General features: G+C 39.8%; 1 protein-coding gene and 1 long non-coding RNA gene across 3 annotated transcripts; both read right to left on the reverse strand.

Annotated features, from left to right (window-relative positions):
• Positions 1–45,582: 45,582 nt before the first annotated feature.
• On the reverse strand, positions 45,583–219,691 carry SHISA9 (shisa family member 9). Of its 2 annotated transcripts, XM_032703446.1 has the most exons (5): positions 219,594–219,691; positions 218,023–218,628; positions 210,484–210,611; positions 67,324–67,479; positions 45,583–48,267 (listed from the first exon to the last, which is right to left on the reverse strand). In XM_032703446.1, the coding sequence occupies exons 2-5, from the start codon at positions 218,544–218,546 to the stop codon at positions 47,897–47,899; spliced, it is 1,179 nt and encodes a 392-aa protein (XP_032559337.1). In that variant the 5' UTR covers positions 218,547–218,628; positions 219,594–219,691; the 3' UTR covers positions 45,583–47,896. The 2 variants fall into 2 exon arrangements, with proteins under 2 accessions (XP_032559337.1, XP_032559336.1); XM_032703445.1 differs by lacking the exon at positions 219,594–219,691 and having other exon boundaries at positions 218,023–218,799.
• On the reverse strand, positions 197,575–198,139 carry LOC116794647. Its single transcript, XR_004359837.1, has 3 exons — positions 198,071–198,139; positions 197,914–197,979; positions 197,575–197,712 (listed from the first exon to the last, which is right to left on the reverse strand). It is a non-coding gene; the product is annotated as an uncharacterized LOC116794647 (long non-coding RNA).
• Positions 219,692–235,860: the final 16,169 nt, after the last annotated feature.

Below are 235,860 nucleotides of genomic sequence, written 5' to 3' on the forward strand. Positions count from 1 at the left end.
GGTTGGGGTTTTTCCCTCAGTTTCAATAAGTACAGTCAAGAATCAAAATTCATATGAAATAAAAGGTTCATGAGTCCCCAGAATTTATGTAGTATCACCTAACTGTGTTTTGCTTAGCTTCTTTTATAATTAATTACAGCTAGGAGAGCAAAAGGCTGAATTCATAAGGGTGAGAATGGTTGTCAATTTATAAAGAGTTTTGGGGTGACCAGAATATCACCGAGCTTTAGCAGCTGCTTCATCTTGTGCCATCTTTAATGTTTGATGCACTTTTGTTAGAAACAGAACAAAATACATTACTGTCATATATACCTTCAAAAAACCCAAAAAAACCTCCCAATCAGTCAGGTCAGTGGAAACAGAAAGTTTGTGCATAAAGAACTTGAAGGCACTCGGTGGGTGAAACTCTATTGAGGTACATTTTTTACTCTCTAGGACAGAGTTACAAACAGTATAATCCCCAAAGTAAAGGGAACAGTCCTATCAACATGTGTGCAGATATGGCACCCTCCAGAGAGGTTTAGAAATCTGATTCTTCCTGTTCTGTTCTCGTTCTATCTTAAATTACATGCTGTTTGTCAGAATCTGGGACAAACTTAGAGCTGAAGGCTCAAGAGGAAACTTGTATTTTTTGTTATTGTTAATGGGATATGCAGAGATATTTTTATGTATAGCAAAGTCTGGAATGCCTTCTCAAAGCTTTGAATTCTGATTCTTTCCTGATGCGAACTTTGATCTGCTGTTTACAGGATGCAGATTTCCAAAGCCTTTAGCAAGTGTAAAGGTTCTGCTCCTAATACAGATGTACAGAAAACAGGGATGAGTCTGTGCAAAGAGAAATCATTTAGAATGTAACAGCAGGGAGCCTTGGGAAGTATTGCCCTGTGTTATTGCACATGCTGCTTCCTCACAAGGCTGCAGGCAAATTAGAAACCGTGTGATCAAGAATAGCTTCACAGAAACCCAAAAGGAAAGGTGCAATCAGTGTCAGTTAGTAACAAATTAATTATACAAAGACTAATGTTCAATTATTTTATTGTGTCTAATTTGTTTCACACACATTTGTCATCCATCTGCATTCTGAGCCTTCACTGCTGTTGGATTTATTACTGGCCCAAGGTCCAATCACGTATTTCTCTGTACTTCAGGATCACTTACACACAAGGAAGGCAAATGCTCAGAGACAGTTTTTAATAGTATTGGAGTGACATTTCCCTCTGTGCTTTGGCCATGCTCTTATTAGCCAGGTCTATGTGCCCTTTGGGTGGGTTCTGAGGGGCTTATTTGGCAAAGTATGTGGGTAGGAGCTTGGTTATGTGTAAAACCTGTTTGAGACTTGCCTGGTATTTAGGGAGGAAGCAAGTTAAGATATATCATCTTATGTTAGATATATTCTCCTATTTAATACCAGAAGGTGTATAAAATACCTTATGACAGTCCTCTAACAAAGCTTCTGTGCATCTGTAAATGGCAGTGAGAGATTTCTATAAAGTCTGTACCTCCTTTCCTACAGCCTGTACCTGATTGCTCTTTGGTTATGTTACATCCCCCCTTGCTGTGCAGATGAGGTGGGGTGATGAGAAATGACCAGGCAGAGTCAAATGGTAGAAGTGATGCTGCCTCTGGGTACCAAGAGGACTCGTAACAAGGACGTCCTGCTCTGCAGGAATCTCTCCATATGGGAACTGTGCTATCCAAACTGCACTGTAATTCCATTTCCAATGTCCATTTCTCAATTACTTGGAAGCTATCTGCTTTCCTAAGGGATGCATCTTATTTCAGCACTTCAAAACTATGCATGAAATTTACTGCTCTATCAAAACAATGAGTTATTTGCTCCTCACAGAAGCAGGAGTCCTGGGACTGGAGGTGATTAGTGTTGCAAGGCTGCTCTATCAGCCATGTTATGGCCTGAGTTACTGCCTTCAGCTGCTCTTTATCTGGTGTTTACAAATACTTGTTTGCATCAGTGTTTTCTGCTACCTTTTTATCTCCTTTTTATCACTGTGTCACTAAAAGCCAGTTCTGTCACTCTCCTCTAGATACCCATTTTCTGCCTCTGTTGACTGGGTAGTTGTTATACTATTATTTCTGTGCTATTGGAAAGCAGCTTTCTTTTTATTCTTTTTCCATTCTCTGCCTCCAAAAAGCAATTCTGCTGGGTTTTTATTTATCTCTCTCTGCTACTATTTGCATTTTAAGGGAAGTAATTTCTCATTTTTTTTTTATTTTATCTTTTTTAGTCAGTGTAATCAGCTCCTGTGAATAGGAAACACTTTTTCTTTTTTTATTGAAGTACATTTTTGGTTTGCTTTGGAAGGTATTCTCCCTTGCCTTTGGATTTAGAAACAAAGAAGACTAACATCTGTTATCAAATAATGCTTGATTGAAGATTTTAAATGGTTGTTAAACTGTTAGAAAGCCTTTGAAATCTGTAAATCTCTACTTAATCTACACTAATCAAAAGTCTTACCTAACTATTTTTCAAAACCATTAGGAGCCATATTGCCAGATTTAATCATTGAGTTAGACTGACAGAAGTTTCTGAATGTCTTTCTGCGCAGTTAATTAGTCCAATCCCTAACAGGAATTATTTGGAAGGTGCCTCCCTCTTGGGCCCAGTGTGATGGAACAGTATTGAAAGGTGCAGGAATATTCAGTGATCCGATCACATGTAGATGTTAATCTGACACTGGTTGTCCATATGTTCCTTATGTTCCTTTTCATGAGAAGCCCAAAGATACTCCATCATCCAAATTACATTTCCCAATCTTGATTAATCTGTAAGTCTTTAATTGGCTGTTCCTTCTATCTGTTGGTGACTTAGGTCTCTTGTGTCAGCTTTTTTCCTTTCAGCATGGAATCATTCTGCATTTAGAAGGCAGAAGGATAGTTTTTGCATTTCAGTTTAATTGATATGACATTTTGGGTACCCTGCAGGATACTTTTCTCGTGGTTTCTTTAAACACGTTATCAGAATACAAAATTAATTCATTACCTTAAATAATAAAGTGTTCAGGTTATTTACTTCTTTATCACTAGGACTTTGTTACTTCCTTGGACTGGAAGTTTCTTGCAAAAACAAGCCCGTAAGAGGCAGTGACATTGGGAGTAAGGCAGAACAATGCAAAATGAATTCTCAGGTAATAATAATAAAAAAAAGTCTTGAACTAAGATGAGATCCAGAGGATGAATTATTAAGTATGTAAGTAGAAGAATCTGCTTGTTTAAAACTTATTTTGAAGAACTTTAATTGCTACTTAAACGGCTTGTGAATTTTTATGCAGTCTGTCTTTATAAACCAATCCAAAGATACCTTGAGATGATCCAATTGTTGCTAATATCTGTAAGTTGCAGAGAGCATGGTTGGGTGCACTGAATATCTCACTGCAGAAAAAAGCCAGTGCTCATATTAAAAGATTAATTGTGTCAGCTGGTTAATATTCTTACTTGGAGTTGGTGTCCGCTGAAAGCTAGAGGAAAGTCTGTCTCACATGAGGAGACTGGGTGCATAAAATATTTCTTAAGAGTGTGTCATTATATTCAAATCTGGCAAATCTCTTCTCACATTAACTAAATTTCTTACTCTTCTTAAATGATTCTTTGCTTGTGAGCCTGACATGGTTATATGGCAAAGGTGTGAGAATGTCAGGGATCCCTAGCTGAGTTCAGGTAAGACGTGGTGTTGGAGATGTTTAACGTGTTAGACTCACACTGTGAAACTGCAGTGTGGTCACAAAATGTCTGACAAGAGCTGCCATGCAAGAAGTATGACACTATAAAATCCACAACTCGTATTCTGGTACTATTGAATCATACTTTAATGAAGTCATAAGTATTGGAGTCCTCTTTCTGGTGGGTTCTGGTCCCAGATTACCTTCAGCCATAGCTGTAGCCTCCTGCTGATAAGTGTTTGCCTGCCCCTTACTCCAGAAGTTAACAATCTGTTGCAGTGCAGCCCTTCGTATAGTTTTCAAAATGCTTGAGCTCCTTTGGGAATTGAATTTGCAATAAAAATGTAAAATATGTCTAGGAGTTACATTGAAAAACATATTGGAAAGAACTCATCTATAGCTACAGCTTGGCACTGTTGTAGCCTGGCTTAAGCTCTGCAGCAGGAATAGCTGATACTGATGGGAGGGAGGGGAAAATCAGCCTCTCACATATGTTTTGCCTGTCCTGTTTCTTCTCTAATGCATGCCAATGTTTTATTGTCACAGATGCCATCAGAAAGGCTTTTCCACCTTCAACAAATACATTTTGGGGCAAAGCAGATGAAATCACCGGTGACTGAGAAATTTTAGCCCAAAGTAAAACAAAGCTGAGGCCACAAGTTGTTTTCCTTTCTTGACAGTGCTACATCAGAAATATGGTAACATTCTCACTTTGATTAAATAATAGAGAGAAAGAAGGTGGGGATAGGAAGCAATTTGAAATAGGGTAGTTCCTATTTTAATCTGAGATTGCCCAGAGGCGAAATTGTTTTAAGTGTTAATTTGAAAATACAGGCTGACAAAGTGTTCTAGGGGAACCTTTGCAAACAGACACATTTCTAACACATTTTTAGTGAGAATTTGATACTTTGCTTTTCCATCATATCTTTGGATGCTTTCTGGTTTAATTCTGTATTGTGTCACTCCTTAGATGTGTTACAGAAGGTGGTATTTTCAGATTTCCTTCATAGCTCTTGATGTCCAACACTGGTGGTCAAACTCAGAGCTGGTGCTCTGCTGTTACCCTTAGTAACTCTATTTTCTCAGTTGTCTCCTGGTCTTTGAATAAACTACAGCCCCCCAGATCTTACTGAGCTCTTCTTCTTCTTCTAAGGGCTCTTTCTCTGTCTACCCTTACACATTGGTCTGACACTTCCCTCCCTGAAAATGAGGGAACTTGCAGAGGGGTAACATTTTTCCTCTTCTCACCAGAAGGTTCCACCTGATCCAGTCACGGCATTCAGATGTGTCTGTAGTACACAGACTTGGGGTGTGTGCCAAGACTTCCCACATTTTTGTTTGTGCATTTGATATGTCTACTTTCAAACTCATGGGTTTGAATCTCGGTTTTCCTGGTTTTTTGCTGTCAACTCGGGTGATGTCGTGGTGTTTTCTTTGGTTTGTAACAGGAACCCTCTGTGAGGTACCACCTTGCATGTGCCCTCCAGGCAGATGTAAATCCCAAGCATTACAGAGCACCCTGTGAAAAAAATGTAGCTTTTTAGAAATGTTACCTGATTTGGCACAGGAAAAGATAAAATCTAGTCAAATAAAAAGGAAATCAAGTTTTATTCAATCAACACACTCCAAAGCTTTTAAATAAATTAGCTCTGATAATTTGGTGTGTTTACTTTACACAATTCCAGAAACTTTGTCTTCTGTTTCTTAAACAAAAATCACTTAGGAGAATAACTGTGTTAGGCTAAAAGGGTGTTTTTATCACCTTCAAGCCCTGTTTTCAAGGAGAAACATTTAGCTTTTTTTTTTCCTGAGCAAAGCATTCAAGTTCCATTATTTGGTATCTTAAATGAATTACAAATATTTCAGCCACTATCTTTTAAGATAGTCTAAGCAACTGTAATTACTTTCTAGGTTTTAGCATATGTTAGAGGCTGATGCACTTAAAATGAGGTGGGTTTTTTTTAAATTTCATTTTCTTTTCCTTATAGGAATTAGTGGAGCTGAATTATTCTGAATATGTTTATCTCCCTTAATGATAGTGACTAGTTACAGCTGCAATGTTAAGTAAGTGGTTAAGAATATTTAAAAAGACTCTTTCGGGAAATATATGAGAAGCAAGAAATTATATTTGGATTCCATGTGAGTTCTTTAAAGCTTCACTTAAATTCTTCTCCTTACCATTTCAAGTCTGAACAGTGGAATTAACAGTGTAAGTCTTGACTGTAAATGTAATTTGTATATGTAGGATTTTCCTTTATCACGTTAGCATAAGTATTTGTTCTGAAATTATTTGAAGTGGCTTAGAAACCATGACCTAATATATGTGTAAAAGTGTCCCTACTGTGCTGTGACTGCATGGAACCACGAATATTGCAGTATTCAGCTCTCCTTGTTTTTCACAGGCACTGATGCTTCATTGCTGTGCTTCCTAACAAGCTTAATGTTTGTCACTATAAAAATTTTCATCAACTGTAAAAGAAATTAATTAGTTAATTACCTTGTATTTACTAACCTCGGATATCCTGAGATACAGTTCAATGCTGCCTAGAACACATCACTGACTGTTTTATCTTCTGCTACTGGGCAAAACAAACACCTGCAGAGGTGGGCTTAATTTAGCAGATACTAAGGCATCAATATTTTTATAGTAAAGCAAGAGGTTTTCCAGTCTGTCAGTCTTGATTGTTTTTGTCACAGAGCACATGGAAAGGATGCAGTTATCCAGTGAACAGCTTTCAAAACAATTTTTATTCTGTCCCGTCAGAGTGTCTGCAAACTCTTTTAGAATGGTGACATCAACAGCTTTATAAACACATCATGGCTTGAAATGTCCACACTGTTAAGATTAGATTCAGTGTCTGTTAAGGACAGGCTTGTGCAAAAGTTTCTTTGATACGACCTCGTAGCCTGACAGCAAACTATTATTGGTGGTTCTGAATGTTTCCTGCTTCCTACCTTTGGCACCTTAGCTGAGGTGTGGGGGCTCTGCAGGTCTCTGAGCCCTGGTAGGTACACTGGAAGGCCAGTGTGTGATAGATGGTGTGATGATTCTGTGGCACTGCTGTTCGTGTCTTGCTCCTGTACAAATCCACCTGAAGAGCTGCTCCTCAGATGCCTTTGACAGTCCCGTTGGTGCCCTGTGCAGCACTGGAGCAGGGAGCACACGTGCAGTCTGGCTGACACTTCATCTCCTGAGCATGATTGTCAGGCAGTGCATGATGACTGCCAAACCAGCTAAAGGTAATATCTGTGAGTCAGTGAGCCTAAACAATTACACCCAACCTCCAGCACGTGTCTGTGCTTCGAGAGAAATCCTTTTGAAAGGGCATCTCAGAACATCAGCGCGAAAAAGAGACAGGGTCTGTCTTTTGTTCTTTCTGTTGCCTTCACCTTCCACTTACCTTCAGTAGTTTTTCATATTTACTAGTGGGGTTCAGAAAAAGCAAGGCTTTATTTTTGTAACATTTTCCTGCACCTTTTCCAAAATGAACTGTTGGGAAATAGCCACGGAGATGCAGCTAAAGGTAAATCTGCTGCACAGGCCATACAGTCAGCATGGAGTCTGGACACATTCCCTCTTGCTGCCGTGCTGTCAGCTGGTCTATTCTCACCTGTGTCTCTGCAGATAAATTGCAATATTCCCTGTGCCAAATGTCCAAGGATCATTTCTCCCCCTCAGGAAACTGTGGGAGAATGTTCCTTCTGAATACAGAAGGACATTTAATAACTCCTGCACTCCAATGACAACAAGCCCTAGAAGAATAAATTCATGGATTGTATATAATCTGGATCAAAATACTTGCAGGGACACAGGTGAAACCTACAGTATAGACATAGCCATAGTACAGCAGTTCTTTATAGAATAGTCTGCAGTGATTTGGATTTAAAGATGTTGACTATTTTTTTGTTTCTAATTCTGGAAGGTTCTTCAAGCTTGATTTCTTTATTAGGTTTTTTCATTTAATTTTTTTGCTGAGTTTCTTTTTTGCTATGCCTTTCTTGCTGCATCTTTCCTTTGAACCTCCTCTTCTTTGTGTTGTATTCAAGCTGAGAGATGTTCCAGATGCTTCAAATAGCCTCTCCATGACTCTCTTTGCACCCCAGCAGACTTGCCTGTACGTCCCACACAGGGGGAATTTGACACACTGATGCCTCGTGAAGGCAGTGTCAATATGTCCAAAGTACCCCCTGAGCCAGAACTATTTGTGTTGCTTTCTTCACTTGGGGCAGCATTACTTCTGACAATGAGTAAATCTGGAATCTAATTATCCTGTTCTATTCAACCAGCTGCTACAAAGAGCTGAAAAGGAGAATTCCCCTCAGTGCCCAGGTTGTGCTGTGTTTGTTTTGCAGAATCGTTCATGTTTTGCATAAATAACAAAGCAGCTCAAACACACAAACTTGCTGTAACACATATAAAATTAGCACGAAGTTTTGGATAAGCTATGACTCAGTGGTATGGATGAGCCAGCTCTTGTTCTGCTCAGACTGAAAGGTTTACTGCTGCTGGGCCTTGGCCTGAAAAGCCAAGAAGTTCCCCTCTTGGTCCTGGTGCACATTCCTGGGTCAGTGGCATGTTATGTGTATCTTGTTCTCTCCTCCTTGTTTTAACTCCATGTTGATGTGGGTGTCACTATTATCTTTATTGCTGTGCTCTGTGAATTTATCAACCACTATAATTAATTTACAGGGAGGCTGTAAGGTGGTCCTATCTAACACTGTTTGTTATATGTTTGGGTTAGGGAAGAAAATAAATTCCAGTTCTGTGCAGTGATGCTTAAAGCTGTTTTCTCCAATGCTTTAAGTATCCCAGTGTAGGGAAATACTGTTTTCTGTAAAAAAACCTCCTAAGACCAAAGGAGGTTTGGGAGGGTGCTACACAGCTGTAGAAGGAAATCTCTTCGCTGTGTATGAACAGCCCTCATTAGGTAGAACTGCCAGGTATAAAAATAATTTTGAGAATCAGGAATGTGTCTATTCTGTTTGCATTCATATATCATCTCTTTTTATTTTCATAAAAAGAAACCAAGGGAAAAGGCCATGGTTGGTCACTGGTGCATCTCTGTCTCCTGAGTGGTGAAATCATTCATTTTCTCCTAGCTGCTAGAAGGACTGCTTGAAAAGTGCTTTGCATGGTCCCAGGTGGGAAATGAGGAATCAGAAAGTGGATGGAAATCAGTTCTTTGACACAGCTGTGCTTACCCAGAGTTTTAGATGTAGAGGGCTCTGTGCATTTCATTTCTATCTATTTGTGCTACATGAGGTGATCTGAAACCATCCTGCACTGTGGTTGGAAAGCTACTGTGAATCAGAATTCCCAGCATCAGCTTTTTCCCAAAAATTAAATGAATCTATAATAAATCAATTCTCTTGGGAACAAAAATGTCAAATGTTGGCATTTCTAATTAACAAGGCGTGTCAGTGTCTTAAAATTTAATGTGTCCCATGTCTTTATGGAATAGTCTCTTACAGCTGTAATACTGTTCATTTGACACCTCATAAATAATAATTTTCACATGAAGACTTCTGTATGGAAGACATTTTAGATTATTTGAATGAATTAATACATAAGAATTTGATACACTGCAGAGAAACGGGCAAAATTAATACCGAGTACTAAAAGTCATCAACCAGAACTATGTAATTTTGGTTGTAACTCAGTGTTGATGTTATGCAATAACCTTCCTTCTGATAATGTTTTATGTAACTGGGTCAGCAAACAAAGACTGTTCTGCTTCATAGAAACTCCCTTTATGAAAGCAATTTACTGATTCCTTTTAGGATAGAGAGAAGAAAGTAATCCTCAGTAGCAATAGAGTAACTTTCTGGGAGTTTGTATGTGCAAGCAAACAAAAGCAAAAAACAAACAAAAGCAACCCCCCAAAATTCCCTCAGGTGAATTGAAAGCTCCTGTTTCCAAGAGGAGATAAGTTATTTTTGGTAGAAGTTGTATGCTCTGAAGTTTCAGTGGATTTCTGAAGTTGAGAAGTTCATGTAGAGCCAGAGGAAGCTGGAGCATTTAGTAGAGAACAAAACCAGAAAACAAACCACTAAAATCCAAACCGACTTGTCTTTTGCTTTAGAAATGTTTTCTCTAAGTTCTATAAATAGGGCTCTGCTATAAGGAGGGCTTCTGACTAATCACTGTTGTTACAGACCCTTGAGGAGAACAACAGTTTTGGAGTCTGGATGAAAATCAGCCCTGTTCAGGTGATCTGAGTTTCCCCACTGGTCAGAAGTGAGAGAAAAAAATTCCTCTTCTTGGGGAAGGGGTGTGCTGGGGAAGAGTGTGCTCTGACAGACCAAAACCTCTGTCAGTTTAGTAAGGGGCACGTTCTCTTGAGGGCTGAAAGGATGTGAGCTGGGATTGTCCATCTATTATTAAGGTGTGCTGCATTCCCCAAGCAGTGATCCAGCTGCATTTCTTGTAGATTTTGACTTCATTCTTAGGGGTCTGACCTCATACATAACATGTTTGATGTGGACTGGGGGAGTGGGGGAAGGCAGGGCAGTGGTGCTTGATGTAGTTGTGTGTTGGTTGGTTTTTACACCCTTATGTCTTACTGTTGTATTTTCTCCCTTTTGAGGTGATTGAGCTTAACCAAACTCAAAGTCCCAAGACAGGGATGTTCTGAGTTTCCTTAGGGGTGTTTCACTTGCTCAGGCTCCACCCTGTGACCAGGGGACTGATCTGAACTATCAAGTATATTGCACTTTTTCTTCTGTAACTACCTCCCTCATGCACATGCTTATCTAGTTGTGTTCCAGGTAGGTTTTGGCTTGGTTTAAATTAGGTTTAGTAGCCAGTAACCTTTGTTTGTCCTAGGAAATTGGCTGTTAGCTTAAGGCTGTATATTGCAGTGCACACACCAGCAGATTTATCTTATTCTCAGGCCCAAAGCTTGAGATACCAGGCCTTTTTCTGTTTTCTTGGCATATGTGATGTGGGTACATTTTTATTGCCCACATTCCACCTCTTCATTAGTCTCATTCTCTGTTTTCATCTCATTTAAAATGTCAGGATCTGCCACTTCTCTGCCAATTGCATGATGGTCCTACACTGGCAAATCCCCTGAACTGTGCTGCAGTCATTGCTGCAGGTGGACAGGGCAGTGTCTCTTGAGGTTTCTTTTAGATGGTGTCAGTGTTGGTGTTTGGGTGCTGTGTATTGAAACTGCATTTTCTAGCTGTTGTAATCTCTGTATCTGATTATTTGGGATGGAACCATAAACCTGTGACTTATTTTTATAACCAAGTTTACTGGTAGTATGCTGGTTTTTTAGTTTATTTGTTATGTAATACACAACTGCTTTGTCTGTTCCTGTTTCCTGGTTAGGTACAAAGTAAGGAGGCTTAGTTTGAGGGGTAGCCTTGAGTGACAAAACAAACTGATCTATCAACTTCTCCAAAACTTCTTGTGACTTGGCATGCTCAGGAAGGAGAAGTCAGCACATCTGAATTAGAAATTTTCTCAACTTGGTATGTGATATTTGGCATTTCTGCTTTCCAACAAGTAACCTTTTCTTTTTTTTCTAATGTATCATGACTGGAAATTATTTTTGTTAAATTTACTGTAAATACTTTAACCTTAACTATCAGACCTGTCTTTTCACTACCTCTTACCGAGCCATACACAACAGTACAAGGGATTGTACCTTCCTAGTGTTTGGAACCCCCTTTATTCTGCAGTGAAATTATTCTAGATGTGCAGTAGTGGTAATTGGAGCATTTTGCAACCACACAGGAATTCTCACACTTGTGGAATGCAGAATTTCTCCTGATGAAAACCCATTGCCCTTGAGGGGTTACAATACAAGGAAGGCAGCAAAATCTCTCGTTATGTTCTGAATCTTGATGTTAATTAACTATATGCTCTTGTTTTATAACCCCAAGATGATGTTCAGGTTTGCAGTTAGCCTGCTCTCAGCCAAAATAAAATTTTCTCCCAGTCTCCTGTGGTAGGCTTTGCAGCAGAGATCAGCTGTGGAACCTTGCTATCAACACTGCAAGCTGAGATCCTTCTTTCATGCAAATTATGACTTCTTCTGTGAGCAAGTGATAAGCTTTTTAAAACAGCTGGTAACCTAGCAAATAAAAAGCCTCCTTATTTGCTTGAAGGAGTGGCTTCTTTTGTATGCCTCTTAGTGACTTTAATTTCCATGTGATTAAATGTTGATCTGTTAATGATTTCACTCTGATGGGTGACAGAGAAATGAGGGACAAGCAGGAGAAACTGGCACGTCATTGCTTGCAAATGAGCTCGTTTGAAAAATGTATAAAATAAATTTCAAAATTCAACTGAATTGATTTTCGCTTCAAATTAAATTATGTCATATTCTCCTTGTTATTATTTTGTCATAAGGATGTCTAGAATTCTGATCAGGAAACAGGTCATCAAGCACAACTTGACTGAATTATATAACAAAAATAACTAAAGAAACCCCAGAAGACTTGAGCCACCTAATGTTTCCCATGATGATGTTTCCTCTGATGCTTATTGCACATTAAGTATTTAGAGAGCACTATTAGTGAGTTTAGTTGGATAACAAGTGTTCAATTAGCAAGGTAATGTTTAGAGTAAAATATTTTTGATGCTTCCACTGTTGGAATGCAGAAATCTCTCAGATAATCTCAGGAGGAGCAATAGGCGTAGCAAACCACTAATTCAGCCTAGAGGTCCAGACTCTGAATGCCCTTGCTAAAGCAGAATCGTGGAATCACTTAAATAGCTTCGAGTAGTAGTCGTTTTAATTAAGTTATTTCTCTGTAAATTACATTGGGATCCATTTATGACAAAAAGGTGTCTGGGGGGACTTGTTGTAGAAGGACTGGTAATAATACAAGGACAGCATTAACCAGGATATTGATTCTTGTAAAAATGCCACAATGATAATCTATTAAATGCATAAAATTTTGATTATTATACCCATCTTGAGCAATGCAAGCTGTTTGAATCTGTGCTTATTTATTTACAATGGTATTAAAGTCATTGACTCATTTTGCTGTAAAACAAATGAGAATTAAAATTAGGCTCAAGTTTTCCAACCAAGGATGACATCACTAATGTCAGGTGAGATTAGAGTTCCCCACTGGCTTAAGATGTGATATCACCAAGAGATTCTTTTGAGAAAAAACCACTGTAAACCTTACAGCTGCTTTCACAAGAAAGGGCAAGTGCCACACAGCAGGTTTCAAATCCTGACTTTAGGTTCTCCATCAGCAAGGGAATCCTCCACCTGAAATTGCTTTCTATAAGAGAATAAATCAGACTTCTACCAAAAAGCTCTGCTGGCATAAGATGGTGGTTTTCTTCCATGAGATGTTACTGGTTTATAGCCCATCTGTTTAGTGCAGTTTTAATATTAACCAGGAGAAAGGTAGGAATGAAAGGTTGTAAAAAGGGCTCTGGAAAACCTTGCCCAGTTAAAATCACTGGCAGGCAGATTCCTTCCCTGAGTACTGCTGAGCACAGTACTTCATAAAGAACCAGTATTGGCAGAGATGGCAAAACCTGAAACTTTCTATTGTCTATCTGTCCTCAGGTGTATTTCCCATAAAATAAAAGTTTTAATGAAAAGGGAAACACATTATTTGAAAGGTATGAGCTCTAGACATCTATGTGACAATGCCTGCAAAAACAAAAAAGAAAACACCCACCCCTCCAAAAAAATGCCCAAATAAACAACAACAAAAAAACCCAAAAGTCCACCACCGAACAAATTGAGACACCCCTGAAGATGTAATGAGCTTTCTTCATGTGTGTATATCTAAACTCAGCTTAGAGAAGGTTATTGCTTTTTTGCATTACAGTCTTGCATTGCAGTGCAGCTCTTGTGTGTACATGTTCACATGTTTGCTGAGGAGTAAATCCCCACAATTAAAATTGCCTTTCCATGAGCAGCAAGTAGGGTGGCAAATTTAATAACTACTTTGTAAAAGCTGCAAGTCAAGGAATGTAGATGCAACATCATGGTGACTTTGATACAGAAAACACTAAGGATTTTTTTATTGTGATGCTGTGCTTTACATAGTGTTTGACCCTTTGATGTTAAGCATGCACAAGGCAAAACCTAACACATTAACATTGGATGTTTTCCCTTTGCATTTGTAAATATTTGTGGGTTTGCATTCTCTGTCTGACCCTGTGAACTGTGACAGGTCACAAGGCTTCCTTTGCATGGTCAGACAAACAGACCTCCTGGAGCACTGGACCATCCCCAGTGTCACAGTGCAACGTGGCTGAATCCAAAGGGGGAAAGGACACGTACAGCTGCAGGTAGAAACTCAGTGGTGGTGTTTTACCTGAAATTTTGAACTGGCATTAACAGAATGATCATGAACTCGCAGCAGTTGCTCTTTGAGAGGTGTCTTTTCTGATTTATAATTACATAGTGCCCCCAGTTATGGCTATTTCTAGAATTGCAGAGTAGTAAAGGTTGCAAAGGGCCTTTGGAGGTCATTCCAACTCCCTGTTTCAAGTAGGACCACTGAGATTCAGCCTATAAACAACTTCTGTGCCTCTGCATAGCATGGGCAGAGTTTGGTACTATAATATAGATCTAAAGAAGATCTAAAGGTAATTTAGATCTAAAGAAAACACTTAGTCCTGATGCAAATTTGTACTTTTGGGTCTGGTTGTCTAAAAACGTGAGGGATAAATGTTCAGGCATTCATGTGTTCTCTGCATTGCTGGACTTACTTTTGCTCCAAACTTGTATGAAAAACATCTCTTCAACTTGGATGTGAAGGCAACTTTAGCTATACATAAATAACGCCTGAAGTTTATCCCACATAGACCAGAAGTATCAGTGTAATCCCACTGCTCTGAATCAGATTTTAAATATGAAAACACAGTGAGGCAAACCAGAGAATCCTCCTGCCTAGTGGAATATATTGTGAGATGGAACTGAAGAGGTTACTATGAATGTAGATCAGTTCCTGTACCTATTCCAGCAGAAATCAAAGCTTAGCATTTGTATTTCCCATCTGCATTTGAGCCAACTCTTTTAGCTCTAGTCAGGAGCCCTTAATCTGGCAAGCATGATGTGTTTTATATATTGTGTCCTCCACAAGAAGCTGTGACCTAAAATCAGATACAGCTTCAGTGAAATTTGCACATGCTTTAGCAGGCACTGTAGTTCAAACTAAAATGGCTTTGAACAGACCTTTGAAGCAGCTTTGGCAGTTACATGTTACAATGTGGGCACTGCTTTATGTGTAAAATGGTTCTCCACTGTGTGCATTTGAAAGCACCAAAGAATTGCAGTGCTAACAGGGACCACAGGTGATTTTGTTTAGACACTTCAGTATGTTTCAAGAACATCATAATCTGGATGCTTTTTCCAGTGCTCACGGGCACTAAAATGGCTTAAATGATTAGCACAGCAGCTTGTGGTGCAGTTGTGGTGAAACACAGGTGAGCCCAATGGGACAGCATTTTCTCTGTTCCCAAACAGGTCACAGAGGTGTTCTGAGTGAAATGGGAAAGCTGCCATCAGAGGGAAGGGAGAACATCCAACCCAGTCTGTCAGTCAGTGTGGAGCAGGACATGCAGAGCATGGGCAGCCTGGCTGGACTGTGACTGCCAAATCTAAGGGGGTGGCAGAAATTGCTCCCAGCAGCAGCTTTGCTCCAAAAAGTTATTTTCAGTTTGACTCATTTCAAAGCTCTGTCTGTGACAAACTGCAGTGTGGGGGACAAGGACAGCTGGCTTGGGCAAACAATGTCAGAGGGATGTGCCTGTTTCTTAGGGTGGTTTTGCCACTGAGGAGTATCAAGTATGGAAGCACATCCTGCAGGAATGTCTGTGCAAGGACTGAGTTCTTTGTAGCAGCTTAGACAATGCTGAGTCTCTGTATAGGCAACCTTGCTCATAATTGAGTTGGTCTCAATTTGGTTTGATCTAAATTACAGTCAAGGTGAATTAAGACACGTGAAATAAGCTATTTACATTCTGAATTAAAGCAACTACATAATTTTATGTGATGTAATCAATGTCCTTCAAATTTGAGACTTGAGGTAATTGGCTCTTCTAAGATCACCAAGTGTTGTGAGTCTGAGAACTCTTGTGGGGTGCCATGTTTGGGTAGTACAAATGCAATATCTCTCTAAAATCACATCAGCTAAATTTAAATAGTTCGTATGTTATCTATACAGACAAAGGTCATATTGAACAAGGCATGAATAAATGTGCTGTGAGCTGACAGAAAGCATTTTTATGCACCATGGAAAATGACCGGTAGAAGGTTTTGTGTTTGTGCCAAGTGCAAAGCTTGCTAATGAATTTTATCATAGTCTAGAGGGTGAATAGAATTCTGTTACCAAGGCTGAATATTTTTTGGCAATGCTTCAGGGCAAGGCTAAGAGATCAAGATAATGAAGTATAAAAATTAAAAATGTTTTGATTCCTTCATAGGAACTGAACCGAATTTACACTTCAGTTTTAGATTTAAAAGAAAGATCTGTGGTTTAATTATATCCTCCAGAAATGCAGAGAACTCTCTGTTTTTAGAGGTATGAGGATTACTAATACAAAAGAATATTTTTAATGTATACTCTAATATAGGTTTCTCTTTGATATAGGGCTTTGATTTAATCAGATAGGTCTTCTGATTTTTTTTATAATGTAGCAAATTTTAAATTACTTCCAGTAGTAGCTTCCTGACCCTTGCCTCCTTCCCTTACCCATTATATGTGCTAATCAGAGACTAATTGCCTCTGCATTGTCATCATTTCTTCGTTCTTTCCCCTTTCTCCTCCTGAATGTATTCCAGCATTTGTAGGGCATGTACTTAACAAGTTGAAGGGAAAAGAATGGGATTAAGTCTCTGATGCAAGGTTCCACAGGGACTCCTCAGGAATTTGCCCATGCACTAAACTGATTTCTCTGCTCATGTTTCTCTTCCTTGAGGGAACCTTGCTAAGGTCTCAACAATGTCACTACAATGTCTGTCTTTATTAGAAAACACCAAGGGAAGATGATTTCAGGGAGAAACAAGGTAAATTATTGTACAAACAGCTTGCATGCTTTGACAAGTGCTATTTTAAGGGACTCAAACCCGAGTTTTTACTTAATTCTTCAACTATGGCATCTTGTTCCATGCAGGGGCATTGGAGCCAGGGAACCTGTGGGTAGTAAGTTACTACTGAGATCCTTTACAGTCCTCACAATATTCCTGTGAGTAATGGAACGTGTGGGGACATTGTTTTCTTTAAGCAAGTCTTTTCTCAAACTGGTGGTTAATAACTGAATCTTTGTAGACTCGCTATTATCTCATAATGATCCTGTTTACTTTTATTTTGCGACATTTTTTGTACTTTTCCCAAGTGAGAAATTCCTTTTGAGAAATTATTTTCCAAAGCCCTATGTTTTCTAAGGTTATCTGAACCGTAAGCATCACATGGAAACCTGTTATAGGCTTTTACACCTGCAGAAAGTTTACCTTGCTATTTTGCAGACTAGAGTTCATAGTAGCTTTTCCTGTTCGGTGGATGGAGTCATTATAAGACTAAGAACAGAACACAGAACTGTGTTCTGGTTACATGTTTTTTTTCTTAGAGGGAATTACTTCATGAATTAAACAGCAAACCCACTGTATTCTGTGCAATCTCTTCCTCTTCTTGACTTGTTTCGTCCTTCTCATGTTGGAAATCCACTGAAAACTGTCTTGAGCTCTCCATGTTGTAGCTCATCTAATTATCATTGCACACTCTCACTGGGGCCCACACTGTGCAGCTCTATGTCTGTTTGTAACAGCCACTACATCTCTGGTAAGGACATCTCCTCTCAAAAGGCACTACTTGCTAACTGCTCAGATAGATTTTTGTTTCTGGTTTCCTGACATTAGAAAACTCTTTATAGTGAAGGTGTTAAGCCACTGGTTTGTGTAGCTTTTTTTCAGCTGCATCAGTAAGTGGAAGTAAACAAAAGAGAAGTTAAACTAGAAAGAAGAGAGATATGAGGGGTTTTTTTCCTAGACAGTAGAAAGTATGGCAAAGAGTGATTCATTCTGCAGTTTTTTACACAGTTCTGATTTCCCCTAGTTCAATTAAGATTTCCCACTGTGTGTGTTACCTCAAAGCAATGACGTTGGTGTGCTGGCTATGAGATTGCTATCAGGGATATTTGCTTTTCATGTCTGCAGTGTCCCCAAGCACCCAGTGACTAAGATATCCCAGGCACGTGACAGTTGTGTTTCAGGGACATAAACATCAAATTCAAAGGAAAACATTGCAGTTATGTTTCTTATACACCAGATAAATCCCCCTCCCTCTAATCTGGCAGTGGTCAATTTACAGGTAGGAGTTAAATTTCAGTCCCTTCATTTACACTTCCAGTAAATATTCTCTGTCCCTAATGCTGAGTTGTTTTTGTCTATGTCAGCAAGTTTGGGTTTTAATGCATCAAATATTAACATAGTAGACTTGAACAATCTGAAAACACTGTGAAACCTTTCTGACTTTTTGATCATCATATCAAAATACTTGAAGTTCATTTTTTTTCTTGAGAACCATTTCCTTCCTGCAGTAATGAAGCCCAGGACTTGTCTCACTCATTTCTCTTTATATCACCCTAACAGCTGAGAGAAAAAGAAGCTGTCACTAGGTGATAGACTTCTGCCAGGCTTGGCTGCCAGTTCAGTCTGTGATGTGCTTCTGTGCTGCTTTTCCCTGTGTTTTTACCTAACATTTCACAAGTGTGGTGTTGAAGGAGTAAACTTGAGTGTCTGTGCTGAATCTGTGCTTACAAAGCCAGCTGACATCTGTGATCTTTGAGGCAGCACCTCTTAAACAAATGCATTCCTCCCCACAGTCCAATGTGTGATGATTTGCAAGTGTCCTTGGAGCTGTTCGAGGATCATTCATTCCAGTGTCAACCCGACTGACTTCCACCCCTTTGTCCCCTCCAGATTTTATGAAATAACTCACTAGAGAGGAACTTGGGCACTCAGGACAGAGATTTATTGTTTTTCATCCTTTCAAATGATTGGTGAAGGGACTCCAAAAATTGTTTTAACACAGCAGCCCTGGCATAAACCAGAAAATTTCTGTTTCTGCCAGATAGCAGTGAAAACTTATGTTTGGCAAACCAGCTGCAGATCACCCAAGTCACTGGATATTGATGAAGGCAGAAAATATGGGTTAGTGTTGTTACCCTGAGATTTTTAAGAGAAGATGCAGCACAGCATTGAAAAGGCATCTCCATTAAATATTCAGTACCTATGAAATGATATGCTGAATATCAGAGAATTTTCCTGAATCAGAGCTTAAAATGCCTTTTTGAATGGTTTTATAACAATCATGAGAGTCTCTGCTGACATCTATAGTTAGATAATTGTTTTGAAGCCATAGTGTGTCACTCCTACAATTTTCTCATTGATATCTTCTGCTTTTCAAATTAGGGAGGAGAATTAGTGGATGATTTCTAAAAATACAACATATAACTATAAAAATACTATTTCTTGTCTCGTTTTTATTACACAGAATTATCTTTCAATTCATTCTGATCTAGTATTTTCAAAATACAGTTTATAGTTGATCCACAGCTGCCCAATTTCATTTTAATGTTTAAATACCTTATTTTAAACAATTTCTTTGAAGGTTTAAGTAACTTTCTGGTAGTTTCCTTGAGTGTTAGTGCAGTGTTTGCATCTAGGATGCCTGAGACTCTGATATTTGGAAAGTTTAGCCTTGTCCCTTTAAATCCTGTACACTGATCCTGGGAGGTAACAATCATAGTGCCAAGATGTTCTGATTTACTTCAGCAACAAAGACAGGAGCATTTTGGAGTCTCTTTGCCTTTGACAGCACAGGAAGGAAAGGGTGACCATACTTGTAGTGATCTTGCCTTTTTCTTCCCCTTAAACTGAATTATTTTAATCTGAAAACCACAAATCCAATGCTATTTGTTGTCAAAATTGTTTTAATGCAAGGGCAGTACTACCTGCAAGTGCTTATGTTGTAACAAATTTTCTGGACTAGTTTATTTGGGTACAACTTGATGTTAAATTCTTATGGACAGCAGAATAAAAGATTTAATAGGATTCCTGGAGAGAAGTGATAAATTACTTTTATCACAGCTTTTCTCTTATAGTCACCATACTACCTGGGTGTTTTTAATTCATGTTTGCATTTTCATTAGATGTTTGAGATTAGCAGAATAGTGGTATTTGCAGAACTGTTTGAAGTGTTAAAGAGATTTCAGTATTAATAACTAAGACTAGGTGAATTATGTATAGATTGTAGAAGCCTACACAAAATATATCAGTGGGAGTTATGAGGCCAGGGCTTCATATGTGACAGATAAGAGATAAACATTTTAACTAGAAAAATGTGTTCTTACCAGTAAATTAAATTCTAATGGGGGCGACAGGGGCAATTGCTACACTTGAAGCACAGGTGAAAGCATTCAGAAATCGTACTCTGCCTAAGATATGTATTTAAACTCAACCAGTTTAAAGGCAGTGATCATTCCTGACAATTCTATGGGAAGTTTCAGTGAGCACAAACAAAAACCAGCAGAAATGAGCAGAGCCACCAAGCCGAGATATTTAAAACGAAAGACTTATTCATACCTGAAAATAGTGAGAAAAAGCAAATGAAGAAAAACTCTTACAATAGGAATGTACTGGTACATAAGGGTATAAACAACTCCATGGGTACTCTCTGTCAAATTAGTGGGGTGGGTGGGAGGAACATGGTGTTCTGTTCCATACTTTTGGACTGTCAGACAGCTTGAAGTCAAAAGGAAGAAAAGTTGGTTTTAATTACTAAAAGCACAATGCAGGGGGAAGTATGAGGGAAAAAAAGTCTAATGCAATTTTAACCACTTTAGTAGCAATCAAGAACATAAAGTAATGTACACACTAGATAAAATGGAAATAATTTTTTTTATCTGAATATTGTTATCACCCTCTGGTGTTAAAACTGAGCTTGAAAAATGTCAAATACTTAGTCAAGCCTGAATCAAGAAAGCATATTTTCATTTTGAATTAGTTCCCATATCTGAAGACATGTGCAGGTCATATGTAAAGGAAAGTATGTATTTTAATACTCTCAGCATATTTGAAATAATTTGGGTAATCTTAGGTATAGTTTGTCAAAAAAATTTCTATTCTGTGTTCTGAAAACACCACTGATCACAAAATTCCCTGAAGAAACCGAGCTGAAGTTCAGCATAATATCAGTGACTGGAGCTCGGAGGCATTTTTAACATTAATTTGAAAAGGCTGTCAGTGAAGCAGTGGAGGGTCAAGTTCTCAAGAGTGAGAATGTGGTCGATGAGTGAAAATCACCTATTGCAGGTAATATTCAGAGCTGGTATAAGAAACTTCCTAAATAGCAGCTTTTAGTGCCTGTGACCTCCTCGTCCTCCTGCCACCAAGGAGCTGTTCCTCACTCAGAGTGATCCTGACAGTCCTCTGCTGCCTTCTCCCAAACAGTGCAAACAAAAACTGCTTTATGTGAATGCTGAGACATCTCCACGTGAAAGTGAAATTCTGCCCATGGGCTCTTTGGTGCAGAGTGGAGAGTTCACGTCTATCCAAAGCGAGACGATAAATTGGAATAAAAACAGACAAACAGAAACTTTAGAAACTTTTAACAGGGTAAAACAGCTGAAATATTTCGTATGGAAACAGCTTAAACATTACTCCACATTAGCAATCTTGAAACATGATTTATCTTAAAAGATATTAAATATATACTTATATATTTATCTTAAAAGTAGGATGACATCCTGGGGGGTTTATTGGCTCCTAGAGTTTTGGGTTTCTGTTATTGAGCAACTTTCTCTTTTGTGGACTGTAGGCAAATTAAAAATACATTTTAGTTAACATGAACTGTTGAACTTTACAAACAAAATGGAGGAATTAGTCTGGTTTCTTGTTAAATCTTTAATCTGGGTCTAATAAGCTCTCAGGACTTGCTATCCATTACAGCAAATAAATGTCTGTGAACAGTTTGCATAGTTACAAAACAAAACTGGGCATTAGATCAATTTGTGACTCCTTTCAGGGGCACCTCTCAGGTTTTAGGCTTTACATTCTCACTTCCCACTGTAAGAAAACAGGCTTTGGCACGGAATCTTCTTGCTCACTGTCTAAGGTGGGCACCAGCAAACCATGGCTGCCAAGGCTTTCTGCAAAGGAATGGCTGATGCTTGGGAAGCAGTGGGGAATATTCCCCCATGTTCTCTGTGTGAGCAACACTGACTGCCTGGGGAAAAGCTGGGATTTCCCTGTTAGCTGGTAAAGGAGGAGAAACACAAAGGAAGCAGCACAGTCACATAACCTCCCAGGATTATCCTGACCTAGTGCTGTTTACTGATCACTCCTCACTTAGAATTTTGTTAATAGCCAGAAAAAAGGTGAGAACTCCTTAAAAAGTATGTTCTTTGCTTGTTCCCAAATCCCTTCATTTAAGGCTCCCTTTCTATAGTGACCAGGTAACAGCAATTATCAGACAGGCTGTCTCTTTGGTTGTGAAGAAAATTCTAACTTTCTCTCTTGGCACTCTCAGCTCTGACATTAGTTTGCCATGACATAAAATCTTCCATTTTCTGCCGGGCAAATAAAGCAAATTCTCCAACTTCCATCAGAACATGTGCATGAATGCTGGCATATCTAATGTTTGACACATTTGTTATAAACAAAGTAACAGATGTTACCTTACCCACGTATATTAGTTCATTTGAGAGCATATTTATTTCGTTTTAATTTTTAATGTTAACTCTTATGTGCACTTTTGTTGCTTGCAGAAAAGCCAACATGGCTTTAGACCTAATTCTTTATGCTCTGTATTATTTTGCCTTAGATGTTGAGAAGTTGTTTTGTTGTGGTTTTTTTTCTTAAGGCAGCGAGGCTGCTTTTTCCTTAATGCAGAGCAAAATAGTGTCCTTAGGTTCAGAAAAAGGAGCAGAAGGAATTCTGGAACAGGAAGCTGGGCTAGATAACCTCTTGGGGTCCCAACCTGAATTATCCTATGGTCTATCTGAGGTGGCTTACAAATACTAGTGCCACAGGGAGACTGAGTTAATGATTCATTTCTGCATCAAAGTTTGATTCAAGTCATCCATGAAATGCGTGCATGGGGCTTGGCCTGAAGGCACAGCTTTGATCCTGCAAGCTTCTGTGCTGAGGTCGGCAGCCACAGAGCTCCACCAAAGGCAACTGGTTCCCCTCTGCACCTCCGGCAATCCCCACATCAAACCGGGGCAGCTGCTGCTCTCACCTCACTCAGAGCTCCTCTCTGACCTTCAGCTGGTTCTGGAGGAATTAACTGGTAGTGTGTTCTTAGGACACCTCACCCAGAACTGTCTTCTGCCTAAGAACAATACATGGCCTTTGGGCTTGGGAATCTGATGATTTCCACAGTCTGTTGGAAGAAGTTGTACCTGGGAGATGTCTTTGGAGAGCAGTGCACATGCAATAACAGAACCTCTGACTCCAGTTGATCAGACCTAATTATGGCATCTAAATTATGAGGTCTAACTGTATTTTATCTTTGAAATATCTTTGTGAGTCATCCATGTACACTGGTATTGCTAGAAAAAAAACTGTTAGGAACAAATTAGTAAAGAGTAAAAGATCTACGAGAAGTTAATCCTTCAGTTGGTTAAAAAGAAACCAAACACAGTAAAACTGTAATTTTTATAACATAAATGGGTTTTATAACATAAAATGGATTCTGCTTTCTGAGCAAGGCAAGTGAATAATGGTTTGGCTGCAGTGGTTGAAATCATAGCTGGATTCTCACCCCCCTGCTGTCTGTTGGTGGATTGGGTGTGCATGTACACACTCGTTTTTTGATGCTTTTATACTTTCTAATGATTCTTCAAAGAGATTCTGAAGCTGAGATTGTAGACAGTGAATATATCCTTCTATATGAGCAGGATGCTCTTTTAGCTGGAGTTAAATGGAGGTAACTATATAACGATCAGAATCTGTTTTCTTTGCTCGGCAGCAAGAAAACTGAGCTGACACACAGAAGGAACTTTGTTGAACTGCAGAGAGTTCAATTACTGTGGGAATCACTTGGCTACATGTCTGTTTAGTTAAAAATGAAATCTTGGTGAAAAGTAATCAGCAGAGAAACAAAACTGAAGTGAGCAGAGGATGGCAAAGCAAGAAAACCATAAAAATCTTCTGGTGTCTCTTGCACCTGTAAATACACAAAATCCAACTGCTCCTCTTGCAGCTCATTGTGTAGACAGTGACTTCAGAGGCAAGCTACCATCATGGATTGGGCACAACAGAGAAATTCCAGAGTTAGAGCTTTGTGAAATGCCAAACAAAGTTACCATGGAAATGGGTTTATACATGACTTCTCAAAATAAAAAGATTTAATTATTTCAGGACTGTAGCTGATGATTCTGCTCCAGGAGGTGCACTTCTACATCAGCATCAGGGACAGAAAAAGCCCTCATCACTGGCATTTTTTAATTCACCTTTGATTGATTAAACAGCTCTTAACTAAACTATTCTATAACGTGACAATATTCTATCATTCTCTAAACTGAAACTGAAATCAAAAAAAAAAAATACTGTATGAAGAAACAGGAGAACGCCTGTACTTCTAACTTGAAATGGGAAACTGTTTTCTTTAATGGTTAGAACTGGAAATTCTCTGAAGTGCTCTGACTAAAATGGGAAATATGGGTAGTATAAATCTGCAGTTTTAATCTGTAGGCAGAGAACCAGGAAAACCATAATTGCCAATCTATTCAGTAGTATTTGTAAAAAAAAAAAAATCTACTCCCTTTCATTCTTCTTGTAAAACACAGAATGAAAAACCTTCTTCTACATACCTGTGAATAATAAAAGATATCTAACAGGTTTTAGAAACTATCAACTGTTTTTGTATGATGTCTCTAACTACTTATTACCAATCTTTTCCCAGGAACACACTATATTTTTTTTCCTCATTTCTTAATTTTGAAAACAGGCCTACAATTTTATGTACCATTTTGCATTAGAGTGTATAATTCATCCTATTAATGCTCTCTCTTCATTCTTTTAATTGCAGTTTTAAATTTTTATCTATATTCTAATTTCCATGGAATTAGACATGCTAATCCATCCTTTAATAATATGTTTACATTTTGCCTCTTTCAGGATGGGAGTATATTTAGGTGCATTTTAATTTATCTTTCAGTTCTGCATTTGCTGCCATTTGCATTGCAGATTGATATCTGTTTGAATATATGCATAGATATGTACCTATATAGATATGTATCATAATATGTGTAGCGAGGATCAATGAAACCTCAGGGTAGTTTTGCAGATCCCCAGGCATTATTTCATTCAGAATTAATTACTGCTGCTGCCACTGCAAGGTAATAAAAAGTACTAAATGGATGTCTTAGGAGCTATTGGTATTGTAGTCACTCCTGGAACTCCTGAAATGCATTCTCTTGCAGAAGGGAATGGAGTATGGGATAGGCTCCTGTGTCAGTGCCACGGTCACCTGCTCATTTTTTGCCAATATTGCAGGAATTTCTTTAGCCAGCTCCTTAGCCCTGTTTTTGTCTACATTTCTGTTTGGGGAGTGCTGAACCAAGCCAACAAAGGGTGATTATTAGTAGCTGCATGTAGACAAACCTTCTGTCCTCCAGCCAGCTGAACCCTCCCCAGCATTAATCATTTTAATAGGAATTATGGAGCCAAAAGGGAAGACGTATATCAAACACATCCTTTAAAGAACCAGGAGCTTCCTCAGTAGGTCAGACTTGGTGTGTGTGTGTGTGTCCTCTGTGGCCATACTGTCATCAAGCACCAGAAACCATTGGGCTCTCAGGATAATACTACTTTCTATCCTGAGACTGATTATTTCATATCTGGAAGTATCAGGGCTTGTATCCCTTTATTTTCTGTTTAGTTGGCATGCCTTGTTGGAAACCATGTGTCAGCTACATGATTGTTTCAGTCTCCCAGGGGAGTTGTGCTGGTATGTTCTAGCTCTTTTTTTTTTTTTTTCATTAATTGCTGTATAAATACCAATATGTAAGGTGTTAAAACCCAATTCAGCAAAACATTTAAGCAAGTGCCTTCTTACATATACATATATATAAATATATATATATATATATGTATAGTCACACTCCTTTCAGCCAGATTGCTCATAGGTATAATAATTGCTGTACCAAAGTTAAAATGCTTTAAACCCCTTTTGTGATAAGGCTCCTGTTTAGGATGCAGCCATGTTCTGATGGACGTTGCTGCAGCAGTTTCTGGCATTGTATCCCCATCCTTGGTGCCACAGGTCGATGTGCCCGTGCCAGAGCTGACAGAGCGGGACGTGTGTGCTCCGCTCGCCTCTCTCTGCTGATGGGTTGGCATCTCCTGTTAAGCTGCTGTTGTGAGTGACTTCTGTGAAAAGGTCGAGGTTGACAGCTTGGGGCAGTCATGTCTTCAAGCTGCAAAATTCCTCCAAGGATATGTCAGTACTTAGAGAACTACTAGGGAAAAATATGAGTGATGAAAGAGCTGCAGATGGAGGGCTGTTGTGCAGGGAATGACTTGTCGTGGTTTTCGGACCCTCCTTTTCGACACCCAGCACAGCAACAGACATTTGCAATTAAGAACGTGCCTTGTACCCTTTGCTTAGGCTTGAAGAAGTGTGTTGTGCTAAATCTGGGCTCCAGGATCTAGCCCAAGGAAGTGTGCCAGGACATTAGGTTGCTAGTTAATATGACTAAAGTGTGGGATTCAATTACTCCCAAAGAACTGGATGTTGTATTTTTCTTTTTAATTTGCTCTGGTAATCTGCAGTCCCACTTTTAATTCAAAGCTCTGCTTTCTTATGTTAATTTTCTGAATTTTGCATGCCTGTGCAGTGAGGGGCTTTTGCATGTTTTTCTTTATTTTGTTTTTAAAGATCAAATGTGATAAGAATGGATGGAGGTCATTGTTCTTTTCCAAAAAGGAGTAAGCAGCAAGATAACTCTCAGCATTAAAACTTAAGATGTAGTACTGCAGGCTATTAAAGACCCATTATAAAATGCTTCAGAAGCCAAAGACTCCACCTTTTCCTTAAGCCTCACTGGTTTTACTGGATCAGGCTCAGGAGACTGAAGCAGGCTCATCATCTTCATGATGGACAGACTCCCCATTGCACACTGACACAAAGATCTGCTGAGCCATTGGTCTGGAAAAGTTCATTAGCAGTGAGGTGAAATCTGAAGTACCTTTGAGAAGAATGAGCAAATCACAGAGAAGTGATGTAATCATAGAATCACAGAATGGTTTGGGTTGGAAGGAACCTTAAAGAAGGAACCTTGTCTCCTTCCAAGCCCCTGCCATGAGCAGGGACACCTTCCACTGAGGGTGCCCTCAGTCCCACTGTCCATGTCACCAACAAAGATGTTAAACAGCACCAGTCCCAGGAGTGACCCCCGGGAACCTTACTTGTCACTGCTCTGCACTTGGACATTGTTGTCTGCAACTCTCTGAGTGAGACCATCCTGCCAATGCCTTATCCATCCATCAAATCCCCATCTCCCCCCTCAGAGACAAGGCTGTCCACCAGCGCTGCAGCCACATTGTAGAAAATATAAACGTATTGTCCATAAACTATTCCCATTTTTATGTGTGCTCTGCACTTTTCTGGCAAGTTTAGGAGCTGTGAAAGGCTCAAAGGTTTGATTACAACATTATGGTCGTACACACATCACCTCACACACTGTTGCACCTGTCTTCCTGTCAGAAGCATGCTTTGTTTTCCAAGGGGAAATGCATTAATATCTCACGCTACCTCCTTTGCTTCTAAAATTACTACCTAAATCTAGTTTCCTGTTCCTTCTTTATATTGTTCTATCTTTGATCGCATCTATATCTGGGGAAAAAATGGAATGGGAAAGATAGCGATTTAATTAGTGGTGATGGCCAGGGGGTATAACTGTCATCCCCACAACAAATGGCTGCTTTGCACTGGTAGCAGCAGAACTGGCAAAATTGTATCACACAATTTATCTACCTGTTATTACACTGCCAGAATTCCCATGTGTGTTGATCACCTACTTACCGGCTGATTGATTAGTCTGCTGCAGAAGTGCTGAGCCTTTTCACAAATGTTTGCAGTTTTTTCATTTGCAGCTCTTCCATTTTGTCACATCTTGTTTCCTCTGACTTGGGCTCTGGAGGAATCCGTACAACGTGCCTATGCAGATTAGTTTTGCTGCTAATGCACAAGTCTCTTGTAACTCATCTCTCCTTCCATTCTGACTTCGCTGCTGAATTGTTTTCAGGGAATTAAAAAGGAGCTCTGCTGTTATTTTCTCTTCAATAGGGATGTACATTTCTAATTTCCTGTTAGAGGAGTTGTTTATTGAAAAATCTGTCCGTTCATTATTTGTGCTTATGAAGGTGGAGCAACTTCATATGCAGAACATAATTAGCACTTGGAATTGTTTTGATCTAGTTTTCTCCAGGTAAACTCTTCACTAATAGAAGGTTTCTGCTGGTGAGAAAACTCTTTTAGGCTCTCGGCATCAAAGCCTAACTAAGTGAATTTCATTATTCAGCTAGGTTTTCAGTGCAGTGCAAATAATTTGAAATACCTTTCCCAAACACCACTTTTTATGCTAATTTTGCTTGGGGTTATTTGTGGGGGGGGGGGAGGGAGAAGTTATGAAATGCAAAATATTTCATGAATAAATTAAATAACTGAAGCATAGAACTTCTCCCTCGGTTTGAGGGCTTTGTAGAAAAGTAACATACTGAAAAAAATCCTCTTTTGGCTGCACATTAAGATACGGAGAAGCAAATGCAAAATATCTGTCGTTTGAACGGCTGCAAACGTCTGAGAAAAGGTTTCTTGTGGAAATCTGTCGTCTGTTTCTGGTATTTTGAGGTGGCTGCATTAGTCACTCTGAGCAGCTCTTTCCATTGCTGATCTCCCCATTATGCCCCATTCCACCTCTTCCAAAATCCAGGGAACAGGAGCCCTTTCTGGATTAGGGTTCTAGACTGACTTCAATGTCACTAAGAATGCAGATTAGGGCACAGTCTGCACACTAATAATGTTCATTATTTTGAAAACTGGTTACATGTTTTATCCATTACTGGTAATTAAACCAATCTGATGTAGTAATGCTCTGAAAACCCAATTGCATTTTCAGCTGCTGTGTTATGATGCTCTATTTACTTTCTCTCTAATGTTACATTTCTCTGACTACTAGAGCACTGCATTCCATATTCTCTTTGTTCCACCTCATTTTTAAATAGTGAAATAATCTTCTTTGTGTTACTCTTGCTTTGCTGAAAGTTGATCTGAAGCCAGGTCCTTTCAAATTGTTACGTTCATATAATAAAAACAAGTAGAGATAGAAACACAAACTCCTGCTCTAAGCTAGTATTTTTGGATCTGTAGAATGTATTTGAACATCACCCATGTATCTTCTGTTTAACCATCATCTTAATTTAATTTTGCTTGACCTAAGGAGGTGAGAGCATTAATCTTCCATATTGATTATCTTGATGGACAACACTTATTCTCTGGATATAAATCTCACCTCACTATCATGTGAAGAAGTACTGATGTGTTTAATATGCTTCCAGATTGAACTGATAAGGTACAGATTATATAGACCAAAGTTGGAAGCTAATTCTCATTTATTAGTCATTCTTGCTCAGACCAATAACAAAGACTTCAGGCAACTGATAATTTGGTGGATTTTAACTTTCATTTCCACAGGTGAAACAGTTTCCACACACAAAGTGGACACGTTATATATATATAAAAATATATACCCACACTTTATGTACTCTTAAGACTTCAGATTAATTTTACAGATAATTTCATAAAAGATACAACTATTAGATTTCTTCTGAGTTTAGATTATTATTCTCTCATTCTGTATCATATCTTCTTCAAAGAGGAACAGGCATCTCCAGGGATAAATATGTATCTCTGCCTATTTAACTTTCAAACTCATCAATATGAAATTAAAAAGAGCACCCCCTGATATAGCGTCAAAAAACAATTTGCAGAATGGCCTCCCTTCTCCTCATAATACAGAAAGTCTCCCATAACCTGCAAATTAGCAAATGCAATTGAAACAAAAAAAAGGTCTTTGAAATGAAAAGAGTAAGAATTATAATCCTTAACTTATCCATTATCACTCTCCCCCTTCTGTTTAAGCCTCTTTGCTGCAATAATCAAAACTGCAGTTGCTTAGTCACTGATAAACATGCATCATATATTCATTTCTTTATTTTCCTGCGGGCCCTAGAAGTACCTTTTGACCATGATACAGTTTGTCCAGTGATTGACAAGTGTTCTGATAGCTCGTTTCACAGCTTTTTTGCATCTCAGGGGCTGAATTGCTGGAGGCACAAGCTGTGCAGGGAGAAAATCAAGCCTTATCTGTCCTTCCCAAATTCTTGTTTAGGTTTTTCCTCTTGAGCTTTTTCCTGCCTTTACTGATTTAATTAATGCCTCCATGTCCCTAGGTTACATACCTGCTGACTCTAAATCTGTTGCCATTTATCCTTCATTACAGTAACATTCTACGCCTGACGCCTTGGCTGACATCTCTGGAACTACTGCCAAACTCCCATTCCCACCAGAGATCCCGGCAAACCAGGGCATTAAAGATTTCATTTGAGTTTATTTTTAATGAAAAGGGATAAAATTTATCTTAAAGGCTGACATCCTGAAGCTCTTTAGAAGCTAATTAACTTACATTTCATTGACTCAAACATTGTTATTTCTCCTTTCATTCGTGTCAGTGTTGCTTTGGAAAAGAAACTCTTCAGAGAGCCGCTTGACTCTGCTTGTAATGGTGCAGTTAAGGAAGATATCCAATGGCAATACCTGTAGCCTTACACTTGTTTCTCTTGCTCTGCCCACCTTGCTTTGAAGTTTAAACACACATCTGTTCTCGAATAGCTTCCTGCCAGGGCACGGCCACCTGGAAGAGTAAAAGGGGACTTGCAGCAAAATCAAAGGGAAAGCTTTGCTGCCTCTATGAGCTTCCTGGCACTGGGGAGGATCCACTGTACAGCCTCCTTTGTGAAAGGGAAGGATCGTGTCTCCTCTTGAATTAAAAAATCTCTTAGCTATTATTTATCATTTTAAAACAATGATGTACAATATTTCTTATTAGCCTCCCTGTAACTCAACAAGCTTTATGTCTAATTCCTCCACACAGCAGTCTGCTCTGATCTGACTGGAATGGGGTTTTGGGCTTTTTAAATCACAGGTCAGATTTTCTAAGAGAAGTAGGCCTCTGCATAATAGGTTGAAAGCTACTGATGAGACATTTGCTTCTCTTAATTACCTCTTCCTAAGGTGGTAAAAGCAGCCCACAGACCCCTAGATGAGAGGAAAAGTTCTCTACCAGGGTCCTAGGGGACTAGCAGGAGCGGTTTAGGAGACAGGACGTCCCTCTCTGTCTCCAGATCTGTATGGCTTTCTTCAGTATTTCTGTATTAGTGTTTCTGTACCCCTCCTTTTCTGTCTTTTTCATAACCTTAAGCTTTAATTTAATTACCCATTAAAATACACATATTTTCACTTACAGAGCATCAGATATAACATGTGAATAAATGGATATAAGAATTTCATAAAGAACAGTTAATCTTATGTTCACAACTTCATCTCAGCCTAAATCCAACTGATCTTACAAATTACTCCGAGGGCATCCAGTGAAATTAGCAGGAGGTAGAAGCAAAGGGGTTTATTCTTCATAAAATACAAAGTGTTACAGAATATCTTTCTGCAGATGTTGAGGGTCCTAAAAATTTACATTTGTAAAGAGTGACCGAGAAAAATAGTGAAAGAAAAAGAATCAGATGAGAATTATTAAAAAGAAAGATGTCATACTTGGCTCAGAAGATCCTGAACTACAAACTGCTGGAGGCCAGGAGAGCAGAAGTTAAGTTTGTGTCACCTGTTCTTATGCTGGTCTCAGACCTGCTCCTACTTTGGAGCTTTTCTACTCATTGCCAGAGAGAAGGGTCAGGGTGATCCTGTATTATTCTTATTTTCCTGTTTAAGTGATCTTCCCCTTGACCCTGTCTTTCTGTTGGACAGCTTCAGGATTATCTCCTTGGTTAAACATTTGCCATCTCTAACGCTTTAATAATAGATATTATTCTAGATGTATTCATTCAAATGTTGCTACTCTAGATGGCACAGGTGTTTCTGTTGAAATTTCTATGCCTGATTTGATTTAAACTCTTTAACGATGTTTGTCCAAGATTTAACATTTGAGTGAATAAAATTAAAATGAACCTCAGCATTTGAAAGCTAAGTTTTGGGATCCCATCTGCCAGGAAATTTGTTTTAAACACAGCAAGTTTTGAAAGCATTGAAATGCCAAAATTATGACTTTTTCTCAGTAAGATTGGCATCAATTCCTTTCTTTCTTTTTACTGATCTTAGACGTTTTTAAGCTCCAATTGTAGTTGTATTTATAAGTAGCTCTTATATTTTTGGAAGATGACACTATGCAAATAATCTGCTGTGATCAAAATTGCAACATGTAGAGTCTGAAATACACTGAATAATTCCTGCAAGTATTGATATAGAAAGTGTTTGGCTTCTTTTTTCCTCACTATATTTGAACACGTTGTGAAACAGGATCTCGGAAACTTCTAAATAAATATTTTTGTTATTACAGAAGGAGGCCAAGTCTAGGTTTGAACAATCCAAAATATACTTTCAGTTGACATCTAACAGTGTGAATGACTCCACAGTTTTCCATACAAATAAACAAGGAGGAAAGTACAACTGGATTTTAAAAAGTAGAAATATAAAATTTTAGGTTGAGCCCAGTATATATTTTGCTGTAAATGAAAGCTTTTAGAATCCTTTGATTTTTTTTCAAAAGTTTGCTTGTATTTCAAAAGGGTTGGAGGAAGGATATGAGCTGCTTTTCTCTTTCTGAAATGAGTACCCTGCATAGGTATGAAGCATCCACTTGGAGACAGTTTCAGATATTAATATTGTTATGTCAGGAGCTCGAGTTGATTGTACATTTATCAAGAAAACAGCTATAGTGAAATGTTGCCAAGATGTCAAACCACAATATTCGTGGGGAAATGCCATTTAAGAATAATTTTTCAGCTTGGGTTTTTTAAATTTTTTTTCAGATTCATCAGTCTCAATTAAACAGAGAAATGAACATCCAGTTTTTCCAAATGATAACTTTTCATTTTTAGATTTAGAAAATTAAAATACTTTAGAAAGTTTAAATGCCCAGAGAAGAAATATTTCAAAATTATTAAATAAGTTTTCTGACATATTGAATCAAAAGTAACTATGTGTCATAAAGCAAATGTCAGAGTCTGCCTTTCTCTTAAATCTGAATTCAGTTCCTTCTCTGGTGGAGGAGGTGGGAGAGTAAAGGGAAAACTGTGTCCAGCTCAGTCAGTCTCTGTAGAAATTCAGCTGTGCTGTGGACTGAGAAGGAAGCTCATACATCCACTGTCCTGTGTCTGCTGCTGCAAACTCCAGTGGGGTTTTCTTGGCATGAAGTCAAATATTCCTTGCTCCTTCCCCTTAGTCTTTGCTGCTGTATTTTGTTATTAGCATTGTCCTAATGGCCATACTGGGGGAAACAGCCTGGATCAGCCCAGAGGAATCCAAACTCCGTCTGCTCCATACAGAGATGCCTGTTTGGAAGAAGACAAACTGTCTTCTTCTTGGGTTTTTTTTCCATTGATAGGAGTTTGCCACATCTCTTCTGGGCTGCCAGGCCAGTCCTGCCACCCTCCCTGTCCTGGCTGCCAGAGCAGAGGTTGCCTTCTCATCTCAAGCTGTTTCAGGAGGAGTTTTCTGTTGTCAGGGTTTCCTGACAGTTTCTGTGCTGGTCTCTGCCTGCCTTGGGAGCGCAGTGGATCGTGTTCCAGTACGATGTGGGAATGCAGTTCAGGGGGATCACTTCACAGATTGGGCTTTTTGCATTTTCAGCAGCTGATTTTTGGAAGGGTTTAGGCATAATCCTCTTGCTCCAGCTTCCCCCCAGGGAATTACACACTGAACATTGCTACTCACTTGGGTTTGCTCCAAATCACAGCAACACACTGACAACGGCAGATTAAATTCCCTTCTGTTCCTCGTTACAGTTTTCAGTTAATAATCACCATGCTGGAGATGTGGCAGGACTGGTTGGTGCCTCTTAGCACCACTGACCTGGGGATTAGATTTCCCTCAGCTCAAAGGGATATGGATTTGGGAGGGTTCTGCAATCATTTATCTTCCTAAAAATCACCAGTTTTTCTGATACAGTTTGAAGCAATTTCAAGACTCTGTTTAAAAGAGGCTTAGGGTTCCACTGGCAATAATGCTGAGTGTCAAGGCTGAGGCACATTGGCAGAATGGAATTTGAAAACACTTTTCTTTCTGCATTGTACTTCACTCTGGCTACTGTTATAGATCTATTGCTTTAATAATCACTCGTATTCACACACACAATAGAAGGAAATGTATCTGACTTGATCATTTTCATTTTAGGGGTTTGGTTTCTAGCTTCAGATGCTTCTTTTATCTTCTCTTTGTCTCTTCATTTATATTCAGGGAAACCTCATTCAAATCCAGCAAGCAATTACACTGTGGTTTAACCATGAATAATATTGCTGTTTACATACATTTAAGATAGGCCATTTCTTGACAGGGAATGATATTATGTAGATTGATACTGTCTATTTTTTAATGCTGTCTGACTTGCTATCCATTTTTCTAGACGTTTATGAAATATGTCTTCATTGCAACCTTCCATTAAAGCTGGAGATCATGTTTTATCCAGTCGTGTGTATTCTGCTACTATTTACAAAGTTGGAGATTGCTTGTGAGGTGCAGAAAGTCACTTATGGAAAACTAAAGTATGGTGAGAGAAAATCCTCACCAGGACAAGTGAGAATAAAAGTCCTATTTTAATGTTCCTCTTTCAACACACCTCCCAACGCTCTGCTAATAAAGACCATGATGTAGGTTTACGAAACTGAAGACAATTATTTTCATACAAACAGCAAAAGCAAGACAAAACAATATTGAAAAAGCATTGACAGCAGATAGAAAATTAGTGGCCAAAACTTATATGAAGTTCTAAACTAGGTATGATTCCTTTTTTTTCAGATGCATGTTTGCAGTCACATTTGTAGTTTATGTTATTTAAGCCAAAGTATTTCGCATTTTAAAATAAAATACCTGGGAGAAACCAGTTCATCCTAGGAAACAGGATGCTTTTGTTTTAATTTTTTTAGAAAAGGCTTTAAGGTATAGAATTAAAATAATCAGAGCTACTTCTAATTTGAGTTGCCTAATGTGGGCCTCATTTGCTACTGGTGAACTCATGGAGAAAAGAATTGCTATGCTGCTTTTTTTTTTTCTGTAAGGTACTTGCAATTAGACTTTTAAACAGCTTTTCTACTTCAGCAATAAAAATGTATACAGGCATGCTTTGCAAGTATGACTTTGGGCTATTCTTTTTACATGCACATCTGTGCTGTTGATGCAAATTCAACTTGCATTTACTTCACAGTGCTTTTGCTCTGGAGTGGGTTCATACCAATAGCTTGGATCACTGGAGTTTCCTGGAAGTGGGAAGAAGTCTCTTTGGTCAGTCTCACCAGCTGTCTAAATGCCTCTGCTGCAGGAAGAGGTCTGATGTGGGCAGCAGCCCACAACTCCAAACCAGGTCAAAAAAGTCAATCCTTGCAGAAGGATCCTGAGAGCACACATGGAGAGGCACCAAAGCCCAGCCCAGCAGTTCCAGCTGTCCCTGACATGCACTGTTTAACAGTGCTTACAGGGGGCATTTTTAACAACTTACTCATATGCTTTATGACCTTGTCTTAGGAAAATAAGAAGACAAAGACTGTAGGTCACCTTTTTTCATCCTGTCCTTTGTAGGATGATGGCAACATTTCCTCAACTGTAATTTAGAGCTGTGTTTAAATTACAGACAGAGCACTGCGTAGCGTTTCCTTACTTTGCATCCCTGTAATCTTTCTCAGAGGAGTCTTTGCTTGAGTAGCTGAGTCCATCCTCTATGCTGTCAAAAGAATGGCTGGTTGCACTCTAAGATATTTATTTATGCTTGGAATATATCTTTTGTTTGTGGCATTTGTTTTTGTGTAATTTCTGCGTGATAGAGCTGTAGATTTTCACGGTTTTGACATTGTTGCTTTCTGACTAATTTATTCTCAAATCCTCCTCTTTCCATAATTTTCTTTTTTTTCTGGGAAAGCCCACTGATTTAACTAATGAATCTAGTACTGATTTCTGAACAACTGCTAATAATAAGAAAATTGTCTTGATGGTTATTCTCGAGTCTGGAGAATGAGCATGCAAGCAAGTTGTTAGTTTTTTGGGTGTTTTTTTTCACTTCCCAGGATGTTTGGCTCATTTGGAGAGCTCTCATGTCAAATCCCTTTTATCTGTAATTACAAAGCATTATGATTTCATCTTGGTGCCAAGGGACAGCAAATGTGCCTGCAGGGAATAGTGAAAGCCCATTTATTTATCTTAAGGCCAACTTTTGGTCAAAGTGACATCATTGTCGAAATTCTCAGTGAATTTATCTGTTTGGAGCTTTAACCCTGTGCATGCTTCCCAGGACTGCATAGAGTGTGTCTATGAACACTACTGGGAGCAGCTGAGAACATATTCCTTTCCTTACCTTTCTCTCCTTAGTAGTGTGGACTAGATTATTTCTCCCAGGGAATCGAGTGAAATTAAACACAGGTTATTTATATCCCCACACTTTGACTGAACTAATGCCACAGAAAATGAGCTGATTCATCCTAAGTGATGCAGGGGAGTCCATTTCAGACCAGGAAATGAAACCTGTGTGTTTTGGAAGCTCAGTCTTACTTCTTGGTTCAAAGCCTTTCCTACCTCCCCTCTGTACTCTCCTGCCCTTTCCAGCGCTTTCATGGAATTCAGAGTCATGATTTACTCAGACTGGAGCTCTAAGCTGACTTGTAGAGGCAGATTCTCTTCTTACCTCTGAGATCACGTCATCTGTGTGGGATGTTATAGTGGAGATCAGGGGTTTGACCTTTCAAAGACTGTGGCTGGCTGCCAGGTAAGGACACGGAATGAGAGAGCTACTGTGAAATGTATGAATGAAGTTGATACTGGTAATGTATAATAAGATGGTTAAAATAGTTTGTGCCTCAGGATTCTTTGTTCCCAGACAGTCTGTGGTGTGTGTGAATATATGTGCTTTTAGCTGCTGTGTAAATCTGTCTAGGCAACATTATGCACTGACTTGCAATTGCAGTGTAACAACGCTGAATTTTGGGGAAACATCAGATACCTTTATTCTACTAATTGCAGCTTTCCTCTGCTGCTAACTGTTAAAAGAAACGTGGGAAAAACCTCATTCCTAGGGGACTAGGCTTTCTGCCCCATCTTTGCTTTAGGCCTGGAAGAGAAAACAGTAGAAGAGCTCTAATGGCCTTTGAATGGCCCATCTTTGTTCCAGAAGGGTTCAAGAGTATCTAATCATTCTTGACAGAATCAGTTCAATGTTTCTTTAAAATCATTTAGCAATGGAAACTCCACAGCCTCTGTATATAATGGATTTCATTGCTTGTCATTCCACACCACTCAAAAGGGTTTTCTTCTAATACTTGACTAAACTGCACTTACACCAACAAGAGTTTTTCTTGTCTCTGGTGGTGTATATTATTTTCCTCTTTTCAGCAACTCTTTATATAAATATAATAATGTAATCTGAAACATGAATTATTGTCAGTTGCTGAATATATTGTGTCTTCTTAAAAAAAAAAACAAACGACCAAACCTCTGTGTTTTTTAAATATCAAGGGACCAGTGTCAGCCCCAATGTCTGTATGTGTCACTCCTTACCTGCACTGCCGCTGGTATAAGCAGGGAGGCTGAAGACTCTCAGAATAACCCAGGCTGGAAGGGACCTTGAAAGGCCATCTGATCCAACCCTACGTGGTGAAGGGAGCATTGATGACATGATCTAGCACCCTGTTCACTCAGGTCTTGAAAATCCAGGGATGGGGACTGCCACATCCCTGGCACGTTTGTCACAGTGATTGATTTTTCTCACTGTAAGCAAATTGTTTCTTTTATTGAGATGAAACCTCTCCCAGTGCAACTTGCATCCTGCTGTACCTCATCTTATCCATATGGCTCCTTGTGAAAACAGAGCATCCATCCCCTCTTAACCACCTTTGAAAGTACTGGAATAATACAGAGAGGTTTCCTATGAGCCTTCCCTTCTCCAGAAGAAGATATTGAACTCTTTGAGTATTCTAGTCGTGAGCAGCTTTATGCTCTTTTTACAGAGTCTGTTACAAACTGTGTAATCTGTACATAGTATCTCTCTTCCATTATCTGTTCTGTAGCATAAACAACTGTAGTTTTTTCATTGTTTTCCTCACAGGGTTTTTTTCCTACACCTTTTCTCATTCATACTGATTGGTTAAGTACACCTTTTCTCATTCATACTGATTGGTTAAGTAATAACCGATTACAATAACCTTACTGATATTTTTCTTTGCTGGTACTCTCCAGCTGACCCTTGTATCCCTGGAAGCACGATGCCCAAGGCTTGGCACAGTATTCCAGGTGAGGCTTTATTACATCTGAGCAGAGTGGGAAGATTAATTCATGTGATTTTAGTATTTGACTCCCCCCTGTCTGATTTTCTGGACTTACAGTCAGTTTGTATAGTGTTATAATTCCAAGCCCTGTGTTTTGTAGTTCTGCTGCCTGAGCTGCTATTCTGAAACTTGTATGTCTCTGCTCTTATTCCTGTGTTTAATAACTATGTGTATGTGATACTGTGCAATAGTCCTCAGCACACCATCCTGATTAGTTCACACCATCATGCCAGGGGGCAAACACTTTTTAATTCTTATATTGCTTTCCTTTTTTTAAGCTGACAGGAGTTACCTGTAAATTTAATACTTTTCCTTACTGACATAGACAATGAAATACAAACATATTTGGATAGTTTAAAGTGAACTTCTGAAGAATGTTGCTTGATTCCTCTTTGTGGTTTATTAGAGGCTTACTGATAACTATGTTGTTCCATTATGGTCATACTTTACAGTAGGCTAATTTAACCCACATCTCCCTAATTCATTATGAAAACGGCACAACAGAATAAGAAATCTTGATAAAGTAAATGATGCCTACTGCTACTTGACATCTTTTGGTTTGGGGACCTTACCCTTAGAAATGAGAAGCTGACTTTTAAGATGTCACAGGGTGAATTCAGGACAGAAATCTGCCCCTCTATCAGGATGCCCAGGAGAAATTCTCTCTGCTTCCCAACAAAGCCCCAGAAGTACCTTCCCTGCCAACACTCCAGTCAGGCTGAAGTTTTGGATGAGGACCTACGAAACAGCTTTCTGGCAATTCTTCCTCCTGTTGCTGAAAGAATGAGGTGAAAACAGATGAGAGCAGAGGGCTCCTTTCTCTATCACAGCTTCAAGCCTTACATGCAGGAATATACACAGAGGAATTAGGATTCTGTGTGTATGTGAAATAGTCTCCCAAGGGAAACAGGCACGTCATGCAGCTTGAGAGATTGTACAGCTTGAAAATAGTAGAAAACATGATATGGAATCGTATGCTGGGAGATAAGATGCTTTTTATTCCCATCTGCGCTTCAGGGGTTGAATTGGCAGCAAATTCAAAAACCTTTACTAGGCAACAGAAAAGATCAAGAAATATAGTATATGCATAGCAGGGCTTTGGCAGGAGGAAGTGTATGTCCCAACTGGATAACAGAGCAGGTCTAGGACTTAATGCACTTTCCAAATGCTTTGTGTTGGTGGCTTTTTTTTTTAAGATCTTGTGCTACATCAGTTTTTGCAGAGTCTTTATGGACAATAGCTTTTTGACCTCTAGTTGAAATGCCTTTGAATAGAGTTCTCCAAGAAAAGCCCCACCACTATTATTTTTCTGGCATTCATTATTGTGTAACATATGGATATGTCCCCCTGCGGAGGTTGTGTTGTCTGTCTCAGCTGCTATTCCACATTGATAAAAATACTGGTTCTCTTCTCACTTGTATATATTAACAGCTTGGGTGTAAGTGAACATATATGCCACAGGTTCTGGAGACTTATGATCTCCAAGAGAGGAAAAAATACCTCTGTTTATTATGGTGTCTCTCATGTGGTTCCCTTGTGCAGCTGACAAAGGGGAAATTAGCAGATGGTGTAAAACTTCTCTAGTTATTAGCAGGCAACACTATCAAGTCTCTGTTTTTTTCTTACTGAGGCTTAGTCACTTTGGAAGTTTTGTAACCTTCCTCTTGATCCAGTGGATGTTTTTGACAATCTGGTTTTTCCTCTGCTTTCTCTTGTTGACAGGAATAGGGCCATTCTGATGCTGGCAAACCCAAAGTCCACCAGCCAAAGAGAAACACCCAACCAAACTCCAAAGGCAGGGCAGAGGAGAAAGGGAAAAACATTATATCTTTATGAAGTAACATCCTCTGTCTGCTGAAACACATTAATGCAATTTGCCTCTGTTGGTAATCTGCTCTTTGGCGAGTGTTCTGTGCTGCTGACAGCGTTCACAGCAGGTGTTGCACACCAGGCTGCCTTGCCTGTGTTTCTCTCTTTTTTTGTTTCTTTTTTTCTCATATATATATATATTTATATATGTATGCGAGGTGCAATACATATTCCTCTCATTTTCAGATAAGACAACAGAAAAGAGTTTTTGAGGCTGTTGATGACTGTAATATTTCACACAGAATAGCCATGCAGTTTTGTAGCTCACCTTTTTCTGAAACTGTGACCCACCCTCAAAGGTCACTGTGGAAGAGTGAACAAATGCAGTAGAACATACTGGAAGTCATTATTTGAAAGTCAACTTCATCTTTCCCTGAGTTAATTAAATGCATTGGCTACATTTCAACCTCTGTAGTATTCCTGTATGAGAAAGTATTATTATACAGTGGCTGTGGCTGTAATAATATAGATATGAGGAATGGTATTTGAGCTGGAAAAGCACTTGATATTATCACTTTACTGAAGTGTAGCACCCCCTCTCTTCTACCTGTTCACTCACAGACACTTATCTGTCCCATACAGACACAACATTTTTGCAAATATACATGTATTGTCTGCCTATTATGAAAAGAAATGTGGGCAGAATAGCTTTTATAGGGTACATAGAACCTTTTCAAAAAGTAAATGTTTATATTACTAACCTATCAATGAATTGCAACCCTGAAGGTAACTGAACTGTGATTATCAGTAAATTTGGTGGTGATAAAGCAGAATTTTCTGCTAATACTCCTTCAATACAGCTGTCTTCCAAGAATATCTCATCTAATAAAATTATCAGTTAATAATAAAATACATTGTACACAGTGAAGTAACAGGCAGAGAAATACCAGTATTTAGTATGACACTGACTTTGTGTAGAAACATGAAAAACATCTTAATAGGTAAGCAGCTAAATATTAACTGAGAGTCAAAGCTAAAGAGTGTCTCAGACAGGAGTTTTGAAGCAGCTAGGCAGCAAATGACAAGGGAGTTGGAACTGGGCCTTGAAATTCAATATGTTTGGTTGCTGCTTGTAGAAAGCAGTAAGATTTATACCTGCACTTGGACTTCGTGCAGACTTGAGTATCCTGATGGCTGGAGTAGCTGTCTGTCACAAGGGCTTTGAACTTGCACACTGAAGCCAAGCAACAGCCTGAGAGTGGAGTCTTCCCTACTCATTAAGAGCTGTGTCAAAATTATGAGACAACCAGGTAGATGAGTTGCTGGCAGGATAATTGTGTTCTGCTACAAGGCAATGTTGCAGCCATTATTTTGCTGAGCTGCAGCCTCAGCCATGACTGAGTCTGGAAGATCTGTGCAGTCCTGTGGTGTATCTGCTGCCTTCCCGTTTCTATACCGTTTAGTTGGTGTCAGACTGAGAAAAATCACTTGTAGTGGAACCTGAAAGTTCTGCATATCAAAGAGTGAATGTGTGTTGTCTGTGGGTTTTGGTCTTCCCCACACTGACAAGTCTCCCACTAACTCAGCAGTGCAGGATCAGGGCCTTTGCTGTTAGAGTCATGCTGGACAATGTTGTGCCACTTGCTGTGTTCAACAGGGCACTTTTGTTATAAGCACACTTAGCTTTGTGCTTTTTAGATTCATCTCTTAGAAAAGTTAAAAAACCCCAACAACCACAAACTCATAAATCACTGTTACTAAAAACCAGAACAGTTTTCTCTGCACAGGCAGACTTGTGCAGAGACTTGTGCATAATAGCGCATACATGCTGTCTCTGCCTTAATGAATCCTGTCAAGTTACTCTCTATCATCCTCAGTATTATCATTCCCCAAGCAGTAATGGTAAAATACATTACAGCCTTAAAGGACAATTTTCATCCCTGAAGCTTAGACTCTCTCTTCTACAGAATGTCATGCTCTTTAGTATTTCATTTTCGAAAGAAGTAAAGTAAATTGGGGATATGGATTCTGTCTTCAAAACTGATGTAAGGCCCCTAAAAAGCAGCAAGGCAGTTGGTGGATTTTCCAAATCAGTCTTACCCTTTGATGGTGTTGCAAACACACATGTTTTAGAGAGTCAGGCTACAAAGCTCAGGTGACTGCTGTAAAATGTGTCTGTGCATACACGTGTACACAGAGAGACGGGGTTTCCCCAAGACTAATACACTGGTTTGGCAGGTGAGAGCCCAGGTGAGGTGCTGGGTGTGAGGGGGTGCTCCAGAAGAATGAAGGAGTTGACTGGAGAACATCAGTTTTGAAAATGCCACGCGGTTCTGACCCCTGCAAATGGGTGGTGGGAAGCAGCCACTGAACTGTGATGCACAGCAAAGCCAGTGCTAATGCTACAGAAGTCCAATCTACCTTTGTCTTTCAGTTGCATGATTTTTTCATTCCTAGTATATGAGGGAGTCAAGAAGCTCTCCCTGTGCTCAGTAGTCAGAGCAGTCTCCTGCAGAGTGTGTATGAAAAATCCTGGCTGAATTATAACACTGTCTTGAAAAGAGACAGGAAAGCAGCCATCCTTGAGCTCCATCCTTACCCCTGGAAGGACAAAGTAAAGCCTGGTTTCTTTTCACCTATGGCAGAGGAAAAAAAACACAATTAATCATAGAATGGTTTGGGTTGGAAGAGACCTTAAAGATTACATAGTTCCAACTCCCCTGCCAAGTTTTTGCAATGTTTCTTTTGCTTGAAGAAATAAAGTAGCAGGTAATGTGCTCTTTCCCCTGGAGACCAATTACTTCAGGGAATATATTCACTAAAACTGGCCAAAGTCTCTCAAATAATAACTACTGTGATCAAAATGTTAGTGTAAGCCCAAATACCAGAGAGTGAAAATGAGGCCAACAGCTACATACAGGAAGAAGAAGAATGTGCTTCTGCCCAGGGAGTGTTAGTGGCTCCACTGACACACCTGCTGCTTGGGAGGGCTTGTTTCCTTGATAAAATAGTGCTGCCAATGACCACCAAAAGGCTTGTGATTGTTACCCTCTTTCAGTTCTAGTTTGTACCTGAACCTCAGATTAAACAGCAGCAGCACTGCCTGATATTCTCCCTTGATTGGAAATCATCACTTTTAATAACCTGTTGTTCTCCCAACCTTTTTTATTGTGAGGGAGGCACACAAGGCTTGGTGTGCAGCTTCAGAAGCTGAACTCTGCCAGCACAACATCAACCCCTACTAACGAGCAGCAGTGCCTCACAATTAAATGCAGGCGAAGTTGCTGAGTGAAGGCAGCAAGTGTTGGCTTAAACAGACAAGGTGCAACTGTGTGTGTAACAGTGTATTGTTAAAGCCCTGCAGAGACAAAAATTGAATTCTAGCTTTACTTAAAAAAAACAACAACAAAAAACCCTACCAAACAAACAAACAAAACCCAAAAAGTCAAATCAAAAATTCCAAACAAACACCAAGAAACCAAAGCCTGTTGCAAAACAATTCTGTTTTGGGATGCAAAATTGGCCTCAAGTTACCTGCACAGAAAGAGAGGTACAGAGCTTCTTCATGCATCCATGAGGGATCAGACTTAGTACAGCTGCTTCATGCACTTGGGTACAAGTAGTATCTTTTCTGTTATGTAAAACAAGAGTAGCAGTAATAGATTTGAGTTTTAAATCTCTCTCAGACTCAAGTAAGTCTGAATCTACAGTTTCTCTTCCTAGAAAGGGTCCCTAAGCTCTGAAGGTGAAAAATGAAAAGAAATCAATAGAGAACACCTTGCTCCTGAAGCAACATCATTCTTTTGTTGGAAGAGCAGGGGTGGGATGAGAAGGGCCTGTCCAGGGAGCCCTGGCCTGTTCAGGCATTGTTTATTTGGCAGATTCTGACATAGGAAGAATCCCCAGAACTAGGATCAGGATTTATTGTCTTCCAGTGTCAAAATGTGTTGTTGTTGGTGACAAATACATCTGTCTTCTGCTTTAAGCATGAGAACAGACATTCCAGGGTAAAGGACTCTAAACTGGACAGCCTTTGGACTTTTAGACTCCCTAGCTCTGTATGTGGAACATCAGCATTTCCTGGCAGTGCACTTTTCTCTTTGTAGTGTGGTGTATCTGGGTTGATATCAAAGAGCCTTATGAAAGAAATGCTTATGGGGAGCCCAGTGCAGTTCTTGCTCGTGCTGACAGAAGGGTCAGGCAAACAGAAGAGAAAAAGCCATGCAGAAACACAAAATCAGCTTCAAGAGGGGTTTTTTGGAGGCTTTTTTTTTTTTCCCATGTATCTGGAAGAACGAAAGCCTATGCAGAGACACTTCTACTAGTGAAGCAGTTGATCTTTTTGCCATTTGTGATTCCAGTCAGGAATTTGCTGATAGAAACAACATGTGCATTAGATGGGTTGGTGTTGGAGCTGTAACAGTGAGCTGTGTCTACTGCAGATTAGGCTTGTATTCCACAGGTTTCCCTGTGGGTTGCAGGGCTGCCCAGAACTTTCCTGGCACTGTGACCACACTCTGTATGTCTCTCCTGAGCCCTCTGGCAGATTAGGGTTGTTTCTGTAGTTGTACCTGAGGCAGGAAAATGCTTCTGTAACCAGAAATGGGGCCTTTATGAGCTGTTTCCTGGCACCCATAAAGGTATATATTGAAAAATGAGATTTTTCTACTGTTTAAAATGGCTAACTGAACAGTTTTGAATTGATGTTTTCCCTCTGATAATGTATCGTGGCATCCTAGGAATCATAAACTGCCTAAAGAATTTGCACCAGGACATGTGCTAAGGGGATTCTGAAGCAGGATATCCTGATTCTCTGTTTCTTCTGAAATTTATTCTCAGTATCATTTTAGCAAAGCAAAGAGAAGAAGCTTCCCTAACCCTCCACCGAGGTTGTGTTCACTGTCAGGTTTCTGAGCCATTAGCAGCACTGAAAACCTGTAAAGGACTTTTTGTTCCAGCAAAGGACTTTTTGTTCTTGGTGCACAGATGTTGCGTCCAGGTTCTTCTGTAATGAACATACAACCATTTTGAAGCAGTATACACCAGGGTTCCATTTGCTCTATCGGGGCAGTTGCAATCCTTAGACTTATTGCAAAACTCCCCTGTATTCCTGAGGATCTGGATCTGGCCCTGTGCATGCTTATCTTTTTATTTTTGTTCCTCAGAACCATAATTAACTGACCAAGTGACAAAGATGTGTGTGGTGCTTGGAGGCTTGCAGGGCTCAGGAGGCTTTGCAAGGCTTGTGTGCCTTGGCTATATAATGTTACTTTGCATTTGACAGGCACTCACAGCATCATGCAATGGTTAAGGCTGGAAGGGATCTTAAACATCATGCAGCTCCTATATAATACATAGAACATGCAGCTGCTTTCCAAAGAACTTCTTGTTCATGATGGCAAACCTTCATTTGTGCTGAGGTGAACCCCACTGGCTGCAGGGAGAAGCTCCAGTTAATACTCAAAATTTGGCCCAATGATACTTGTTTAGGAATGAACCAGCAAGTTGGATTCACTTAGAATCAGTTTTATTGCCAGGTAAGAAATTCATATTAATATAGTGAATACATATGTTTACAAATAAACATTCTTAAAAAACAAACAAACATTTTATTGTAGGAAGTATTATTGGTATCATAAACTCTGTAGTTAACAAGTATTAACACGGGTTTACTTACAGAACATACAGTTACTAAAATATTTCCACATAAAATATGCTCAAGTTACACGAAACCTGTGTGAATTAGAGTGCAGCTGTAATGTGTATCTAAAGCATATGGATTAACAGCAACATTCCATAAAGGGTCAAATTAAGTCAGCCAGTTGTGAAGGCAATAAAGATTAAAGGAATGAAAGTAAGATAGTGGAGAATCTGGGTTGTGTGCAAAGTATTTGTCTTGTGGGCTTTGTCCACTTCTGATAGTCTTAAAACATAGGATCATAAAATTTAGCAGCACTCTTGTGGAGAGATACCGGTGCTCTCAGGATGCAAATCAATCTCAGTATAGCTAAAAAAAAGGTATCTCCATTTAACCAGATTTCAAATTCTTAGCCCTTGCATCCTTGACTAAGAAGAAGCACTGACAGTCAGTTGAATACAGTAAGAAACGCCGCTTCCAATTCTTCTTACAGCATGACAGTTCTTACTCCTCCCTGCATGCTCTTCCAAAACGAATCTCCTGAAGAACTGACAGCTGGTGAGAAAGCAACTGTAGTAAGACAGCTAGTTAGGATTTAGCCAAATGACTCGTTTTGGAGGAAGGGCAGGAATTTAAGTGAAAGACTGAATGTGTTGCCTGCCATCCCATCCCAGCTCTTTGTGGATGTGCCAAAGCTTTTACAGGCCCAGGACTGTGAGTTCACTACCAGTGCCCAATTCAGGAGTGGTTTTACTCATATGAACAAGGCATCCTGCTCATCAGAGCCACAGTCAAGACCGTGAGTCCAATTGTTTGTTTAGTTTAAACCCAGATCTCTTTGACGTTTGAGGCAAGACCATCAGACTCTTCCACCAAATAGTCCACCAAGAGGGAACGCCACTATAGAAAGCCAAACGATAGAGACAATATACCATAGAACATTTAGTTGAACTACAAAGAACTACCATGGCTAAAAGCAAATACAAAATGAGAGACTAGAGGGAAAAAGTTTAAATTGGGAAAATGAAGGGGCCAACTAAATAGTCTTGACTGTGCAACCACTGCATGGAGATGTAGTCCAGTTTCCCTCCGGGACAAACAGGGGAGGCTGAGCAGGGCAGAACCCTTGTCATCCTCAGCCAAACATGAGGAAATAGCTTAAAGGAACAGAGGGGTCACTTTGAAGAACAAGACTGTCATTGAACAATAGTAATACAGTAAAGGCACCACCCACGCTTAGTTTCAGTCTGAAGCAGTTGAAGATAGGCAAAACATTTAGGTGAAGAAAAAATCCTGACAGTCTGCAAAGTGAGACTTGTTACCATCTGCCCGAAAACAGGAGGACTGAGAGGGAATATTCTGATGCCCTTATTCCCCCAGCAGCTTTCTGTGTCATATGATATGTCTCTTCTTATTTTGGAGGTTCCCAAAAATTTCAAATCAAACGAAGTAAACTGAAATGAAATCTTCTACTGTTTGTTATCATCCTGCAGAATTCTGTACCAGCCACAAAGGTCCCATATGCTCTTAATCATAACAGTCTTCATAAATTCCTTGTGAAAGTGTCTTTGTCCCTTATTGTATATATATTTTTTTGCGTTCTCTATAGGATGGTGTGAAAGTACAATAATAGATGTTAGGGATTGTACCAAGATGTTTGCTCTTGGTTTTTCACAGGTCTAGGGATTATTAATAGGTTTTGTACAAAATTCCTCTCTGAAATGATATAATACAGTATATTGTTCTCTCTCTCTCTTCCTCTGTCTCAAGGCAGGAACATAGTGTAAATGTTTAAGCAGACATAAAGTTTCTCTAGATTGTGCTACTTCTCATCATGGATTTTAGTTTCAAGTAAAAAAATTTAGTCACAAGGGTTTGTGTTCCATTGTGAAATACAAATGGAGTTTATAATTCAACCTTCAGTGTGTATTGCTGAATGGTATTAACCCACTCTTCGGCCTACCGTTGGCTGGGTACCAAGAGTGTCCAGGTGGAAGTTCCTTCCTTCTGTTTTCTTTTTTTTTTTCTTTCTAATTTTTTTTTTTTTAATTTTATATTTTTAAATTTCTTTTTTTTTGCCTTCCGGTTGAGTGTTTGTGTCGTGTGTGTATTTTGCGTGTGGTTTTTAAAGGATTTCATTAAAAAAAAAAAAAAAAGAAAAAAGAAAAGAAAGCAAGAAAACAAACTCAAACAGTTACTTCTGTCTTGCTGTTGGTTATGAAGTATGGCTGTGGGCCCAAGTAGTGCTGGCTCCGGGTTGTCAGCGGGTCACTTAACGTCGGGTCTCCCATGCCGTGCTTGCCCTTGTTTGCGTACGCTTGCCGCCTCAGGGAGTGGTCGGTGGGATCCCAGGTCTTGTAGTGGGAATTGTAGCCCAGCGGGTGCGTGTGTATCTTGCCCATCCTGGATTTCTGCCCGTTCTGCCTGGTGAGCCCGCTGTCGATGGTGTAGGCCCGCTCGTCGTCCAGGCGCACGGGGTGCAGGGGCAGGCTCCCCTTGGCTGCCAGCTCGGCCAGGTGGCGGCGCTTGGTGTAGAAGTCATCGTTGACTTTGTCGGCTGTTTGGGTTGAGAAAGGGGAGAGACAAAAAAGCCCAAAGATCAGTTGGACACAATAAAAATGTTGAACAGTTTACAGTAGGTCATGCACAGTCCTATCTACTGGATCAGAACAGTTCCAGGTACATCAGGAGGAGAAATTCGTGCTGCCTCCCAGCCCTCCATTATTAATGCTTTTCATATATGCAGACAAAACCCTGTTGCCCTGTAACAAAAGACTGTCTCTGCCCCAAAAACACACAGGCTGTGCTGATGTTCACATTATGGGAAGAGCTCCTATGGCATAGGGAATTGGGGAAGTGTACAGGAGTACACAGGCTTTCTTGGAAGCCTTGCAGCATCTTGAGTTGCATTGTTGTATGAGAGCACATCCCTTTAAATGCAAAGGGTCATGTGGGTGTTTAACCAAACCAGGTTTCAGGTCTGGTACTGTGTGATGAGGGGGACCCATTTTTGTTGAATAATGCCTTAGGGCAAAATTAAGAATGGGACCTGTTCTTATAAATGGTTGGAAGGTCACTAATGCTTTATGGGGCTGAAAATACTTTGGGTTGTTGAAGGTTGGGTATTTACCCTGGAATTTTACAGACCATGAAAATCCTAAATTCCAGGTTCTGGCATCATTTTCTGGGTTCAGTGCCACTAAGAAATACAGCGACAGCACTCCAACAAATACTGCATTGCAGTTCTCAAATCAGGATTTTGCCCTCTGCAGTTTCCTAGACAAGTGTCTTCCAGTGCACTCGTTTGCTCAAGTTTGATTGTTGTTATTGCTGGCATTTGTTTGGCCTTGCTTGAAAGTATGAACCCTGCTCAGGAAGCTTAAGGCATTCTGCAGCAGTCCAGCAACTCATTTCAATTTTGGGACTGAGTTTTAGGGGTTTAAAGGGAGATTAACCGAATTTCATTTTTTAAGATCTTGCCTTTTATGTAAAGAGGGTTTATTTTCGCCCTTGAAAAATTTAGATGTTTATTTAAGATAGTGCCAAATGCGTAGATCGTCTCGCACGGTGCTGAGTTAATCAGCAGTGGTGTGCTTTGTGCTTTGAATATCTGATTGTGTCAGCCTGGATTTGACTTCTGCTGGGCCCTGGTAGATCCATCGTTTTCCTTGAAGCTATGCCATGTAAGGCTTCTCTGCAGAAGTCTTGTGCATGTAGCTGTCTGTACAACTCAGCTCCTATTGCCTTCATGAGGAGGTTTTAAATTCCCTGCACTATTTTTTGTTTAGCTTCCCTCTTTTTTTCTCTCCCCAGTATTCCTAGGAGGCTCTTGTTGCACTTTGAATTTTCTCCTTCTCTCTAGTTCTGAACTAGATCTTTATGCAAGGAGGGGAAATTCCCATGAGCACCAGATTGATCTTCAAGATCAGGTTTCAGTTCTGCCTCCTCCTTGTCCTGGCCCCTCGACAGGGAGGAGTATTACCAAAAGCAGGTGCTATTTATCATCTCTTGGCAATTTTTATATAATGACTGTGCAACTGGACTTTGCTCTTAAATCCTTAATTTCATCATTAAAGAGGTGTTTCTTCTTCAGTGAACTGAAATTGCTCTTGGCTGTGCTGTAAAGGTGGGCTTTGTGTGTTTTGCCCTCTTCCATCTGTTTCCTTTTTTAATAGTAGAGTGAATGTTTTTCTATGGCATACAGGTGGGTTCTGCTTTAAAGACTTTGGTAATATTCACTGAATGCTGCAGAACCACAGGTTGAATAAGAATGGGAGGGAAATAGGTTTGCATTGCTAATTTCTCATTAATCTGTTATCGATAATTGAGAAAAATGGGTGCAGGAAAGCCATTGTGAATATTCACAAGTATTTATTTTTGTATATTTTTACATCAAAGGCACTGCCAGTAAGCTGGTTAGGGGAGCAAATTTTTCTGTCATATGACTTAGACTTTGTCTATGTATGAAAAGTCACACTAGTTTATGTAATTTAAATTCTGCACAATTAATTATGTCCAGCTTTTAATATAGATACATTTGTATGCCTGTTTCTCATTTAGATAGCTTAATTTGCATACAAAAATTAAAAACCAAGCTAATCTCACATAAGATTAAATTTGTGAATTTGTACTTTTAATTTGTAATTTTATCTTAGTTATGCTGCAGCAGTTTGTCTTACACAGCCGAGATCTTTAATCACTTACAAGGTAAATAATGTCTTCTGTTTAGAGAATAGCAGTAGTGATTAAGTTATGTAAATAATGACCAAAAATTGCAGATATTTGCATTGCCTGATTTTTTTGTGCTGTTCTTCTCATTTGCATGGCTAAATGAAAAAGGCCAAAACAAGCTCAAGCCATTTCCTCAGTTTCTTTTAATTTTTCTTCCCCTGGACCTTCTCTCATTGCCAGCAATGGTCCTGGGTCTCTGAATTTTGGTCCTTGCATTAGACGTGGTACTCAGATCCCCAGTCACATCAAGGCTGATGTCCTGCAGAAGAGACAATTGTATTACTGCTGCATATAAAGAACACCCCCCCTGGTAAAACCAAGGGAGGGAAAAAATCAGCCTCACAAGGACTGTGCCTGTGACACATCTAAATTAATTTTGCTCTCGTGTATATTGCCATGTTATTATGTCAAATTTTCAACTCTTTGTTTCTTATGGAAGATCATAAAGAAAGTTAAATGATTAATTCTGTAAATGTGGGTACATTAAAGTTATTTTAACTGATATAGTCCCTAGTGCCTTTCTAGGGACTTCCCAACTGTTGTCTGGAAACCAGGCTTGAAAAGAACACACCAGGATTGGATCTGGAAATCCTCATCAGCAAAGTCAAGCAGAAATGTGGCAAACAGATGACCAAGGGCTGATTGCATGGGTTTGGTGTGGCACTGCCAGTGTGGGAGAGCTGCTCTTTGTGCTTGTCCTCATCAAATAATGGTTGGCAGGGTTTTGCCTGAGAATTTTACATTTGCCCAGGCAATGCTAGCAGTGGAAACCAACCTCTGTCTAAAGTTTTAGCCTCCCCAAAACTGTTTTCTTTCAGCTTGCACATAGATGGGGGACAATACCACTGTAGCAAAACCAGCATTGATCAAACCAAATTGTTCAGTTGTTCCAAAGGGCTTTTGACAAGTCTTAAAGCAGTCCTCATTCTTCCCAGTGACTACATTACAGGTTTTATAATAGCAGTGTGCTGTGCCTCAGTGTGAGGGACCTGATGCTACTAGTGCAGAAACAGGTTTTTTATTTCTCATTTTCAGAGCACAAAATATTCAGAAGAGTAATATCGAGCATGGTGTTGTAACAAATGTTTTACCAAGAAAAGTATAATAATAGTATCCTGATACCAACTACTTTAAAAATCAACTGTGAATCTGAAGGAGTTTGTTTTTCTTCTTAAGCAGACCCTATAAATATTTCATGGACTTTAAACATCCAAAGAGCTGTTTTGGAGTTAGAGGGTGGGTTTATTACGTGACCTTAGGTACATGACTCAACTTCCCTCTCCCTTGGTTTCACCTGCTGTAAAAGGAACTGTTAGCACATTGGAGGAGGTTGTTGTGTTATGAGGTCAAATTGCTATTTGTAGAGTACAGTGAGATTTTGTTTGAAAGGTGCTATAGAAGTGCCTTTTGCATTGGCTTCTGTTTGTTGATCAGTAAAAAGTATTTATAGATATCACTTGTGTTTGCAAAAGGAGTGAAGAACTAGAATTGCAACATTTGCCAAATAAACAATAGTAGAAGAAAGGCCTTAATTCAGAGCATTATTATTTGTGTCCCTTCCTCCTGGTAGCTAATGATAAAAATGTTCTCACTTTCAATGTTTCTTTGAGGTTTTCACTTTAAGATAATGCACCCACAATTTTTGTTACTTTTGTAGCTGTTCATCTGAAAAAAATGTTGAAATATGATTTTTTTCCAACCTAAAGCGTGTGCCTGGGAGGGGGGAGAACTTGGGCATTTGTTCCTGCTGTTCATGAAACGAGTGAGAAAATACAGACATAGTGTCAGGATCAAAAGCAGGACTTCACCTTCCCCATTGAATACTTCAACTATTAAGCTGAAGAGATGCTTTCTGTTCCTTTGTCTTTCTAGACTAGTGAATCTTTCTTCTGCTTCACAGTGCGAGTTCATCAGGATGTGAATCTGAGTGGGGACCATCTCAGCAGAAGCTGGGATGCCTCTTACTGGGGAGGGAATTCAGCTTTGGATCCCCCTCAGAGCAGTTGTACAACCGTGAGCTCACCATCCCAAAGGCAGGTCACTCCACTCCTCACTCTTAGGAATCAGCAATGCCTTAGAGAGAGTGACCAGGACTTATTTTGACCTTGACTTTGCTGGTACTGGTGTCAAATGTCTCAGACTGGCACCCTTGCCTTTTTCCTTAATTTTGATTTTGAAAGGAGATGGCTATCAAGCTGCTTGGGATAGCAAGATCATGGAAATTCCCAGGAAAACCACACTGACTTTAGGCTCATCTAGATGAAGTGACTAGAAAGAAATAGGCTTTTGTGACTGTAATGTGTGTTTTTCTTGAAGTTTCACCTTCCTGCCTAAATCTGTCACTAACAGAGACAAGCTTTTTTTTCTTCCATGACCGAACTGGAAAGTTTCACATATTTCTTCATAATCCACAGTTCTCTAATGAAAGCATGTAAACCAGTGAGACTCTTAAGGAGTAGATACCAGAGATGAAAATATGTTTTCTTGAATACCGGTGGCAAAACCTCTTGTAGCTGCCACAGGGCCAGAATTTCTCAGTGTGCTTATCTGAGTTATCTGTACTGTGAGGAGATCCTAAAGCTGTGTAATGTTCTGTTCCCCAGCTTAAGTAATCTTCAGGGTCACTGTGTAACCACTTGTGGCACAGAGTCAGGTAGACATGCATTAACATTGTGCAATGCTTTCTTTTTCTTGTAAAATATTGCAGGGTTTTTAGCTCTCTTCCTCATTGACAATGCTCTTATCTTTGTGGGTCCATAAAATGGCTCTGAATACTTGCACCACGTCTCACAACTATTGGAGAAATATAGTCTCCTCAAAGACAATTCTGTCCTACAACTTTTGTGAAAGTAGGCACCTGGGAGTGGGAAGAAGTCTCTGAAGTGAGAGAAGAGAATCCACAAAGGAGTGAGCTCCTTATAAAAGCTCTAAAGACATTAAAAAACCAAAACTAAAACAAAACCCCAAACACAAACTTCAGTGAGAGCTTAGAGTCACAGTCAGAAGATACAAAAATACATAGGGAACACTATCTCTCAACAGATGTTTCAAGAATTGTTTTTTATCTGAACGGATTTTGAGAAGTACTTTGTGAAATGCAGAGCTTTATTCCAACCAGAAAAAGACAGTATTTCAAATTAAGGGCTAGAGATGCAGAAAGCAAGCCAATGGAAAGTGCTGGGGGACAGGATAGCAATGAAAGTGGTACCATGACACCCCAGATAACAGCTAAAACCCACTAACTGCCGGTGTGGGGATGTTTTCTGTGTAACACTGAGGCTGTCCCCATGTAATATTTAACAGTTTATAACAAGGCTTTACTTCTACAGCTCTGAGTTTGCTGAGACGTGGGTGTAGTTACCTGAAGCTATGGGAACCTTACATTTCTCTAAGTAATGAAAGTGAAAACTCAAGGAAAGACAAAAGGGTAATGAATCCTGACTCAGAGATGACACGAGAAGTTTGCCCTGGGAAATATTAGGATGCTGCCTTTGGTGGTGCTGTTTATCCTGTCTGAATGTGTGATTGCTTATTCATTTGCCTTTCCAAGCTGGCATCTAAGACAATATGTTCAAAGGCTTCCAAGGTATAAACCAACTCTATGTGAGAGTTCTTGCAGGGTTTTATCTGAAAATCAAAGAAGTATCATTTGTACACTAGCACAACTTTATTCTTGGCTGAGGGGAAAAAATAACAAGGACAGAGTTCATATTAACTGTGCCCAGGTACGAATTGAATCCAATGAATTAATGGGAAAATGTGTTCCATACAGTAAAACAAAGAACTAATGACCTGTTATTTGAATTAGGGGGTTCACCAACCACCGTGGACCATAGAAGAATTTGCTTTGCATAACATGAAGTCTGTTGGCAAACAGAACACATCTGGATGATTCAGGCACATGTGATTGTGGTTTTGGAATGCCAGCAGTGGGCAGGGTGATGTGACAGATCTGTCTGTGGCCAAGGGGAAGGAGTGGAGCCACTTCATGGTTGGTCACTAGTTGTTCTTATCTCACAGGCACTGGGTTAGTAACTGTGTGTGTACAGGGTGGGGCAATTTTAAACCATACTAAATTCTAAGAAAGGGCAAAGGACCTCTAAAATCATTTTTGCAGCCCTCCTTCTCCATTCTTGTATTGATTTCTGAAAATTCAGAATTCAGGCTGTGGCTGCAATGCATTGATTTCTATCCTAAATATTTGTCTTTCTTCTCCCAGAAGTTCTGATACCATTTTGCCTTTATTTAAGACATTCTGAAAAGGAAGACAATATTTTATGTCTTTGGATTTTTTTTCTATGGTTTTTGTTCCCTGTTACTGACAGAGGTAAAGAAAAATACATAATGCATAGAACCTCCCATAAATTACTTTCATAAATTTTGTAGAACCTACTTTTTGTGGCTCTGTGTTATTCCTCTCCTGGCCCCCTTTAGCACTTCATTTATTTACTCATTTCTTACAGTGATCTGGAGAGAGACCAAGCATGAAAAGACATTCCATATCAACCTTTTCTTCTGCAGGCATTGTTTGAAAAGAGCTTGTCCACCTCCAGACACAAGACTACATTTATTTTCCCAGTGAAATAAAATTCTTTCACGATATGAGACACGAAGAAAGATAAATATGTAGGCCCAAACATCTCTTTTCTTCTAACCATTATTTTCATGACTGTTTCTGAAAGGCTGAAGAGGCCAGAATATTTCTGAGTTCTGAGATGCATTAGGAATGGTTTAGAATTGGAATGTAATTAGACTTGGTAAGTAAAGCCTCCAGTCTCAGCAATGTTCTCTTTAACCACTACAGTGAAATCTGCTGCTTGGCTGGGAACACTGAGACAGATTTTGATTAACTCCTCAGGCATCAGACATCCTGTGTGGCTCCTCATATGCAGGGTTATCATTCCCTGGAATGCCAGAGTAGCCACATGTCTGTGAGCAGAACCCTCGTCTGACAGCGTGCCAAAAAGCACAGCACTGCAAAGTCTAGGGTTTTTTTCTTTTTTCTTTTTCCAAGTGTTTATTTACTGTGTAAGTTTAGTTAGGTTTCTCCTTGGACGTGTAAAACAGATTTTTCCAGTTGGGCTTTGTATATTGACTGCATTGATTTACATAGTATTAAGTTGCAATATTTATGATTCAGTTTTGCAAAGTGCTGCAGTGATGTTGTGATTTGGTTTTGATCAAAATACTCCAGGCACACACACATTCTACCTAATACAGAGATCAGTGGCGTGCAGAATACTGGAGTCTAACCAGTTTAACAAAAACAAAGTTTTTCTGACCAACCAAAATCAATAGGTCCTGTCACCTGGAAGCAAATGGTGGCTACATCATGTTTAATTAACATTAGAATTGTAAATACTTTCAGGAAACCTGAAATCTGTTGCTTGTGGATAGACAAAGATCACACTACTTTGTTGTATTCTGGAGTGATTTAACGTTTTAAATTTAAGCATCAGTGTGGCAAACTGCTGGTTCAGTATTGTGCAATGAGTGATAAACTCGAGAAGGAAATAAGACTGCCAGTTCTATTCTTGATCCAAGGAATGAAATTGTAAAACAAGTCTAAGAGAATTATGTATTTAAATCTCTGATTTTCTTTGCAAATGCACTCAGTGGCTGTCCTGTAACTGTAAATCTTTTTTTTTTCATTATTTTTTTTCCTAAAGGCCTCTAAGCTCATGGCTTTCATGGCATCCACGATGGCAAATAAGTATAAAAATTTCTACTGTGGAATATTTATTTCGTTTTATCTCATTTAAGCACATTTATCAGTTTGAGTTTTACTGGAAACCTTATATATGGTAAGAAAACTTGCCTTTTGAAACAGGAACTATCCAAGGAGCTATGCTGTCATGCTTAACTCGTGAATAAAGCATGACTGCAGCATAAACTGATTATAGGAAAGGAGGGTTTGGTTTGCTTTCTACCAGTGCTGTCCGAAGCCAAAGAGTTTAACACTTAGGAGATTTGCTTAAAAGGCTTCTTCCACTTCTTCCTGGGGTGGTCTTGCTTGCTTTTTCACTGCCTGGTTTTTAATGCTTCTCAAGCACATCAGTTGGGATAAATCTGGTTGTGTGCAGAGGTTGCAGCAGCGCTCTCACACCTCAGCAAGACCGTGAAACTGTTTGTAACCTGTTTGACCGGGGAGCACCCTCAGAGTGTTTGAGGGCAGAGCTCCCTGAACACTCCAGGGGCACGACTTCCTTCTGCCTTTGGGGCACCCTCGGAGTGTTTGAGGGCAGAACTCCCTGAGCACTCCAGGGACACGACTTCCTTCTGCCTTTGGGGCAGAGTGTGCAGCCATGTGCAGTGAGAGGCCCTGCCCGTGCGGGCAGAGCCATTCCGGCCGCGTGCCCAGCCTGGCTCCTGGGACGGAGCGGAGCAGGTGGAGTGGCCTGGCAGGCTGCACACGGGCTGCTATGTGGGTCACCTCACACAAACACTCCACAGTGCTCTGCAGTGGGATTTAGCATCTAGAAATGCGGGTTTGTTTCTCCTTGAGGTGCCAATCCATCTTACTTAACGCTGACTGAGAAAGCTGTTATATTCCTGACCACGTTTATTTGTAATAACTGTTCTTAGCATGGACCTAATTTCATTTTTTTTCACACATTGCTGTTGGCATTCTTCTGTGTGCTGAATTTCATTTTCAGTCTCAATACTTTTTATTAGATGGTTTTGTTTCTTTTAGTATACTGTTGGTTATAGCTCTTAAATGTGTCTGAATCAGCTATAAATCACCTACAAATACTAGTTGTGATGCCATAGGAAGCTCTTTGAGGACTCAGAAGACCCAATTCAGGTCTCTGAATGTGTAATTAGGATGTGCTTTTAGTGCTGAAATAATCCTGCATTTTTCTGTCTTTCAACTGGCATCATACTAGATTTACACTATTATTTCTGAGTATGAAGAGAGGCCTAAAGGATTTTTGAACTGTACTGGTTGAATTAAAAAAAAAATCCCAGTGATATAATAGCTATTTTTTTGCATAATTTATTTTTATTTGATCTATTTCTTAACTGCTGTAATTTAAAAAAATTTTTAGCAATTGTTCTGGATTGATTTTTTTTTTTCCAAAATAGTCGTGGCGTAAGTTGTTTCTATTACTAAGTTATCATTGTCTAGTCTTTTCACCAGGAGAAAAAAAAAGTTTGTAATTCCATAGCTGTACTTGCACATATTCAGTGCTGTATTCCATAGCTGTACTTGCACACATTCAGTGCTGTTTTTTTCTTCTTTCTCCTCTTCCCGTCTCCCTCCTTTTAGACTCCATGACATTTATATTATTAAAGTCTTGTGAACAGTTGCCAGAGGTTCCCAAACTAGACATGTCAAACTGAAAAGAACTGGTGTTCCCTGGCAATTCCCAGCCCTGCAGTGTCAGAAGGAAATGAGTTTCCTGTGGTTTTCATGCATGTTGGGCAAACTCACAGCAAAGCAGCAGCACCGCCTGCTCTGAACAGAACCCTCTGAGTAGCCTCTGCTGAAAGCCAGAGCCCCTGTGAGTGACAGCCAGCCCAGGCAGAACTGAAGCTCATTTCAATGAATATTTAATAGTGCACACACACAGGACTTTGCCATATCAGAGTGTACAGCTCCTACCTCTGCCCTTTTTCCAAGGAATCGCAATCACAACCATGGCTTGTGGAAATGAGAGCCAGCAGTGCTGAGCTGCAGCTCTGCCTCCCCCACTGGGACAGGGCCCTTGCTGATTTTCACAGGAGCACCTTCCATAGCCTGGGAAGGTTTACAGACTTTCCCACTACCAAAATTGCCTGTTGTACTTCATATTGTCTTTAGAATGAGACCAACTGATATTTTTCTGAATATCTTTGATGCTGCAGTATTATGGCTACTTCATATCAGATGTACTTTTTTCAGCTTCTCTTTTCCCCCTATCCTTCGTCAAATAAGCTGTTAGAGAAGGACTCTGGCAGCAATGAACTGTGTGCATTACAAATCATGTTATTGCTCTTCTTTCCTCCATGCCTCGAGCCCTTTGTTATTACAGTGTAAGTGTGGAGGAGTAAAGCAATGGTCTCTGGGACTTTTGTCTGTGTGCTTTCTTTCAAACACATTTACTGTCTTTAGAACCCCCTTTGCAGAACCAGTGTAGAAGACAGATAACTGCTGCTATTTATATTATATTCTTAATGAGGGATTCATTCCTATCAGTTGTCTTACTAGTTCTTGTGAGTAATCCTGGAGAACATCCCACTCTGCTGTTGACATATATCCATGTGCAGAGCTGAAAAGTTTTGAGTTTTGAAATTTGGTGACAATCCAAACCAGACATATTAATTGTTTACTTAAGCAAAATTGACTTGCAACAAAGTGATCTTCATACCTGCTGAAAATCACCCAGGCAAACCCAAATGTTCCTGTCCCAGACACTGTCAATGCAACAGATCTGACTGAAATAGTTTAAAGCTCTGTTGTCCTCATGGAGACAGATTCTGACATACTGGAACAAATAATATTTTCATACAAAAATAAGCCAAATATGAAGCAGTAGAACTGTAGGAAAAGTGTAAGAATTTAAGCCTGTTTCTCACTGAGTTTGCTTTTCAACCCCAAAATTCCTGAATTAAACATATTGGCAGTAGTGGGATTTCAGAATTGTACTTTCTGTTATTCTTTGATCAATCAAAGCACCCCCTTAAAAAGCTGCTTTTCCTTTCTACCTTTTGATTTTCAAAAGAAGAAACCCTGAATCAATCACTGTAACCTGCTTTTACATTAGAATAGTTTCTTCTTAAAAGACTACTTAATAAATAAAAGCTTTTTCTTTACAGCAACTTGTGATTTACTTACAAGACTTATTTTTCCACAGAAATCATTCAAAGTGGACACTTTTAAGTCATTTAGAACTTTACTTCTATGTGCTGAGTTTGGAACACAGCAGAAATTTAAAAATAATGAGGAACTCTAGACAGATTCTCAAAACTCCTGTTAATTTTTTGAAAAACATCTATGAAGGGGGGTTCTGTCACCAGTAAAGTTGCAAGGTTTGATTGTTTGACACCTCTGAGAACCTCTTGCAGAATATCACATGTTGAGCACATGTATGAAACTCTTACTGCAAAAATATTGCCATAAATCACCTACAAAGCTAATAGTGTGGAAGGAAAAACGAGTGGAGGATGTTCAGAACAGCCAGTGCAATGTGGAGGCTCCGTGGTGGGAACTGTAAAAGCCACAGTTGAGAGTAAATCCAGACTTTGGTTGGGATCTCGTGGTGTTGCTGTTTTTCTGCAAGTGTTCACCATTGTTTTCGTATCTTTATGATCAACCTCTACACTTAAATAATTGATATAAAACTTGCATTGCAGAGTGAGAAGTAGGTTTCTATAGAGAGGCATGTTTATATTGCAAACTCAAGCAGTTGCAGAGAAGGATGTTTAAGAAGGGATGCAAATGAAAATGCTTAACATTGTTAGACTTGGTCTTCCTGCCAGCTGAGCCTTGTTTTCCAGTGGTTCACTTTTATTGCCTAAGCACAAAGTTTCGCTCACTCCTGTCTTTACATCTCTTAATGTGTAAAAAACCCCTCATGCATAATTCATCACCATTTCATAGAAATAGGCTGGGATAATCTGTGCTTGATTTGGATTTAGCTGTTTTCTTCCCGTGCCGTCGCTGAGCCCAACAGATGGAAACAAGCCTGGTTACTGTGAGCTGGTGACCTCTGAAGGCTCCAGTCTCCAAAGGCAAGGGACAAGCAAAAGAAAGTAAAAACCCTGCAAGTCTTCATTCCCTAGTGATCAGCTGGGCTCGTGGTACTGTATTTTAGATCCATCCATTGTGTCATTTAGAAAGGAGAAAATAACTTTTTGTTTCATTTTGGTTCACGATCACATAATAAGGATTTTTAAAAATCAACTGGCTTCCAGAGAACCAGCTTAATTTTTAGTGGGAGGGTGTGAGTTCTCTCACTGGTGGATTGTGGAGTAGTGTTTATAAGCTGAGCTTTTATGAATAAGTGGTTATGAATTTTGGTTATGGTTTAATTTTCTCTATTTTAAAATACATGCTGATAACAAGAAAAAATGGCTGTTTCTCTGTTGCAGGGAAACCACTGTAGGGAGTGTGGGTGGAAAGAATATTAATTTCAAGAACAAGAATTAGAATGCACAGATTTAAATTTGCAATTTTGGCATGAAAACTAGGTTAAAGAATTTAATACATTGTTATGAATATTCTTCGACCACCATATAACCAGGTAGTAGACCAAATTCAGACAAAACCAAATTCACTAGATGTCAGTCCAACAAAAATAAAAATTCTGAGATAAACATAAACTAAATGGATCTAAAGATCAGATTTCTTTTTTTTACAAGTTCATTGTGTTGTTCAAGTCTAAGAAATGAGACAATATGGATGGCAATGTTCAAGGGCATCTTATTTTGGTGTTAAAACTGCTTTTTGTAAAAGAAGGGCTATTTGCAGTTTTCTTCCAGCAGCTTAGATGTAGCTTCTGCCAAGAGCAACATATCCCTAAAGTTCCCTTTTCACAGGTCCATCTGTTTGCTAGAGGATGGCCTGGGCAATGGCTGCTGGGATGTCTGACTCCTTACAGCACAATTCCCCAGCCTTGGAAAGAATATCTCCCTGTTTTTACAGTAAAATGTTGGTTTTTAAAAGGCTGAAAAAGATTGTCAGCAAAGCAGATGATTTTGCTCAAGATGCTGAGGCTTTGCACAAACAACATATTTATAATTAAAATATGGGCACCTCACTGGAAGAAGAAATGAGTGTGCTGGATGATAAAATAGGAAAATATTTTGATCAGGACTCCCCAAGCATTTTTTATTTGCCTCTGACAAAGTGCCTGTGGGTATTAAAGCCAATTGGGCAAATGACAGAGGTAACAGTTAAATTATTTAGTGGAAGCAAGAAAAGGTCTTGAAATTCCATCTGAATGCTCTGGGCAGGATTTGAAGTTTGGTGGTCTCAGCAGAAGGCATGGATGAAATAAGTGATGCTGCACTTCATCTAGCAGGGGGATTGGTGCAGTGAGTGCTGCTTGGCTTTGCTCCTGTGCCTGAAGGAGAAGCAAGGATTAAAATATGAAAGATTCCCTTAACAAATGAACACTCAAAAGCTTCAAATTCTCCAGCCACGCTGGGCTAAGTAAATAATAATAATAAAAAGACACCAAGCTTTTATATCGTACTTCCTTGAGACAGATCCGGAGTTCCAGTGTGGAACTGGGCAGATCGCCTAGTCTGGCATTATTCATGACACTGAACATACCTCCAGATGTATGAAATCATTAACTGAATCACCCTCTGGATATTACAAATGATGCATGAAGCTGTACTTCCCTGGCAGTTTTTTGTGGTGTTGAATCCAGGGAGCTACTCCCATGTCCCAAATTTCTTTTGATCTGTCTTTGTTGTAACTGCTCATGGAAGTAGTAACGGAAAATTTCTTTACTCTTTGAAATGAAAGCACAGTTCCTTTCTAAGCCTTCCAAAGAAAGATGATTATTTACCTATCAATGTAACAGTGTGGTTGGTATAGGAAAGTAAAATAATACAAACATATTGCATCCAATAATTCTGTGGTTCTGCTTTTTCTAAAAGTGGACTGTATCAACCCCCATGAATGGGGGGCAGGTGTGTTGTGTCTTTCCATTTTTCCAAATACAGTATTTCTTTCCAGCCCAGAGCTCAGTGAAGTACAGGGAATGGTACAGAATCTCATCTTGTGATGAGATAGATATTGTTGTGCAGTCACTTCTATTCTCAAAAGGTAGAACTTGTATCAGCATAGACTTCCTGTCATTTCCATGGAAAGAGAAGGTCTGAATCTTAAGAAAAGGCAGAAACAAATTTCCCATCAGACAGGAGGATGCTTCAAAGATAACAGCCCAGAGCTAACTTCATGGTGAGGATCCTTCTGTGTGTGTATAGGACACACAACCAGGGCAGTTTTCTCCCGTGCTCCCCCTTTTTGAGGAAGAAGCTGCCTCGTGCACTGGCACACTTGTGGCCACATGATTTTCTGCAGGGACCTAACCAGGAGATATTTATTCTTTGAGTGTCATATTTGCAGAATCTCACTTTACAGTTTTGCAACTGCAAGCAGAGCTGGAGCACTGTCTAATGTTTCCTTTGGGATCAAAGAACTGTGCAGCTCCAAGAAATGCTGGGAGCTGTAGACTCAGAGATGTGACGGTAGGTCTGCTGCCAATTATATTCTCCTTCTAGCCTCACTGTATCCAATCAATTAGATCTGATTTAATCCCACAGGAGACTAACAAATCCCAGCATCAGAGAAGGCTTTCTAGGTCTGTGTTTCAGGGAGGAATTCTATCTATTGTATTTTTATTTTTTTTTTGGCATAGTCATGTCCAGTCAATTCCTCAAAGGTTTGTGTGTGCGCGTGAGAAGGGAAGAAGAAAGTTTATGAAAGAAATATAAAATCACGCCAAACTGTATAAATACTTGTATTCACAGCTTTTACTTGCATGTCTGTGCACCTCTCCAGTAGCTGAGTGACCATTTTCCCAGGGATTTAGAAGTTTGGTTTGGGATATTCTTTAATTTCTGCAAGAAATTCTAAAGAAAGTTTGTACCTTTGCACTCCCTGGAAGTGAAAATTAAGGAAAGAAAATTAACTGTTACTGAGCCAGGCTCGCAGAATGGTGAGACTGAATAAATAGAACTAATACCTCAGGATAATGAGGCCAGTTTGAACTTGAGGAAACTCTTATTAAGCAACAGGATGGGCTAAAACTCTTACAGTTTAGCAGAGTGGAATTTGGAGTTGGATTGCTCATGCTTTCCAAATGAATGTCCAAATGATGTGCATAAAAATTTGTGATGAGCTACCTTTGTATGTCCTGGGACTTGAATTTCATGAAGGTGTTCAGCTACAAGATCTCCATCCACTTGTAGCTTTAGGCATGTCAGTGTTGCTTAAATGAGCAATAACCATCTAAGCATGGAGTAAAAACATGGTTGATGAACTGGAAGCAAGAATAATTTATGCAGAAAAACCTCTTTCTGCACTTTTCACATAAATAATCAAAAAATGCAAAAGCACTGGAGGAAATGAGGATCACGTTGTCTCAGGTGACCAAAAAATCAAAATATCTGAATGTTGGGTGTTTATGGCCACACAGCATTCAGTGACCATTTTTCTGGGACTGCTCTGGGAGCTTGTTAACCCTTTTCACTCAGATAGTCTCTCAGATTCTTTGGTAGGAAAAATTTGGCACTGTTGACAAGAGATTCAGTGGCTCGAAAATGGAAAAATAATGGATGAAGAGACTACACCTACCAATAAGTCAGGTCAGTCAGTTAGATAGCCAGAGATGCTGAGAGAGAGACTTCTTATCTATTCATTCAGGAAATGTGTGTTGCTCTCCTCATTTCCAAGTGATCCTCTGCCTTCTGCTCATTACTGCTCCGTGGTTTATGTGCCAAGGCAGAAGGAGAGCAAAATTCTAGTGCAGTGAGGAAACCAGAAAGCAGATCTCTGGTCATTGTTACCTTGTTGTGCTCCAAGAACTCATCTGAGAATATAAAATAGGCACAGGATGTCCTCACATCATTTGGAGATGTAAATGCCAGCAGACAGCGAGGGGAAAAGGTGAATTTGGTTCAGCAGCCATGGCCAGTCCTTAAGGAGTTCTGGATGCTACAACAAATAAAGAAACTCCTAACAAGAAATGAGGAAAACTTCCTCTTCCATTGAGTGTATAAGGGTTTGGCTGTGCAGTTTGAACTCATTCACAGAAAAATATTTGTATTTTTAAATAAAATACATCCACATTGGCCTTTTCTACTCTTTTCTCCCCTGTTGTGCTGAATCAGACACTCTGCACTGCACATGTTGCACTGCAGACATGCATGAACAGTCCAAATTTCATCTGCACTCTGCTAAGTTGTATCCTTTGGAGGCCAGGGTGTAGCTTTAAAACAGGGATCAGCTTGGCCTCACCACCAAAGTATGGGTCATTCTTATTCAGTAACACAGTGCAAATTAAGAGCAAGGGCACTGTTGTCTCTTGTTTCCACAAGCACTTGAATCCTCACTGAATTTGATGGAGGTCCTGAACGTGATCAAAACAGAGATTACTGTGACTCGCTACTTCTCCGTGAAGTGAATTTTCACAGCAGTCAGTCACTGAGGAATGAGTAGCTCACTTCTAAAATTAGCCAAATTTTTAGGACATCTGTAGTTCAGAGGAAAGCAGCTGTGTAGAAATTAATTTAAAACTGCCTCTGGTAAAGCTTCACTTTTTCAGTTATCTAAACTTCTTACCACTTATGGCCACATTCTGATGAGTGATGTTAATGTACCACAGCTACAGTTGCTACAAAGCAGCAGCAATGCTTCTTCCTCCACCCCCAGCCCCCCATTAAAGAAAAGGGTTAAGCACAGTGGACTACACCCAAACAATGGGCTCGTGCAGAGTAAGGGGCACTTAAATGAACATGGTTTGCCTCAAACGGATGGGGAAATATAGAACAAATCCCTTATAAATTTCTGTTGTGGCAAACGAATACACCCTCAAGCCACTGTCAATGAATGCAAAGGGAACAGGACTATACACACTCACTGAGCTGCTCTGGGGATCCATGAATATGACTCTGAATGTGAGCAGGCAAAAAGTGCCTTCACCCTGTGACACGAATACCCGGCCAGGGCGAACTCAGTCGGTGTCTGTTTGTTCAAAAGATGTTGTCAGGTTCAATTTGTGTTGGTGGGCTTGATGTAGGCCAGGTCCTATTTCCTCTCAGAGCTCTCATAAAGCCAGTCTGAACTCTGCCATGTACAGTCTGCATTGCTTGATGTCAGTGGGGTCACAGACCCAGGCTTGGCTGGCATCGTGGAAAAACCCCTTTGTGATCTTGGGATGTACTCAAGAGCTGCTCTTTGGGAGGAACTGTGGACTTGAGAGCCTGAAAATGGTTGAAAACTGTGTTTAATTCTCGTTCCATGTGTCCAGACAGAAGGTGCAAATGTATAACAGTTTAAAAATCTCTATTGTTTTCTGCTGAAAAGTTTGGATGCAGTGCTTTTGTACTTGTGAGAACTCACCTGCATCTAAAACTTGGCTAATGGGGTCTGAGACTGGCAGATTTATGAGGGAAAAAAGAGAGAGGGGATAGGAAGGGTAGGGGGAAAGCACAGGAAGATGGTATAATCCTCTTGGAAGAAAATGTCTCTGAAAGTAATGTTTAATTCAGTCTAAGATTCTGAGAGGCATTATACAACTTCTGAAGCTGAAGTGCACAATCTTTCAGGGTTCATTTAACTGTATGGTTATAATCGAGCTGTTTTAAAAACCTGTACTCAGACACAAGCAATATCTAGGTTCTAATTTAGTAATTTTTTTTTAAAAGGTACATTCAGTGGCTCTTGGGCAGATGAGAGAAGTTTCTTACAGTGTTTCATCTCTCATTTTATTATGCTTAAGTACCTTTTAGCTTTGATGATTGGCTTGACCTAAATTGACATCTGAAAAAGGAGCCTGATATCGGCGCATAAATCTGTGATAATCACCACATCATTACACAGAACCACCTTTTGAAGAGGGAATTGTAAAATTACTCAGTATTCAAAATTCAGCAGAAAGCTATTAACCCTTGTTTTTATAAATAGATTTTAAAATGCCACTTGTAAGGAACACAACTGCCAAACTCTAAAGCAAAATTTAAACTATTTGAGATGGGACTTTGATGTACATTTCATTGGAGTTCTGCTACCCTGAAATGCAGATAACACAAAGTCAGTTTGTGCTGAAGTTTTTCTGGTGTGATGAATACTAGATTCTTAAATCAGAATGTTCTCAGCTGTTCTGCTGTTTTTCTGAGATAAATATCTCTGTCTGAAAATAGGCAGTGTGACATTGCTCTAAATGTATGGGAAAATGATGTTAACATCCATATGTGTGAGCTAAGCAAGGGTTAGTGTGAAGCTATGAATAGATCCCCCCAGTTTTTAATGTATAGACAGTATTATTGTCTGGAAAGGGCCTGAAATATAAGGTGATAAAGGCTTTCTGCCTTCACAGGGTATGCAAAAGGTATTTACAGCCCCTGAAAACTAATATCAATTTACACATCCAATAAGGGAATTATTTTGACTTTTTAACCCACTGTTGTCTTTTCCCTCCCCACAACTGTTTCTTCGAGGGTGTTCTCCCATTAGCTTAAAATAATATTAACCAGTCACAGAAAATAGGCACCACTGGGATCTTTAGTAGGAGCTTTATCATGCACTAATTGTTTGAAATCATAAGATCTCAGAATATTCCTCCAGGGACCTGCTAATGCACATCCTACAGGAAATGTGAAAACTCTTAATTTGGAAGTGTACAAGTGCCTTCTCTCTTTGGAAGTTTTTAGTAGGTATCTAAATTATATGCTAAAAATTGAAGCATATCTGCTGGTTTTCTCTCTCATTAGTGCAGATAGCTACAGAAAATACACACCACAATGCATACACAGGCATATTAGAGAATATCTCAGTTTGGAAGGGACCCACGAAGATCATCAAGCCCAATTCCCTATCCTTGCAGATCCAGGGCATAAAGAACTGATGCTGAACACTGTGCATGCAACATAGATGAAACTTGCTGAGAACTGGTTTGCAGTGGGAGTGCTGTGGTTTTGTGTGCATATATAAACACCCCTGCACGGGGTCACCATTCTGGTGCCCCTGTTAATCTTCATTACAGTCCCAACTAACATGATAGTCTGTATTAAACTCTACTATGGGGTATTCTATATGAAACTGTCTCATGAAGCAGTCCAGATGAGCAAGACTTTGTTTTTAGCTTTGAAGCAGCATGTCAGCTGCCAGCAGCAAATGCAGCACGGTGATCTAAGGAAGTCATGCATCGCGTCGCTCACTTACCCACTGCCTTTAGAGAGGCGTACTTGTTAAGCTCTTTGCCTGGGGGCTGTTGCTCATACGGGTTTGTGATCTGTCCCAGGCTGGGATATGAATGTTGATGTGCCATCTGAGGAAGGAGGGGAGATGTTGGCATGACATTATTCATCTGTGGTGGATCTGCATTAAAGAAAATCGACAAGTGTTAAGAAAAAAGTAAATTAGTCCTAAGGTTTTGACATCGTTCTCGGGTACAGATTAGACAGGGTGTGCCGTGGGATTCCATGCAACAGAACAGCATTTGCTACAAAGTGGGAGTTTGAGTCCAGCAAACCTGTACTTCAAACGGTTAATGGCATGATTAAAGGCTGACAAGTGATGGCAGCAACACATGGTAACTTTTGTATAAAAAGATCCTTGAACTAGAAAATAGGTTTTCAAAACGACTGAACACCAACACAGACACTGAGTTTGCTGCAGCATTAGGATACAACCCAAAACACGGATTTTGTTCCAAGTTCTCTTGAATGCAGGGCAGTTGTGTGGCTGTGTGCAGTTAAACAGCCAGGCTCGTTTCCCTTGGCTCAGGCAGTGGGCTCTCCCACTGCTCCCAGCACCAGCCTGCTTCTCTGCACAGCACTGGGCTGTGTTCTGGACACATGCCCCCAGTGCAGAATGGGCTTTTCTGCTTCGTGATTATCATTAGGTGATTTCATCAAAGCAAACACTTTGTCCTTATGTTTTCTCCTTTTCCCTGCCAGTGGGTATCACAATATCATACTAAAGCAATGTTTTTTGTAGCAGACGTACGGAAAAGCTAATTACTGCTAATTACAGCTTTATAGCAGCACTCGCCCCATATCCACTCTGAAGTGGATTTGTTCCTTTTATAGTAGAGAATACAACCTGTATACTTTTTTTTCTAAGATATAACATAATTTATTTGTTGTTTTTAATGTTCAACTCCAGCCTCTGAAACACTTGTTCAGAATTGTGTGCTGCACTCCTCTTGCCAACCTAAATTTCAACAGATTTCAACATGGCCAGCATATCTGTTTTGCTGAGTCTTCCTCCAGGCGGTGGATTTTGAGATATTTGGAGCTGAATGGCAATCCTAGGACCTTGTCACGGCTTCTGCAATCACAGACAAACATATTTTTCTCCTGCAATGAAGCCATGGTGCTGGATTGGTGACAGTAACTCCCTCAGCACCAAGCACTGGGTAGAGATCATGTAGAGAGAAAGCTGGTCTCTTACAGGAAAGGTACTTTATTGTGATGGATGGACTGGACCATCCTCCAAGTGCCCACAAGGATCTGGCAGGAGCCAAATATCCCTGCAGTTTGCCAGGACTTTAAGGGAATTGAGCCACTTATCTTTGCCCAGCTCACTGACAAGCAGGGGCTCTGAAGTCAGTTAACAGATTTGCTGCTGGGAGAGAAAAGAAAGCAAAGGTGTTTTTTAAGTTCCTTCCCCATCACTGCTGCCTGGTGCAGCCTCTGCTGTTCACCCCGGGCCTGCCCTGCCTCTGCACAGCTCTGTAACCACAGACATGTGCACCCAGGTTGTGAAGGCACTCTGAGGTAGCTGGAGAAAAGTGTTACAAGTGCCATCACCTGCTAAAAGGATGATTCTTCTTGCTGGTACTGGTTGCTAATAGGGAACAAATGGGTTGTGGATAATAGAGCTGAATGAGGAATTATTTTCCCATACAAAAAGAGTTTTACAGTGAGTGGGTATTTTTTTTCTTTACCAAAGAAATGAAATCTGAAGTGGGACTCTTTTTCTTACAAATATTGTGTCAGATCAGGAGAAATGTTTTGTCATGATTTCAAAATTTTATATATATAAAAGATAAGTTGAGACACATTTTAAAAGAAAAATATTATTTTGGATTGAAAACAAGAAACTTTTCTGTTCAGAATTCCCCCCAAAGTATTGGAACACTATTTGAATCTTTTTTGATAGTTTTACCTTTAAAGGTAAAAGCTCTAATATTGGCATGTCTGATGCAACTAAGTGGGGTTACTCTTCTCTTAGAGCAGGAATTCATGGAATCCTGTACCATTCCCATTCCCTCTCCAGAGCACAGCTGAGGAAAGTCTCTTACTCTAACGGTTTGAACCAATAAATAGCTGGCTATTCTCTCCAAACCATCCATATCTTCCAAATATCTCTGCTTTCTGATTGCATCTGTGAGTACACTTTTGAGCCTGCCAGCACAACTGTACACTTTGACTGCCAGCACAACTGTACCAGCACGAGCGGGACCTTTACCTGTAAGGAAAGTGTCAAACTTTTACCACTACATTCACTACTTTTTTTCTGAGTAGAGCTAAATCATAGTTCTTCATAGGAGCACTTCATAGATGTTACTATTGTGAAATTTCCTTGTGGCAATTCTTATTACTGAATCTGTCAAAGCATCATGATTTCACTGTGGTGAAAGTATTGTGGGCACCAGTATTTCTGCACTTACTGCTGAAGTGACTTCGGCTGTAGAGACTTGTAAAAACAATGTAAATAAGGTGTAGTTAACCAGGACTGCTTATTTGTTTCTGTCTTAGACCTCTCAGTTTTACTCAGTCAGCACTGTAAACTTAGTGTAGAAAGTTCCCCCAGAAATGTCCTGGGGAAGATGATTTGGGAGAACCTGGGCTTCATCCAGTGTTCAGTGGCAGAAGGTTGTTACTGAGTTCCAGGGTTCCTAATGATGCCGGGCTTTGCTTCTTGGAGTGTTTATAAAGAAATTCAATTTCTAGATCATCTTTGACTTCTCTTTTGCCTTGTTAAAATCCCAGAAATCTTCTGAATCGTGAATTTCAAGTGAATTAAAGACAGTCATTCTGTCGCTGCCACCCAGACTGTGCAGTGCCCCTCGCTCGCACCCCGATGCTTCCACAAGGATCAGTCATCACATGGAAGACACACTTCAAATTACTCATTCAATTGGCCATTTGCACAAAGTAAATTAAGCAAACGGCCAAACTCTGACAAAGTGCATTTAAGCATATTGAAGATTGATTCCTATTTATAAAAAGGCTCCCATTGGAATGGACTCCTAGGGCCTGCAAGAAAAATCTCAGCTTGATATATACATCTGTCTAAATCTGAACCAAGCTAAATTTTAGTCTAACTGAAGATGTTAATGTGAAATTTGAAATCCTTTTTTCCTGCAAGTGTTACATATGGGGGAACAAATAATAATCAATTCAATTCTTCAAAGTATTTTGTGATACAAGGGATTGGTTTCAATTGGAAGAAAGTTTAACCAGAAAAATCTCTACCAGCTTTATCAATGACCTCTAGTGCCAGGTTAAATCCCTTATACTTACAAACCAGATATTCTGTGATTGGTATTTGCAAATATCTGACTTCAGAGAATGGGGACAACTTTAACCCAAAAGCCGTGGCCATGCTCAAATGTTATTTTTGGCAACATGACACTGGTATTGTCCATCACAGGATTCCACAGAACCAGCTGCACTCTGCCACTGCCAATTTGTGTATTTATTTTTAAAAGACAGAGAATATGAACATCACAGAGTCAAAAAACTGTTTGTGCCACAGCTTCTAGCATGAATAATCAGACCTGATTAGCAATGGTGATATTGTAAAAAACCTGCAGTATTCCCAACCTTTCTTATTTTCTGCTGAAGCGAGGGAATACAGTGCCAGCCTGCTTCCTAACCTTCCAAGACTTTGAGGAGTCGTTGTGGACAATGTGTTAGTGGTTTTCTCTCTGTCCTCCTACTACCAGCCCTAAAGACAGAGTTTGAAAAAGCGTGCTGGAGCTCAGCACACACAGGCTAGAGGTCTGCTGGGCAGAAAATGAGACACATGGGGAAAAAAGGAAAATAAACAAGTTCTTCATATGCTTCTTCGTAAGAGTGCTTTTGACTGTAATTCCCTTAAGATGTGTAGGTATAGGAAAGCTGGTAGGAGACACATGGAAAAGAAAATAAGAACTGGAAGGAAACTGCACCAAAACCAGTTTATAGCTAGAGAAAGTGGGGTTTGCATCCTGGCCACCAACAGTGAGCCTGGAAATGGCTCAGATATTGGCTGCTGGTCACAGCCCAGTCGTTGATGAAGACTGATCATTATGTTATCAGTTTATTACCTTGGCCTATATCTCAGCCTGTGCAATTTAAACTTGTATCCAGATATTATAGCTAATTGCTTATTGCATTTTCCAAGTGAAAATATATTTTTCAGAGTGTTTCCATCCCCCCCAGTTGTGAATTCCAGGGTTGCTTTAGTGTGCATCACAGTGACAATGGTGTCATTGGCTGTTAATTATTCTGTACTCCATTCAATTAAGATGGGGTTATATCTGATTTATGCACTTCATTCAGTAACCAAGGAGTGGACATGTAAGCAATTATTGAATACAAATAAGAACCCAGTGTGAAACACCTGACAACAACCATAGTCACACGTATGACAGTGGTAAGACAAGGCAAAGGTCTCAAAACTGACTTTGGATTTCTGCACTGTCTGTAGAATATGTTATGTGTTCACCTAGTTTAATCAGCCTTGTCAAGAAGCTGCCAGGACTATGGGAGAGACTGGGGATTAGAGGAAGGGATGTGAGAGGGCTGCTGGCAATAATAAACTTGTTCACTGCTTGAGAGCCAAGAGCCTGCTGTGGGCATCCCTTAAGCTCAGCCACCATCCTCCTCCTCTGCAGCCATGGGAGGGCAAAACCTGTTCTTAGGTTGGCCTGGGGATTCATTCCTTTCTGTACAATGAAGTCAGTGATTCAGTGCCTGAAGACAGGGAAAATGAACAAACTCCACAGGCACAGAATGGAATGTATTAGTAAACGAGCGGTTCCAGGCATGAGGAAAAGAGCAAACAGACAGGCAATGCAGTAACAAAACAGGAGAGGATGAGGGAAGGGCAGGAAAGCAGAGTGAGATTTTGCTATAAAAGCTACCTGCAGACACATGTACAAAAGAAAAGAGAACAAGACAGACAAAAGAAGTCTGAGAAGTCAAGGGGGGGGGAGAAATTCAGAGCAAAATATAATAATAGCTGAGCATTTTCAGATACTCAAGAGAAAAAATATGCCCTGAACTAGCTAAAGTTGAAAATACCAGCTATGAAAACAGGACAGATCTGAGTGATTAGGGAATATCAGTATAAAATTGCTCCCCTCCCACCCATAGCTGCACTGCCACCAACAATCATATTTGCCTCTTTGTTCTTGAGAGTATTACACTTAATTATAAGACCAGCTCATCCAGCATTGCAAATCCATACTCCTGTTCCTGCAAACCTCACCAACAGAAACTGCTGGTGCTAGTTCTGAAAAACCCCAGATATGATGAAGCCTGTGGGATTTTAGCAACTCAGCCATGCCTGTAAACTAATTCCTTTCATAGAACTGTTTTCCATTCATGGGACTGAACCTCCTGTGGGGCTGAAACTCAAATCCTTGGCCTGTATACTTGCTCTTGCCTCTCTGTAGGTTGTCCCAAAGCAACTGAGGTTTTGTGTTTGTGCATTTTTTTACACAAATATAACTTGAGCGTTCTGTGTGATTGTAGGTGTTGTAATGCCATTGTCATTGTCTGTATTTATATTCTTTACCCTTTCCTTCAGGAAATTGCATTAAATGTTGTGTTTTTAAAGGATGTCCTTATTCACACCCGTACATGCAAGTGTATGTTCTGCAAAAGATGGTACATCAAAATCAGGCTGCCCACCTGTTAGATAATGCAAAATAGTCTCTGAAACTTCTGTGCTTATGCCTTACTCTAGGGATTATGCCCAGAAAGAGCAAAGCAAACTATAACTTATAAACTTGAACCCTTCTGTTTGTGTTTGCTGTTAAAAATATTCATGGCCTTGTTCTCCACATTGTCAAAAAATGGTATTTCAACTCTGGTTAAATGAATGGCATTCTGCAGCAACATTTTCCAGTGTAGTACAAGTCCTAAACAGTAAAGTATTCCTCTAGTCTTAATTTCTCCACCCTGCAATTTAACTGATTTTGTATTTTTGCAAGAACAGATGCTCTCAATCCAACTTCTGTACCATTCATTATTTTATATGATTTTTTTTTACCACTTTTCAAATATTTGTCTCTATTCTGAAGTAATAATTTCACTCCTTTCAGTCTGTCTTCATCCGATAGTCTTACTAAACTTTGATCCGTTACTGCTGCCATTTCTCAACACTTGTAACCTTGCAATGCAGCTTCTGGGTTCTACCCTCAGCAACACATGGAGCTGTGTTATTCTGGATATAATGCTCTTGTAAGTCATCCCTATAAGTCTTTGTCCCTTGTGATCTGCAGACTTTTTTGTTTTCTCCTCGGTGATGCACAAGTGAGTAGTTGTATTGCCCCTTAATGTGATAGCTCTGAGACAATACATATTTTTCATGGCAATTTATGCTAGTCAGTGATCTGTTCTGTCTCTGCACCATATCACAAAAACATTCTTGTAACACAGACAACCTACCCATCTAATCGCAATCACAAAAAAGATCTGAGATGAGTGGGATGGCATTTCATCCAGCAAAAGAAAATGTTTCTGTTTAATGGAAGTGACAGTCTACAGTGTAAATGCTTGTCATCAAACATACTGTCTTATGCCTTCCCCTGTCCTATCAAGCAATTGTAGGAGTTAGTCCCATGCTTCGTGCCGGGATTCTCCGTGGTGCCACTGCACTGATGTCTAAGGCTGCATGTTTTCACTTCACTTCCCACACAATTAACCTCTTGCTCTCTTGCTGTCTCCCACGGTAAAGGTTGTGTGGTCTTTCTCATATAGATAACCTCGCTGGATTTCTGAGGACAAGCTTTCCTCCAGTATAGAGAAATGCTGGATGCAGGAACACCTTCAGTCCCGCTGTGAGACTCCAGAGGTACTAAACTCCAATGGCACACTGATGTTGGGGGCTGTGCTGACACCAGGGAGCACAGGAGAGGGAACATGTCCCCTGCTGGGAGTGGTTGTGGATCAGCAGGTTCATAGTGCTGAATGGCACCACAATTCCTGTTGCTTCAAGTTGAGGATTGGCAGGAGATAGGACAGCATAGTAACTCTAACCACCTTGCTGATCTAATTTGAGACACCAGTGAACAAGGTTGGTGTGGATGCAGTCTTCATAAGAAAGCATTATGGGAGGGAGATTCATGAGCTGATGTGCAGATACAATGTTGTTCATCAACACTGGATGTGGGACAGAAGACCAAGGAGCCAGGTAACAAAATGCACAGTCCCTGCCCTCAGTGCATGTCTTAGGAGGAACTACTTTTCCTCTGGTAGGAGAGGTTAAGCTGCAGGGACATGTCAGTGAGCTGTGTAGTCACAGTGCTGCTGTTGCTCGAGCAATGCCCCATGCCTGATTTTAAATGGCAAAACTCCCAAGTCTCCTTCCAGTGCAGTGGAATTCTGTGCTGCTGTTGGATGAAGGCAATGCTATCTACACACTCTCTAAACCATATGGTCTCTTCATTTGGAACACTTTTATCTGTGAAGTGAAGATGAGGACAGCACTAATTTTACAATACAAATCCTCCCCCTTCCACCCCTTTAATTTTCCATCCACATTCTTCAGGCACTTACCTATGTGAAAGTCAGAGATTGTATTTCTTTGAATAATGATTGAAATGAAACATAAAAGAAGGAAAATTAGTAGTAAAGTGGCCAAAGAGATGTGAGCTCCACTGCCATCTGAGTCGAGCCAGGGAAGAACACACAGTGTTCCTGTATATGTGCCTTTTTCTTACTGAATGTGCTGCTACCACTTTATGTTTAAATCTATGGGAATTTTATATATATATATATACATATAAGAATCTTATGGCTGTGAGCTCTTCTGAACTCTGTGTGACAAGTTACAAATGGGGAAAGAGGCAATTTTTTTGTATCAGTTAAATTCAAGACTGAAGCTTCCCACTGTCTTCTAGATGAAATCTCTGATGCTGAGGTGCTGAATTCTCTGTGGTCACAGTGATTTGGGAGATGGGGCCTTCATCATGTTTCGGGTTTGGGCTCCTTGTTTCTGGTTAGACTCCAAGTGTGTAGGAGCAGAGTTCTGTGAAATCACTTGGCTGTTTTACTGCCATCCGAGGAGGGTGGGAGTGGAATATCACTGGCCTTGTGACTAAACTGGCTGGAAGCCTCTCCTGCTTTTCATTTCCTTTGGGCTCCATGCTGTGCCATCACACTCACATTCTTGTAATATTTTCTGGGCTCTTGCTTTGCAAAAGAGCTCCAATTTGAGGTTGGTTTTCCATGTAGACTTTTATTACATGACACCAGATCTCCTTCTATGAAGGTTATTTTTGTGTCCTCTGGAGGTTTGCTTTTCCGTCATAATTACTCACAACCTGACAGACTTATAATCCTCTGATAGGATTTGTGACATTGTAATCTTCTCCACAGCAACCCATTGTGGCTTCACAACCAGAGGATTATAACCTCTAAGAAGGCAATAAGCAGATGAACCCTTGAGATACCAAGACCCTGCTTTCATATCCACTTCCAGGGCCTGAGCTGTGGGAGGGCAGGGAGCGGTGCTGTGTTCTCACTCCTGCCCACATTTCTGGGTTTCTTCATCTTCTTTTGCCTCAAGTAACAGAGTTGAGAAATTAATTAAACCTACCAGTTATACACACTTTGAGCACTGCAAATTTCCTTAGCCATGCAAATTAGGAAAAGATAAATTAAGCGAATTTGACTTACACAACAGATTTTTTTTCTCCCAGAAGAATGTTCTTTACACTTTCCCATAAGGTATCAGTTGTTTTACAAATCAAACACTTCTGTACCTTTCCACAGAAATAAAAAGAATCTGCTAAGATTTACCAGCCAGCTTAGATCCATTGTTTTGACTGCTTTGTCTTTCAATGAAATTACTTTCTTTCCAACAATTAATATACTTTTACATAATGGGAATGTGCCTGCCATTATAATATTTACTCTAAATATTTGTATGCCTTGTTTATTGTTTTCTCTTACCGTAATTGTTTGAATACATTAAAAATTCCCTTGCTTCAGGCATTCCATTAGTTTGTCTATTAGCTATCCCTATACTCTATTCTAACAGTCTAGAAGGAACAGACTAGACAGTATAAAATTATAGAAGCAAACGTTACCAACTTCATGCCTTTGTTATTTATTGTTATGTCTAAGCAGTAAGTTGGCAGTCCCTTGCCTGTAACTTGTGGGTAACAAACGGCCTGCAGGATGCTCACTCTGTTCAAAGGCAAAGGCAATTACAAGGAAGATTTAAAGTTGAGAGAGAGTTAAAATTGGAAGGAAGTTGCTCAGCATTGTTTCCCTTCAGCCAACAAAGGCTGAGGACAATTTCACTAGTGAATCATCCAGTTAATGTGGGGTTTGAGAAATATTTTATCTAAATATATGCCTCACCTGAAGCATATCCCAGTGGCATATTCTGTCCTGCTGTACCTGACCCAGCAATGGAGATGAGTGTGCTTCTTACCTTCTAGCATAATCCAGTTTATTCTTTTAGAGTCTCTCTAGAGATGAAAATACATCAGTGTGCCACAGTGAAGCTGTAATAGCCAGTTATGGATCTCCTATTTCCCAATCCACATGTGCAAGTCTTGTTAATGTCAGTTTGTTAGTTTGTCTTAAGCAATCAAAAGCTCAGGGAAAGAATGCAGAAGGTCAATGGAGAATTAGAGTTCTGTTCTCTGTTGTGTTTTAGAACAGCAGAGATCAAAATGCATTGATTAGGAAGCAGGATGCACGTTATCTTGTAGCATAGACTCACAGAAAATACAAAAGATGAGCCCACTTATGCCATCCTCTTCTCAGGAGGGGTTACCTATGCTCTTGAGAAATGTTAGTTGTGTTTCTAAAAAACCTTCAGTGAGGGGCCTCACAGCCTGCCTGCACAGCCTGCTCCAGTTCCAGTGCTATTCCAGTGGTATCCTCACTGTTACAGAACTTGTCCTGTTGTTACATTTTCTTTAGGGCTGCAGATGAAGGCCATTATTTCTCTTATCCTCCGTGGAGATGGAGAGAGGAGGATGACTATTCCTTATGCTGCAGCATTTTCTGTGTTTTGAAGTCTCTGCACTACAAAACGAGGGTTTTAATTCTTCCCATGCAGAATGATCAGAGGTTTCAGAAATCCAGCCTTTCTGAAAACGTCTTTCTTGAGGTTTGGCATCTCATCACTTCTCATATGTCTCATTTCTTGCAGGATCTCCACTTAATTATGCAACCCTAGCACACCACTTCTTCTCTGATATCAGCACAGTTGGTCCATTGTTGATCCATTTCTGCCTTCGATCTCCTAAAGCCCAGAAATCCTTTTATGTCAGACTGCTCTTTACAATGATTGTTCTTATACATAGAACCTTGTGTCCCATTTAAGAGGGATGCACCTTGTTTTTTCACACCATGTTTCCAGCTTTTTAGGATCTTTTGAATTCTAATTCTGTCCTTCAAAATCTTTGAAGAGTCGTGCAGCCTGGTGTTGTTTCCAAATTTAATATGTACAGTGTCCCATTGTCCTCCTCATTTATGAAAATGTTGCTCAGTGGTGGTGACAGAATAAATCACTGCAGAAATCTTTTCACTATATCCTTCCATTTAAAAAAAATAGGAATTATTTGGGGTTATTCTCTGAATGAGGTTTTCTGACCATTTTGCATCAACCTTTTAGAAACAGCTTCTGAAATCCTATTAAAAATGAAGATTTTTTTGTATCTACAGCATTCCCCAATACAAAGGGTGTGTTACATTGACATAAAAGGGAATTGCTCAGGCTTAGCTCCATTTGTGCCTGACAAATCTACATGAGTGGTTGTTCATGACCATGTTGATTTCTATTCCTTTCCTCTTCCTTTTCCCTGCCCCTTAATTAATGAATTAAATTAATACTAAATGATTTTGTTCTCTCTTAAGGCTTGACAGCACACCTTTGAGAGTTTTACAGAATTTCATCCATTGGGTGAGTTCTCAAAGCTAATGGCACTTAGAGGATTTGAGTCCTTTCCCCAAGTGCACAGGATGAATCCTTCTGGGCCATCAGATAGAAACATGTTATAATTTTTCCAAGTGCTCTTCAAACCTGCCCTTCGTGTCCTCAGGTGTGACCCCTCCTCCCTGTTCTCATGGTGGTTTTCATTAGTTTCTTGGAACTGTTGCCTTCTTTTTTAAGTGAATACTGAAGTCCTGCCTTCCAAAAAGGAAAAGTTGATTCTTTGAATCTTGAGATTCCAATAACTTCTAATAACTATAAATAAATAAAAAGTAGTATTTTGGAGTCCTACGTATGGTTCTCTTTTAACCTTATCTAAACCTTATCTAAGTGGGCATTTATATGAACCACAGTAATTTGGATTGGCCCTTTATGTAAAATAATAGCTTAACACTTAGCTGCTTAGTTGTGATGTGTTCCACATTGTTATTTCAATAATTTCCAGATTCAAATTATTTCCTATTTACATAATTTTGTTTTATTCAAATATATGCACAAGAGTTTCAGGGGAAAATAATTAGGCGAGACAGCATCAGGCAAATAGCTCCTTTTGAGAGAGAAAATGCCATCTTGGGGGGGGGATGGTATACTCTTAACTTCTCCCTTATATTTAGCCCATCTCATTTGCTCTAGGCCACTGAAGTGAATCTTCAGATATAATAATGCAAGCAAAGCAGAGCGAGTATGTCCCAGAAGAGTAAATATATAAAGCTGAGGAGCATCCCACTGGTTTTCTCCAAGGTGGATCCCTGGGAACCCTCCGAGGTGACTCCCTGGGAACCCTCTGAGGTGACTCCCTGGGAACCCTCTGAGGTGACTCCCTGGGAACCCTCCCAGGTGGATCCCTGGGAACCCTCTGAGGTGGATCCCTGGGAACCCTCTGAGGTGAATCCCTGGGAACCCTCTGAGGTGAACCCTTGGGAACCCTCCGAGGTGGATTCCTGGGAACCCTCTGAGGTGAATCCCTGGGAACCCTCTGAGGTGAATCCCTAGGAACCCTCTGAGGTGAACCCTTGGGAACCCTCCGAGGTGGATTCCTGGGAACCCTCTGAGGTGGATCCCTGGGAAACCTCCGAGGTGACTCCCTGTGAAGCCGCGGCCTCGGCGCGTGGGTATCGGGGCACCCTGTGGGTGATGGGCTGACCAGAAGTTCTGTGTCCTGTTTACAGAGCTTGGCATTCTCACCGGGAAGAAAACACCCTTAACCCCCTGGGACTGAGCAGGGGCAGCACTGCAGGGTACAAAGCTCTCTGCTCTCCCCTCTCCCAGCACTGTCACCCCTGCAGGGCAGGGGTTTGGGTTTGAGCTCTTGCTCTGAGCTCCACACCGGCCACAAACCAGTCCCTTGGTTGTGACTCTCTCATGGCTCACAAATGTTTCCTACTGTAGCCATTGACAGCGTTTCAGCAAGAGTTGAAATAGCTGTTTCGTGCTTAGGCACTAGAGACAAAAAGAAATAGAAAATGAGGAAAATATATTTTAAAATATACTTTCCTTGAACTTAAAAATGTGAATTTCAGAACCTGGGAAGAATTTGTGTCCATTTTCCCCCCTGGATTATCACCCAGGTATTTACGAGGGGAAAGGTCTAATTTTATTTTTTTTTATTTTACTTCAAATTGAATTTTGTAAAGGAAATTAATATCATATTACCAGATACCATTTAATTCTAATATTCTAAGTAATCTTAGAGAGCATTCAAAAGTATAATAAGTGACTTTAGGCTTTCATTATTTGATCTTCTCTACTGATGATGTACATACCAACCTACTGAGGGAAGTGCCAAATAGATGAGAGTGGAGGAAAGGGAGGACAGAAGAAAAATCTTTCCATAATTAGGACACAGGCAATCTTGTATCAACAGGAACTTTATTTTTCTTTTTAACATTTCAGTAATGTCCTCATTTTATTTTGAACCTTTGGACTTAAAAGACAACTGTGATAGCTGTTATTTTAGGAACCTCTTCTGTGTAATTTCTGTGATCAATAAGGTCCCTGCACATACACTGACGTGCCACAGAAAGATGACCCAGTTCTATTTTTGCATTTTAACGGCCTTTTGTAGAGTGGCACCTCTACTGTTACAGAAAAATGATGAACATACGTTTCAATAAATGAGAAAATCTTATTGCTTTGAAGAAGAAAATTTCAATGGCTTTTAAAAGGCTTCAGCCACCTGAACAGGAGGTTGAAACTATCCATCCAATTACAATCTTTTGACCAAAATGCAATTTTCTTCTAAATACTGGAAGCAGTTATCAAAATAACTGCAGTAGGCTTGGCACAGGTCATGTTCCTCTGAGAATAAGGCTTAATGGGCTACATTATCATAGGCAAGTTGCTTAGTCAAGAATAGTCTTCAAATATGCAGCTGGAAAAGCTTTCCCTGCTGGGTGGTGGCAATCAGCAGGGATGAGTCCTGGAAGGCTGAGCTGGTGTGATCTGCTGTGCTCTGAGCTGGGCAGGTACTGCCCTGCTCCTTTTGTTGGGTCTGTACCTCAGCACTGTTGTTGTCAGTGCTGCAAGTATTGCAGCTGGGACTGCTTTGTCTGACCAGTGTCCCGGGGGGGTGTGTTCCTCCTCCTGCCATGCCACAGATAAACCTGAGACCTGCAGTTCTTGCTGCCACAGAACTGGACTGTTGGCTGGTTTCTCTCACAGTCTTTTTTTACTGTTTATTTCTGTTCTACATTATCCTCAGTTAGGCCTTCTTCTGTGTCTTCCTGCTCCCTCTAACCTGTGCAGGGAATGGCTGCTTGGCTGCCTGGTGTCTTCAGCCATGTCTTCTCTGAAGTTTACAGCTGTCCATGCTACATTTCCCTGAAAAACATCTGCACTACAGGTGTCTGTACTATCTCAGAGAGGCTGGAAAAGGATATGGATCCATGAAAGTATCTCCAACCTAACATTTTGCCCTCCACTTGAGTGTCAATCTGCAGCAAAGAAAGTGACCTCCATAAACTACTTGTTGTAAATAACATTCTTTCGTAAAGTCTCACAGGTAGAATGTTATTCCTTTTATGGCCTCTGTTTGCTTACTGTTCTACTCATTCTTCTTTCTTACTCATTGCAAACTGGTGTCTTGTATATTTATAAACTGAAGCAAAAGTATAAAAACATAGATCTGATATTTTGAAAACTCTCTTGTTTACTGTGATGTTTTGATCAGTGCTCAGGCTCAACCTTTACTTTGCTCTTGGTGAAACTGAGACTTTCCAAGAGTGACAGAGTCAGAGAAATTTAGAACATCTCCAAAGCTCTGTCTGGGCGTATTTTATGAACACCTACTTTAATGGAATTAGGCCAATATTTAGAAACTGAACTTCAGTGGTTCAGCATGTCTTCTGTAGTGATACCTCAGCACTGTTTAATTTACAAACGCCCTGCTGATGAATGAGATTCACAGCACCTTTTACACCCTCAACAGAGGGCAGGTGTCAGTGTTTATTTGTGTTCCTCGTGGCCAGTGTGCCCTAAACTCACGCAGGAGCCCTGGACTTCCCTGAGCACATCTCACCCCAGTCACCTCTTTTGCCCCTCCTGATGAGACCAACTTGGTTTTGCTTTCAGAGCTGTGTTTTATAATGCCACCAGGAAGTGACAGATCAGCAACCCTTTTCACAAAAGCCACTGAATAAAAATGAGTTGTTAAATTAACTGTCAGTCCCTTGCAAATGAACATGAGTTGCTTTTGCACCGAAGCCTTGGAGGTGGGGTGGTTATTATTCCACAACAGTTCCCTGAGCTCTGTTTCTGTCTTTCATTAAACCATAGGAACTTTGTTTTGAGTCTGGGATATAACCACTCTCATGGGTCTCTCTGTTCCTGCAGTATTATCTTTCCTAAATGAGGCGATGTACTAATGACTGACAGCTCTGTCTTGGGGATTTTTTTCTTCATTTATTTAGTTACAATCCAAACAAAAAGCTGTTGTCTACAGTCCTTTACCTCTCTGTGGGGTAAGTTGGGTGGGTTTACAGAATGTGAGAAAACTTTCAAAGCTGGACCTTTTCCCTCTTGATAAATTGGTACTCAAATAGAAACACAGGATGTTGGGTTTCAATAATTTGTTGCAGTGCCACTACATCAAATTTAAGTTCCTTTAAGAACCATGATTAGCTGATACAAAATGGGGAACTGGGACAGATTATTTAGCAGTGATGCTAATTAACAGTGCTGTTGAACCCAAGTGCATCTTGGCATGAGAACAAGACCCAGGACAGATTTTGAATGTCTGCCCAATGCTACCTACCTACAGTAAAATGTGTCAGAAGGCAAGCTGAACAGGGGACACAATTTATATCCCTTTATAACACAACCTTTTTTGTTGTGTCTGTCTCCTAATTAGCCAAACTGTTGTCACCTACTGGTCTTTCATAGTGCAGTTCTTCATCTCAAAACCAAAGTAGGGGCCCAAAAGGAAAAGTAAATTTGATGCTGCTATTCTCAGACATTTCTACTTATAACCCATTACTCTGCATACATTATTTTTAATGAATTGCAGAATGCCTCTTTAGCTTTCTCAGAATGTCTTCCAAGAACAAGGCTTTGTGGACTCCTGCCAGGCACACACACGTATGATTTGTTTGCTGTCCTTTTCTTTCATTGTTGGTAGCAAAACTGTTTTGGCAGCAGCCTTCCTACACCTCCTTCAATGGTGTCTTGCTCTAAAACTCACAGAAGTCAAGGTCTCAACCTCTCCTCCCTTACTGTCAAATACAAGCAGTGCTCAGGGCCCCTGTTTTCTGTGAACTCTCTTTTATGACAGCTTAAATTAGCAGCCCATGAAAACTGAAATTCTGGGCACAACATTATCAACAGGAGCTGGGTGTGGGGTCAGATTTTCATCCTTAGGACTGTTGCATGCCTGAAAGGCTTTTGGTTTTGTTCTGAGCAGCTCAGCTGACTGAAGGAATGAACTCTTTCAATGTTACACAGATTATTTTGAAAACTTCCCCGTGCAGTTTTATTTTTATTTATTTATTCCTGATGTGTTAAGAATTTGCCAGGCAGAAAAAGGCACAGTCCCTGCCCCGAGGGGAGCCTGCTGGAAGCTCTCATATTTGCATGCCTGTGAACTTCCTCTGTGACCAAAGGCTGTGTCCTTACATTAATTCTGTCAGAACTATTGCTTCTCACAGCGTGTTACTGTAAATAATCTCTGTTTACAATAATGGATCATTACTCAAACGTCCCACAGAAACTCAATATGCTGTAACTGTTTTCCCTTTGTCTTTATCGTAATTTACCTCCAACGTTAATCAATGCTACCTCAGGAAAATTCCCTCTGTATTATATATTTACAGCCAGAAATACTGGGGTTGATGGTTCCTTTTCAGTGGAACTAAAGATAAATCATATAGCAATCATTTAGTCTTCTATATTTAATTATGGATTTTTAGACCATGTTATAATCTTCCATGTAGCATTTCCATGACCTGTTAAATAACTGTGATGATTCACCCAAGGGTGATCCTTGCTGATGTGATCCCTTTGCTTGATTGGTAGAGGAACCTGCCTCGCTTTCTCTCTCTTTCCAAGGAGAAAACAAGTAGATATTCAGTTAAACAGCAGTGGTGGACTCAGGGTCCAGTACCTCAGTTCCTGTTGACACCTCAATGACCTTGTGTGCTCATGATGAAGTCACCTAAAGACTTGCAATGTCAGCAGTACATCTAGTATATGTTGTGGAAACCCTTCATATACTTCTGCCAGCGGTTTTTTGCATTTTAAGTTGCAGAATTGTTAGAATACAACAATGTTTTTTTATTTTAGATGGTCTATACAGACTTTATGGCAGCTAGAGTTTGCTCATTGCACTGCCTGGCAGAATGGATTCGTGTATAGCTGCAAAACTAAGTATTATTATGAGGCAGTTTATCAGGAACATTTTATTTTGCAATGGGAATAAATGGTTGAAATGTATGGGATGATATCCTACAGCCTTGTTCTATCAAATAGTTGCAATCAAAAATCAAGTTAGACAGAACTTTATAAGCAAGGAAATAGCAATAATGTCTGCAAGAGAGAGGGTCTGCCAGCCTAACACAGCTCATCCAGTACAGAGCCTTTTCACATCCAGTACAACACACACAGTGTAATTTTGTACCCAGACACTCAGATGTCTATATTGGAATCTGTGATCTTAATGCACAGAAAGCATAGGGACTAGTAACTCCCTGTTGGATTTCAGCAGCAAGATCTTCTTGATTAAGTTCTATATCTGGCAGAATCACTTATATCCACAGAGAACCACAAATGTTTTGTTATATCCTCTAGTGCTTAGGGGAATTCACATCAAAAAGCCCCCAGATAAATGAAAAAAACTTTGAAATAGGGTTTGCCTTTCATTAAATACCCATTGTCCTTGCAATTTAGAGTGAGCAACTGAGTAGAGAGCATTATATACACAGAAACTGGATATGGCATCAAAACAGCTTTTCTTCTGAATATTCCATCTGATTTATATTGGGGTTAACAAATGCTTATTAATCTGAATTTATTTAAGACAAGCGTAGGAGAAAAGAGATTATTTACTTATCCACTGTACATATTTCATTGCATGTTATGGATATTAATGGTGCAATAGCCACACAGAACATGGAAACAAAAATTGTGTCTACCTTCTCTCCATATTTTTGTTAGATTTTACTTAAATGATTGCAACTCAGGTGTGTTTCCAAGCTGTAGCAAAATTCTGTGGGTTACCTGCCATCAGCATAAGATGGAGAAAGCTGTACAACTCTGAGACTATTGTCCCACAGATAAATACCATAAGATGCCTCCTTGTGTGTCAGCAGTTATTGCCTTTATAGAGATAGATTGCAAGATCTTTCACTCTTCAGATTGGAGACAGACCCAGAAGGCAGATAAATATGTGCTTAACTGCCAATTATGAATCTGTTTGGCCTTGGCAGGACTAAAAAATATAATAGGACTTTTCTGTCTCTTCTCCTTGAAATTCAATAAGAGAAGAAGAAAGATTTTTCTATTATGTTTGATTTTATTTTTTTTTTCTCATGGGTGGATGAGCACCCTTTGCCTGGCTATTTCTCTTCACAAAGTGGTAGAGGCTCAAAGGGCATTTCTGTAATTTATTATACATGCATCAGTCCACTTCACTAGAGATTGGTGAAAGAAGCTGACCTTTATTACAATAAAGGGAATATAAGTGAGGAACAATTTTGATGTTGTAGGCCCTGTGTCTTGTGGATGTACGTGAGTATGTATTTGTTTTAGAATTATAACTTTTGTCACTTCCTGGTAAGGTTTCCTTAGAGAGTAATCCTTGTTCATACTGATACTTGGAGTTCCTACTGTGCATTTAAAACAAAGGCTTGAGAGATTTTGTTTATCTAAAGACAGGAACACTTCAGTGTGCCCAGAGGGGGGCAACAAGGCTGGCAAAAGGGCTGGGAGGCATGTCCTGGGAGAAAAGGATAAGGACTTTGGGCTTGTTCAGTTTGGAGGAGAGAAGGCTGAGGAGTGCCCTCATTGCTCTCCACTTCTTCCTGAGGAGAGGACATGGAGAGGGAGGTGCTGATCCCTTCTCCCTGGTATCCAGGGACAGGATGTGTGGGAACGGTTCAAAGCTGCACCAGGGAAGGTTCAGACAGGACATGAGGAAGTGTTTCTTTACCAAGAGGGTGTTCAAACACGAGAACAAGCTTCCTAGAGGGGTGGGCAATGCCCCAAGCCTGTCAGTGTTTAAGAGGCAGGTGGACAATGCCTTTAACAGGCTTTGATTTGGCCAGCCCTGAACTGCTCAGGCAGCTGGACTGGGTGATCACTGCACTCCAACTGGAACAGCCTATTCTTTAAAAGCCAGAAGTTAAGATAGAGACAATGAATTAAACAACTGTTTTTCAGAAGTATATTTTTGTAAGTAGACTACACATTCTATGCTTCAGGATATTAAAACATGAGGCTTTTCTGGGGAGCAGAGGTGAAAACAGGTGCTGTGGTTTGTAATCAGTGAGCCACTCTGCCAGCAGCAAGGTTGCTGGCTTTTTGTTCATTTTATACCAGTTTGCTCGGGGAGCCACATTGCTCAGCCTCTGATGTCATTTTGTGTACGACACTGTAACACAAACAGTAGAAAAAGAGGGGGGGGGAAGCACTACTTTGCATTTTAAATCTGAACCTGTAAAATCTCAGCTCTGTACATGTGAGTCAGAAGGGCTTCTGCACACGGATATCTCAGCAGGACAGCTGGGTGTGCAAGGGCCCAGCACTGGAGTTCCTGCAGCCAAAGCAGCCTGTTCCCAGCTAGATCAGGGACTGCCCACAATCATCTCGTGCCTGCAGACACATCACTCCCGTGAAGTCCTAGACCAGCTGAGGGCAAGAGGGGTCAAGAGCAGGCTTTCACCTGCAGTATTTTATTTTCCATATGGGACCTATTTGATAAAAGCACTTGAGCACAATGTATTAAACATCTAAAGCCTTCCCACACAATGGCACTCTGCAGGCAAGGGAGTTCTTTCCTGGCTGAAGACCACATATCGTCAGTCTAAGCCCTGAGGGTGGATCATTCTCATTGTGTGCAGTGGGGTTTGGAGAGAACCCCAGGTTTCAGCAGTATGGGTTACAGGAACTGCTGCCTTCAGGATTCGGCCCTTTGTAGTTCAACCTTCAACCACGCAAACTCCTTGTGCAGGGAAATAGCCAAAAATTGCATGAGGCACTGGAAAACATGTTATAAAACTTTAATATATCCTCCTCCAAATAGCTGTAGTTCATACCTATTTTTAGGTAGAATTCAATTAAGCAATATCAGAGCCAATATCAACAACAGAAAATGATATGATTGTACAAAGCCATAAGAAACAGAACCTCTTAATAATCTAAATCATTAGATCACTTTTGTATGGTTTTGGTGTGATTGTTTCCAAAAACAGAATGGAGAGAGATGTACTAAACCTCTAAAGTTTGGGCAATTACTGTGGGTTAGCAGCAGATACATGTGAACCAGCACAACCACCCACTCCCACATTTGTAGCTGTGCAATAGTAAATGGGCATAAATGTGTTGATATATTGCAGCCAGTGACTGTATATGTGTCTGCTTCACAGAAAATCTCTATTTTTACGGTGTAATGTTATAATCACAGCAAGAACTAAAAAAAAAAAAAATATATATATAAAGAATTAAAAATACATAACCTGGAAAGATTAAGGTAAAACAAGTGGTTGTTTGGGAAGCTCAGCCATCCTCTCAAAAACAAGCCAGTTGAATCATTGATTTGGGGTGTGATTTTTTTTTTTTTTAAATCACCAAATCTAGAAGTGTTAATAAAATGTAACAATTCTGAGCAAATAAAAAGAATCATAATTTATGATTTGTTAAATTATGAATTCACTTTTATTCCCTAAACCACTTGAAGCTAAAGGAGTCTGTGGAAAGACCTGAAGCCCTGCAGTAAAACTTAAGGCCCATGGCTCAACTCTAATGAGTCTCGAATGAATAGTTCTGATTTCAAAACAAAGTAGAACTAGAAAAGCCTCTTGAATGTCAACTAAATACAAGAACCATAATCCTCATGTAAGGAAAGTATTGAGTCTTAATTCTAGCTATGTAAAATTATCAAATTCAGTTGTGAGTTCATGTTTTCCTGTAGAAGTATCAGTGAGAGGAAAAATAAGCAGAAATAAATGTCTGTGGGCAATTCAGTTATAGTTGCTGCTGGCATTAATGACATTTATTATTCATGTGTTTTTTTCCCACTCCTAAATAGCATAGAACATTAGTATTTTTTTTTGTTCTTCAAGAAGTATAAAATGAGGACTAAAAATTTACATATCGTAAATGCATGTAAATATGTTTTTCGCTTGTCCCAAGTCTTCAGAAACAGATTATTTCACAAGAGTCTCAAAGAATGCTGTTGTTTATCTCTTGGTTGTTCTTAGTGTGAAATCCATTGGGTGCTAATCCTGAACACATTAAAGCCCGTGGCATCAGGCCTGTGCCCAACAATGGGATGCTCTCAGAAGAGTGGATTTGCAGAGGAATCTGGTGGAGACAGGCATCCAGCTTTCGTGGAATCTGTGCTGTGGAGCCTCAGCTAAAGCTGGTGGGAAATGCTTTGACTGGAGAGCGCTGATTTGTGCAGATCAAAGCATTACCCAGGGGCACTTTGGTTTTAACCAAAGGCCAATGAAAAAAGCACATTTGGAAAGTTTGATCAGGCTCTGCCAGTTTATCTGCCAGGCCCCTCTGTTCCTGCCCAGTGAGCTGGTGGGGAAATGAGAGCTCAGAGCTCTCCCCAGCTCCCTCATCTTCTGCCACACTTCTGAGGAGCTGCTGGGGACGTGGCTCCAGCCCTTGGCCGTTGTGCAGCTTTCCCGGTGTGCCAAGGTGGCCCTGGGATTTTGGCTTTCCAGTCTGCAGCTCCTCAGCCACTGGCTGCCCAGCTCCACAGCTGTGTCCTGTCCACGAGGTGCAGGACAGTCAGAGCCTCACTGCTGGACTGGCCCTTTGCAGAGAGTGCCAAAATCCTTAGTTTTCATCCAAACCAGAAGGAAACCAAATTCTGAAATTTCAAAACCCTTCCAAGCACAAAGCATAATCTGCTCTCATTACTTTGTTACTGTTAGTTGTAGCTGCAGTAGTGGTTTTTTTCTGGTGGTAACAACAACAAAGGGATGCATGTTCATTTGTTACTGAGCAATAATATATATTCAGAATTTCTCTGTCTTACAACTACTATCTCCAAAACAAACCCAAAGTATAGAACATGTTCCCCTGGAAAATGCATAAGCAGAAAAAAAAGAAAATTCATATAAAAGAAGTAGCAAAATCTCTTGAAAATCTAGTTCCAGTGGAAAAGCATCCTTCAGCAACCGACATTTTAATAGGAAATAACTCAGCATTCTGCTGACCTTTACAAGTTTAGCCTTTATATGGGAATGAACTGTTTGAAAAATGTCTCTAATTCAGTTGTCACAAAGAGACACCAGACTTGTGGTTGATCTGTTTCATGAGCAGAGGCTTCATTTTGATTTTTTACAAGCACCAATCTTGGTCTCATACTGTCCCCCATAGTTCTCAGCTGCCTGGTCACATCTATTTCCTCCCAAACAAAAGGCTGCTTGAAAAAAATCCTATGGACATGACTAAGATAATGAGGATGCTAATGACAAAGTAATCTTGGCAATTACTGTTGCTTTCATGAACAAAACCAGACCCTGTTCATTTCCAGACATCCCACTGTGCCAAGCTGGTCCATGAAGGAGGAACAGATGCACTGCTCATGTGCACACACCCAAACATGTAACCAGGAGTGAGAAGAACACCTTTGATCTATATGCTTATAAGCAACACCAGTGTCGACTGCTGCTCGCTGCAGTCAAGGGTATGAGATGTAATAAGAAAACATTTATTACCTATGGAGCTCAATAACAGGAGCAATCCAGACTCCAGCTGTAGCTGGTCATTATGTAATGCCACTTGCTCACCAATTTGGACTCCTTTCCAATCAAATTGAGCTCCTAATTCATGGCAGCTAGCAGGACAAAATATATTAAATTGTGACAAAGGAAGGAAACATGAGGAGTGACAGACTGTCTGATACTGTAAGCCCTCAGACCAGCCAGGCCTCTTCCAAGCAGAGAATGACAAAGATAAATATGAAAGAAACTAAATATTTCAAATCAAGTTTTACTGCTTGAAAATGTGTGAAAGGGCATGTCAGGACCCTGTTGTTATTAGAAACAAATAATGACAATAATCATCAAGAAAAAATGTCATGAGGAATAGTCTAAACTAGAAAGTGATTTTCTGAATCTAGTTTTCTAATTCTGCTTATTGTCAGTTCTTTTCCAAAGAATGCTTATGTAGGTGAGAAAGTACTTTGTCTTTATAAAAACCTGTTTCTCTATTTCATAAAAGAGAAAGGCATAACTGGATCATTAAACTTTATTACTTTTCTGGAGCTAATGTAGCGCTGCTTCTGTGGTGGCCACACTGCAGGGACAGCAGAGGTTGTTTACAGCTGGACTTACATGTCCTGCAGGGAGTTGCTCTGAAACAATGTGCTGTTCTGAAACACAGTGTTACACTGGAGATGGGCTCGGTGAGAGAGGGAGGAGTGGCACTGAATCCCCAAGTGCTGCACTTTGTCGGTAGCTCAGTCAAAGTTCCTCCCTGTTCTCCTGTTCCTTAGTGTGAAAATGCACCAACTGTGCCCCAGGGGTGAGGTTCTCTCCTGTGGATGGAGTGAACACAGAGCCCCCATGGCGAGTGGGTTTTAGCTGCATGTTGTATAAATGTTCTCAGTATATTTTGACTGGCATCCCCTGGACCAGAGCAGCTTTTCTGCCCCAGGCCCACAGGAGTCCTTTGCAGACACAGGGAGCAGTGTGACTGTGCTTAGATGGATGGTTGGATGTGAACTCCGTCCTTGTGCCACAGAGCAGCCCATGGGAAAGCTGGGAGGGCTGGGATGAACCAGCAGATGGATGTGCTGTATTTTGGCAGAACTCTGCTCCCCAGAGGCAGAGTTCTGGGGGATTACCAGGTTCCTCCTAGCCCTGGACTACGTGGCTCCAGAGCCACTTGGATCCTCACATCCCACCACAAGCACAGCAGTGGCAGAGGGGCCTGTTCAAGGCTGGGAATCGCTCGTGGCTCGCCCAGGGCATTGGGAGGGTGATTCAGTCTGCTGGAGCAAGTTGGTTCAGTGATATCAGCACAGACTGGGTGGCTGAGTGGGAAGGGAGCCAGCTGGGCTTTTTCTTCAGCTGGCGTTCACAAGAAAACGAGTGTCAGAGTTATTTTGGTGGGGTCAGAGGCACAGTAACAAGTATTGTGCCTGTTGCAGTGATGTGGAACTACGTTTTGCTCAATTCCCTTCCTCCACTTCTCTTCAAAAGGAGCAAGGGAAGGCTGGCAGAGCAGGGAGCCGTGCAGCACCACTGCAGGCAGCGCAGGGCCGGGGCAAGGGAGCACAGGAGGGCTTTTGGGAAGCCCCAGAGGAGGCGCTGCCCGGCCCGAGTCGGGTTCACTGCTCGTACACCAAGTGCTCTGTCCCTGCCTGGCTGCCCAGCTCCAGTGGCTGCCCTGGGGAAGGAAGGAAAGGCAGCCTCTCCGTGGCTGCTGGGGCATTGGGAATGCCTGGAAAGAGCAGAAGGCTCCTATGTCTCTCAGAGATCATGCTTTTGTCCTTACAAATAGCTGATAGGAGGCAGGGAAGAATTGCATTTATTTCTTCCTCATGCTGTATATTTGAAGAAACATTGTATAAGGGCTGATGAAAAGTACCTTTTTTTTCTTTTTTTTTCTCCATTTAGCTTCTTTCCCCCTTAGTGGCAGGTTTTTACACCCAGAATTGCAAACATTCAGCTCTTCATGAAATGACCTTTCTGAAAAAGGTATAAAAATGTTCCTGAGCATAAACCAAAGCCTCTCTAATTAATACCTCAGAGAAATATTTTTATTTAATGGTTTCTTAATGCTAGTGTACTAATATTACAGTGAAATATGTTGAATTCCCTGCTACTTTGACTTGACTGATGACAAGAAAGGAAACATATTGTCACCTATCATAATCATCCCACCTAAAATGTAATTCTTTTTCCATATTTACATAATGTGCTGGTAGTCAGCAAACTCCCTAATTGTGCTGATGTTTATAACCAGTTTTTTAACAAGCTTATGCTAATCATGCTTTCATCCCAGGGCTTCATCTTCATACCCAGACCCTTCAAAAATTTAGTGGTAAATTTAGGTATTACTACAGCAAAGAAACTGTGGTATTTCTATTAAGTGCAAGTCTGATTGACAGGCAATTTTAGACTTAAATAAATAGGTTTTTCTGTTTAAGCAAAGTGAGATAACAGCTCTGTCTCTGTTTTTGCGTGTCCCTTCTTGATACAATTTGAAATAGTGTAGCTTGCAGTCCGAGGCCTCTGCTAAATTCAGCTGTAGGAGTTTGATTGATTTGTTAGTAACTGTGCATGGAAAGCAAGGAGATGAATTACCGTAGGAAGAACAACTCGAGCTGCCAGCCCCAAGCTGGAGAGGAGTCACCAGGGCAGCAGAGAATAGGCTTCCAAATGTTTCAGTAAAGGGAGCAGGAGAAAAAGATCAGTAGCTGATTAATCATGTTGCTAGTGTGTTCAGGGACATGGGCTAATAGAGAACCAAATGTTAGGAAAATATGTTTCGAGGGAAGGCCAACAGAGAAATCAGAGGAATGCACCCACTGACAATGCTGAGCAGAGTTAGAAGGAAATAGGAAGGAAAGAGAAGCAGATGAGAAGGCAACTCATGAAGGATCCAATGAAAACCACACAAATAATACTTTTCAAAGGTCATAGCAATAAAGGAAGAATAAAATGAGCAAGAAGATGAAAAAATAGCTCCCTGACATTGTGTTTTCTTGTGAATAGCTATCGTAGGTGTTGGGGGGTTGCTTGTAAATGACAAAAAGGCAGAGTCATCCGTGTCCTCAAATCATCATGTGTAAATTGAATAAACACTGAAAATCTGCTCTGCCAATGGAGTTTCTACCTTTAGCATTGGAATTTCCTAAGCCATTACTTGTCAGCTAACTTCTGGAGGCCTTTCCTTAAGGCTGGTTTCCCCTGTTCCATAAATATGAACTGGGAATGTGGAAGGCAGTAAATACCACCAAATGCAGGCAGAAATGGCAGCCAGACATAGGAAAGAGACCCTTTAGCACAGTATATATAGGAAAATTGTTGTCAGGATGATTTATTAGTAATTGTAGCTATTAACATTTTTTAAATGTTCAGTAATTCCTTCAATACATCTTGTAAATTAACCTTAATAAATATATGGTAGGAAGCAGCTTATCCTGGTAATGGATATTTAATAGCATACAATAGCTGTAATTTACCAACATAACTTCTCAGCATAGTTTAACTCCTAATCAGCCCTAGGGACAGAGCTAACCCTACAGATAGTTATTTGTTTTCAAAAAGGGTACTGTGAGAACACAGGCATGAATTTGGTTTTGCAGATTTCTCTCAGGACAAGTCACATGTGTGAGAACAACTAGCAAATGGCAAACAGAAGAGGATAAATATATTTTCATTTTAATCTACTGCATTTATCATCTCCAAATTCACAAGTACAACTTTGAATTTTTTTTTCCCTTTCATGCAATTTAAAAACATATCATTACTTAATTTTACTGTGTGGGCAGATTTGGACTAATGTGAATTAGAGGAGACAAGTTTCCCAGCAATTCTGTTTCTCTAACAGTTACAGTGCTCTAGACCAACTCTGAGTGGGGAACTGGCATGAGGCTGACATTTGATGAGGTACCAGAGTCTGAAAGGAAGCTGTAATTTCAGAGAGAGAGATTCCTTCGGGTATCTTGCCCAAATATCTTCAAATCTGATGAAGCTTGAGCTTCACTTCTCAAAATCTCTCTTGATGATTCTGGAAAACTTATGCAGGGTAACCTCCAAAGCCAACTGGAGGTCTCCAGGAGAAGAGGGTATGTTCAGAAGTAGGAAGTGCTTGGGGTAGTGCAGGTACTGAAGAAATTGTTCTAACCATCTACAGTTACCCATGAAGCTTATATTCAGAAGTTTCTTTCTAAGCACACTTTTTTCAACTTATTTCAACAGTCTATTGCAAAGCCTTTGTTCCTGGTGACATTTTAGTTCTTACTAAAGAAACAGACATCATGTAATTACATCACTGCTATTAATTATTAGACCTCTCACTTTTCCTGTGATTGCTACCATTTTTGGGCATGCTGTTTTAGCAACAGTGACACATCAGAAGAGAAGATGCTTTGAATGAAGTGGATAGCAGCCAAATTGAGCTTCCAGGTGTTACTGGCTTTTTCTAGTATTGCAAGGCTAAAATATTTCAAATATATTTACTATGCAAACCCACTTAACCAATAAGCAAAGTAATAATTTTTGTCAGATTGCTTAGTAATATTACTTTATTTTTGTTTGATTCTATTTCTAGCTCCTTTAGTTATCTTTTTTGTGATTGTGTGTCTTCCACCTTAGTACTCCTACATTTCAAAGCTGAATTTCCACTGTAGTGATTTTACTTGTAATCTTCCTCTCTTTCTCTGTCCCTCACTCTCCCCTCCCCTTCCCTTTTTTCTGTGATTATTTTTCTGGCCATGCTTTGCCAGCTGTGCACAACCATTCCATTTCTGAACTGTCCATTCCATTTAAAAACACATCAGTGGCAGCACATTCACTTTTGCCTTTTCTCTGCTTCATGTCAGCGAGATTCTCTTTTTGTTGCAATTACTGAGGAGTCTAAAATAAAGTTTTCAGCCTTACACCATTATAATCATTCCCTGCCTACACTGCTTGTTACTTTGGTGTAGCTCTCTGTGATTCAGGTTTTTCCCAGAAAGCATGAAGGAAAACATTCCTTCTGCCAGCTCATTTCAAGGTTCAGGGGAACTGCCTCACCCTTAGAGAACACAGGGGTACATTCAAACAGTGTGAGGTACATTTTCAAAATGGTACTTAGGAATTACACATCTCATTAGCAAATAATTGAGATTCATTGGCACAACTCATTCGCTCCTTGAAAATGTCCCCTTGTAACACCTATATTTTGCTGAAGTTAAAAGAGGACAAACAGTGTTAGAGAGCATCTTACTTTTCAGTGAAAGCATATGTATGTGCCTGAAGTGTTACCCAGCTTTAATCCTTGGGTAAATGCTCTGCCTGCCCCATTTCTGCCACCATTGGGCATGGAGTTGGTGTGGATTCCTTCTCTTAGGTCAGGAAGGCATGTTGGGGAAAAGTGTAGCTCTTCTGCCCTATACTCAGCTGTACACAAAAGGGTTTGTCCATTTTTATTACACTGCCTGGCCCACAGCAGAAAATTAGGAAAAGTTTGAGGCCTGGAGAAGATAGGGAGCTTTCTATTGCAAAACCTGAAAATCAAATAGAAGTCCTGAGAAATTATTCCAGGAAAGAAATGTCCTTAAATATTAAAAAGGCTCACTGAATAGTGCTCTCTCATGAAGCTCTTTTTCTGTGTCTGAGCTCCTTCTGTTACTGAGGTTCTTCTAAAGCAATCGGAGTCAAATGCTCCCACCTCTAGTATCAGGTACAGTTCTGTTGACATCCACAGTTATTTCATACTGACCAGGATGCTGTAGTGCAAGATTTGGTTTGCTGCATATGTAACTAGTTCAGTGGTGGGAAATGTCCATTTTCTACCTGAGACTGCAATGGAAGCACGGACTCTCCCAGCACAACCTGCTTGGTGCTCACACAGAGTGGGCTCAACTCACGGGCAGCAGCCCAAGGAATCTCAGATTCTGTTCTCACATTCATTCTGGACCATGTTTCTCTCCTTTTGGCACATCTAGGTATCAATTCCCAAGTACAGTTTGAGCAGGTTCTTTGTCAATTCTGGTGTCTGTTGTATCACCCCAGAGAAATCACTTATGCGTGTTGCTGGAGAGTCTTGGCTCGAACAGAGATGAGTTTCTAAGCTGGTGTCATCGTAAAGGAAAAAATAGCAGCCTTGATTCTTGATACTATGTACAGAAATATTGCAGAATGACGACAAAGATGTGCTAAACAAGAGTTTTTGCTTTTCCTTGGTAGGATGAGTGACTGTATGGGGGAGGTGTTCTATGAGTTTTTCCATTGGGAAAGGCTCTTAGGCTCATATCATTATACTTTTATACATCACTTGGTCTTAGCCAAACTGAAAAGATACATTCTTTGGAATTCCATGGGTGTGTTCTAGCACACATGGGTGTGTTCCTTTATCTAAGATCAGGTTATCTTGGTTATGAAGCTGAGTATGTCAATGTGTGACCAACCTTTCTCCTCCCCATTAATACATGTTGTGTAAAACCTGCATTTTTTCTAAAATTTAACTTTCATCTTTTCAGCTTCAAACTCAGTTCAGTTTTTTTCATACAAATTGTTTAATAAGATTCAGCATTAAACAATATGCTACCTTTTCTTAAATAAAAAACAAACCCTTCTGGCTGTCAGGAAAGGGGAGAGTGAGAAGCATAGTTTTTTATGTGTGTGCTTATTCACAGACCAAGACTGCAGAGGGGCAGGATGATGGCAATGTGCTTCAACCAAACCAGATTTTAAGAGAGCACAACTGTTGGATTTACTTTGGAACAGGCAGTTTATACACTTACCAGAGTCTCTCTCCTCTTTATTCTTCTACTCTTTTCTCTTAAATTTGTTTTCTTTGTAAACTGTTTACCTAATTTCTCTTTACTATATGTCAAAAGGAAAGTTCTGACAAAAATCCACGTATTTTAATAGTTCTCTGTTGTATGATAGTCTGTGGGCATGTTTCTAGGGCAGGTCCACAGGCACTCTTTCAGGTAACCTCTTTCTTTCTGAACCACCTAACTACTTCTGAAATGAAGCTTAATTGCTCAAGTCTGGCTGCTGCTTTATGTACTTGGATGGAAGGATGTGAAAATACTTGCTGCTTAAAAGCAAGAAGTACCCCAGCTGACTGACCTTTGCTCCTGGTGAATCTTTTCTCTTCCTACCAAAAGAGGAGAAAAGCAAACCTAGCAGCCTTCCCAGCCATTATTAATGACTTCTACAGAGGGGTAGGGGAAGCTGTGAAGATGAAAACACATGGGACACAAAGTGCTGCAAGCACAGGTGGGTTATGGCCCCAGTCCTCCCAGCAGGGACTGACCCACTGATGCCATTCACCCTCCTGGCAGCCTCTGCACTGCACATGGTGATCTCCACAAGGGCAGCTACTTCAGCTCTGCTTCAGCTCCTGCTTGTCAGTGGCACGCTACAGTCAGGTATCTGCTAGTCTAGAAAAGCAAAGATGCTTTAATTTTTAAACCCCTGCTAAATAATTCATAAGAGCTTAAGAAGTACTTGACCAGATCAGGAAATGGTGAGCCATCCCCACCTATTCTAGACTAGAAATTATTCACAGTAGTACAGGTTGAAAGGAGAGGAAAGCCCTGCTGCTCTTTTGGAATCTGTTATCGGGAAACATATATTTTGTGTTGGAGAGATGTGTGTCAGTGTCAAAGTACCTACAGTTGTATGCTGAGTGTTGGTTCCTGAGTTAGGAAAAGTGTTTTGTGGATTTTGCATTATTTTTAGAAAAATTACCTTGTTTCACAGGTAGACAGATAGGTCATCAGTTCCCCTAAGCTGAATACAAACAGACTAGGAACACAAAAAACAGGCCCTTCTGCTGTGTCAGTGGTTAGAGGTTGATTCACAGTTTTGATCAGGCAGTGATTGTGTGGGAGAGGGATTTGTCTGCCATGTGTTTGCACTGCTGATCTTCAGCTTCAGTGTGGCTCTGTCACCACTCCCTCCAAGTGCCCTGGAAGCCTTCAAGCTCTGTGCTCCCATGAGCAAATATCCCACCCTGAATCACAGAGCAGTGCTGTTTATCTAAGTGAATATTGGCTTTTACAATTCCTAGCAGAACTTATTTCCTGAGTTATGGTTACATTGCCTTTTGGTACATAGCTTTACAAATGCTTTCAAGTAGCTGGACTTTAACAAAGAAATAACAATTAATATAACAGCCTACAATATGACTGGTTTTGAAGTTATAAAGAGTTTTCCTTCTTTACTGGAGAAATGGATGGACAGGAGGAACAGTATTGTTGGAGCTAAAGCTTTTTTTTGCAGAATGTTCTATGCTTATGTGCTTGAATTAATGGCTACATTTTTTTATGATCACCTTTCTTTTTATCAGTTGAATTAGGAAAAGCACAAAAATATCACAGATGTTATTTTATGGGCATCTCTTGTATTTTGTTGTACTTTTGCCATATATATATATATATATATATTTATGTAGTGTTTTTCCAGCTAACACAGCATCAACACTTCTGCTCCAACAGAGCCCAAATCTGAAAAATCTTGTTGTCACCTTGTTAACCACCTGCACTCCCTACAGGTGCATTAACAAAGGAGTCCTTTGGAATTGTGGTTTTGTTAATGCATAGTAACTGCTTCAAGCAAGACATTAATATTTTCTTTTTCATGTCGTTTTTAAAGAAAAGTACAGAACAGCAAGGTGCTACAACTTGTTAAAGATACACCAGTGGTTTAGTGTGTTTTGATATCACCACAGCTGAAAAGCAAAAGAAGCTCAGATATAATGCTTGTTTCATTGAAACTTCCTCAGAAAAAAAGAAAGAAAACATTAATTTATAATTAAGAGAAGGCTGTGACAAGTTTTAAGTGCTTTTAAGAATTATTTTTTCTTTTTTGAATGAAAGAATTTATGTCAGTAAAGAATCATATCTCATGCTCACAGCTATGGAGGGGTTTTACTGGCTGCATAGGTCCAGAGGTGTGAAACAGGCCAGAGTTCATGGGCCTGATGCCAAAAGCAAACATGTAATCCTGCAAATTCTTGTGATTAGAGCACTTCCCATACATATCCCTCTACCACAATAAGGGTTTCTTCTTGGAAATATGTATCAAAGAGTGTCATTGCAGTGCTACTCCTTTCTGTGCTGCTCCAACCAAAGCAAGGTAGAACAAACTATTCTCAAGATTCCCAAAGAGCAGAAATTACCTCCCTGGCCAGTCCATATTGTTACATCCCAAAGGGAATGTGTGAAGTAGAGCAACTGGCCTGGTGTTCCCCCCGAGAAAGGACAAACATGAAACACCTACTGGGGATCTCTAGGAGGTGGAGTTAGGGAGGCAGAACACTCAGCTCTCCAAGGAAGGAAAAGCCAACTGCTGCAGTAAACCTATATTTACTATAGTGAGAAATATTAATCAGAATTAAATAAATCCTCCAAAAGTTACCATCCAATTAAAAACAACCCTCCCCTGTCACTAGTCTAGTGGATAATTATACAATTGGAAATGTTGGAAATGTCATTACTAGAATTAGATTAGGGAAATTTCACTTAATAGAATAAGAGTGTCCCTGAGGACAGTGGCTGGGGGTATCTGGGTGGGGACCCTGTCCCTGCTCCATGTCCCTCCAAACACTGCTGGGCACCAGGGGAGAGCCCCGTGGGCAGGGCTGGGGTTCCACCCCCACACGCATTGCATGGCTTTACTCCAGGGCATGAATTGGATTTGCTGGCATGGGTGTCTTGTGAGAAACAGTGCACTGCCACTCTACAAATCTGAGTCAAGTATTCTCTATATTTAGTAGGTTAAGTATAGCAGTAAAGTCAACTGGGAAATCTTAAGCTCTGCTGTGGAGAGCAGAGCCATCAGGAAGCAACAGAGCTGTGCACATAAAATGGCAATATACTCTCCTATTGGACCTTCATCTCATTTGCTCAGCTACCCAAATTTACACTAAAACCCCAATGTTTCCTCTCTTTGTTCATATGATCTTGTTGTTGAAAATGTTCCTTGACAAATGTTCTATTGAGCAAATCTGTTCATCCATAGGATGCTGGAGCACCTGCCAGTGACCCTGTGAGCAGCCTCTGTTCATGTGCCTCTGTCACAGAAATAAGATTGAGAAGGGCTCTGGCTGAGAACTCAGGATATTATTGATTTCCTTGATGTCAGAGGCAATCAAGATGTTTGTGCAGTGTGTGTATTTGACAAATGAGGGACACAGGGGTATTTAAGTTGCAGCAGCAGAGAGACTCCATCTGCTTTACAAATTTCATAACATTGATACAGAAGGTGCACAAACTGCTCCCCAAATGCTATTAGCTGCCAAGCATAGCTATCTTAAGTGGTGGTAGAAGACTTACAATCCACATAAATTACCAAGGTCATATATTTTATAGGTGACAGAAATAAATGGCAAATTTCCTCAGATTTGGTTTTGATGCCCGTTTGAGGATGATATTTATCTAGTGGGCTATAGCTACTTCAATCTGAGACTTCTTCACAGAAGGGACTGTATATTAATTTCCAAATAGCTGTTTTGCATTCTTGCTTTTCTGAAAGATACATCAGATAATCAGTGTGCTCCCCGAGAGAGGTCAGTGCATCTTAGCAACCAGAAACTTCAGCACTCGTAACAGTTCTAATACTGCTCCTCAGTAGCACTCAGAAAAGTTTGTTCAGGCTTCACAGAACTTCTGAAACAAAACGTCCAGACTGATATCAATTTCTGAGAAAGCAAGTTCTCTCCTACATCTGTTCTGAGAACCAAACTGGGCTTTTGGAGGGCTTGGTGGGAAATACATCTGTTCTGAGCAAATAGTTGACTGATGCATGTGACAGTTTCTGAAGCATTTCTTTCTCTAGCAATATTCACACCTGGGTTCTTTGCCCTTGTTTCTGCACCCTGAGCTGTGTGTTACCATTAACGTGCTGTCACAGCTAATGCACAAGGACTGTAATTACCTGGTTCCCCTCGTTCAATTTTCAAATACTTGCATTCTGCCACAATTGAAGTTCTCACCTGTTCATCTTTCTCTTCTATTGTACTTCATCTCAGCAGAGAGAAAAAAAGATAAAGTAAAATTCTGTTCACATCCTTGTATGTTTTCTTGCAACTCTTATTGCAACCAAAGCCTTTTTCAGGTGCTCCCACTCTTTACCAGTCTCTTATTTGTCCTGCTATGATGCAGCTTCCCAGCAGCTCAGATGCAACTGTGTGGGAGTCCATAGAGTAAAATGGTCCATGAAATTCTCAGGTTTTCAGAGGGGTTTTTTTGTTTGTGTGTTTAGTTTTGTTTTGTTTTATAAGAGCAACACTGGGGAGAGGAGAAAGTGATGAGGATGAGGGCAGGTCACCTGTGCTTCAAAGGGCAAAATTATTTACGAAGTTCAATCCTTAGCAGTTATAACTCACCTACTGTGCTCCCCAGTCCAGACAATGCCCTCAAGGCTAATATAGGGTTGTACAGGGATGGCAGGACAAAACCTTGTATATTGATGGCAGAGTCACCCTTTTCCTGATGGGTCCAACCCAGCACTCCCCATTTGGTGCATGTTTCCATCCCAAGTCCCAAGCACCCGTGGGTTAGGGCAGCACCCTCTGTTGGACTTCATCTCTGTGCCAAGGAGTTAACTTTTAGTGGCAGAAACTAAACCTCCACTTTATCAGTGGGAACCCCTGCAGTGTAAAGCACAGAAAAAAATGAGACTGTAGATGAAACACTAACTTTGGACCTGCTTTTGACGTCAGGACATCAATCACAAGGTGTCCACAAGAATTGCACCTTCCAGCACTGCTTCCTGTCTTTCACTTATATTATTTTGCCCTTTTCTTTATCACTTTCCAGTACATGCAAATCCTGTGTGTGTTCCCACAGGTGCTTTATGTGCTGCATACTGTCACAAGTTCGTGTAGAAAATACCTTCAGGACTGAGCCTATCACACTATCATTGATTTATTCTGCTTTGTTGAGTCATTTCCCTTTTTAAAAATAGAATATTGCTTTATTCTTTTTTCTTTTTCCGAGCTCTACCTAATGAGGTTATTTTTTGTGATGAGAATCCTGCTATGATAAGGAAGACAGCAGCAAATCAGCTTAACCCTAGTGAGCTGTGTTCATCCTTGCCTAACTGTGAACTTCTGATCTTATTTAGCTTCTCTACTTTGCAGACTCTCTCTGGCAATCCCATCAAGCTTTGATTCAACAGCAAATGATTTTTTATTTGTTTCTTGGAAGAGTTTTGGGAGCTCTGGGTTCAGGTTGTTGAGAGGGCTGAGTTTTATGGCTCAGAAAGCACTGACATTGTCCTTTGACAAGTTTCTTTTGTCTCCTGTCTAGTGAATCATATGACACAGGCACTCTTGGCAGACAAAATGCTGTCAAAGGTGGACTTGCACTTAAATGCTGATAAAATGTCTGGGCAAGCAACTAGATTGTGTTTTGAGCTATTTCACTCAAAAAAGAGAGGTTCTAAAAGATTTCTAAACCCAGAGGGACTCATCAATAACCCTATTGCATCATGCTTTCTAACCAGGAGTGTCAAATTTACTGCTGCTCAGCAATGTGCATTTACTGTTCCTTCTCTCCATCAGCAAGAATGGAGAATCAGTCCCTCCTGTTAGGCAGACAAATAAAAAGGCTGTTGAACTGCATAAAAGTGATATTTACATTTCCTTGTGTTTTGTGCTTCTAGAGTGCATTGCATCAAAGTAAGGAGTGTGAGGAGAATGGTGTTGGGACGATAATGAAGAGGGTCTTTAAGTGGGATGGTCAGTAAATGTGTTGGATTCATGATACCAACAAAGAGAAATGTTTCTATCTACACCTACTGCTTTATCTTTCTCTTTAGATCAATAAACTCACTCTAGTTGCTTTATTCTGCTTTGGACTGTACAATTGAATTATGTCCTGTGCTTCCCTCTGTCTCCCAATGCATAATGCAGAGGATTCTCCATGTTGTTAAAGGAAATTCAGCCTCATTGAATTTTCAGATGATTTGCATTGCCAGCACCCAGTCTTGGTGCCTTGCATCTCCATTCTTTTCATTTCTCACTCTTTTTCCACCTGAGTTTTGTACAGTGACCTACATCTTCCCTTACACAGACAAAAAGAGATGGAGGCTTTCTACAATTTTGTCTTCATCCTGCTTTGATTTTTTACTTTCTCTTGATCCTTTTTCAGGCCCTATAAGCACTCTTTTGTAACACAGACAGTTATTCTCTCTGCTGAAGGCAGCTGTCCGTCTTCTGCATATTGACCAAATAGCATCTGCTGCCTGTTTCATGCTGATTAATGTCTGCACAAGAGATGTTGCATCTTTAAAGCTGCTGGTTACCTGTAATGATATTGTCAATGCAGTTAACTTCAAAGTGCAAATAAAGGAAAAAAAGAGGGTCAAGAAATCATTGCTAGGCACTCAGTAGGATGAAACAAGTAGGTTTAGGAAAGTATTTTTAAGGTTGCAATATCAGTAGCACTCATACAGATCTGTTGTAAAAGTCCATGTCTATGGTTCTGAATTTTTTCCTGAATTGCTAAAAGTACCTCATAGTTGGTTGTATTTGAAAAGGTGATTCTAAAACATTCAATGTTTTTGCCTCAGTATTTATATCAAATATATGATATCCAACTTGCAGTATAAATCAAAAGTTGTTGGGGTTGTTTTATGCACTAGACCTCCACGAGCTGTAAACAAGCTGGTTTTATCTGCCTCAGTGCTTGCAGTAGTTTGTTGTGGCAGACTGGAGTCCACGTCACTGTAACTTGTGCAGTGCTAACTCCTGCAGGCAGGTTTGGGGGCTCCTTGCACTCAAACAGGCATCTGAAGCCTACTTATTCTGTTAGAAGGAATTTATTTCTGTGTTCGCTGACAATTGCATTGGGATTCAGTGTAAGGTCCAATTTAAGTTGAAACTGTCTCACCCCATCTCACACACTGGAGAATGAGGGATACAAGGAAAGCAGAAAAGGAGAGGCTTCCTTCTGCTTCCTCCATCTCTAGAGAAAACAGTGGGCAGTTCCCCAGCTATTGCTTCACCTCCCATTTGGAAAAGCACCCAGAAGGATCAGCTCACACAGCTGTAACTATTGATATCACCCCTTTTCCCGGCACGGGGGGAACAGCTGGGACTGTGCACCGGGTCTTTCACCCAAAATATAAGTGGGAGAGCCACAGCTGCAGTGAGGTGTCCTGGCTTCTGTCAGGGTGGCCTGTTGTTCTGGGGGCTGATGGTGCTGGTCCTCCCCCACTGCCCTTCCCTTGCCCTTCCCAGAGCCCCCTCCCTCCTGGGAACCACTGAGCAAAGGCTGCTGTGCCTTTGGGAGCTGTGGCAAGGCTGTCACTGTCCCACAGATGTCTGTGGGAGCTCTTCAGCCCTTTTTTCTGCTGCCACCAGAAGAGTCATCCTCAGTGTTTGCCATTGCAGTGCTGTGTTTGCTGTGGTAAATGCTGGGGGCTGTGCTGGTGAGCACAGTGTGCTAAGGGCACATGCTGGCCATCATTTTCCATTGCCCTAGATCTTGTGAAGTTGGTGTGCCCATGCAAAATGGATGTCAGATACTGATGTAGCAGCGTTTTGCACCCAGGCCTTGTTGTTTTGCTGCGTGGTGGGATAATTTATCAACCTATATCTGAAGTACCTTCTTCCCTGGAGGCACATATTTGAATTCAGCTGCTTAGAACGTTAAATGCTTTCACTAATAGGAGTGATCAAAATGTGTAACTCCCCAAGATATTTTATTTTGTAAAATGGTTAGTGTGTGTGTAATGTGACTAATTACCTATGAGATTTCAGATGCACGTTTAATGGTCACGAAGAGAATTTGTTTACCTTAGAATAATTTTGCTTCTGCACTAAAATACTATCCTTTCATTCTGTATTTAATTCTTTCAGTACTATGCTTAGAATCCTATTTCCCACTTGCAGCCAGCCAGATTCTGACCCAGTGAAGGACATAAATGCTGATGGCAGGACTAGCATGTCATGTGAAATGGAACTTTTGTGTAACTTGTTAGGAATTAGTAGTTGAGGGAAAAAAATTTTTTAATTATTTCCTCTGGTCGTAATGTTTGTGAAGGATTTTCTTGGCTCACACAATAGTGGTCTCAGGAAAACTGGCTATGTAGAGAAGATATTAAAAAAAAATCAAAGCTGTTAGTGCAAGACAAAATATTCTTGAAAATGTTAAAATGTCCCATGTGGAATCATCTTCTCATAAAAAATTTGGAGCACATCAGCTTGGTGTTCCTACACCTATTGTGCCATACTGGTAGAGTTTCATGTACCTGACCAGAGAACACTGGCATATATTCTTACTTATATATATTTTTCTGTCTCCATCTTCCTATTGTTCTAAATAATATATTCCATACAAGAGGAATTAAGCAACATACTTCTCAACTCTGACATTTTTCCTCTTATGGTTCAAAAATAAGTATAGACTGGTATTCCACAAAAGTACACACTGAATCATTCTCATTAATTAAGCATTGCTTTTACATCCACTTCAAATTACTTTAATAATAGTCTTGAGATTATCTGTTTTTGTTAAGCTGAAATATATGAACAGCTGTGTTACTCCTACAGCTTTTGCCAAGTTGCAGGAATGCAGCACCTATGTACAGCATCAGGGTCCTGGCAGAGCAGATGGAATTGCCCATCCATGCAGTTCTTGTGCCTGACTGCACAATTAATATTCACATCAGTATTTGTTTTGTTGTTACACCATTGTTCTCAGCAAGGGAATACTTTGGGCAGGTTGGTAAGAATAGCAGGGCTGGGTCCTTTGTGGCTTTTTTTCATTGAAGAGCCTGAAGTTGGTGGTATTAGTCATCTGCTTAGTCAAGCATGTGCCTAAACACCTTGCAAAACTGAAGCTGTAGCGTGGACACCACCATAAAAGTCCTCCTGAGTGTAGATAGGAGTGGGAATACCAGCCCAGCCTGCCTGACCTTCGGAGCTTCTGTATCAGCAGCAAAGAGCTGCTGCTCACTCAGAGCCAGAGCTGTCCTGGAGTGCCTCAGATCTCCTTTCACCCTGAGAGCAACTGTGACAACAAAAGCAGCAGCAACACTGCTGGGGCAGCTGCTTTCCCCATGCCCACCAAGAAAATACCTTTTTTAGGATTGTCACCATGCTGGTGACAGTCACAGCACTACTCATCCTGACAAATGCAGCTCCCTCTCTGCTGATGCTGCAGTCTTTTCCAGAGCAGGCAGGGGCCAGATATCTTCTTAAGACAGTTTTCCATGTGCGTCCCACCTTGTGTTCTGATCCAGCTACTGGCTCCCAGCCACTTCTCTTGTCTCTGATATCAATCTTCTGTGTGACCAGCAGGTTTAGCTACTGCAGCAAATCCCACTTTACCACGCCAGCAGGGCTTGAGCCGGTCCCAGTGGTTGACAAGCCTGAGGTGACAGGGACTCAGAAGATTGGGCTCACTGTGGAACAGACTTTCAGAGGCTGATCATCTTTGAGGCCCACTTGCAGACCTTTCATAAAGCTTTCTTACTATAGCTGAAGTTTATATAATACACCCAACATAATCACTGAAACGTGCTCAGTTTCTATGGTGACTGGTGCTGGTAGAGAACTCTGAGACAGATGAATTGGAGAACAAAAGAGTGCAGGAAGCCAAGAGCCCCAAGTTCACTGTGCAGAGCTAATTTGTCTGCGGAATGTTTAAATAACAGAATAAGAAACGCTACAGGAAAAAGTAAAACAAATGTAACTAACAACAGATCTCATGTGGTTCTAGCACACCTAACCTGTGCTGTTCCCATGTTCATTTATTTCCTTCAGGTTAAAAATAGTTGCTCAGCCTTAAGGGTGCAATAGAGAAGTTTGCAGCTGAACTGGAACTGAACAGCCCCTGGAAAGGGATCTGAGTTCAAGATCAGTATTGCCAAGTGTTAGTGGGATTATCTGTGGGATCACTGGAAATTCTTAGAAGGCAAAAGGTGATGTAAGAGAGGTATGGGACAGCAATAAGCAAAGCAATAAAGCCATAAGGGAGAAAGAGGTCAAGCAGCCTTGTACCAAGTCTAGTTAACACTTGCTCTTTCACTCTTGTCTCACTGTTCTTTTACCAATATTTAACTGAATAAGTATCACAGATGTAAAAAGAAAAAGGAGCTTTTCAAGTAGCGGGGAAGTCAAAACCACTCTAGATTTGCTAAGAAAATGGAAGGTGCTTTAAGCAGGAGTAAAACAATACCTGTGCACAATTTCCACGCTGCTGCAGTTAGTGCCAGCAGTCAGTCTTTCTGTGGTTTGAGCAACGTTTTGTAATACTTTCTTTCACTTTCCTTGCCTGAAATCACTGGTGTTTCCTGTAGTACCACTGTGCTCTTTGGGAAGAATTATGTGCTTGACTAACTTCCCACTATTTAGGTTCAAAAAAGTGCATTTCCTCAACCTCTGTAGAGCAAGATTTGCAGCTCCTGTAACAAAGCAAGGGGAGGATGGGCTGGAGTTCATTGACCACAGCCCTGCAGCCTGACACTGTGCAGCAGCTCCTGACAAAACTCTAGAAGGCAAATTGCAGCTTTATTGTGTCTCTGAGCACAGGCAGTGCAGTAACTGGTGGCTTAGCAAAATCCATTTCTCTGTCAAAGGTCAGTAGAGTTTGTAAGTGCATCTGCTTAGAGAACAGCAGTCTAATCTGTCCATTTGGTGCTTATAACTCATTCACAGCTAAGAGTTGACTATGTCTTATTTGGAGGAAAGAGAAGAATAATATCAGGATTTGGAATAAGACTGGGTCTAGGAATAGTGAAGCTCATGTATTTTGCTTCTAACTGTTGCTGAGCTTTTACCGAGTATTCACTTGAAAACATAGGGCTGTATGTCTCAGATTTGGATTGGAAGAAATGGAAAAAAGAAAATGCATTCTTGGCCAGTAGATCAGGAGGCATACAGTAGACAAAGATTTACTGGATTTGTTCCTGGTATTAGCTCTCCTGTGATGGGCAGAAAGAGGGAGAAGGGATTCTTTGCACTCTTTGCATCCATGTGCTTCTCTATATGCACCACCTAAATATGTTGGATGCACTTTGTTAACAACAGGAACAAATAGTTGAGACATGAAGAAGGAAAGCCAGGAGAAATGTCTCCTGGTTTTTTCACTGCTCTGGAAAAGCAGCTCTACCAATGCCTCACACTGAATTTCCTGCAGGATTGGAATGGACAGCATGCTTCCTAGGTTAAATGTAATTTCTCTAACTGCTTTTTCATTACTGTGTTCCAGCATGTTACAAAACGCAAAGGATGAGATTTAACAAGTGTAATTTGCTGCAGTTTCCCAGTTCTGTATTTTATTGCAGACTGCCTGTCCCTAAACGCCTCTGTAATATGGCAAAGATGGGACCAGGAGATTAATAAAGTTTTAAAATCCCTTCCTAGGCATTTTGTAAACTCTAATATGATGTGACTCGGTAATGACTAGAAACCTCAGAGAGACAACTGTTCAGATGGAAGGGTTTTTAATAAACCTATTAACTAAGTGAAGTGAAGGGACTGAAACTCTCAAGAGTTTCACTGATCCTTGTCTCTTTTTTTAATGGTGTCATGGCCCTCATGTTTTGTTTGTTGAATTGTTTTAAAAAAATGCTGAGTTTGAATATGATCCTGACAGGGAAATCAAAATGTCTGCAGCTTCACCTAAACAGATAGTTACACATTCTGGCTAAGGGAGAATCACTGTTTGCTAATCCCTTCAGGAGGGAGGCATTGGCTGGTGAAAGATTGTCACTGCAGGAATGTCTGCTGGATTAAGAAATAAACATCAAGTCTACCAGACTTTCAACATTTATATAGAACCATCTAGAACTCAGTGCCTTTAGAATTCTACTTGTGTATCTCTCCAGGAGTGACAGAGCACCATAGTCACATAGGTCACATAGTCACATTACAGGCTGCATCGTTAATTCTGGAAAGTTGTTATGATCACATTCCTGCCTTCTGCATTGTGATACATCTTTCTGTTCAGTTTTACTATCCTAAAATATATTCAGGAAGTGACTTAAGCTGATTTAAAGTCTTTTTCAAAGTGACTAAAACTCTGAAATTAAAATGCTCGCAAAACATTAATTTTTGTGAAATTGAAAAAAAAAATCAGTGTAGGTATTGTACAAAAGGGATTAAGAGTCAAACAATGCAAATGCTTCCCTGGAGACATACTCGTGAAAATGTTATTCATGTGGCAATCAGATAAATATGTGATGCACTTTCTGTTCTCTCATCTGTCTATACCACCTTTGTGACTTCTGTATTCCATTCTCAAGTTATCAAGTGGTGCTCAGGTAAAGCTCCCTGGTTGGAGGTAGAGGAAAGGGGGTCAGTTTTTATTTTCTGTCTCTGAGTTTATATTTATTGCTTAGCTTTTCAATAGGTGGAGCTTTATTCAGGAATGTGTAGACTGTGAGACATCGTATCGTCTGAACTGTTTAGTATGAGTCACCCTTTGTAAATTGTGTATTGAACTGAGCATAAACAATAAGTAACACAGAGTAAATGTATGGAATAAATAACTATTTTTAGACTGCTGTACACCCTTCTGAAGTCTTCATTTTACTGAGGTAACATTCTCTTGTAAATTGATGTATTCAGAACACAGTTCTGATACTACTGTCATTTAAAGCAGCATAAAAAGTAGCAACTCAAATAGTCAGAGTACTTACATCACTGTGAAAGGCAAATATCAAAGGCACTTATGAGCTACTCTTTTCAGGATGTGGTTCTGGAGCAGTGCTGAACGTGCAAGACGCACAGGTCTGGCTTGGGGCCATGGGCTCAGCTGAGAGAGCTGAATTCCCAAGCTGGCAGTGTCCCTCTTACACCAGCCCTTTCAAGGCAAGAGGAAAGAAGTCAAACATCTCCATTAGGACTGAGCCATTCCCCTCCTTTTCCTCTCCTCTGCTGGAGTGAGTAACTGTGATGTTTGCTGTGAGCAGGGAATTGTGGGTTGCACATTTGATGTCCTTTATAGAGCTGTGGGGTTTCTCACATGTCTGTGCTCGCAGTTAATGTGATGTGCTGCCCACGTTCCACACCGTGTCCTGCACTGTGGATGTGCCAAAGGCAAAGGTGCTCAGAGCAGCTGTAGCTGCTGCTCGTGGTCCAAGTGTGAGTGTCCTCAGTGAGTGGGTCTGTGCAGCCCCCCTTACTGTGCAGCCCGTGGCAGTACCCACAGGTGCCATTGCAGACACCATTTCTCACATTAAGGGTTTCCTGCCTTGCCTCCAGCTGCCTCCCTAGAAAGACAAAGGTCTTATAAGCCTTTGTCGACCTGCCAGGCTCGAGAGGCTGTGTGAGCCACTGTAAGGTGTCTAAAATTATAAGAGATGCCTATGTTGAGGAAATGAATTCCACCCCAGGTGTCAGAGCTGAGAAGCAGTTGTAGCTCTGACCTTCCGGTTTTCCTGCAGGGGAATGTGTTTCAGAAGTCAGACCTTGAGCCTTTTTTCTTCCTCTGTTGCAGTCTCCTCATTCTGTTGCTCAGTGACAAAAGGTAAAAACTCCTGCACCAACTCTCCTGTTCAATAAGCACCATAGGCCTGGCTGCAGGAGCCCTCCCTGCGAATCTGTGACGGATGCAGTGACTTTCACAGGTTCTAAAAGTGGTTATTCCTCTGAGTTTCACACTCTGTAAAGTACAGCTGGACTACCATGTAGAGTTTGAGCCTCCCCAATACACAGGAGATGTTGACCTAGTGAATGCAGTGGTGGCCACGAGCCTGTGAGGAGAGCCTGAGAGAATGGAATGGGTTTGTTCAGGTCAGGAAAAAAAGACTAAGAGGGGGTCTTCAGCTCCCTGATGGAGAGAACATGGAGCCAAACTCTTCAGGGGAGAAAAACAATAGAGCAAAGGTAATGAATGCAAGTTGTAACATGAGATACTCTGCTTAGGAAACAAAAAAATTCCCTGCTAGAGATGTTGTGTAAGAGGATGCCCAGAGAAGTTGTGAAATCTCCATCATTGGAGGGAGCTCAGAATTTGACTGGACAAGGCCTTGAGCAAATTGATTCAAGTTCACCTTATTCTGAGCACAGGGTTAGACCTCTCAAGGTCATTCTAATCTGAATTATGCCATAATCCTAATCACTGACCTGAATAAGAACAGGACTACTGGCATGCTTCTTTTTTTACCAGATCTGAGCCCAAAGCACAATGCAGTACACCTTCAGGATCTATCAGAACTCTTTGCAGCACTGTTTTGACTATAAATTTCAATCACTCTTTTTAACTGAGTTTCCCAGGTAAATCACTACATGACTCCTAAGCTTTTAGAGCTCCAAGTTGTCAGTGTTATTCAAATAAGAATGCTCTGCTCGAGCTCACTTGGGAAATTAAATAACTGTAACTGTGAGGTGTGTGTTGGTCCAGTAAATCTATTGTAATACCTTCAGAGACTCTCAGAGGGCAATTATATCATGTAGTACCCTCATGTGTGATCCCTGTACTCAAAGTTTTTGGGGTGAATCAGTAACACAAGCCTCAGGACTTGCATTTAGTGGACTTCACAGTTTTACTGCAGCTGTTATATTTCCATGGGTGTTTGCTATGCTTTTTGCAATGTTTCCATGAAGTCTTAATGAATGTTTTCATTCCATGCAGTTTAGTCCTGTCTTGTTCACGATGCAGTTCAACAAAAACACTTCTGTTCCAGTTAAAATCCTAAAGAATTAGTAGCAAAAATCTTTTGTGTAATTGTTGAACTGCAGCATTTGTCCATTATAATGTTCTTGTACTGTTCCCATCCCAAGTGTTATAAATTCACTATACTACCAAGTAGTTTTATAAAGGTGGGATTTGTTTTTCATTTCCTTGGTGGATGTTTTCAAGGAACACTCCTACTTTTTTTCTTACACCTTTGCTTTAACCCTAATCTTAATTTCACCCCATTATTCTTATTCAGAAACATTTTAAATAAGTGTTTTCACTAGTATTTAATTTTAAAGAAAACTGGCACAACCTCTTAAAAGCTCTAATGTTTAGCTCACAATTCTGGGGGTAATTTTTCAAGTCCCATAAGACAGTATGAGAACATAATACCACAGTGCATGGGATGAGTTGACCACATCAGTTATATGAAGTAATTTCCAATCAGTGACTTCCTCCATGGTGCCTAATTTGATATAAACCCCAAAAATTTGATAATTAAAATACTTTTATGTAAGATTAGATTTAAAAATAAAACACAGCTTGAGAAATGCAAAAAGAAATCTATACAAATGCCACTATTATTCAAGTATATCAGTCCTGACAACACCTCTTTTTTTCTTCAAAAGAAACAGCAGTAAGTAACTGAGATCTGTCAAATGCTTTCGCATGGTTCATTAGCTATATTGCCTCCACATTTTCACATTTTTAAAACATTTTAAGTGCAGTCACTCATTCAGATTTTGACAAAAAGAGTTTAGCTTCTCATTTTAAAATGTGTCATTTACAAAGGAAAAACTGAATCCTGAGATTTCTCATCAGACTGAGTTTTTCACAGAGATTTTGGAAATAATGTTTTTGTCCTTTGCTTGAACAAATCCATGAATAACCACACTCTCTGGGGAAAATGCCATAATTTCAACTGTTCAGCATTGCATGGCAACATTTTGACCTCCTCCCAGAAAATGCTTCTTTTTTTTGAGTCAAAGACATTCAAGTTAGCAACACCAACTAGTCTTCAAAGGGCATAAATATGCATGTCCTGTGGTGGCCAGATTCATTTTAAAGTCCCCAGATCTACCTCAGTTCTGGTTAAACTTTAACTGTCATCATTCCATATACAACAAACTGCTTCTACTTTTTCCTTATGAATTTCAATACCGTGGTCAGCTCAGGTCATGGTGCAGAAATTACTGCACTATTAAAGTTCTTTAAATGACCCAAGAGAATTTTGAAATAAATCTTTTGCCATCGCTTGCTGTAGCTGAGCAAGCAATAATATTAAATCCCATAGAAGTCCTATGAAATAAATATAGTAAGTGATGAAACTGAAATCTTATCATCAGGTAGCAACAAAAACTTGATCATATCATGGATTCCCTAGAGTTGACTGTGTTTCCATTGGTCAGCTCAGCAGCTCAGGGTGAGACTCTATCCAAGTTTTATGTTGGGGAGGTTGTTTATTCAAGTGGGGGACAGAGAACAAAGAAGCAGATTTGACCACATGTTGGTCATTAAGCTGAAAGAAAGAAAGGCACTGATGTTTTTTTCTTTTATGCCCATTTCTAAAATAAATCCTTTCCTCTTTCCCACCCTCTGAATTTCAATATGATGCTCCAGTGTAGAAATTGGAAGAAATACACTTGGACCTTCTTGGACCTCTTCCAGCTCTAGGGGAGGAAAAGGAGCTGATCAGTTCCTGTGGTTTGGAAAATTCTGGCTTAAATATTTTCGTTATTGATTTGTTGCACAGGAACCACCGTGCTGCAGTTATTGTAATGTTTTGATTTCTTGCTTCTAAACCCCTTCAGCACATTGGCATCTTCTCAAAGCTCTGCTCTATCCCAAAATGTCTCTGACACAGAGCAGTGCAGAGTCCTAAGAAATCTTCTGGAAAACAAAGCTGAAATCCTGATCAAATCCATATTTGTAGAAACTGAACATTCCAAGCTGTTTTCTTCTTACTACCAATACACTCTCACAGAACAGCAGGATATATTATTAATGGTAAAGGCTGTATCTGTTTATTTTATCTTACTCTTTGAGAGGAAATCCAGAGATGTCCTATAGAAACCAGGAAAAGATGGGGAAGAACATATTGCAATGTGCAGTTGTGGGTCATGGTTATTTCCTGTAACCTGTGAGTTTTTGGAATGAGATTATACCTGCTGTGTGCACCTGAGCTAAATCCCCTCATGCTCAGTGTCACATTCAGTTAGAAAATTAATGTGTATAACTGGAATATTGTCCTGCTATTCCCAAATATGGGTGGGCTTGCTGTTCTTGACAGTACTACCTCTGTTTTAACTCTTGCTTCTCCTTTCTCTCATTTCTCACACTATTCCAGAGTCAGAGCTGGCTAAATTAAGAAATTATGGAAAAATCTTATTTATGAGACATGATAAGCTTTGCTAACGTTTACTTCTTTGTGTGTGTGTGTGTGACTATTGGAGAAATAGCAATCAGAGCCTAATCTTCATCCCAGAAGATGAACTGCTCAGTGCAGTTCATCTGTGATATCAAAAACTGCTTCTGAATCCAATCTGAACCCAAGAAACAATCTGAGTTGAAAAAAAAAAGTCAATAGTAGGGAAGTTTTCAATGCCAATATCAACATTTTTTCACAAAGGTCTGACCTCCTTTACTTCTGTGCTTGTTTTCTAAGCTTTTCCTGATGCAGACTGAAGGCTCTTTTGAGGGGAGGGTTCTTGTCTTGTTTTGCTACCAGCCTACATTTTCCTCAATGAGTGCTTAGTATCTGGTGAGTTTGTTTGGAAGTCTAGATAAAAGTTGAGCTGTTTGGAAAGTCTGGATCTCGGTTTGAAGAAAAGCATCTCAAGAGATTTTATTTTTTTCAGCCAAAGGAAGTTAATGTCAAGCTTTATCCAGATAAATGATCTCCCAGTATTAATGTTCCGCTGCCTGGAACGTCTTTGGACAGCTGTAATATTTGTAGCAGTTCCTTTAAATCATCACTTCTGTCAATTTGAAAATGCCATGGTATAAAGTTTACAACCTTTTTTTTTTTTTACAGTGTGCCACCCATTGTAAATGCTGCTGTACTAAGGAGTCAGATAATATGGCCTTATATTACTTGGTATCTCTTGTGACAGTGGAAATAGAATAATATCATAGCTGGAATATGTTATGTTGGCTTGAAATTTCTGTACAGATTGCCACTGCAATGCAATTTGCATTCAACTTTTACCAAAACTGTTAAACCAGTCATTTTTGGTGTAGTGCTTGATTTCAATACAGAATTCTCAGGAGTGCAGCGCTTTGTGCCTTCTAGATAAGCTAAAATCAAAGCAATAAAGAATTATACTGTGTCAGATGGTTACCAGCTGAGGTGAGTTTGTACCTGCCTGGGGTTTGGAACACATACCAATATTCCAGTAACATTTACTGAAAAACTTTACAAAATCAGCTGTGATACTTCAGATGAGCATGTGCTTTCACTTCAGACAACCTCACAGAGTATCTTTGCACCTTTCTGTCCCCTAAAAGAATCTGCGTGTTTGATGAAATGGGTGTAACAAGTAACACTCTATAATTGCCAGCTTCTATGACTGCACAACACACCCAGACACAGTGACTTTCAAAGTGATTGGTGGTAAATGGAAAGCTGTAATTGAAAGTAATGGAAAGTTTTCTGCCTTTCAGAAGGATTTTGCGTAAGAGTAATAAAAATAATACAGCATATTGTTTGCATTTTAAACTTACTGCCTAGAAGAGTTCTCTGTATGGGTGATACAGTTTCTGAAAATAGTCAAAATGCTTTTAAACTGCATGGAAACAGAAGGTATGAAGTGCTCATTTCGTTTTCTCTCTACCTCTCAACCCACCTAAATGCACAGGCCCTGTGCCACAGCCTCTGTCAGTCGTGTGAAACTAAAAAGCTCTGTCAACATGGAAATTCTCTGGACTGTCAAATCCCTTAACTAATCCAATTTCTACAGACAAAGCATCTGCTGTGCTTTCAGTAAGTGCTGTTTTGCTGATAGGAAGGGAGAAAGATATTGGTGGGGGATCAGGTCTGGAACCTTCTGTAGGAATCAGAACTCCATTTTTGAATAATTAGTAAAAGTAAATGTAAAATAACAGCTGGTTGTGTTGAAGAAAAGCCTTTGGATATACTCAGTGAGAATCAGTTTTACAGTTATAAGGAATATATACCTATATATATCAATATATATTAAGGAAACTATATGATAAGAACTTGGCCTGAAAACCTAATGGTGTTGCTGATTCATCTCATGGGATAATCTTCCTTCAGTGGAAGGATCTTTCAACCCTTCAATGAGCAGACATCACTTTACATACAATTTTCAATCTTTTACTCATTCCCAATGAATTGAGTAGAGCTTCTGCACCATTGATTTCAAAACCATTTCATGTAGCAGGAAGAATATATAATAATAGTAAAAGAACACTCTGTAGTAAGAAAAACAGGTTGGTTGTGTGTTACACATGACTCAGCAGAGCTCATATTTTGTAACTGTTCAAAGTGCTCCTTTGGCAATTAATTCTGCTCCCAGTAAAGTCTTGGCCTCAGGCACCTTGCCATGTGTTTGAGGTGGGAATGGTGCAATGGGAAACCTACAGCTTTCTGCAAGGCTGAAATAAAGCAGGAGTTGTAGCACTGTGATACAGATTAAAATCACTAATTAACTTTGCTGCATTAACCAATGTCAAGAAAGAACATTAAGTGATCCACTCAAGAACAAAATGTCTGTGTTTTCAGCTCTCTGTCGTGTGGAGCAGAGAGAGGCAGCAAACTGAGCAGGAGAGGTACCTGCCCATCTGTCTTGTCTGCAACTAAAATAGCTGAATTTCTTTCCATCTGAGTGATGTCCCTCCCAGCCCCTCCTGATCTTGCTCTGGTGACTTGGTCCTTCCCCACATGTGCCACAGGTGCTGTTCTCCCCCTGCAACCCTAAGGCATAAGTTATAACCCTTGATTGCAGCAGCAGAGGCTGCAGCCTCCTCACAGCCTTCTGAAAGGATTTCTTCCAACAAGTGACTGGGCTGGAATTAAGACAACAGAACACTGTCCTAGTGTTTTCACCTTCTGCTGAATACAGACACCAGCTGGTGCTGTGCACACTTGTGTCAGGAATTCTTTGGTTTGGTGTGCTGTGCCCCTGCCTGTCACACAGCATCCCTGATATGGGGAAACAGCAACAGGGACAGATTTTTTTAAAGTGTCCAAGTGCCTAAAATCACACAAGATGTTTGGCTTCATATCTAGGTGCCTAAATGTCTTCAAAAATTTCAACTCTAAAGCTTCAGTTTCTGAAATTGTATCAGAACTCCAGCTCTTGTCCAGAAGAAACTCATCTAAAGAGGAGTGAGGAAGAGAGGAATCAGCTGCGCAGAGGTTCAGGCCTTACTTATACAAAAAGAGTGAAAGTTTAGCAGAAGTATATCCTAAAGTTTAAAAATATAAATAGGGGGAAAAAAACCTCCAAAATGTATGCTTTTAAAAAACTCTTATTTTAAATTGATCTAGTGATGTTCTCTGGGGTTTTTGCAGTCTAACTCATTTTTGAAACCTTGGCGTCACTGACATTGTGTTCTTAAATAAATACCTAGGTGGAATCATTACCCTCCTGGTGAAGTACATGTAGACAAGGGTAAGATTTTAGCACAAAGTAGCAGCTTCATGTCTGAGTGTCTCCATTTTTGGCAGCTTGCATCTCATTCTATTATTCAAGCATGGGGGAAGGATTTGAATGTAGAGTGTTGGGGGGTTATTTTAGTTTGTTTAATTATTAGCTTAGAACCAAAAATAGCACAAGTCCTGATTTACTTTAACACTAAGGGTCCTATTCATAGAATCCAAGCCACAACCATGAGGGAATTGCATAACTTAGGAACATAATAACTGTAATTACCAGAACAGCAAAGGTCACTGGGTCCATCACCATTGTTTCCAAATTTCCCTTTTACTTTTATCCCTTTATGTGTATAGTCCTATTTTATCCATTCCTTCCTTAAGCATCTTCTCTTCTTAAAGCATGAGTGAATTCACTGTCCCTGAATTAAGCAGAACACCAGCTTTTCCTGAATGTCTTTTTTTTTTCGTAAATGCTATAACTTTTCAGCACTTCCTTCTTCTGCTTCACATTTTTGTTTGAATATTTAATCAAACCACTGAGAGTGGTGGCTTTCCTGTCATCAGCTGTCCTTAAAGTGATGTCTGTGGAATTCTCTGCTGTGGAAAGGCATTTACTCACCTTACTCTTCACAATATTAATCTGATTAATTAAAAATCTTATTTTCACTCAAACCTTGCTTGTTCAAGGCTATATAGCTGCTACCTCTCTGCTTTAAATCTGGTTTATTTTGGGGTCAGGGCTTTTTCACCATACCCTGGAGGTTATCTGCTGCTTTCACTTAAGCAAAAACCCCTCATCTCTAATACAATGTCCTGTTCTGATATGGAGCTCTGGCTGCAATGTCTCCTGTGCACTAAGGCAGATTCTCCATGAGACAGGTTAGATATGCTCTCACCAAAGGCCATTACCAAGGCACCTTAGAATTCTCTCTTCTACAACATCAGATTTGGAAATATTTCTCTACTTAGGTCAAATCAGTGCTACTAAATGAGGGCAAAACTGTCTAGGAGGCTGTTTGGTTTGCACTCTATCTGTCTCAGTGGTTGCACCCTCATTTAGCTCAGTGCTGCACTATGGTCAGTGCAGTTTCTAAACTTGCCCAAGGAAGGGTTCCCTTCCATCCCGTGGGGAACTGAGACTGAGGACATTAAATAACTTCTAGGGAATGACATCAGGGATCTGCTCTATGCCACAAATCAAACATGTCTTCTAAATCCCATATCAGCAACCTCGGCATAAGTCACACCTCTCAGAAGAAGTCAAGTTGCTTGGTATTCAGGACTCCTCAGAATGTGAAGGGGACTAGTTTTGGCAGATGTTTGTCTGCTTCTATTTTAAAAATTCATATCTTCCCAACACATTTTATCATAGCATGTCAAGGGAACAATAGGAGTGACTGGCAAAGTAACATTAATCTGGGATAAAGTGTCAAAACAGGGATTTCTCACAAACCAGGAACTGCTTTGTGCTAAGAAGCCCTTACAAGAACAGGGCTGAAGGAAGGCAGGTCAGGTTGTTTTTACTCATACTCCAGCTTGGGTTGTAACTTTGGTAATAATGCCATGTTATCTTTCTCAACTGTTCTGTTTATCTGAAAAACTTCCCCCATAAATCTCTTTTCTTTTAGCAATATTTTGAATGTAAATTAAACATTTGACTTAGAGGGTTTTTTGAAATATTTTCGTAGTTGTCTTTCCAAAGAGCTTTGTGACTGGAGCAAGTTTTCATTCCTCCTGTGGGATTTTGGAGGAAGGATCCACATATTTTCAACATGGTCTAGTGTGTCAACCCTACCTGGTGCATTTTGATGTCAGGAACCCACACCCAGTGAAATATCTTGGGCACTGGTCATGATGGACCTGCCTTAGACTTGTGTTTTGCTGCCAGTTGGAAAAGTGAGCCCCTGCAGCCCCCTTTGCCCTGTGCAGGGAAGATTTAACTCCTGCTCATCCAAGGCTGGGGAGGTGGCTCACAGGCTCCCACATTATCCAGGTAATATTGGGGTGAGCTCCCCAATGTCCCGCTCAGGAAAGAGCAGGGGACCGACAGTGGATTTGAAGAAGCGGCTACATGGAAATGCTGGAAGTGAAGTCAGTCTTTTACTGGATTTATAGCTTAGCAGCAATCACAGATCCTGAAACCTCTGTCTCCATCTGAGTTTAAAAGTGCCAGCTTTAACCTGTAAACCCCCTCAGGCTCAATAGATTAGAACTAAGATTTTTGCCTCCCTGTCATCCCTTACCTGAGAACAGCTGCTCTGAGCAAAGCCCCTTTGTGAATAAAACTCCATTAATATTTTATATCTAAATGAATAATAAAAAATAAGAATAATATTTGAGGACATGAGAGATTAGTCAAAAGTAATTTAAAATACAGATGCGCATTTTAATGTAAATGTACGAGCTGTGATGACTGGTCTGGCCATTATGTCAGTGCCTAGAAAGGCTGCTTTTGTGCTCATCTCCAAAATGAAACTGGAAGTGTGGAATGGATTAGAAAGAACATGGAAGGCAAAACCCCTACCCACTGGTCAGTGTATCTCTGTGGGCTGTTGAGGGAAAAAGAAATGAAGTGGAACATATATGAAGGTACAGTTCTCAGGGGAAGCCAAACTTGGCTTTTTGAGAGAAAGGAAAAAGGTTTTTGAACAGTGTTACAGATCAAACCTGTTAAAAATTAAATTCTCAGCAGTTGGTACCTGCACATTCTGTGACTCCCTTTACCTGAAATACTTCACTTTCCAAGGGATAATATACTGAGCTTTGAACACTTGGTAATAAAATAATAGTTTTGCAATTGAACTCGTAAAAATTAATCTTTATTGCAATTTCTAGGAATAAAAGGGGTTTGCAATTGGATTAAGTCACAACGTTTTCTTTAAAATATAGGCTAAAATCAATGTAAATATACAGCCATATTTTTGCACAGTGACCATGAGCTAAGGGTTTAGTTTAGCCTGTTCCTTGAATATCCAAGTTGGGTTCTCTGGTTTTCACTAAGTTCAGAACTGTGGGGCTCTTTCATGGAGATGTGGAGCATCTGTGCAAACAGGAGCTTGGATTGTCAGCACAGTAATGCCAAGTCTCTCTGCAAATGACTGTCTTGCCTCAGTGGGCTGTGTTAACCAGGAAAAATTCTGTTTGAGTAGTTGCAACAGCCAAAAAGAGAAAAACTATATGAAGAAGTAAAAAAAAAAAAACCCAACCCTGTTGTAAAGGAGCTTGATTTCTGTCAAAAGGAATTCATTCCCTTTGAAAGGTACTCCATTGCTAATTAATTCACATGCACCTAATGTGTGATTTCAATTTAAAAAGCTAATCCCCTTGTGTGAGTTCAAAGAGGGTTTTTGAAAAGTGGAACATTTCAAATGCCTATGAAAATGCAAAGGAAATTGAAAGGGGGTTAAAACTTCATCAGATCGATTATTTCCCAAGAAGTATTTCTAGAAAGGATTTGTGTGAATGGCTGTATATCCATATATATTTAATATATACTATATATATGACAAGAACTGAATGAGCTGATCTACAATAATCAAGATGTTAACAAAGATTTCTTAATATTTAGCCTTACAAAGGCTTCAAATAGATCTAAAGAAATTCTCAATTTGAAGAAAAGAAAAAAGGCATACCAAAATGGGAGCTTTAAAACCTTTATACATAGATTTTCTGTGATGCTCCAATGTGGTCAGGGAATTTCCTGTAGAGATATTTTGACCTTCTGCAGAACACTGAGCAATGGACTTGAACTGCAAGAACCACAGACAAACCAGCACTTACCTAAGAGACCTAAATGCAGTTTTATCCATATACAAAGTAATTTTATTCCAAATGAATCTCTTTTTTCACTTTTTTTTTAATTTTGAAGATTTCAAACAACAGAATGAACTAGAAAAGTCAATTTCAATGAACATATAGATATTTTTAAATTGAACTTTAAATTTTTTTTTTATCAAGTGACACAAATCTTGTATTTCTTAATTTGGAAATGCATAGAAAAATCAGGTGACAGGAGCCACCCAACTATTTTCAGAAAGCTGCATCTTTTGAGAAAATACAGTAAATCCTCCCCAACCTATTGCATACTGCAGTGCTTAAATATATTTATTTTCTGCTCTATTATTTATTACTTTTGTCCTTCCTTACACTCTCATACCAACTTAATTTATCTTTATTCATGATAACTGGAGATGGTGGCAAGGAGTATTTGTTTGAGGACAAACACTTTTGTAACATAATGAAACTAACTCCTGACCTTCAGTTGGGAAGAAGTCCTGTGGGAATAATATAGTGAGGAGAAACCCCCAAAAATGAACAAGATTCCCCTACAAGAGCTGGCACAAACCCTGGGATGAAAATGGATATATTTGCCAAGTTCCAGTTTAAAAAGTTGAGAATTTCTGACCATCTCTGTTCTGTCCCCCCATCAGTCAGGATGTCTGTCTGTGAAGATTGAAGTCTTGATGTTTGTCAAGCAATATCCTGGTATGAATACTGCCTGTGTAACTAAAAAAACCCAAAAAACTCCAAATCCCTCACCTCTCAGTGTAAGCAATAATCTGATTTTTGCTGGTTAGCAGCTGCATCTGAGCTCCATGTATGCAGGGAGTGTCTGAATATCCACTTATGACATTACTGTTCTCACAAAGTGTTGAAAGAGGATACAATAATAGGTCAGGACAGAGAGAATATCAGAAAATCCCAAATAGATTTTTCATGTAGCTTATTGGAATCAAATATATCCTGGGGCAGTGAGAAAGAAAGGAGTTTTCAGTCCAAAATAGAACTTTTAAGGTGTTTTTTTTTCATCCTTTTCATAAAGCGTCTGAAAGTCTGAGGAAAAGCAGGGGAAAGGAGGATGAAGTAGGAAAATACCTTCAGGGATTAATGTTCGTGTCTCAAACAACACTTTCGTATTTTGCAGCTTTCAAGCTTTCTAGTTTGGTTTTTTTTTTTTTTCTTTTTTGTGCTGGGAATAACAGCTTTGTTTCCCCTAATGCAGTTTTGGTACATTAGGTGGACACTGTTCTAGTTGTGGTCTGAGGAGTGTTTGTTAAAGGGCAAAGATCATTCCCCTCAATGCAGTGGTGACACTCCTGTCCATACAGGCTGGGGGTCCTGTGGGCCTTCACTGCTCTTCCCTCTCAACCTCCTGTCCACCAGCATTCCCAGATCCTTCCAGCAGAGCTTTGTAGGAGGCTTGTCTGGAGGTGCAGGACTTTACATGTGTCCTTGCTGCACTTTGTGAGGCTCTTTTTGGTTCAACCCCAAGTCTTTCTGACTGGCAGCCCTGCCCTCGAGCAGCCTGGCTGGGCCTTATATCAGTTATTGCTCTGAAAGAGTTTCCCCAAACCACAGAGAAGAAATCTCTGGTAGGGGCCTCATTAATATTATTTGTGGTTTTGTCCAGCAGCATCTCAGCTGCAGATGTGCTGCTTTAAACATCTTAGTTTGAGCTGATGAGGTGCTCTGCTTTCTTTGTGGTTCTGGACTGAGATGTCACATGGATTTCTTGTGTCCTTATCCCCTCTCTTTTCCAATCTGGAAGCGTATTTTTTCATGGTTATTCTGGTATTCATTTTTGTGCTCTTTATCATGTCTTATGTTCAACTTTGATAATTTATGAATCGTAATAGTAGCTAAAAACCACAGTCTATACCCAGAAGTGTTCACATGCTATTTTCTATTTTCTACATATAAACCTTCACTGATTTGCAGATCAAGGCTCTAGACACAAGTGCCTATTTCCACAAAGGAACTTGATGCATGTTTGCTTCTGTGAGTGACTAAATACAGGGCAAAGACTGAAGATGCATAATTTTGGACAATTAAGTTCAAAAAATATCACGTGTTTTATTTTTAACTGCTTCTGATTATTTTTTTAACTAATTGCTCTTGCTCTGATTCATATCCCTGCAGAGCTGTGTGTGTGTGTTTGTAGCTCAGCTCTGACTTCACAAAGTGAGCAGTCAGCAGTCAGCAATTAGTCAAAGTCTGAGGAGCTTGCTCAGTATTCCTATTACAACCATCACTTGGGGCTGCACACAGGGCTGTGACTAAATGCCTTTCTTGGAAATGCTTCTTAGAAGCATAAGACTGAAAATATTTCCCTGGTTCATAATAACTAGTTGTCTATTGGTGGAAAGGCAAGAATGATTCAGTAATAGCATAAATATCAAGCTGGTTTAGGCATAATAAGGATTCACTGACTGTGACCAGCAGGTATAGGATGGCTTACCTTATAAATGTTTATGATACCATCTTCACTTTGATAATTATCACTCAATGAGACATTTTTGCTTCAGAAAAGGCTACAGGCAAGGATGTTAGAAGATTATTAAGGTTGATAAACTAAGCATGCAGAAATGAAAAAGTACCTTTTATCTGGTTAGTATGAGCACTTTGTAAGATAATCTTTAATCACACAACCACACGTGTTTTCTGTGCTTTCCTAGTGCTGACAATTCATTCAGCTTTTCAGGTGAAGGCAGGTAAATATATCTACTAATTAAATAACAGAGAATCCAGGGGTGCAGGAAGGAAACTTTTAACCCATTCAATGCTGTGTTGACCCAGTAAGCCTGAGCTTGGCCCGTCTGACTGCTGGGAGGAAAGCAAGTTCTCTTTTCCTCTTGTTCCTGAAGGATCTCATTACTTAGGTTCCTTTTCATCCCTCTTGTGTTCTCCAGAACACTGAGAAACGTAGCAGCCTGTCAAAGGCTAGAAAGTGGAATCACATCAGAAAGTCTGTGTGTGCCCCTGTGGAGTGACCCGGGCTGTCACCCCCCCTGCACGGTGGCACAGCAGCTTTGGGGCACAGACTCTGGCACAGCTTGGACAGACTAATAGTGCTGATGTCTGGGAAATTTGGCTGAGTAATACAGGTGGGGCTGGTATGTTTGACATGAGCCAAAGTTCTTCCTAAAATATAAAAATCTCTCTTTAAATACTGGACTTTCTTTAGGACACAAGCAGTTTTTCCGATGTCTCTCTCTTAGGAACGGATGAATCTATTTCTTCAGTGGAATTTTTGCATTCAACAAGAGTTGTTATGGCTCTAACATGAATTAGAGAACTGGCTTTATTTATGTCAGAGTTGTATATCAGTCTGAATAGATAACATTCAAAAAAGGGATAAGGGATTGAAATCAAAGTCTAACAGGAAAGGATTACAGGCATGGGAACCACCCAGTGCATAGTAAGTTTTTTAAGTTTCTCTTTTCTCCCTTGAGGACTGGTTTTTTTCTGTCCTGTCTCAAAAATGGCATATTTTAGGTATTACAATTGTGTAAAATAATGTCATGAACTTTTGAGGTTTGTAAACAAATCACAGTCATTTCCCTCACCACATTCAGGCAGTGACCTTCAGGATGAAAGGTGACCTTAAACATACACAGGCCCACAAGAGCTGGAAAAGCTGTGCCCTGGGATTCCAAGTCACAGCCTCACTTCCCCACAAAAAACCTGGGATCTCAAATGTTCCTGTCTAAGATGTGCAAAGATAAATGGTGGATTAGTGTCTACAAATGTATTGATTATTTGGCTAGAGTTTAAACTGTTTTGTTATACTCAGAAAATCTAAAGCAATATTATACTGCGATCACATAAATTGTTCCCTGTATATGATAGATTTAAAAATCTTTGTTTATGATAAATGGTATTATTTTCCTTTTTTCACATCTGACAATGTAATACAGTGATGCTGAGCTGACTCATGCATTACAGTGATTCAGCAAGCTTAGAAAGTCAAAAAGTAGACATAGCTGACTTGAAAACTGGAGACACTGAGCAGTCAGAGATACAGAATCTGGCTCTATAAAAAGTAAAGCAATTTCAGTGAAACTCTTATGTGTTGTGTACACTGACACAAAAGTACATATAGGTTGACCAAAAATAATATACCATAAATGCCTGATATTATTAAAGTCAGTGACATAACTGCTAGCAATTTAAATGCAAGTAGGACTTGATAGGACTGGACTCTCACTTCTTAAAATATTCCAAAAGCTGAATAATATTAACAGCTGTACCTGATATTTCTTAAGAATCAAGGCATCTAAAAGCAAAACCGTGTAAAAATCAACAGGATTAAACTGGTGAAAAGGCTAATTTTTCCACAGAAAATCCTATGTGGTTGACACTGGGTGATGTCAGGAATGGCTACTTTTCAGAAAGTCAACTGATCACGAGTCCAACTGTGCATCTTAACCTCCTTCCTCACAAACCCTATCAAAATACTTTCATATTTCAGCTTTGGAAGATGCAGTTGAATTTGGAGAGGCCCCCCAAACACAGGGGGCCACTTAAGGAGTAATAAAATAACAAAGCATGGCCCTATTAAAGGGGGCCAGCCAAGGAGAGAAATATAAAGGTCCCTGAGGCTGAGGGGATTGACAGGAGGAGGAGGAAGCAATAAAAAAGAACTAAATGGAGAGAGACAGATTGAAATTAGATGGCAATTACTGAAAACATATCATCCATGTCCTTCAAATGGTGTTCTCTGTGATCCAAGTGGTTGGAAAAATCTAAAAATCCATTTGTTGCCATTGGGCAAATTTAAATGCTGAGCATTTACTCTCCTGACTCCTCTAAATAGTTTGGAACAGTGCAGGTGAGATCTTCAGCAAGTGTAACTCATTTTTGCTCCACTGGCATAGAATATATGAAGTCACCAAAGTGAAACCAGTTTAAATTAACTGAAATTCTGGCCCTGTAACTCTTAATTTATCTGTCATAGCCAAATCTCACATCTTAGTTTCCAGCTTTAGATTTTTAGACCTCTGTATCTTAACTTTCCAAGTTTTGGTGCTGTCATGGACTCAAATCTGCGTAGGCTAATCTGAGCTATCAGTAACTTTAGTTTGAAAATGCTGGCATCTTTTTTTATTGTGTGAGCATTTGATGCCTTTTACTCTTGTCTGCACTAAAATACCATAAAAATACACCATTTGTTTTATTGTTGCCTTTCAGCACTGCCAATTCTATTCTTAGCTGTAGCCTAAAGTATTATGACATTGAACAGACAAAACAAATGTTATGTAGGTGTTGGCTATCCCATAAAAGATATTCTTACATGGGGAAGGAATTAATCTGAAGTATCTGTCTTCATTTTATCAGGGGCATTTTCCCTATTTCATTGCTAGAACAAGAGATTGTTCCTGTCTGTGTTGTTGTTTTCCTCCTTTTAGAACTGATGTGTTATGCTTTTTTCTTTACTTATCAAAGGATCCCACCGGGGAAAACCTTAAAATGTTCCAACATGTATCACATAATTTTTACACTATATCCTCATCTCACCTGTCAGCCCTCATGTTCCTAATACATCAGCTCCCAGTGTCTCCCGTGCCAGTGATATCACCTTGATAACTCATCTGTTATGTTTTCAAACCTTCATGCTTAGCATGAGCTTGCTATCAGCATTCACAGAGCTAATCATTGTCTGCCTTCATGTCCCTTCCTAAAGCCATTTTCCCATATGATGACAAAAAATGTTGAGTGATTGTGCAGCTGGTTTGCTTTGACCTCCCCTTTTCACCATATATTGTCTCACTGTGATATTGGACTCCCCATTTGTTTCCTGAATCCATCTGTTGCCTCTTTCTTATGCCTGGATGGTGTTCTCTGTGACAGCTCCTGTTGTGATTATGTAGGTGCTACAGGAATACAATGTACGGATCAACAATAACAGCATTCTTATCTCTCCTGTTTTGATAGAAGCAGTTTCATCAAAAAACATGTGTCCTTTAGTTACTCAGTCTTAAGGGAGGAAGAATTAGAAGCTGTAAAATCAGCAGCCCAAACGTGTAAGTGCAGTGCTTTGATCAAGCAGGCAGAGACACGAGGTTGGGAAGGTTTCCCAGTTCAGCATGACATGTTCACCAGCTCCTGATGTATTCACAGCTACCAGTGAGTTATAGACAGAACCTGTCGATGTAAATTGGGTTCTCTTTAAAGGTTTCCTGCAGGACGATTGTTCTGCCTCTCGTGGTCTGTGCCCCCTGCCCGGGCTGGGTGGGCACTGCAGGCTCACTGACCAGGGCTGGGCCTTGCAGCTCCTCAGCATTTAGCTCACCTCAGGCAGGGTGAGGTCCCTCACGTCCTGAGAGCTCACAGTGTGTTTGCTGACCATGTGTGTGCAGATGGCACATCTCTGTGCACGGACTCATCCCGGGAGCTGTCCCTCGTTACTCTTTAGGGAGCTTTCTGCTGTTATCTTCGTGGCAATAGACTCTTTCCATCTCGGGTGGTACCAGCACTCCTTCACTAAGTCCACCTGTTGAAACCTAAAGTATAAGGTGCCTTTAAGCTTCCTGGTGTTTATTTACAAAAGAGGCAAAAAAAAGGTGCTTAATGAAATGCAAACCATAATGCATCTCCAAGCACATCTCCTGCCTAAAGAGGGAGTTAACAAAAGTGAAATCAGTTCAGGCTTTCAGATTTATCAGAGCATGACCACAGCCACAGCTCATAGCTCAAAGTGTTCGTGTCAGATGCAAATGCTGCCCTGACCCAAGCAAAGGCAGGTAAGGGAACTCCCCAGGGCACTGCAGAGCCGCAGCTCTGTCCCACGGGCAGGAGCACAAACCCCACTGGCTGGGCAGAGCACACATTGTTACCCTTATCCCACAGCAGCAGCATCTCCGGAGAGGTGTGGCCAGTCTGTACTCCCCGTGGGGCTGCCTGTTAGTTTGTAGCCCTTAGATAATTTCGGAGGCTGTGTCAGGAGATAGCCAAAGTCTTTGTTAACGGGATGCCCTAATTTTCTCCTTTTGCTATGCAAAATCTGCTGTATTTTCTAATTGACAAAAGCACTTAATGAAGTTCAGTACTTTGTGCTAAACACTCTAATTTCTTTTTTGCATATGCAGCCACTTCAAAGGTCTTTTCTAAACTTCAAAGACTACCTTTTGAAGTCTCTTAGATTGTGAGCCAGCTAAAAGGATTTACATCCTCCATTCAAGGAGCATTTAAGTAAATACTTCCACTGAAATACATTTTTTGTGTTTCACCAGTGTCCCCCCGTGAAGAATGAAAGATGTCCCTGCCCACAGCAGGTGGGCTGTGACTGGGTGACACTTGGAGGGTCCCTTCCAACACAAACCATTCTATGAGTCTGCGATTCTATGATAAGACATTTACTGTACTAAAATATCCTGTACTGCCCCTTAACAGAGAGATATGTTTTAGTAAGATTAACATATGAATGTTAAATATTTGCAAAAATACTACACAAGAGTCTGAAAGAAGGAGGGACTCAGCCCCCTTCTGATACTGAGAATATTATTTTCTTAATTCCAGTGAAATTTGGGATAGGGCAAACATGTTTTGGGTGAAGTGCTACTGCCAGCAAAGCCCTTCAGAGTTTTGCCAACCTGATAGTAATTATAACTTAAAGTTTCTGTCAACATCCTTTGAGAAGCAGGCTGTAATCCATAGGCCACAGGGATACTTCTTCATCCACTATATGCCTCCATACCCACAGGAAGAAAGAAGCAGTAATTTCTCAGCAGAAACAGTCTTCTTCTTTTTGGCCACATGGATTTGCTATTCTGGATTGGCAGAACAGGACAAAAGGTATCCATAAGGACTCCTATATCTGGGACTGTACTTTCAAGTTAATTAATCTCAGAACAATAATTAGAGCTCAGCAAGAGTCCCAGGGCAGGTGTTCTCAAAAACTTCAAGATACTTTGTTTTCACTAGTTTATTACTAGATTTTGCCACTGTGTATATCATGAAAGGTAGTCTGGCATATTATAGTTTGCATTTTCTGAAACTGTGCTGCTCTCTCTATAAATCCCAGTATTCTGGGAATTTCATCTATCTTTATAGTATCCTGGTTATAAACCTGGTTGGATTTTTTTTCTTTAAAAAATTTTTGGGTTAAAAAATGAATTTTTAAAACAAAATATCTCCAAAACTGAGTTAGCTTTGACAAGAAAACAAAATAGGAAGTGGAAGAAGTCCAGCAAATTATGAAAAATATAGTTTGAAAAGAGTTCATTGTTTAATTTAATAATTTCATGTCATATATGAATTGTTCAATGCTTCATATATGAATTGTTCAATGCTTCATCTTCTCTATTTAAAGCCACATCAGTAGCAGTGGTGTGGGGTATTAATGTGCCCAGCTATTGGCATGCACTCATATGAGAGTTACATGACAGCTAAATATCAAATTTACACTTTTTAAACAACCGAACTCAACAGACACTTAAAACTGACTGAGAAAATATCTCAGGCTTTCTTCCTAACTTGTCTTCAGCATTGTTTCATCACCTGAAGGGACCCGGGGAGGACCCCCATTGTCTCTGTGTCCTTAGGAAGTCACTGGGTTTGCTGTTCTGTCTTGCCATTCCCCTCGTACTTGGGCTGGACTCTGTAAGAGCCCACCAGTGTCCCCCTTCTGATTATCACTTAAGTTAACAAGTATCCGAGACTTCATCTCTCTGTGCTTTCTTTCTGCTGGGAATAGATTTAGCAATAAAAGCAGAAGACGTGTCTTTGATTTCCAAATCACACCTTTGCAGTCACAAGAGGCCTGTGTTTCTGGGAGGCCAGAAATAGTGTCTTTCTAAAGTCCTGTCCCAGCTCCATTGCTATTGGTTGCACTGGCCCCACTCCCTCCAAATGCCACTTCTGAGCTGTCTTAGCAGTGTAGAAATATCATCTGAGGCATCCTAAATAAAAATGATACAACTTCCAAAGAGGCTGAGTGCAGCTCCCGTTTGATTTCCCTGGGATTCATAAAATGTAATTAGGCCACTTACACAGAAGGATCCTTGAATGTGAACACATTTTATTTATCTAGGTTAGTCTATTTTGGCCTATTGTTTATTTCATAACCAAGCCTGATCTACTTTTTACATGCACTACAAGGAATTAGGATCCTTCCAGTCGCCTTCAAACACGTTGTTTCAGAAGTATTATCAGTGTTCAATCCAGCTGTAAATAATGACTCTCATTTTCAGGTAGACCACAGTTTAATTGGTAAAATGGCTTAATTGTCTTACACACTGTGTTCTCTGCCAAGTTATTTAGAGTGCTTTCTATGCAAAATGCATTATTCAAAACCCAGTCTGTGCTTCTGACTTGCAAACTTCACATACATTACAGAGGCTCATCTGTTTCTTTTTTTCCTTCCATGTTCCAGCACCTACATCTCTTAATGTTTATAGTCTTTGAAAAAAATACTCAGTTCAGAATTTTTTCACCCTTGCAAGCAGCTAATCTAAAGCAAATATCAGGACAGATAGCACAAGTACACTTTAAGATGATAAAACTCCCTCTGCTGTCCTTTCCAAGCCATTGAACAATAATGGCAACAACTGCTTTGTTCACCTTTCTGCCTTTCTGCTGGTTTTCAACAATTGAAAACAACCTCTTTAAGTAAAAGAGTAGAAGCAAAGGCTCATATGCTATGTGGAATCTCTATTTACCTGGCACATTGCTAGGAAACGACTGTGTTACAATAAATTCACATATCCCATTGAAAGGAATGAAAAGGCAGGTGGGATCGTTCCCTAAAAGTGTGACATTATATTGCATCAAGCTGTTCTTGACAGCTGTGATTGCTGTGTGCTCATCAGAAGAACGAGCTCTGCTGTTTTAAGCTGCAAATGGGAAGAATAAAGATTCCTGGACTTTCTGCCACACCTGTTCTCACTCAAAAGCATAGACGAGTTACTATTATAAAGTAATACTAATTACACGGAGAGTTAATTAATTATTTAAGACCTTAATTAATCAGGAAGCAACATGAAGTTCTATCAGTAAATGCCAGGAAACATGTGAAGCCCCTGTGACTGTTGGAGTTGGGAGCTGAATGCCTGGTTCAGCAGTGCCTGCATTGCACCACTGCTCCCTCCTCCTGTTGCATAAGAGCACAGCTGTCCCGCTGGAGCTGCTCCTGCCGGGGGGGATTCTCTGGGCCACTTCCCCTCGCTGCCAACCCCATTCCTTGCTCCCTGGAGTATGGATCACCAGCCTTGGGAGCTGCTGGTGCTTGGGATGGCTCTTACCTTCGTGCTACTTTTTACATTGTGCTCTGTAGCTGCATTACAGTTTTATGAGTTTCCCCTGCTTCAGTCTTTAATTAATAAGGTGTGGTACCAGAACTGTCTTTAACTCTCGATAGCCCCAGAAATAATCCTTTTTGGGTCTCAGTTGTAGCACCCAAGTGCTGGCTTGCTCCAGTGACCAGGGATCTAGAATTCTTCTGAAGTATTTAATCTCTAAAAAATATTTTTACTAAAGGCCTGGCTAAAAATTTAGAAGAGAAGCTTTCCATGTTATAACAGATGCAGGAAGAGGAAGAGCACTCACTGAGTTTGATGCTAAGAATAAGTTTAAATTTACTCCAAGCTCCAAGAGAAACTCACATTATTGATATGTTCCTGGCTGATTTGACCATCTCAGCTATATTTCTTTCCATCAGAACCTTAAAACTGTCATTTATATTTTAACATGTGCTTAAGACATTATGTGGTTAAACTGTGAACAATAATTCACCTTCAGCTGCAGTCATTTTCTCTCCCATAACAAGACTTACATAAATCATTCCTAACAAAGTAAATAAATCTCTGTTCCCACCATGCACCATTATTAAATTTCAGTCTTTCCTTAAAAATAAAGATTAATGCATTTAGTAACTGCAAATAAGTAGAACTGCCATCCCTTAAAATATTATCTCCTGGTATAGAATTTGAAGTAGAGAAATGCATTTACTTTTAGGAATTTGGACATTAATCATCTGGCAGAAGTGGCATTTTATATACATGGAAGCTGGCAGTGGAGTGGAGCCGTATTTGACACCTCTAGGGAACATCTACAAGAACCTATGAAAAAGTAGCAGAGAAATACAATGAAGCTTCACACTGAAATATGGAAGTGCTCATGATCTACACCACGGTGCTGACAGCCCTTCTGTGCCCTTGGGAATCTTTTGCATTAGTTTGTCAGTTAATTTTTGTGCTGTAAACATTTGCACAATTTCATTTTCCTGTGCTGAGCACCAGTGGAATTAATAAGCCCCCTCTGTGAGTCTGGTGTGGGATCAGGTCCTTTTGGTGTTGTTGGTATGACAGATAAGACTTGTTCATTTTTGTCTGTGTGGAATGAAATGGTCATACTAAGAAGATGACGTTGAATTTGGTTTCTTGAAATGGTTATAATACTTTATCTATGGGTTTTTATAAGGGCATAGGGGTTAGCATTTTTAGTACTTTCTTTTTTGTTTGTTGATATTCTTTTCATTAAGGTTTACTAAATTCATAAGATTTACTTTTAAGAATATCTGCTTTTACATCAGAAGTTTGTTCTAGTACAGGAAATCCGTAGCATTTGGGTTTTAATTTTATGAAATATGAAATATTGGATGGTGGACGATCATGATTTAAAAAAAAACAAACAACACTACTCTGAAATTTAAAAAGTCCTCTGGATTTCAAGGTTAATCTTACTGATCTTATTTTTAGGATAAAAACCATTATTTTTTATGGCTTCTTCAAATTAAAAAAAAATTACATTATAGTAGAAAAAAAATCAACTGAAACGAGTTAGGAAACTCTAAGACAAGAGTATAGTTCTCTAATATCATCTTTAGCATATGGAAAAGTGGATGCAGAAGATTACCCCAAGAGAGGAACAGCATTATTTCACACATTTTGGGAAGTAAATGGCTGACAAAAGCGATGGCACCAGTGAATCAGCCTCCCTGTATTTAATGGGTACTTAGGTAGCTTAAACAACATGTACAATTGTCTATCCATGCTGGAACTGTGCTTCTCAAAAGTGAAAGTCATCTCCTGAAAATACAACCCCTCAGGACATGTGAGAGATGTGCTCAGGAATCAATGGTGCCTGAGAGGTGTGTTACACAGTGTTCCACTCTCGAAATTAAGTTCCAGAGCTCTTCAGCTATGGTAGTCACACCTCTCTGAAGCTGAAGATGCAAGCAGCTTCTGTGACACAGCCTAATTGAATAGAAAGAGCTTTCCACTGAAAATTTTCAGCATACAATTCCTATTGTATGTACTTTTGTTTGTGTGGTGCAGCTGGATGTGGCACACGCTGTTATCATCTACTATACAGATCACACTGTGGAAGGACCTGGAAATGTGACAAGAAAAGCTTCTCTTGTAGTTGGTTAGGCTTGCCAAAAATTGCCATGTTGTGAGTTTTCTTTCTTTTTCTGATGAAAAGAAAATTCATGTCACTGCAGTTGTGGTAAGTGACAGAAATAGCCTGAGGTAAATAAATACACAGACCAATTTTACTCAGAATTTTTCATCACACAGCAATAGCGTGGCTCCCTCGCAGTTAACACAAAACCTCCCTGACAACTCCATTGCTTGGGAATTTGATACCTTCTGTGGCAGGTGACATAGTCTTGTGCCTTTGCTTGATCTCAGATTTTACAGCTTTAATCACTTCCACTTACTAACCCAAAGAAACCATATATAAAAATACCATCCACAACTACTTGGTGACACGAGTGAAGCAATTTTTTGCCTGTTTACCATGTCAAATGCTGGAGAACAACATGCACACTCCTCACATCCACTTAAGCACTTAACAGTGTTCATGCATCGATTTTCGAGTGTCTTTTAAGCCACTCAGATGAATTCATATGAGCACTGGAGGATTTGTGAGTTGTCCAAATGGACATTGATCACACATAATGACCTTGTTTCCACAAGGATCATTCTCTCTATTCCTTTCCTTCTGTTTTTCTCTTTGGTTTGTCTAGCCAACGCATAACATATTACATTAAGTTTCAGTCCTCTGGCAGCAGATGTGTCTTAAAAATTTTTGTCTTAATAAAAGAAAAGAAATTATATTCTACACACTTGTCCAGAGTTGTGCATTAACTTCACAACAGCATTTATTTCTCATCCAAATCAGTGTAAATGAGAACACAAGAGTTTTTCTTTATAAAAGATCATTCACTATGAATATATAAACTGCCCAGTGAACGTCCCTAGTTATGAGATCAGACTTCTGGCAAGAGAAAAGTTTACCTACTTAGCCCATACAGAAAAAAAACTTAAAGAAATTTCATCTTTTAAGGTTTAGCAGAGCTTAACACTTCATCATTGCTTCTTAAAGTGGCCCACACCTACTCTGCACTGGGAAACAGTTTCTTGGGAACTATGGAATGGCTTCAGAACTTTTCTCTGTATTATGTCAGCTTTACAAGGGTGTGTCTGGCTGAGATTGGTCTCAAATGCTCCCTCAGTCTGGCAGCAGCCACTGCCTCCTGGGGGAGAACCTGGGCAGGGAGGGCTGGGGCCCTTCTGCTGCCTGCATGTCCCTGCCTCTCCCTGCTTCCCCTCGCTCTGTTACTGCCTTTTTTTATACCAAGACAAATAAATACTTATTGGTAAGAAAGCAGATTTGCCTTATTAAAAGGGTCAGAAAGCCAGTAAATGGCCAAGCCCACATAATTTAAGCAGCAGTCCAGAGTACAGTGTGAAATCTTTAACACAGCTTTATCTCGATGTGAAGTGGTGTTGATGGCTGGTGATTTCTGTCCATTCTCACAAAAGAGCACATTATTTAGCAGAAGTACTGCAGTTATTCTGATATACAGAGGAGATTCACAGGCTGCATTTTTTGATGTCTCAGGTTTTACTGTCTGGGGAACTGGGATTTTGTCTAGTTAGTTAAATCCACATTTAGTTGAAGAGGCAAAATGTTGTTTTACTTTCATACAGTTGACAACACAGAGTTTCACCTATAAAACCACAGGCCTCTTAAAAATCAGACCTCCTCCAACCACAGTTCATATCAGTGGTCATTGAACATGACTATACTTCCATCTTTTGCTGCTGTTATGCAAAGGTTAAGGAATACATAGATTAAAACAGATATTTTGTTCTACAAATTTACTACAGGGGTGTAAGTTAAAAGCGTGTAGACAGGGACATGTAAGCAAAATTAAACCAAATTAACTTACTGCAGTGTTCATATATTTATTTTAAGTATCCCTTTCTGTAATATCCTCAACGAAAACAAATTCCCTTTAAGTAAATTTCATTTTACTGAAACTTTACTTAAACTAAAGCTTTATGTCTGACTTACAGTATCTGCTGTATTAAAGATAGTTTAAAATTACATCTCTATTCAATTAATTCTGCTTTGCTTTCCTGCTTATCTTTGCCCATGTAGACATGGCATCACAGCTGCTGGAACAGAATCCGAAGGGGCCGACCTTGGCAGTGTGATGTAAAAGCCTCTCTTGCCTGGAACTCCCTGTTCCTTTCACCTCTACTGAATCACTGTGATGTGCTTTGTAACAGGAGCTGATAGGGATCATTTATAACTGGGACCGCTTTTATACACACACCATAAGATGGGTACATTTATTAAAATGAAAAAAAAAACAGATGGCCTTTTTCTCATTGGTTTTTTGTTGGTTTTTTTTGGTTGAGTTTGGGATTTTTTTGGTTTTTGGTGGTTTTTTGTTTTTGTTTTTGTTTTCTCTTTTGTGTGTTGTTTGTTTGTTTTTTTAATTTACTATTCAGGTTTCTATGGAGATGGATTTTTTTTTTGATGGATGGATGGCTTGATAAATAGACATCCTGGCCTTAGTGACCCAGAACTGTCTCTCTTCCTATGTTCCTGTGATACAGTTTGTTTCCTAAGATTAAATCATCTTTAAATTTTAAGAGTGTTTGGAAAATGTCTTAAGGCTGCTACATTTATGAGATAAGAGATCATAAAAATAGTTACCGATTCGAACTGGGAGAACAGCAGCAAAGAACCTGAGGGGTGGGGAAGCAACCCATGCTTAGATATGACAGGGAGCCCTTTGCTGCCCTTGCTAAAGGTTAAGGAAGGCACTTCCCTTCCAAGAGATTCCAGCTGGGGGAGAACACACCTCTCCTCCTCTCAGTGCAGCAAGAGTACCAAGGCAGGTGGCAGCCCATGGAATTTGGGCTGTATGCACATTCCACAATGCTGTGCCCATGGCTTTCCAAATATTTATGTCTACATGCAACACTTGCAGGCTTGAATATACCTGTGCTACTCTTTCCTCTAAGATGAAAATGTCCAACCATACTGGAAATAATTGTTCAACTCAGCAAATCACAGTGGAGAAGGCAAGAGGATATGAAAACTGGCAAGAAATTCAAGCCTGTTGCTTTGGTATCCTTGTTCTTTGCTTTCTTTTGGTTTCTAAAACATTATGTTTCACAAAACACATTTTGTACTTTGTTCCTCTGTGCTGTCTTTCATCCAAGGGATCTCAGAGCACTTTACACACATTATTAATTAGGCCCCAAAATCACCCTGGAGGTAATTAAGTATTTATTATTGTACAGATGCATGAGCTGAAATAGGGTCTGAGACACAGGGCCTTGTTTACATTAAGGGCCCCATGGACTTCTCTATTAACATGAAATGTCTTTAAAGTAGTTGTAAATGAGATTCTTAGGAATGTTAGTGCTTCTTTATCCCTGTCATTCTTTATGCTAACTTGTTCCCAGACCAGTTACTGCTCCTGACCTTGCACTGTGAACTGACAGAACCTGCTCTGGTTTAACTTCCCTTATGGCATCTGCACAGAGCCAATTGTACAGGAAATCCAGCATTGCTCCCAACAGCCTTTACATCAACAGCTCCCTACTGCAGAGTGTGTGACCTCCACATTTAATCACTGTCATGATTTCCCTCTGAATCTGCATTTCCTATTTACAGAACATTGTTTCAGGAGGAGGGAGGAAAAGTGTCCCTGTCCTGATCTGTGCAGTCTGAGTTGCTGAAGGTGGCTTAGGTACAGTTGATTAACTCAGCATTGCAGTGAAGCAGAAACAAAGTGTCTGTTGATTTGTCTCAGAATATGGGTGATAATTTCCATTTGAAAAATGCTCATTTCTTGTTTGTGTTTTCTGCCCTTGCCTTTAGTTTTTACTGCTGAAATTCTGCCTAAATTCTCCTCTAGGTAACTCTGTTCTTCACTTAGTTTGTCCCTAAATTTTTCTGTCAAATGTGGCTTTCCTTGGTTAAAATTTTGGGGGGTTGGTGTGTCTGGTTTTTATTCTCTCTCTGTCTTGCTGTTCCTTCAGCAAGTTTGAAGCAAAAGAGGAAATTATATTGCTGTTTTAAACACAACATAACAAATACTATGCTAGGAATTTTCTCTGCATTCTGCCTCTGCCCTGATCTAGAACTCCTTGCTGTAGGGAGAGTAGAAATTTATCTCTGCTTCTCACTTACACAGATTAACTGAAGCTATGCCTTCCCAAAGCTCCCAAAGAAGGTACAGAAAACTGCTTTTTCAGAATAAGGAAGGTAAAATGGGAGTCTGACAGTAATAACTTTCCTAAGAAACCTTTGCAGTATGAAAAAGGGACTGGTTTGCCTGGCTAGACCTCAATCCTCTCTTGTAGACAATGATCAAGCTATATTTCAAAAAAGCATTTTTTTCCTAATCAGACAAGTAGATCCTGTGCATGAAAAACTGTGGATAATAACCTGGGCTACACATTGTAAATGAAGAATGGAAGGTGAACCCAAGTGCAAAATTTGCTTTGTTTGTACTCAGTAGACATTTTTCCCTCACCAACTGAAGCTCAGTTTCAAAATCCCCACATCTTCAGGGGCACCTCTGGGGATGAGCTCCCAGTAAAACCAGTGTGACTCTGCAGCAGTGTGGCACTGTGGAAAGGGGTGTAAATTCTGTTCCATATTGGGGTGAATTGGTTCACAACAGCAGCATGCTACAAGTCCTTCCAGTCCCAGGGCTTGTGTCATCAGCACTGCTCCAGGATCTCTGCTCTGCACCACAGACATCCCTGGAGGGTTCTTCCTGTGCAGAGAATTCACGGTGTCAGATGCTGTTTAGAAATGTATGTAATTCCTCTTTGCTTTCCCGGTTACACTGATGATGTCAGGGTAGTTTTTTTTTAGTTAATCGAGGTACCTTCTGTTGTTACTGCAGTAGTAGAATAAAAAATACAAGCAGTGTTTATTGCCAGTTGATGTTCTCCCTCAACAAGCAGGCTATGAATTTAAAATACATAGAGTTTAAATGTGGAGGACGTTCCGTACGAACTTCAAGGCTGATTTGAATTTTGGGCATAAACCACTGGACAGCTTCCATTTCATATTGGGCTATTTTAGCTTTTAGTAAGTATAGAGTGAGTAAGAAACACATATACAGCTGATGCACAAACTAGTAGATCTTTGTCTCTATTTAATTTGTCCTGACAAGAAGTTGCTGGTGTTCAGTTCATTTTAGGAGTGAAATAAACTTGTATCGATCCAATGTATAAATAGAGAGTTCCAGCTTCTAAACAGGAGGTGTTTCACATTTTCTGCCATATGGCCAAGACTTTAGACATGAACTTAAACAGTTATATATCACAAATACTCAACGGCATTTAAAAGGACACCATCTCTCTCATCATTGCATTACCATGGCAGGAACATGAAAATAAGATTGAATAGGACTTTCTGGGTTATCAAGGCCAATTGTTTACTTTCTCAGGTAACTGTGGTATAAATGGCTCACATTTGCTTTGAGGCCAATTGCTTTCCTTGCTCTGACAGATATATCAGTTTGGGAACTCACTCCTTTCATGATTAGAAATCTATTAGTTGCAACCTCTGTATGTGCAAAGCCAGTCTGCACCAGTGTGTACTTGTACCAGCTTTGTTCATGAGCCTCAACACTCTTCTACTCGGTGTTTCCCTCCAATGTACTTATGCCAAAGTAGTTTTGCCCCTTGGCCAGCTGTAATTTTGCTTGGGTTGCCACACCAGCTCCTTTTAATCTTATTCTGTAAAACAAATTTTTTTTTCTCCTTGACTTCTCTCATAGTCCTCCTCACCTGCTGTACTTTAAATTAGTGTATCCCACTTGCACAGGACCAGATGACCAGGGTGGTACCAGTAGTAATCAGGAAGCCTTTTTGGTGCCTTGGACCACAGCATGAATACATTATATGTCATCAGTAGCCCTAAGATTTCAGCAGAACTTTATATTAGTCCCCAGGTACTGGTGTTCTATTTAATACTGGCAGAATCCATCTGATTTTTTTAATTTCAGTCCTCAAGGTCATGCTTCTTGCATGATACTGCTCTCTCCCATATGGCATCTACTTCTCACCTTTTGTCTTCTGCAGATTCAATTAGCACACACCTAGGTTTTGTTATATTTTTGTTGCTGAAAAGATTAAATAAGCTCAACATTCACACTGGTCCTTGAGGAATTCTCCATGTAAAGTCTCTGCAGCCCAATAGTTGCTTTCAGGATGACCTGCAGCCCTTATCCACTCTACATTTCAAATAGGTCCTCACTTCACCATCTTGAATAGTAGTTGTAAATATCAGAAACTTTGTTTTACCTTGCTAAAGTCCAGTTTCTTTTCTCTAAAACATGAATTATCCTTTCTCAGAAATAAGATAGCTGAATTTAGCAAATCTTCAAAGCATTTTTATAGTCTTATTTTTCGGCTTACCAAAGAGAAAAAGAGACAAATCGTGTTTGCAGTTTGCAAAAGAAACACCTGCCCTGTGCTCCCCCATAGCATAAATGATGACTTTGGTTTAAAATGCATCATGCCACTAATTAGCTTTTAGTGTACACTACTCTTGGAAGAGTGTTTTCTCAGGCAGGGTAGGAACTCATGGCTTATATGCCCTAAACTGGCATAAGTAGTGGCCCTAGTGGATGTGTGACATCTCTGATTCTTTCCATGCTGTTCCTGTACTGTCCTTTTGGGCCATTGCTGCTGAATTATGTGCCCACGCTCAGCACTAGTAACCACTGGGTTAAACTAACACTGTCTGTCCTGGAAAGCACTTGAAAATAGTGTCAGGGCAGTAGCCCATGATTGCTCCATTTCCTGGCAATCATGTTGCTCCCTGATTCAGAGGCCATTCCGTTCCAGGCAGTTTTCTCTGACTGCTCTGCTCTCGAGCTGATCACACAGTGCAGCCCCGAGCTGGGAGTGCTGCTGGCCTGGGGAGCAGCTCAGGCCTCAGTTATTCAGCAAAAGCACATCAAGTGGTTCCTATGCAGTTCCCTTGTGATCTGGGGACAAAAGTGCTATTTAATAGGTCTTTTGCATTCAAAGTGCCTGAAATGTTCTTAAGACTGTGCTTTTATTGTATGATGCCAGGTGTGTATTACGTGTGGGGCACAGGAGGGCACAGGGACCATTCCTGAGAGACTGTCCTTGGAGGGCTGAACAGAACGTGGCAGGATCCATATCCACATTGCCACTTTGGTGGATTATAGAGCAAAATACCACAGCAGCTGTGCTGGGGTGCCCTCTCAGGGAAAACCAGCTGGTCACTTCAGAAGGCACCCTGGGAGTGATTTAGCAGGAGTGTGGTGTGGGTGATCAGGGCACCTGGATCCTGGCCCAAAGAGGGAGCAGGGCAAGCTGGGAATGCAGAAGGGACTGTGCTTCCACCATTCCCCAACACCTTCAGTGCCAGGATAGAAGATGCCTAGAACATTTGAACATTCTGTAATATCTAATTTGATGAAGCCAAACCAACTTGATAATTTGGTAGTTTATCTGAGGCTGTTACACCTTTTGGATCGTGAAGAAAGTATCTAAAATATAATCCTTTGGGAATTACTTCTTTTGCTCACTGCTAGCTAGCTAAGTTTTTTGCACTGGCTATTTCCTCTAAGGAATACAAGGAGACATTTACTTCTAAAAAGCAAACAGGACCATGATAATTTATTTTAAATTTTGGGCTAAAGCATTTGTTTCTTTGTAAGTGGATATTTTAAATCTATGCACACCAAAATTCTGTTATTGTTGATTTCAATTAGAAATAATAAGGTTAAAGAAGCAGCCTTGATTAAACTATACAGGGAAAGAAAGAATTTATTTTCAACTAAGCAAGAATGAAAAGTCTAAATGTTGCATTAGATGGTTAAAGTGTACAGTGAGAATCCCCAATACACATTTTAATTTGCATTTAATATCTGAGTTCCTCTGAGTGAAATCTCAGTTGCTTATGAAAAGCTGAGGTTTAAAAACTGTCTAGTGGCCGTAGTTTTAAGGCAGAAGGTCAAAGTCTATTACTGAGAGAATAATTAAGAGTCTGGTCCTCAGCTTGGCTAATTTGATGCAATCTCTCTGAGGTTAATGGAGCTTGACTGATTTACATGAGCTGATGACTTACCTTCAGCTCCAGGTTTCTAGTGAGTAAAATAATTCCATTCCCCTTTAAAAGTATGACCTCAGTTATTTGCTAGGAACTATCTCATATCCATTTAGGAAATATTCCACAGTGAGGGAAAAAATGCACAAAGAAACACTGATATTAAGCACCAGAACACCAAGCAAGAGGGGATGATGACAGAGATAAAGATGAAGGTCTGCTCAATTTTTAGGATTTGTAGGATGCACTTTTAGTGCACGTGCTTATGATGAGTTGAGTAATAGGGTGCAAAATGTAGAGGACAGCTGCTGATCCCATGTGTGTACCTTATGCGAGTAGACTGAGTGCCATTGTGCTATTGACATATAAAGTGTTCATATCAACTAAATGCAGATAATGTCTGTGTACCATTTGGCCAATATCACTGGAAGAAACAGTGTTATATGGGGAGATCAACAGCTCCTAAAACATAGATGTTCAAACAGGGTGCACTGCATTATTCCAAACATCACAGCACATGATATCTCTCATTTGCTGAAAAATACTCGGGTTGTTAATTATGTACTGGATTACCATAAATCCACCAACAGGTAATATCTGTGAGAGCTGCTGAATGAAATGAAAAGTAGGATAATTCAAATATAAGCATATATTAGGAAAGGATTTAAAGGAACAAACTGTCTCGGTGTTTTCCGCTGCTCTTTGATGAGGGGTTAGCTTCGAGTTCAGCAAGAAGCATTCAAAGTTCAGGAGTGAGTTACTCTTTCTTGACAATGATAGCCAAGTCCAGATGAGTCAGTGATGGTATTCTACGAGAACAGATGGATGCTTTTGTGATCAGAACATCAGACCATTTTCTCAGCTGTCCTTGCTGTACATGTAATGTGAACAGACTATTCACTTCACTCTCCTGTACCCAGATTTCCCAACACTGATTTGGAAATAATATTTGCTTGAAAGCCCTTGTTTCTTGTGAAAGTGGAAGCAATTACAGGCTTGTTTAATATATCCAACGTGCTGAGGCATGACCGCAGTGCGTGCTGGAGGTGGGCATGACAAGTGTCAGTCTGGCTGTCGGGGGCTTTGCTGGTGTCCAGGTTAGAGAGCACCCCAGTCCTTTAAAGTACATCCCAGAGCAGCCAGAACTGCTGCTTCAATTCTGACAAGGGAGTATTAATCCTTAGCAGGAGTATTGCATCTGCCACAGGGGGTCCTTTCCCTCTCCTGCACACTGCAAACACAGCACTCCAAGAAAAGCTTTGTCATGGTCATTGTTTTCCCTGGTGGCTTCTGACCGGGACAGCACTGAGACCCATTCCAGTGTGCTCTAGAGAAAGCCTGAATTCTAATGTCTCCACTTACCCAAGTTTACCTGAATCCAAATTTTCTGCAGCTCAGTTTGTATATAAAATAAAGCTCTGAGAATTCAGGGTACAGTCAAGGATAACTGAATAACCAAGCAAAGCTGCAAACTTTTGAAACAGATTTGTTTCCACATGTTCTTCATTTCAGTCCTAGCAGAATAACATGTCTACATAAAAAAAACCTGACTGCTATTTTGGCTAATGCATTTTCAGTAGAAACATTATGTTATGTTTAAAGCTTTCTTTTGCTTTTAAGTTTGGATCAAGGAAACAAAAATCTAGCAGACATATCATAGTCTGAACTTCAAACACAGAAAGACAGAAAACCAGCTTGTAACTGAAATTCATAGGAGAATCTTAGAGACAATTCACACAGAGTTCCCCAATACTGTGTTTCAGGAAACACTGATAATTGAGATTAACTTGGATGGAGTAATTCTTTGCATTATACAAGGAGTGCAAATAGTGCTTCTCTCCAAGTAATTTATGAGCAGACATGTAATTTATGAACACTGCAATATTTTCATGCAGAGTCTCAAAGTGGAAAAAGAAGCCCCACAAATGTGTGGTATTGTTTTGGGAAATTGCAGGGTGGGAATAGGATAATCTGATCTAGCTGAAACACAGAAGGGTTTCTGCAAGCATTATTCCAACTGAGATTGCTCGAGGACTGAGAGGTTTCAAAGAATGTGTTTAATAGTTTTCTTCATATTTTTCTTAAAAGTAGTATTCTTTATTTATTAGCTCTACCTGTGATTATTTAGTAGGTATAGCAAGATAAAGGCAGGACTGTGGTGTGTGGGCTCCAGTCCTACTCCCTTCAGTGAGTGAGGCACAGACTTTGCCTCAAGCACATGAAAAGCATCGCTGGGCAAATCCCTATGGCCGAGATCCCTTCGCTCCCCGACACCTTGGCAAACTCTTCTACTTTTTGTTAGGCTTCACAAAGCCTGATGGGAACTGGGTTCTATTCCTTGGACTTCCAACTATCAATATATGGAAATCAGGCATGTCTAAAGGGTTTTATTTGAGGGAGAAAATACCAAGTTCTCATGCACTATACATGGACAAAATAACCTCAGAGACCGTTGGCCCAATGCACAAGCTGAGCAATCACGGAGAAATTCAGTCAGTGTTATGTGCATTGCAGATTCTGAAATTAGAGGTAATGGCTATTAATAACAGCTAAAGCTTTTCAACTCTGTCTCCATGAGAAGGTCAAACGAGCCCATATAATCCATTAATAGAAGGAAAACATTATTGCAAAAGTCTTATAGCCTATCATTGAAATTAATCAGGACATTTTAGTTACTCGGGTCCATTCTGCAAGAAGTCGGTGGCTCAATGTGAGAATCCTGTTTTCTGGCGATAGAGAAGAAGGAAAATACTTGAGGAGTGATAAAAAAATGCTCCTTTAAACGATAGTGCTCTGATTTTTTTACTATGACAGTTTAATAGCCTCTGACTGATGCAACAGAATGCACTCAGACTCATACCAGAAGCACACAGGTAAACAGACACCACACTGCCTGCTGCAGATAGCAGTGTCTTCCTAGAAAAAAGGAAAAAATATTATAAAATAGCACCACTTAAATGCCTACACTCTTGTTCAAATTCTTCTCAATTCCTTGAATGTCACAGTCCTTGCTTGGTGCAATGTTCTTCCTAGCACCAGGCAATGTGCTGATAGATGATTACAGACCAGTAGTGACTCTTCCTCCTCTCAGATGCAAAGCAGGCTTACAGTTTCTCAGGACAAATTTCATTTTTAAAAATAATGATCTCCTCAGATTGTGTGACTGGCAAGAGTTCTGGTGGAATAAACTGTTTGGTTTTATTTTTTTATAAAACATATGCAAGAAATACTGTTTTCTGGACAATTTTGATCGCTCAGGCTCATGATAATGGTTCCTCCCACCTCTAAAATCCTCATGAAGTTTTCTCCTCAGATTTAACATTTCTTTTTGAGAGAATAACCTTTTACATCAAGTTTCAGAACTTTGTTTCCTTTATTTCCCAAAGCTCCGACTTCCCTTCCTCTAAACAGATGTCTATCACTGCCAGATGTTTTAAATACCAGAATATTACTTAGTTTGCAGAGCCCAATTTTTGCAATACAGTAACAGCACCAGGGGCAGCTCTCCCAGAGGCTGCTGTCAGGTCAGTACAGGTACTTTTTGTTAACTGAATCCAGCTCTCAGCCTCATCCACACCATGTGCATTAGCCTGGTCAGGGCTAGTGGTTACAAATGGGTCACTTAAAATAAGCATCTTGTCAACTGCTTAACTGCAAAGGTTCTAACATGCTTGAACTCCATCTCTGGCTACAAATTCCTTTAAAATATCATCAGCTTTTAGAGTTTTTATCACCAAAATTCGGTATGCACTGTCTTAATTATAGGCCCTTTCTCTTCCTTTTTTTGTTCATTTGAATGCAAATCCTGTTCCTCACTGCTGAACAATGGAAATGTCCACAGATCTCACTTCCTAAGATCAGGGTTCATATTTCAGGAATCAAAAGAAAAGAGCTGTGCCAAGCATGAAGAAAATGAGACTGCTTAAAATGCTTTTGAATTGTAATACTGCACATGCAGTGTGATGTTAATAGTGCAGTAATTAGGAAACATATTGTGTGTGTGTGCTGTGCCCTTCTATATACAATAATGTGTCAGCTATTAATTGAATACTGTTTTCATTTATAAAAACAACCTTCTGGGTGCTGAAATAATCCCCAGATACATTGGAAGAAAACAAATGTATTTGTGACTATTCTTATGAAGCCCTCCAAAGGAGTACTTCTGATAAACACAGTGCCAGCACCAGAACTGCTTCAGGTGGAACTAAGGCAGTAAGAAATTATAAGTTGAAATAATTGAATAGTTTAAATCAGAAGACAATAGGTGGAAGATTGAGTCTGCTGACCCTGTGTACTCTGAGGGTGTCTATGTGACTGTGAAATGACAGTGGAGATCCTCCTTTCTGAAAGATATGACAACAGACATTACACCTTTGGAAAGAGGAGAGATTTGGAAGGTATTTTCTTGATGAGTGTCAGCATAAACAGATGACTAAGCTTCCTGTCCTCACACACCATGAGATTTATACTGGTATTTACTGGTTAATTTTGACTGGACAAGCCTGTTTTCTACCCTTTTGAGTGGGGCTTGTGTATCCTCTGGGATCCTAGGTAAGTTGTTAATCTGTGTATTAGGAAGGAAGTTGAAAAGAATGCTGATGGAATTAGTTTTTTCTGGCTCAGTGCTCATGGTTTATCGATGTACCTATAGTCAAACTCTTTTTTTATTGTCCCTGTACTATGTCATGTACAGCATGTTTCAGCTTAACTGAGTTCAAGAAGGAAAATCAGTAATGAACCAAACTGGAAAATAGTCCTTGTGTTTTATAATCAACATTTAGCTCGATGCTGTTTTCCTCTAAGGATTGCAGGGCTGCATTTGTTCCAACAACCTCAATGACAATTCTCCTGTAGAATATGGTAAGCTCTAGATGAGACCCTAAAAGGGAAGAAAATCTCACTGAAAGGTTCCAAATCAGTCACATCCCCATGAAGAGGAGGACTCCTATCCTGCATGCTTATTTGCTTGAATTTGTAGAAATTAATCATTTTCTTAGAAGCCTGTTGACAATTAAGGACGTGGACAAGACAAAACCAGTGAATTAGGGAACTTGTTGATTTCTGAGTGTCATTAACAACACAACTCTGTGTTTCTTCTACTCTTCAGTGGCATTCTTGCCTTTCTGCTAGATTGATTCTGGAGAGCCAAGATCAAAATATTTGACTGGTTTGTGTGGCCCAGGGGCTGCCAAGGTTTTGTAAACATTCTGGGGCAAATCCTTCTGTATTTTGATCACTAGCCATCAACAAATGATTACAACAGATGAACTCATGCAGTAAATGTCTTGGACATCGATACTGTAAGACAGATAACAGTGTTTAAAACACAAATCTTTTAAGCTAAAATATGTTACCAGGTTTATATTCAACATTTGTTTTCCATAATAAATGGAACTAAAGTCCTTTGCCGTAAAAGACATTCCTTCCTCAAACTTAAAAATATCAATTGTGGGAAAATAGCATGTGCTGCTAGCATATTGTGATTATATTCAATTAAAGCTTTTTTTCTCCACTTTCCAGACCATAGTAAAAAGAAATTTGTTCTATTTTTGTCAGCACTGCACACAGAACAGTCAAAGTGAATTAGTTTTCACTGAGTTTCACAGTAATCTGTAAACAAGATTTATTAAAGGAATTAAATGAGGATTTCATAATTTGTAAAGCATTTAACTCAGAATTTGGAAGTGTTAAAAGTATTAATATACTTAGAATTGATTAATCTTTAGATTATGTAAGACTTGCAGATATTGCTGTTTCCTAATGGAATTGTAATCAATTATGAACTATTGGGCTCGTGCTTATTTTTGTAAAGTGTACATTTGAGAGAAGACCTGTGACTTTGCCACTGGGAGAAAAGCAATCCTCTAAAGTCAGGGTGTGTGGGAATGCCACACAGAGCCAGGTGAAGGCCTGACCTTCCTCCTACCACAGGCAAATCACCCAGTGCTGCTTCCAGCAGTGCTGAACCCGGGCAGTCTGACCACTGACATTTTGTACTTTACTTTCTTTTTCCTTCCCTGCCACCACACGAATTTTCCTTTCACAATAACCAGTCTATAACACACTAGTTGCCCCGAAGATTTAGCTCCCAGTCTTCTCAACTTCCCATTCCCTCACTTGCTTGGTGTTCCCTGTGGAGCTCCCTGCAGAGCAGTGACCCCAGAGACGGGGGTTGCTGCTGTCCAGCTGCTGCTCCCTCCTCCCTCCCGAGGCTGCCAGGGCTGGAATGACTCTTCCAGCTGCTGCTCAGGCTCTCACCTCGTTACAGCCACAGCTGCTGTGGTGGCATCTCCAGAGATGCAGCTCAGGACGTCACCTTCTGTCTTCTGTCAACCCCTTGTCTGCTTATTGTTCATTGGAACTCCAGCCAGCTCCTTTCAGCAGTCCCTTCTAACCTGGTGTGTCAGCACCAGATGTGTGGCTAATTCTAAGAGATTTTTGATGCTTTCAGGAAAAAAAAAGAAGTCTTGCTGTGGTAAAAACATTCATTTTTCTTCCCTTTCCGTGCCAAAGTGGGTTTTTTGTTTGTAAAATACAATGTAATTCTTTACAAGGGAGGTAAGATTTTGCTGATCTTACTCATCTACTCAGTCTTCTGTGTGGAAGAGTGAGATAGAATGTGGTTATGGAATCCACATGAATGGTTATTAACACATGGAAAACAAACATTTAGTGTCCTAACTGACAATTTCAGTTTTTAAGTGCAAAAGTTACAAAGGATGCTGCCCAGGAATACTGGGCTGCCACATCTCACTCACAGCTTTGGGAAGTTTGAGAAACTGCTCTACTAAATATCTGATAACATCAGAACCTTCAAACTCTCTCTGTTAATGAATCCTTCGTTTTTATATGTTTCTTAATGTTGTTTCAAAAACTTGCGTATGAACTGGAAAATGGATCATTACTTCACCAGAAGAACAGTGTTCACTTCATGTCTTCTCATTTAAACACTTGCTTAGTAATGTTGTTGATCTCTTTTTTTCCCCTTCAGTGATATTTGTGTGAATTTATCTTTCTTTCTGCCTTCTCTGACCATCTCACTCTTCTCTATCTTTTCTTGACTACATATCTCTTGCTGTTTCAATTTCAAGATTGTCAGTAATTAAAATACCTGTTGCATTTATACTAAATTTAGGCAAATTGAAACTAAAATTTTAGAAAGAGAAAGTTGGGAGACTTTCTTCTTCTCATTCATGTAATGGACATGCAAATAGAGAATAATATTGGCAGATTTCTATTAATGAACAGCTGAGGCTGTTCCATCAGCAATGATTTTATTACTCATGCAGTCTCCAGTGATGAAGAACAGGGGAAGCTGCACAGTTTAAAAAAAATAAATTTTAAATATATGGAGTAGAAGTGCTGGAAGGGACTCAGAGCCACATGGAGCAATTGCTTCCCTGCTGAAAAAAATATTGGCTCCCTTACTACTCAATATTTCACAGATTGCCTTATAACCATGGTTAAGAGAATGGGACCTGTGAATAATTTATATTTTTTAATGCTGTAATTGTTTCATGTTGATTTTCATTTTACCATCTATGCAGCCACTTTGGAAATGGAACATTTGCACGAGCTGCTGCATCTGATGGGTAACTTTGTTTAAAGTGGGATAGTCCTGGTTGATGTAGCTCAGATGCTCTTCCTGGAGCATCCAGACTTCAAGCTCTGCCCAGTTTGGTGTTTGCATGTATCAGAATTGATAAATATGGTTTATTTCTATATGTTTTCCATTACTGATCACAGCAAAGCAAAATTTAGCATAATATTTTACACTATTCTGTAAACACAAGGGATTTTAATTCTGTTCTTGTGACCAGTGGGTTTGGAGTTGTTGTACGTATTATTTGTTATAATGGTGAAATGTATTTTATTTCCATGATAAGGAGATATTAAGTATTCAGACCTTTATACAAATAAGCATGTCTGATGTAGCTGAATGCCAGTATGAGTGACATTTATATTTAGTGCCATGAATATTTTGTTATCCCTTTCAGTTTCCTCTGATGTGCCAGCTGGTAACATTCCCTCCAGGGGGGGTCCTGATACCAATCCTGGCCCTCAGGCATTCAGAGTCCTTCTTGAAGACTCACCTCATTTACTGTTGACTGGCAATTTTTTTTTTATTTTGATTATTCTTACTAATTTAAATTGGAAAATGTTTCTGTTAATTTCTAGGAGGTTTCCCGTATAGAATTGAAAGAAAAGAAGGCAACTTATGAAGGTAAAAAAAAATTAGGAAGGTGAAAAAAGGAGGTAAATTATGTCTGTTGTAATTCTCCTCCTGGCACCTTCAAGCAAAGCCCACTGCACCAGCACAAGTCACCCCATCTGCTCCCCTGGGCTTTGGTCTTGTGCCAAATTCAGGAAAGAGCAACTTGTAAACTGGTGAACTGAGGCTGTGGATAGGTAATTCCTGCAGGTGTGTAAAGAAGGCAGGACTTATTTCAGCCTGTATCAAGTAATACACAGGCTCTTCATCAGTGCAATAACAATACAATAGTGTGGGTTTCATGCAAAGATTGCATTCCTAATCACCCAGGAAGCCAATTTCTCTCAAAATTCAGCCCATTTTCAGGCAATACATTGTGATGTGCATAGAAAAGCTCCTTTTCCACCTCTTGTATTCACATCTGCATGTTTATTAGCCCTGACCTCAAAATTTGAATTTTCTTCCCATAGGCTATACTTGTCTGCATCATTAACTCAAAATTTCCCTGTTCACTCTCACAAATGTTATCAGAACATAGTAACTATGGTTTCTTAAGTGGTTTTGCTGCTGCCATTGTAACATACTGGCAGGACCTTATGTGGTGGGTTACAAAATACCAACAACTGCAACCCAGGTTAAAATTTGGGTTGGTTTCAAAGCAATCATTTAAGATATCTGGTATATATGCTGTAAGAAAGGCTGCAGGTCACAATCAGAGTTTTAAGGCTTCCATTTCTCTCTGTTATCTAGGGAAAGAGCCCATACCTTCAGCCAGGCTGGGTATTTGATGTTGTTCAGTGGTTTCAAATTGTAAACACAATGACAAGTTTTCCTTCAAATGGCTTTCAATGTCTGTTTCTCCAGAAATGTTATAACACATAAAATCTTTAATTTGTTAACCCTGCAATACAAGGTCTGTGAAGCCAAGTCATTCTCCTCTGTAATGACACACACATAACTGTTTTTAAAGCACACTAAAATTATAAGAGCACAAGCCTCTGCCCATTTTCCATTCATGTTTCCATTACCATCAAAATATGAAAATATCTGAACCTAGGGGAATATGCTAAATAAAGTATCAATTATTTTTATTGCCAAGCAGGTTATTTGCTTTATTTTTGTGTAGCTGCTATTCTCAGTTAGGCTTCTGAGCGTATTCCTAAGAAATACTAATGTGAGGATCTAAAAAATGTCCAGAGAAGTACTCAGCTTTGTGGAGTGTTATGTAAAATTTAGAGGATCTGGGTTGCAGCCCACTAATCCTCAGATATCCCATATTTCTTGGTTTCAGACCATTTTCAGAAATGTGTATTTGATGGTATTTTAGGTCCCGTCCCTGATCCTAAAATGGAAAAATGAGTTATGGGGGTGGGAGGAAAAATAAAAAATTTGGATCAACTACCAGAATTTGAAGACTGCAACCAAGTTTTGGCTTAAGCCCACTTCAGGTGTGGGGCTACCATGCTGGTCAAATGTTTTCTCTAAAGACATTCGTTCTTCCATAATTAGAACTGGTGTTCTGGTGCCAGAAATTGCACTACTCCTTCAGAAGCTGAGCATGTGTGGGTTCAGCTCCTGGCAAGGACAATTTTTAGCATTCAGATAGTGTGGTGCCCTAGAAATAACAACGACAGACAGACAGAAAGAATGAGTGAGGTTAGCACACCAGTCACTGTTACAATACTGAGTCACATGCGTATATTTATTTCACTGTTGATTGCCAAAGGCAATGCAAGAGCTTGAGGCTGGTCATGTCGCACAGAGGACATCTGCAATATTGCTCCAAGAACTAGGGTTGTCAAAGCCAAAATACGAGCTATAAAAAGAACAAAGCTCCAACTTTAGAAACACAGATACAATGGTAGTACTGGGGTTTCTATTGATAAGGAATTAATTTGACTCTTATTTCATGCTGGATTACATTAAACCCAAACTGTGCATAAACTGTCCAGTGTTAATTCCTCTAAAATTGATTAAATGATCTGTCTTGCAAGTTGCACAAATAGGGACAGTCTTTTTGTGTGTTTTGGAAACCCCCTAGTGAGCAGTTTGCATTCAAAGTGGAAATGACAACATTAGCAAGAAGATCCTAGAAATTTCATTAGAGAGATGGTTGCAAGAATTAAAAAAATAAATAAATATTCTAACGTTTCTCCAACTGCATGCAGCAGTACTCAGGGTGAGGAGGTGGCTGGAAGGCTGGCAAAATCCTGATTGATAATGTCTTACAATGATTTCATGGAATTTCTTTATAACTCTTACTAAGAGTTAAATTATCTATCCAGTTTACTCTGGGGCACCTGAAAAGGAGACTGGAGACATAAATACTGACTGTTGTCAGCCAATGCAAATTCTTATTTGAATCAGTCCATTTGGGTAAGAATGAAAAATTGTATGATAATTTTTTTTCACAATAAGAGGCAGGTGAGATACCCTCTATTAGTGCAGCATTCGTTATCCATTTCCTTTGCAGCAGTTATTTTACCTTGCTCTGCTCAAAAGCATTTCCAATCTGTCATTATTGCTTATCTTGATGCCAGAAGAGGTATTGTTGGAGCAATTAGGAGTCCCAAGCCATTCTGAAGGCTCATTGTATTTGATTTTGTAATGTCTTCCCCCAGAGTTTGCCATCCAGCTTACAGTTTACTAAAACTTAGTGGAAGAAGTGGAACTGCACACAGAGAAACCTTGGGGCAAAGTAAGAATCACGTGATTCTCTATGCAGCTGTTTGATAAGAGGAAATTTTTTGAAGGTACCAAGTATTTAATGCGTTGTACAAAAAAAGCCGGGTGTACTTCTCGGGGGTCATCTCAGAGGGATCCTTGCCTTGCAGATTGATTCCAGGGAGTTCTGCAGAAGTGGCAAAACATGTGCCAAAGCCTTTTTGTCTCCCAGGGCTGCTGCAGTGCAACCTACGCTCTGCTCTTACTGCTTTTTGAGATGCTTTTCAACACGCTTTTGCTCACTTGCCCGGCTCCGGGAGCAGCATCCCATTGTGATCCTTATTTCAAGCACTACTCCAGGGAACGGGCAAGGCTTTCACCACCGAACCTGCCCCGACACTGAATCATCACAGCGCCCGATCCTCCCCCCGTGCCTCCCGCTCCCTGCAGCCGGGACTCCTGCGCTCCTGCACGATTAAGCCGCTCGCACGTAACTCACTTCAGAAGCAGCACCCACTTAATTTTCAATTAAATTTCTCGCCCTTCCCAAGTGCCAGACCACGGGGTCCCCCCCTCCGCCGCCCCCCGAGCGGCACCGGAGCCCCCCCACACCCCCCGCGTCCCCACGGCAACCGCACAGAGCGCAGCCATGGAAACCAGGGGAAACAGTGCCGCGCTTCCACTTGTAAAAATACTTTAAAATTGCTAAAACACGGGGGGAAAAAAGCAATATTGAAAGCCATTGCCATTTATGCCAAATAGAGCTCGAGATGGATGGATGGCCGCAGAGATAATGGGCTTGTCTTCGCTGTTTTGTTTGTCAGGGAAATGGCTCCGTGTTTATCTTTTCCTTTGCTTGTGCGACAGGATAAAAATAGGGCACATATCTAATGCATATGTGTAGAAATTGCGAGTACAGAAATGTTCATGTACGTCACAGTGAGAATAGATAGTGCACCCATAAATACTGGGATATAACATGCTGGCTCTCATGCTTTCCATTTCGTCTAAGCAATTGAAAGAAATGAATACATAAGAGAGTGATTTATTTCTTTATACATATTGTGTTCCTCTTTTCTGTCTGTCTATGCATTTGTTTGAATGCATGTATGTGTGGTTACTTCACTGGTCTGTTTGAAAAAGGTTTTGTTTAAAACAACAGTATAGTGAACTTAAAGTATAATTTGCTTTTTGCAATGGGAGACATATTTATATTCCATTTTGCTATTATGATTTCCACAAGGCCATTTCTTGTCTTCATGTCCTTGTAAAGGTGCTGTTCTTCCACAACAGAGGAAAAAGGGTCATTAAAGGATATAAAAAGGGACATACAGAGCAGAAGGAAAGGCTTTCATAGACAGCATGTTGGTAAGGATCTTGTAAGGAAGAACTTCTTTCCATGGAGGGTGACAAAGTACTGGAACAGGCTGCTCAGGGAGGGCATGGAGTGTCCCTCCCTGGAGACATGTAAATCCACCTAGATGTGTTCCTGTGTAACCTGCTCTGGGTCATCCTGCCTTGGCAGAGGGGTTGGATGACTGGATGATCTCCAGAGATCCCTTCCAACCCACACTATTCAGTGATTCCATGATTCCGTGATTCTGTGATTCTGTGCTCCTGTGCTCTTGAACAAACAAAGGGGTATCACGTTCATTTCTCCTCCAGAAGGACTGAGGGCATGAGCGAGAAACAGGGTCTGTTGAGCACAACAGAGAGAGGTGTCTTTTCATCTTTTGCTGGTTGTGCCACACTTTCTCTTCCCAAGGAGCTGCATGCACAGCCAGTTGGATGAAGATACGTTGTCAAGTATGTGTTAGAGGGATTATGTAGGAAGCTGGAAATGTAAGACTAAAATTAGAGACTGTTTAAATCCCAACCTGTAATTGACTTTCCCGATACCTCAGAGCACGAAGGGCATATTTTGAGGGTAGTTTGTGAGTGAGAGCCAGGGGCTGTTTTAGTCTCTCACACTGTGCAGATCTCAGCTGGCTGTGAGAGCTGCTGGTGGTGCCAGCAGCAGCACTGGGCACTGGTCTGAACTACCACAGCACAGCCTGGGCTGTAACAGCAGAGTGACTGACCCTCTCTCAGCCTACTAGAACTGCTGAACTCTGCTGCTACAGGGAAGGTTCCCTTTCAAAAGTCACTTATTTGAAAAATTTGGGAAAATAAAAAATCAATGCAGCCATTTCTGAAACTCATGGCCATCAATAAAATAAGTCAGCTCACACTTTAGAAGATCTGTTCAGCTTCTGTTCTCTCATAACTCCGAAGTGTCCTTGGTTTAGTACTTCAAATACAGCTGCATGTATCTAGGAAGGGGCTGTTACAGCTTATACATATTTTATAAAGAAATACAAAGTTCTGAACCTTTGAAAACTTCCTACTCTGCTGAGCATCGTTTTCTTCAACATAACCACTGTTGTCTCTTTATCTTTCTTCTTTTTTTTAAATGTATTCATCTGTGTTTTCTGCTTCTTGTTAGTTGGCATTTATGAGTTCAGATAAAATTTTTGTAATATTTTCCTGCTACTTTCAAAATACATAATCCAATTTTCTATTGGTTTTGCTATAACATTGACTTATTCAGACCAAACATAGGTTGCAGATAATCAGAAAGGGTTGCAGATAATCAGAAGGGGTTAAATGGTGTTTGAATCTGAAAATATTACTCAACAATGCGCAGCTATAAGCCACGTTTCCTTAATTATTTTTTTTTAATTCAGAATTTGAGTGGATTTGGGTGAATCAGGACAATTAAGGGAAGTGATATTGCTATTCTTCCTATTGTGATCTCTCAGCATGTTGTCAGACAGTACTCTTGACTTTGGTTTGTTATGAAACTCCTTTACTTCTCAAAATTTTTTTACTACATTCCTATACTAAATGCTCAAAAGAGTTTATTGGGGTATGTGGAATTTTTAACAGATAATTGCTGTACATATCTGCTATAGGTAATGTCTTTCACTCACTGTGCAAAAATGATTGCCACTCCATTATCATCAGTAAACAGACAGAAGATAAAAGTTGTGTCTCAGACTGGGGATGTCCTGACAATATTTCCAAACATATTTGGGGTTCCTTAATGGTATATGCATATCTTCTGAAAACTAAAAGGATTTGTAACTCTCATTTTCCTAGGTACATTTGGCTCTCTCATTTATGTCAGATGAAGTCTGTTATTAAATGCAACAGTTCATATTTGCCTGGCAGTAGAATCTGATCTGACCTCTTGTGACTCTCAGGAGCTCTTAGGAGACAAGTTGTCTCACTGATTCCAGCAGAAGGAAGGTCACAGGCCATAGTGCATGGTTATAAAAATATTTTGTAATTGCCTAGTTTCCAAATGCTAAATATTGAGTAGAATCCAAAGTTTTAGCACAACAAGGAAGCACTCCTGTTGCATGGGACTACCAGGGAACTGGAGCCGCAAAGCCACATCCCCTGTGGGTGTAGCTGTAGCAGTAGCTGTCTGTGTATGGATGGTTGCAGTCATGTATGATGACTTTACTGTATCTGTCAGCATATACAAGTAAAACAATCCCTACCTCTAAAATTATAGTTTTGTTCTTTTTAGCTATTAACTTCTGAGCACATTTTTGTCTTGTGTCACTGGGCTGCAGTAACAGAACAATCCCTGTCGCTTCCAGACTGAAACCAGATTTATCACAGGCATCCAGGAGTATTTACCCCTGCTTGTAAGCCTTTGGTGAATATTTAACCTTACTATACTACACCTCTTATTAACAATAATTGGTGTTTAGGTTTGTCTTCACAGGAGGTATATCCCATACAGTCATTAACTGAGTACCTGCTTTTGAACTAAATGATTCATAAGTATTGAAAGCAGCTGTAACCAGTGATTTGATTATTTTTTTTTTTTTAATTTAACTATTTCAGAACTCTAAAATACTGCATACAGCCCAGGCAACCTTAGAAATGTTATCAGCAAAGTGCTGAAGTTTTGGGTTGATCCTGTAAGTCTGTTTAGCACCTTTTTCCAAAGCAGTAGAGCACTGCTTACACTTGAAATTCTGGTTTCTAAAACATTTTGAAATCTGAGTAAATTCCAGACTACATATACAATATGATATATCATTAAGTAGATAACAATATATAAGATATGTGATTTTATTTTGACACAGGAGGCCACCACACATCATCCACAAATTCTGTGTAAATCCCCATAATTCTGCTGGAGCTTTGGAAGGCCCCGATTGTGTCAGTGAATGGCTGCAGGTTACTGCAGGGTTTTTCCTCACTCCTTGGCCATTTTGAGCTGGCTGCCTCACAAGGATCATGTGGAACCAAGAGTTAGCACTGGTCAAAGGAAGGGAATCACTGTGACTCCTTTCTCTCAAGCCTTTGCAACATCCAAAGTGAAGGGACCCTGTGCAAGAACTGCTGCCCTCTGCTGCTGTCCCTGCTCACATGGGCACACAGCTGAGTCCATAACCTTAGAAGAGGCACTTCTTTGGAAATTCAGAGTTAATTCTTTCCAATAGCACTGCCACAGTAGCATTCACATAACAAGCAATGGCATACCCTTCTTCTCACTTTAACTGTATCCAGCTCTGAAAAGACTATTTTGATCTTTGTTTCCCCTTTCCCAACTGGACTCAGAATGGTGTGACATTGTAATTTAGCTAGTGATAAGATCATGACGGGTTATATTTCTTTCTGGGGCTAGTGAGAAAGCCTTACTGTGTCTGTTTAAAATGCTTGTTTAAAAAAGATGTTAATTAAAGTTTATCCTCTCTAGTGGGAGCTGTTCAGTTCTATCCCATACAAGCAGCAATATGGACAGGTTTGCCAGAGGTTTAAGTGCTCTAAAGTTCTTGGAGAAATTCCAGGGCACAAGCCCATGTTATCTGTTTGAGATGAGCCCCAGAAGTTTCTCAGACATAAAAGATATACAGGCACTGAACCTTCAAGTTCAGACTCGAGGGAAATGCTTGAGCCTGCCAAGAGAACAAGGAAGCCACCAGCAGTGCCTGGGCACGGTGCCCACAGGTTTGCTCCAGTACGGAAGTCAAATGGACAGAGGCAGAGCCTGGTGTGCCGTGTCTGCTCCAGAGCCTACTATTTTCAGAGCAGCACAGACTTAGCTCAAGTGCAGCCCTGGCCCCCAGGCTACTGCCTTCCTGAGAGAAGGATCCATGATTCTATACCTCAGTTATTCCTCAGAGCTCTGCCTTTTGCTGTGGCAAAACAGCACTCAGAGCAAACCAAGGGCATTTCAATGGGTCCGTGCAAAAATGACCTCGAGCACGTGGTGTAGGAATGGATAACTTGGATTCCAAGAGTTCTGTGTTAGTTTTCATTTGTAATCCCTAATGCAGTTTACTACAAAGTTGGACTTCAGATAATGATGACAATTTAGGTGTAAAGTGTATTGATTTGGTTCAACCATTTTCCCTCTTTCTGGCTGGTCTCCAAATAACAGAGTGGCTGCTAAAGTATTTGTGACATCTGTGCTTTAATTGAGTATTGTGAACATCTGAGACAGTAGACTCTACTTCTTTGGGGAGATTTTTCACGTGTTTTACAATTCACACGTAAGTGAAGGTGGCTCTGTGGTACATAACTGTAACAAGGGCCTTTAAGTACGTTATAAAATCTCACCATGGCAACATCTTTCTGCTCATCGTATTTATAGTGAGAAAAAGAAAACAGGCAAAAATAATATTAACCCTGAAACCTTTCTGAAATTTAGAGGTTGAAAGAGTAACCTAACTCAGGGTTCTTTTTATTTGTGTAGCTTTCTGCAAAGATCCTTGAACATGTTACCAGTAAGTGAAGGTGGTCTTTTGACTTCACTTTATAGGAAACTACCAAATGCCTAGTTTTTGTTTGGGTCACTGTGACCAAATACAACTTGTTATGAATAGAAGGCAATTAGAAAGAAGATGGCAAATTTGCTTCCCTCCACTGAGACCTAACCACAGTGGGCATGAGGCAGAAGCCCAGGTACAGTCATAGAAAGAGGTACCAGTTTGGAAATTACCTCTCCAACATCTTCCTGTCACCCTGTACTCTGGCATCATGTAAACCTGGCTCAGAATGGCTTGGCAGTCTTCTTGCAGGGGCTTTACATGCCTTCAAGGAGTGGCAGTATTTTCCCTATTCCCTTTCTACCTCATTTCTGCAGTACTTTTGAAGGCTTGGAAATGTCTGGGTAAATTGGGAGGAATAATTGTAAGAGCATGTTCAGGTTCCTGCACTAGAGAATGGCACTTTAAGTACTCCTCTTGGTATCATCTAGTGGGCTAGAGCTGAAGAGATCTTCCAGATAATATGATTCAGAATAACACCAATTATCTCTGTTCTTGCATTTTCTCTATCCCTTTTCCTATAGTCTCCACAGCCCTGTGTTATAGGAACACTTGATTCAAACAGTGTGAAAGAGAAGGCGTGTAGGCTCGGTGAAAGGCTTGGATAAAGTTAAATGCAACTACAGTGTCTCAGGCCATCATTCCTCAGGTGAAAAATGAAAACAGACAGATTGTCAGGGAATTTGTCACCTAGAAATTCCTTGCGACTGTGGATAAATCTGTGGATGGTGGAACGCCAGAACAAACCATACCACTTTTACACTTGGGTACAGATAGAGGGTCTAGAGTTTAACCACCTACTTCAGAAATTATTGGATTTATTTCTTATTTCACTCTAGTTCATTCCCATTCATCTAACTTTTTTAGAACAAGTTCTTTGTTTATATTCAATAAAAATAGGGAAGGAAACTAAGGGAAATATAAAGAGATTCTGAATTAAACCCAAAAAATCCAACTATTTTTAATCCTTCATGAATTTTTCATTACTACTTCCCACAAAACACCTCCTGCCTTCTCCAAATGTTCTAAAAAGTGCTGCCATTCTTGGTAGATAAAGGCAGTATAAAATTATTAAGCAAAATTCCTTCTTTGTTTCTTTTTCAAACAACTGCTATGTAGTGACTTTCCATCCAGTGCCTTCTGCAGTGGGAATAGGTTCTGTAACTGTCAGGAGAGTAAAAGCAGTTGGCTGTGCTTACAAATCTGAACAGGAACTTGAGCACAGGCAAACTCAAAGGGCCCTTTTGCTCGTTCACACAGAGAATTACAGCATAGAAAGTTCACTTTCAATCCCTTCTTTCTGTTGCAGTTTCTTGGGGGAAAAGTGACCCTAGTAGCAAAGCAAGTAGGAGATGTTTATCCTTTCTACTGTGCCCATTTTTTTCTAGCCATGGCAACCTGAGTAAATTGGAGCAGGGAAGAGTGTGGAGGAGAGGCTGTAAGGCCAGGCTGAAGTGGTGCTATTCTAGATGCCTCAGGCTGAAAGAAAAACACAGTCTAAAATCTAGCAGAGATTGAATTTATCAAGTGTTGTTTGGAGGTGGTTGAAAAACTTGTCGAAGTTTGGCTTCCTTTTTTCCAAATGTGTTTTCCCTTGTAAAATCAGGTGCTCTCACAGAGCTTATCTTTCAGAAGTTTTGGGTTCACAGTGGCCAAAATTTCACCAGTTCCCCAGAAGACTTTTCAGAACAGAACAGTAAACTTTTAAGACCATCATTTATTTCTGTATTGTTAGTGTTGTTATGCTGAACATACCACAACTATGGACCACTTCAATCTGATAAGCTTTGATAATGCACACTGTGGCATCCACCTGGGAGCAGATGTTTTTCTGCTTGTACAGACATGCCAGATCTTATTCTGTGAGGCTTCCTTAGGTAGGAATGGGATGGCACAGGCATGTGCTTGTAGGTTGGATCCTAAGCTGGAGGTGCCCAATCTGACAGCTGACATGAGGTGCAGGTATCCCACCACAGAGTCACCTGGATTGCACGGACCACTTTATCAGACACATATTCTCTACCTGCTATGCTGCATTTAAACCTTTCTCCTACTTCAGGATTAAAGGCACAAGATGCAGCCAGTGGTGACCCAGACATCTGTGCCCATCATTTAAGCCCTGGCAAAAGAAAGAGGCAGCTGCACTGGCTGCGAGCATGAGGCAGGGACCTCGTGGGTTTACTTTGGAAATAATGAGTAGCACTTGTCAAATCAGTTGCTGTGGGTGGAATGACCTTGGTCAGTGAGCTGTGTTAGGCACTGAGCAGAGGTGGCCTTACTCAGGAACATTAAGTGTAAAACAACACCTGTCCTTAATACTTGCTATACTTGCTCTACTCTTCGTTCAGGGCTTTGATACGTCTGAAATTAAGTCCTTGCTAAGCATAGGTTGCCCTTGACTACTAAAACCAGAAACCTCAAGCCGCCTAATGGCATGGCATGGGGAACAGTGACTGTAAAAAATGTTTTTGTTCTGGGTGTCTTCTAGGCTATAGAGAAAGCACATTTTGCCACTCTGGTGCTCAGAGTGTTCAGCAAAACTTAATGGTTTGCTTAAGCAGCCTTCGGAGCCATGAGAGGTAACAGAGCTATAAATTGGCAGGGCTGGCCAATGCAGCTGAACAGCAAAAAGACTTTCAAAGAGATGGTTTTGCTCCCAAGTGCTTATTGTCAGCTCTTCGAGTTAAACAGATTTTAACAACCCAAACAAAAACTCCACTGGGGAGCTTTTTACAAACAGAAAACAAAGGATCCCTGCTCCAGCTACATCAAAGCTTCCAGGCCTTAGAACCTCTGGTGGCAGTTTGTTTCATCCAAGGCCCAGAACTCAATGCTAATGTCACTTTTCCCGCCTCCCAATGAACCATCACTTCGGAGTTTCCTGATCTGGCTTTTAGCTGACTCCAGAGAAGAAACGGGATTGCTGCAGGCAAAGCTACAACCACCCCCATCACCAGACAGTGGTTACCCCCATGGAAGTTTTAAAGCCTTAGGTGCCTCTGGATTTGTTCACATCCGAGCCATCCTATTCAGGAGATTTCCCTTACTGTACCAGCCACCCTCTCTTGTGCAGGCTGAGAGAACTGAGAGGCAGATTTGAGCTGGTGAATCTGAAGATAAGATGATAACATTTATATTATTCTTTTTTTCCAATTCCATTTTTATCACCCAGCATAATGTAAATAAAGGAGAGTAATAAGAGATTTTAATTTAAAGAAGGGTGATGGTAGTGAAATTCCAGGCACATTTAAGAGAGAACAGCATTACTTTGTATTTAGCGTGGGGGTTCTAATGCATTTTTGTTCAGAATATGACAAAATTTAACACTGCAGTTAAAAGGGGGATGTTCTTGTAGCTCTGGATAATTAATGACAAGATGGATGTAGCCTCATCTGAATAAGAGGTAGAACCATCTCATGGCTGCTCCACTTTGACAGGACACAAAGAAGTACATGCTGCAGTGGTAAATCCATACCTAATGGAAGAAAATGCACTGGTAGTTAAAAAAAAATAGAATAAATAAATATTCTTAAAGAAAAGAATATTTAGGTGGAGAAATTAAATCTATGGTTGCATAAGAAACACAGTTGAGACTAAGTTGTAGGAAACCAACTGAAAGTTCTGAATCATCAAAACCTACAACTTTACAAACCATCCAGAAGTTACAATTTGTTTCTTTCAAGACATGTGCTTATAGCCAAAAGAAATTAATGAAATCTGAATAATTAATTTCTCCAATCTTTGTTATACCGTATAAATTTGAGAGGGAGCACTTGAAAAGGAGAAAATTACAAGACAGATCCTAACACAATATAACAATCTCAAATTCACTGGAGTCATCCTGATGCCTCTATTATCCCTTCAGCTTCCCTGCTCACTTTAATTACCTGAGCAGTTCCATTGGTATGACATCTACTTCCAAGCACATTGTGTTGCCTCCTCCTCCTCTGCAGATCCTCTCCTTGCTGCTGGAGTGCTGTGTTCCACTCAGCATGGCAGAGGATTGCAGCTCTGGTTGGATGGAGCTCTGAGCAGACAGGGAATCTGAAGTGACAAAAGCTGTACTGCAGAGTGCTGTACCTCAGGACTGCACTGTGCTGGGAGGGCAGGGGAATGTGTCTGTAATACTTCACTGTTATTAAGAAAATCTTTAGACATTCAAGTTACTTTTGGATACGTCCGTTTTTGGATTCCTACCTTGAAATCCTTCAAAGAGACAGGAGTTTTAGAAATTTACGGGAGAAAATGGGGGTTTCAAAGTGCTTTCAAGTGAAGGACACCTGAATTTTAATCTTAAACCAATACTATCTCTTCCCCTGCCTCAGAGGCTGTACTTCTGTACTCATGAACAAGTCAGTAGGGGCTCGAGGAAGAATTAGAGCTCCACCACTGTTCTCCACATAAGCACTTCCTTCTGTCTGACAGCAAGATTCCTGTCTTTGCTGAAGTCTTTCTGTGGTTAACTAAAATTCTTTTAGGCCAGCAACTGTCTTCAGATTATAACAGACTGATAGGGGGAGGTAAAGAGAAAGAAGTATTCATGCTATTATGTCCTTAATCCATGGTACAAGTGGAACAACTGAGCAGGGGGAAGAAAGGAAGAATCTTATAGGTAAATAATGGAGTGGGATTTGAAAATTAGGGAAACTGAAGAGGATCCGTCTGGACTGAGTGAAGAATGGGAAAAAGAAAGATGGAAAACCTATTTTGGGGTATCAACGTTAGATCAAAAAAGTAAGTCACTGACTAAGCCCTGGCCTGAGGTGAGGTAAGGGAATGGGATGTGGAAAATTACTGGACATTACAGGAGAAAGTGCTGAACATGATTGATAAGAGTGTGAGAAAATGACTAAAGTTGCAGCCAGCACCAGACAGGATGGCTGGGCTTCACAGGTGGTTAAGGGGGAGTTCTGTGAGAAATGGAACAGAAGGCCCAACTCTGCAGATGACTGGGGAGGTGTTCTGGAGACCTTTGGGGGAGTAACATCTTGCAAGGCACTGCAAGGTAACTGCAGCACTGAGACCACAAAAGGTATTGGAAAGGGAACCAGAACTGGGATGAATGTAGCAAAACTGGGAGCAATGGGAAAAAAAGTAAATAGGTGGGTGTTGTGGAGGAGACCAGGGCAGAGGAAGTGGGTGATAAAAAGGTGGGAAATAAAGAAGGGATATTACACAAGCATAGGATCAGCGCAGTCTGGGGTATCTGTTGGCAGCCCTGCACTTTGCTGCAGGTGGGTCAAGACAATAAACCAAACCCTCCCCTCTGACTGTAACACACCAGCAAAACCTGCTTCTGCCCCCATGGGAGTGAGGCAAGCAATGTGTGTTCCTGGGGTGCCAAGGGACCCCCCCCACATCAAATGGCCAGTCTAGTATCACATGTCAGTGCCCAGTCAATGCTCACCAGCTTCCACAGCTGCCCATCACTCCCTGACAGTGACACGACTGACCAAACTAAAAAGTACTTCTGCAAAATCATCACTGACTTAAAAAAAAATTCACTAAAACCTGTTGACAGCAACAAAATGTGTTTGGAATGCTGTTTTGGTTTGGGGTTTTTTTTCATAGAAGAAATGTGGAAGAAATGTGTGAACATTTAAAATTCTTTCCCTAACACAGGACTGTGCCCTTACTGCCCACAAGATATGTAGTTTTTATCAGGAATAAAAATAATTGTAATAATTTGTTAAAAATTGTTAAAAGTCCCCACAAAGGAAAATTGTTTCGCACAACTCTTAGAAGAGACATAGAGGGCTTGAAAAAAACAGTCAAATTTTTCACTAAATTCACTGTTCTCTGGTTCTTTTACTTGTATGGTCTTTTCAGACAATATTTTGGTATTTCTAGTAAACTGGGCATCTGTGAAGTCCTCATTCCTTTCTTTGGTCTTCTCGTCTCTGCACCTCTCATTAATTCTTAAGTCAAATGAATGATTGTGTAATCTTGAATAGTGGTACAGACTTAAAAATATCATCTGGGATCATCCTGCTTTTCATTGTGTCTGTGTAGGCTGAAGAATTCTGCCTTTGACATTGTATGTAAAGGATTTATTTCTGTCATCAACTATAGCATGGCATATATACAGATTCCTCTTGAAACCTCCATGGCTGGTTACATTTTTAACAATATCTCAGACTGTGAAGTACCTGACACATCAACCAGCTACTTATTGTCTTTAATGAGGAATTATTTTTTATGCTGTCATGTTCAAACTTGAAGGTTCAGATTCCAGCTGTCTCTGAGAACCACTTTTTTCCTCATAAAGAATCTGGTCAAATTAAGTATTCTCTTCTCAGGAGGGGGCAGAGACGAGCGAGCACAAGTGCAAACATTCTTTTTTTCTGCTGCACTGAGCCCTCTTTAATTATGTGAAAATTGACAGTTGTCATAATTTCGAATAATAGTTTTCAGTGTGTAAATGACAGAAAAGTGTAAACTTCCTCTGGTGGCGATGGCAAGGTCACACAGAAGGGATGCAGAGAGTCCTGCAGCCTCTTCAGACACAAGGAACTCACCCAGGATCCCACCCAGGGCTGCTGCCAGCAGGGCAGGTGGCAGTGTTGGTGGGGGACTGATGCAGCAGGGAGCTGGACTATTGCCAGGCTGCCTGAGGGGCTGTGCTCCATGGGTTTCTGATATCCCAAAATTTAACAGAAGCAATGGAGCTTGAATCCTGCTCCCATCCCCATCATTGCCAACCCCTCCAGTTCAGTTGGCAGCAACAGCACTGGCTTTCTGTAAGCTCATTTCTACAACTTTGCTCTTGACATTACTAGACAGCAAACATAGATTTTCAGGGGAATATTCCTATAGATTATGTATTTATGTCCTCTTTTCTGGTCTTTTTGAAATAAAGAATGAGTTGCTTTGACTATGGTGAGAAGAATTTAGGTTTGGTTCAGAGTTTCACTGCATACCATTTGTGTTCCTAAACGTTTTGCTTCAAGGTACTGTCCCAGTCTTCTCTGCTGGAACAGCAGATGAGGGAAAAGATGTGGGTGTGTTAAATTTAGGATACTTGTAAACCTTCACATGCCACTGCTGTTGAAAACCTGCTTTTTACTAGGTAGAACACTGATAGAAAGCGCAGATGGAAAAGTTTTGCAGCTGGAAAAGGGGAAATACCAGTGTTGCTATGGAAAGTTCTTGAAAGACTTTCACTACACTATTGTCCTCTACATCCATACCAAAATGTTGAATTTAGAACAGGGGAAATGCAGAGAGGGCATTCCCAAAAGAACAGACACACAAAGTCTGTTCTGTGAGAGGCAGCTTAACAGTTTTACTCCTTTAGCTCCACGAAAGAAAGCTGGGAGTTGGTACGATTACTCTTGGAAAATATATCTACAAAGTAAATACCACAGAGGAGGAAGGGACAGCACAAAACCAGTTGTTTGTAAACTGGCAAGAGATAAGTTTGAGGCAGTTTTCTGGCCAGCAGAGAAGTTGGGTTGTGGAACAAGCTCACAGAAGTGTCAGACACATGTTTCAGTGGACTTAAGAAGCACCAAAGGTCCAGCAGCATGTGGGCACTGTCTCATCCCCTTTGTTTCACTCTCAGCCTGCTGTAAAACCATGCTGACTCCATGGTTTCTGCTGGGTTTGAACCACAGCAAAATTTTTATCAAATGGCTTGTACTCTCAGTTGTGAAGTTCATTAATTTTAAATCTCTTTGAAGTGAATAGGAGAGAAGATTCTGACTTTGCTGTCTGAATGACAAGTACTGGATCAGAAGGGCATGTCCCAGCTTTTAGGAAGAAGAAAACTTTGTGTAGTTGGAACTTTAAAAGTTGGCACTAGAAAATCTGATTTTTTTTGAAAGGTAACAGGAGAGAGTGTTCATGTTTAAATTTTCTAGCTTAGGCTTATAGCCAAGCTTTAAACTTGAAAAAATAAAATAATGTTACACAATGTGTGACAAAGGTGCAGTGGTTACAGTGCCATAATTCTGTAGAAAATATCTTCCATTATGTTAATGGAAATATGTATTTTTACTTGCAATATAGATGTTTTCCATTATCTTTTTTTTCTTAGTAATCAAGATGTACACATAGTGAAAGCTCTGAGTGAAATGCATGATGAGAGACCATTGAAGATATATATTTCATTTCAGAGACAAACACAGATAATTAACTATACACTGAGTTCAGAATTGTGTCTAAGAAATGTGTTATTCCTAATGAGACTACTTCTTATACTACCAGAGACACTCTTGTAGTTTCATTAGTGAAAAAACTTCTGAGTGTTAATTATAAGAGCATGATAATGAAAATATGAGTCACAAAGTAAAGGAAAACTAAAGGGCTGTTACATATAATAAAACTTTCTGCTGTCACCACCTGTTCTGCTGAGGTATCAAATACACTGTCATAACTATGTGTAGAAACACTTCAAAGTTTGCGAAATCATCATTAAAAATTGGAAAATGGCAGAATTTAAGACTTTCTACACAGGTGTACTTGTATTCTTCATGCATATGCTTTTCAGAATCTCTCAGCACTTTTTCCATAGACCCCTTGCCGTTTTGAGTGCCAGGGGTGAAGAGTTCTCCCCAAAAGCTGTCCAGCACCTTGTGACACACTTCCTGTGCTGTGTGTGGCACCAGCCTGATTTGTTTCTCGCTGTTCAAACCGTCTCAGAAGAGCAATAGTTCCCTCATAGACTTTTCTGTCTCATTTATCACCACTATCTCTGAGGGCTTCACAATGACTAATTAATTTAACTTGCCAAAGTCTTGTGAGATAAGGGTTGGCATTTAATTGAGGCACACAGAGATGAAGGTCAAAAGTATCCTCTAACTTGGAGGTGTGCTGCTGAGGTGCTCTGAACATGGTGCTTAAAACAGTAAAGCTTTTAATGTTCAAATTACAAATTAGTCATCTGTGTTGCAATAAATAGTGCTCAACATTTCTGTCAATCAGAACCTGAGCTCAGGACAGATGTCTAGAAAATAACAAATGAATGGCAATGAAAAATTTGGCTAAAGTGCCTCACTTAATGAGAGGAGGACGGGAAACCTTTGGCAGATGCAGAGCCATAATGTGATTTTCTGAGGCAACATTTAACATTTAGAATGTGTTTTCTTTTCCAGCAACTCCCCTGCCTCATTTTCTAAGATCACCACCTCCAAATTCAAGAATGGTCCATTTCTGTGAGAAGATCAAGCAAAGGCAGCAGGAGGCCCACATCAATGGACAACTCAGCCATAAAACAGATACATGCAAGGTATGGAAGCAGAGATAGCTGCTTTTTAGAGAATGTTTGTGAAAGCAATAAATGAATTCGAAGATAATCAGAAAGCCACATTTTTTCTTAAAGAAGACAGTAAATTTGTAGTTTAAATTATTTCTGAGGTACTGTCTACATGTATACAAATATATAAATAATAAGTGTTGTGTTAGTGGAAAAACAAGATTTTTAGGATGTTGTTCAATGGCTGACAAGAATGAAGCCAACTGAAATGTATTTTTAACTAGAGGATAAATCTTGTTTGAAGGCTTTATAAAGGAACCTTATAAATTTAGACCAAAAGGCTGGATTTATTTTATGTACTCCAGGCTTTGCTTTGGCTTCTGATCACAAGAAAACTGATGTAAATCTGTAATATCTCCTTTGAAACCAACTAAGGTTTTCAGAATTGATGCTCCTAAATCTGAGAGAAGAATTTAACCCAAGGGCCCAAAGCCATCTTTATTGAGCGGGAGACATTTGGTCTGGCTGCAGGGGGCAGAGGCCGTGGCAGTTGGCCAGTTTTCCTCCCCAAGAAGTGATGTCAGACTAGGCAGTGGATCCCTCTGGGCATTAGACATCATGGGAAGTAGCCAAACTCTCTTCTGAATGGGAGCTGCTCGAGTGAGCCAGCTGGCATCTCTTCCAGAAGGCTCAGGGGACATGGCCACCACCTAAAAGTGCCTTACTGGTTGTTGGCCTCTTGTTTCAGGGCTGCTGTGACTTGCTCTCAATCCTCATTCTTTTTGTAACATAATGTAATTTAATTTATGACCACAAAAAGTGCAACAAGAAAGGGAAAAGATGAAAAATATTATGCTAAATACAAGCAGTCGCATACTTGAAAATGTAAACATCAAACTATTCCCTAGATATGTAATTACAGGCAGCTTCAAAGAGGGGAAGGCACATTTTTTTGCAAATATATCATATTTTGTATGTGCTGCTTTTGCCTGAAAGACTGTCTGGTTTTCTGCAGGAGCACAGCAAACTGCTTTTAAAGGGATCATCAACCAGAGTTGGTGGCTAATCACTTGGTGATCCCATGAGACACACAGAGGCATGACATGGAACAGGAAATTAAAATACAAAAGCAAATGTTGCACATCTCCAGCAAGCTCCTCTTCCTTTCCCAAGGCGCTGACGGATGATGTACCAACCCACACGTTGGAGTGTGGATAACAGGAGGAGCCTTCCTCTGACACATTCTCCCTTCCCAACTCTATGAAATCAGTGCTGGAACAAACATCAGGAGGTTACACGTCTGCTCCTGCTCCATGGTGTCTAGTAGCAGATAGGGAGCAGAAAGGATGTGCTGGAAGGCTGATTTTATAGCACCAGCTGTGAAAAAATGCCCTTTACAGGTTCCCATCCCAACCACTGCTGCAGGAACTGCACTGGGCTGCTGTAAATGTCCCCTCCTTTGGCCTCTGCTCTCAGTCAGATCCCAAAGTCCTGTGTCTCCAGAGAGACACATGTGGCCCCAAGAACCCCCATGTCTCCCTCCACATGTCTGGACTACACTGCCAGAGCCAGCCCATAGTCTTTCACTGGCAGGGTGAGTTATCCAAGGTATCCACTGCTCCCACTGCTCCCAGGGGATGCTCCCAAGTGGCCTCTCTCCAGGGCAGCTCCAGTTTTCACAGCATGAAATTTCCTTTCAAACTCCCACTCGTTGCCTCCTTCTCCCATGGGAAGGCAAAGGCATTCTGGATGGTGGGCTGTGGGAACTCCCTGCATCAGTCTCTAAGATCTGTAGCCCATCATTAGGAGCAGAGCTGGGCTGGTGTTCAGAGCTCTGGTGGAGGACAGTAAACAGGAGGGACATGGCTGTGTCCCTGTCCCAGTGTGCTGCCTTGGGCTGCTCCATGTGAGACCCACCTAAAAGCAAGCACTGACAAGAAGTTTCCTGAATAGATATCCAGGATTAAATAGATACTTAATAATTTTTTTTATTATTGTCTAAAACATTTTTCACCTCAAATAAAGGAGCACAAAAAGCTCAATACTGACTGAGATCTAAAATGTTTGACTTGTGTGTTCTTTCTAAGCAGTTTTCACTTTGTGACGTGTGTCAGCCTGCTGGTGAGGAAGAGCAGATCCTTCCTCCTTTGGTACTCTTTGTACAAGCTAAAAAGAAACCTTGGCCAAAATATGCCAAGGAGAAGTTCCAGTGGATTCTTTGTGGGCGGAAAGAATATGTTTATAATTTCAATTTAGAAATTGAGACATTTCTTATTTAGTGTTTCTAAACTTTTTTCCTTAGATAAATGGAGGGGAAGAAAAGCCAGAATGCCAATAAGGATACAATAAAAAACTCTGGTAGCACAAGAATATGCTGACACCAACTCTCATTTGAGCTCCGTGTTCATCTTTGGACAACACAAGGAGGGACACAGAGTCTGGGGATTTCTCTGTGAGTAATTTAAACTTGTGTTTAAATCTCTCTTGTCTCTTACAAACCATTTTACCTCTGGCAAATAGTTTCTGGTGTCCTAATTCCAAAACACTCATTTGTTATGGCCTCTGTAATGGTGTTGGATTCAGAATGAGCGTGAGGTTCTATGGGGCTGCACTCGATTTGTCTGATACTTGAAAGCAAAGAGTTTAACTTAAAACCAGCAAAACTGTTTCCTTAGACTGTGGAAAAGAAACAATAAAACTTCACTGCTTACATGTTGGGAATACATCCTCAGTCAGTACTTTTAAAAGTTAGCAAATGGAGCTTGTCAAGGATCAAATCCATGGCATAACATAGCACTTATCTCTTTTCAATATTTATTTCCATTAAATGACTGACCTTCATTTTTTTCCTTCTTTTGTAGGCAACAGTGGAGCAACACCAACATTTTACATTTCAGACAAGGGAATCAGATTATTTTTATTGCTACCCCAAGACATTTGTTGTGCAAAGGACCTACAGGTAAGCTTTATAGCAGATGAAATTAGTACAAATAAGCCACAGGGCTGAAAGGCAGAAAACTGTAGAGGTAATGAATGAAATATTATATGAGAGAATCCAGTGCCAGACATACTAAAAATTCACCTTGCTGAAATACAGATTTTCTTAAAAATATTTAGCATGAATTAATGTGAATCTATATGTGCAGTTGGCTAAAATCTCTGCACTTTTTTACAGGGGCACTGTCATGTAAACAGAAAAACATATGGTAGAGAAATATAACAACACAGGAAAATAAAATACTTACAGTAGCACATAAGCATAGATTTCTTCCTTCAACACGACTAAATTTGATTTGATTTTTTGGTAATATTTGATATTTTTCTACTTTTTTTTGTTGATTATTTCCCAATAGTTGAATGCTAAGACTCATTAGACAATTGATGAGATGGAAAATAGGGTCTTCTTTCCTTGTACCTCACAGTGTTTGTCTGACAGAGTCGCTTCTGTGAGAATTTAACAAATAGGTATTTCGAAGCAGGAGAAGAGACAAAAAGGGAGACTTCTTAAACCAGATACAGCCAAGTAGGTGCAGTCTGGAGTATGCTATTGCAAAGATTAAAAGTGTGCATATGGTTTCTTCAAAGCCTACTTCTAAGGCATTATTATTACAATGAGTGCAGAGAACTATTATGAATTAAAACGGCATTAAAAACTGAAAGCCTCCAACATCAATATCTGCTGCCTGATAAAACACAAACCAGTGATTAAAGTAATGATTGGTAAGATGTAACTTCAAAAATCTCATTCCTGAAGATGGAAAAAGCGATGAAGACTCAGTCAATGGCAGCTGTGGTATTGATTTCTAGCCAGCAGTCAAACTGAGGAAAGCAAAGCCAAAGAATCTGTTGTCATTTTTCTTCCTGAACCTCTATATCATAGTTAGTCTGTCAACTCCAGGGTACACTCCAAAGTTGCATATTTTGATATATATACAATTGTCAAGCTGTACAAATAGCTTTATTTTCTAATGCTCATTTTCCTTTTCTTTAATTGTGAGACAACTAATCTCTTTTTCACCATCTCGCTGAAGGTATAAATTAACTCCTGGGTGAAATTTGAAGTCTTACAGGGAATTTTAATTTTGTTTTGTTTTTCTTCCTCAAGGATCAAGTTACTTTCAGTAAACAAAGGCATTCTTGATAAAAGATACTTTGCATTTTTATTTAGGCAAGTGTTGGGGCTGCCTATGTTTGCAATTAAATCCTTATGAATACTCTGCCAGATAAACATGCTTCTCCAAAGAAATGCAATGAGACATCTCGTGTACATTACAGTCAGCTGTGGACAGCATTCCTTTCACTAGTTTTGATTAATATGCCACTGTATCCTGGTAAGATTAATGAACTGTGAAGGATATGTGGACACTGTCTCTTCATTTCAAAGAAGGAGTGTGAAGAATTTAAATAAACATAACATTTGGATGGTCTGTTTTATGAGGATCCAATTGACTGTTTCTGCCTTTACAAAGCCTGTGGGGGTTTTGTTTGCTTGGTTTATAGGTGGTTTTTGAGGCTGCAACTTTTAGGCAGTGGTTATGTTGATCAAGACCGACTACAAGCCATTATTTCAACAGGCAATTAAAATTTACACCAGATGAGCTGATTTGCTTTGTATTACCTACCAGGTAATAGTATGACATTTTAGAGGTGCTTTGAAAAGACAAATTTATTGTAATATGATTTCTCTGAGAGCTGCTATATAACAGGAGTAAAACAGAAGGGTAAACAAAAAAAAATCTCAACCTGAAGTTGAAAAGAAATAAAGAAAAAAGGCCTGGATGCAGCTGTAGCTTTTCTGTTACATAAAAATCATACAGAAATTTTTAATGTCCCTCAATTAATTGTAGGTCTAATACTACGTTTGTTTTCCACCTGCAATTTTTGGCTTAAGAATTTTTTTGCCATTTGAATCATCCACAGTGCGATCTCCAGTAATTACAGTCAAAATTACCACTGTCAGCCACAGAGAATTAAGTTCATTCAAGGCTAGGAATTGCAATTGTTTCTAATGCTTGTAAGTGACAGAATGTTATAGCCCTACTGATTTAAAAGTTTTGTAAATATGAATGTGCTATTGATTAGAAACATTTTTAACTGATTTTTTTAAAAAATCTCATTTCCGTTGCTTTTTCATTCACTATAATACATGAGTCCCTCTCTGCAGACCTACTTTACATTTTCAAGTATGTAAGCTATGCAAGACTGAAGTATGATGAGGAGCCTGGGGACTGCAACGTTTCTCTCTGTGATCAATTGTATAGAATTGACCAATAAGCAAAAATTTCTCATCTCTGTAATAACTCTTCTTTGTTCTACATGAGCTGAGCGGGCACTGAAAGTTTAGTTGTCACTAGAAAAGCTTCCATCTCTGGAAAAGCAGCACATCCATATCTGGTTGTAGCTATTCCTTTTGATTGCAGCTTTGGTAGAAGGGTTGCTAACTCAGGGATTCAGGGTCCTGGGTTACTCACCTGCTCTGAGCTGGTGGCTGGGGGTCTCACACAGACATATATTTACTATTGCAGTATGGGAAGACCAGTTCAAGTGCTTTCCTCCCTAGAAGCTGCATCACAAAGTTTTGGTGCATGGATTTAGTTAATCCAGCTCATTCCCAAAGTTCTAGAACGAGCTTCTGAACAAATCTAATTTCTGCCAGTTCTGGCAGATTCAGTCATTCCTGATCAAATACAGCAAACAGCAGAAGGGGAGAGAGCCCCCAGAAACAGGAAGAAAGGTGTTCCATGTTCAATCTCCAGCAATCAATTCAATAGAGCTAAAATAAGGTTTTGTTTATCAATGTTTTTTAAATTGCTACATTTTAGCTGCACATGATGATCATCAGCCAGAAATCACAAAGCACAGATCACAGCCAGGAGAGAGGTTTAAGGTCACAAGGCACAGGAACATTGGTCAATACCATAACTGCAGCCTTCAGATTAAATATTAAATATATTGGTAAATTCCCTTCCCCAACAGTCAGCAACATATAATCATGGAGTCAGTGGCATAAATATTTTGAAAGTCTGAGGAAACACCTGTCCTGAATTATCTTATACATTTAAAGGTCAGCTCTCTAGGTAGTGGTGTCAAGGTCACAGAGCAAATCTTTTTTCTGGTGAAAAAGCTGAAAGAAGGAAAGCTGGGCTTCATTAAGCTTAAAATAGTATGGGACTTCCTTTCCTAGGATATTCTGACAGACTTTTTTTTTTTTTTTTTTTAAATTCTGCTAACTTTGTAAACATCCTGACATTAAAGGGATCTGAGTTGTCAAATTAGAAATATGTTTGCTATGCACAGTTTTAGGTGAGTTTGCCGGAACAGGTTTAAACCTGCCTTTTTCCCCTCAGGCTGGTGGCACCCCTGGGCCAGTTTTTTGCTAGAACTTATTTAGCAGAATAGTACATGTGTCACTTAGTCATATATGCGAGCAGTGCCTGATGGTTCAGAGGCAGATAAAACCTGGGCACTTATTGCACTTGATGCAAACCTGCCACTCTTAAATTTTCACTCAGTTGTTCTGTGTAATAATATGTATTAATTGTCACATAAAGCCATCAGTGCAAGTTTGGCTCTTCGAAAAACAAGGACAAAATTCTTGCTAACTTCAGCAGAGCTGGGTTTTCAGGCAAAGTGAGCAGAAATCCAATCCAGTGGTGATGCTGATACCCTTGGGGACTGCTCAGGAATAGTGTGAAGAACTCCAAATGGTTCTGTCTGAAAAAAAAATGCTGCTTTCTCTCCTATGGCTGTCCCACACTATGTTCTTTGTTATCTGTGAATCACCAAACATCCTTTGTGACGTTTATATGGCATAGTTATAAATAACTCTAACACTTGCACATTAAACAGAAGGTGATTTACAAAGTGCTGCTCAATCTGACAGCTGTTACTACAGCATAGTCAGAGTAGATTACTTGCAAGTTTATTTTAATTATAGATAGGCCTACACTGAAATACTACAGTCACCTATTCTGTACCGGGACTGAAAGATAGTGCTAAATAATAGAATGAGCTCTGTGTTTGCCTGTGTGAAAGACAGAGCACAGGCTTTCACATAGGGAACATGCTTTCAAGTATCAAATTTTCACCTGGCTCTTTTTAACAGGTTTCTGATCCAGTGAATCCACACAGAATTGGTTAGACTTCTATGTAGAATGTACAGAATATTCAGAAAGACACGTTTAAAATATCAAACCAAATTTCTACCTTCACAAGGCAAAATTCACCCATCAGTCTAGGGCCACTGACTGTACTTAGGTACTAATCCCAGCAAATTTTTCTTTGAGGAAAAACTGTTATCACTGATGAGAAAAGTTCTACATTTGTCCTATGGAAACAAATAATGAAATGCATCAAAACTCCATAATTCAATACTGTAGAAATTGCCTTATGGATGAGGAACTGTCCAGAGATCTTGTTTATGAATTTAGCAGGTGAATTGATTGACTCTTTGCTGGGCTTCTCAATGTCAAGAAGACAATTTTCAAAACTACTAAGAGAACACTTATGCAAATCCCATGAAGCCATTACATCACCTGAATGATTCAGAATAAGAATGTTGCATGATATGGTTCATGACTCTGACCATGTATAGTGACAGTTATGAGATCAAGATTTGAACAGTCTGAATTTTGATCTCTAGAAGATCCTTACTTACAGTAAATACTGAAACTTTTGCAGCAGTCAGAAAAAGTTACATTGTTCTTTCAGGAATATGTAATTGTAATAACCTATCAGAATAATAGGTACTCCAAAAATAGTAATGAAAGACAACTTCAGTATATGCACTGTAATACCTTGCACTCTGGGTTTCCTAAAATAGGTCACTGGCAGAGAATCTCTGGTTCCATATTAAATGGCAAACCTTAATAGAAAGTGCTTCACTTCTCTGAGATGATGTGACCTTCTCACCAAAAATTACTCAATAGTAGTTTCAGATACTATTTTGAGTGACTCTGTATTTGAACAAATGTTGTCATGAAGTAGTTCTTAAAAGTTGAACAGCATAGCAAGGTTACATGTATGTTCTGTATCCAAACTTCCATCTGTAGCAAGTGCAGTGCAGTGGGTTAACACTATATATTAATGTTCTTATGGAAAGCCTGGTCAGTTGTGTCAGTCTCTCAACACCACCTTGGCTCATCAGGGCTGAACTGTTCATCATGTGCCCTCTGCTGCCTTGTAGGAATGGTCATTATAAATCACTTTCTGCCCCAATGTAGATACAGATGGAATCAATTAATTACTGCTTGCCTGCTCTGGGAATGATCAGCAATGCAGCACAGCTAAACAATCCTAATCTCTAGGAACCATCTGAAACCACTAAGACAAACCCCATCTCCTTGCACAGGGGAGGCAAGAGTTTTGGAAGCCCTTGAGGCACACGGTCTCTCTGAGTTGCCTGCAGTTACAACCAGCTGACAGAAAAGCCAGGAACAGGAATTAGGTCTTCAGCGCAGCTTGTATTACTTAATCCTTTTCATGAAGAGCTGAATGGAATTTTGTGGTATAATGTAGCAGCCAAACTTAGGTTTTGGTGAAAACAAACAATCTCATTGAAGGTAAAAACAACTCCAGGAACAAGGAGCTCACTAAAAGCCTGGGCATGATCCTGGATGGGCATAGGATGTCCAAAGAAATGTTGAAGACCATCAGATGGGTGCAAAAGCTTTGGTTTTTAACTCTAGATTTGCCTAATAAAAGATATAGTTTAGTGTTGCATGCTCTGATAAATCTCTGGATTTCTTGGGATCAAAACTGGATTTTATATGGCACCCAAATCGTGAAGGATGCAAGTATCTCCAAATGAGAGGAATGCATACCAACACAAATCTGCTCAGATTCACAATTTTAAGGCACTATTTTTAGGGCTTTCTGCACATTGCAAAGAGTTGTAATTCTTTATTTTTAGAACTGTAGCTGTTTGCAGTAAGGTAGCATTAGAGTCCCTCAGTAAAACCACTTCCACTGCTATTAAAGTGGCAGTCAAACCTGATCCCAAGCCTGAAGGAAAGATGTATCTCCATCAAGTTCAAAGGACTTGCTTTTGAAACCACAGCTGAAAGAACTCCTTTGTGTGTCAAGACTTCCAAATAAAGCTAAATCCTTATTATGTCTAACTTGGAGAAAACTTTTTAAAAGTAATTGTTCGTGGAAAGGATGTGGATTTTCAAACCTTATTCACATTTGCAAGTGCTTGCAAAGTCCAGCAACCTTATAGAATGGAATACAGACCTTTGAAACCACCCTTATTTTTTAATTTCTTTTCAGGGTTAGTAGCTGAATCTTATTTCTGGTATTAGAACATTTGTTTTCATCTAAAAAGCTTAATACAGAAGACCTGGAAACTGCATTGTTCTCTTGACTACGAACTTCACCTCACAGGGCCTGTATTTTTTTGCAGCTCGCCATTTCATTTCCTCGGAGACTTCTCTGCCACCAGTCTCTTTACAAGCAGAAACAGAAGAGAAAGGGCTGAGGTAAGATCTATTTTAATTCATAAATGGAAGCTTGGATGAGTCTTTCTGAGACAAAGAATTCCAGTTTAGGTCTTCATTTAACACAGTACTTCCAAAGCATGGGTAACATCAAGTGTTTGAGTCAGGCTGTTGGAATCAAAGGAATTGTGAAGAACTTAAAATGTTGCAAATGTGTATCCAACTCACAAAATGTGTGTCTAAAGAATTATTTTATTCTAATATTTCCATGTTTTTGGTAAAAGGATTCAACTGTATGATTCAAATAATCAGAAAATTTCATACACATATATTTCAGTGTTTCAAACATGCAGCCCTGAAAAAGCTGGAAGATTTCTCATGTCTCATCACTATTCCTCTCTCTGTTTAAAATCCTCAAAAATAAGTGAACCTTCATTAATCCATTTAGCTGATTTCCCTCTTTTCCATGAAAGCAGATGCATCCAGCTCTATAGGTACAACTCCAGCTGCTTGGTTAAGTTAAGACTTTTATTAGGCAGGTTTATTGTTGTCAATAAATATATGAAAAAGAGCAAGTTTCATCCATAAAGGCTGTGGAAACTACAGGAAGTCATACAAGGGGAATAAACCTCCCACCTTGTGCTTTATTTTAATTTGTTTCATTTTAAGGTTGTTGCCTTAAAAAAAATATTTAAAGGGCTCCACATTTTATTTGTCAAATATTGAAATAGAGCAGTGTGTGTGTGGCACAGGGAGCTTGTTGGAATAGACAATGGCTCGTGGAGTACACGGCGTCTTGGCAGGAGTTGATTTGTTCCTGGACACTTCGTGGTGCCAGGAGGGAAGGGGTCCAGCTCCAAGTGAACCTGCCTTTAGAAATTACTGATGCACAGACCTTGTGCTGGCCATCAGCACAAGAGAGCAGTGAAGGCCATCTCAATGCCATTTTTCTTTTTCACACAATATTTGAGATTAATAGGAGTTTTGTCCAAGTGAGGTACAGCTTCCCTAGTAGATTAAGATCTGCCACCTCTGTTTATGTTGCCTTTTAATTGATCTCTTCTGTGTTTAGAAGTTCAAAGAAAATTTTGCAGGTACTAGCAGGCAGAGAGAGAGGGAGAGAAAGTATTTAATTTCAAGATCTGGTTGGGTTTTAGGCTACTTTTTTTAACTCTCACTCTACATAATGCAATTGCATTTAGGCTTTCCAATTAATAGATGACATCTATTAATTGAAGTGACATAATGCAAATGATTAATTGGGTCCTGGTCAAACCTTGTGAAATGCTGAGCAACAAAAACCGGTGAAAAGGAAGGATGGTTGGCAATTTCAGGCCTATTTCCTGTATCTTTTCCTAAGTAATTCCTAAGCAAATTGCATCTGTTAGTAGGTAGGTAATGGCAACCACAGGGGGGTTTTCTTAGCTTGTTTCAGGGATTTTTTTAAGGGTTATTATAAGACCTATCTTGGCCCAAGGTTGGTAGCTTGAAAATTTACTGGCATCTTTTCTTTCAGCAAATTGAACTCAGAATTTAGAACTAACCTTGGTATCAGGAGTTTCCAAGTAATTGATAAATGAGTATCAAACTGCCTTTGCTTGGCAATCAAGAAATGTAGAGGCAATTATTGTCTTTTTAAAGACATAACAATAATGGACTCTTTGCTCATAATTACAGTGTCAAGGTCATCAGAATCTGAAAGGAAATTATATTCTGCCTCTGCTCTGCTCTCTTCACTATTATAACTTATTATTTCAAATTTAGAATGTTCCATATATTTCTTTGAGAAACCACTACATCTCTCTGAAGAAAAAAGAAAAAAAAAAATCTCTAATCCTGATAAGACCTTGAACTGCTTGCAAATCTCATGCTGTATTGGATTATCTTTTTTGTCTCCTTTCTTCTGATTGGAAAGAATCATGTGTTCCTGAATGCCAAGGACAGTTCTGCAAAATTGGCCGAACAAATGAACCAATAACCCCAACCTGTACACTTATCCTCAGTATAAGAAGAGAATAAAGTGAAAAATAGTTCTCTGACTGCATATGCAGAGACAGGGAGAGAGGAAAAAAGTTGGGTGGTTTTTTTAAATTGTCTTTGACATTTTCAAATAAATAATACTCAAGGAGAAAAAGCAAAACTCTTGCCCTGAAAATAAAATAAAAGCCATTTAAATGCCAAATCCTAGTCACAAAACCTTAGTGCTTTAGAGGCTGGATGGCTGACCTTGAGAGAAGCCACGCTGCAGTAACTGGATGTGAGGAGGGAAGGGGCTGGAGCCAGTTGTAGGAGGCACACTCAGCCCTGTGGTCACTCCTCTGTGGGGACTGCCAGCCCTGGAGGGCAGTGGAAGCCCCACAACACTCCAGTGTTGCTGGAGTAATCTCCCAGCACCAGCTGCTCCCAGATGGGAGATGTGCTGCCCCTGACTGATTAATTTGGCCCAACGTGCTCTCACGCCTTGAGACACTTCACCAGAAAGCCACAACATCTGCACACAAAATTTTTTAAGAGACTAAAATTAACTTGGGATCATTTTAGGCTACTGTAATTATACTTTGGTGGTGGAAAACTGCTTGGACTTCATTTCTGCTTGAGTGTGACTCCTTCAGATGATCAAACCGTGCCAGTAAATGGAGCAGGGCTCAGTCTGGGCCGTGGCATTAGCACCCCACTGTCACAGTGCTCACAGCTTGCACGGTCCCTGCACATCTGCCGTGGGCAGCAGCACCAACCACGTGTCTGGACATGGCTTGGGGAACAGCACAGGCCACACACTGCTCCCAACGAGCAGTTTGGATGGTGCCACTCTGTCTGAGGAGTGAGAACAGTTGGCTGTGTGGACACGGGATCAGCCAAACCATTGACCTCAAGCCAGAAAATTATTCTTGGTTCATTCTATTTACTTGTAGAGTTGCAGGCTTAAGGGTTTTGTCTGTGCTGAAAAATTCTACTTTCCTATTTGGGAGCTTGCCTGCATTTTCCTGCCTCACTTTCTCTGCCACTTCAAGCTACAGTGAAATCATGTTTATCGGTTACTGGTTCATACGCTGTCTTTTAGAAACTCGAATGTTTTAGCTCTCTTTGTGTAAAATTCTACTGCATGTTGAGACCACTCATTCTGTACCACAGGTAGGGTGGTGTTTGCTGTGCCACTGGTGTGCCAGGAGAGGAGAGCACAAAGACCACCACAACATATGTGGGGCGTAACTCCCATAATCCCAGAGACCAAGGACAGAAATTTGTATTCAGTGCCCAGGAGAAACACAAGTGAAAATAGTTTCATTCCTGAATTTAAGAGTAAAAAATAGGCTACAATTTTAAGAGTTAAAGCATGGAGAATACCTTCCCTGTGCATCAGGAAGTTCCACATTTGAAGCAGAATCTTCTGTAGGGTATGACACAGGGCTGAGCTTTATGGATATGGTGTTAGTGGGTCAGTAAGAAGAGGGAACCCAGAACCAGAGAAATAAAACAAAACAAGTAATATTTCTGGAATCATTCAGTTTGATCATGTAAAAAATCTGTTTTTTAAATAAGAAGTGTGGCTCCTCGATATTTTGTTAAGAGCCATTGCATGCGCTCATAAATCTGTCACAAATTGATTTTCCTTAATTTAATTTTTAAATTAAATTATTTACGCTTTTTATTTAGCATTGCAAGTAGCAAGTGAAAAATAGATTATATTTAAAAATTCAATTAAAAAAAAAGCAGTTAAGTGCTTAGTTCTGAAGATTCATGCTTTCATTTTGGAGGAATAGGATTTGGGTTGTTTTAATTTAATTGACAAATTCCAGAACTATCCTTAAAACTACATAAAGCTGTCTTCGTTTCTTGACATAAGTGCATAGAAAATATTAACTTCCAGTCTGTGTATTGATTCTTTGGTCTGAAAAAAACAGATTAATATTTCATATTATTTACTTCATATATATTTTAATTAAGACTGATACACTAATCAGTCTGCCTCAAATAATCTTCTAAAGTGTCTCATGAATCCTGCTTACTTTTCTTTCATAATACTGATATGAAAAAATAATTACATTTCCAAAGCAATATATCTGAATCCGCCAGTCATAACACATTTAATAAAAGACAGAAAATCTATGGGCAGGAACATTATTTTCCTTATAATCTGTTGTGTTCTTGTTTCCTCCCAGACATGCACCAAGTTAAGTGCAATGCCCAAAGGTTTGATGAAATTAGGCTTTTACCAGAAGATCCAGCTTGAGAAGCAAACTCAATTATCCTCAGCTGAGCTTTGTTTGACAAGCTATAGTTTTCTCTCTCTAGTCAATGTTAAATTTCAACTGTTAGACAAGAGCTGAGGCTCCCACAGGTTGTGGATCCTCACCTGCCTTTGCAAACGAGCAGAGTCATGTGGGGGGAACTCCAGCGTGAGCGAAGCCCAGAGGGTGATATCCCACATAGTGCTTTAGCCAGTGAAGTCACCGAGAATCAGATGGGTGTGGGTGATTACAGTCATTTAGCAAAGGCTGCCTGTGACATTGAAACATTTCCCTCAAAACAGCCTGATCAGACAGGACACTGGCTGAGAGCCACCGAGAGCTCGCTGCACGTATTTCACTAATACAGTTAAATACTTGTGAATTTTACAGTATGTCAAATATATGCACTCCACACTGGAAACATGCCTCCTCCAATTTTAACTTGGTAGGAAATTTCTGTCACAAAACATTGTATTCAGGACTTAGGCTGTTGCACGGAGTTTTTTTCACCATAAGAAAATCTGTTGAACTTGAATATATTTCTGTCACCTTTAATCTTTGTATAGTTGTACAGACCGTTTACATTTCCCATGTTGCTGTTACAATGATCATCCGAAATAGAAGGTTTTTATTTGTTATGAAGAATTGTATCCATCTGACTGACAGACCCTCACACACTGCAGAAAGCAGATTTCCCTGTGTGTTTGCATAAGGGATGTAGAAGAGTATCTGTAGTGTTTAACCTCGCTCCTGATGAAAAAGTGATAACTTATTACATCTATGGTGTATAAGCTACATTTGTCACAGGTTTTTCCTTCCCTCCTTTAGTCACAACTTCAAATTTGTTGTATCAACCGAGTTGTTGTTCTGAACACAGTAGGAGGCAGACTTGATGTTTGCCATGAGTCTGCAGTAAGAACACATTTTTATCCTGACATAGTATGTGTAAATATGTCTTTAAAAACAAGATTATGCTATTTGTATATTTGAAGAACACATGAAGGATCATTTAGATAGACACCCATACTGCACTGATAATTGAACTAAGTAAAACACACATTGTGTTTCTGACATGGAAGAGAGATTCATTTGAAAAAGAACTTCTTGGCACTGTCTTAGACAAACAGTACTTCAAAAAATTGCCACATGTTGAAAGTATAAAAAGTAAAAATAAGTCATTACACTTAAACTACATTATTATGTTTAAAAGAACATTATTTTTTTTAAAAAAAGAACGAATAATATGCAATTATGCAAAGCTTTCTAGTGGAATGTAGAGGATAACTCTAGAAAAGGAAGTCTTGTTATGAAGGTAACCTGGTTTTTCAGTAGGTATGAAAGGTGTGTTTATACCACTGGATACATTATTTTTAAAATACTGGAAGATTTGAAGATTCCACCACTTCAACTCCATCTAATATGTACTCATACCCATCTGGCAATTCACGATTTCTTTACCAGTGAGTTGCCTGGAGATGCAGACAAATACTATCTAAGAAAAAGAGTGATTTATCATATCATCTTAGATTTGCAGATCTTAGGAAGTCAAGTCCACGGTCAGTCTAACTCATGCTAGAAGGAACACAGAGCAGGAAATTGCACTGTGAGTTCAACATATCTTAAAGGCATCAGACTTGCTAAGCACTATGTCCCTCCATACTTTTCTCCTGGGATTTGCCAGACATGCCTGCATGCCTAAAGTGCATCATTCCTTACAGGGAGCCAGGGATGTCCCTCATTTCTTCAGCACTTTATGCAGTGGCTTGAATAAGTTAGACTTCCCTATGAAAGTTCAAAAACTCAGAAGTCAAAAACAGTGTAAATAAGGCACTGCTTTGTCAAGATATTCTGTTGTTTACCTTTGGCTTTATCACTTGTGACAGTAATAACCATCCTTATTTCATCTCACACGGCTGAGAATACCAGCTGAGTATAAATCAAAACCTCTCTGCAAGCCCCAGGTTGCAGAGAAGTTCGCACTGAGCTTTGACCCAAACCCTGGAGATAAAGCTCACCTCCACAGAGGGTTATTTTTGATCTGAGTTTACAGAGAACTAGTCACATTGTGTAAAATATTTCCAGTAGATGCCTAAGCAAAAAGACAGACTCCAAATATCAGTACTAGTGTGGTATCAGTGAATTAAGCTGGGGTTATCTTGAAAGGCTTAACAGAAATACTGAACACCAGCAAGTGTTCGGGACAGAACCAGCGAGAGCTGTCCTGGAGCATGTAAGGAACTGCAAGTTCTTGGCTGTGTGCTACTGTCTGACAAAGGGAGTTTCAGATTTCCAGCTGTTTGGAGTTATTTAAGCAAAAAGTGATCTTCATAGCCTTGCCTTCCATTCTAGAACTATGGGAAGCTGCTGAATATTCAACATACATGAATCAGAAGACTGGATGATTTGGTTTATGGAATAAAATTAATGGTCAGCTGACATACAATTGATCAATTTATTTTTTTTTAGTCTACTTGAATTTGGAAATGCAAACTCCTGAAAACAGGCTTTAGGCAATCATTTTTAATAGAAAAGTGGATTTTAAACTCGGAATTTTTCCCAAATACTTATATTGCCGTGAAAAGAGCATTAGTGCTTGTCTTTTTTATTATTATTATTTATGTTGTACTGTAAATTTGTAATAGAAATTGTAAATATTTGGTCAAAGAGCAATGGTAAGTTATATGCCAGAAGTACAAGAACAGAAATGCAGGCTTCATGCTCCTGAGTCCAACCAGACAAATAATTCTTATGGTCATTTGTTGACTATTGTCTGTTAATAGAACTGAAATGAAATGAGGCCTGACCAGCTCTATGAAAGGAGGCTTTCTGTGTAAAGTGGCATTCCCAGAGCAAATGCTTGGTTGTTGGTAGCCATCCTGAACACACCAACACACACGGCCTCAGGTTCCGCTGCAGGTTAAAACTGCATAAAGCTGATTTGGGGCTTCAGTGTGCTGTTTACTTGTTGTTTGGTTTTTTGCTTTTTTTTCTAGCCAAGGGCTAGAAAAAAGGCTTGGCAATGGAACCTGGCATTGCTAAGGACTAGTTTTCCTGACTTGCCCAAACGGAGAGGTCTGTGTTGGCAGTGAGTTCCTGGTGCTCATTCTCAGTACCACAAAAGAGATGCTTTACGTAGCTCAGTTATGATGTGTTCAGTACAACTGTATGGCTCCTATCTCTTTGGTTTGGACTAGTTTGGGTTGGCAGGTGGTTCTGGTATAGTCAGAGGAGGCAGTTTAGCAAGGCTGCATCACGGGCACTGCAGGACTGGTACAGATGGCATGAGTTAGAGAAAGCCCACAGCACGCCCTGACTGCCACTGCAGAGAGCAGCCACTGCAGAGAGCAGCCACAGCTCTCCTTGCCCAGAATGGAGGGAGCCCAAAAGTCAACAGTCACCTTTCCTCAGCTGCTCTTAGTCACAAACAGGGAAGATCTGGACCATATTCCTTTAAGGGACCTTTTCCACTGTGCCATGCCAGGTTTGTATTCAAAGGGCATCTTCAGATTAAGTGGTGTAGACTTTCATGTTTTACTTAAAAGAGTTTGCAGTATATAAACATTAATGCATTAATTAATAGAAATCATAATACAATGCAAATACAATTAGTTTAAAGCCAATCTATGTTTAATGACATAGCAGTTATCAAAGCTCAATTACTCTAATTAGAATTTTATTCAGTAAGTGTTTGCTCTGCACTTTTCAGAATGAGTCGCAAAGACATAACACTGATTTAGGTTGGTTTTTATACTGAGTTTCTTATTTACACATCCTCAGAAGAGAAATGAGTTATTATTTATCTGCTTTTTAATAAAGTACCTCAATGATTTTTGCACAGTAGTAGCAAAATACCTCCATTATAACAGCCTGTGCAATTAACTGACTCATGGTTATCCTGTATATTCGGTAATGTGCTGTTTCCATCTCTCTTCAGTCAGGGAGATGTTTCTTGCTACAAACCTATTTGTAGCTTTTTCACATACTCAAAGCCACTGACCTGTAGTACTAAAGTGCATTAAATTAATGAGTAATTTATTCTGTGTTAGATTTTTTTTCATTTTTACTGAATGCACGTGAAACAGTAACAACTCAATTTATTGCAATAAAATCCATGTTGGCCTGCAGTGTTCAAGACTCAGTTGGACACGACTCTGAGCAACCTGACCTGTTTAGACCTGTTTTGAGCAGGCAGTCAAACCACCTATCCTCTGAAGGTCCCTTCCAATCTAAATTTTGATTCTAGGTCTATATTGCTCATTGCATAGTGCACCTTGTCTGCATGAAGACTTTGAAGAATGCAGCATTTTAAAAATGTATATTAATTTAGGTAATTATTATGCACAGATCTATACTATGGCTACTGCAATGTCATTTTTTTTTTTCCTGTGAGCTAGAAAATGCTTCCCACTCTTAAAAAGGATCATTTAACTGGCTTTATCCCCAGGGTAAGGACACAAACATATTTTATAACTTCTCTGATTTCTCACTAAAACACTGCTCAATGCGTTTGTGCAACTTCTATGCAATAAAAAGGTAGTATAACCTTAATTCCATGAGAATTATGTAAAAGGGCTCTAAAAGCCACAGTCCTTTAAATGGGATTATTTTAAAGAATATAAGCTATAGGAATTTAGAGATCCTTCTTTAAAATAACAGTAATGAAATCCTGAAATAATTGACTTCATGGCAAGGGTTGGTAAAATAACCCTCCAGGTGTTATTAGGTATCCAAGGGTAGAAATAAAGGTCTTCTGGAAACAAGTGACTTGTAGCAAATTGTTCACTACTTTTCTTTCCTCTCTGGTAGTATTGAATTCCCATTTGCAGTGGGTTTTGAAACTCACTTGTGAATATTCTAAATTGGTACTGAGCACCCTTTTTAATACAACCAACACATCCATGGGCTATATAAACCTGCCCCTGTAGTTCTGTCTTCAGTCCAGCCTGGAAAAGTTGGGGTCTTTTCCTCACAAAAGAATAGTGGATTTAAATCTAATGACAACTGGCAGCCCCAAGCCCTATGACATAGCTCTGGCAGCCAGGGATTACTGAGTCGTGGGGACGTTCTGACTACACACCTGCTTTTCCGGAAATGCCATCTCCAGCTGCAGGAGTGACACAAACCCATGGGAATGGACCTGAAACTGTGCCCACAGAATCCACAGATTCAAGGAAAAAATAATAAAAGCCTTCAAATTAGTGTACTTTGAAAAAGAGAGCTGACTAATAGGATTACAAGCTCAGCATACTAGAAAGCATAAAGCCACTTATAAAAATTTTAGGAACTGAAGTCGAGCCTTCTAACTTTTTCCTATAAGCTGTTAAATAATTTATTTATTTTCTGTAGCAGCTATGCAAAGTTGTTAAATAATAATCAGTGGTCCCAGTCTGCTCAGCTACCTGACATGCCTGAATTATATATTTTGCTGGTATTGTGGGCATTTTCTGTAAAAAGGACAGTCTACAGAAAAGGGAGAATTGAAAAGCTGTCTTAAAATTGATTAGTTTTAGTAACATTAAGCTTAAGAACACTGCAAAAGATAGAGTTTTGAATTCACAAGAAAGGCACACAGTGTTACAGTACCACTAAAAGGGAGCAAAGAACCTATTAGCAGCAAGAAGTGTCTTATTTTTAATGTGCACTTTCTTTGCTTTACACTGTGAAAAAATCTTTTCTAAAATGCATGTTATGACCATGGATTGGTAACTTCTCTGCAATCTAATGAAGTTCATCTTTTGAAGTCTAAGGAGGATTATTTTCATATAAATTTATATATAAATCTATGTGCGTGTACACACACCATTGAAATACTTTTGGTGATTTAATATCTTTTACACACCTAATAAAAAGAGTATCAAGTAGCTTTACATATATTAAAAAGCAGTATAATATACAAGAACTTTTTGAGCCTGCAAGGCTCAAAAGAAAAGACAAAAATAACCAAAAAGACCAAGTTTGCATCTTCCCAGGTAAATGAAAGCAAGAAGAATGGTTTCTTTATGCATGGGCTCCACAGCAAGGGCACTATTTACTTCTTTTCAGTGTGTTCTGTGAAAGTTTCTGATGAACAAACTGTTGTCACACCAGAGTGTACAACCCTCGTGGTCCTTTCTCAGGCTCACATCTCCATCACTGTACTCTCTTGGCTGTAACTAAAAGGTCACTGACCGTGAAAGAAACATCACTTTGTTTCCCAGTCATTCTTTTATGCCTTTTGGATTGAAACCTCATTTCTGTTGACCGCTATTTGGATGATTGTTAATGGTTTTCAGTCAGAAAAACCAGGGTATTTGGGGGATTTTATAGCACTATTTTTCCTGTACCTGCCTCGCAGAGCCCCTGGGAGAATGAAGAAAACCACTGCATGGTAGGCAATTTATGCATATACTGGGAATTATTTATATTGAAGGGTTTCTAAGCCAATATCAGAAAATTAAGGGAGAAAAAACCCACCAGCATCACATTGCTCTTGTTTGTTCCTCATGTTGTAGAGGAAAGAAACCATTTTATTCAAGGCATAGAATGAAAACAATTATTTAAAATCCCTGTGAGGGCAAGAAACATTGTTCATTTGGCTATGTCCATCAGTCGAGTACTTGTAAAATACTGGTTCACATTACTAAAACAATGAAGAGATTAAAGTTTTATTAGGTGTGTTAGGCTGGCAAAACAGAAAAGATGACTGTAAAACAAACTGATTAAATTAAACACCTTTTATTAGCTCTTCTAGGAGGAATTACTTGTTTAGTCTGTTCTGTCTGTATAGATACAGGGAGAACGTGGGATTAACACACAATTTCTTTATCCCTTCGCAACTTCTCTTGGTATATTGAAATATGGGAATGGATTTGCTTTGTTTAATTCTGGGCTATTGGGAAATCAGTAAGAAAGGAAATTAGAGGTCCTTAAAGAACCTAAGAGTCCTTAAGGAAATAGCCATTAATTTAGGGGTGCCCACTTCCTGCCTACAATCTAATTAGTAGGCTTATTTCTCTCGTATTTCAAACCCAGAAAAACACTAAATTGTTAAAAACAAAGCCTGTGTCTGCAGAAGAAATATGATGCCTGCAGCTAAAAGTGGAGGGATGCCAGCAGAAGAGCTTGTTCATGGCCCCAGGCTGTACCTGGCTGCCCCTGGGGTCTTCCAGCCCCCTTTTGTGAAGCCACACTGAGGGCTGGGTGAGGGAACTGGTCTGGCTTTAACTACAGATACAGAGGTATTTTGCAAAGTTATTTTAAAGTCATTACAGTCTCTCAGTCTGAGTCAGAAGTGAAGCAGTGATGTGATTGCAGCTGGGGGAAGGAGGAGGGGGACACTCTTCAGTAAAGAGGCAGGAAAAGGCAATGGCCAGAGGTTGAAATGAGCACACTCTGAGCAGTGTTTCTGCTGAAAATGTTGTCTGGTGACACCACAGCCACAAAGAATAGAAGGATACAACTTGCCTGAACCACAAGCTTCCTGGGATATCCCTGAAGCATGTGGGTCATTGAAGTCTTAAAATAAATGGGCCAGGCACACAAACCATGAACAGTTTTAATATTTTTGCCAGGTTTCTCTCTTTTTTTGTGTTAAGGGATGGTGCACATTTCAAAGGAGCTACTGTAGATTGTTGTAATCACAGGGCTGTAGAGGAGGGTGTGGTGTCTGGCAGGTACAGCAGTCATGAGACAGCTGGAGCAGGGTGGGAAACCTTGAGTTTTACCTGTCCAAAAAACAACAGGACTGCAGGATGTAGGAGAGGACAGTTTTGAGGGACTTGTGGGAGACCCAGAGCACCACACACTGCTGCAGTCTCATGGCAGGATGATGGAAAGAGGTGACTGCAAAACCTTGTGATCCAGAATAAAGAGGCAATGACCCAGCAGCAGAAGCAGGGCAGTAGCAGGGCTGCTACTCACCCCTGAATCATCACAACATGATGCTCTCTTCTGACGTAAGAAAATAATTTGCCCAGTTAATGATTCTGTCATGCCTTTAATAAAAGAGCAATAACTAAACCTGTGGGTGGACTGTAAATGGAAGACATACTCTACCTCCTCACAGTCCTCAACAAAATCTACACCAAAGTTCTGCCTAGCTTTGCAGGAGAAGCTGGAGAAGAAGCACTCACAATATCAGCAGGATGACATTCTTAAACCCAGCTTAAACACTGGGTTTGTTACTCCTAAAGTCTATTTTCCTACTTCCAGCTCAACTTCTCTCCTAATTTGACCTACCTCATATTGAACAGCTTTTTGATATGGGCATCACTGGCACCTACTGAAAGGGGTCCCTGCACACTCCCTGTGAGCCAGCAGCAGTTCTGCAGGGACCTCTGGCCAAAGAGCTTATTTCTTGAAAAGCACTGGGCAGAAATGTAAGTGCTTTGGGTGGAGACATTCAGCATATGGATTATGTTCACCGTTGCCATATAATATGGAAATGGAAATGCTGAAATATTTTTAGGTTACATAAAGTTAACTCACAACAATACTCTGCTGAAATGTTAGTGATTCATGGATTTATTTTTTTTAAAAAAGCCATGATCAGTTCCTGTGAAGTAGAGGATCTGCCAGCTAATCTTAGAGGTCTGTGTCTGAAGTTCATTTGACTACTGATTTTATTAGATGTGGACTTGCTACAGACTTTCTGAAAAGTCTCTTAATCCTTTGAGAAACATTTGTGCCTTTTCACTTTTGTAATTCTTCTGATATTACATATTGAAAACACTATCATGACCTCTGTAGACAAAAACAATTAATTGATAATGTCACAGATGTAATAAACTATAGCCATGAAGTTGTTGAGAAGTACGTGGTATATGGCCTTAAACTGCTTATTTGATGTTCCTATTTATGTGATTATCCTGCTGCATAAAGTCAGTATAAAAACATTGTTTTGGAAATATTTTTAAATCCACTGATCATTCATGAAATGCAATTATTCACTGTTTTTAACTCAAACAATTCATTGCACAATACATTACATTTTAAGTGTATGTTGGAACAATAGGCTATATTTGTTGTAATCGTTTGTGTTTGCAGATTGGTATAGTGCAAATGATAAGATTTTGAGACTCAAAACACACTTTCTAACTGTGTCTGAAACAGGCAGCATTGCCATTGCTGACTTGTTTAGTTCCCCAATTAAGTTGTTTTTAAAGATGTCAGAACTGTGGCAAACAGGCTCTAGTATGTCTCCAAAACTAGGACAGAAATTTCTAATTCAAATAGAAAATAATGAATACCACTCTCCTAAAGTTCCCCATCAAAACAAAGAACTAAAAGGACCATGCACCATATGCTACACAGCCCTTATGCTTTACATTGCCAAACATGACATGATGTACAATGAAACTACTGTGCAGGCCCTCAACAGGCTTGGGATTAAACACAATTCATGTCAGGAAACTAAGTAAAAATTAGCTCATCTCCTAGCTGGGGATAGCCCAGACAAGGAGGTCATTCCTCCAGGGAATGGAGACAATTAAAGGGAATTTGTGGTTACATGATACAAAGGTAACAAAAACTACTTTGCACTATGTGGCTGGTACATAATTTTGGATAGTGGCCCAAAATTGGCACTGGCTGTAGTCCATTTTTTTAAAGCTTCAAGCAACATTGTGGGATTGCAAATTTATTTGATATTGAATTCAGACAGCAGGAGAGAAAAGAAAACTAAGGGCCAGGGAAACTGTAAATAAAAAATAAGGTAAACCTGTGAATATAATCTGAGAGATCTTACATACAGCTTTTCCTGTGAATTCACTCCACATTCATCCCACACTCTGAAAAAGTCAGAAAGCCACGTCACTAGATATTTTAAAAGTACATGGAGTGTACATGGAGTTTTTACGTGATATATTACACTGACTAGAGCATATGCTTTGGAGGAAAGAAAAATACAAGAGTCAGATCAGAAAACGTATTTCTAGTTTTGTCTCATACTGAGGACTTGGTTAATTTTGTATCGTTTCATTGTAGCTAAGTGGAATGGAAGAGGGAAGGATACCAAAACCCTTAAAAAATTGTATTTCACTAACAGAGAATGGTTAATTTGGCAGGGGTGACAGGTGCTTACAGTAACCTGTATCTAGTTATTGGTCTGAAAGCTGTGTAGAAGTAAACTTAATGACTTACAAGAGAAAGAAAAGAAAAATAAGCCAGAAGCAATCCTATTTATTCATTCCTTTCTAACAATTTGATTTGTTCCTGTAAAAGTATGCTTTATTTTGCTGATCTTCCATTAATCTCTGTTTCTCTTGGTAAATAAATGAATGGTATCGTTTCCTCATATTTAAGTGTCAGAGGCAAGGCAGATTTTAAATCACTTCCTGTGCCATAAAAGGTCACATGAATTTGAGTTTGACATAATTGAGAGCATCTGACTGAACTATTGAATAATACTTTTTCACATATGTGTGCTAATAGCTTCAAGCAGCAGTGAACAATTCTTTACAAGTTTAGGGATTTTGATTGTCCTTCTGATGGAAGACTAACCTAAGGGGCCTTGGTGTTAAAGACACGTTTTTCAGTGACAAGGATAGTTGATATGTTACCACTAGGCATTTTCAGTATTTGGGTTGTATTGCATGAAGTTTCTCATCTGAAAAATGTTTGTTTGGTCATCTCATCTGTATTTTTAAGTGAATTTGTTGTGGAAGATTGTCCACCAAAGCAGGTGTAAACAGTTTTGTTTCCCTCTAAAAGTAGTGCTAGGTCTGGTTACTAGCACTTCAGATGTTATATATTAATGCCATCACATACCATAACAAGAAAACTACACCCTCCTGAAATAAAAAGGTCAGCTTTCTATCTGTAAACATACTAAAATGCCCAGGGAAGACATCAGACTGCAGTTCCCTGTTCATATCTGTATCAGCAGAGACACTAAACAGAAATGCAACCTTCTCTCCTGTTCAGCCTGCAATATATATCCTTTCAGGTATGGAAGGATACATTTAAGAGCTCTGGCAATTACTTTGTACAGTGAACTGTGCCCAAGAAGGTTGGTGCAAATACCTGTCAAAGCAGGACAGGGAGTCTCTTGCAGAAGCAGAGGACGAGCAGGGACGGGGCTTTAGAAGTCACTGCTGCTGGAATGCTGCCCTTCCTCCTGAAAGCCCTCCACAATGCCACGTGAGTTATGACAGTGATGTGGGCATAAAGTAGATATTATATTAGTTCCCTTTATGTAGGAAGCTGAAAATTATCTGACTCAAGACAGCTGCCTTGACTGCTTGGACTTAATAGATTCCCTGATCAGGCAGAAAGCTGCAAAGAAAATGAGATTCAGGAACTTGCCGTGGTGCAAGGAGATGTCACTTGCATATAAGGGATGTGCACAGATAATGTTTTCATGGCACTGACTGTCTCAGGCTTGATCAAAAGCTGCTAATCTTAATACACCTCCTTTCCTTGACTTCAATGAGCTTTGGATTGGGCCCTTTGAGAGCAGATATAAGCTAAAAATATTGCAGTGCCAAGACTGTGTAAAGTCAGGAGAGAAATATGATCAAATTTATCATTATAATACTCAGCAGTTTGTAAACTCATTAACATTTGCAGGGAACATGCTGTTTTACCTGTGACCTGTAAATTCTGGAAAGCTCAGGAGAATTGTCACTCCGAGAAGTGTTGATGGCAAAGATATTTTGGGGGAAGCATGATGAAGCCAAGTGGCATGGTTTAATTGAAGTTGCTATGGGATGCCATGGCAAGTCACTATGCATCTAAACAATGGCAGAGATTGCACAGAGTGGCATTCAGGTTTATGAAATTCTATAAGGAAGTGGGAGTCAGGTTAGCAAGATATTGCCCACAAATTAAAACACATTTCAAACATTAGGGTCCATTTATAGCAATAAGAGGGTGGATGATACTAATGTCCCCCATTCCAACTATGCTAAATGTTGTTTTAAACCTGCATGTACTGAGGGGAAAAAGTATAAATTCTAGGTTAGATCAGTAATATCAGATGCACAGGGATCTTATGTAGACACTAAAAAGAATATTGGAGGCCAAAAAAAAAAAGAATATAACAAGCACAAAGCTATTTACAGACTGAATAGAGAATTGTGAATCTTTAGCTGCAACAGAGTGCTTTGGAGAGTCAGCAGCCTTTGTCTCATGAGAAAGAAGAACATATACAGTGCTTGAAACATTTTTATATGAAAAGAACCTTTCCATTAAGATTTTTTTCTAAATTGTATGGGTTTGCCAATATGTCAAGATTTTAAAAATAATGAAATTAAAGAATGCTGATGTCTTTTTTTTTTTTTTTTTACTGAGTTGTAAATCCATATCACTGTGTTTGTAGGATTTACAGCTCCTTGCCACTAACCTTAGTCCATAGCTACAGGAAAACCAGAAAAGTCTTTTGTGTTTTCACAACTTACATCCTAGTTCTGTTTTTTTTTTTTTTGGTCACAATGTGTTTTACAGCAGCCTCAAAGCTCTGTCAGCCATCCTGGCTCCTGGAGAGTTAAAGCACTACCAAAGCACTACCTGCAGTTGCTGTTACAAGGACAACTTCAGTGAGCCCCTGTTCTTCCCTGGTGCTCACTACAGTTCCTAAAAAGGGTGGCACAGCCATTTTAGGGAACTTCTGGCTAATTGCACCCAAGTTCCTTGTCCTTTCCACCCCAAGCCCTGCAGCTGGGCAGGAATGGGCCTGGCAATCTTTTCTCTGTTTTGTATCTTGTCTGTTACAAAGAATGGTCTGTGTCCTGGCCAAGACCAAACTAAAATATTATGGAGCAAAGTAAAAGTGACAGTTGCCTGCTGGTTGTGTGCAGAGCTGTGGAAGACACGTGTAACTGTGGTTTGCTGCAGTGGTTATGTCAACATGGTGTTTGAAGTGCATTTGTGTAGGCAAAATCCAGATATAAGACACCCCAAATTAATGCCAATGATAATTGTGCCATTCCAAACTACCACAGATTCACTGTTTGTGTTATGCTATGGATATGCTACATTTTCTGTAGAACTACCAGTATTAATGGATCATTTTAACATCTCTTAAAAAAAATTAATTAGAGCTGTGATCCATCCTGTACATCATTTATTCTCTATTATTCAGAAATCAGAGTAACTACTGAAAATTCTAAAAAATTATTTTACTCTCAAGAGACAAAGTATTAATCTGTTTATATCAGGCTGGCAAATGCTATTAGGAGAAGATCAAGTTTAGAAATATCAGAATAGATTTCCTGGAATAATTTGGCAAAAGGCATGTGAGTTGATGCAGATATTCAGGAAATTAACTGATATCCTGAATAGCACAGCCATATATGCAAAAGGAATGGATTTGTGTTCATATCTTTCTCTACAGAAACAATAAAATACAGACAATAAAATAGCTTTGAAAATGTAGCCATGTCTCTCTTAATTTAGCTCTTGGCTTCGCTGCTGAAACTTGCAAACGTGCAGCTGGGGGGGAAGGGAGAAACAGGAATTTCTGATGTAGACATTTGTCCAGTAGGAACTAGATGGAACTGCCAGCTTATTACACATGGACCATTGAACACCAAGCAAACACTACTCTCTCCCTCCTGCACATTTGCAGTGTCTGTGGATTTCCTCATATAGTTACTTATCCTATTAGCTTAAGGGAAAAGCTCTAATTGCATTCACATGGAAGCAAAATCTTCAGTATATGCTCTTTCCATTACTATTCTTCTCCTTTTTCCCAGTGTCAGTTGGGGTTTAGCAGAACTCTCAGGATTATGAGCATATTTTACACTTTCTGGTTTGCATTAATATATGATCCCAAAGCAAGTAAAAGAAAATATTAAAGAAGTATTTATTTAAAAACAAACACAACTGTCACTAAAGTATGACCTTCGCTACAGAAGAACAGCAGAAGTTTGGCTTCACAGCCCCCATGCTGATTATAGGAACTGCTGGGTGAAACTACAGGACTTGGATATTCCAGGGGCTGTCTGTAGAGATCATAGATCTGATAGAACTAATCTCTTCTTTAAAAGCTATGAACCCACCCAGCCATGTGCTAAGAGGAGGTCAGAGATGGAGCTTGGCCAGTGTGAGCATATTGCTGTGATCACTTTTCTGCCTGGCCACTTTTCCCTTTTCTCCTCCCCCAGCGAGGGAGCTTGGATACCACTGAGAATGCTTTAACACAAGGCATGTTGCAACAACAGGGAGAGAAAAGGGAGAGCAGAGGCACTCCTCCTTCCAGATAGACAGGTACTCTGTCAGTCTGTCACGGAAGTAGTTGCCCCAAGTAACAATTCAGTCAGTCAATAAAGTCTCTATTTAAAAGACCTCTGGTTTTCTTCCATAAGACCGAGCGTACTCATAAAATACACATTTGCCAATAACTCTCGTCCCTGTTTGTAGCATGTCTGACACTATTAAGACACTGGGAAACTTGTTTCTTTTCAGATTATTTAGTGCTCAAAGGCTTGGAAATCTAGTGACAGATAGTTTAGGCTACAAACTTACAAACTGGCCACAGTTACACTCACTGTGACTGTATTTAAATGGGGAACCACATGTGACAAACATCACATTCTATTTCTTCACATCCAGTCCCTTAAGGTTGCAGGGGTTTTTCCTGCAGCAATAAGTTTTTGTCAATGCCAATGTCCACTTCAATAGAAGGAGTTTTTCATGCACTCAGATTTTATATTTGATTTTTGAGCCGCCAATGCTAACTGAGCTAATTTCTTTAGTGAATTGCATAAAAATTAATAAATTACCCTGAGTAATCATTTTACTTTTTTAAATATTTTAATACTCTTATTTGAGGCTTTAGAGGTATTAGAAAACTTTGAGTTCTTCCCTTAAAATGAACTCCTGATTAGTACCAATTATTAATTCTTTCAGAGTGTTTATTTTAATAACTGTGTTAACCTGGAGCTACAAGAAAACTAGAAAGTGTTCTCTAGTCAGCAACTGTAATCATGGCAAACTGCCAGGATGTTTGTGACCTCTAGAAATCCTTAAGGTTTTCATCAGCATTTCCTTATCCCCAATACTCTGTTGTTTCTGTTTTAAATTACATCTCAGCATCTCCAGAGTAGGTAATAATGTTAATGTGATACAACAGATTGTTACAAACTTCCTTGGATTATGAGATGGGAATATCTTGATTATGAAAACAATGATGGGGTTTATTGTATTATATTTCTGAAATTATTATTATAGTATTATGCTGGTACAAATTATACTGTTGCATCTCAAGCATACTTATTTAAAACACAGTGGATGGAATTCAAAGACTGTCAAAGACAATGAAAGACAATATCTGACTTTCCCTGGTTTTATATCAGGATCAGAATGCTATTGTAACCTTCACATTGTGTGGCACTAAATCCTAAGATCAGAAGACACAAATTTCTTGAATTTTTTGTGCCTGTAGAGTTAATAGGTACTATAATTACAAAGAATAGTAAATAATGGGTGCAAAGCTCATGAAAAGAGCTTGCTGCCACTGCTGAAATACATTTATTTGCTACAGAATGTGCAATGGGTTAGTACAGGGAATCTTGTAACTGTGGCTACAGATAATAATAGAAAATGTATCTCTCAGAAGGATCTTTTTGTTTCTATATTCATGTAAAGGTTCTTTCCTTGCTAATACTTAAAGGCAAGGTGATAGCAAAATGAGGATTGCTTACAGAGCTGGGGAAAAAAACCCATTGTGTTACTCTGCATTTACCCTTTTGATCCAGTGTTAATGCTGCACTGAGAACATAATGTGCTACATGTTACATATTACATAATACATGTGGAGGTATATATATTAATATATTTGCTGTGTATACTGTGACAGTTTACACACACTTTGTGTGTGAGTGGCCTAAATTCAGAAAGTTGAAGTGGAATGTCATGTTCCATTGTAGAACACATAAAGACTTGCACTGTCCCGAAGTGATAAAATAAAGTATGTAAGAAAATGCAATTATTTGTTTGAAAACCCCACATTTGTTATTCTAAGCCAAGTAGCACAACTTCAAGCTTTTAAAAATTCATAACACTTGGTGTTGCTAGAGTTGGTGTTGAAGCTGACACAAACATATGCTGTCTTTTCCCATATCACCTTTATAGATCCTTATGCTGCAATGACATTTTAATTGTAAGTTGTTTTCTTCCATTCATTTAAAGTGTTTTCATTGATTTTTTTAATTAGTGGTGACATCTAAACAAATATGATTTTTTGTGTAAGTTACAGAGCATTACATAAATTTGCATATTGGTGATCACTTCCAGAAACTCATGTCAGGTATTAGTATTTCATTTCATCTCTTTTGGCAGTATTTTTCCAGAATAGTTGCCTTGTCACTAACTGTGGCATATCTTCATTACAACTGTCAGGCACAGAAAGGCAGAATCACAAACATGAAGGCAAGAAAAGCTTTGATGGGCAAGAAAGAGATTGAGAGAGAAGGAGTGCTGAAAAAATGGCATCATCCACTGGATACTCCTCGGGGTGTGGAGAATGAGACTTTGCCTGGACTGCTTTTGAGTCACAGCTGGGTAAGTCATTAAGTTATTACTATTGCATATATGATGAAATCGGTTTTCAGACTCATTTTTGCTTATCCATTTTCTGATATTATTTAACTGTGGCTTAAAAAGAAAAATGTAATATGGTTATCATCCAAAGCTCTACCAAACGACTTAAGCTGATAGAGTGTCAAAATTCAGTGCAGGTACTTTTACCCATGGGGTAAAAAAATCTGTTCTGCAGATCCAGCTCTGCTCTGAAAGTTTGCTGGGCTACGTAGGCTGCTCCAGGTGTTCCACGCTACCTAGTTCTGAAATTTTGAATCCTTTTGGAAAAAAAAAAAAAAAAAGAATCTCCAGAGCATTTTAAGTCAAACCCACTCTCTCTGTGTGCTTTCTGACATCTTCTTTGTGAAACGAGGCTCTTCATTGTCATCTCCCTTTGACAGCTTCTCTCATCCTGTGTGTTCAATACATCCACTCTGAGCAAGTTACCCTTTCATCTGGCATTTCTTTATGTTAAGGCTATGCTGATCCTCACTCTGAATTGGATCTGCCAGGCTGGCTGATATTGTGTGCTGTAGTTTGCCAAACCTCGTTTGCTCTGACTGGCAGCGATAGCAGCACATCACCTCAGCCAGCTGTGGCAGCAGCAATCTGTGCTGGCCAGCTGCAGGGATCTAAACATAAAAACACAAATATGATAATGTTGCATTGCTGGACCACAGCCAGCACTGCACTGGCTTCTGCAACACCTTTCTGCAATGTGAAGCACACAGATAATCTGTCTGACGCTCAGAGGCATTCAGCTTGCGTGCAGTCAGACCGGAAAAAGCTCAGGTTTGCTTTATGTGGACACAGCTCCAGCTGCAATGCCTCACCATTTCTGATGTGGAGGGGGGTCAGGAACTGTTTCAACACAAGAAACAGTTGCACTTGTTTTAGTCCTGTGAAGAATGAAAAAAAGCTCCATGTCTTAATCAGAGGAAAGTTGGTGAGATTGCCACAGTTAGGAGCTGTCACTGATATCAAACCCACAAGACAGAGCAAGCAGCCTGCATAGCACTTGCAATTATCTCACACAGGTCAAATCCAGTGAAATCCATGGCTGCAAGTTACTGTGAGAATATTTCAGGAAGAATCTTCAGCTGATGGAGTATTGATTGTGACATACTGACTGCCAGGATTCAGCCATGCATGTGATGTCAGACTATGACATGCATATGGTTCTGGTTTTAATTTTCTGGGGTGATAATTAAGAAAAAAAAATTCCTCTTCTGTTAGTTCCTTCAAAGCTGAAAAGAGTTGTCAGTGTCTGTATGTGAAGAGTATTGAAGTTATAGCTCATGGTCACCAACCTTCAGGGTGCACTGACCTCAAACTCCATATAGGTTACAGGTATAGGGGGAAAGTTAATCCACACAGAGATTTCTCAAAGGGAAATATGCATTTAGGATTTCTCACTTTATGTTTTGCTAGTTAGCCTCAGATTGCTTACTACCAGTGACTTTTGCATCACTGAAGCTGTGCAGCATCTTCTTTCTCAAGAGTGTTGCAAGCCATAAAAGAGGATTAATGCTGCTTTTGAACTCCATTAACCATTGCGTGGATTTTCCATTTGGAAGCTTCTAGCACACACTTAATGTCATGTAAAATAGAAATAAGAATAATTAGCAATTAATAAATCATCTGTAAAATTTTGAGCTTGTTTTTTCCTCTGACCTTCTGACATTCTGACTTCTTTCAGACTTTCCTGTACAGTTAATTTAGACACTACAACCAGGCATCATCCTGAGAAATAAGTTCTTTGATCCATGGGGAAGAGCATGTGCCAGAGATTACTCTATCCTTCTTTTCTTGTTTTCCTGGCATTTCCAGCTTCTGATGACTAGATCTCACTATTTGACTCTCAGAGCAGAATTTCAATACTTATTTGATTTATGGATCCAAACTTCATGCTAACAATGCCCTGTAGGATTTTATTGCACTCAGTAAATAACTCAAGGTTTATTGTTCTTAAAAGAGAACATGGGTAATGTAATTTTTATTTTGTCTAGCTATCTGTTGCTCCCTCTAGTAGCTTTTAACTCCTTTGCCCTTTTTAGTGTTATTGAGATCTCAAGGATGAGATGTTTCTACAGCTGTTAGGAAAACAAATGGCTGAATGGAGACAAAAGGCTGAAGTACAAACTTTAGAGTTGTTTGCTTGGTTTGTTCTGCTTGCTGATCAGTCAGTACATGTATACCAGGATGGGTAACTCCCAAAAAGAGTATTATTCTTTGTCCAGACAAAATCAAGAAACACAAGAGGAACCTGAGGTGCTGGATATGAGTTATTGAGATGCAGAGGGGCTGGAGGGAGAGGAACAGTCCTTCCTCTTCCTGATAGACATGAGAGGTGGTAAAGAGGAAAGGGAAACTTCAGTGTTATTCCAGTGGACAATTTCAGCAGAGTAAAGCACTAAGTTACAAAGACCAGATTTTCATGGACCACTTGTCTTCCTTTCTAAAAATGTTGGGGTGATTTTGACAGTTATAAAATCTGAAAATCTTTTCCTATGCACAGGGCAGACAGGTGATTCACACTTTGCAGCATTACTCTAGTTCTGTGTCTCTGGTTCCAGAAACATCTTCATCTATCTCTCTATATTTGCAGAAATGATGGAAAAGGTGTCACCCAGGAAATAATGTGCAGCTTGCAAATAAATATTTCAAACCAGATTTTCGCAAATAAATGTTAATGGCTCTGAAGTGCTAGACTATGACAATACAGGATCATCATAATATAAAGTGTGCCATTTGTATGTGCCTGAAAAGAACCCTGCAGCACTGCTGTTCTTTTCTCTGCTGTAATTTGCTTACTCTGAGAGGAAAAAAGCCTACTCTATTTGCATAAAGTTATTTAGACCTCTCTATAAGTGTCATAGGATCACAGCTGGAAAAAAAATTAGTCAGGTAATTCTTAGATGAGTGCATTAAATTATTAATATAATAAACAAATGGTAGAAAAAGCTAGCTTAATAATATAAATTGTATTTTATATACTTATCTTCTAGAATATATCTGCTAAAATGTGGACATTTTCAAAGAAGCATAAATAATTTTACTTTAAATATTTTTAAAGGTTCAGAAGTTTCTGGTGTTTGTTACTGAGTTTGTACAAACATTTTTATCCAGACTTAGTGCCTGACTTCTCTATCACCACAGTCATACCTTTGTATGGTTAAGGAACAGTATACTGGGCTCCTAAGGTAAAATTTTAGTTTACTGACTGATGCAAAAACTTCTAGACACGAGATTAATCTCAGACACATACTAGAGAATAAGGAGATGGCTGTTGTAAGTGAATTTTGCTATTATAGCTCTTAAAGATATCTTTATTCTAGTTAAAAATTTAGGTAAATATCTTATCCCTTCTGATTTTCTATGGATTCTTGAAGATCTTTCAGGGGGCTAACTATTTCTGTGAGAAACTAATTGCTTCTGTGAGAAATTTGGGGTTAATTATTTCTGCGAGACCTCTTTTCTTAAGTGAAAATCTTTAAGCGAGGAGGAAAAACAAGAACCAAGAAAAATAAGTGCTAAAATTATGTGAAAGAAGTTATCACCATCTAATGTAAATTATTTTGCTTTAAAAATCCTTATAGAAGTTCATTTAACTAAGTGTTTACTGGCAATTTAATTACAGATCTATGACTAGAAACTTCAAACTGTTCTAACCAAAGTGCTGGTCAGGTTTGGTTTTGACAAAGGATAAGGAATGTTTCCTCACAGTACCAATGGCTGTTTAGAAATTAACTTGAAACTTTAACAGGAATCTGGATTACTATAGGAGGAGTGCAGTTCTCCAACCTTACAGCTTTGAGAAAACAGCAAATAGTTTAAACCATTACCATATATGCAAAATATATTCTTTAAATTAGAGTTGGTCATTTGATGAGGTAGAGCCAAGCTATTAGCAAAAAAAAAAAACACATTTCCTTTTCGGAAGCTGTTTTATAAAATACTATAAATGGGCCTCATTCTTTTTAACACAAGAATTCATCCAGTAATTTGCCTCTGAATGACATGAGCATATCGTTTGAACAGGCCAAACCCCCCTGGCCAGAGCAGCAGACCAGTTAGTCTGGGCTTGGCCAACTCCCCCACTGCAAACGTGCTGACTTGGATCCCCCCATACTTGGAAGGGCCTCCACGAAACAAACCCACTGTGCTCAGTGCTCTACTCATGTAACATTCCAGAAAAATTTCAGGCCATTTACTCAGGTGAAAGCTGCCACCTGTGACTGTGCTTCGTGCCAGGGTTCAGGGGTTGGGAATTTGGTGTCCACACAAACCAAAGAGCACAAGAGGTTCCCTTCCTCCTGTGTGCCAAGGGCAGGGACATTTTCCTTGTGTGCAGACTCCCACACTTCCCTAAAATCAGAACAAAAATGGAAAACACGTCTAGCTGAAAACTTCTTCCAGCCTCCTGGCTTCTCACAACACTTCTCAGGAGGGTTGGATTTGGTAAATTATTTGGTAGTTTTCACTGCACTTCCCCTAACTGGTTTGTATTGCTTTTGGCAGTGAACATTTTTCCTTTTCCAACACTGAACTCCTTAAGCTGTATCATGGGGGTTTTTTGAAAAGCCATAAGATAAACTTCCTGCATATCCCTTTATCTCTCTCCTTACTCCAGATGAATAGCAAAAACACAATTCCCCTCAACAAGGTGTATGTGAGGTCCTACATGAATTGTAGCACCCCGGGTGAAATCCTTGAGCCATTAGAGATGACATATGCTTTACTGTGACTTTTGACCAATCAGAATTTCATCTAATTGGCTTTATTTGCCCATTACTCCAAGCACTGTCAAAATCCTACTTTTGTTGCAAGGCTCACAGGCTGTGCCAACCCCACCTCAGAGTCACACCCTGGAACCCAGGGCTGAAAGTCCTTGTCTACAGTGCCCCGGGGGTAAATTAAATGCTGGCAGGCATTTGCTATACTTTTCTGTGTTGTGGACTTCTTTCCTATGTTATCCAGGCTGGCTGGCTGCAGGCTTTCTAAAACAATCAAATCCACCATCATCAAACAGTATTTGTAGTCACAGAGGACCAGCTTATTATGGGCAGCAGAGGAGACAGCAATAGGAAGCACAAGGTTTAGTGTGAGTGGAGAATGTGTTAAGAGAAAACAATAAAGCAGTTCAGAAGTGATCAGATTAGCCCTGGAAGAGCAACTGTCTACATGGGAAAGGCTGGCTTTTCTTTTCCTGGCTGTAGTGTAAAAGGTGAACTAACACAGTGAGAACAAACCTTTCAGGGTAAAAAGCTGACCTGTGTTTGAGACAGTTTATTGTGGACACTTCCAGCTAAACAAATGGTAACTCCAATGGTGTCCAGACTCTGTCAGGCACATTCTCTTTAGTCTATGCTTATGTGTGTCTATAAATAACTATTTCTCGAATGTGCTTTTCCTTCAATTGGTAAGAGTGGATGGTAAAAGGCAATTGGATTATTTTGGATTATGTTATAAATTCATTATGGATTCAGAAGTATAGTTAGAGCCTTAAACTTGGGTGCACAGATATGTTACTTAGATATTACTGGAAGGATCTTAAAAGCTATTTAGATGTGATAACTAAAAATGAAAGATGACATTAAAATCCACATTTTAATCATCTGGGAATGATTATTAATGTAGTTTAGTACCATGGTTCCAGAGATTTTTTTTTGTCCAACTATTTTTTTCTATCCTAAAACTTTTTTTAAAAGTTATTTCATAAATATTAAACGCACTTAGTTCCCTTCTTGACTTTATCTTATGATAATAAATTTGGAATCAGAGCCAATGTGTACATTTCAAGGAAAGTTATGACGTAAAGCAGAGAACATAGAACAAAGTACTGCAAATCATTTATGATTGAAACTAGAGATTGAAGTTGGTGCAAATTTCTCTTGGAGCATCTCACAATTGCCTGGTAATGTTGGGATGTGTATTTGTAAGCTTTTTAATGTGTGCAGTCAACCTCTTCTACTTTAGTTTGCAACCACTGTACTGATTCTGCTTGACAAAGTTGGTATGACTGATTAAAAAATTAAGAATGTTAAATTTCTGATAAGAGCATTTTAACATCTAAAATACAGTATTATCAAAGCTTTGCACAGAAAGAGTGATAAAAATTTATATTTTTAGCTGCGGATATACCAGAGTAAAACAGTTAACACTTGCACCTGAATGCATGGATAGAAATGGACATATTAGTGAATTCATGGTTTTATCATTTTTGTTACAAATCTATGACTTTTGAGAAAATATGAGGGTGGGAGTTGAAGGATTTAGAGAGATGATTAAGCTGTAAGTCAGCAGTTAAAAACATTATAGTTTTGGCATGGAAAAGGGAAGGGCAATTTGTGTGAGGGTGCTGGCAAACCAACAGTGAAAGCAAAAGGTACTTTTTGTTTGCCTTTCAGTGACTCTGGCCATGTCAAAAAATGAGATGTATCTATTCTTCATTTTAAGGAGCACAAATCTGGCAGAATACAGTCATACAAAAGTTGTGGTGTTGGACTGTTGGTATTTTTCCAAAACGTGACCCCCATTAGTTTGGCATTGTTCTCTACACCAGTTTTTGACATCAAGAATCCCAGTGATATGAAAGATGTGAGAGGCATGAAGCACTGATGGCTGATATTGCTGAGAGTTGGGGTTAATAGTGGAAATATTTGGGACTGGAAGTGATTCCACACTGAGGACACTATTATTCAGCATGCCTGTCCAAAGACAAAACAGAATTTTAGATATTAAATTGAGTAGTAGGTGATAGGAACAGCACCTCACTTAATGAGTAAAACTTAGATTGCAAAGTGGAAGTGGAATCACAAGGGAAACACACCACTGTTTTCCAAAGATACTGAACTTTTAATCTTCTAGATGGTAAATACATCCCTGTACTATTGGGCAACATTTCAAAGTACTAATCTGCACCCCAATGACAGCAAAATGAGTCTCATCCTTTATATGTGCTTTTCAAGTCTGCTGTTGGGTGACTCAAAGCTGCCTATACAATAGTCTAGTACAGCAATGCTCTTGTCTGTCATGCCAATATTTTTATTTTATTAAGTAATCATTCAGCCTTTTAAACTCCAGTATAAAATGTAAAAATATATTCTTAATATTTTTATTACAATAACGTTAATTCTTGCCACTAAAGGATAATGTCAGTGATTAACTGTATTTCTCCCAAAGACATTTTACATTGATGAATATGTTTATTAAGATATGTCAAATTTCTCTGAATTAAAAGCTGAATAGAAGTAAATGATAGGATGCAAGGCAGTAATCTAATCTAATTGTTCTTATTGTAAAGTAAATGAAGAAAGATAGAGGAAAAACTTCATTGTTCAGTTCTAATGGAAATGGTTACATAAGCAGAGCTTATGAAGACCTACCCAATATGGTTCAAAACTAAAATTGCAGGTGGGATCCATAACTATCTCAGAGAGTTTCCAATAAAATCAGATCTAACAAGAAATATTTTAGAATAAAATTAAAAACTTTCTATTAATGATTATGAGGCTAAACACACATGCAGAACTGATTAAACATTGCTGTGTTACAGTGACTAAGTTGCAAGAGGAATTCGTTTATGTGGGAAATTTGGATTCCAGCAAGGAAGCTCTGGATATCTGGAATGTGTGGCTTTTGCTGTAGTTATATTAACAAAAATTCTATCACCAATTTGATAATGCTTTGAAATTCTACTTGTAGAATGATTTCAGTTAGAAATTAATTTAAAGGGGTTTTAAAAGTGGTCTCAAGATACCTGTGACAAAGCAGCTTGCAGCTTCTAATCTCAATCAGAAATTGTATTTAAAAAACCAGTATTTATTCTGACATTGCTGAGGACAGTAGTCTGGGCTTTTTCTTGGATGATTAGTTTGTAAAATGTATAATTTAAATGTGAACTCATTCCTCCTTGTGGTATATGCCAATCAGAAAGCCATAAGTAGCTCTCTCCCAGGGTTAATTGAAAGCTAAGCCTGTGTTTAGTTCAGGTATTTAGTCTAAATTATCAGATTTTTTTTTAAATAGTGTTAAGGTGCCTCCTGTATAGATCACAGAAACCCCAGTAAAGTGAGGTTTGCACACTGAGACTAAGGCTTTAAATGTAAGCAAGTCCCCAATAGTTTCTGACTACAGTCCCTATCCTCTTTCATAGCACAGTCGCTTCTTGGGAACTAAGGATGTCCTCAGTTAAGTTGGGCATTTTATTCTCCCTCATCCTTCACTGTCTTGGAGCACTCCATCAGCAGCACTTCTTCACTCCTTCTGTCATTCTGCTAAAACTATCTTTTTCTTGGCTGAAAACTTATTAGTGTTGTCCATCTTTCCACTGATAAAACACAGCTGGAGCCCTGTCTGTACAGCTCAACTCCTCCGTCTCTGTTTTGTCCTTCTAAACAGCCAGTTAAAGTTTATGAAGAAAACAGTGCAATTCCTCTGGGCTAGACCCGTGCATATAGCCCAAAAAAAAGCATTTGTACTGTAGCCAAACAACCCAGATCCCAACCAGGCCAAACACATCTATTTGCTCAGTCCTTTGGATTTTGCAGCCCTGTGTCCGAAGGGTTGGGGTGAAGTTTCAAGGCCCCCGTCACCAGAAGCACTTTGTGCCTGCACATCCTCAACCACCTCAGTATCATGCAATTAATTGCCCAACAGTTACTGTGCAAGCAGGTTATTTATCATGTTTGATACACTTCAAGAGGTTTGCATTTGGAATGACAGCACTTCTCTGTACTGGAGTTTCTCACTGAGCCTCTACGCTTATTTTTAATGAGCAACAGTAGGAAGAACATTCAGGCAACACAATACAATGAATCATCCCGTGTAAGCATGTTTAGGTATGTTAATCATAAAAGTAATTAGTTGGCCAAAGACAACCATAAAAACAAGCATATTCACTAGGGAGTGAAAGAGACCACAAAACATTCTTGCAAATTCTAACTGTTTTCACAGTGTGAAATTAGTGACAGTTCCTCTCACTGGAAAACACAGGCTGAGCTTCTACTTACAGAAATGGGGAAAAGCACCAGAATGTGCAATACAGAATGCTTATTCTAATATACAAGAACTTCAAAAAATACCCTCCTATTTAAATGCCTACTGTCTCAACACAGGAATAAATTAAAAAACAAAGTTAACTTATCATAAGGCACCAGTTACAGAATTGTCTTGGCTTTGTTTTCAGCATTAGCATTTGTTGTGAGTCCGTATCCAGGACAACTGACAATCAAATGCAGCAGCAAACACATTGCTGCATTTATTTAAAAAAAAGAAAAGTCATTTTAATCACATGGGCTGCATATCTTTGGCCAATATTAAAACTCACCATTTGACACAGTGCAACACTTCCTTCTTCGAATGGTGAGTTAAAATCCACTTCTTTTTTTTTTGAGTTAAATTCAAAATAAAGGAATAATTCATACATGTCAAACTAAGTAAAGCTAGCATTTTTCATCTTAAAACCTCCTTAACCTATAATTGGCTTCCCTTTAAAGTCACCTTTATCTTGGGAGCCTGCATAAATTGTTTAAATTCACTAGTGCAAGGCTAGTTATTGGGAAAGAGTAACAGAGCTTTTACTGATCATTAGGAAAAGTGCCTGTGGATTGCACTAACTTCAGTGTTTTTTCTCTGTGCTATCATAGATCATGAATCAGAAATAATAGCAGTAATCACGTTTCAGAAATGAGGCTGAAGCTACAAAGCCTTCTAACTCCCACTACAGTAGTCTTGTAATCCCAACAAGTTAAATAAATCCCTTACTTCTAACACAATAAGTAGAAAAGGAGAAAAAAATAAAAGAAGACGAGAACACTTTGAATGCTGCTGCTTTCTTAAGATTCATGAAAGTCAGAGATGAACACAACAACTCAAATTTAGCAAACAGATTTGGGTTTGGTTTTATGTTTTTAACATAACTTTTAAATGTCTCCCTTTTTTTTCCATTCTATTTTATTTAACATCTTCTGTTAGAAGACTTGAATGCTTGTTTACAAAGCACCACTCCATTCTAACGTGTATAAATGAAGGGAAATAACAGAAAAGTAATCCTAAGGAAAGCACAATACTGGAAGAAAATTATGACAACAAACAACCACTAAGAAAAAAATAGTTTTTACTAAAAATCATCTGGGTTGCCTGGATTAACATGGGCAAAGAAAAAAACCTGTGTTTTCCCACAACCTCCAATATGTCTGTTCTTTTCTGGGATCAGAAGAAAAAGGACAAGGAACTTAGTAAACTGCAAGATGCTGAAAAGAGATCTTTTGGATTCCACTGGCCTGAGGGTTTTGGCAAATAGCTGTGCTAACTGCAGGCAGCACAGAAAATCTTTGTCCTCTGGTATCAAACAGTCCAGAAACAGAAACACACTCATTTGCAGTGTCAGAGATCATGTTTAGTTTGTCATTTTGACAAAAGAGCTTCCCTTCATAAAACACTTTCAGAATGGGTTGGCAACATCAGCAAAATATTTTCAAGAGGACAGAAAGAGCAAATGAACATTCAAACTAGAACATTTTTAATAATGTTTGGCCTTCAGTGGTTTGTCCTCAGTATTCTCAAAGACACAAATGGAAGGGGTACATAATGCCTAAGAAATTCCTCCTACCCTTTTCATGTCTATGGACCAATGTGAAAAGTACTCCAGCCTCAAATATTGAGATGGAAAGTAGATAGAAAGTGATAACTTGGACAACTTTGAAAATACATATTAAAGTTTATGATACAATAATGTGATACAATTTCATTTTCTCTGTATAAGAAAAGATCTGGAATAGAATTTCTATGAAAGCTGTAATTCACTCTGGTTTATTTGCTTGTAAAAATACCCTGGAAAAGTCTGTTACTTTTCCAGCACTGGTAGTAAGTAATGCTTCACTGCCAAAGTTTCTGCCCGCAATATCCACTCTTGCAGTGTTTCAGAACTCCACTATAAAACACCAATTTGCTAAAATACTGGCTTAGAAAATTTGTCCTAATCATTTGTCTTTATAAAGATTTTTCCTGCACCATAAATGCACATGCTTTCAACAGACCTCAATCATCTGTGATGTTCTGGCTAGTTCTAGTAGGTCATTTAGGCGTGTTTTACATGAGTTTATGAGAATAAAATGGCAACAAATACAGAACAATGATCCACTTGCTCTGAAGTAAATGTATGCAATATTGGTTATAGAATGCCTTGAGTAATTTCTCCACTTGGAAGTTTGCACTGAACAATCTAAAATTATTGACTTCATGCATAAAGTTGATTAAAGAGCGAAGCAGTTACCATCATAGCTGCTGGCTGCTGAGGGTTCCCTCTGCAGCAGCAATGCCTGAGTTGCCTGTGAAGCAGTTTTGGGACTGCCCTCTCCATTGCCCAGTGGATTAAGAAAGCTCCAAAGCAGCAGCAGGGCCTCTGTGGTGGAAACTGCAGTGTTGCAAGAGCTGTTTCACATAGAATTCTTCCCTGTGTGCCAGAGGGCCATATTCTGAGACAGAGCTGTATGGGTGGCTGGGATCATCACAAACCAACATCCTCTTAAATGTATCTTTTTTTTCTTCCTTGATGTGGCTCTGAATTGCATTTTTATGCAAGAGTTCATAGAAGCAAGGCTTAAATCTGAATTCAAATCCAAGAAACAATGAGTTTAAAGGCCTGCTGTGTTATGTTGTGTATTGTAGTATACAAAGAGTTTTAAGCAAAATATCTCAGTGTGATCAGTACAAAAATCTAGATACAGTCAATGCAGTAAGGACCTCTTTACTTTCTGGCTCCTTCATTAACTGGGATTCTGAATAAACATTTCATGCATGAGAAAAAACAAAGATTGGACCCAAACTTCGGTACCATTTGGTACCATTCTTGAAAAAATGGCCATAGGAAGGGTCAGGCATCAGCAAAGAGCTTATACACAGAGCAAAGAGAGATACAGTGTTTATTCCCATCCTCCTTGAAGGTTCCAAAGTCAACCACCTCACTGCAGGGGGTTGAGCACGTCTGACAGAGCAGCAGAAGTTTATGCTTCATAGGGTTAGGGGTGTAAGGCTGCAGTGTGTGCACACCCTGCCCCCTCTGCAGTGCAGCTCTGCACCCACCCAGCTGGGAGCACTTTGCTGGGGAGCAGGGCAGGCACAGGAGGTGTCACACCCCGCTGCAGGGGCTACCTTTAGTAGAGTCACAGCTTAAATTCTCTCCTATGACTCTGTAACGGGTTACATAAGGAATCCCCCTCAGCCTCTTCCACAAAACAGGTACCAGGAGTGCATCCAGCACATGCATCTGCACTTTCTCCCATTGTTTTTACACCCTTCCACAGAAAAAAAAAAGCACTAAAATCTCACATTATCTGCACAATGCAGTCCAAATAAAACTTCAAATATAAGCAAATTTTCTGCTTTCTGTATACAAGTGTGAATGCTTTTTAAATGTTTCAAAATCCAAACACCAAGGCAGTAGAAGTACATTTGCAGCAAAATGCACATCTACATTGATCTACAGCACAGAACAAAGCCATCCACTACCTAACAATCTAAACCTTCCTGAATGATACCTTTTTATTTTATAAATATATTGAACTTGAATTTGTAAACATTTCTATAATTTGTAAGCATGTATATACATATATATATATATTTAAGATATGGTTGAATATAAGATACATAAATATTTATCCAAATTAAAATTGCAGTGGCATTGTTCATCACAAGACTCGTGTGTATCTGAGCATGAGAAAGATCTGTGCTGTTGCCTGATACAGACTGAGAAATAAGTTGCCTAGAACTTGAGAACCACTTGAAATGTCACCATATTTCCTCTGAAGCTCCAAGGTGCACCTTTTTCTTCAAGGTGCCTTCAATAACATAAACACATAATAGCAGACACAGAATTAAAATATTATTTAAAACTTAAAATAATAATCTTCTTTTCATCTTTCCCTTTAGCAAGTGAAAACCACATACAACCTGATGCTATCCAGGAAAGTATTTAATTATTTTCCTAGTGGTTATAATGTAACAGTCTAATAAGCTGACTTCCTTATTGGATATTACAGCCCTATGAAACATGTTAAATTTGGCTGTAACCTTAACAGTTTGTATTTTAGTACAAGAAAACACAGAATAAGGCTGAGCAAAAACACCAGGTAGAAGGAGACAAAGGTACAAAATTAATATTAGTCAAACAAGACAACTAGATAAAATTAAATAGAATAACTAATTTTCCTCTTTCTCTCACTGCTGTACTCTTTGCACTAGGAAATTCTAAATATTTCTAATTCTGAGTTAAAGAATATTTCTGGTTTGCAAGAACCAATGTACTCTTGATCCTCATTTGACATCCACCAATATTTGTTTCATAATGCTCATTTTAGTGCCAGCATTCCAGATATTGACAAAGTTATAATTCAACTTACGTAAGTTATTTGGAGGAGGTCTTGTCTCCATGTTTTCATAGTGTTGCACATGTACTACAATGTTTAGATCTCTTTCCATATGATCTGTTGTACAAGGACCTTGAGGTCGCATAACATCAGCAAGAGCCCTGAAAACCAAACAAAACCAGAATGAACCTGCAAAATCTGTAAGACATCACCAATATGTTCCAAGGTCTTTTTTAGTTTGAGAGGAAGTTGATCATAATGTCTGCTAGAGAAAACAGCTCCCCTCACAACAAATTCAGGGAAGCAGATTCATTGTGAGACTTCACACCTAAGGCTCTTTTTAGGTTGTCTTAGACAGTGTGCTAGAAGTGAAACACAGAAACACAGTAAGTTCTTAAGCTGTCTTTGCTTTGGTGGAACATAATTTAAGCTTGTTGAGACTTGAAGAGTTCTGCCATGGCATGTGCTCAGTAACATTGCTATCTTGGTCGAGCTGAGCACCTCAGCACCCAGCCCATGTCTGTACCTTTCACAAACTAGTTATCTTCATACTAGATTACTAACAGGGCCTGTCAAGCTAAATTCTCACACATACATTTGCACAGAGCACCACACAACGCAGTGGTCTTCACAATTTTCATCCAAAATTGTCACTGAAGTTGAAAAGTCATGTGATTTTCCTATAGAAATCCAGTAGGCAGGGATTTAAGATTTCCTCATCCAGAAAGGGAGATTAAAAATGTGTTTTCTAACTTCTATGGGTATCCTAGTCATTAAGATGGAGGAAAGCTTGCACAGAACACTCCTTGCTCCTTTGAAGCCAAGTTCAGAAACAGGATGAAAGTTTTATGCTTGCAAAGAGAGAGCAAGCAAAAGGATTCCTAAGTTAAGGCAGGCCCTGAAGCTGGTTGTGGACTCAGTCTGCAGAGCTCCAGGCAGTGTCTGACAGGCTCATCCTGCTCTGGTGTATTTTCTAAGGACCTGTTTCACTGCCAAGTGTCCTGTCAGGTATAAGTCCATTCTTAGGCACACAGATAAGCACTGGGTGAGCCCTGGATGAGCCCTGAAGATCCAGAGTCACTAAGTTCTAAGCTCTGTAACTCTCAGCATGGCAACATCTAACTCCGTCTGTGGTTGTGTGCTGGTTTGCCACTGCCCTGTGCAGGAGCAGCATTAGTCCTGAGCTGTGTGCCCCAGAGCCATCCACTGAGCTGTGTGCCCCACAGCCACCCACTGAGCTGTGTGCCCCAGAGCCACCCACTGAGCTGTGTGCCCCACAGCCACCCACTGAGCTGTGTGCCCCACAGCCACCCACTGAGCTGTGTGCCCCACAGCCACCCACTGAGCTGTGTGCCCCACAGCCACCCACTGAGCTGTGTGCCCCAGAGCCACCCACTGAACTGTGTGCCCCACAGCCACCCACTGAGCTGTGTGCCCCACAGCCACCCACTGAGCTGTGTGCCCAGGAAACGATTGGCCAACCTGCAGAACCTGCTGCCTAAGGCAAAGCAAAGCTACAGTGTGTGTTACCAGTGTCTTCAGGGTTCAATGCAAGCCTTTTCTATTCAGGTCAATGCATCATGGACCATTATTTACCTCCTTTGTGTTTCACTAGCTTTAATTTTTAGACCTCTTGAGCTATTTTTTTAAGGGCATGGACGCATTTTTCTGGGCGCTATGCCCAGTTTAGTTTAATTTTCTGCAAAATTATATACAGTGTCCCAGATACTGCATCAAGAAATACTAGCTTATAAACTAAGAAATAAATAAAAATAAGCACATTCACTGTTGAAAGCCCTGGTAAATGCCATCTAGCTCCTCCACTGTACTTCTGTGACATGATGATTTCTTGATCAAGTAGCACTGTACTTTTAAATATTAAAAAGTAGCTTCATTTAATTTATAGAAAGGAATCCTGAGCTGGATCTTGCTTTCTGATTGCAGGAATAGCTTTGGTACACAGCTGAGCAATACTGATGTTTCATTGTGTTTATGGCTAGCATTATGTTATTAAAATATTAGTTACAGTTGTGATCAACATGTTACAGAATACTCTGTTGATACTGTAAAAGGTCAGAAGACAGTAACCAAATGATTAATGGTATCAGAGTAATGCTCCCATTTGAAGCAGTGCTTATCCAGCAGAAATAGCAGAGCTGGCCTACATAGCAGAATAATAAAAATTCAACAGAAGAAATCTCACAAAGACATGTATGAAAGGATGCAGAAAGGAAGCATTATATTGCAATACAGTTTAAAATAAGTAGGGACCAAAAACATTAAATATCTCATCAATTTATGCAAATATGTCTCTATACAGAGGAAATTATTGACATCAGCGTAACTTCTAATTGCAGAGGCAGCTGGGAAGGGAAGAAAAGTAAATAAAAGTTCCAAACTCCAATGTAGGATTTAAAATTTTGTGGGAGTGGGTTTTCAGAAATGCTTTCCTCATTGCCCCTCGATCCGATGGTAAATGTTGTTCTCTGTAGACTTTAAATAACACCCTTTGTGATGGCAGATTAACTACTGCCTGTCCACAAAAATGCTACATTTTCTACCATTTTAGGGTGGCTTTTTTCAAATGGGTTCTAAGGAATTAGCTGTCCAACTCCTTCTTCTATATTAAGAAAAGAGGAACTACTCACCACCAAGTTCTATTTTTAACAACACAGCACCCATGTTTATACTGTGTTAGCCAAAGTTGTACAATCCTCTCAGGGCAGAATAGCTCATAAAATTAAGAGCTTGTCCTTGTTCTCCACTGATCTCAGGGAGAGTTCAAGATGTGTAGCAGCTTGTATCACTGAAGTACAAAGGAAATGCTGTACCTGCATTCTGTTCTTTTAGGGATTTGCCCATATAATGAAATGGATAAAGGGAGGCTTGTGCTCCAGTACATGACAAGATATTTGAATAGATGTTTGCTTTGAAAAATTCCACATAGGCCAACAGACTGTTATAGTACCTTCATGCATTTGTCTCACCTAAATAGAGTCATTTAGATTTTGATCATTATCTGAAGAAATTGTTAGTGGGTCCCATTAAAAAGTTATATATACACAGAGGGTCTTTATCTACACCTCTGCTATACTGAATGATTTATTTTTTTTTTAACAAAATGCAAAATGCAAGATAACCTTCTAAATCAGGGAGCAAAATCATTAGGTCCTGTGTGTTGATACTGATTGCAACATTATGGAAGTGGAGAAATGTTGCCTATACAGGAGTTCATGAACTATCTAAGTATCACAAAACTTCAGCAATTCCCTTGCCATAAGATTTTCCTTTTTGGACACATAATAATGGTTTGGGGTGTTATAAAGCATGTGGAGCCAGGCATTTCCCTTATGAGTACAAGCTTGAAGAAGCTGAAACAGGTGATTTCATGAAAGGTCACTTGTCATATTGTGCCTCCAAAACTGGGTCAAAATCCATAAGGGAAATAATTTCACACATAGGATTCAGGATTTTGACAAGTCAGGCTATTTTTGGCCCCAGGTACACACCTTTTAAATGATCAACAAAAGACCACTCGTGAGCTCAGCACATTGTGAAGGAAGAAAGAAGAGCTGAGATGGTTCCCAATATTTGGAAGGCTGCTCACACACTGTCAGAGGCACCGCTTCAGAAAACAGGAGCTATAGCATAGAGCATGATTGTAAATATTGTCCTTTCAGTTCTTGGCTTGTTTGCACATTCTCCACAAGGATTAGGGAAGAAGACAAAGTCGCAGTTTTATTTACAGAAAAATCTCCTCCATGAAACAGAAGTAAAGGTTTTTTGTCTTCTATTCATTTCTGAGAGAGGATTCTTCCACTTTAACTGGTGGAGCCTGGAAGGCCCACTGATGTTGTCTTAAGCAGCAAGAACGTGCTGCCCTCGTATGCCTAACAGGGCTTCTAGATCTGCTTCAGCTGGCAGATCAGTTCTGGGTCCTTTCATGCACAACACTGCCACACTCACTCCCTTGGCCATATCTGCCTGCACACACCATCTGATTGCCTTACTCTCCTAGAAAACAGGAGGGAAAAGGAACAGTTCCTCTGTTTGGATACCACTGTTACTGCTCAGTTGTTGGACACTGTAGCTGAAGGGAATATTTATCTCCTTCGAATGTCAAGTAACAAATTTAAAAATGAGGAGAATGATATAAACAAAACATTATGGTACGATGTCTGAAAGGAAATACACAGTGCAGAGTTAATGCTGCAAAACTCCCCTCTCCATTTTCCTCTTCCAGATTTACAGTTCCATGCCAACAGTCAGGGTATTTGACTGAAAAGCACTGATTTGAGGAGAAGGAAATGTCAACAGTGCCACACCTGGCCTTTTTTCTCAAAGCAAAGGGAAGTAACAAAGCTCTCTTTAAAAAAGGACAAATCTTGACTCTTTTTTTCCTGAACAGACTTGTCCAATAGAGATTTTTTTCCTATGGATTGTTTTCACTAAATAGATGCATTCCTCCAATGCTTTTTCCATTGTCAAATATTTCAGGAATACTCAGTGACGTTAATGAAGTGTTCTTGGTTTGTTTTGGTACAGTAGTAAAAAAAAATTAGTGAAAGGCAGGTGTATAGAAACTACGTTCAGCAAGACTGTGAAGTTTCCTTTACTAACATTGTACCACTCGTGCACACCCCAGTGTCTTACTTCAACAGCAGATCTACTGACTGGAGGATGAAATAATGCAAGGAATTAATAAGTGTGGCACAGTTTTGCTTCCTATTTATAAGTCAGTGTTCTTATTCCCACATGTGAGGTCTCTCTTCATATTTTTAAATACTTTTAGTAAATTAAAAATGGAAATATATAACTTACACCAGTTTTATTCTTCTGTTCACTCTTCTTAAAAAAATCAACCCCAAAAAAATCCATTTCCATTATGCATTTTCTTTTTTTATAAGCAGAACCATCCCTTTGATAGGTGAACTTGTTCACAGAAATGAAGAGAATTCAAGTGTTTCATGTTGCCATTGGCTAGGGAAGGGAAAGGAGACAATCTCAGCTAAGGAAACAGATGACAAATCAGCATCTGTGTGTTTCTTGCTGCCAGCCAAAATGGAGTAACACTTAGTACTTTTACTTTGGCCTACCTGACACTCCTGATACATTATACTTCTGCTTATTAATAAGGTTCAGCACAGAAAAAAACCTCATATGTGTTATTTTGGGGTTTTTTTTTCGATATTGCAGTGATGAATGTTATAAAAGAAGGTGAATATGAATATAGGGTGCATATTATATTAATTGTTGGTACTGTTAAATATTTGAACAGGTAAATTATTTCTTAAGCATTGCAGCTTTTTTTTCAGGACATTAATAGTGTAAAATGAGCTAGGATTAAATGTTTTAGTTAAACACACATTTGAGGACTAAGAGGTTACTTCAGCTCTTCACTCAATGAATATATTTGTAGATTGCCAAAGGGATTTAAGAACTTAATTCTTTTTCAAATTAATGGTAAACCCACCCCACAGCTGTAATAGGAGTGTGAGAACTTTTAAAAAAAAAAATCCTATAGCACTGCTTTTTCAGAACATGACTAGCTATTATGTGTGCTGAGTGGGTGACTGTTTTTCCATGTGATCATGACTTTCCAAGTTTCTATATAATCCCGACTTGAACATTTTCATGGCAAGAAAAGTACGAGATCACAGATACTGTTAAGTAATCAGGGTAACAGAGGACCTTTTCTAAGAACCACTCCAAGAAACCTAATCTTCAGTGTACATGACTGAAGGACATCAGAATGACTTGAATGATTTTCCAGTCCCCCGTAATTCTATTTCCAGAAACTAAGACAGAATATCCTTCCAGAATATTTCACACCTGTACTTTAGGTAGCAAATATTTCTACTCATAGAAACAGGACCTATTTAAGCCATAAGAAGCAGGGATGGCTACAACTTCACTCTGTCCTGGTTTTTGTGACTCTTACAAGCCCTGCTTTTTCGTCTGCACGAAGACACTACAGAGAGAGGCTGAAGCAAGGGAGAGCTTTTGCCAAAAGATCTCTGTAGTTTAAGAGTAGTATTTAAAAAATAAATTGGGACCTTTGTATTCTTTTTCTCAATTCAGTTGTTGAGAATATTCTAAATGTCTAAGGGTTTATCATACCTTGCTCAACAAAAAACATCTTTGCAGAAGTGTCATGACACACGGTGTTGACTAAAATTTCTGCAGTGTGCTTTTTTCCTCGGTAGTAAAAGCGTATCCATATCAGCCAGTTTATAAATAGCAATTAATAGCTCGTGAACTGGTGGTGCATTTGCAGGAGTATTTCTGTGACTTTCTCTGTCCATTTCAAGACAAGCAGTTAATCAAAAAGTCACGCAGAAACTTCAGTAAAAAATAAGGCTCCAGGTGTTGAGTTGATCTCTTGGACTGTCTTTCAAAGATGACTCTTCATCTAAGCTTTAAAGATTGTGAGCTACACCAAGAGTAGTCAGGGCAAGAGGAAGCTTTCTATCACACTGCACGTCCAGTAGAAGGTATCCTTTCATTGCATTTCATCACTAAAGTTGCCCAATATGCTGGGATCTATTTAGACTCTTTAATGGAGCTGTTTGCCTTTTTTAATGCCTTTCTCCCATCTGCTTTACTTTCATGTGCCTGGGATTAGCATAAAGAATCAGACAGGCTGCAAACTTGACAAATGTGTTATGCCTTGATTTTGAACTGCTGTGACAATCTGGGTTTGGAATATGTTGTTAAAGCCATTGGGCTCTGTCCCGAGTTGCCCACCTGCTTATCCACCACTAGGCAGCCAGGATCTGGAGTAGATGGTACACAGCATGTCTAACTCTAGGTGGGGGAGGTTCTCTTTGATATAATCCAGCCATTACACCGTGGATACAGAGTTATAACACACGCACACATGGACGAGACAAGACTTTCATATTCCATTTTTTACCTCTCAACAGTAACTGAAAAAATGGTAAGAAATTCTACAATAGCTTTTCCTTTTTGTGTCTTCCTCTTCCCTTCCACCCTGACTCATTTTCACAGCTTAGAAATTTTACAAATAGCTCACACACTTGCAAGGGCTGGGGGAGTAGGGAAGGTCCTGCCAAAAAACATTTTGCAGCTGGAGAGGGAGGGTGAGATGGCATTTGTTTACATCCTTCTGTTGAGAAGTAAAAACATTTTCCAAGCTTTGAAACAGTTGGAAGAGGGAACCCATCAGCCTTTCTATAATTCAGTGTTGCTGGTTTCAGAATTTTTTTTTGGTTTTCTATTCACGCACAGTATATCCGGGAACACTTGCTGGATCTTGTTGGGGAGAGGGTCAGGCACTGCAGATAAAAATGCACTACTGTCTGTGCAGACTCCACAATTATTCCTAGTCTTCCTCAAATGCACATACTTTGATAACCTGGGCTGGGGGAACCACAGGAGCTCTGAGCTCTGCTCAGCAAAGTTGGTCTCTGTCGGTCGCCTTGCAGGGGAATGCAGCTGCCTGGCAGGAGCTGTTTGTCTCCCAGGAACACACGGGCTGCTCTCTCCTCTCTAGGGGTTGGGCAGGAGGTAGGGGGGAAGGGGACCCTGCTGCCTGGGACTCAGCCTTACCTGGACATGTGCTCCCGCTGGGGTCTGTGTGCCTTCTCCAGCCCTAGTTTGGTGAAGATCCCCACCAGCACCATGACTGCTACAACCCCACAGATGATGTAGACAATGAGGTTGGTTTTATCCCTGGTAGGGTCATGCAGAGGGTCGTCTATGCGGGAAGGAGGCTTCCCAGTGTTCATCCACAATGGTGTCTCATAGTTCGTGCAGGTGCTTTGATCCAGCCTTGTCTTCTTGAACTTGCAGCAAAACCTGAAGCCACAAGTGCCACAGCAGAAGATGAACTCCCCCGAGCTGCAGTTAAAGGGGGGGTCCCACTGCCCCATCACGTCAAAGTAGCCCCTGCAGAAGTCTGGGGTGGGAGGTGGCTCGGAGGGGTCCAGCTGTTCCCCGAGGCTGGAGTGGTTTCCTCCCGAGAGCACCACAAAGCTCCCCAGCTGCTGGCCAGCTTTCTCCTGAGCCCGACACACCAGCGTGAGAAGGTCCGCCACCAAGTAGCCGAAGAGCAGCCGAATAAAGCCTTCCATTCTGCCTCCCAGCCCCGGCTCAGCGATGCTGCTGCCGCCGCCGCCGCCGCTCGAGCTGCTGGATGCTGCGCTGCGCCAGGAGCTGAACATAAAGGGGCTCCGTCAGGGGCCGGGCGGCCGCTCAGCCCGCGCTCGCCTCCAGCACCACGGACAGCCCCGGACGGGCCGGGCAGGGTCCGCCGCCCCCGCGCAGGGTCCGCAGCCCGTCCCCGCTGCGCTCCCGGGGAGCGACCGCGCGGCACTTGTGGAGCGGAGCGCGCGTGAGAGGGAGCGCGGGAGGAGGAGGAGAAGGAGGAGGAGGAGGAGGAGGAGGACCGAGGGGTGGAGGTGGCGGCGGCGTGCGGGGCACCGCGCCGGGCTGGCGAGAGGGGCGTGGAGGGGCCGCCAGCGGGAGGGCTGAGGCGAGGGCGCTGCAGGGGCGGGGAGATGGCGAGAGGGCGAGCGAGGAGCCTCCCCGCGCTGCCCGGAGCACCCACCGCCCGCTCCCCCGCGCAGCCCGGCGCGGTCCCTCGCACAACTCCCTCAGAGAGCCGCCGAGCCCCGCCCGGGGCCGGGCTGCCAGGGCAGGGCGCGGGGGGCTGGACGGGCTCGCCGCGGCATCCAGCCGGCGGGAAGGAAAGGGAGATGCGCCGTGAGGGAGAGCGCGGTGCAGCCCGGCGAGCCCAGCCCGCTGCGCGCCCGCCCGTCCTCCTGCCGGGCTCCTCTCCCTCTTTCCTTCCTTCCCTCCCTCTCTCCCAGCCCCGCTGTGGGGCTTTCCCCCCGCCGCAGAGCCGACCCCCGCCTCGGCCCCGCTCCCCGCCATCCCTTACATAAGACACTTCCCGCTCCCCACAGGTGCGTCTCCCACAGCGCGGGAGCGCCTCCTCGTCCCGTCCCTCCGCCCGCCCCGCGCTCGGGGGGTCAGGGCAGCCCGGGCAGGGAGGGGTGGGCTCCTCGGGCGAGCCCGGGGCAGCTCCGCGGGAGGAGAGCGGCGCGTCCCTCTCCCGATGAGTAGAGCGCTCCTTCCCCGGTAACTCCTCTCCGAGCGGTCCCCGGAGATCCACTCACCTGCGAGGCAAAGGCAGGTGCTGCGGGCGGAGCGGCGTCCATGGGGCCGCACCTCCGCTACCCCCGGGCGGGAGCGGGCGCTGCCCTCGCCCCGGCGCGCCCAGCACAGGTACCGCGGTGCTCGCACTGCCTGCAGCCGCGCGGGGCTTTGTCTGCTAAACATGAGCTGCCCCTGCACATCATTTATTTAAAAATTTCTCTATAATGTCAGTCGGCTGGCTCCGGAGGACACGGTGAAGCTGCGGATTGTTTGCGAGACACGGAATTGGAATAACTTCCCCCAAACAGAGAACTGACTCTGGGAAAGACTTTTTAGTGATTCACTCTCCATCCCTGTTATTTAACTCTGTCATCTCTGCCTTTTGGTTTGGCAGTAACCTGTGCAAGTAGCAATAATATTATCCTGAATACTATGCTGCCACCAAATGTAGGAAATAAGCCCATTATGGCGTGATTTAACAGTGTGGGCTGGTGCTGGAAGCAGCTTCCCTTCTCCCCGGGGCATGTCTGTGGCTGCCTTGCTGCGGCCTTGCGGGCTGCTGTGGTCCCTGGGGAAGGGGCTGGTGCGCTGGGGCTCTGCAGAGCCAGCCCGCCCTCCCTCTCCCACTGTATCGCTGGCGCTCTTCAGGAACTTCGGCCAAGTCCGTGTGGAGTTGTTAGGCGGTAAATAAACAGAAAGGTGAGGCAGAGGACAAAGCAGACGTTTGGAATCGGAGAGGGCTGTAGTTAGCTAATTGCGATCCTTTGCCTTCTCTTAAAAATAGACTCTAAGTACAGTGATGATTCCACTGAACGGTTTGACAGTAAGCCTTGCATCTTTGTCCAGGAGGTAGGTTAGAAAGCCCCTTTATTTCTCAGCAGAGAAAAACAATCAGCCCCAGCCAAAACCAGCCTTTTTGGCTTTTAATATTTAATTCTTAAAACCTCCACCTCATCAACATCCCCTTTCAAGTCTCCTCTGAAATCATATCATTCCTCCCTCGTGTATACTTCTCTCTGCTATTATTTATTATTTAACACTTTGTGATGCAGTAAGTGCTGAAAATACTGGAAAAAATGAATCTTTTCCATACTTATTATTGCATCTAGAGACATTTCAGGTCCAGTCCTGTCAGGCGCTTAAGATTATGCAAGTTCCCCTGTTGATTTGATGGCTAAAAAGCTGCTTAAATATTTTGCATGATTAGTACTATACATGTGTGGAAATAATAACATCAAAAACCGATTTATTTTATGGGTGATTAATCCTGACTAAATATGGTACAAGTTTCTTGTTTCGCTAAGTTCCTGGGGCTTTCCTTAAGAATCCCTGTATACAAAAGAAGCCCAAAGGATTTAGGCTAGAACCAAACATCTGTGGGATTCAGGTCCGTGAGATCAGAATTCGACCCTAAGTGACACGTGCTTGGGAAAAACATGAGGGTGATTAAAGCTCCTTGGAAAAAAATATTTCCTATGGCACCGAGAGACTTTGGATCAGACCTGTGGAACCCAAAAATCATGCTATCCCTAATAATATGTTACTTTAGTGGTTGAGCTCTCTGAGCCTGCTAGTTGTATTAGCAGTGAAGTTATTTTTAGCTGTACCATATCTTAAAATTCTAATAATGGAGTTGTTCTAGACCAGGGCACAAACCCTTTTTACCAGACCTGCAGTTTTGTGTTTTAATGGCTTCATAACATGTAGTTGTAAGAACACCTGCTTGATGAAAACATAAACCCATTAATTATAATAATGGAAACAAGAAAACTAGTTGAGAGAAATGTGTATTACACACAGTACTGAGACATATCTTGGGTTATTGCATGATGTTATAAAGTTTTTCTCCATTAAGTCAGTCAATAAATGTCTCATTTATTTTAGTTGTGTCTAAGAAGTTGAGAAACACAAAAGATTTCCCAGTTTAGCACCATCATCATCACTTTCAAGACTTAAAGAATTTCAAGACCTCTCCCTTTGACATTGCTTTAAGGTAAGTAATAATTACCTACTTTTCTACAGATTTATCCCATAAGGAATGTATTTTGCCTCTGAAACAACTGAGAGGGTGAATGTTTCAAGTAGAACTTGCAGAGTTGTCTTTACTCAAGTGCACATCCATTTAATTAAGTGAAATTCTTTTAGGCACCAACCTTATACAAAATTCTTATTATCTTTTTCCTCTAATTTCTTTGACTTGTTTTCACCAAGACAACATGAATCAATAGCAATGCTTGTTGTTCAACTTTAAGATAGAAAACAAGCACTTTTTTCTGGCAAATTCTGTAGCAATGTGTACTCATGTCACATGGCAGTTATATAAATGCATATAGATTCATACTCTATATATTGAATTCTGTGTGGAATTGTACATAGTCTTAGAACTGATTCTTGCAGGGGTGTTTTTATGTAAGTGAGTTTGAAAAGGAGTGAAACTAGGAGAGAAGGTTAATGAGTTAACCTGAACATTGAGGTGATGACAAATCTGAAGAGTATAGAACAATTAGAATATACAGAGCAATTGCAATTATTATGTTCCAAATTCTATATTTAATTTTAATTCTTTTTTTTTTTTAATAATAACAATTTTGATAACCTTTGATTATTTCTCTGGGACTGACTACCTGCTAGGGAAAGTAGTCCTTTGCTGAGCACTGACTCAATGGAGCTTTGTAGCCAATCATTAATTCCCAAGAAATGCCATATAGCTCAATCATTATTATTAACAGACATTCCAGAGCTGTGAGAATCTGTCAAAAAAAGCAGCCAGACAGGCCTGATCTCAGACAGTATTGATGTGAAAGGTATTTTGTGATAAGAAATGTCATGTGGAAACTGGAATGAAGCAGTCAATGTCTGCTTCCTTGGTAGTATTTTCCTACTGAAGTGGCATGTCTGGATGTATAGATACAAAATGTATTGCCAGTGGAATACAAAAGAGGTGATGATTCTACCTCAGCAGACCTACAGGGTCTGCAGCAGGGCTGCAATCACTAGTCTGTAAAAGCACAGGTAAATGTTAGAAGGTGTCCACTGTTCAAGAATAAAAGGTATCTTAGCAAACATGAGTTAAGGAAGCAAAATGTGTTTTAACAAGGAGGCTACAAACAACTTTATGTTTATAAATACAGTCCCATGATTTACAAATATTATAAACAGTCCTGAATGACAAAATACAGAAGTTTGCTTTGGACAACTCTACATTCTTGAATTAGCATACACCAGACAGCCCCATTTGCTTCTCCCAAGTTCTGACATTGCTCAGTGAGGGGTATTCTCTCCCACTGGTATTAGTCTTGCTGAATGGTCAAAATGCATTTTGTTTTAGACCTTTCCTTTAGTTACACAGAGAACACTTCATAAGGCTTTGCTCCTTTAACCAGTAACTGCAATTATTAATATCATATCAGTGCAGCAACGTGTGAAATCCCAACCTGCACTGTGTTGACACTAAATACACTTCTCCTCTTATAATTGCTGAGCACACATCTTTTAAACTAACCTTTCCCTTTTCATTAAAAAAGGTGCACATTCAGGCTAGGACAGAAGGAGCTTGATCTTATATATTTATTAATGCACAGAAACTTTAACAGGAACATCTCACAGACGCTGAGCATTTTTTAGTTATTGTCATCAAGTCAGAAAAAAATATACATTGCATGTAACAAAGGGATCACCATCAAGAGATCTTAATGAGCCAGGAGGTACTGCATGAATAAAAAACCATGAGAGACTTCTTTTTTATGGCTCACTGAGGAGGAATATAATTTGTTGCAATTCTATAATGTAGAAATTGCCTTTATAACCTAATATTTTCCCTACAGTCTTCTTGTGAAACCAAAACTGTAGTAATTACATGGCTTGAGTTTGAGGCAGGCAGTGACAGCACCCAGATTTGGAGTGGACTTCATGAAATCCTGAGAGTTCTTTTTAGCTTCAGTTTAATTCAAAGGAATTTCAGAAAAATTCAGATAAATTTAGAAGGTAACTGGAGTACTTGCAAATATACAGGAGGAAATACATGTATACTGCAAATGTCTTCAGTATACAGCAGTGGAAAAAAGTGCCAACCTGTCCAAAGCAGCTTCCAGCAGTACAGCTGAAAAATGAGTTGTGCCCTCAGGTTCACCTGTTGCACAGCTCTTGCTTTGATTTGGAACAAGGAGAGCTGCCAATCAGGTTCTCTCTTTGGCAAAACTGATGTTACTTTTGAATGGTAACAGTATTGCAAGTACCTGTGAACAAGGTACGTTTCTGCTTGTTATAAATTAGACTGTCATGGAATTTAGATCTGGAGTGATTGGCCAGGTGTCTGAGGATTACTGCAGCTGACAGAGAAGGCTCTGCAGCTCATTCCAAAGTCGTGCCAACAAAATCTTTGTCTTGTTAATAAAAAAAGAAAGAAGAAAAAAAGGCTACAAAGGATCAAAAAAATTGGAAGTGCTTTTGTATCCTTCCAACTGAAAACCAAACCACCTTTGTTCCCATGAGTTCAGCTTTTCAAAGCAGAAAGAAAGTCTTTCTAAGCAGGCCTAAAATAGCATTAAAAATTGTCAAGGTTAAAGGGAGTATAATAGGCTGTATATTGTATCTGAGCATAGAGAAGCTGTGCTTAGACACAGAAGAGGACATAGCAGAGAAAATTTTCTGATCCTCTGCTGTCTGACTGGCATATGTTAGAACAACTGAGGAGCTCATGTAACCAATACCTCTTCTAAAACTGCTCAGTAACTGAGATAAAGAGTAAACAAGTTTAGTCTAGAATGTGCATTCCTCAGGCCTGGAACATCCTTGGATGGAAGAGAGAACAAGAAGTCAAATTAATGAGTCAGTTAAAGTCTGCCAGTTTTAGCACTAATAACCCTCAAGGGCTATAGAAGTGAGCTGTAAACCTCAGAAGGGAAGAATTTGCTCTTCACAGAAATGTAAAGTTGCTGTACTACTTAACTAACAAAATATTTTAGCCACCATATATTTTGCATGTCTTCCAAAATGTACTGTCAAGCAACCAAAATCAAAAGTTCTTACTGAAAATTAGACCTTTTTAGTGTGCTTCCCTGATAATAAGCTTTAATGATGTCTCTCTGCATCATTGTCACAACATGCCCATCCAAAGCTTGATTTATTTTTAGTCTTACATATAGTACTAATATATAGATGTAGGAACTTTCAGATTTATGAATAAGAAAATTTCTCTGACAGTTCCATTTTTAAAGGATGCTAACTGTTGGAAGATGCTCAGGATTTTAAAATGGTAAGTCACAAGACAGATTAAATAAGAGGTACAAAGTGATTACAGTCTGAGTTCTGTGATTCCTCTTTAATTCTGTGACACTGCTATCACTGTCAGGTGATGCTGTCACCAGTTTTCAGGTGGCTATCAGATTCACTTATGTTATTACAATGCCTGGACAAGAGCATCAAATGTGGTTGCCAAAGGTTAAACATCCACAGAGCAACACACTATGTATTAAATTCAACAACTGTCTTTATACTGATTTAAAATGGAAACTGCACTGAGTGATTTTGCTCAAGAGATGCTGAATAATCACAGCTTACATGAAATCACCAGATGTCTGAGTGGTCAGTACTTCTGGAAACCAGGTCACATATTTGAAAGCCCAGTAATGAATTCAGAAACTAAATTTAGGCACATATGTTGGAAAACTGTTGATGTGCACAAATACCAGTACAGGTCCCAGACCACGCTTTTAGGCAGATGGCAGCGACTGTCCCTTCCTGACTCCACTTGACAGCCAAATGTAAAGAGCAGTACTAAGCTGGCTCCAGAGGGATTTGCTTCTCTGTCCTTCAGCATGAGAGCCAGAGGGAAGGAACAATCTATCAACCAGGTATCCTGGCAGGTGGTTAAAAACCCATGAAGATTCCAAGGTGGAAGAGTAACTGCCATTCCTTATGATTCCTTATGTTTTCTTTCTAGAGAGCATTCTAGTTATGATAACAGCATTCATCACTGATATTTCTCAGCACAGTGCAACTCTTTTATACCTACAGAATTGGAATATCTATCTAGAACATCTCTCTAGCTATTCTAATACCCTCTGAATGAAAAGGCATCAATCTAGTTTCCCTGCTCTTTGCATCAAGTCAATACTAAACTGAAAAGTTAATGCTTGGAGTAAATAATGTGTAGTAGCATATTTTTGATTTTTTTTTTTTTTGTGGTTTTATAACATTTATGTGCCTAGAGGTTTTTTATTATTGTGAAAGTGCAGTGATCCCACAGCTGGGTAAATAATAGGACAAATAAAAGGATTTTAACTGTAATGTGAAATGCACATTAGGGAGTCTTAAGAAGTGGTGCAAAAAGATGCTGACAGCAGATTCCAGTGGTATCTTTTTGTTGCAGTGTTTACTTAAACCAGCAGATTATATCTAATATGCTAAATATAATCTAATGCTAATAACATATTTAGGGTATCTGCTCCCTAACACAGATATAGGAGATTATTACAGAGTACAATAAGGTAAAACACATTTTTTGATACAAAACACTGGCACCAGAGAGTACAGCTTTCATAATGGATTATTTAATCTGTAATTTAAATAGCCAAGTTACTTTGGAGTAAAATGTAAAGAAGCTGCAAAAGGAATACTTCTGTGTAATATGGAAATTGTGCATATATATATATAAATTATATTTATTATACATGTATACTTCTATATTTATATCTACTTATATATTTATATACACATACCTATTTTTATATATACTTACTTTTATATATATACACACATATATAGGGCTGGTTGTAGCAGAATACTTGGTAAAAGGACAATTCAAAATTTTCTTGGGTGTGTGGGAATTAGTCTGTCACTCACTCCCACACACCTGACAGAAAGCTGGCCTCTTTAAAGTCAATTTTGTAATTTCTATACACCTTGAACTCTTAAATAGGATTTTCCAGTTTAACAATTTCTCCCTGTGAATATAGTGATTGATCTTCTTTAAAAAGAAAAAATAAGAAAATTTAAAGGAAATTGCATATAATTTCTATGCAAACTAGAACAGTTGAAGTGAGCCCTGACAATATGATGACCAAACAGACAATTTAGATGGCTGAACAATAGGATCACTTTCCTACACAAACAATGCAAGTATTTCAACACATACAATGGCTATAAGTGAAAAAGAACAGATAACTCTAATACCAGTTATCTCACTTGTTTTGGTCATAATGTTTAGCTCAAGTCAAAAAAACCCCAAAACACTAAAACACTTGCACAGCAAGATCAGAAATAGATCCTCCATGTAAAGCCTCAACCTGGGTCCAGTTTTCAACCTCTTCATCTCATTGCAAAGGATTTTTTTAGTGTTAGGTCTGTTGGCTCTCATGAGTTGCTTGTTGACAGCTGTATGCAAGGGACAAAGTCTTGACTCATTAGTGTTAACAGGAATATTACCATTGAAATCTATGGAGTGAAGAGTCCACTCTAAGGAACAAGATTTTATAAGTTTATTCTCATTGAGATGTTCTTTATAGGACATAAGATTCCATTTGTTTCAATGGGGTCATTTTATAATGCTAGTGTTATTCCTAATGAAAGGAAACCCAAAATCTAACATTAAAGGATACAGAAAAGAAAAGAAAAGAAAAGAAAAACCATAAAGGAAAAGGTCAAGACGAAAACAACAAAGGCCACAATCTGATGTTTATTGTATTAGAGATTGTAGAAATATTTAAGGAATTAATGTTTTCACATACTATGCACCTTTAGAGTCCTGTGCAGACAGCTGTATGTTGCTGAAAATGTATTTACCAAGCTCTCTGGTCATCCAGTGCATCAGTCTCTGGAAGCCCAAAGGAGGCATGTTCTGCTGGCACAGGGAGAGGGATGGGATAGGGATGGGGTAGGGATAGGGATAGCTCTGGCACAGCTGAGGGAATCTGCCCACGCTGCTGGGGAAACAATAAAAATCAGCAGCATATCCAACAACCCTTATTTGTACCTTCCTGCCCACATCCATCCTGAGCAACTTCTCTGTGCCCTGACAGTGAAGAGGATGAGGGCTATTTCTTACTGACTTCATGACCCTTCACTACAGCTGGAATGCTCTGGGACAAGGGAAGAGTCATCTCTATACCATGGACAGATATAATTTTCTTGGCAACTCGCATACAGGTGTGAAGTTGATTCCCTGAGGATATTGAAACAATTACAAATTCACCTCCTTACAAATAAAATGTAGAATCCTTTATTTTCTCCCACCTATTTAATAATAATAATAATAATAACAACAACGATGATAACAACAACAAAGCCATCCCTCCTAGGACATGAGGAGAAACTAGAGATCCTTTACTGTGATTACACTTAGAGCTTGTAAAGGTGTTTTGATACCATGGTGATGAACACAGTATAAATGCCAAGATAGATGATGGATCCAGCTGGCACTTCTCCCTCCTCCCCCACACATCATGGTGTTCACCACAACAAGTTTATGATTTTGTCCTAAAAATCTGTTGAGTCTTGTTGGTCTTTACAAATTTACTTGCAGAAACCACAAAATGCTCTCTTTACTTTGATTTACTTTACTTTGATTTAGTCTAAACTGTATGAGAGGTGCACAAATTTTTTCAGAAATGACACTCATACAGCCTATTATTCTCTTGAAAAAAACCCTCCCCTAAACCCTAGCTGATAAATAAAGGTGAGTTCTCCTTCTTGGGAAAAAAATATTTTATATATCTGTCTGCTCAGTCATCATAGACATGTTTTAGCCAGAATGCTATTATTATATTTGTTCAGGTGAGATTTATTATTCAGAAGATCAAGCAGAAAGCCCTTGAAGTTAACTTCTAACTTGCCCTTTTTCTATTTATGTAGGATTTATTTAAGGATGAGGGGTTTGGGGGTTTTTTATCTATATGATGAGATAAATACTTGCTAGACTAGGTTATTTAAGAACCCATAAATATTGCAATTCTCTTTTCTCACAGGAAAGGTGTGAAAACTAATAGCAATCTCATTGATTCACAAAATCTTTCTCAAGATATTTACTAAGTTTCAAATAGTAAGCATTTCTATTTTGAATCTACAGATTCTCCCCAGTTGCATTGCCCAAGAATGTCATTGCATTTTACACTACTTTGTGTCCTTGGTATTGACAAGGTGCTGATCTTTGACCTGCACAAATAGAACCAGGGATTCTCAAGAGGAAGTGGAAGAACTGTTGTTGTGGGGAAAGCAGACACCAGTCCCCACAGCTTATAAACCTCTAATTCAGTGTTTCCACTGAGAAATTAATTTTGAATGTGTTTCAGCTACTGAAATATTCTATCTGTTTATATACCTGGATGCTTCCAAAACAGCTGCACTTCAAAAGCTGGATGAAATAGTGATTACTGGGAGAGTATTAGTAGATGAAATTCTAATAGATCTAAATGAGACAAGGCCTCCTTTCAGCCAGGGTGAATTTCACTCTTTATTTGCTTGAGTTGCAGAAATCTGATTAACCAAATTTAACCAGAACCAAATTAGAGCTTCTCAGCATAAGAAGAACTGTCCCAGATTTCTTTTCACTGTTGCTTTTGGGTGGGTTTTGGTTTGTTTTGGGGTGGGTTTTTTTGCTGGTTTGTTTTTTGATTTTTTTGTTTTATTTACTTAACAGAAACAATGAGAGAGGAATAAGCTTCTCCAGACTAATATAAGGAAGGAGAGAAAAAGAAAGGAGAGGTTCTTTGGTGAGTAGAATATCATCTTGCTTACAGTTGTCTCAGAAATCCTAAATGTGTATCATTTGGACTTCGCTTTGCTCTTCAAAACTGAAGGGGGAGAAGTATGAGTACTACAACACTTGATGTACTCCACTGGCTCTCCAGTCAGTGATTACTTGTTAACATTCAAGGCTTTTCTTCAAGGTTTTCACTGGAATACAATATAATTCTTATGGCATCTGCCACTCAAAAGGTCACTCTGAAAGCGTTCTGAGTTATGGAACTCATCGTGAAATGGGAGTAAGGAGACACCCCTTGAAAGTCTAAGCCTAAACACCAAAGCCTTGTATTGCACTTATTGATGTAATGTACCTTTTCCCTGAAAAAATTACTTCCATTCATGCCAAGATACTAAACAAAAAGGATTTGTAGGGAGGAGATGCATATATAACCACCCATCTTATTCTGAATTTGCGTGTGCTAATGCTACACGCTAAAATACAGTAAAAGTAAATTTATATTTTCTTGCTATTACTTGGTAAATACCCACACCAATTGGCAACATTGCCACCCCTGTGAGAGCCTTGGCTAGGTTGTTAATATGCAAACACCCCACTCTACTAGGAATGATTAGCTCATATTTTTCTTATCTAATTTCTTTCCATTCAGAAGCCCAAATACATAGGAATGTATCATGGTTTTGATTTATGTATATAACTCCAAATGACAGCATATACAGTGTGTAAGCCACAGCTTCAGTTATTAGGAAAGTTTTCAGTTTCTAGTTATTTTAGTTTTTATTTCCTCCCAGGCACTTATTATATTCTTCTTAGCACGCTGAGCTCTTCTAATGTTTAGAAATATTGTGGAACTGCAAAATGGCACAGTCAATTAATTCCTTCATTTGAATAATTAAACATTTTAAATACTCCCTCCATACCTTATGTTCAGCTATAGATATATTATTAACAGTAGCTTGTACTGTGTGCTGCAAGAGAATGTTAGGCACATAATTCCTAGAACCTGGGGAGGAGAACATTTCCTGACACTACGACTTTACCTACCCAATGACAAAGTTATCTTGTTCTAATTCAAACATGTTTCACACTGCAGTAATTGCACCATATGAATGTTGTGCCTTTTTTTTTTTTTTAATGAAAAATTCAGCACAGTCAATTATTCAAAAAAGTTGTTATGGTTGATGAATCCATCCCACCATGTTCAACAAAAATGTTAATCTTGCCTCACTACTTTTATGCTGTTTCTGTCTTATCACTCATTCCAGTGCCATGGTCTATAAAGTTAGACCATGGCACTGCATAAATTCAAGACCATAGGTTTGTAACCAGACTGTCTGTTGTCAAATGGGTGTTGCCAGGATGTCATGGTTTAACACAGTTTGTTACATGTCTGTGTGTTGAGGGCATCCCTACAGACAAATGGCCTTCAGTCTCTCTGCTTCTCTGGATTACACTGGGTAGTTTTTCCCACTCTCAGAGCTGCTCTGGAACAACAATGTCTCCACCATGTTGTTAAATGAGCCTGACCAGGCTTCTTAATAGTAAGGTGTAAGTTTTGTCTGATTTTAAAGCCTGAGTGTCTCAAGCAGAAATGGATGGTGTGGTTTATTTTGCAAGGACACGGGGTAAATTTGCTGCAGAGTAAATCTGTGAAGCATTGATAGCCCTGTTAGCCTCCTGTTGTACACAGCACACAGCTTCTACACATCCTCTGCTGCCTATGCCTGCAACCAACTGGCAAACATCAGAATGAGCTTTAATGGTTCCAAGTCATCTGGAGAAGAGGCACTTTAGTTAATTTTTATATTTTGCCTGCTGTACAGGGGACGTATCTTTATTGTGATCACCCTTCAGCAAATGTAGGAATGTATCAATAAGACCAAGCAATATTTCCATGAATAAAATTTTACTTCTCCATTGTTTTTAAACGAGAAAAAATAATCAAAGAGCAGGAAAGCCACTTTTCTATTGTCAATTAGCCTGCTTTTATATGGTTGGACATTGGACTCTGTTACATTTGTAACAGAGGTTTGAAAAATACTGGAGCATTAAAAATGTGAAAGAACACCACTCTGGGAATACAGACAGTGTTTGCTGTCACTGCCTTACTTGTTATGAATTAGTAGAACTGGAAGGAATCTGAAAAAATCATTGCAAACACGGTGAAGGAGGACAGAAGTGTACTGTACAAAACAGGTGGATTACATTTGCCTTGTAGGGCATGCAGTCTTGTCCTCATCTATTATTAATTTTAAAAGTAGAAGCTTTGTGGTGCATGTTATGTCTTGACTCATAAATCAGCCTCTGTGTGCCTCTACCTGTGTTCAGATTTTTCTTTATCTCTTTTTACCCAAGGCCTGTAAAACACCTACAGATCTTTAGACCAGGAACCTGAGAGAAGTGGAAAATGTAATTTATTGCTGAGATAATACTGTTGAAAAATGGATTCTTCTGGTTATCTCATACAATCATTAATGAGAAGGGAAAGGTCCTTGAAATTCTGAAAAAACAAAAGTGCTATACACAGCTGAAAGACAGTCCACACTGAAACCTAAAAAAAATCAAGTACTATTTAATTTTCAAATCACATTTCCTACAAATTAAACTAAGAGGTTTGTAATAGCGATAATTACCTATTCAGCATCCTTCATCAGTCTCTGAACTCATTTTCTTCAGTCATTATTTGAACAAAAAAAAAAACCCTTAAATGGGTCATTTATGCTTAAATTAATCTGTGCTTTTCCTGGAGCACCTCCTTTGTTCATCTCCAGCTTTAATTACTGAAAAACATTTTGTTTTATAGAAAACTGTGGCAAAATAGATGGATCCTTCATAGTCATCCTATCTCAGGAAGTTCAGTGACTGCTATATTAGTGACATCACAGATGGTAAAGTCAGTTTAAAGATCTATTTCACATGCAAAACCTGGCACACAACATGAGTGAATACTAATGTGCACGAGAGTTCTATGAAGAGTTTAAGGGACATAAAACACAGCCTTACCAAGAGATTGCATCAGCAGTTGAGAGAACCTTTGCTGCTTTAGAGAATGATTTGAGCAGAGAGTAGTGCCAGTCTGGAACCCACGAAGGCCAATTAAGAAGAGGATTTATTTGCCTGATTGATGTACCTTTTCCACTTACACAGAGGACATTTCAGTGGTGTCAAACCTCACTCTGTTTGCAAAGTGGTTTCTCTTTCACAGTTTTTTTGAAATCACTAATTTTTTTCTTCAGAGTAGTCTGATGTCCTGTTTCTTTCTATCCAGTTTGTTATATCTTGTCAGATGGTGAGGTACGTGTGCTTCTCAAAAATATATTTGGTTAAAATTTAGGTGAACCAAAACAAAATTCCCCTTTTCTGACAGAGTGCATATTTTTGAAGCGTTAAGTGTCTACTCCTGAAGAGCCATGGACGTTTGGGTCATGAGTTTGTACTGAAATTTCTAGACAGAAAAAAAGCGTAGGAGTCCAGAAGGGCTAGAGCTAAGTGAAAAACCCAAGGCTTTAATTGAAGTACCTGTTTCCAAAGTTATGCAGAAAATTTTGTGATTGACTGTCACCTCATCCTGAACTATCTCAGAACTTTGTGACTTAAATGTTCTCCAGAACATAGTCTAGCTCTTTCATTCACTGGAGTCTTTACTGGTCATGACTTTCTAATTTGCTGGCAGCCCAGGTCTCAATTACTCAGTGAAAGGTGCAAATACTCAGTGTACCCAAAAATGAAATCTAGGGACCGGGAAATCTAAAATCAGAGGCACCCTGAATAAAGTAGAACTCTTGAATATTTGGCAGCACACAAAATGAACAAAACATCTTAGAAAGAGGACCAGTAGCTCTAAACAGAACATGTATCTGTGTCAGAAACTGGAATTCAGTGTGCAAAACAAATTGAGTTAAACAGTGTGTTTAACTCATTACATCAACTTTTATATCTCTCATAGTTACAGTGATTCAAGGAATATATTACAGGTTTCTTGAACAAATGGAGCCTGCCCACACTAAATGAGTCAGATAGAAATCAATTACATTGTAGACTCTTAACTGTGGAAATAATCAATGTCATCATTGTTCCCTTCCTAGCAACAAAATATTGGTCCTGGTCAACCAATCTTTTAAGCCGGTTTGCACAAAACACTTTTAATGGTGGGTCCTTTGAAAATGGTATCAAGGCCAAATATTAACAGAACCTTTTTTTAACATGGATAGCACTCTTTAGTGTAGTAATTCATTTTTCCTGTAGTAATTCATTTTTTGTTTGTATTGAACATCAGAGAAGCAGACCTTAAGTTTTATCATATTCTGTAATGTTTTAGGCTCAGATTGCCAAATGTATTGGTAATGGCAGAGTCATCCTGGAGTCTTACTCTCAGCAATGGAACAGGAGCTAGAGTGGGAGATAGATGAGATACTACTCTAAGTTTTCAGAACTTACTGATTTGTATCCATTAGCTGTTCCTGGGAGAAGAATAGGAGCTGTATCATATGCCAAACCTTCCAAAATGTTACATCTGCTGGGAATGCTGTCCTGTTCAAGGATTTATGGGAGCCAGAAAATGAGATTCATAGAAAACAGAAAATACATTGTATGCATTATTTATTTTCAGTGTGTGTAAGTCCATACTCTTTATAAACAAATACAGTTATGTGTGATCTTTTTTATATCACCAGGTTTTGTCAATTTCCATTATTTTCTCTAACTTATCCCTCAAGGACTCATATATATCAGCACACACTGAAAACAGATGTTAACACTGTGTGTCTTGTTTACACCTCTGATCTTCATTGGATTCCCTGAATTCCAGATGGCAGATAGTCATTCTATTGTATGGATAAGATTAAAATGGTTTGCTTTCAAATCTGCATATCTGGCTGTGCTTTGTAATTTTAATTCTAATGTCTAGACCAACCTTGTTATGTCCTTTTCACCTCTTGTACTCTTCCCATTTTGTAATTCGTTGTCATCTTGTCATTTGTTGACAATAGAAAAAAAGACTCCCTCTTTCAGCCACTGCTTTTGACTATTTTGCTCCCCACTGGGGGCAGAGGGGGAGGCACCACCACAGCTGTTTATGTGATTTGCTCAACAGAGATAGTAAATTTTTGCATAATTTTCTTGTCTTATTAATACTTAGTTTTATTAGTTCTTTATCTACGTCTCTCAAAGTGCATACAAGCTTCCTTTAAACTGCAGTAAGAAATAAAGTAGCATGTCTCTTACTGGATTTTTCAGAACGTTCAAGCATGACCTAATGCATACTAGAGAAAGTCTTAAAAGATCTGGAATCCACAGATCTGCACTATTCTAATCACAGGCCTTATTAAAGCTAAATCTTATATAAGCATTTCCTTTTCAATGCCTCCATTTCCCACTTTTTCTCTCTTATTTTCAAAGTACTGCATGGCCTTCCAGAATGATGTATTCTCCTCTGTATGCTCAAACTAACTTTATGTTAGTTAATATAAATTATTCTCAATTTATACTCTATAAATAAGACCAGGCACATGGTACTGTAAATTATTTATTCAGTGCCATTATATTCATGACACTTTGTATAACAAATCAAGTCCTAAGACAAAATTCTGCTGCTTTATCTAGGCCTCATCTGGAATAAGTCCATGAAAGTCTATATTAAAATAATATAGATCAGTAGTAACTTTAAACAATTTAGTCATAGTAAAATAAGTTTAGCTCTATAGTATTTGGTCCATGATCTTGGCTTCAAAAATGCATACTTCAAATTTGGCAGAGTAAAGGAAGCAGGAGAGAGCTGAAATCCCCCTCCTGCACACGCAGTCCCCATCCTCAGTTCTCATGTTTATATGCAAATGTCCCTTTATTTCTGCAGATGAAAACACTTCTGCACTCAGGCTGCAAAATCAGAAGAAAATGTGTTCAAATTACAAAATGGAAATGCCTTGTGGTATCCTCATTACAGCAGATAATACTCAACACTGATACAATATCAGAGGATTCCATCTGAAGAGGAGGCAACATGGGCAGGCTGTGTACTCACCTTCACCATCACCTACAAAGAGCTGAGCACCCCAAGGCTCATCCATGACCCTTCCTGCAAAGAGATCGAGTACAGTACTGACAACAGAATTTCGTGGAGGAGAGCCCCCTACACATGCCTAAGAAAAAGAGGGCTGTGTAATTACAGAGATTTAGATAAAGCTAGAAGGTCTTTGAATCCACATCTCTGCCAGGTCTGATTCAATCTTTCAGACATGCATGACTTGACAGGAAAAATGGTTGCCTTTAGCAACACAACCAGGTGAAATAAGACCAAGGTAATTAGGTGTGCTGATCACAACCTCAGGGCCCTGTGCTCCAGAACCACACTGTGCTGTCCTGCCAAAACACTCGTGTTCCTGCTACACTCCTTGGCCTGATCTTGATGGTATTTCACTTGCAAAATTCATCCTGAGCTTAGCTGAAGTCATGCAGCAGTCACATATTCTGGTTTATGGCTACTCAGCCCCATTAAGCAGATGAGAAGAAAATGGAAAAGAAACAGAAAAGGTAAAAAATTTCTTTGCATGATTGAGCCAATTGCTCTTATATTAGCATGAGCAGTTCCA

This window comes from Chiroxiphia lanceolata, chromosome 16 (assembly GCF_009829145.1).
Source record: "Chiroxiphia lanceolata isolate bChiLan1 chromosome 16, bChiLan1.pri, whole genome shotgun sequence".
Classification (NCBI taxonomy): Eukaryota; Metazoa; Chordata; class Aves; order Passeriformes; family Pipridae; genus Chiroxiphia; species Chiroxiphia lanceolata.

What these genes read in the sequence shown, in the direction of transcription:
- SHISA9 (XM_032703445.1), bottom strand. Translation starts at nt 218,636, where the DNA reads ATGTTCAGCTCCTGGCGCAGCGCAGCATCCAGCAGCTCGAGCGGCGGC. An exon ending in CAGCGGGAGCACATGTCCAG is followed by an intron (nt 210,612 to 218,022) that starts GTAAGGCTGAGT and finishes TTTGGTTTTCAG; the next exon opens with GGCTCTTGCTGATGTTATGC. An exon ending in ACCTCCTCCAAATAACTTAC is followed by an intron (nt 67,480 to 210,483) that starts GTAAGTTGAATT and finishes TCTTTAATGCAG; the next exon opens with ATCCACCACAGATGAATAAT.